General features: G+C 39.4%; 2 protein-coding genes, 1 long non-coding RNA gene and 1 pseudogene across 5 annotated transcripts; 1 reads left to right on the top strand and 3 right to left on the bottom strand.

The window, feature by feature from the left end:
- Nucleotides 1-17,516: 17,516 nt before the first annotated feature.
- Nucleotides 17,517-17,946, bottom strand: LOC103004020 (small integral membrane protein 20). 2 transcript variants are annotated; one of them, XM_007175267.2, is made up of 2 exons: nucleotides 17,843-17,946; nucleotides 17,517-17,787 (listed from the first exon to the last, which is right to left on the bottom strand). In XM_007175267.2, the coding sequence occupies exons 1-2, from the start codon at nucleotides 17,944-17,946 to the stop codon at nucleotides 17,688-17,690; spliced, it is 204 nt and encodes a 67-aa protein (XP_007175329.1). In that variant the 3' UTR covers nucleotides 17,517-17,687. The 2 variants fall into 2 exon arrangements, with proteins under 2 accessions (XP_007175329.1, XP_057394380.1); XM_057538397.1 differs by having other exon boundaries at nucleotides 17,517-17,725; nucleotides 17,838-17,946.
- Nucleotides 17,947-58,348: 40,402 nt separating this feature from the next.
- On the bottom strand, nucleotides 58,349-64,222 carry LOC114236861 (myoneurin-like; annotated as a pseudogene).
- On the bottom strand, nucleotides 62,998-177,730 carry TAB3 (TGF-beta activated kinase 1 (MAP3K7) binding protein 3). 2 transcript variants are annotated; one of them, XM_057538395.1, is made up of 10 exons: nucleotides 177,431-177,730; nucleotides 141,679-141,784; nucleotides 138,079-138,201; nucleotides 95,989-96,180; nucleotides 89,525-90,983; nucleotides 88,482-88,642; nucleotides 82,652-82,745; nucleotides 79,173-79,256; nucleotides 69,857-69,958; nucleotides 62,998-67,027 (listed from the first exon to the last, which is right to left on the bottom strand). In XM_057538395.1, the coding sequence occupies exons 4-10, from the start codon at nucleotides 96,088-96,090 to the stop codon at nucleotides 66,879-66,881; spliced, it is 2,151 nt and encodes a 716-aa protein (XP_057394378.1). In that variant the 5' UTR covers nucleotides 96,091-96,180; nucleotides 138,079-138,201; nucleotides 141,679-141,784; nucleotides 177,431-177,730; the 3' UTR covers nucleotides 62,998-66,878. The 2 variants fall into 2 exon arrangements, with proteins under 2 accessions (XP_057394378.1, XP_057394379.1); XM_057538396.1 differs by lacking the exons at nucleotides 138,079-138,201; nucleotides 141,679-141,784.
- LOC103003568 (uncharacterized) lies at nucleotides 66,376-83,538 on the top strand. Its single transcript, XR_003622707.2, has 4 exons — nucleotides 66,376-66,453; nucleotides 69,946-70,051; nucleotides 70,949-71,024; nucleotides 83,393-83,538. It is a non-coding gene; the product is annotated as an uncharacterized LOC103003568 (long non-coding RNA).
- Nucleotides 177,731-279,077: the final 101,347 nt, after the last annotated feature.

Consider the following 279,077-nt stretch of genomic DNA (forward strand, 5'->3'; position numbering starts at 1 on the left):
AATTCTATGCTCTGATCTTGACTACTGAGAACACACATTATGTCACCACAGCTAGCACCAGGTTTTTAGGCTTGCCACCTGTACTTATGTATCTTCTCACTATTTTGCCCATTAGGTGAGTTTGTTCTTATAAACTGTTCATAAGTAGCTCGTCTGGTTTCGGGGTGTTTAACTTAAGTTCTCTTTGTTAAAGTTTTCTAGTTAAATCATTATACAAAAGGTAAAAGGGGTAAGCTTTGCTTTTTGCTGCTTTCAATGCTTCATTTAATTTACTTTTAATAGTTGAGCTTGGTGGGAAGTTTGGGCTAGTTTTAGTTCCAAATGTTCATACAGTATGAGATCTCCTGGGTGTAAACTAGGTGCTTTTGTTTAAGCCACACTTTTTGATTCATCCAAACACGTTTGGTACTTGTTAATAGGTTATAAGAAGTTTTCGATATTTGGGGAGGGTGAAGGGTGGTGCCTGTGTGCTTCCAGGCCTGATTCAATTAAGCATTTGATTCTTAATTTACTACTAAATCCTCCTTTGGCTTTTAATTTCATAAAAACTTTCTTATAAAATATTTTCTGTTCTTGAGGTAGAAGGTGTGGCCCATTTCTTCCCACCCAATAGGTTACAGCTTGACCTAATATTTTTATGACTGATCATTATGCTTACTATTATTCCTTTTTAGGGTTTGTTGAAGACGGCAGCATACAGACTGCATTAACAAAGGTTGGTGAGGTTTATCAGGGTTTATTGATTATAGAACAGGATCGTCTAGAGGGGTGTGAAGCACTGCTAAGTCCTTTGAGTTTTAGCCCATTGCCAGTAGTACTCTGGTGAATAATTTTGTTTTTAGAATTATTTGGGTTTAGGGCTAAACATAGTGGGATATCTAACCCCAGTTTGGGTCTTAGCTGTTGTGTAATCAGAAATGTTAAAGTCACTTTTGTAGCTTATTTTTATTTTAGCTATGGCTTATGGCAGCTTAGCTAGGACTTTATTTTTGGGGTACTCTTTGACACGCTTTACACTGGGTTTCTATTAATTTGGGTTACTTGTATGACTGCCGTGGCTGGCGTGAATTTACCAACCCTGTTTAGTTAATGTAACTTAGTCAAACTTTCGCTTACAGCTTACTTTTTATCACTGCTGTTTCCCATGGGGGTATGATTAAGCAAGATGTTGTGAGCTACTTTTTAGTGTGCTTGATACCTGATCCTTTTAATCTTTTATGATTTAGAGGGCATTCTCACTGGGATGCAGCTACTTGGATGTGTAATTTTATTAGAAATTAATAGAAAGGCTGGGACCATACCTATGTGTTTTCGGAGTTAGTAAATTCATCTAGGCATTTTTCAGTGCCTTGCTTTAATTATTAAGCTACATTAACAGGTTGAGTTGGATTTTATATATATAAGAATTATGTATTTAAGTGATATATTGGTATTCAGTGTGGTAGTTTGGATTGTGTGTTAAAATTACTATGGAAATTTTTTTTTCTTTTGGAGATTATTAAAATGTACTTTAATTTTGATTTTGTTGGAGGTAAATGGCAGATCTAGGGGGATGTCTGTCTATATGAGCTTTACATATCTAAGTAATGCGTTGATATAGTTAGGAGGCTAGTTTTTGATAATACCAACTTTGGTCTGGTGAAATAAGGGTAATGTTTGTTAGGTGATTTAGTTGAATCTTGTATATTTTATATATTTTGCCTTGTTTTGAGGGTATAGCAGGGCAATAATAGACATGCAAAGTATGAGATTTAGCAGGGGATAAGGGGTGTTTGACTAAGCAAACTATTTACTTGATACACCTGTGTATGTGATGCTAGATCAAGAACACCGGGTCAAGTAGTAGTTGTACCTAGATAATGTTGAATGAAATAAAAACATACAACATGGGAGCTGTGAGCTTCAGTTTTATTTGGGGACTTACTGAGGACTGTAGCCCAGGAGACAGCCGTTCAGATAGCTCTGGGGAATTGCTCCAAGGAGCAGGATTTTGTGATTATGTTGATTTTGGAGAAGGGCTACGTGCAATCACGCACACATCTTGGTAGAAAGTAACTGCTAGTCCTGAAGAACAGGCACCTGAGTTAATGATTTTAGTGCTTTTCTAAGTATGGGAAGATGCAAGAAATTGGTTTCATAAAAATTTCTCCTGAAAATATCTATTTGAAGTCCTTTTCTGCCAGTTTTCCCAGAGCACAGAGTGCCTCATTCCTGATCTCCGCCCTGAACTCCTTACAGGGTGTGTTGAAGGTCAGCAACTGTAGTGGCGAATGAGTGAATCCTTGCAGAGCCAGATAGCGAGTTGTTGTGGTCCGAGCGCGGGTTGGAAAAGAATTTCCAGACACAAGGCAGAATAAAGAAGATAGAATTTATTAGAGGGAAGGGTCGCTGCCAGAACAGCGGGCCGACTTCCTAGCAGTCTGGGAGAGTCGACCCCGAACATATGCTATTGATCAGTTTTTATAGCCAGAAAACAAAGGAATGGTCTGAGGTGAAAATTTCGTTTACTGATTGGTCGAGGCACATACACCTTCCTTCTATAGGGTGGGAGTGCGACAGGCCAGATGCCTTTCCTCATTTGGGACAGGTCCCATAGCCCAGGTAGGCTTAGGAATTTCTTAACCATCGCAACAGGGCAGGGAGGGCGATTAAGAGTCCTGTAGGGGGTGTAACGCTGAAACTTTTTGAGGCAGGGTCGTCCTTTGTCCTTGAAGCACCATTGTCCTTGGAGCACCACACGAGTGACATTCTTTAGTTGGCAGTAACATTGTATTGGTTCTACATAAATGTAAATAAATCCCTGAGATCATAGAAAATCCTCCCAGTTTTCAAGTCATTCATCGTTAAAACAATGAAACCATGTGTGGCAGATTGTTTCAGTAATTTTCCCCCATTTGGTCACATCTCCCTATATCCATGCCCCTTAGTGATCCTCTTGTACAATGACTCTGGGCTTCACTATGTGACTTGTATTATCCAATGGGTCAAAAGTAAATGAAGTGCAAGCAAAAGCTTGAAAAGTGATAGCCCTTTGGGAATAGCTTCTCTTGTTATTCTTTGGAGCCCAGAGACCACCATGTAAAGAAGCCAGGCTTGCCTTCTGGAAGATGAGATCAGGTGGAACAGCCAATAGGTCATCTCAGCTGAGAGCTCTTAGTCAGCTAAACTTCCAGCTGACTGCATTCACCAGCCTGAGCACCAGAGGCCAGCAGTAAAGGAACCACTCATGAGCACAGCTCGAATTGCCAAACCTCAAAATTGTAAGTAAATGATTGTTGTTTTAAGCCATTACATTTTGGGAGTGGTTTATGACACAGTAGAAACTGATATATCTTGTGGACGACCTCATGGATTGCCTCTGCAATTCTTACGCAAAATAAAGTGTGTTGTTTCCATCTCTAACAAGTTGGTAATGTGATACTGTGATTTATAATAAGAAATACAGTATATATATATTTGGTCTTTGTCCCTATTTCTGGCACAGAGCTCCTAAAGCCCTTGGAATTTCCTGTGAGGAGAGTAATCAAGGTGTCTTTTGTTATGTTAATGAGGTCATTTGGAAAGCACCTAAGCAGGGGGGCTGGTTGCCAGGGGAACCAACCACGTGATTAGAGGGTTGGAACTTTCAGTCCCATCCCCAGATTGCTGGGGGAGAGGGGCGCTGGAGGTTGAGTTCTATCACTAGTGGCCAATGTAATGAAGCCTCCAGAAAAATCCAAAGGGACTGGGTTCGGACAGGCTTCAGGTTGGTGAAGATTGAGTAGAGTGGCGCACCTGGAGAAGGCATGGACGCTCTGCACCCCTTTCCACATGCCCTACAACCCTCTTCTCTCCGGCTCTTCCTGAGTTATGTTCTTCTATCGTATACCCGTGACCAAGTAAGTAAAATGTTTCTCTGAGTGCTGTGAGCTGCTCTAGCAAGTTAATCAAACCTGAGGAGGGGGTCATGATCTGATCTATAGCCAGTGGGGTCAGAAGCACAGGTAACAACCTGGACTTGTGATTGGTGTCTGAAGGGGAGCAGTTTTGTGGGACTGAGCCCTTAACCTGTGGCATCTTAACGCTGTCTCCGGGTAGATAGTGTCAGAATTGAGTTGACTTATAGGGTACCCAGCTGGTGTCGGAGAATGATTTCTGGTGTGGGCAAAAGACACAGATTGGAATTGGGTATAGATATAGGCAGAAACCTTACTAAAGGTATTATTGAACCGTTTGGGGACCTTGGAGTCAGCTTTGATACCTCCCTCTCCTTCAGCCCGACCACACCCATCACCAGAGTCTTGTTTTTACCAACTATAATTCAGAAATCCATCTCCTTTTCTCCATTTACACCGGCACCACCCTCGTCAAGGCTCCCACCTGGACTACGAAACAGGGATTCCTCCTCCTCATTTTCCTGCACCCACCCAGCCCCACACCAGTCTCTGCTCCAACATGACACTCAGAGCAGTCACTTTAAAAACAAATCTGACAGTGTCCCCCTCCCACTTAAAGTCCTTCAGCTTCTCTCATTTATCTTAAGATAAAAGCCCATGTAGTTACCGTGACCCACATCCCTTCACGGTGTTACCGAACGCAAGTTTGTGTGCCCAACGCACAGTGAGGCCAAACAAACCAAATTGTCGGAGTTGGGAGCAGAGAAAGGTTTACTGCAGGGCTCTGCAAGGAGAACGGGGGGCTCATCCTCAAAAATGCACGAACTAGCCGATGGTTTTGGGGGAGAAGTTTTTATAGGCAGTATTTGGGGTGAGAGCTGCAGAGTGTGTGACTTTCTTCTGATTGGTTGGTGGTGAGGTAACAGTGTGGTGTTTCAGGACTCTTGTGCTCAGCCTGAGGTTACCATCCTCCACGTGGAAGGGGGGCCTTAGTTACAGTAGAAGAACTGAAAGATATACTGTTAAGTATATTCCTTGAGGAAGAACCAAGGACACTGCCCCATCTCTGCACTATTGTTTCTTTCTTTTTTTCAGGCAAGGCTTAATTGGGACTCAAGGAGGGAGGGAAAACAAGTAACAGGTGCCCTTGCTTGCTCCCGGGTTGGGGGGTGGTAAGTTGGTTCCTTATATGGGGTGAGTGAGGTTTGGGGGGAGGGTAGAGGAGGATGAAAAGATGAAGCACAGGAAATCGTGGGGGTGATGAAACTATTCTGTATGACACCATAATGGTGGCTGCATGTCTTGCATTTGTCATTATTGTTTCTTAGCTGCTCCTCCTTTGTTTCTGCGTTCCCTCCCTTCCCTGATTAGCAACTGTTTGCACCTGCCCTTTGAAACGCAGGGAAGGTCTAGGGGGCAGAAGCCCTTTTCCTGCAAATAAGAAATGGGGGACACAGAAAAGCTTTTTGTACCCAAGAGGGTCCCACAGGATCCTTCTCAGTTTCAACAGCATGAGCCATCTCCCATCACCCACCTCCAGTCTCATCTCCACAACTTCTCACCTCCGTCTCTCTACCCCTCCCTTCCTTCAGTACTGGTCACGGGCTGTGCTTCTCCAGCCGCTGAGCGTTTTTGTGTGCTGTGGCTTTTGCCATGGATTCTTCTTCTCTTGTTCCCCCACTGGCTCTTCCCAGACCTCTAATCCCAGCTCAGGCATCACTTAGGAAAGCTTTTGTGGCTCCCTAGTGCAGGCTATTCTTTTCCTTTATTGTGCTTTCCTTATGTCATTTTGTGATTGAATATACTCATGTTTGTGTGATTTTTCAGATTAATGTCTGTATTCCCAAGTCCACTGTAAACTACAGAAAGTAAAGAGTGCTGAGCTTTGCTCACCCTTGGAGCTCTGTCTAGCATAGTGCCTGGCACAAAACTGACACAGTACATATTTGTTGATTGAATGTATGAGTTTGATATGTAGAGTTATAATTGCGTTTGGCATATAAAATATACTCAGATATTTGCTGAATGAATAAGGAATGAATGAATAAGGAATGAATGAATAAGCCTGGAATAGGGAGGGGATAGCACATGGGAAAACCATATCTTACATGGCACTGTGTTCCTTGCACATAAAAAGCTAAGTAACTATTTTTGGAATGAACGAGTAATCTAATTAGAGCACTTTGAAGAGATAAAAATATTGACCAAAAGAACAAGAATTTGTTTCTTTTATACTTGAAATAATTGATTAAGTGGCCTCCTTAATGTAAATAGAGAACTAACTTGTAAACCAAAAAATAAATTTAAATGGGTACTTCTCTGGTTGTAGATCTATAAACAGCGTGAGGTTCTAGGGGATCATACATTGTGATCATGATTACTTTATAGAAATATTAAGTCTACAGGATGAATTCTCTTGGTTTGTAAAACACGAAACTCTTCCCAGTGGAAAAATGAGCATACATTGAAGTCAATTTAGACTTAAATAGAAATCAAAACAGAACATACATACTTTCCTGTCCCCTGATTACCCTTCTCATGAACCTTGTTTAAAGCCTCATCATCTCTCACATTAAAAAAAAAAAATCACCAGGGCCATAGAAAATCCATCCACAAGTTTTGAAGGAACTCACAGATGAAATAATGAACCCCTCTGCAGTAGATGGCTGCAGCGATGGTCCCTGGTTTGTATCCACACCTTTAACTGGTCCCTACGTGCACGGGCTCAGGGTTTGGCCATGTGCTTTGCTTTGCCCACAGAATCATGAGCAATGAAATGATTGTTTCTTTAAGCCTCTGTGGGGTTCATGGTTTTACACAGCAAAAACTGTCCCAATCCTGCTGCTCTAATGGTTTTCTAAACGTGAACCTGAGATGTCACGCCACTGCTTAAGAGCCTTCAGGATTCAGTAGTGGTCCTCAGGAAGGAACCGTCAATTCTGGGGGGTCAGGGGCTGGATGAGGAGGCCTGTTAGAAGTCAGGGTTCATTCAGGAGTTGGGTCAGATCTGTGTGAGTGTGTGTGTTTGAGTGGGTCAGGGAAAGGCTCAGTGTCCATGAAATTACATGAGTTTCTGAAGAATCTAATCTAGGGGCAACTTTTCACCTTATTTTGAAAATTCAAAAAGACTCTAAAACACAGAAACATGGATTGGGGATTTTTTGCCACCCATGACACTGACTGAGAGTTCTAAGTCTTGGAGAAGGAGAGATGCTGACAGTAATTTCTCTCCTTGTTGAATTTCTTTTCCATGCATCCTCAGCATCTTAATGCAGTCCTCTGGTTAAGATGCAACCCCCTTCAAGTTGTTAAACAGTGATAAATAGGTCCAGATGCTTTACTTTAAAAGGACATTTTGGTTAATGTTCCTTGAGAAGCAATAGTAACCGATACTGCCCATTTGTCTGGTCATTCCGGGCTCCAGATGGCCTCATCACTGCTTGAGGAAATAGGAATGTTTTATTGAGCTGGAAGATTAAATAATATGTGCTGAGCCACTGCTACCACTTTGGGAGGGGTTTCAAATTTAAGCCTCCAGCATTTCTGGTAAAACATACACCAAGTGTGACAAAGTAATCAAAACTGCTCTCTTTTGCAGCAGGATGTGTGACTTGTTATTGTCTTCACAAACAGCAGTTTCTAGAACTGTCCCTCTTTGCCTACTAGCAGAAAAGCACTTGGGAGCATTACTGACTAAATTTACAAAGGAAGTAGTTTCAGCACACAAAATGTGTATATATATATATATATATATATATATATATATATACACACACACACACAATATGAGTTTCCAAGGTCATTAAATATCCTATGTAAAGTCCTGGAAAATGGGATTACCCTGTTAAAATGCTGGTGGAGAGTGGTTTGAAGCCACTGTTGGTTTATCAATTTCAAATGTGTTTCTTGTAAAGTTTGCCTGATTAGTTATGTGATCGTTGTGCCCAGACATGATTATAAAAACATTCCACATTAACACTTTAAAAATTAAAAATAGGGACTTCCCTGGCGGTCCAGTGGTTAGGACTCTGCGCTCTCACTGCCGAGGGCCCAGGTTCGATCCCTGGTCGGGGAACTAAGATCCCATGAGCCGTGTGGCGTGGCCAAAAAAATTAATTAATTAAAATTAAAATTAAAAACAGTTTTTATCAGTAGTTGATCACAAGCTATAGGAAACCAGTTTAAACTAGCTGTGGTGGATTGCAAACATGGCCATAATTATTTTCCTCCCTTCACAAGGGGTAGTCTTATCTGCCCCTTGAATCTGGGTTGACCATGTGACTTGCTTTGGCCAAGGGGACCTGAAAACATCTGAGGCAATCAAAGGTTTGAAGAGTGCTTGCACATTGGGGCTTGCCCCCTCTTGTACCTCATAGAACCCTGTGATTGCCCTGTGGAGAAGCCCGAGCTGGCCTGCTGAGGACAATAAATCACACTGTGATTTACTGTCAAATAAATAAATTGATTGTTAAATCAATAAATCACATTAGAGCCCAGTCACTTCCATAGCACCCCAGCCAACCCCCATCCACCTGCCAGATGTAAAAGTGAGGTCATCTTCTAGATCATCCATCTGCCAGCATGAGTGGTGCATGGGTGAACTCAGGCAGGATGGACCAAGGCAGCCCAGCCCAGAATCATTCAGCCGAGTCACCGTATCGTGAGCTCAATAAATGTTGGCTCTAAGCCAGAGTTTTGCAATAGTATGTTACATAGTAAAAGCTAACTACTATATAGCTTCAGCCAAAAAAGAGTCATTGGAAGACCCCTGTGTGTTTTGAGGCTGAACCAAGTGGAGTAAAGGATGGGATAAACTTGAGCCTCAGAACAACCAGTACCAGGTACTTGAATATCAGCACAAAGTAAGACTCACCATTATCTGGGGTGAAGATATTTTTAAAGGCACATATAGCTGGTAAACAATAAAAACTCCAACGTTGACCCCAATAGAACTCCATATCCACTTTGAAAATATTCCCTGCATGACTAGAGCAAAAGAAACAATCTGCTTTGATGGGCCCTTCAAATTTTCCCTGCCCATATTCACCGATGCAAGTACTGCCTGAGAATACTAAGCAAGAAATTCCAACCTTCATCTGGGGTCCTGACACTGGTTTGGTTTTCCATGAAAGGCAAATACATACTAGCTGCAGAAGCTATTGCCCATCAGAATGTTTCCTTTGGATCTTTTCCATTAGTAACACAAGTCACTGCATGGGCCACATAGACTTTTTTTTTTTTAATATTTATTTATTTATTTGGCTGCACCGGGTCTTAGTTGCGGCACGTGGGATTTTCCTTGCTGCGTGCAGAATCTTCCTTGCGGCATGCATGTGGGATCTAGTTCCCTGACCAGGGATCAAACCTGGGCCCCCTGCATTGGGAGCTCGGAGTCTTAACCACTGGACCACCAGGGAAGTCCCTGGGCCACATAGACTTTTTTTTTTTTTAATTATTTATTTATTTATTTATTTATTTATTGGCTGTGTTGGGTCTTCGTTTCTGTGTGAGGGCTTCCTCTAGTTGCGGCAAGCGGGGGCCACTCTTCATCGCGGTGCGCGGGCCTCTCACTATCGTGGCCTCTCTTGTTGCGGAGCACAGGCTCCAGACGCACAGGCTCAGTAGTTGTGGCTCACGGGCCCAGTTGCTCCGCGGCATGTGGGATCTTCCCAGACCAGGGCTCGAACCCGTGTCCCCTGCATTAGCAGGCAGATTCTCAACCACTGCGCCACCAGGGAAGCCCCACATAGACTTTTTAAAAAATGTATTATGCTTTCAAGGACTGCCTCAGAATGCAAAAATAAAATTTGCATTAGTAATGTATACTAATGAATAAACGTGAATATTTCAAAGAGTGTAGGCTTCTATAATTTCTTAATTTTTAAAAATTTATTATTGAGATATAATTGGCATAACATTATATAAGTTTAAGATGTATGTGTTGATTTAATACATTTACATATAGTATTATGATTAACACCATAGTGTTAGCGAACACCTCTATTACATCACATGATGATTCTTTTTTGTGGTGGGAACAGTTAAGAACTTACCTCTTAGCAACTTTGAAGTTTATAATACAATACTGTTGACTGTAATCACTATGCTGTGCATTGGATCTCCAAGACTTATTTATCTACTCTTCAGAAGTTTGTACCCTTAACATCTCCCTAATTCTCCTGCTCCCCAGCCCCTGGTAACCACCGTTTTACTCTCTGATTTTACAAGTTTGGCTTTTTTAGATTTTCAACATAAATGATATACAGTATTTTTATTTGATTTTTCTGCACATGGTTATCCAGTTTTCCCAAACCCATTGTTAAATAAACTATCCTTTCCCCATGGAGTGTTTTTGGCTCCTTTGTCAAATATTAGTTGACTATAAATGCGGGACTTTATTTCTGGGGTTTATTTTGTTCCATTGCTCAAAGTGTTTATTTTTATGCCAGGACCATACTGTTTAAATTACTATAGCTTTATGGTATAGTTTGAAACCAGGATGTGTGGGGCTTCCACTATTGACCTCCTGGCTATTCGGGGTCTTTTGTAGTTCATGCAAATTTTAGAATTTTTTTTCTATTTCTTGAAAAACGCCATTGGAATTTTGATAGGGAATGCATTGAATCTATAGATGACTGAGTGGTATAGACATTGTAACAATATTAATTCTTCTGATCTATGAACACAGGATATTTTCCTTTTGTTTGTCTTTTTCTTTTTTTTTTATGTCTGAAACATTTATATTAACATATTTCCATACAAATAACCCAATGAAAGTTTAGTATTAGTTGTTTTTTTGTTTTTTTATACTGCAGTTTCTTATTAGTCATCAATTTTATACACATCAGTGTATACATGTCAATCCCAATCACCCAATTCAGCACACCACCGTCCCCACCCCACTGCAGTTTTCCCCCCTTGGTGTCCATGTGTCTGTTGTCTACATCTGTGTCTCTATTTCTGCCCTGCAAACCGGTTCATCTGTACCATTTTTCTAGGTTCCACATATATGCGTTAATATACGATATTTGTTTTTCTCTTTCTGACGTACTTCACTCTGTATGACAGTCTCTAGATCCATCCACGTCTCAACAAATGACCCAGTTTCGTTCCTTTTTATGGCTGAGTAATATTCCATTGTATATATGTACCACATCTTCTTTATCCATTCGTCTGTCGATGGGCATTTAGGTTGCTTCCATGACCTGGCTATTGTAAATAGTGCTGCAATGAACATTGGGGTGCATGCGTCTTTTTGAATCATGGTTTTCTCTGGGTATATGCCCAGTAGTGGGATCGCTGGGTCATATGGTAGTTCTATATTTCGTTTTTTAAGGAACCTCCATACTGTTTTCCATAGTGGCTGTATCAATTTACATTCCCACCAACAGTGCAAGAGGGTTCCCTTTTCTCCACACCCTCTCCAGCATTTGTTGTTTGTAGATTTTCCGATGATGCCCATTCTCACTGGTGAGAGGTGATACCTCATTGTAGTTTTGATTTGCATTTCTCTAATAATTAGTGATGTTGAGCATCTTTTCATGTGCTTCTTGGCCATCTGTATGTCTTCTTTGGAGAAATGTCTATTTAGGTCTTCTGCCCATTTTTGGATTGGGGTGTTTGTTTCTTTAATATTGAGCTGCATGAGCTGTTTATATATTTTGGAGATTAATCCTTTGTCCATTGATTCGTTTGCAAATATTTTCTCCCATTCTGAGGGTTGTCTTTTCGTCTTGTTTATAGTTTCCTTTGTTGTGCAAAAGCTTTGAAGTTTCATTAGGTCCCATTTGTTTATTTTTGTTTTTATTTCCATTACTCTAGGAGGTGGATCAAAAAAGATCTTGCTGTGACTTATGTCAAAGAATGTTCTTCCTATGTTTTCCTCTAAGAGTTTTATAGTGTCCAGTCTTACATTTAGGTCTTGAATCCGTTTTGAGTTTATTTTTGTGTATGGTGTTGGGGAGTGTTCTAATTTCATTCTTTTACATGTAGCTGTCCAGTTTTCCCAGCACCACTTATTGAAGAGACTGTCTTTTCTCCATTGTATATCTTTGCCTCCTTTGTCATAGATTAGTTGACCATAGGTGTGTGGGTTTATCTCTGGGCTTTCTATCTTGTTCCATTGATCTGTGTTTCTGTTTTTGTGCCAGTGCCATATTGTCTTGATTACTGTAGCTTTGTAGTATAGTCTGAAGTCAGGGAGTCTGATTCCTCCAGCTCCGTTTTTTTCCCTCAAGACTGCTTTGGCTATTCGGGGTCTTTTGTGTCTCCATACAAATTTTAAGATGATTTGTTCTAGTTCTGTAAAAAATGCCATTGGTAATTTGATAGGGATTGCGTTGAATCTGTAGATTGCTTTGGGTAGTATAGTCATTTTCACAGTATTGATTCTTCCAATCCAAGAACATGGTATATCTCTCCATCTGTTGGTATCATCTTTAATTTCTTTCATCAGTGTCTTATAGTTTTCTGCATACAGATCTTTTGTCTCCCTAGGTAGGTTTATTCCTAGGTATTTTATTCTTTTTGTTGCAATGGTAAATGGGAGTGTTTCCATAATTTCTCTTTTAGATTTTTCATCATTAGTGTATAGGAATGCAAGAGATTTCTGTGCATTAATTGTGTATCCTGCAACTTTACCAAATTCATTGATTAGCTCTAGTAGTTTTCTGGTGGCATTTTTAGGATTCTCTGTATAATATCATGTCATCTGCAAACAGTGACAGTTTTACTTCTTCTTTACCAATTTGTATTCCTTTTATTTATTTTTCTTCTCTGATTGCCGTGGCTAGAACTTCCAAAACTATGTTGAATAATAGTGGTGAGAGTGGACATCCTTGTCTCGTTCCTGATCTTAGAGGAAATGCTTCCAGTTTTTCACCATTGAGAATGATGTTTGCTGTGGGTTTGTCGTATATGGCCTTTATTATGTTGAGGTAGGTTCCCTCTATGCCCACTTTCTGGAGAGTTTTTATCATAAATGGGTGTTGAATTTTGTCAAAAGCTTTTTCTGCATCTATTGAGATGATCATATGGTTTTTATTCTTCAATTTGTTAATATGGTGTATCACATTGATTGATTTGCGTATATTGAAGAATCCTTGCATCCCTGGGATAAATCCCACTTGATTGTGGTGTATGATCCTTTTAATGTGTTGTTGGATTCTGTTTGCTAGTATTTTGTTGAGGATTTTTGCATCTATGTTCGTCAGTGATATTGGTCTGTAATTTTCTTTTTTTGTAGTATCTTTGTCTGGTTTTGGTATCAGGGTGATGGTGGCCTCATAGAATGAGTTTGGGAGTGTTCCTTCCTCTGCAATTTTTTGGAAGAGTTTGAGAAGGATGGGTGTTAGCTCTTCTCTAAATGTTTGATAGAATTCACCTGTGAAGCCATCTGGTCCTGGACTTTTGTTTGATGGAAGATTTTTAATCACAGTTTCAATTTCATTACTTGTTATTTGTCTGTTCATATTTTCTGTTTCTTCCTGGTTCAGTCTTGGAAGGTTATACCTTTCTAAGAATTTGTCCATTTCTTCCAGGTTGTCCATTTTATTGGCATAGAGTTGCTTGTAGTAGTCTCTTAGGATGCTTTGTATTTCTGCGGTGTCTGTTGTAACTTCTCCTTTTTCATTTCTAATTTTATTGATTTGAGTCCTCTCCCTCTTTTTCTTGATGAGTCTGGCTAATGGTTTACCAATTTTGTTTATCTTCTCAAAGAACCAGCTTTTAGTTTTATTGATCTTTGCTATTGTTTTCTTTGTTTCTATTTCATTTATTTCTGCTCTGATCTTTATGATTTCTTTCCTTCTGCTAACTTTGGGTTTTGTTTGTTCTTCTTTCTCTAGTTCCTTTAGGTGTAAGGTTAGATTGTTTACTTGAGTTTTTCATGTTTCTTGTGGTAGGCTTGTATAGCTATAAACTTCCCTCTTAGAACTGCTTTCGCTGCATCCCATAGGTTTTGGATCGTCGTGTTTTCATTGTCATTTGTCTCTAGGTATTTTTTGATTTCCTCTTTGATTTCTTCAGTGATCTCTTGGTTATTTAGTAACGTATTGTTTAGCCTCCATGTGTTTGTGTTTTTTACGTTTTTTTCCCTGTAATTCATTTCTAATCTCATAGCGTTGTGGTCAGAAAAGATGCTTGATATGATTTCAATTTTCTTAAATTTACTGAGGCTTGATTTGTGACCCAAGATGTGATCTATCCTGGAGAATGTTCCGTGCACACTTGAGAAGAAAGTGTAATCTGCTGTTTTTGCATGGAATGTCCTATAAATATCAATTAAATCTATCTGGTCTATTGTGTCATTTAAAGCTTCTGTTTCCTTATTTAGTTTCATTTTGGATGATCTGTCCATTGGTGTAAGTGAGGTGTTAAAGTCCCCCACTATTATTGTGTTACTGTTGATTTCCTCTTTTATAGCTGTTAGCAGTTGCCTTATGTATTGAGGTGCTCCTATGTTGGGTGCATATATATTTATAATTGTTATATCTTCTTCTTGGATTGATCCCTTGATCATTATGTAGTGTCCTTCCTTGTCTCTTGTAACATTCTTTATTTTAAAGTCTATTTTATCTGATATGAGTATAACTACTCCAGCTTTCTTTTGATTTCCATTTGCATGGAATATCTTTTTCCATCCCCTCACTTTCAGTCTGTATGTGTCCCTAGGTCTGAAGTGGGTCTCTTCTAGACAGCATATATATGGGTCTTGTTTTAGTATCCATTCAGCAAGCCTGTGTCTTTTGGTTGGAGCATTTAATCCATTCACGTTTAAGGTAATTATCGATATGTATGTTCCTATGACCATTTTCTTAATTGTTTTGGGTTTGTTTTTGTAAGTCCTTTTCTTCTCTTGTGTTTCCCACTTAGAGAAGTTCCTTTAGCATTTGTTGTAGAGCTGGTTTGGTGGTGCTGAATTCTCTTAGCTTTTGCTTGTCTGTAAAGCTTTTGATTTCTCCATCAAATCTGAATGAGATCCTTGCCGGGTAGAGTAATCTTGGTTGTAGGTTCTTCCCTTTCATCACTTTAAGTATATCATGCCACTCCCTTCTGGCTTGTAAAGTTTCTGCTGAGAAATCAGCTGTTAACCTTATGGGAGTTCCCTTGTAGGTTATTTGTCGTTTTTCCCTTGCTGCTTTCAATAATTTTTCTTTGCCTTTAATTTTTGCCAATTTGATTACTATGTGTCTCCACGTGTTTCTCCTTGGGTTTATCCTGTATGGGACTCTCTGCGCTTCCTGGACTTGGGTGGCTATTTCCTTTCCCATATTAGGGAAGTTTTCGAGTATAATAATCTCTTCAAATATTTTCTCTGGTCCTTTCTCTCTCTCTTCACCTTCTGGGACCCCTATAATGCGAATGTTGTTGCATTTCATGTTGTCCCAGAGGTCTCTTAGGCTGTCTTCATTTCTTTTCATTCTTTTTTCTTTAGTCTGTTCCGCAGCAGTGAATTCCACCATTCTGTCCTCCAGGTCACTTATCTGTTCTTCTGCCTCAGTTATTCTGCTATTGATTCCTTCTAGTGTAGTTTTCATTTTAGTTATTGTATTGTTCATCTCTGTTTGTTTGTTCTTTAATTCTTCTAGGTCTTTGTTAAACATTTCTTGCATCTTCTCGATCTTTGCCTCCATTCTTATTCCGAGGTCCTGGATCATCTTCAGTATCATTATTCTGAATTCTTTTTCTGGAAGGTTGCCTATCTCCACTTCCTTTAGTTGTTTTTCTGGGGTTTTATCTTGTTCCTTCATCTGGTACATAGCCCTCTGCCTTTTCGTCTTGTCTATCTTTCTGTAACTGTGGTTTTTGTTCCACAGGCTGCAGGATTGTAGTTTTTCTTGCTTCTGCTGTCTGCCCTCTGGTGGTTGAGGCTATCTAAGAGGCTTGATGGGAGGCTCTGGTGGTGGGTACAGCTGACTGTTGCTGTGGTGGTCAGAGCTCAGTAAAACTTTAATCCACTTGATTGTTGATGGGTGGGGCTGGGTTCCCTCCCTGTTGGTTGTCTTGCCTTAGGCAACCCAACACTGGAGCCTACCTGTGCTCTTTGGTGGGGCTAACGGCAGACTCTGGGAGGGCTCACGCCAAGGAGTACTTCCCAGAACTTCTGCTGCCAGTGTCCTTGTCCCCACGGTGAAACATAGCCACCACCTGCCTCTGCAGGAGACCTTCCAACACTAGCAGGTAGGTCTGGTTCAGTCTCCCCCGGGGTCACTGCTCCTTCCCCTGGGTCCCGATGCGCACACAATTTTGTGTGCACCCTCCAAGATTGGGGTCTCTGTTTCCCCCAGTCCTGTCGAAGTCCTGCAGTCAATTTCCACTAGGCTTCAAAGTCTGATTCTCTAGGAATTCCTCCTCCCGTTGCCGGACCCCCAGGTTGGGAAGCCTGACGTCTGGCTCAGAACCTTCACTCCAGTGGGTGGACTTCTGTGGTATAAGTGTTTGCCCGTCTGTGAGTCACCCACCCACCAGTTATGGGATTTGATTTTACTCTGATTGCGCCCCTCCTACCGTCTCATTGTGGCTTCTCCTTTGTCTTTGGATGTGGGGTATCTTTTTTGGTGAGTTCCAGTGTCTTCCTATCGATGATTGTCCAGCAGCTAGTTGTGATTCTGGTGCTCTCGCAAGAGGGAGTGAGAGCACGTCTTTCTACTCCGCCATCTTGGTTCCTCTCTGTTTGTCTTTTTCAATATCTTCAAAGTCTCATAGTTTTCAATGTACAGATCTTTTATTTCCTTGATTAAATCTATTCCTAAGTACTGTTTTTGATGCTGTTATGAGTGGGATACTTTTGTTTCTCTTTCAGATGTTTCACTGTTAGTGTATAAAAACTGATTTCTATGTGTTGATTTTATATCCTGCAACTTTATTGAATTTATTGGTTAATTCCAACCGTTATTTTGGTTGAGTCTGTAGGCCTTTCTGTCATATCATCTGTAAATAACGACAATTGACTTCTTCCTTTCTCATTTAGATGCCTCTTATTTCTTTGTCTTGCCTAATTACTCTAGCTAGGACTTCCAGTACTAGTTTCAATAAGAGTGGTGAGAATGGGCTCCCTTGTTTTTTTCCTGATCTTACAGGAAAAGTTTTTAGCTTTGCACCCTTGAGTTATGATGTTAGCTGCAGTCTTGTCTCATATGATTTTTATTATGTTGAGATATGTTCTTTTTTTTTTGAAGTAAAAAAAAATATTTTAATATTCACATTTTCACTTCAGTTAATTCAACATGATATCTACTAGGCATGCATACCCATTTAGTTTGATTTGCTTCATGTTTATTTATTTTTCAACATGCAGCAACCCTATGAGATTGTTGAGTTGAACTGTTTATTCTTAAAGAGTACAATGTACCTTGTCCTCAAAGAGTTTTATCAACTTTAACATTTTCAAAGAGCCCTATGAGGCTGCTCAATATGGTGGTTTTCACTGAAACTTCTTATTTGGAAGATGGCAAAACAGACTAGGATCTTCCCAAGTCTTCTGGTTGCTTGTATTCATATCACAGCTCAGTTGGGTAAGAGGTAGAGACTGAATAATAAGTAGATCACCTCCAAACCCAGCTGGGTGAGAAAACTTCATTTTTAGAAAGGAAACCAAGTCATGAAAACCTTTGTAATGGTGTGATTTGTTTCAGGGTTCTTTTGATACTTAAGAAGGGAATTAATCCTGGTGCACAGTACTCTTCTTTACAACCTTCTAGAGTTTTCTTCCCCAGCCATCGTTCTTTAGCCAGGTGATTTATTGTACTTGCTGCAGAACTGAAAGCATGAAGACTCTGTCTACTTTCATAATCAGAGGTGGTGATAGCCTTTTCATTTCCTGCCAAATGGATCCGACCACACTTCTAACCCTGGTGGCTGCACATCTTCTTGGACGATACCAGCTCGATTTATGGCTTGTTCCTTCTTAGCTGTGTGTCCTTGGGCATGTTGAACAACCTCGCTGAGCCTCAGTTTCCCCATGGTATTCCTCCAGCCGCATTAGGGGCCGGAAGTAGATGGGGTAGAAGGCGGCGCCGATCAGGGACATGAAGCCGCCGAAAATGAGCGTGGTGCGCAGGTTCAGGGTCATGGCTCCAGCCAGTGGCCTCCCTGACCTGCGGAGCAGCCCTCCGAGATATGTTCTTTATATACCCAATTTCTTGAGGTTTTTTTTTTTTTAATCATGAAAGGATGTTATATCTTGTCAAATACTTTTTCTGCATCTAATGAAATGATCATACGATTTTTACCTTTCATTCTATTAAAGTGGTATATGATATTTATTGATTTACATATGTTGAACTAGCCTTGCATCCCAGGGGTAAATTCCACTTGGTTGTGGTATATAATCCTATTTGTGTTATAAATTTGGTTTGCTATTATTTTGTCAGAATTTTTGCATCTATATCGGAATATTGATCTATAGTTTTATTGTAGTGTCTTTACTTGACTTTGATATCAGGATAATGCTGGTCTGATAAAATAATTTTGGAAGTATTCCCTCTTATTTATTTTTTTATTTTGGGGGGATTTTTGTTTTTGTTTTTGGAAGAGTTTGAGAAAGATTGGTATTAATTCTTCTTTAAAATTTTGATAGAATTCGCCAGTAAAGCCATTTGATCCTGAGGTTTTCTGTGTTGGGAAAATTTTTTTTTTTATAAATTTATTTATTATTTTTGGCTGCATTGGGTCTTTGTTGCTGTGTGTGGGCTTTCTCTAGTTGCTGCAAGCGGGGGCTACTCTTTGTTGTGGTGCATGGGCTTCTCATTGTGGTGGCTTCTCCTGTTGTGGACCATGGGCTCTAGGCACATGGGCTTCAGTAGTTGCAGCACACGGGCTCAGTAGTTGTGGCTCACGGGCTTTAGAGTGCAAGCTCAGTAGTTGTGGCGCACGGGCTTAGTTGCTCTGCAGCATGTGGGATCTTCCCGGATCAGGGCTTGAACCCGTGTCCCCTGCACTGGCAGGCGGGTTCTTAACCACTGCGCCACCAGGGAAGTCCCTGTGTTGGGAAATTTTTCATTAGTCATTCAATCTCCTTACTTGGTCTGTTCAAATTACCTATTTCTTCATGATTCAGTCTTGGTACAAGGTTGTATATTTGCAGGAATTCATCCATTTCTTCTTCTAGGTTAGCTAATTTTCCAGCATATAATTATTCATAGTAGTCTCTTATAATTCTTTGTATTTCTATAGTATTGGTTGGGATGTCTTCTCTTTGATTTCTGATGTTGAGTCTTCTTTTCTTAGTCTACTTAAAGGTTTGTCAGTTTTGTTTATCTTTTCAAACAGTCAGTTCTTAGTTTCATTTTTTTTCTATTGTTTTTCTGGTCTCTATTTATTTCCATTCTGATCTTTGTTATTTTTTTCCTTCTGCTAATTTTGGGCTTAGTTTGTTCTTTTTCTAGTTCCTTGAAGTGTAAAGTTGTTTATTTGAGATCTGTTTTCTTAATATATGCATTTATCACTTTAAACTTTCCTCTCAGAACTGCTCTTTTAGCATCCCATAGGTTTTGGTATGTTGTATTTCTATTTTCATTTATTTTGAGAGATTTTTTTAAATTGCTTTTTTGACCCAAGGTTGTTCAGGAGTCATTGTTTAATTTCCACATATTCATAGATTTTCCAGCTTTCTTCTTGTGATGTCTAGTTTCATACAAGTGTGGTTGGAAAAGATACTTGGTATTGTGGGAGGCATACAGTCTTAGCCAGAGGTAACTCCTGGAGGAGACAGTATGTTTCTCACAGAAAGCAAAGCCCTTACCCTTGACTTGGAATGCACTCTTTTTCCCAGGCCTGAGGAATGTAAAAGAGATTAGCAAAACTATCTCAAGCCAGGAGACCTCAGGGAGCTGAGAGTCCTGGTTGTTCCTTATGGCTGGGGGCTGTGTGTGAGCCTGGTTAAGGGAAGATAATGTTCAAGGAGAGTTGTTGTAAACTTGTTGACATCTGTGGTAGTGACTGAACTGAGACGATAAGCAATTCCATGGGATTATTGTCTAATAATGAGTTCCTCTTCTGTCTATATAAGATTCAGTAAATTCTAAATAAAGTACCTTGCAACCATCAGTTGTCTTGGTCCTTCTGACCCCATACTCACGGTGCTATTCAGTCCCTTACCCCTCACTGTTGGGACCTGGAAGACCCCCTGCGGTGGCTGGACCATTGCAGGTATGATTTCGATCTTCTTAAATTTGCTAGACTTGTTTTGAGTACTATCAGTTGATCTCTTCTGGAAAATGTTTCATGTGCACTTGAAAAAAAAATGTGTATTTTGCTGCTGTTGGATGGAATATTTTACAAATGTCTGTTAAGTCCATTTGGTCTAATGTGTGTTTTAAGTCCAATGTGTCCTTCTTGGGTTCCTTTCTGGATGACCTATCCATTGCTGAAAGTGGGATATTGAAGTCCCTTACTATTATTGTATTGTCTATTTCTCTATTCAGATCTGTTAGTATTTGCTTAATACATTTATGTGCTGTGATGTTGTGTACATAGATATTTATGACTTATATTTTCTTGATGATTGACCCCTTTATCATTATATAATGACTTTCTTTGTCTCTTGTTACCATTTTTGGCTTCACGTGTACATTGTTTGATAGGAGTGTAACTACCTCTGCTTTCTTTTGTTTTCCACTTATGAAATATATTTTTCTATCCCTTCACTTTGAGTCTATGTGTGTCCTTAAAGTTGAAGTGAGTTTCTTGTAGGCAGCATTTGGTTGGGTCTTGATTTTTTAAAAAAAATTCCATCCAGTCACTCTATGCCTTCTGATTGGTGAATTCAATCCACTTACATTCAGAGTCATTGTTTGTAGGTAAGAATTTACTAATGCCATCTTACTGTTTTCTGGTTGTTTTGTGTTTCCATTGATTCTTTTTCCTATCTTTGTAAATAGGTGATTTTTCTGTAGTGTAAGCTCTATTTCTTATTATCTTTTGTGCATCTGTTCTAGGTTTTTTGCTTTGTGGTTACCATGAGGATTATGTAAGGCATCTCATAAATAAAACAGTCCATTTTAAGCTGATAGCAACTTAACTTCAATTGTCCACAAAAACTTCATCCTTTTACTCCCCCCTTTTCTATTTTTGATGCCTTTATTTACTGCTTTTTATATTGTATATTCATTAACAAATGATAGTAGCTATAATTATTTTTAAGTTTTCCTTTGATCTTTATACTGTAGTTAAGTGGTTAACACACCACTGCATTACATAGAGTTTTTAAATCTGACTGCTTATTTTTCTTCACCAGTGTGCTGTATACTTTCATATGTTTTCATGTTACTGATTAGTGTCTTTTTGTTTCCACTTAAAGAACTACTTTCAGTATTTCTTACAAGATAGAGCTAGTGGTGATGAACTCCCTCGGCTTTTGTTTGTCTTGGAAAGTCTTTATTTCTCCTTCATATGTGCAGGATGGAGTATTCTTGGCTGGTGATTTTTTTCTTTCAACTCTTTGGATGTGTCATTTCACTCAGTCCTGGCCTGTAGAGTATCTGCTGAGAAACCCATTGATAGCCTAATGGGGATTCCTTTTGTAGGTTATCATTTCTTTTCTATGGCTGCTTTTAGGATTCTCTTTATTTTTGAGTTTTGACAGTTTTATTATAATGTCTTGGAGAAGATCTTTTTGCATTGAGATAACAAGTTGATCTGTTAGCTTCATGAATTTGGATGTCCAGTTCTCTTCCCAGGTTTGAGAAGTTCTCAGCTATTATTTTTTTAAATAAGCTATGTGACCCCTTCTCCCTCTCTTCTCTTTCTAGAACCCTGAATATTCTAATATTTACTCCTTTGATGGAATCCTACAAGTCACATAGGCTTTCTTATCTGTTTTTCATTCTTTGTTCTTTTCTAACTGGATTATTTCAAAATTCCTATCCTCTCACTCATTTATTCTGTCTTCCATTTGTTCTACTTTATTGCAGATGCTCTCTATTGCATTTTTCACTTCATTCATTGAGTTCTTTAGCTGCAGAATTTTTGCTTGGTTCTTTTTTTTTTTTTATAAATTTATTTATTTATTTTTATTTTTGGCTGTGTTGGGTCTTCATTGCTGCGCGCGGGCTTTCTCTAGTTGCGTTGAGCGGGGGCTACTCTTTGTTGCGGTGCACGGGTTTCTCATTGCGGCAGTTTCTCTTGTTGCGGAGCACGGGCTCTAGGTGTGCGGGCTTCAGTAGTTGTGGCTCGCGGGCTCAGTAGTTGTGGCTCGCGGGCTCTAGAGCGCAGGCTCAGTAGTTGTGGCGCACAGGCTTAGTTGCTCCGTGGCATGTGGGATCTTCCCGGACCAGGGCTCGAACCCGTGTCTCCCGCATTGGCAGGCGGATTCTTAACCACTGCGCCACCAGGGAAGCCCTGCTTGGTTCTTTTAAATGATTTTTCTCTTTGGCAAATACCTCATTTTGAACATTTATTTTTTTAATTTATTTTTTGGCTGCATTGGGTCTTCGTTGCTGTGCGCGGGCTTTCTCTAGTTGCAGTGAGTAGTGGCTACTCTTCGTTGTGGTGCAGGGGCTTCTCGTTGTGGTGGCTTCTCTTGTTGCAGAGCACGGGCTCTAGGCATGCAGGCTTCAGTAGTTGTAGCTCGCGGGCTCTAGAGCGCAGGCTCAGTAGTTGTGGCGCACGGGCTTAGTTGCTCTGCAGCATGTGGGATCTTCCCAGACCAGAGATCGAACCCGTGTCCCCTGCATTGGCAGGCAGATTCTCACCCACTGTGCCACCAGGGAAGTCCCGAACGTTTATTTTTTAGTTGACCTAAAGTTAGTACATAACATTAGTTTCAGGTCTATAACATAATTCAATATTTGTATACACTGCAAAGGGATCACCACCAAAAGTCTAGTTACCATCTGTCACCATACAGTTGACCCCCTTCACCCATTTTGCCCAACCCCAACCCTCTTCTACTCTGGTAACTACCAATCTGTTCTCAGTATCTGTGAGTTTTTGTTTTTTCTTTTGATTTTTAGATTCCACATAAAATGAAATCATACAGTATTTGTTTTTCTCTGTCTGACTTATTTCACTTAGTATAATACCATCAAGGTTCATCTATACTGTCACAACAGGCACAATTTCATCTTTTTATGAATGAGTAGTATTCGACTATACACATACACGCGCACACCACATCTTCTTTATCCATTCATCCAATGATGAACACTTAGGTTTTTCCATATCCTGGCTATTGTAAATAATACTGCAATGAATATAGGGGTACATATATCTTTTTGAATAAGTGTTTTCATATTCTTCAGATAAATATCCAGAAATGGAAGAGCTGGGTTGTATGGTAGTTCTATTTTTAATTTGTTGAGGAACCTCCATACTGTTCTCCATAGTGGCTGCACCAATTTACATTCCCACCAACAGTGGACAAGGTTTCCCTTTTCTCCACATCCTTGCCAACACTTATTTCTTGTCTTTTAGATAATAGCTATTCTAACAAGTTGTGAGGTGATATCTCATTGTGGTTTTGATTTGCATTTACCTGATAATTAGTGATGTTGAACATCTTTCTGTAGATATATGTATGTCTTCTTCTGAAAAATACCTACAGTTGACTCTTGAACAAAGCAGGAGTTTGGGGTACCAACCCTCTAACACAGTCAAATTTGCAAGTAGCCATATAGTCAGCCCTCTGTGTCCCTGGTTCTGCATCTGTGGATTCAACCAATCGTGGATTGTGTAATGATACTATAGTACATATTTACTGAAAGCAACTCACATACTAGTGGACCTGCACAGTTCAAACTTGTGTTATTCAAGGGTCAACTGCGTTTAGATCCTCTGCCCATTTTTTAAATCTGGTTGTTTGCTTTTTTGCTCTTGAGTTCTTTGAGTTCTTTATATATTTTGGTTATTAACCCCTTTTTGGATGTATAATTTGTAAATGTTTTCTCCCATTCAATAGATTGCCTTTTCGTTTTGTTGATGGTTTCCTTTGCTATGATAAAAATCACGATTTTTTTGGTGTTTGTATGTGTGTGTGATTTCATTGAATTGTCTTTCTGGTTTTTTTGTACCTTGTTGAGTTTCTTCAAAACAGCTCTTTTGAATTCCTTACCACTAGATCACAAAACTTTATGCCTTACATCTTGGTTATTGAAGAAGTATCTTTTGTTGATGACATGATTCCTTGATTTTTTTTTTCATATTACTTGTAGTTTTGCATTACTACTTCACATGTGAAGGCAAGCAGATACTTCTTTAAATCTTTGCTAGTTGCCTTCAGGTAGAGTATTCAGTTTGTCACTGCTGTTACTATCTAGGGTTTTCTCCACTTCTGTATGGGTACACCTGCTCCGCTCTTCCTGCTCCCTCTTGTGGCAGGATTCTTGAGCTTTTATGTCTTCTCTTACAACTCGTCAGGGTGGCTACTGGAAACCTTTCTTGCTTTCCAGAAGGTGGCACTATAGCTCACGTTCCAGAAGGTGGCACTATAGCTCACGTTATGATTTTTCCCTTGCCCGTAAACCCTGGCCTGTTTTCTGAGCTCACTCACTATCTACAGAGCTAGCTCTCACTGCTGTACTTGGGAGTGTGCGCAAGCAACCAGCTGCAGTGTGGCGGGAGGTGTGTATTTAGCATTCAGGGAATTGAAGGTGCCCACGGACCTGGTAGGTAGGTCCCCAGGTGTGGTACCCACCCAGAGGCTTGACTTCCTGCTGAGTGTATTCAGCAGGAACCATGTCCCTTTAATGCCCTTTGATATGATATTCTTTTCTGCCTTTTTCTTGTTCTCTTCCCTCCTCACAGTCATGGAGGTCCTGTTTCTGTACTCTGGGTGCTGGTGGAGGAAAATGGGTTTCTTCACCTGCATCCTATACAACTAGAGTAGTCAGCACTCATTTCCTGCTCTTGTTCTTCACTACTAGAGAGGTTGGGAGAGGTTGACAACCCCTGATAGTTCAGCCCCATGCAGCTTAGGCTGAAAAATAATTGGTGTCCTCTATACGAAAGCTTGCTTTCATAGTGATCTCAATGTTATGAATAGCAAACCACAAGTAGCGTTAGCTAGAAACTGCTAACTCATCTCTCCTAGGAAATTAGCTTGCTTGTTAGTTACAGAATATTCCTTTTAGGGCATATTCTTACCCACTAGTATAAAATACAGTATTTGAAAGCTGTACACACACACATAAATCACTGTCAAAAGTTTGATTCATTTCACACAACCAAGATTTGAATAATATATTTCGGGTATTGCTTTAAATAGATCATAAATAGCAAATTATAGATATATATCAGCTGTTTCTGTTTACCTAACATTACTCGTACAGAAAAAACTGAATGGATGAAAGTGACCACATTTTGAAGCACTCCAGGTCATGCATTTGACTAAGTTCAAAGCAATACTGCAGTATAGCTCTAGTCTAGCAACTTGCTTCTCTTTATCTCATTTCTCTTTCTTTGAGATAAAATAGAAGGCCAAAAATAAAGGGCAGGGAAAATGTGATTATAAGCAAGAATCATTAAGTTATCAAAACTGAGTTCATAAATATTTGGTCATGCATCATGACCACAGACAAGAACGAGAGAATAGAATGATGTCTTTTTTATCACATATTTACCTAGAATTCTTGTTTATTTCCTTTAGTAAATTATTCTTGAATTAAATATTGTGTACTAAAGACATAAATATAATTACTAAAAAGCATAACATACTACGGAGTTTAATGTGCTGAATAGGTTTTGCATAAAGTAGTATTTGATTATTCATTATTGATCATGTGAAAAGTATCTGTATCTGCTACTATTGAATATAGTTTAAAATTAATGATTCTGATTTCACTCAGTAGATTTGGCCTTTTTGAAACAGGCAATTTGGCTTCAAAGAGCATTTTCATGATTATTTTTTGCATATGCTAAAAATAATTTATGCTACCAGTAAATTAAACTTTGGCCTTTTTGTTGATTAGAGTTTACTTATGCAGAAACCTGTTTCATATCATCTAGACGTCATTGCTTCCAGACTGCGGTTTTCTATTTTTTGTGTGGCTTTTGTGTTTACAAATGACATCATTGTTTTACCACCTACATAAAGTTGTAATTATTATTTTTAAAATTAGCTTATGTTTTCTTGATTAAATCAGTGTTTTTCTTCAAGTCATTGCCTGGTATATCCCAAAAGTACAAATTATGTGTACTCACACATTCAGGTATATTAAATATTTTAAAGATTTTTATCACTGCATTCCTGTAAGCATGAACACTTTCATTATTAAACAGAAAAGCACTCCTTTCTTTCCAATAAAGCTTTAGAACAAAATAATGGTGGGGATGGCTATTGGTTGGTACACTGTCTTCTTTGGCCAGAATTCCATAACACCCTTTAAAGTACTTCATGATGTGTTAACTGATTGCAACAGACAGATCAAACTACCTTATGGGAAAAGGGTGGAGCAGAAATTTATCGTCTCATGTAACCCACCAGCAGTGGAGCTAGATAGGCATCAGTGATGTCTGCTCCCACTCCCACTCTTGCCAACACACACAGGCACACACACATACGCACACACACGCAAACACACTACATTATCTCTGCTGCTCTCTCCCTACTGGTCTCATTCTCTTCCACAGCAGAGAGAATTTTCCAGAGAGAGAGTACCTCACATGGGAACCCTGGGTACCCATCTCGACAGTTTTCTGACCAATGAGGAAGGGAAACTTCTTCTCTAGCTACAATCCAGAAAAGTCTGGGGAAGAACTTTGGCCCAGCTGGGGCCATTGGACTTCTTCTCAGACTACTTACTGTGGACAAGGGGATAGAGACTATGGTTGACAATTCCAGAAACGCCTGGATGAAGTGAGAGAGGAGCATCTCCTTAAAGAAGATTATTGTTCTGACGAGATAATTGATAGAAGTTCTCCAAAACAAGTCTATAATCCAGTTGTGAGCCAAGAGATCTAAACAGAGAACAGAATACCATGCAAAAAGCCTCTCCAAAGATTTTTTTTAATGATTACTATGATAAAAGTTTCAGTATGCCAAGAAGTCAGAACAACTAAAAATTTTATATGCTTAGTACAAGACTGCAAATATATAGAGTCAAAATTGATAGAAATGCAAGGATAAATAGACAAATCCACAATCATAGTGGGAAATATTAACACTCTTCTGGTTTAATATATCAAAAAGATAAAAATCATTAAGGCTATAGACAATTTGAACTACACAATCACATTTGACCTGAGAGAAATACTGCACCCAGTAGAGGCAAAATCACATACTCTTTTCAAACACACAATTTATAAAAATTGGTCCATAAAACAAGTATCAATATAGCTCAAAGAATCAGTACCATAAAGGTCATGTTCTCTGAGCTAAATGTGATTCAGCAGGAGTTCCACTTCCTGTGTGGCCAAGTAGGCTCCTAATAAAGTGACTCTGCAACAGAGAACTGAAAACTCTGAACAAAATATAAAAAACTGTCTAAAGGCTCCAGAGAGTGAACCAAAGCAGGCACATTTTGGATGGGAGTAAAATTTGGAGAAAAGGATTAGCCTAGAGTGATTTCACCATTTTTATGAAACTACTTTTTAAAAGGTAAACAATGCACAACAACTTTTGGCAGTGCTCCCCACTTATTCACAGATTGCTTGATGGGGGAGATTGATTAACTTGAAGTAGAGATTTGGTAACTACTAAACAGATGTCTTTTGATTGTGAATGTATATGCCTAACCTCATCCCAGCCAAATAATCTAATGGTTGGCCAAAAAAAATTTTTTCCATTTCCCCCTAAAATCAATTCTTTGACTTTACCCTTTAGGCTATGTGGACTCCCTCAGCCCATTCCATCATGACTGATTCTGAAACTGAGTAGTCCTAGCTCACTTGGTTACCTTTGAAAATTCATTCCAAAAGGATGTGTATTTACACAGACATAGAAAGATGACTTAATCCTTCATGATAGGGAAATTAGAAATCACTCACTAGTCCTTCCTTTTCTCCTCCCTTCCTCCCTTCTTTCCTTCCAGTAAGTTAGAAATAAATGTAATGCCTCTGAAATCATCTTTGTTAGATTAGTAGCATGTCACTAATTCAATGATGGGTTTGTGGGACTTCCCTGGTGGTGCAGTGGTTAAGAATCCGCCTGCCAATGCAGGGGACACGGGTTTGATCCCTGGTCCAGGAAGATCCCACATGCCACGTAGCAACTAAGCCCGTGCTCCACAACTACTGAGCTGGTGTGCCACAGCTACTGAGCCCGTGTGCCACAACTACTGAAGCCCGTGCACCTAGAGCCCGTGCTCCGCAGCAAGAGAAGCCACCACAATGAGAAGCCCATGCACCGCAACGAAGAGTAGCCCCTGCTCGCCGCAACTAGAGAAAGCCCCTGTGCAGCAACGAAGACCCAACGTAGCCAAAATAGATTAATTTTAAAAAAAGGGTTTGTAATTAGAGTCAAGTTCTTTCTAGTTGCCCATATTACTTTTTTAACCATGTGTAAAGTCTCACTAATGAAGGAGAAATCTGGTAAATAGAGACAATTTAAGCTACATTCATGTGGCTCATGTGTATTTGCAACAATTTTGAATGGTAAAGACCCCAAGGATACACCAATACACTTGCTAAAAGTTCAATGAGAAAGTTAACTGGAAATTGATCATGGCAACCAAGAGCTGAATAAGGAGCACATGAAAAAGCAAAGCAGAAACTAACACACCATTGTAAAGCAATTATACGCCAATAAAGATGTTAAAAAAAAAAGAAAAAGAAAAAGCAGAAACTGCTGAAAGATTAGAATATAGTCTACGTAAAAGACAAACAAAAAAACACACAGAAAAAAACCTCTTTGAAAAGGTGGAGCTGCTTTTTCCACTCTTGCATGGAGGAGATACTCTTAGCAAAAGGCACCTGTAATGAGTCAAGTAAAGGAAATGTTTTTGATTATATGAGGAATTCTTTTAAGAAAGAAAATAGGGTATATTTATAACTTGTCAGTTATTTTGAGTTTTATGGCTGTGACTTTTTGTTAGCTGCCAAACAAGCAAATTGAATGTTTTTCTGTCTCCTGGCAATCTCTCAGTCACCATTCCTGATGCCCTATTAACAAAAATTATATGGTATGTCAGTAAGTTGGGTTTTATTTCAACACACAAATGTTTTTAGTAAGTTTTCAAAGTGGGAATAATCTATTTTCTCTTTTCAGAAGATGTTTTAACTTTGCTTGTAAGCTATTAACAAGAGTGAAATCTCTAGGAAAAAAAATCCATAGAGAACAAGGTTGAAGAGGAATCTGATGGGATGTTAAGAGTGGTTCTCTCTTAAGAATAGGATTTTAGTTAATTTTACTTTCCTTTGTGCTTTCCTATATCTTTCTACCCTGAAGATATATTTCTAAATCAGGAGAAAAAAGTCATTAAAATGGAAAACATCTCTGACAAAGGCCATATTACAACCAGTCCATTTCTCAGGGCAGTCATTTTATTTCTATAAACAGCAGATATTTACTGACACCGTTTGTTTATCTTTATGGTCCTTCTTAATTCGTAGCAAAGTAATATAACAATAGGTCTATGTGTAAGGCACAATACTGAGCATTGCAAGAGATATACAGAATTTACATGTAAAGAATTAAAAATTATTCATCTTTACAGGGACCATACAATATAAATGGTATCTGCATTTTACAGATTAAAGAAAGTGTCAGTGAGGTAAGTGACTTGCCCAGTGTCACATAAGCAGGAAGTGGCTGGGCTAGACTGTGGCAGTAATGACCCCCAAAGAAGGACATCTCCTTATATACATACCCTTTTATCCACACTGACTCTAGGCCATGTGACTTGTTATGTCCTATCAGACATTAACAAAGAAGATACAAGTAGATACAATGTTATATGTTAATTATACCTCAGTAAGAAAAAGACACAAACAGAGCCTTGAAAAATACTTGCTCACTGGGGCTTGTCTTCTCCTACTGTTCTTTGGGACCCTGAGTCTACCATACGAAGAAGCTTGGGCTAGCCTATTGGAAGATGAGACACCATGTGGAGCAGAGATGGGCTTGGAGAGGAAGGCAGAGCCTTGCAGATCATGACTGAATAATAGCCTTGATCAAGAAGTGTAACAAACTAAGAATGGAATTTTATTTTGTTTTAAGTGTAGATTGCTAAGCAAAATTGTAGTAAGATGGCTCAAAAAAACATGCAGTCAGAACAAGGAAGAAGAGATGGGCGATAATCGCAGCCATTTAGGGAAGAAGCAAGGTGATGGCCACATTTTTGGAAATGATGCACCAGACTCAAAGCCTGCTACAGAAGCTGAATTCTCGCAACTTAATGCCTAACATTTTGAGAAGTGCTTGGAAGGAGAAGTAATTTTTTTTTTAATTTATTTATTTCTTTATTTTTGGCTGCACTGGGTCTTCGTTGCTGTGTGCGGGCTTTCTCTACTTGCGGTGAGCGGGAGCCACTCTTCATTTCATTGAAGTGGTGGCTTCTTTTGTTGCAGAGCACGGGCTCTACGTGCACGGGCTTCAGTAGTTGTGGCACGTGGGCTCTAGAGCGCAGGCTCAGTAGTTGTGGCTCACAGGCCTAGTTGCTCCGCGGCATGTGGGATCTTCCCTGACTAGGGCTCGAACTCGTGTCCCCTGCACTGGCAGGTGGACTCCTGACCACTGCGCCACCAGGGAAGTCCCAAGAAGTAATTTTTTATATCTGCTCTGTGCCAAGCAGTTTACACTCAATGTCTCCTTTAATTTTTATACCAATCCTAAATAAGGTGAATATTATTCTTCCCATTGTACGAAAGAGAAAACTGAAGCTTTAGACAGTTTGAAAAATGTGCCCAAATTCAAGGGTGGTGAAGTCAGAATTTGAAACCAAGCCTGTGTAACGTATCATAAACAAACATGGGACAATGTGGAGGGAAGAGTTGAGTTGAACTTGAAACCTGCATCTGAGACACTGACGAGCATTTAGGTGTGGATATTCAGCCACCAGAGGAAGGGAAACTCCCAAGGGTCTTGGGAGACGCCAGGAAGCAAATGGGGGTCAGCTGAATTTGACTTCCCTCACACAATATACTTTATGTATACACTGATAAATTCAAGTTATCCAAAAATGTCATCTAAGCCAACCAAGTCAAATCTTTGTCATCTTGAACAGAGTGAATAAATGATCTCTGAAACAAAAATAACTCATCTGGTAATTGAAGCATTCTTTTAATGTTTTCAAGTCAACAGTGGCACAAGTAATCAAGGTCTTATATTACTGATGTTGATGTACTGTCTGCTGAATTTGCAGGAAGCCAAAAACCAGATGGTCAGTAAAACATTTGGAGGATATGATGAGATACATGGCAACCATCTATATTTTATATAAACATTCTTCCTTTCCCCCTTAAATACGAGGTTGGCAAACTTTTTCTGTAAAGGGCCAGATAGTAAATATTTTAGACTTTGCAAGCTACAGATTCCATCACAACTATTCAATTCTGTTGCAACTACTCAGCTCTGCCATTGTAGTAGGAAAGCAGTCTTAGAATATATGTATACAAATGGGTATGGCTGTGTTCCAATAAAACTTTATTTATATCCAAACAGTGGGCTAGATTTGGTTCCAATAAAACCTTATTTATATCCAAACACTGGGCTAGATTTGGTCCACAGGGTACAGTTTGCTAACCCTTGCCTTAGATAATTATGTAAGCTAGTAGTGTTATTTTCTTTTTTTTTTTTTTTTTTAAAGAGTAAGTTTTTTTTTTTTTTTAAAGGATTTTCTTATTTATTTATTTATTTATTTATTTATTTTTGGCTGTGTTGGGTCTTCGGTTCGTGCGAGGGCTTTCTCCAGTTGCGGCAAGCAGGGGCCACTCTTCATCGCGGTGCGGGGACCGCTCTTCATCGCGGTGCGCGGGCCTTTCTCTATCGCGGCCCCTCCCGTCACGGGGCACAGGCTCCAGACGCGCAGGCTCAGCAATTGTGGCTCACGGGCCCAGCTGCTCCGTGGCATGTGGGATCTTCCCAGACCAGGGCTCGAACCCGTGTCCCCTGCATTAGCAGGCAGATTCTCAACCACTGCGCCACCAGGGAAGCCCTAGTAGTGTTATTTTCTGATTTACATGTACCTTCTAAACCTTTTCTTGGAATGGATACTTGATTCATTTTATTGTTTTAAAAATTATAATTATGTTATCTATGAAACTAGAATACTAAGATCATTCAGATTTTGAGGGAAGAAACTATTTCTTTTGATCTCCTGCACTTCACTCAGGATATGGAATATATTAAGTGCTCAGTTAATGCCCATTTATACATTGATGAATTAATTGCATCTAGTCAACCCCCTTGTCTCAGAGGTGAGGATATGGTACATTTGAAGAAGCACTGTGGCTACTAGAGGATGCTCAGAAGTGCACAATGAGAAGGTGTAAGTTCTAGTTCTGATTCTGGCCATAACAGTAAATTGCTACAAGTCACTTCTTTTCTCTGGACTAATCTTCATCATCATTTAAACCAGGGAGCTGGCTTGTGGCAGACTCTTTGACTGCCTAGTTGACCGCCATTCCCAGTCTTCTTCCTTGCCTATCTCTGTACAGAGGCTGAAAATGCCAAATCTTCACTATCCAGCCAATTTTGCAGTCAGAATTGGCCATATGACTCAGTTGTGGCCAGTGAGATAGAAGGGAAATTATAGGAGACTTCTGGGAAAGATTCCCTCCCACCCACCCCCACCATGAAAGGTGCAGGGCATGTAAGGAGAACTTTTCCTTTCCCACTTGTACACCCTGTCATGCATGAGCTGTGGCATCCATATCACAACCATAAGGCCATAAGCCTTTATGAAGCCATAGACACCTCTAGTTTGGTGCTGTTATTTTGCAGCCAGATTCATTTCAACCAATGTGGTGAACTTTACGGTATGTTTTCGATCTGTGACTAAAGTCACATAGTCAGTTAATCAAGGAACAAAGCCTTGAAGTCAGTCACCTAATTCATGTGCTTTTACTCGTATATGAATCTCCTTCTTTATTTAATGTTCCATTTTCTATTTCATCCATTCATTTATTTAACTAAATTTATTGGGACTACTTCTGCAATGTAGTCATTCCCTTAAGTAGACATTGATACCCATAGTTCATAGATGGTATTTTGTATGAATGAACTCAAAAACGACGTGCAATCAACTGAGATATGCTTTGATTAAAGCTGAGGGTTTGGTTTTTTTTTTCCCCAGATACGTGATCCAATACAAAATCATAAATGATTTTTAGAAACTTAAAGCCAGAAAATACTGAGCAGTGTCGTTTGATTTTTGATGAAAACCAAGCAGTTCAGTTCTAATTAGGCCACCTAGAACAATTCTAGTTGGGCTGGGGGAAAAAAAAAAGTTGCTGTGACAATTTCAAAACAAAAAAATACTCTCAGATCACACTAGAAACATTTAGAAGCTATATGTTAATCAGTTTATTCAATCGCCCCCAATTCAGAATAACTATTTTTCATTGGGTGTTTTATTTATTTTCTTTTCATGATGAAGTCAAGACTACCCTTGTAATAGTGAAGTATTTGAGACCAAATATTTAGGGAAGATTCATTTTATGCAGCCAATGGACCAGAGAGGATTTTAGAAAACTAGGGATAAACATAAGAGCGCGGGGGAAAATTAATCAAAATCTGATAATCTAGGTCGTTAATGGGGCAGATGGGGAATGGCAGGAAATCGGAATATAAAAATAGTACTAAGCTGCTGCTTACTATTGAATTAATGACAATATGGCATCTTGGAATAATTTTTATAATATTTAATTATAAAAGGTTTACAAAATAGAGACCCAAAAAAATGAGGAAAAAGGAAAGTAACAAATTCATGATATAAGTAGGAATAACAAGTTAAATAATGTATGTTCTTTGTAAAGAATAAATTATTTAGACTTTTTGAGTAGAGAATGATTTTTTTGGTGGAGAAAATATCCTACCCAGTCTCTTTCAATGGTGACTCAATTTTATGATTATAATAATAAATTGTTACCTGTTTTTAATGTCTTAATTTTATATTATATACCAAAATATTAGTTTGGACATTCATCTCCCATGTCATTTGTATTATAGAACATCTCACTTTCAAACCATGTAACTAACCAAAAGTTATATGATGGACTAACATTTTCATTGACTCTGATATTGTCTTATACTTCTTGGTCCCTGGATTTACATAGGAGGTTTCTATTTCAAAATGACTTCTATAATTTAAATTTTTTCACTTCACATTGTTTACCACAGTGTAAGAGTAACTTTTCATTCTTGGCTTATAAACTTTAACAGTACTAAGCAAATACTGTTTAGTCTAGCTAAATTTTAGTCCAGATAATTTTATATTACACAAGTAAAGTTCGATATTTCTGCAAATTTCCTTTAATTCTATTGTGCATATGTGGTAGATTACAAATATGGCTACAATATTTTTCAGTTATTCCCACCGAGAAGTGAAATCTATTTTCTCCTCCCTTGAATCTGGGCTGGCCAAGTGGCCTGCTTTGATGAATAGAAAGCAGTGTAAGAAATGTCTAAAATTCTGAGCCTAGGACTAAAGAGTCCTTCCAGTTTTTGCTTTCTTGTGGCTCTTGGGACCTTTTCACCACCATGTAAGCTAGCCAGAGCTAGCTTGCTAAAGAATAAGAGACAAAATGGAGTAGAGATAAGTTATCCTAGCTGAGGGCCCCCAAAACCAAGTAGCCCCCAGCCAACCACAGAAACAAGAGTGAACCCAGCCAAGACCAGCAGGAGAAATTCCCTGTTGAGCCCAGCCTAAATTGCTGATCCATAGAATACTAAGCTAAATGAATGATTGTTCTTTAAAGATAATCAATTTTGGGGTAGTTTGTTACACAGAAATAGCTAACTGGTGTAACCTGCCTCTAAGGGACATTAGTGCATTTTTCCACTTTCATATTTACATTTCCACAAGTTTATTCTTTTGTAATTTGGTGATTTTTTAAGTCATTTAAATTATAGTCTTGGGTATGACAAAAATAGATGTGTGCTGGACTTTGAGGGGGATTAATAATAAACACCTTCCCCTCAAACTCCCCCTCAAGTTCAGAACCAATTAAGTGACAGGCCCAGGAGTAAGGCAGAAGGAGAATAAACTGTCACTGAAATCACTGGTTAGTCCTGGCCTGGAGGAGGTGGCCTAGATTATGAGCTTGATGCTACTGAGTTTACAGACTGAGAATTACATACCCACTCACAGCCCCTGCTTGAATGAGTTTCCAGCCACTCTGGTGGGGAGCCAGCCCTTGTGAAACTTAAAGCAGGGGGAACAAATTAGATTATATGTCCTCTGTAGGCAGGAAGTGCCTGAGGACATGGAGGAAAAACTGTGTCAAGATGGGCAAGTTTCTTTTCCCAGATTCACCAAGAGATAAGTCACCATCCTCAGCAAAGGAGCACAGAAAGGCCAGGGATACCACTTTAATGAAATGTTTCTCCCAATGTACAGCTATATCAGGAGTAAAAAATAGGTGCTAACACTGTCACAAACTGAAAATGATATGGGTAACCTGAACATTACTTACAAGATTTAAAATAAGAAGTAGGGACTTCCGTCGTGGCTCAGTGGTTAAGAATACGCCTGCCAATGCAGGGGATGCGGGTTCGAGCCCTGGCCCGTGAGGATCCCACATGCTGCGGAGCAGCTAGGCCCGTACACCACAACTACTGAGCCTGTGCTCTAGAGCCCACAAGCCACAACTACTGAGCCCGCGTGCCACAACTACTGAAGCCTGTGTACCTAGAGCCCGTGCTCCACAACAAGAGAAGCCACTGCATTGAGAAGTCCGCACACCGCAATGAAGAGTAGCCCCCGCTCGCCACAACTAGAGAAAGGCCCGCACACAGCAATGAAGACGCAGTGCAGCCAAAAATAAATAAATAAATTTATTTTAAAAATAAATAAAATAAGTATATTGAGAAAAGGCAAAAAACCATTTTGTCATAGATGATGATAATAATAATAGTAATGATAACAGCAAATGGTTTTTGAGCATTTGCTATAGCCAGAAGTGTTCTCATGAAAGTATTTCATTCTCATATAACCCTATGATATAGGTATTCTTGTTATCCCCTTTTTACAGATGGGTATAATGAGGCACAGATAGCCTAAAAATGGCCCCACAATAGACAAGATGGAATAGGGTTGGAATCTCTTTTGGACTGTTTCCATCCAAGAGTAAGAAGTATATTTTGAAAGACAGATAACAAATGTTGGCAAGGAAGAGGAGAAATTGGAAGCCTCATATGTTTCTGATGGGAATATAAAATGTTGTGATTTTATTTATTTCGGATGTATACTTGGAAGTGGGATTGCTGGATCACATGGCAGTACTATTTTTAATTTTTTTGAGGAACCTCCATACGATTTTCCATAGTGGCTATACCAACTTACATTCCTATCAACAGTGTACAAGGGTTCCCTTTTCTCTACATCCTTACCAATATTTGTTATGTCTTGTTTTTTTGATAACAGACATCCTAACAGGTATGAGGTGATACGTCATTGTGGTTTTGTTTTGTTTTTGTTTTAATATTTATTTATTTATTTATTCTGGCCACACTGGGTCTTAGTTGCGGCATGTGGACTCTTAGTTGCAGCATGCAGACGTCTTAGTTGTGGCATGCATGTGGGATCTAGTTCCCCGACTAGGGATTGAACCTGGGCCCCCTGCATTGGGAGTGCAGTCTTACCCACTGGACCACCAGGGAAGTCCCTCATTGTGGTTTTGATTTGCATTTCCCTGATAATTAATGAGAACCTTTTCATGTACTTGTTGGCCATTTGTATGTCTTTGATGTATGTAGTTTGATGTAGTCCTGCTTATTAATGTTTCTTTTGTTGCCTTTGCTTTTGGTGTCAAATCCAAAAAATCAGCACCAAGACCAATGTCAAGGAGTTTACTCCTGTGTTTTCTTTTATGAGTTTTATGGTTAAAGGTCTTATGTGCAAGTCTTTAATCCACTTTGAGTTGATATTGTGTATGGTGTAAGACAGGGATGCAGTTTTATTCTTTTGCATGTGGATATCCAGTTTTGCAAACACCAATTATTGAAGAGACTATCCTTTCCCCATTGTATATTCTTGGCTCCTTTGTCATAAATTAACTGACCATATATGCATGGATTTATTTCTGGGCTTTCTCTTACGTTCCATTGATCTATGTGTCTGTTTTTTGTGCCAATACCATACTGTTTTGATTACTATAGCTTTTTTTTAAACATCTTTATTGAAGTATAATTGCTTTACAATGGTGTGTTAGTTTCTGCTTTATAACAAAGTGAATCAGTTATACATATACATATGTTCCCATATCTCTTCCCTCTTGCATCTCCCTCCCTCCCACCCTCCCCATCCTCCCCATCCCACCCCTCGAGGTGGTCACAAAGCACTGAGTTGATCTCCCTGTGCTATGCGACTGCTTCCCACTAGCTATCTATTTTACATTTGGTAGTGTATATATGTCCATGACACTCTCTCACCCTGTCACATCTCACCCCTCCCCCTCCCCATATCCTCAAGTCCATTCTCTAGTAGGTCTGTGTCTTTATTCCCGTCTTGCCACTAGGTTCTTCATGGCCTTTTTTTTTTCCTTAGATTCCATATATATGTGTTAGCATACTGTATTTGTTTTTCTCTTTCTGACTTACTTCACTCTGTATGACAGACTCTAACTCCATCCACCTCATTACGAATACCTCCATTTCATTTCTTTTTATGGCTGAGTAATATTCCATTGTATATATGTGCCACATCTTCTTTATCCATTCATCCGATGATGGACACTTAGGTTGCTTCCATGTCCTGGCTATTGTAAATAGAGCTGCAATGAACATTTTGGTACATGACTCTTTTTGAACTATGGTTTTCTCAGGGTATATGCCCAGTAGTGGGATTGCTGGGTCGTATGGTAGTTCTATTTGTAGTTTTTTAAGGAACCTCCATACTGTTCTCCATAGTGGCTGTATCAATTTACATTCCCACCAACAGTGCAAGAGTGTTCCCTTTCCTCCACACCCTCTCCAGCATTTATTGTTTCTAGATTTTTTGATGATGGCCATTCTGACCTGTGTGAGATGATATCTCATTGTAGTTTTGATTTGCATTTCTCTAATGATTAATGATGTTGAGCATTCTTTCATGTGTCTGTTGGCAATCTGTATATCTGCTTTGGAGAAATGTCTCTTTAGGTCTTCTGCCCATTTTTGGATTGGGTTGTTCGTTTGATTACTATAGCTTTATAAAATAGTCTAAAATCAAGAAGTGTCATGCCTTCTGCTTTGTTCTCAAGATTGCTTCAAATTTTCTTTATCTTTTGTGGTTCCATACAAATTTTAGGATTGTTTTTTCTATTTCTGTGAAAAATGCCATTGGAATTATAATAGGGATTGCACTGAATCTGTAGATTGCTTTGTATAGTGTGGACGTTTTAACCATATTCTTCCAAAGAATGAACACAGACATCCTTCCATTTATTTGTGTTTGTTTTAATTACATTAATGTTTTATGGTTTTCTGTGTATAGATCTTTTACCACCTTGGTTAAATTTATTCCTAAATATTTTATTCTTTGTGATGCTATGTAAATGGGATTGTTTTCAAAATTTCTCTTTCCAGTAGTTCATTGTTAGTGTATAGAAACACAACTGATTTTTGTATATTGATTTTTGTGTCTTGCAACTTACTGAATTCATTGATAGTTCAAACAGTTTTTGGTGGAGTCTTTAGGGTTTTCCATATATAAGATTATGTCATCTGCAAGTAGAGAATTTTACTGCTTTCTTTCTGAGTTGGATGTCTTTTATTTCCCTTTCTTGCCTAATTGCTCTAAGATCTTCAGTACTATGTTGAATAAAGTGGTGAAAGTGGGTATCATTGTCTTATTCCTGATCTTAGAGGAAAAGTTTTCAGCTTTTCATCCTTGAGCATGGTGTTAGCTGTGGACTTGTCATATATGGCCTTTATTATGTTGAGATACATTCCCTCTATACTCAATTTGTTGTGAGTTTTTATCATGAAAGGACGTTGAATTTTGCCAAATGCTTTTTCTAAATCTCTTGAGATGATCATATGATTTTATCCTTCATTTTGTTAATGCGGTGTATCACATGTATTGTTTTGCATATGTTGAACCATCCTTGCGTCACAAGGATAAATTCCTCTTGATCATGGTGTATGATCCTTTTAATGTACTGTTCAATTCAGTTTGCTATTCTGTTGAGAATTTTTGCATCTATGTTCATCAGGGAAATTGGCCTATAATTTTATTTTCTTGTGTCCTTGTCTGGCTTTGGTATCAGGGTAATGCTGGCTTCATAAAATGAATATGAAAGTGTTCTTTCCTTTTCTATTTTTGGAAGTTTGAAAAGGATTGGTATTCTTTGAATGTTTGGTAGAATTCACTAGTGAAGTTGTCTAGTCCTGGTCGATTGTTTGTTAGGAGGTTTTTGATTATTGATTCAATCTCCTTACTAGTAATTGGTCTATTCAGATTGTCTATTTCTTCATTATTTAATCTTGCTAGGTTATATGTTTTTAGGAATTTATCCATTTCTTCTAGGTTATGTAATTTGTTGGCATATAATTGTTCATAGTAGTTTTTTTTTTTTAACACTTTAAAAAAATTAATTTATTTTTGGCTGTGTTGCTGCGCACGGGCTTTCTCTAGTTGTGGCGAGCGGGAGCTACTCTTCGTTGAGGCATGCGGGCTTCAGTAGCTGTGGCTTGCTGGCTCTAGAGCGCAGGCTCAGTAGTTGTGGTGCACGGGCCCAGCTGCTCCGCAGCATGTGGGATCTTCCCGGACCAGGGCTCGAACCCATGTCCCCTGCATTGGCAGGCGGATTCTTAACTACTGTGCCACCGCGTGTGCTCCTTTGGTATAAGAAAAGAAGCATAAGGGATCCTTTTCTTCCCCCTCCCTTAATATTAGTAAATTGGCTGGTAAGTCTAATTCTGCCTAACAAAGTCAAGTAAATAGCAAACATTCATGATCTTCTACAGCACAGGCTAGTGGGACTTACTGCTTTATTTTTTTAATAAACTTTTAATTTTGGAATAATTTAGATTTATAGAAAAGTTGTAAATATAGTACAGAGTTCTCATATACCCTTCACCTGGTTTCTCTTAATGTTAACATCTTACATAACCATGATACCTTTGTCAAACCTAAGAGGTGAATACTGATACATTACTACTTACTAAAACTGTAGAATTTACTTGGATTCCACCAATTTTTTCACTAATGTCCTTTTTCTGTTCCAGAATCCAATCCATGATACCATAGTGTATTTAATTATGACATTATTTAAATTACAGGAATTCATCATGTTAGACAATTAAAAAATTGTAGAACAATTCTCTTTTTGATGTTAAAATACTTGCATGTTAAGATGATATCCAAATCCATACATTTAATAAATAATACTGGTTTAACATTTTTCTAGGAAGATCTGCCCTAGTACCCAGAGAAAAAAATTGAGCGAGTAAACTGATGGGCTCTTAGGTATTTCAAAGTACTTAAGGAATTGTGTTCATAATATTTCGTAGTTATTTGCTTGAGAGAGAATTAGAACTGGAATTTTTTTTTTTTGGAATATTTTTAAAAAGAAAGTTTGAAGGTTCACAGAAACAAGTACCATTGTCTGTAGGCTTATTCCCACTTTCTGGGTGATGGGTATATAATATAATTATTTTAGAAGTCTTCCTTCAACCTTATTCATTATTCATTTAGTTCAACACTCTTTCATCAGATACTTGTGGGTTTTTTTAAAATTAATTAATTTATTTTTATTTTTGGCTGTGTTGGGTCTTCGTTTCTGTGCGAGGGCTTTCTCTAGTTGCGGCGAGCGGGGGCCACTCTTCATCGCGGTGCGCGGGCCTCTCACTATCGGGGCCTCTCTTGTTGCGGAGCACAGGCTCCAGGCGCGCAGGCTCAGTAGTTGTGGCTCACAGGCCTAGTTGCTCCGCGGCATGTGGGATCTTCCCAGACCAGGGCTCGAACCCGTGTCCCCTGCATTGGCAGGCAGATTCTCAACCACTGTGCCACCAGGGAAGCCCCCATCAGATATTTGTTGAATGCCCATGTCAACTTAGAAAATATTCACAACCTAAAAGTTGAAAGTTATGTTTTATTCGGTGGGAATTTTTAGCACTTCAAGCCCGGGAGGCAGCATCTCAAGTAACCCTGGGAGAACTACTCCGAGGCGGGGGCGGGAAGGTTATACAGATGTTTTGCAACAAAGGGGCAGGTAGTTGGGAACATTAAAATATTGTTAATTAAAGAAAAGCAGATATCCCAAGTTAAGGAATTTAGTGCTTTTCTATGTATGGGAAGATGCAAGAATCTGGGCTCACTGAAATCATTCCTTTGATCTGCACCTCAGCTATCTGCAGCCAGTATCCTGTGTTTTCACAGCCTGAGTTTCCTCAGGGCTCACCAGCTCACGTTGGAGGGCTGCAGTCGCTGATGAGTGTGAAGTCCTTTGTTTACTGATAATGGCAGGAAATATTCCATTTTTTACCTGCAATATGCCCAGTACCATTTTAAACCCTTGGGACTCATCGGTACAGAGTGGACATCCTGATTATAAAGGGTTCTCGGTCTCCACTCACACATCACAGCAACTGTCTTAATCTTTCTAGCTTTTATTGATCCCACTTGCCTCTGCAGATAGATCTATGTTGGACTGAAATATTAAATAGTCAGTCTCCTCCAATGGGACTATACTCATGACTAAATCCCTCTTGTCATAGAAACAGTGTTTCCCTTTGCAACTGCTATGAGAAGGGTTTTATAGCTCACCCTGGCTTTTTTGGTAGGAGGAGAACACTCCCAGAGTGAGTTAGACTTGGAAAGGGACTCCTTATACTCTACATTTGTTTGTTTTTGTGTTTGTTTTCGCTTCTGAATCCCACCATTAAATGTCATCTGGGCTATAGCAACCTTTGTTAAAAACTGTCCTCTCCTCCTCCCTGCCTTCCCTATAAAAAAAAACAAAACAAAACTGTCCTCTCCACAGAAAACAAACAACCATTCCACAGATTGTATGATTCCTTTATATAAAGTTTAAAATTGGCAAAACTAGTCTGTGATGATAAATTAAAATAATGGTTACCTTTGGGGACAACCAACATGCAGAGGACACAAAGAAGTCTTCTAATATTCCATACCATGATGTGGTTGATGGTTACAAGAGAGTCTACATATATAAAGTTTTTCAGGCTGTACACTTAAAATTTATGTACTTTTATGTACCATTAATAAGTTAAGGAAACAGTCCCTTATTCTCTCTCATTAAAATAATTCTTTTCTTTTTTTAAAAAAATATGTATTATTTATTTTGGCTGCTCCAGGTCTTAGTTGCAGCATGTGGGGTCTTTTAGTTGTGGCATGAGGACTCTTAGTTGTGGCATGCATGCGGGATCAAGTTCCCTGACCAGGGATTGAACCCGGGCCCCCTGCGTTGGGAGTGCGACGTCTTACCCACTGGACCCACCAGGGAAGTCCCAATAATTCTTTTCTTGCTATCTGTGATATTATGATTTACAATGAGAAATATATATTTAGTCTTTGTCCCTTTGCTGGCACAGAGCTCCTAAAACCCTTGGAACTTCCTAAGTAATGAGAGTGATAGAGGTGTCTTTGTTATGTTAATGGTAACTTTTGGAAAGCCCCTTTTTCTCCGAAAATGGGAGCTGGTTGCCAGGGGAACCAACCCAGTGCTGAGAGGGTTGGAACTTTCAGTCCCACCCCCAGATCTCCAGGAGGGGAGAGGGGCTGGAGATTTAGTTCAATCGCCAATGGCCAATGATTTAATCAGTCTTGCCTATGTAATGAAGTCTCCATAAGCACTCAAAAGGACAGAGTTCATAGAGCTTCCGGGTTGGTGAACACATGGAGATTTGGGAGAATGGTGTGCCTGGAGAGGGCATGGAAGCTCTGCACCCTTTCCCCATGCCTTGCCCTACGCATCTCATCCCTCTGGCTGTTGCTGATTATATCCTTCTATCATATACCCATGATCTAGTAAGTAAAATGTTTCTCTGAGTTCTCTGGGCTGCTCTAGCAAATTAATCGAACCTGAGGAGAGGGGGTCGTGGGAACCTCTGATCTGTGACTGGTGGGTCAGAAGAACAAGTGACAACCCGGACTGGTGATTGGCATCTAAAGTGTGTGTGTGTGTGTGTGTGTGTGTGTGTGTGTGTGTGTGTGTGTGTGTTGGTGGGGGGGACAGTCTTGTGGGACGGAGCCCTTAACCTGTGGCATCTGATGCTGTCTTCAGGTAGATAGTGTCAGAATTGAGTTGAATTGTAGGACACCTGGTCGTTGTCCACTGAAAATGGAATGGTGGTATGAAAAAAAAGACAGACATTGGTGTCTCTCTTTTCCACTTAATCTCCTCATGTTTATTTACACATGTATGTGTATTTTCAAATCTCCTGTATATTCAGCTCTTTCTTTAGCTTTGCATCATAGAACATTAGTAAAATCCCTGGTATGGTAGTGTGGTAGGGATTCTGGAGTAGACTGGAATAATGTGGAGAATTAAAATTTTTCATTAAATAACAGAAACCCTCATATATACCACAAACAGAAGCCATATACTTATATGCCATAAACTAGAACTCAGGGGGTTCTAGAACTAAGAGGAAGATGTGGAAAATGAATCCTGCAGGACAATTAGGAGGCTGTAGAGACCAAGTGTTCCTGGGGATCCCAAACCCTTTACATGTGTCCACAGTTCTGGTGGAGAAGGCCGTTTTGGCTAGAGCAGCTGGGGCTTCAGTGCTGAACCTCCACGCCACTGGAGCTGAAGTTCTCAGCTGTGCCTTCTTGTTCATTCCTGATAATGTAAAAATTTTTCCACCAGTTATGCTCCTAAAAAGAAACGGCACAGGACCCTCGTTCCCTCTGTGTTTTTCTCAGTAAGAGAAGGGTTCCGTGGCCTGGGAACATTGCAGTTAGTTCAGCTCATGCCTGCAGGCTTTGTTCTCAGGGCATAGCGCACCTCCTTGGAGGTCAAGATTATCACTTCCTTTCAACCCTCAGCTGAGATTGGCTTGCTGTACCAAGCTTCTCTTTCCCTTATGACAAAATCTCTCTCAGTGGTCCCATTGTTCGTTCATAAAATATGACTCTTGTCAGTTGCTCATCCCCACTCCCGGCAGCACCCCCTGCTCATTGAGCCAAGTATCCCAAACATTCCTTCAACTAAGTCTTTATTAAGCGTTTATTACTTACCAGGCAATGTACACACTTCATATGTATACATAAAACATCACTAGGGACATGGGTTGACTTGCTTTTGTCCTAAGTTGCTCCTCAGCAGTGCATAAATCAGGGGATAGAATTAGGTGATAGGAAGGTGTTGCTTAAATCTACCTACCAGAGAAGAAGATTCAAGTCCCAGCCCCAAGTCAGCCAAAATGCTCAGTTACATTTTCTTATAAGTGAGAGAGAGAATTAAGAATATTACACGTGGAAAGCCTGTCCATTACTCAAAGTTAACGTGTTTATAGTAGTCCCAATAACTAGTTAGCAGAAAACAAGCCAGAATTCTGAATCTAATATTGCAAAGTAAGCCTCTGTGTGTGTGTGTGTGTGTGTGTGTGTGTGTGTGAGTGTGTGTGAGAGAGAGAGAGAATGTGTGAATGAGAGAGTTCTTTCAAATTGACTTTTTTTCATGCCAAAAACAGCAGCATAGAATTTGTCAGAGTTGAAAAAGAGTTAACGATGCAAGGGTACTTCAGGCCAAATATATTTTGATGAGCATTTGATTCAACCCAATCTATGAGTCACTTCCAATGAGGATACACTTGGAAGTCCCACAGGGAAAGAACCCCACTCCCACGGGATTGGCAAAGTCAAATTGTTGAGACACTTGCTTCAAGCACACAGGATCTCAGGTATTTCACTTAAACAGGTGGTATGTCAGGAGGACAAATCCTAGTGCTCGGACATTTTTTTGGTTTTAATTTTTATTTATTTATTATTTATTTATTTATGTTTGGCTGTGTTAGGTCTTCGTTTCTGTGCGAGGGCTTTCTCTAGTTGCGGCAAGCGGGGGCCACTCTTCATCGCGGTGCACGGGCCTCTCACTATCGCGGCCTCTCTCGTTGCGGAGCACAGGCTCCAGACGCGCAGGCTCAGTAGTTGTGGCTCACGGGCCTAGTTGCTCCGCGGCATGTGGGATCTTCCCAAACCAGGGCTCGAACCCATGTCCCCTGCATTGGCAGGCAGACTCTCAACCACTGCGCCACGAGGGAAGCCCACTCGGACATTTTAAAGTAAAGAGGCTAGTCTAGCTCAGTGGTTCTAATCCTTGGCTAGAGATTAGAATTACCTAGGGAACTTTGTTAAAATACTGATCCCTGGGTCCCACAATCCATACCTTCTGACTCAGGGGAACTGGGATGAGGTCTGAGTGAGATCTAATCCTGTGGAGCAACACTGTGCCTTAGAAGGTTGGGACATAAATTTCTGTTATCCACATTGGTTTAAAAAGATAGTAAAGGGAATAAAACAGCAATCCATCCATCAACTGAAATTCCATAACTCCAGCAATCTTAAGGGAACCAGTCATCAGGTGTCATGCTCCAGGCAAATGTCCTTAAAGACCAAAACGAGGACAAAGGTCATCTGCTCAAAGCTGGGGAATAAAACTTAATCTCATCAAGTTTCTAAAATAGAGATGGGCTAGTTCCATCCTGTTGTTGGAGATGAGACATGGCGCTCCCTCAGAGGAGACCTAGAGATCAGAAATGAGATCAGCAGGTGCTTTTGTCAAAATACTCATTTGTGAGTTACATCAAACTCAGGAACATACAAAAAGCAGTCCACTGGAGAGTCCTAACTTCAAAAGTTGTGAACTCATCTGCTGCCAAAGATTACCTAATCCCCCTTCTGTGAAAAATTGTCATCATTTTTAGCTTGGTTTTAAAACTGTGGACTTCAGTTACAGTTTTGTAAAGCTATTTTTTTGGTGTGTGAAATAATTCAAAAGCCTTAAAAATTAGACACATTTTAAGTGATGATAGCACTTTGAGACACACACACTTTTACACCTACAATACACATTGCTTCATTTATTTCATTTCAGCTCCCTGGGGGAGAGAGTATGTGGAATTAATTTCCAATTGGGGAAGTAAGGCATGATCTGTAAGAAATTCTTTTTAGGACACACACAATGATCCTGGGGGAAAAGTAGAAATCTAAGCAGACAGGGTCCATCTTTTTGGTGTCCTGTATTTTTCTATGAATGGACAAAGTTGCACATTCCCAGCAGCACAAGTTCACATAATTTTTTAAATTGAGGTAAAATTGCCATACATTATATTAGTTTCAGGTGTACAACATAATGATTCAGTATTTGTATATATTGCAAAATGATCATTATTAAGACTAGTTAACATCCATCACTATACATAGTTACAGAATTTTTTTTCTTGTGATTAGCAGTTTTTAGGTCTACCTGCTTAGCAACTTCCAAATATGCAATACAGTGTTATTAACTATAGTCACCATACATTACATCCCCATGACTTACTTCTTTCATAAAGGGAAGTTTGTACCTTTTGACTTCCTTCACCCATTTGGCCCGCCCCTATTGCCTCCACCCCCGTCTCTGGCAACCACCAATATGTTCTCTGTAACTTTGAACTTGGTTTGCTTGTTTTTGTTTTTTTAAGTTCTGCATAAATGTGAGATCATACAATATTTGTCTTTCTCTGACTTATTTCATTTAGCATAATACCCTCAAGGTCCATCCATGTTGTTGCAAATGGCAAAATTTCCTTCTTTTTTATGGCTGAGTCGTATTGTGTTATGTGTGTGTGTGTGTGTGTGTGTGTATATATATATGCCACATCTTCTTTATTCATTCATCTATCAAAGGACACATAGGTGTTTTCATATCTTGCTATTGTAAATATTACTACAATGAACATAGGGGTGCATATATCTTTTCAAATTAGCATTTTCATATACTTCAGATAAATACCTAGAAGTGGAATATCTGGGTCAGAAGGTAGTTCTCTTTTTAGTTTTTTAAGGAGCCTCCATACTGTTCTCCATAGTGGCTGTATCAGTTTACATTCCCACCAACAGTGCAAGAGGGTTCCCTTTTCTCCACATCCTCACCACACTTGTTATCTATTGTCTTTTTGATAATAGCCTTTCTAACAGGTATGAGATGATAGCTCATTGTTTTGATTTGCATTTCCTTGGTGATTAATGATATTGAGCATCTTTTCACATACCTGTTGGCCGTCTGTAGGTTGTCATTAGAAAAATGTTTATTGAGATCTTCTGCCAATTTTTAAATTGGATTGTTTGGGTTTTTTGCTAGTTATATGTATGAGTTCTTTATGTATTTGGGAAATTACCCCCTTATCAGATATATGAGTTGCAAATATTTTCTCCCATTCAATAGATTGCCTTTTCACCTTGTTGCTGGTTTCCTTTACTGTGCAGAAGCTTTTGAGTTCGATGTAGTCCTATTTATTTATTTTTGCTTTTGATGCTTTTGCTTTTGTTGTCAAATCCCCCCAAATTATCACAAGACCAATGTCAAGAAGCTTACAAGCTTTGCCTTCTTTTAGGAGTTTTATGGTTTCAGCTCTTAACATTCAAATGTTTAATCCATTTTGAGTAAATTTCTGCGTATGGGGTAAGATAGTGCTCCAGTTTCATTCTTTTGCATACGGCTGTCCAGTTTTCTCAACACCATTTATTGAAGAGATTGTCCTTTTCCCATTGTATATTCTTGGCTCCTTTGTCATAAGTTAATTGATCATGTATGCATGGGTTAACTTCTTAGCTTTGTCTTCTGTTCCAGTGATCTATGTGTTTTGTTTTTCTGCCAGTACCACACTGTTTTGATTACTATAGATTTGTAATATAGTTTGAAATCAGGATGTGACAAAGATTCACATCCCCAACAGCAAAAGTACATGCAAATTTTAATGCCATAGTTTTTTAAAATGAATTTAAACAGTGTTTTCCTTATTTAAAAAAAATATTTTTCTTTTACTTATTTTTTATTGAAATATATTTGATATGTGATGTATAAATTTAAGGGGTAAAACATGTAAATTTGATATATTTATATATAGTAATATGATAGCCATTATAGCAGTAATTAGCACGTCTATCATGTGACATAATTATTTGTTCCTTTTGTGGTTGGAGTAATGCTAGAGTTTTTTTGTTTTTGCTTTTTTAAAATTTTCAGGTCAACTTTTAAAAAAATTTTCAGGTCAGTTTTTTTTGGTTAATATTCAAGTATAGTTGATTTACAATATCATGTTAGTTTCAGGTGTACAGCACAGTGATTCAGTTATACATACACACATTCTTTTTCAGATTCTTCTCCCTTATAGGTTATTACAAAATATTAAGTATAGTTTCCTGTGCTATGCAGTAGGTCCTTGTTGATTATCTATTTTATATATAGTAGTGTGTATCTGTTAATCCCAAACTCCTAATTTATCCCTCCCCAACCCCTGTTTCCCCTTTGGTAACCATAAGCTTGTTTTCTATGTCTGTGAGTCCCTTTCTATTTCATAAATAAGTTCATTTGTATCATTTTTTAGCTTCCACATATAAGTGATATCATATGATATCTGTCTTACTCTGTTTGGCTTACTTTGCTTAGTATGATAATCTCTAGGTCCATTCATATTCCTGCAAATGGCATTATTTCATTCTTTTTTACGGCTGAGTAATATTCCATTGTATATATACCACACGTTCTTTACCCATTCATCTGTTGATGGACATTTAGGTTGCTTCCATGTCTTGGCTGTTAAAATAGTGCTGCAGGGACTTCCCTGGTGGCGCAGTGGTTAAGAATCTGCCTGCCAATGCAGGAGACACAGGTTTGAGCCCTGGTTCAGGAAGATCCCACATGCCACGGAGCAACTAAGCCTGTGCGCCACAACTGCTGAGCCTGCGCTCTAGAGCCCGTGAGCCACAACTACTGAGCCTGTGTACCACAACTACTGAAACCCATGTGCCTAGAGCCTGTGCTCCACAACAAGAGAAGGCATTGCAATAAGAAGCCTGCGCACTGCAATGAAGAGTAGCCCCCGCTCACCGCAACTAGAGAAAGCCTGCGTGCAGCAACGAAGACCCAACGCAGCCAAAAATAAATATAAAAAAATAAATAAATTTATTTTTAAAAATGCTGCAATGAACATTGGAGTGCATACATTTTGTTGAATTATGGTTATCTCTGGATATATGCCCTGTAGTGGGATTGCAGGATCATATGGTACCTCTACTTTTAGTTTTTTAAGGAACCTCCATACTGTTCTCCATAGTGGCTGTACGAATTTACATTCTCACCAATAGTGTAGGAGGGTTCCTTTTTCTCCTCACATTTTTCCAGCATATATTATTTGTAGACTTTTTGGTGATGGCCATTCTGAGCGATGTGAGTTGATACATCACTGTAGTTTTGATTTGCATTTCTCTAATAATTAACAATGTGGAGCATCTTTTCATGTGCCTATTGGCCACCTGTATGTCTTCCTTGTGTTTTTTTTTTTAATTTGAGTCTTTTTCCTCTTCTGTCACAGTTTTTTTTTCTTTTTAAAAAATTTTTATTTTATATTGGAGTATCGTTGATTTACCGTGTTGTGTTAGTTTCAGGTGTATGGCAAAGTGATTCAGTTATATATGTATGTGTGTGTGTGTATATATATTCTTTTTCAGATTATTTTCCCACTTACATTATTACAGAATACTGAATACTGTTCCTGTGTGATAAAGTAGGTCCTTGTTGATTAAAAATTTTACATATAGTAGTTTGTATTTGTTAATCCCAAATGCCCAATTTATCACTCCCCTTTGGTATCATAAGTTTGTTTTCAAAATCTGTGAGTCTCTTTCTAGTTTGTAAATAAGTTCATTTGTATCACTTTTTAGATTCCACATATAAATGATATCATATGGTATTTGTCTTTGTCTGACTTACTTCATGTAGGATGATAATCTCTAGGTCCATCCATGTTGCTTCAAATGGCATTATTTCATTCTTTTTATGGCTGTGTAATATCCAATTGTGTGTGTATGTGTGTGTGTGTGTATACACACACACACACACACACACACACATCTTCTTTATGTATTGATCTGTTGATGGACACTTAAGTTGCTTCCATGTCTTGGCTATTGTAAATAGAGCTGCTATGAACATTGGGGTGCATGTATCTTTTTGAATTAGAGTTCTTGTCTTTTCTGGATCTCTGCCCAGGAGTAGGATTGTGGATCGTATGGTGGTAACTCTATTTGTAGTTTTTTAAAAGACCTCCATATTGTTTTGCATAGCAGGTACACCAATTTACATTTGTACCAACAGTGTAGGAGGACTCTTTTTTTCTCTACACACTATCCAGCACAGTAAATGGAGGGTTGCCTTTTCTCCAGACCCTCTCCAGCACTTATTATTTGTAGACTTTTTGATGATGGCCATTCTGACTGGTGCGACGTGATACCTCAGTGCAGTTTTTTTTGTTTTGTTTTGTTTTTTGTTTTGGCTCAGTTGGGTCTTCGTTGCTGCGCGCAGGCTTTCTCTAGTTGCAGTGAGCGGGGGCTACTCTTCATTGCGGTGCGCGGGCTTCTCATTGCAGTGGCTTCTCCTGTTGCGGAGCACGGGCTCTAGGCATGCAGACTTTAGTGGTTCCAGCACTTGGGCTTGGTAGTTGTGGCACGTGGGCCCTAGAGTGCACGGGCTTCAGTAGTTGTGGCATGTGGGCTCAGTAGTTGTGGCTCGCAGGCTCTAGAGCACAGGCTCAGTAGTGGTGGCTCACGGGCTCTAGAGCACAGGCTCAGTAGTTGTGGCACACGGGCTCAGTTGCTCCGCGGCATGTGGGATCTTCCCGGACCAGGAATCAAACCCATGTCCCCTGCATCGGCAGGTGGATTCTTTTTTCTTTTAAATAGGATCAAACTCTATATATTCTTTTTTTTTTTAATTTTATTTATTTATTTATTTATGGCTGTGTTGTGTCTTAGTTCCTGTGCAAGAGCTTTCTCCAGTTGCGGCAAGCGGGGGCCACTCTTCATTGCGGTGCACAGGCCTCTCCCTATCGCGGCCTCTCCCGTTGCGGAGCACAGGCTCCAGACGCGCAGGCTCAGTAACTGCGGCTCACGGGACCAGTTGCTCCGCGGCATGTGGGATCTTCCCAGACCAGGGCTCGAACCCGCGTCCCCTGCATTGGCAGGCAGATTCTCAACCACTGTGCCACCAGGAAGTCCCCCGGCAGGTGGATTCTTAACCACTGCGCCACCAGGGAAGTCCCTCAATGTAGTTTTGATTTGCATTTCTCTAATAATTAGTGATGTTGGGCATCTTGGCATGTGCCTTTTGGCCATCTGTATGTCTTTTTTTTTTTTTGAGGTTTTTTTTCTCTTTTCTCACAGTTTTTTTTCCTTTATTTAAAATATTTATTTTGTATTGGAGTATAATTGATTTACAATGTTGTGTTAATTTCAGGTGTACAGCAACGTGATTCTGTTATATATATATACATATACCTTTTCTTTTTCAGAATCTTTTCCCATATAGGTTATTAAAAAATATTAAGTAGAATTCCCTCTGCTCTATAGGTCCTTGTTGATTAACTATTTTACATATAGTGTGTATGTGTTTTCCCAAACTCCTAATTTATCCCTCCCCTTACCTTTCCCCTTTGGTATCATAAGTTTGTTTTCTAAATCTGTGAGTCTGTTTCTATTTTGTAAATCAGTTCATTTGTATCATTTTTAAGATTCCAGATATGTGATATATATAGTATTACTCTTTCTCTGTCTGACTTACTTCCCTTAGGATGATAATCTCTAGGTCCATCCATGTTAACTGTAAATGGCATTGTTTTGTTCTTTTTATGGCTGAGTAGTATTCCACTGTATACCTGTATACCACCGTCTTCATACATTCATCTGTTGATGGACATTTAGGTTGCTTCCATAGCTTGGCTATTGTAAATAGTGCTGCAGTGAACATTGGGGTGCATGTATCTTTTCGAATTATGGTTATCTCTGGATATATGCCCTGTAGTGGGATTGCGGGGTCATATGGTACCTCTACTTTTAGTTTTTTAAGGAACCTCCATACTGTTCTCCATGGTGGCTGTACAGATTTACATTCCCACCAGTAGTGTAGGAGGGTTCCTTTTTCTCCACACCCGCTCTAGCATTTATTATTTGTAGACTTTTTGATGATGGCCATCCTGACTGTGAGTTGATACTTCATTGTAGTGGTGATTTGCATTTCTCTAATAATTAGTGATGTTGAGCATCTTTCACGTGCATTTTGGCCATCTGTATGTCTTCATTGTGTTTTTTTTAATTTGAGCTTTTTTCTCCTTTGTCACAGTTTTTTTTTTTCCTTCTTAAAAAATTTTATTTTATATTGGAGTACAATTGATTTACCATGTTGTGTTAGTTTCAGGTGTACAGCAAAGTGGTTCAGTTATACATATACATATATCCTTTCTCAGATTATTTTCCCATTTAGGTTATTACAGAATATTCAGTAAAGTTCCCTGTGCTATACAGTATGTCCTTCTTGTTTACCTATTTTATACATAGTAGTGTGTATATGTTAATCCCAAATTCCCAATGTGTCCCTTCCTCATCTATCCCCTTTGGTATCATAAATTTTTTTCTACATCTGTGAGTCTGTTTCTGTTTTGTAAATCACTTCATTTGTATCATTTTTTAGATTCCACATATAAACGATATCATATGATATTTGTCTTTCTCTGTCTGACTACTTCACTTAGGATTATAATCTCTAGGTCTTCCCATGTTGCTGCAAATGACATTATTTCACTCTTTTTATGGCTGAGTAATATTCCATTTTGAGTGTGTGTGTGTGTGTGTGCGTGTATACACACACACACCACATCTTCTTTATTCATTCATCCGTTGATGGACAATTAGGTTTCTTCCATCTCTTGAGTATTGTAAATAGAGCTGCTATGAACATTATGGTGCATGTATCTTTTTAAATTAGAGTTTTTGTCTTTTCTAGATATCTGCCCAGTAGTGGGATTGCTGGGTCATGTGGTAGCTCTATTTTTAGTTTTTTAAGGGACCTCCATACTGTTCTCCATAGTGGCGGTACAAATTTACATTCCCACCAATAGTGTAGGAGGGTTCCTTTTTCTCCACACCTGCTCTAGCATTTGTTATTTGTAGACTTTTTTTTTAATATATTTATTTTATTTATTTTTGGCTGCGTTGGGTCTTTGTTGCTGCGCATGGGCCTTCTCTAGTTGCGGCAAGCAGGCTTCTCATTGCGGTGGCTTCTTCTGTTGCGGAGCACGGGCTCTAGGTGCACAGGCTTCAGTAGTTGTGGCTCTCAGGCTCAGTAGTTGTGGCGCACGGGCTCTAGAGCTCAGGCTCAGTAGTTGTGGCTCACGGGCTTAGTTGCTCCGTGGCATGTGGGATCTTCCCGGACCACTGTGCCACCAGGGAAGTCCCTGTAGACTTTTTTTTTTTTAAAGCAGGTTTTTTTTAAAAATTTATTTATTTATTTTTGGCTGTGTTGGGTCTTCGTTTCTGTGCGAGGGCTTTCTCTAGTTGCGGCAAGTGGGGGCCGCTCTTCATTGCGGTGTGCGGGCCTCTCACTATCGTGGCCTCTCTTGTTGCGGAGCACAGGCTCCAGACGCGCAGGCTCAGTAGTTTGTGGCTCACGGGCTTAGTTACTCCGTGGCATGTGGGATCTTCCCAGACCAGGGCTTGAACCCGTGTCCCCTGCATTGGCAGGCAGATTCTCAACCACTGCGCCACCAGGGATGCCCCCTGTAGACTTTTTGATGGTGGCCATTCTGACTGGTGTGAGGTGATACCTCATTGTACTTTTGATTTGCATTTCACTAATAATTAGTTATGTTGAGCCTCTTTTCATGTGCCTTTTGGCCATCCTTGTGTCTTTTTTTTTTTTTTGAGGTTTTTGTGTCTTTTGTCACAGTTTTTTGTTTCCTTTATTTAAAATTTTTATTTTGTACTGGAGTATAGTTGATTTACAATGTTGTGTTGGTTTCAAGTGTACAGCAGAGTGATTCAGTTATACATGTATCTATTCTTTTTCAGATTATTTTCCCATTTAGGTTATTACAGAATATTGAGTAGTGTTCCCTGTGCTGTACAGTAGGTCCTTGTTGATTATCTGTTTTATATATAGTAGTGTGTATATGTTATTCCCAAATTCCTAATTTATCCCTCCCTCCACCTTTCCCCTTTGGTAACCATAAGGTTTTTGTTTTTGTTTTTGATCCCAGCAGGGTACTCCTCTCTGGTCGCTAGAGCTGTATGCTGTAGGGGTGCCCCCTATGTGGGTTGCACAGCTCCTTCTGTTTTGTCGGGTAACTGCTATGGGTAGTCTTGTAGGCGTGGCTGGCCACTGGTCTGGTTGTTTGCCTGGCCCTGCCTTGTATAGAGGCTGCTGGCCACTGCTTGCCTGGGCTGGGTCACAAGGTGGCTGGCTGCACAACCCTGGGGGTCGGGGGGGGAGGCGGGGGCAGAGCACTGAGCCTAGTGCTGGCCTACTGGCAGGCACAGCCAGGTCCTAGGGTCTGGCTGCAGCGTTCAGGGGTCCCAGATCTGGTGTCAAACCACTCGTGATTGGGGCCAGTTCCTGACCCAGCTGGCTGTGGGGTCCAGCTGGTCCCAGGGCTAGTGCTGGCCTGCTGGTGGTGGGCCTGGTGTGCAGTTTTATTGGGGCTGGTGTCTGCCCGCTGTTGGGTGAGGCTGGTCCCTAGGCTAGAGCAGGCTCCCTGGTGTGCAGGACTGGCAATTATAAGGTTGATGCCTGCCCACTGGTGGGTGGGGCTGGGTCCCAGGGTCTCTGGCTGCAGGGCTCTGGGGGTCCTGGATCTAGTGCCTGTGCACTGGTGTGTGGGGCTGGGTCCTGGGCCCTCTGGTGGAAAGGGCTGTGTCCAGGGGCGGCTGTGGGCTCAAGGGGTCTTAGGGCAACCTCTCTGCCAGTGGGTGGGGCTGTGTGGCCACCTGGCTAGTTGACTGGCCTGAGGTTTCCCAGTGCTGTTGCCTACAGGCTGATAGGCGAGGGCAGGGCTGGGTCCTGAGGCTCATAAGCTAGATGGAGGATTCCAAAATAGCCCTTGCCAGCACCAGTGTCCACATGGTAGAACAAGCTCCCAGAATGGCTGCCACCAGTGTGTATGTCCCCAGGAATGTTGCCTCCTGCCTCTCTGGGAGACTCACCAAGATCAGCGGGTGGGTCTGACCCAGGCTCCTTTCAAATTACTGTTTCTGCCCTAGGTCCCAGAGTGTATGTGTTTTTGGTCCTTGAAGAATGGGGTCTCCATTTCCTACAGCCCTCTGGGACTCCTGAAAGTAAGCCCTGCTGGCATTCAAAGCCAAGTGTTCTAGGGTTTAATCTTCCTGGTGCAGCACCCTCGGGCTGGGGAGCCTGATGTGGGGCTTTGACCCCTTGCTCCTTGGGGGAAACGTCTGCAATTGTAATTTTCCTCACATTTGTGGGTCAGCCACCTGGGGGTTTGGGTCTTGACTGTACTGTGACTCCACCCCTCCTACCCATCTTGTGGTTTCTTCTTTATGTCTTTAGTTGTAGAAGATCTCTTCTGGTAGGTTCCGGTCTTTTTCACTGATAGGTGTTCTCTAAATAGTCATAATTTTGGTGTGCCTGTGAGAAGAAATGAGCTCACCGTCTTCCTACTCCACCATCTTGGCCAATTTCCTTTCCTTAGACTTTTTAAAAAAAATTTTTTTTTATTTTTGGCTGCGTTGGGTCTCCGTTGCTGCGTGCAGGCTTTCTCTAGTTGTGGTGAGCGGGGGCTACTCTTCATTGCAGTGCACGGGCTTCAGTAGTTGTGGCACATGGGCTCAGTAGTTGTGGCTCACGGGCTCTAGAGCGCAGGCTCAGTAGCTGTCACGCACGGGCTTAGTTGCTCCGCGGCATGTGGGATCTTCCCGGACCAGGACTCAAACCCGTGTCCCATGCATTGGCAGGCAGATTCTCAACCACTGCGTCACCAGGGAAGTCCCTCCTTAGACTTTTTGATACTTGTGATTATAAAATTATTACATGGTCATCATAAAATAAGAATAATTCTAAAAATTCAGTCAAGGTTTAGAAAATAACGATTGTCTGTAATTCCATCAATTGGATATTATATAAACTAAACTATGACTTTTGACAAAAATTAATAATATCACGTAGTTCTTACACAATTTACTTAACCAACCCCATTAGTGATAACTTGTTTCTAATTCTTCACTGTGGCAAACAGTACCTTGACTGGATGATACATGCTTCTTTGCACACCTAATGATGTCTTTGTGAAAATTTCCCAGGACTGGACCACATTTAGACTTTGATTAAATGTTGCCAAACTGATCTCTAGCAGTGTGAGCAGGTCCCCGAGCACTGGGTATTATCATTTTTCACATTTTTACTGTAGTATCTGTTCAAATAGATTCCTGTTGAATTCAAGCTAGATTAGATTAGTTCAGCATTTTATAAATTCATGAATTTTATTTAAAGCCAGCATATTAAGTTAATAAACACGTATGGTTAGATTTCTTAGACAAATAATTAAATACTAAGTTTAATGTATATTAAACAAAGGCAATATTTCAAATTCCTTCTTCAGTGAAGTCAATCCTGCTGGTGGTACTTTCTTGTGAAAATGCTGAACATGCTGTGAAATAGTGAAGATCTCTATAAGAATTGAGTAGTTATAGTAATTACTATATTTTCTTTAATTGATTCTTATGACCTGGACCTCTAAACAGAGGAAATTACAACGAAAGAAATCACTACCAATAGAAAATACATTAACAATATTACAGGCCTAGTTTAAAAGTAGGAAGTAAATAAACCACAGGTAATGCAGGGCAGAAATAAGAAATAATGTCAGCAGTCGGTTCTGTCAGCAGTATAGGAACTGAGTTTGTGGAACTGATTACTTAATGACCAAAGATGAAACAGTGAAATAAATCAATGCAAGAGCAAAGAATAAAGGGGAAGGGTAGCAGTTAACATCAGGTAATCCTAAATTTTTTTTATATCCATTAAGCAAGGAAAAGGACCCTGTTAAACTATAATAACCAAATGCTATGTTTTAATACATGAAAAAAATTAAAATACACAGCTTATAGACACTCAAATATAAAATAAATGTGCCTTCTAGTAGCTCAAAATATCATAATTGAAGTTAATTTCTCATTCTTTATGTAAGATAATACACCAAATTCAGAAAACAAGGGATTTGCAGTTATGCATTGTTTATATTCAGTAAATCTTTTAGATTTTAATATTCATTTTTAAAAAGTGCATAGCAGGTACACCAGAGGATTCTCAAAAAATTTCAAAACTCAGTATATTTTCCATATCTTCAGCAAATTAATCTATTAAAAATGAATCAGGGACTTCCCTGGTGGCACAGTGGTTGAGAATCTGCCTGCCAATGCAGGGTACACGGGTTTGAGCCCTGGTCCGGGAAGATCCCACATGCCATGGAGCAACTAAGCCCATATGCCACAACTACTGAGCCTGCGCTCTAGAGCCCGCGAGCCACAACTACTGAGCCCACGTGCCATAGCTACTGAAGCCCATGCCCTAGAGCCCAAGCTCTGCAACAAGAGAAGCCACTGCCATGAAGAAGCCTGCGCACCACAACGAAGATCCAACGCAGCCATAAATAAATAAATTTAAAAATGAAACGAGTTGAATTGAATTTTGAAATTCTCTTTTGGCAAGATAAAAACACCAAATACCTACTTAAAATTAATTTTGAAAATGTAGTCTCAAAGCAAAACACTGCCCTTGAGTTTCCTCCATAATACTGAGTTCTTCTATATAAACATATCCATTATACTTCAATAAATTAGTTTAAAAAATTATATACACTTTAGTTTTTATGAGAAGCTTCTATACTTTATTAGAAAAGTTATCTCCAGTCGAATATGTTAAGAAAGATAGCTCAAATATCCTAGAAATGTAAAATTTCAATTTTTTCCCCATTGCTTACATATTGGTCTATGGGGCTTACAAACAGCAACACTCTTGGGCTGATACTGTTAAGAACTTTGCTTAAATTTTGAGGACAGAAAAATAAAAAATTCACAAGTCAAAAATGAATCATGAATAGATTATATGCTGATGCACACTGTAAGATAGATTCTACTTAAATAAATAAAAGGCAATAGTTAATGCAAATAAAAATGGAATGAAGGCAACTTGAAAATAAACTTAACGTATATTAAAAAGTAAAATAGCACTCTATTTAAAAGTACTGTCATATTCATTCCTTAAAAAGCTGTGTGTATATCTAGACTTCAAAAGCGAAAAGTCGGAACGAGCACTGCACAGTGAAGATGCAGAAAGTTTTACCAGAGTTATTTTGGTTTACTAACAGACATATAAGCAACGTTCTATTCCTCACAGTCAGTTAACTGTTCTCCCAGTACCCAGCAAATCAACTCTAGTCCCAGCTAACCACAGCAAGCATCTGATGGGGGACACTGATTATCATCTGGTAAAGTCATTTCAGAAAGCCTCAAATCCATAGCTTCCAGTACAGGACGTTTCCACATGGAATCTAGCACTGGAATATCGAGTTTTGCCTAGACTGGACTTGCATTTTATGATTCTTTACATTTTTAATAGCTTTGTAAGTACTTCTACATAATAAATGACCTTTCTTATTGATGAGATGGTAAGTTTTCGAGCTGAAGTTTTCCCAGAGACAACCACCTTTGTATGGTTTCCCCCTGCATGTTTGCAGTGTGTGAGATAGGAGAACTAGAGACAGCACATGCCTCCTTGTGGGTATGACACCTGTAAGGGTTTCCTTCAGTAAACCTGCGACTGTGAGAGGTCAACGTGCTGGGACGGGCAAATCTTTGTCCACTCCTATCTTAGACATATGACTTCTCTCCACTATCTGTCCATGTTGTGAATCTTGAAATTGTGGAAGTTGTAAGTGGTCAGTTACATACATCACACTTAAAGGGTTTTTTCTCACCACAGTGAATGCGACTGCGGATGAGTACTTGGCGTTTTTGAGCAAAAAGCCTCTATCACATAATTCATTTATGTGGCTTGCTTACATGAGTTTTCAGCTGGTTATACTGGGTGAACACCTTTCCACACGTGTGGCAGAGGTAGAGTTTGACCCCCTTGTGTGTATACTCACGTGCCTTCTCAAGCTGCTGGCTTGTAAAACCACTTTTCCATACATGTTACCCATCAGCTTGCCCTTGGAAGACCTCTGATCCAGCTCTTTCCTGGAGCTTTCCAGCTCGTAAGGATTCTTGACACTGGCTATATTAAATACAGTGTGTTTTCTCTCAGAGTATAGTTGAACTGTGATTTTTCACATTTTCGTTTCACTGTTAAGAGTTTGCACAAAGACATCTAGTACTGGAAATGTATTTCATCAACTCAAGTTCTGAATTATTTCTTTGTGCAACTTGTTCTGTTACAAGTGTGGACAATTTATTTGCATCTAGAAATATTTCAACAGATGCATTCTCTAAAACATCACTGAGATATCATACTCTTTTATTCTGCCCTGTTTTCTGGGAGTTGAAAGCTTTCCTTTGAGTTTGAGATAACATCTTTGCTAAAGCCTCCTGTTGAGGATTTGCCTGAACTAAATCTTTTTAATTCCAGTTTTTAATCAAGAGCTTTAGAAGTTTTTCTTCTTCCCCTTTTAGGTGGCTTGATTTGATTCAGTAATTTTTAAAGATATAGTCTTGCAATTAGAAGAATGTGGCCTGTATAATTGTTTTAAAAATTGAGGTTTTCTGGATATCTTTTTTTTTTGTTAATGTTTGGTGGACATTTGAAAAAACATTTAGTTCACATGAGATACAAAATTTTATTATATGGAGATTTAACTGCCGGTTATATTATTTCCTATTTTGTCTGTTTTGCATGTCAAAATTAGACAGATGTGTTCAAGTTTTACACACAAAATTTAGGAGAATTCTGATGTCACCTTTTATTATCTTGATAGGTGATATTTTAAACCCTCTCATCCCCATGTTTCTTTTTTCTATATTTCTTGCTTCTTCCCTATCTACCGTGTTCGTTCCTTGTGGTATGCCTTATTGCATCTCCTGGATCTAGAATTCACATTTCTTATGTGTTAGCTCTTCATCTCTATCCCTTTCCTCTGAATTCTAGAATAGTTTCTCTATTGACTCAGTTTTGTGAAATCTCACTACCTATATTTTTAGTTTACAATTCCATAAAAATAAAGCAATTGCTCCCTGGAGTCTTGAGCTAGGCTAAGGAAGTGTTTCCTCCATGCTCGTATGGCAGCTTCAAGTTACTGGGTGCATCACGCTCCTTATCAATGTGGCCAAACCAGTTGTATTAAGTACCTTTCTTATTTAGTCATCTGTGGTGCAAGTGAGAGAGAGCGCAGTTGCCGCAGTCTCCCTGCTTTCTGACTATCACAGATCCTTCTATTTGCCTGCTGCTCAGAATTTGGGGGTCTTCATGGCCTCCGCTGGGGAGCCCAATAGACTTGATTTATAGGTTAACCTTCACTGGCAGCTAGAACTGTGGGTTTGTGATATTGGTTGCTACCGCCCTCAGTACACACACCCCCCCCATCTGCATCCTGTCATTTCTTACCCCCTGAGAGCACCCTTCCCTGTTCTCCAACCCTTAAAAATGTTTTCATTAGTTATTTCAGTAGAATTTGGGAAAACTCAAATTCTAATCTTGAAATAGCAGTACCCCTGCCAGCTGTGACCATTTCATTCGTTGTGAAAGTGTAGGAAAGTGTAGAGGGAATGCAAGCTATTTCAATACACTAATCCAATTTTCTCCTCCCCCAACCCCAAATGCCTTTCAAATAAAGACCTTTTTTTTTGAATCACGTACACCCAAAGCAGACTATTTTTAGTGACTTAAAAGAAGTCATAATTGGGGGATGGGATTTAGAAATGGCTATGTTAGTGGTTCTTGATCAAGGGAATAGAACTACCTCAAAACAGATTCAGTCCCCAAGAGAATAAATGCATAAACAAGTCAAAAGGAAGTAATATAATATATAGTAAGTAGCATTTTGCTCCCGAATCACAGTGCAAAACCGAAGGAAGGGGCTTCCCTGGTGGCGCAGTGGTTGAGAATCTGCCTGCCAATGCAGGGGACACGGGTTCGAGCCCTGGTCTGGGAAGATCCCACATGCCGCGGAGCAACTGGGCCCGTGAGCCACAATTACTGAGCCTGCGCGTCTGGAGCCTGTGCTCCGCAACAAGAGAGGCCGCGATAGTGAGAAGCCCGCGCACCGCGATGAAGAGTGGTCCCCACTTGCCACAACTAGAGAAAGCCCTCACACAGAAACGAAGACTCAACACAGTCATAAATAAATAAAAGAACGTGAATTTCTTTAAAAAAAAAAAAAAAAATCTGTAAAAAAAAATAAAAAATAAAAATAAAAAAACCGAAGGAAGCTAGGCTGCATCACCTGATTTTCCTGCATTCTCTTTTTCTTACCACTAGAACATCATGAGAGGCTGGTCAAAAGCACACCCACCACTTTTCCAAAGGCAGGACTAGTGAGATGATTTGACAGCTCTAAGAGTATGGAACTGGCGAACCAGAATCTCACCCACATATTATGTACCCTATTAAAACCTTTGAAACCTCCGTCACGAAACACCACCTGGATAGTGTCCTAGAAAAAGGCCAATAGGCCAAAGTCAAGTCAGGAGGTCTTTGGAGGAATTGGGGTAGGAGACAAACCACACCCAGCACACTTCCATGTGGGCAACTGCGCGGTCAGTACCTGAAGAGAAATCATTATATGGGTAGTGGGATTACAGACAGATGATGCAGTTCTCACAGATGCCTAATTAACAAAATGAGCAGCACAACGAATCACCATTGTGGTAACCAGATTTGAAGTAATTTTCTATTTCAAAACAGATTGTTTAAAAGGGACGACACAGGATGTGAGAAGTGATGAGAAGGGAAGGAAGACAATAAAAAAATACTTCACATACTATTTTTAAAGTTATCTTTGATGTTCTTTCTATGTGTTACTTTACACTAAGATGTGGTGGAGGGTAACGAAGTACTTGATGAGGTGAAGTTTCCTTGTAACTTCTGAGAGGGAAGGAGGGAAAGTATATATGCAGGTTAAAGATGTAAGAAACATAACAATGTCAAGTATTCTATTTAGACCCTAATTTAGACATGCTTATAAAAAAACTGTGAGACCAGTTGGGAAACTTAACACTGGATATTTGATATTATCTTGTAAGGTGTGATAGATGGTGCTTTTTAATAAACGTAAAAAATTTTATTTACAGATGAGTTGCTAGGATGTCTGGGGGTTTGTTTCAAAATAATGGTGGGGGTGGTGGATGAGAATATAGATGAAATAAGTCTGCTTATATCTGGATAATTTTGGAAGCCGGGTAATGAGTGAGTGGGGGATTACAGGATTCTTCTGTACTTCTGTATGTTTGCAAATTTTCTTATATTTAAAAAATGTAGTGGGAGTGATTTTGACTTTAAATATGCCTAATCATTGAAAATACTATCTACCATAATTCTTCTGCAGTATTTTCTGTGCACAAGTTGGGAAGGGTGACTACAGACCCTAGCAAGAGGAAGGTGATTATTTCCCTTTGAAAACCTAACTACAGATGACATAAAGATATAAGAAAATCACTCATTCTTTGGTAAGTGACATATATTAAAGTGGAATGAAAAATGTAAATTTTTAACATATCCCACTTTTATATAAAATTTGCTTATTTATACTTTCACCCAATTTTTAAGTTAGAGTAATGTACTAATACTTAATAACCCAAATCTAACATTACTACATGTTCTAATAGAAGAACAGAAAAGATTAGGTTTCTAAGACAGCATATTTCAGTCCAGAAATATATGAGTATTGGAACTAGGACTGGTTTGATATTGTAAATCATTTCTAATTACACAGAAAGGATGCAGAATGTAGTGTTTGCTTTTAGTTTATTAATTTATTTCTCAGGAATTTTTGACTTTCCGAATATGTTCTGTTTGGAGGTACGATGCATGCATAGCCTTTTAAAACGCCTTTGTACAATTTCGCCTCAAAATAATTAAATTCACAGCACACACAGAAATGTAAGAGAGACATGGTATTTACAAGATTTAATAAGTTCTTGCTGTTTTAGGGAAGAAATTGAGCAAATCTTTTACAGTGGGGAAACATGGACAACTGGGTGTCATTATAAACAAAAATTCAGAATTGTTCAGTGTCAAAGCCACTTTTCATGGCTTTAGAAATTAAAATTGAGTCGTCATTCTATTAATCTCTGAATGCTCAAGCCATGCAGAATCTACTTGTATTAAATAATATTTGGGGACGCAAATAACAGAAAAAAAACGCACATCTGGTGAATGAAATCATCATCAGAATTACCTTTTACAATAAGAAAATACTGTTAATAATTCTTTCAGAAAGATACAGTAGTGGTGCAACAGACAGTGCCAAATTTATTTTGATTTTAAAGTAACATTTCAATTGTCATTTTTCTCTACGGATATACAGACACACACTGTAACAACTCGTTCAAAGTCTGGACAATGACTACAATATTAAAATAAATCAATTTAAACTATAAGGGGACATCTTCACATTCCAGGGTACATCACTGATATTTTCAAAGGACAATTTTTCTATGCCTTATATTCTTGCTTTTTGTTTATACTGTCAAAAACATTACAATTACCTTTTAAAATACTATATAAAATCGAGTTGCCACAGAAAGTTGGAATATGAACCCCCTAGATAACTGGGACAAAGCAATGTCAAAACTGAAGGAAACATTGATCTCTTATAATAAGTACTGAAACTGAGACCAGCTCCTTAAAAGTTATTAAACTGCTCATCACACTCCCATTTCTTCAGGGAAATAAACAAATTAGCAACACTTTCCCCACCATCATTAATCTGCTCTAAAACTACCTTTTCTACAACGCATTTCTTTTGTTTATTTAAATTGCCGTGCCTCTGTACTCTCTCAAACAAGGTCATTATTTGAAACATTTTACAATGCTTAGAAAGTTTCTGACTCCTCTTTTACCACTTTAAACTTTTAAGAACTACTTCAAAATGTAAGGGGCAATGTACTTTAACAAAATGACAAAGGTGCTTTCTAAAAACCCAGTTTACAAAACAGTGAAATAATGTAAAATGTACAGTCAGCTCTGTGTGTTCCCAGATACATCAAACTGGTTGTATTTTAAGAAAAAACCTTTTTTTTTTTTTTTTTACTAGAAACAAGAAGTGTACCAACTGATCCTAAAAGCATAGGCACCTCAGCAGCCAGATCCTTTTGAAAAGGCATCTTGAAAGTTGACTGAATTCTTGTTCAAACTTGTCATAGGCAAGAAGTAGTCTATATATGGGACACAGTTAAATATATCAAATTTATCAGTGTCAAATAATTTTGCTTATTTTGAAAACTGAATACAGCCTATGTTGGCGTATGAAACTTGAGCACAACCAGAAATGAACATATACAAAACTTCCTTAAAAATCAATCTCTGATGTCTCAGACCCCACCCTCTACACCTATCAAATAGACTGATTTCTCATTTTTCCTGGCAGGTGAAAACAATGATTTACTAGATCTATCACCCAAGGACTGGAACCATGCATCTACTGTGTGATAGCAGTTCAGTAATCTGGATGTATGTTCATGCAATAGTTTTAAAGTCATCTACATGGTTTTAATAAAGCATCAAACTGTTTTCATACATGCTACTTTCATTCTCAACTGACAACTGCCAAATTAATTGCTGCCACTTCAGCATATCACTAAGAATACTGGGTAAACCTTTAGCTAGAACATCAAGCAATATATGTATTTTCCCCCTAAACTGTTACTTAATACCAAGTGGGGTTGACCATCACTAAAGAGATACGAAACCATACAAAGGCAAAACCATCGGCATATTACAGAACAGGAGGACTGATAGACTTATTGGAGACTGACAGACACCAGTGCTACTACGAAAGCCTTTAAAGAATGAATGCTGTTTTCGGGTCAATGCTTTTAAGCCCATCTGCTTTCTCACCTTTATTTTCAGTTTTGCCACAGTTGTTATATGAGAGATGTTTTATCAGTGTAATTACATAGCCACGCTGACTTTGTGAAACAAGTAGATATTCTTCAGGACATTTTCCACATATGAAAAAATGTTTTCAAAGCTGCAGGTACAGTGTGAAATTATGATTTTGATGATAAGCTATGATAAGTTATTATGCCTTTGGTTTCATTATGCTATTAAGTGCAGCTTGTCTTTTCCAGGTCTGCCAGAGATTACTGCTAAATTAGCATACAATGACAGCTTGAAGCTTGTGTGTGTGTGTGTGTGTGTGTGAGATAGAGGAGAGAAAGGAGAGAAGAGAGAGAAGGGGGACAGCTGGTATGGGAGAGTATATACTCCTCAGGTTATAACCTGAGGTAAAATCCTTTAGGATTAGGAAACCTACCAATTTTATTGCTATTTATATTTACCCAAATAGGGGGAAGATTCCAAAATCCAATTCTGAGCTTGGAAGAAAAGTCAACGATGGTAAAGACCTTAATTCAGTGTCCTATTAATAATTTTCTAGTGGTGCACTTTAGTAAGTGATTTTGTATGTCTTCAGTTATTTACACCCTATAAAGTTCTAGTTTCATAAATAAGGAGTGCTTTAGTATCACCTGAACTGTCTGAACAAACTCAATATCATCTCTGAATACAGTATTGTTACATTTTAAAAGTTCTTAGTTTCAAAGTCCGTTGTATTCACCTTTCTCTCAGTCGTGTTTCTTGACTAGCCTTCTCTTCCTCCCCAAATAATGCAGTGTGCAACTTTATATTGGCCAACTATAATTTTCCTCACACTATTTTGTTAACATATGTGCAAATATATCTTTATTGAACAACTAATATTAATTTTTTTCAGCTAAGTTAGGGTTATGGCACAAAGTATCATCTGTGCTGTAAACATCATGGACTCGTCGCAAATTGGAAGGAGGGGAAAAAGGCTCTAGGGACTGCAAACATTTCTTATAGAACCACAGCTGAGCTCAAGATTCCAAGTGGATTTTGGAATGGATTTACATTCAGCATACATTCACTGTGCTATTGGCAAAGCGCAGTTTTACCAGAAGGTCATTCATAAAATCATAATTTGTAAGGACTTGTTATTTTAAAAACCAGTGGCCTAATAAAAGCATGCAGTAACTTAAAAAATATATCTATTATGCGGCGTAATTAGGTCTTAGTTACCAGTGTTGGTATAGCTTGATGAATCACTGTACAAGCAAAAGGGATCTTATTACCTCCGATTGTACTTTCGAACAAAGGGCACGATATGCCTAATTCCTGACTGCTACAAATCACATTTTAAAACATTTTGTGTGTTTGAAATTACCCCTGAAAAAAGCAGCAATTACAAATACCCTTGTTATTTTGCCCCCCCCCAGAAAAACATCCTCTGGTTGCTTTTCCCTGTCCTTCTCTTCTGTCGGAAGCAACAGGAAGAAGCCTGGGGAGCCTGGGTTTTCCAGAGAGCTGTGACCAGGTAAGTCTGCTCTGGCAATTCACAGTTTGTCTGCATAAACTGTAACATGTCACATCATGAATCAAAGTTCTAGTTTATAAAATAAGGGTAACTTATTTTATAAGTAACTTTAACAGCAGTAACTTTAACAATTGGGGTTGCACAGAAGAGCTCTTGACTTCTCTGTGTACATTCTTTCAGGAGTGAATCCTTTCCCCATTTCAAGTATCCCTTTCTATCTCTAACTCTGCAGTGAGTTAAGAAAGGGGGAAAAAACCCTCCCCATTTTTCCTTTATTGAGCACAAGCGGCTGCCTTGTCACCCCCCCCCCCCACCATGTTATCTGAAATGAAAAGGCTGGGCAGATGTACAGATTCCCCAGGTCTCCTTTGCTTCTAATGGGTGCTCAAAGTTTCACTCTCAACCTAATGCAGACTCTTGGCAATTCAAGTGTACCGCGGCATCTCACACTGCTCACAGCGATTTAGTGCGGGGTGGTTCAGAAAGGTGCAGCTATCACAATTCCATGGAGCCCCTTCATAGTCTTCATCTCGGGGTTGTGTCCGAGGACTCTGTTTGGAGCTACTTGGATGCTCTGAGAGCAGTTAGGAATAAAAGAGAGAAAACAGAAAATACAGTGAATTTTTTTCTAAGTATAATCCAAACGGGAATTAAAAATTACCCCCCAAAAGCAAGGAAAGTGGTATTGTGAAATGAGAAAGCCAAGTAGTATACATAGCGACTAGAAATGTAGAACTAAATAGTAAGTTTATGATATATTTTCTACTTTGTTCTCAACAATTTACTTTTTTCCTACAAGAAGTAGACAGAAGTCCAGCACAGACTACCTTCCAAGTTCGTTATCTCTAGATAGTGGATAGTTATGCTATATTCCAGCCAAGTGAAAAAAATGAGAAATGTTATATAGCATGTTAAATTAGTTCTACCTCCTAAGTTTTCCCTCACAAGTTCAGCCCGCCCATGACTCCCACCCCCCATAGTACTAGCCATACTATATCAAACATTGATTAAATGTGTGCCTTCTTCCATGAGACTTTCAGCTCCACAATATGCATGTTTTTAATCATAATGACTTATAAGTGGTGTGACAGTTCATAAAAAACATTCTATCATAGGGTGGATGGTTATGTCGATCCTTTGATATCATTAGGGTGGCCACGCCATTCTTTGAGAAATTAAAAACAGCTGTCCCTGTTTTACAAATCAGGTTTTTCCAGGACCAGAGGTGTAGCTCCAGGAACAATCCAAAGCCCACAATCATTTACCATTCCCAAATCCCTCCCCTATTTATCTTAAGAGGCTTGTAGTAGTGTCGGGGGCGGGGTGGATCTGGCCTTAAGGAACAAAGTCCACCTAGGAGAAGCTTGCATTTCTCCTCCTATGCCTTTGAGATGCCAAAGTTCTAGCTGGTCTACTCCAGGAATGCTTATCTAGGCCATTTTTAAAATGCAAATTTCAAAGGTAACTCACTCTTATCAATAAGAGAAAATAAAGGGGGGCTAGGTAACTTGGAATTTGGCTTGTCAAGGACAAATACAAATCTTAAGTGTCTTCTCTATAAATATTAGTAAAAAAGGTTTAACCATCTAAATAGGTGACCTTGATTTGTTCAATCTGCCAGAAACCCAATTTGAATCCAAACTCTTTTGTGTAAGTGGTGGGTTTCATATTATCGTACCTGGTTCATGGCTGAAATTTTGGCATGGGAAGTACTGGGTCGCTGTGTCTGTTTGAGTGTTTGGATGTATGTATATATGTACTGATTTTGGTAACACCACATACCTACAGTCTATAAAAGAGCTCTATTTAATTGGCTTCAATGAAATTAAGCGCTTATATAAATACTCAGAAATATAAAAGAAAACAAAACAAATGAATTTCAGGACCATGATCTAGGATTAATTTTAATGAATGAAAACAAGTTTAAGTTTGTTGGTTTAATGAATACAGACCATACAGTCATCAACATGAACTTTTATTGTACCTAGGTTGACTAGAAGTCAAATAAGATGTTACTACTCCTGTTACAAAATTTGTCAGCAAGAAAATAAGTTGATGTGATGAAACTTTAAAGGTAAATGAGATGAGAGTTTTTAGGTGAACTCTTTAGGAATAATGTTTTAGGACTGCCTACACGGAACAGTTTCTCCAGATTTTTGGTAACTTGAAACTGCTAAATTAAGCGATGGGAATTCACTGAATATTCAGATCATTTCCAAATAAGATACTAGAACATTAGCTGCTAAGCAAGTCTGAGTTCACTGGACATGGCTTGGGACCCACTAAAGAAAGAAATTAATTAGGTTATTAAAGAAAGAGATTAGGATATGTTCATAGTTCGTCATACCAGCATTTCCTGATTGGCAAACAGTTCATAATTACTTCTTAGCTTTTGCTAGAAACTAAGGCTTTAAGGTTAAGAATTCTAATTGAAATATGTAAGTACTAAAAACTAGTAAGGAAAAACATCCTTGTATGCAAGGAAAAAGAAGGTGCATAAAGAATGAAAATGTTTTGTTAAGGGAATAGAAAGTAATTTTGTCATAAAGCTGGTTATTTCTAAATGGGAAAGAAAATAAGGGAGAAATTAATACAAATATAGAAAGTTGTAGAAGGTTTGTGAGAAAAAAATCTTTAGAAAGGAATTCTGTGGGTGGTCAGGACTAAGATCAAATTTAATTGAGTGTGGGAGGGAGACGCAAGAGGGAGGAGACATGGGGATATATGTATATGTATAGCTGATTTGCTTTGTTATAAAGCAGAAACTAACACACCATTGTAAAGCAATTATACTCCAATAAAGATGTTAAAAAAAAAAGTACACTAAGAGGAAATCTTAAAAGAGTACATAAACTTAATGTTAAAGGGAAAGTGGTGCAAAACCTGAACTTGGTTATCTCTCTGTTAAGAGTACAAACTTTTCTTATAATATTAATCTGCGTTTGATAACATATTGTAAAGTCCAGAACTTTCAAGTTCAAGTTGTTTTTTATTTATTTACTTGGCCTTGTTTTCTAGATACTGTTAGAGGAATCTGTCCCATATGGTGGCCACTAGAAATGCAGCCACTCTGAATTGAGATGTGCTCTAAGTGTAAAATATACACCATATTTGGAAGATTTAGTATGAAATAAAGAATGTAAAATAAAATACCTCACTAATTTTATATTGATTTCATAGTGAAATGTTATTTCACTTTTCTCTTTTACTTTGGCTAATAGAAAATTTAAAATTATGTACGTGGCTTCAACTGTATTTCTGTTGGACAGCACAGCCTTAGAAACTCAGTAGAGAGTAATTTCTTAAGGGAAAAAAAAGGTTGGCCTTTACTTATGAGAACTCTACATGGGTTAACACGTGTGTTTGGACATTTTGCACAAACTCCAGACACACAAGTACAAACCATCTGCAGCTGCTGCCTGGGTGTCATGGATGTCCTCCTGTACTTTGGAGGTCACGCTAATTCTTCGGGCTTTCCTCTCAACTGTGCAGGTGTCTGAAGAGTCTGCATGAGAAGAAGCAGAGCCAGGAAGAAGGGATCAAGCTGTTCATTAGAAGAGCGGACAGGCTCACAAGGACCTTTCCCAGAACACACACAGTTGAGTATTTACTCTCTATTACCTCATGCTACCTTTCGTTCTCCCATGAAGGCAAGTGCCATATTTAATACTGCTTTTACAACCTATCCAGAGCAGTGGATAAGGTTGTATCCACTTTTTCCATCCTCTCTAATTACTTGGAATAAATGACTTATTTCACCAGTTTCCCACTTTCTAGTGAGTTAGGGGTGCAAACTCAGTATAATTAAATGTCAATATGAACCCCAAATTTGGGAGATTATACTTTAGCAATTCCCTGATTAAGCAGTAGTTACTAGAAAATTATGGGTTTCAAGTACACTACCCATATAAGGCTAACCAAAGAACACATTGCATTAATGTTAACAGTAAACCATAGCATTTTATAAAGAACAAAAATAGCAGTAATTGAAAAATCAGAACCAACTCAAAGTAATACTATATACTGATAATACATACTCCCCAATCTTTTCATAAATTCCAGTTACCTGTGTGTGCAAAAGCCCAGTAGACACTTCACAACATGGACTGCAGGCACACCAATTTCTTGCTAGAATACTGTTTCTATTAATTTATAGGTAGTTAGTAAGTAGTGTTTTGTATTAAGTAAAAACAAAAAAATGGCAGACTTCATATGATTTACCCTTAAGAACCAAAGAAAGATCTTATATTTTGTAATCAGTTCTGAGCCCATAAGCAGTCCTCTAGTACAACCTACCTTTGGAAATCAGTGCTCCACAATCCTAAGCATGGGGCTTAGGCATTTAAACACTGTTATCAGAGTAAAACAAAAGCAGAGTGAACATCTTAGGCTCCAGAGAATAGAATAAGGTAAAGTTCTACTTCTTAGATCTGTTAACCACTTTTATAGCATTGCATACCTCCTCCTCACTGACTCTTACAACAACCCTGTACAGAAGCACCTCTCTGGATCTGAACAAGGTCAGGTGGCCAAGACAACCAGGACCAGTGCTCAAGTTGTACCACACCAAGGTCAGTGCTCTCGCCACTATGAGTTACCAATGTCAAGGTTGGGGGCGGGGGGGGGGGGGGGGGGAACGACGACTTTCTGAATCAGCTGAGGGAGCTTATTACACACACATTTGCGTTGCTTAACTTTTAGTCCAAAAAGATTTCTCAGTCTCCCTTTCTGTCTTTCCTTCTTTCTCTCACTCTAATTATCACACTTATTATTCAGATAAACATCTATATTCCACTTGGATATTCTAGGTCTTCTGCATTTCCATATGAATTTCAGAATCAGCTTATTAATTTCTACCAAAAAAAGAAAAAAACAGTTAAATCTGGTATTGCATCAATATGAAAAGAATAGGTACCTTAATAAAATTGATTTATTAACAGACATGGTTTATTACTATTTATTTAGGTCTTCTTTGGCAGTGTTTTATAATATTCAATGTACATATCTGGTTAAATTTATTAATAAGTGTCATTTTTTGGATGGTATTGTAATTATCCTTTTATTTCCACTTTCCAATTGTTGGCTAATATGGTTTTTGGATCCTGACCTTATATCCCAAAACCTTGTTAAATTCACTTATTAGTTCTAACAGTTGTTTTTTGGTATCCTTAGATTTTCTTTGCAAATAATCATGTCATCTGAATTTTATCAGATGTTTTTCAGTTATCTAATGAAATGATCATATGCTTTTTCTCCTTTACTTTCTTAATAATTGCATTCCTGAGGCTAAACCCAATTTGGTCATGATGTATTATCTATCTTTTTTTATATAGTGAGTACTTTATTAAGTTTTTTATGTTATGAGGGTTATTGATCTGTAACTTTGTTTTCTTTCGGGGAGGTAGGTAATGTCTATCGGGTTTTAGAATCAGGGTCCTGCTGGCTACATAAAGAAAATCGGAAGCTTTCCTTCCTCCTCTATTTTCTCAGAGTTTGTATGATTGATGATTGGCATTATCTCTTCCTTAAATATTTGATAGAATTCACCCACTGGTGCAACCATCTGGGTCTAAAGTTTTCTTTCTGGGAAAACTTTTGATAATGGATTCAATTTCTTTAATTACATATATAACTAGTTATATTTTCCCTTTTCATCTTGTTCTCAGTAGTGGTAGGATACATTTTTCAAGGAATGTGTCCATTTCATCTACAGTGTTGAGTTTATTGGCATAAAGATGTTCACTGCATTCCCTTAACAGAGAGATAATCTTTCATTGCTGATTTTGGTAATCTGTTATTCTTCTTCTAGATCAGTCAACCTGAGAGTTTACTGATTTTCTGTTTATCCTTCAAAGATCAAAGTTTTGGCTTTGATGCCTTTCTCTGTTATTTGTATTTTCTGTCTCATTCATTGATGTTTCTTATATTTTCTTTCTTTCACTTACCTTGTTCTTTTCTATACTCTTAGGGTAGAATTTTATGTCACTGACATTAGATCTCCTTGTCTTATATGAGCATTTAAGGCTATAAATTTCCTTCTAAGCACTACTTTAACTGTTGTAAAGAAAAGAATTTGGCCTTGCTCAAAGAAAGCTCTAGCTTTGTCCCCAGCTCCTGGAAGACAACCTCTAAAATCTTGCAATTTCTCAAGAGACAGGAGTGTCCTTGTTAATTACGGTGGGCCCTTCAGACCATAGAGTTTATGCTAATAAGGTGGCTCACAGTGGACATATCCCTTAAACAGGGTGATTCCTCCCACAGCCCTTGAATCAATTAACTGGATTACCACTAGGTAATGCTTCCTTAGTAGATACAAATCTGGTACTTGGTAGTCATCCACTAAGATTCTTCTTTGTACCATTTTTAGACAGCAGTAGGCTATTTTAAATGTAGAGCAGTCAAAACATCCATAGTATTGGCTCGGCCGAACAGTTCGTTCGGGTTTTTCTGTAACATCTTATAGAAAAGCCTGAACGGACTGTTTGGCCAACCCAACAGTATTAAACAATAAAAAGAACATGTACTGCATTGCCACCTATAAATGAAATACTTTTAAAACACTCTGTACCGAGTGTTGAACACAAAGCTGTTCAACCAAACTAAGTAATTTAGGTTAGGTAACATTATTTGTGTAGAATTTTAAATTCTCTGATTAATCAGTTTGATGTGATTTTAAAATGTTACACCCTTAGGTAACTTTTTTTTAAGTAAGGCCTTCTCCAATATTGTATGTCCTCATGATCAACCTACCTTGAGTTCTTTAAACCAAAGAGGATTAAGATATGAAATGCATACTTCATCTCAGTCTTGAGAATTATAAGAATGGAGAAGAAAAAGATTAATTTTTTAAGATACTGAAATGCCAGTTATACATTTGGTACATAAAACTCAAAAGAAAAGATTTGATTGATATCTTTAATACTACACAGAAATGATTTAATAACAACTATGCAAAAGTGATTCCTCCAAATCTTGGTTATGTAGGATTTACTTTGTCCTTGATGAGAAAACACCTAGTCCCAATCTAATTGTTATGCCTGCCTGTTGAGTACACAAGGATTCTTTTGTGGCCTGTCAGTCAATTAAATAATCGTAGATCTACTGCAGATCAAACTTCCCATTCTAAAATAAGACCTTTAAAATTCCCATTACACTGTAAGAATTATCTTTTAGAACTATAGTTTTTATAATGCTGAGTAAATTTATAATGTTAACTATATTATATACAGTTTCAACTTATTCTGGGGGCAGGGAGACAACATAGCAGAGTAGAAGGACTTGAGCTCACCTGCTCTCACCAAGACACCAAAATCACAACAAACTGCTGAACAACAATCAACAAAAAACAAACACTGGAACCTACCGAAAAAGATATTCTACATCCAAAGGCAAAGAAGAAGCCACGAAGAGATGGTAGGAGGGGCACTTTCACCATATAATCAAATCCCATACCCACCAGGTGGGAGACCCACAAACTGAAAAATAATTATATGGCAGAGGTTCTCCCAAAGGAATGAGGGAATGTAAATTGGTATAGCCACTGTGGAAAACAGTAAGAAAGATTTCTCAAAAAACTAAAAATAGAGCTACCCTATGATCCAGCAATCCCACTCCTGGGCATATATCTGGAGAAAACCATACTTCAAAAAGATACATGTACCCCAATGTGCATTGCAGCACTATTTACAATAGCCAGGACATGGATAAATGTCCATCGACAGAGGAATGGATAAAGAAGATGTGGCACATATATACAATGGAATATTGCTCAGCCATTAAAAAGAATGAAATAATGCCATTTGCAGCAACATGGATGGACCCAGAGATGATCATACTAAGCAAAGTAAGTCTGAGAAAGACAAATATCACTTATATGTGAATTCTCAAAAAAGGGTACAAGTTCACTTATCTACAAAATAGAAATAGAGTTATAGATAGATGTAGAAAACAAACTTATGGTTACCAGGGGTAAGGGGGGGAGGGATAAATTGGGAGGTTGACATAGACACACTACTGTATATAAAATAGATAACTAATAAGGACCTACTATATATAGCACAGGGAACTCTACTCAATATTCTGTAATGGCCTATATGGGAAAGTGGCAAAGAATCTAAAAACGAGTGGATATATGTATGTATAACTGATTCACTTCGCTATACACCTGAAACTAACACAACATTGTAAATCAACCATACTCCAATAAAAATTTAAAAACAAAAACAAAACTCATGAGGATCGGAAACCAAAAATCTACAACAGATACACAAAAGAGGAAGAAAAAAGACGTACAAGAAAATCCAAAACAATTAGTAAAATGGCAATAAGCACATACATATCTATAATTACCTTAAACGTAAAAGGACTGAATGCTCCAACAAGGAGACATTGAATGGATACGAAAACAAGTCCCATGTATATGCTGTCTATAAGAGACCCAATTCAGATCTAGGAACACAAACAGACTGAAAGTGACAGGATGGGAAAAAGGTATTAAATGGAAATCAAAAGAGAGCTGGAGTAGCAATTCTCCTATCAGACAAAATAGCCTTTACAATAAAGACTGTTAAAAGAGACAAGGAAAGACACTACCTAATGATCAAGGGATCAATCCCAGAAGAAAATCTAACAATTGTAAATATCTATGCACCCAACACAGGAGCACCTCAATAAGGCAAATGCTAACAGCCTTCAAAGGAGAAATTAACAGTAACACAATGATAGTGGCAGACTTCAACACCCCACACCTACATCAATGGACAGATCATCCACACAGAAAATCAATAAGAAAACACAGGCCTTAAAATGACATATTAGACCAGATGCACTTAACTGATACTTATAGAGCATTCCATCCAAAAGCAGCAGAATACACATTCTTCTCAAGTGCGCATGGAACATTCTCCAGGATTGATCACATGCTGGGCACAAAGTGAGCCTCAGTAAATTTAAGAACGTTGAAATGATATCAGCATCTTTTCCAACCACAACACTATGAGATTAGAAATCAACTACAAGAAAAAAACAGCAAAAAACACAAACACGTGGAGGCTAAACAACATGGTACTAAAACCACCAGTGGATCACTGAAGAAATCACAAGATGCCTAGGGACAAATGAAAAAAAAAGCACGACGATCTAAAACACATGGACGCAGCAAAAGCAGTTCTAAGAGGGGAAGTTTATAGCAATACAATCTTACCTCAGGAAACAAGAAAAATCTCAAATAAACAACCTAACCTTACACCTAAATTAACTTGGAAGAGAACAAACAAAACCTAAAATTAGTAGAGAAAGAAATAATAAAGATAAGAGCAAAAATAAATGAAATAGAGACAAAGAAAAAAATAGAAAAGATCAATGAAACTGAAAGCTGGTTCTTGGAAAAGATAAGCAAAGTTGATAAACCTTTAGCCAGACTCATCAAGATAAAGAGGGAGAGGGCTCAAGTCAATAAAACTAGAAATGAAAAAGGAGAAGTTACAATGGACACCACAGAAATACAAAGGATCATAAGAGACTACTACAAGCAAGTCTATGCCAAAAATATGGACATCCTGGAAGAAAGGGACAAATTCTTAGAAAGGTACAATCTCCTAAGACTGAACCAGGAAGAATTAGAAAATATGAACAGACCAATCACAAACACTGAAATCGAAACTGTGATTTTAAAACTCCCAGCAAACAGTCCAGGAGCACATGACTTCACAGGCAAATTCTATCAAACATTTAGAGAAGAGCTAACACCCATCCTTCTCAAACTGTTCCAAAAAAATTGCTGAGGAAGGAACACTCCCAAACTCATTCTATGAGGCCACCATCACCGTGATACCAAAACCAGACAAAGATGTCACAAAGAAAGAAAATTACAGGCCAATATGATGAACATAGATGCAAAACTTATCAACAAACTACTAGCAAACAGAATCCCAACAACACATTAAAAGGATCATACACCATGATCCACTGGGATTTATTTATCCTAGGGATGCAAGGATTCTTCAATATACGCAAATCAATCAGTGTGATACACCACATTAACAAATTGAAGAATAAAAACCATATGATCATCACAATAGATGCAAAAAAAGCTTTTGACAAAATTCAACACCCATGTATGATAAAAACTCTCCAGAAAGTGGGCATAGAGGAAACCTGCCTCAACATAACAAAGGCCATATATGACAAACCCACAGCAAACATCATTCTCAATGGTGAAAAACTGAAAGCATTTCCTCTAAGATCAGGAACAAGACAAGGATGTCCACTCTCGCCACTTTTATTCAACATAGTTTTGGAAGTCCTAGCCACAGCAATCAATCAGAGAAGAAAAAGAAAGAAAAGGAATACAAATTGGAAAAGAACAAGTAAAACTGTCACTGTTTACAGACAACATCATACTATACTTAGAAAATCCTAAAGATGCCACAAAACTATTAAGAGCTCATCAATGAATTTGGTGAAGTTGCAGGGTACAAAATTAATACACAGAAATCTGTTGCATTCCTATACATGAACAATGAAAGATCAGAAAGAGAAATTAAGGAAACAATCTCATTTACCATCGCATCAAAAAGAAGAAAATACCTAGGAATAAACCTACCAAAGGAGGCCAAAGACCGTATACTCTGAAAACCATAGGACACTAGTGAATGAAATCGGAGATGACACAGAAAGATGGAAAGACAGACCGTGTTCTTGGATTTGAAGATTCAATACTGTTATAAATGACCACACTACCCAAGGCAATCTACAGATTCAATGCAATCCCTATCAAATTACCAATGACACTTTTCACAGAATTAGAACAACAAATTTTGAAATTTGTATGGAGACACAAAAGACCCTGAATAACCAAAGCAATCCTGAGAAAGAAAAACGGAGCTGGAAGAATCAGGCTCCCTGACTTCAGACTATACTACAAACCTACAGTAATCAAGACAGTCTGGTACTGGCACAAAAACAGAAATATAGATCAATGGAACAGGATAGAAAGCCCAGAGAAACACACCTATGGTCACCTAATCTATGACAAAGGAGATAAGAATATACAGTGGAGGAAAGACAGTCTCTTCAATAAGTGGTGCTGGGAAAACTGGACAGCTACATGTAAAAGAATGAAATTAGAACATTCTCTAACACCATACAGAAAAAGAAACTCAAAATGGATCAAAGACCTAAATGTAAGACCAGATACTATAAAACTCTTAGAAGAAAAACATAGGCAAAATACTCTTTGACATAAATCACAGCAGTATGTTTTTGGATCCACCTCCCAGAGTAATGAAAATAAAAACAAACAAACAAAAAAACTCCCAATGGAATAGAATTCAACTTAAAAGCATTTGCACAGCAAAGGAAACCATAAACAAAACAAAAAGTCAACCCCCAGAATGGGAGAAAATATTTGCAAATGATGCAATTGACAAGGGATTAGTCTTCAAAATATACAAACAGCTCATGCAGCTCAATATCAAAAAACAAACAACCCAATCATAAAATGGGCAGAAGACCTAAATAGACATTTCTCCAAAGAAGACATACAGATGGCCAAGAGGCACATGAAAAGATGCTCAACATCAGTGATTATTAGAGAAATGCAAGTCAAAACTACAATGAGATATCATCTCACACCAGTCAGAATGGCCATCATGAAAAAGCCTACAAACAATAAATGCTGGAGAGGATGTGGAGAAAAGGGAACCCTCCTACACTGTTGGTGGGAATGTCAATTGGTACAACCACTGTGGAGAATAGTATGAGGTTCCTTTAAAATCTAAAAATAGAACTACCACATGTTCCAGCAATCCCACTCCTGGGCATATATCTGGAGAAAACCATACTTTGAGAAAAGGTACATGCACCCCAATGTTCATCGCAGCACTATTTACAATAGCCAAGACATGGAAGCAACGTAAATGCCCATCGACAGAGGAATGGATAAAGAAGGTATGGAAGATGTGGCACATATATATATATATATATATATATATATATATATATATATACAATGGAATATTACTCAGCCATAAAAAAGAATGAAACAATCCCATTTGCAGCAACATGGATGTACCCAGAGATTATCATACTAAGTGAAGTAAGTCAGACAGAAAAAGACAAATATATGGTATCACTTACATGTGGAATCTAAAAAAATAATACAAATGAACTTATTCACAAAATAGAAACAGACTCACAGACTTCAAAAACAAACTTACAGTTACCAAAGGGGAAAGATGGTGGGGGAGGAATAAATTAGGAGTTTGGGATTAACATATACACGACTATATATAAAACAGATACTCAAAAAGGACCTACTTATAGCACAGGGAACTCTACTCAATATTCTGTAATAACCTACATGGGAAAAGAATCTGAAAAAAGAATGGGTATACATATATCATAACAGAACCAAATTCACTGTACACCTGAAACTAACATAACAGTGTAAATCACCTATACAAAATAACAAGTTTTTCAAGTTATTTTTTAAAAAATAAATTGTATATTGTATTTGTTACCTTTGACCTCTAGGAGTTATTAAACTTTAGTACTTTTTAGAAATTAAGGTTTCGGGACATTTCATTATTGCCACAGTAACATCAATAGGGTAACTTTTAAAATGCTATCTCTAATGGAAATTTCTTCAGCTTTTTAGGTGAACTGCCAAAGAATTTTCATATTCATTTCTATGACGTCTGTGACATTTCCCTACTTACCTTTTTTAGGTGGCTTGGGTGGTACAACTGGACCAGGCTCTATGTTGTCATAAAAATTATTCATAGCTTTTGGATCAAAGTTACCTATAAAGAAGATAAAATCAGCAGGCATTTAGGACTCTCTCTCCTGTTATTTGAATTTTTTGTTGAAAATATGGAAATAAAACATGTAAAAAGGGGAACTGTTTTTCCAGGGTTTCAAAACTCATTATACTATCCTACCCTTCTCCCACTGAAATGGTTTTACCATTTTGAGAAAATACCCAAGCAAACTACCACTTCAGTTTCTTTCTACAGTGTATCACCTAAAGGAACATTTTTCTAACTATAAAGCTCATCTCTTTACACAGGATTAAGTATGTGGCGCACATAGGGAGGTAAATGAAGAAGAGAAATGAAAGGATGACTGAACTGTTTTCTCTGTTTGTTTTGATTTTAATGAACAAAACTATGAGAAAGCTCACGTTTATGTCTTTCATATTAACCTTAAAATTTTATCCATTATAAATTCAAGTATGGAAGAAGCTAAACATAAATTTACAAAGATTAATCAAGTTGTTATGATATCAGCAGCTCAGGGATTCCTATCTTCAAGAAAAGGAGTATCTTAAATGTTGCCTACAGACTTATCAATAATAAAAGATGATATGCTGCCAATTTCAGAATAACAGAACAATCTCACCTCTCTCAAAATGTTCACTCCCTGATACAGTGTCTGTTTCAGCCCCTTCTCCTGACATGACTCCTGCAAGGTCAGTTTTGATCCAATGCCAACTTTGGGTCCTACCTTCACATCTGTGAACCCATCACTGCAATCTGCCAGTTCTGCATAATTCCAGTTAAGCTTTTAAACTGTATACATGTTTATTTACAGAGGATGATATGTGGTACTGATAGTTCAAATATATTGGATCTCTTGATTTCTAGAACTAATTTTCTCCCCCAACAAAAGTTTTCCTCACCAAAACCAACAACGAAGCTGCTTTTCATCAACTCGTGCACTGATCTGTATCTAATCTAAATGCCCTGCCCCCCAAAATGTCTAGATTCCTTCTCTGGCTTAAAAATTTAGGCTGAAAACTCAGTATAAAATTTTTCCAGAGGATGGAGGAGTAGAATTTAGTATAAAATGGATATATTTGGACCCCTTATGAAGGGAGATTTAGAACTGCTTAAGCACCAAAAAGACCTCTTTATTGCCCAACAGAGACCAAAAACACAGGTCTTCGTTTATAAAACCTCAATAACGAACAGTTGTCCTTGCAGGTACTATACACAAATGTTTTAATCCATTTAGATATGCTATTTTTAAATAATTTTCTGAAAATAATTCCTATGATGGCTCATGAAAGCCACAATGCTATTTATTAATTAGATCTTTTTATGCTTTAAGATGCTGCATATGTATTTCTTCAATTACTTAAGTTACAGCTGATGATCTAATTTCTAGATCCCATAAGGCTTACTAAAAATATCCTAACTAAATGTTTTAGTGTTTCTTGTTTAGCTTCAAAGAACACATTAAGCAAAAAAACTGATGCAACCTTCTAATATCCTAGCAATAGTTTGTCTAACCCCCACACAGTAGTTCTTTCATTGCTTAAAGCTACTAGGCTGTAGAGTCCCCTAGGCTTCTGAAAATAACTTCAAGGGTACCCAACCAGATTGCTCAACTTTCACATGGAAATGTGCTTCTGTCTATTGTTCACAGAGTTCCGTATCTTTTTGGTTCCCCTGCTTCTACTGTATAATCTTGCCTTAAAATGGCAACGGGGTACTTTACAGTAGAAGCTCTCTTAGCTGCCATAATTAAGAACAGTAAGTGGCGGTGGGGGAGGGGTGGCTGACTAAAACGGAATTCTTAAGAAAAATTACACGCCAACTTTATTATTTATTTATTTAATTTATTTTTGGCTGCGCTGGGTCAGTTGCTGTGCGCGGGCTTTTTTCTAGTTGCGGCGAGCGGGGGCTACCCTTCCTTGCAGTGCGCGGGCTTCTCATTGCGGGGGCTTCTCTTGTTGCGGAGCATGGGCTCTAGAGTGCAGGCTCAGTAGTTGTGGCGCACGGGCTTAGTTGCTCCATGGCATGTCGGATCTTCCCGGACCAGGGCTCGAACCCATGTCCCCTGCATTGGCAGGTGGATTCTTAACCACTGTGCCACCAGGGAAGCCCAGGCCAACTTTAATGTAACGAAACATATAAACATAGCAATATTTTAATGTTGGACCAAGACCTTTTCTTTATGTATCTGTTGACCAGACTTCTATATTGTCTTTCTTAAATTAACTACACCCATCATGATGATCTAAAGTGGGGATGGGCAAACTTTTTCTGTAAAGGGCCAGATAATAAAAGTTTTAGGCTTTGTGGACCTGTAAATACAGTTGTAAGCCCTCAACTGCTGTTGAAACACAAAAGCAGCCCCAGACAATATGCAGACAAATAAGTCTGGCTATGTTCCACTAAAACTATTTACAGAAACAGAGAGCAGGCTAGTTTGCTGCACCCTGATCTATAATTCCCTGTTTTGATTTTAGAATGGAGCAAAAAAGATACTTTAAGAACATTTAATTTGAGAATAGAATCCTCTTAGATTTTTGATTTACCTCTGCAACCCTTTTCAGTTGTTTTCACCCATATCTAATTCACAGTCCCTATATATTTTTTTTAAGTGTTTGCCTTTGAGTCTTTAAAAAGCAGTTGCCTATGGCTTTTATAGAAAGAGCAGCTTCTCCTGCATTCATGTCAGTTTTGAAAACATTATGCCAGTTACAATACTTCTGTAATTTAAACGGGTTTAAAAACAGGCACAACTGACTCTTGGTAAGCAGACAATTCAGCTGATGAGAGCAATAGTACAGAGACATGCCAGAATGCAGCCTCCTGGCTGTGTATTTTACAGAGGAAAATGAAGAATATCTCTAACCTGGTGAGTTGGGTAAATCAAAGTCAATTAAGAGAGCTTCTACTGTAGTACACTTCTATAAGAGAGCCAAAAAAAACCCAAAAACAAAATATCTAAGATAGAGTTGAATGTTTTCATGTAACAGATAACATAAAAAACCGCATATGAAATTTATTTTTAAAATGAGAAATCTGATGTTCTGATTTGGGATCCCTATTTTTACAGATATCTTAGATGACTATCACATAATACAAATCTACTAAGTTTTAGAATTAAACCCCAGCAATTTATAAAATATTCACAGTAAATGACTAAAAGAGGATAAATACAGAGTAACAACATAAAACAGTCTAAATGGTAAGCACTTAATGATGAAGTTGCCAAAGTAATACTATTTTTTGATCACTCAAATCTGATCTATGACCATGGAGTAAGGGATCTCTTTACCAGGACTGTGATCTTTTAAGAAAGAGTTTTTATCCATTGTTTCTGTAAAACCAAAATGATTGCTATTTAAGCAGCTTAAAACACCACACTATTACTTATGGTTTACCAAATAATCAAGTCTATATACCTCTAGATTGAAGGAGGTCAACTTCTTTCAGTGTACAGTCAACATTTATCTGGAGTTGTCTGTTCATGCTTCTCAATCTTGTCATTTCCTCAGGCTAGTAAGAAAGGACCCAAAATAGCAATTGTGGGAAAGTCATTATCAAGCCCAACATTTAAGAACTGCTATTCACGTTAATCGTTCTGACTGGTTATTACCAAGAAAATGGCCCTAATCCATTAGAGGGCATGTTTAAGAAGTCCTGTATGTTTTTCAAGGAATAGTCAGGTAAAGTGGTGACATCAATATGGCCACATATAAACAAAATCTGCATATAATGTGGGGGGGCTATAATACTACACTATGTTCTCTCATACAAATACTACCATATTTTAATCACAAAGCATTGAGAATATTTTATTTCTACGTTTTCATGGTAAGGGAAACTAAGAATCAACCTTTTAAACAAGCAATCTCCACGATTTTAGTCTTGTCAAGGCTGGTAAAAATTACAACGGTACTAATTTTAATTAATGCTTATTAATTGTCAGGCACTATGTTCACCAGAATTCTCTCATTCTTTCCTCAAAACAATCTTCCCAGGTAAGTACTGATATCACCCCCAATTTATACATGAGAAAGCTGAGGCACAAAGAAGTTATATAATTTTCCCAAGGTTATAAGAAACATAATTGATAAAGCCAGGATTTATATAGAGGTCTTCTATATAAACTTATATAGAAATCTTTTTGTCTTTTTTTCTAGATCAAAGGAAGCTATTAACCTAGTACATGAAAATTTCAGAAACAAATGGATTCCATTCTTCCTCCAACTCTGTTTCCTTCTGCCTTGACCTTTCCAGCCCAGCCTACTCCCTAGGTCTTTCAGGGGCATACATGAGACTCTGAAATGTGAAGAGAGCCCTATTTTTCAGTTAAATAAAGCTTTTTGGAAGCCGCTACTTCCCTTGAGATTCTGAATTTCCTTACTATTTTCATATATGTACAGTAAAAAAATAGAGTTTAGACTCCAGAGGCATGGGTACTGAATCTTTCAGCACAGCACAGCTATTAACCCAGTTACTCAGGTGATTTCAACTACATGAAGTAAAAGATAAATATCTGCTATGATAGGAAGACAATAAAATCCTATTCTGATAAAAACATGTTGTTTTGCGAAAAACTAAATACAAAAGTGATGAAAAATAAGCAAAATGGGTTATTTTAATTACCAATAATGCAAGATATTATGCTGTTAGGACATGTTATCAGAATAACTGGGAATGCCCATTAAATTAGCAGGTGTCAAAAGTTTTTAAAATGATATAACAGGCAGAATATAATAAGAGCTACAATCCCTTAGAATGCTAGGGGAACAAAAAAGTCATGGAGAAATATTTATTAGGGATTGCTTTTCTTTTCTCCTTCCTAGGGGTAAACCATGTGATGTCAACATGCAAAATGCTTACACCTTGTAATTAAATATTAAAACTTTAAAACACATCTGAGCATTTATATTAAAGATAAAGCACTTGGTCAAGGGTTTCAAAGAGTGAAGCTGTCTTCCTAGGAATATGTGAAAGAACCTATTCTTTTCTTTGTAGAATCACTGGGAAAGTCAAGTACCTAAAGGAGCAAATCCTTCCTATGTATTTGCGGGGGGAAGGGAATGTTTCAGCCACAGCGGTCCTGAATAGTGAAGCTCTGTAACTAAGTATGGAAATATTATAATACACTTTATACTCAAGAGGCTATTATACATGTGCTTATAACAACAAAAAAACTCTCGTCAACACGCTCATTTCCAAAGACAGTAGAACCACTAGAACTCACTAAAACTAAGAGTTTATCTGTAAGATTCCTATGTCCATCTTCATAGCTTCTGATTGAGGGGAAAAAAGCTGTTTCTGAAACATTACTACCATTTGTCCGAAAGTATACTGTATTTTCATGGGGGAGGGGGTTTCAAGATTGGTTGTGTGTAATTTAGACTTGTTTGTAAAGTACCAAGATGTTTTATATCTGACATTTCCAAGTAAAAAATTCTAAGCTTTTTTCCAAAAGGTGGCAGAAATACCTTGAGTCACCTGTTCCATCAGTTTAAGAAGTTGTCTCAAAGAGACCAAGGTCGAAGACCACTAATGTTCTTTCATAGTTTGGCCCCAATTACGCATCTGGGATTGTGGGTTGGTCCAAAAACCCAATTAATCAGGACAAGATGAATGAAGGGGAAAAACTTGTGGGAGGGAGTAATTGGAAGCTCTCCGATTATTAAAATCTTATTTTTCCTTCAAGGTATAACTTAAATTTCCCCCTTCTCCATGAAAGTGTCCCACCTTTGAACACTACTAGCAAAAACTAACATTTCTATCTCAGAACTCTGAAAGTACTTAATATCACTACCATTTAGTTGGCCAGCACTTCTGATTTACTGTCTTACATTATCTTTTCTCTCTCTCTCTCTCTCTCTCTCTCACACACACACACACACACACACACACACACACACACGTACAGGTTCATAGACAGATATATGTATGTCTTTTCACATACAGATGTTGTTAAGAGATGACATCTCCCACAGCATTTAATACGATGCTTTGCAAATAGGAGACTGAGAAAAATGACGGCCATTACGCATCCTTCACTTCTGCCCTCCTTGGAAAGGTTATTTCACTGCTCCTCTAAGCATCTGCAACTGCACATATAGCTGGTCACAAACCTGCATTTCAGTTTCATGAGGCACACAGGTTTCTAACCAATTTTTTAATACACTACTTGGTAAGAAATTAGTTTGAAACGTAAGGGAGGCAGTATGTGCTTAGCAGCAAAAAAGTTAATTCTCTTGTATAATCCTACACAAGTGGGACAATGATAGTGATACCCATTTATTGAGCACCCACTTCACACCAGGCACTTTACATATACTGCCTCTTTATCTTGACAGTAATATTAAAATATACCTCTTATGATTCCCTTTTATAGATAGGGAAAATGAGATACAGAGAAGTTAGAACCAGTGAGTAAGGAGTTACTCTGGCTCCAGAGCCTATGTAGGCACCCTTTCAACTACATCATGGTGCCACGAATGAGCCTCTATGAACAAAAAGGGAATTATGACTAAATGCTTTATTTCTTAATTAATTTTCTACATAATATATACCCTTGTTATACATGTTCCTAAAGTTAAAAGGAAATCAAATTTTTTCAGAATATTTCAGATTTGTGTTATGTGTATACATACCTAAAGCAGATTTCTCCAGTATCTTGTAAACAACATTTACTGTTGGGCATTGTATAAATTGTTTAATACATTGTTTAATGTATATTATCTTACTTAATTCTAACAAAAATCCCATGGGATGGGTACTCCCCAGAAAACAAGCATAAGGGAAGTTGCTTATCCAAGGATATATGAGTGACACAGAAGGAGCAGAAAGAAGTAGGATTCAAATTCACACCTGCATTGAGAGCCCAGATCATAACCACCACGTATAGCTGTTCTTCAGCCACGCATTCCTATTAGTCTTCTATTTTACTCTAGGTCTGGCAGTGGAAACACATGGGAATCACACACTCAAATTTCTCACCTCTCAGATATTATCACCCACATGAGCCACTAATCTCTGAAGCTGGGTGATGGCTACACAGGAGTTCACTATACTATTCTGCTTATTTTATGTATGTTTGAAATTCTCTATAACAAAAAGTTAAAAATAAATTATAGCGTAGGGCAGCAGTTTGACTAACTTCCCTCTTTTTCTAAAGAAGTCTCATCAATAAAAGCTCTCGTGTAAAATCTGTTTTTTTTTTTTTTAAGCACGGATCTATGCTACATTAGACAATTCTCTACTTCCAATAACAACAAAGAAATCAACAGGGCTTTAGCAGGGATTATTATACAGCAAGAAGTTGCTAAACAAAGTTTATATGGTTATTTTAGAGAAATGACTTCTATGCTAAGAAAATTTGTTTATACTCTACAAGTACCTAAAGGACTCCGAAGTGCCCACCCACCACTGGTGGATTCCCATTTGGGTTATGTTCTTCAATAGCTCCCCCAATCAGAGGATATAATTAAGATTTCGAGTGGGGAAAAAAATGAGGCACAGATGTGATTTACATTAGTATCATCTTTCAGTTAAAGATAGCTTTGTAATTTTCCGTGTGTCTTACGTAATTAAAACCCTTCCTTCTCACTTCTGATATTGACTATACTTAGGTATTTAGTCAATATTAGAAAAAATTTCATTACATTATTAAATAGGCCTTTTTCTCAACAGTTAACTTCTCAAAAACTTCCACTGGTTCCCCATTACCAGCAGAATACGGTTCAAACACCTCCACTATTCTACCTATGCACATTAACCTGTTAAGACATCAGAAATCTCAGCTTAAGTGAGGGAACTGTAAAGACTCCTTAAAGTCTGTCTTGACTTCAAGCCTTCATTACCTCATGCTCTTTTTCCCTTCTAAAATGCCTTCCCCTTTCCTCTATGCCTACATAGCAATACTGTACTGTTTAGTATTTTTAGGTTATGCTGTAATACTGATTTTCATACAGTTATTAAAGGAAAAAGGTGAGTTCTAATAACCTTATGAAAATCAGATGAAAGCTATAGACCTGCTTCCCATATAAACACACATATGAAACTCTGCATATAATTTCAGGGACTCACGGATCTCCTTTGAAGCCACGAACTTCAGTTAAAAACTTCTCTATGAGGGCATAGCTGCAGACATCCTGTCTGCAAGAGGCCTGACATATACACTAACTTCTCTAAACTTGTGCACTCTGAGAAACAGATTACCCTTAGTTAAGAGACGGTAAGAACATGAGGAATGGCTCCATGAAAAAGTAGAGATTAAGTTGAGCCCTGAAGAACAGACAGCATTTATACACACAGAGCTTCAGAAGACCACTCCAGCAGGAGCATAATGTGAGAGAGCAAAGTGTATTGAGTATACACGGATAAACTAGCTGATGTATGAGTTCTCTCATTACCCGTGAGCAGACACAGCACTTACCATACTGTATTACAGTTATCTATTGATGGGTCTATTTCTCCCACTAGCAGGTATACACTAAGCTCCTAGCATAGGACCACATTCATAAACTGTAAAAAAAAAAATGCTTGTTGAACGAATGAATGTTGAAAGATGAAATGATAGGTTGGATCACAGAAAGCTTGTGATGTCACAGGATTTTAGGACACTTGTTTCAAATTTTTCGGAATTTTTAAAGAACTTTGGAACTCACAAATATTAACCAACATGTTAAAAATATATTACCGAATCTTTTCATGAGAGCAGTTCCTGTTAGGACCGCTGTTAATACTGTTATCTTAGTTTCTACAATTATTTACACTAACAAAATTGCTCTGCTTTAAAATATTCTATAGTCAACACTTTCCCAAAATGCATATTCATCTTGATCTAACTCATGTGCATTAATGTACTTAGAAAAATAACTTTTAAATGTTTGAAAAATATATATACAATATGCTTAAAAGAATAAATGAATACATGAGAACAATGTATATGATATTTGGTCAAGGTGTACTTTTCATTTCTATTCGGACAGAAAGCAATTTACAGTGAATGAGATGCTTTACCTTGATTATAACTGTCAGTGTTTGAAAATAGTGATGAGTCTATGGAATTCACACAAGAAAAAAAAATAAAGCATCAAATTATTTTGATGAGAACAGAAGGCAGAAGTCCTTCATCCATTGTTTAAAAAACAGAAACAAAACCAAAACTGTGCCAGGAACAGAACCTAAAAGAAAAACAAACAGCCTGGACAGCCAACATGTCCACCTTCCTATCCATGCATCCTAATAGATCGTACTTACCGTTGGGATCGCAGTGGTGCAGCTGACCCTTCTGAGCCGTCTCTGCATCAGGTCATGCTCCATACTGTTAACTTCAGCCTTCAATTGCTCTAGCTCCTCTTTCTCAAGTTTCAATTGCTTTGCTAACCTCTCCATCCTTGCTCGCTGATGTAACAGCAAGGCTATAGCATTACAGATAAAGTCATTGCAGAAAGTAATATTGAACAAGTGACTGGGAAATTTCTATATGCATTGCTAATGTATGAAATACCTGTAAAGAACCCTGTCATTCAACTTCAGGTGACATTTACTCTCATGTCTTTCTAATGCTATTCTGCCTTCAAATCTGCTTTAATTTAGCTCTTGTAACTTCTGCCAAAATGACACCATCTACACATTCCTCTTGTTCTACTGTCCTTCATTTCCCCAAGATTCTCTTTAACTATACCTGTGTGCGTTTTAAACAGGCTCAAAACCAGGCATATTGAATTACAATCATAATTACTTCCCTTCTTATATACTGAAAGAATACTAAATTATCACATATCTTGAAACAAACTTTTAAAATACTCTATTCTCCTTATATTTAGTTAGGTCCACTGTGAACTAATCCAATAATGTTCTTCATTACCAATCCCACTTTTTGTAAATATATATTACTTATAAATATTACACCCTTCAGGCCATCCTCTTAGAAAATATTCAAATTTTTCACCTTGGTAAACTTTACTCCACCCTCTATGAATCTTTTTTTCCCACTCTGTAGTTTGTATTTTTGACAGTATTGATTTCACTGGTCTATATTTTTCTCCCAATGAATGTTCTTCCTAAAAAAGAAGTCTTTTAGGTCACTATTATCATGCCTATATTTTTATATTTTAAAGCAAAGTCTGTAGATGATTCTGAAGCACTAACCCTATTCTTAATAGCAATGCTAGTGCCCAATATTTAATAAATACTAAATATTTAATTAAAATTAAACAGCTAATATAAATTATTTTATTTTGAATAGGAGATTGCCACCTCACCACAAAGATTAAATTTCAAAAAAGGGGTAAAATTACCTTGTGTATAGGCATAGTCATCTGATCCAGAACTAGAACTTCTCTGATATTTATGGCTTCCCTTTTCTCCCCCAGAGCCTGGTATCACTGAAATGGGCTGAATAGGTTCTGGGGCTGCAGAACGTTCTTCTTGGTCCACTAAATTTAAAAGATTTTCAGTTGTTGCTCGGCCTACAGTAATTTTAAAAACTGTAGTTGGGTTTGGTATCATCCGAGGAGACGGTGATGGAGCGCAAGAAGGTCCAGTTGGCTGTGTATATGTAATATACACAGGATTGACACTAAATGGAGGTTTTGGTTGACTGGATATCCCTCTGGAAGGAGAACTTGAAGGTGGCGTGCTGGCTGTGTACAATGAGTGCTGATTCCGTGGAGACGGCTGATTACCGATAGGTGAAGGACTCCTATTAATTGCTGTCCCAGATCTCTGAGAGGGTTCGACTGTAATTTCTATCTTCTTCATGGATCCTTTGGGTAAGCTAGATGGTGTATATGGGAGATAGGCTACTGAATGACTTCCCTGTTTCTGATAGCTAGGAGGTCCTTGTTGATATGGATGGGGTGGAGTAGTTGAAGGACTCGGTGGCATGAAGACATGGGAACTAGGGTGGCCCAGCTGGGATGGTTGTACTTGATGCTGTGGAGAGCTGAAGGGTGAAGGACATTGAGAAGGTGGTGGTGAATGGTAAGCAGGTTGAGGGATCTGCTGTTGTTTGGGAGAATACTGAGAAGGTTGATAGTTCTGTTGATGTGGATAAACAGGTAAAGGACGCTGGCTATAATGAGGCACTGGGCCCTGTGGTGAGGACTGCCATGGCGTACTCTGAGGAGTTTGTCTTCCTGATGAACTCTGAGATGTCTGTCTAATATAGATAGAACCAGGAGACCCATAAAGATTGCTTGGAATTTGTGGAAGAATTTGTAAAGCTCTTGGTACAGTCTGTCCAGAAGGGAGGTTCTGGGATACTGTAACAGTAATTGGATTTGTACTATACCGAGGTATGTGCATGTATGAAGGAGGTGGCGGTGGTGGTGAAGGCCCTTGCATAGCAGATGGATTCATTCCTGTTTGAATGGAAGATGGCTGTTGAGGTGGCTGTGAAGGAGGAGTAGCTGCACTTCTGTTCTGTTCATTCATAAAAAATGGATTGTAGTTGGGAGTAGCAGCGACAACAGCTGGAGCTGAGTGTGGTTCCTGAACTAAACATATCAGCTGTTTGCCTGCTGCATGCTGTGGATCAATATGTCCATCACTTGAGCTATGTACCAGTGTTCGACCGCCGTTAAGTTGCACTCCATCTCCTGGGTGGTAGCTACTAGGAGAATGAATACCCAGGTTAATATGCAAAAGGCGATTTCTATTCATCCTGTTGTCATCTGGACTGTGGTATTCCATATATAAGTATTTGCTACTCTCCTGGGAAAGCGCTCGGCAACAGGCTTCAAGATTGTTGTTGTTCTAGGGGGAAGAAATGGTAAAAATAACATTGGCAAAATGGACAAATCCTAATAGTGGGAAGTCAAGCTTTGCCACAGAATTATGTAAATATAATTGTCATAGAATAAGTAGAGAACAGTATTTTAAACACAAAAAGCTTTATGGTCATCGACCCTGAAAAGGAGATCCCAGACAATCCATATTATTTTACAGACATTTAGCTCACATAACTAGTACTACCGCTACTGCTACTGCTACAGAAATGTAAAGTACCTACTAATGAACATTGTGACTCAACCCCAACTTTTCTGACTCCAAATCCAGGACTCATCTTACACTTGTTGCATCTCAACAAATTAAAATGCTGGGCTAATCTTGGATTCACCACACTTGCTGTAATATATAAGTAATATCCATCATTAATATTTAAACTGATAAACATGAAAATAACCATGCGTTAGTTTTCAAAAGGTAATGAAACCCCAAACAGAAAGAAGTTATAATAAAATTCCTAAAGACTCAAAACAACAAAAATTCTAAAGCAGCCTTTACTTTTCGTTTAACCAAAGTTAACCCTATCTAACTTCAACTGTCTGTTTCATTATGAAAGATTAAGTTAAAAAAAGATATCAGGGGCTTCCCTGGTGGCGCAGTGGTTGAGAATCTGCCTGCTAATGCAGGGGACACGGGTTCGAGCCCTGGTCTGGGAAGATCCCACATGCCGCAGAGCGGCTGGGCCCGTGAGCCACAATTACTGAGCCTGCGTGTCTGGAGCCTGTGCTCCGCGACAAGAGAGGCCGCGATAGTGAGAGGCCCGCGCACCGTGATGAAGAGTGGCCCCCGCTTGCCACAACTAGAGAAAGCCCTAGCACAGAAACGAAGACCCAACATAGCAATCAATCAATCAATCAATCAATAAAAAAAAAAAAAAGATATCAGTATAAAAACAAAACCACTTTTTGAATTATGCTCCCATGACTTTGCCAAGTTATGGTAATTTAACACAAAACCAGGTCTTGACTGCCTTAATGAAATTCATTCACACTCCCACAGTCTCAAAAGTTTTTACCTGCTCAAACGTAGCTTGGTAAACTTCCAAAATCTTTTAAAGATTTCAATTTTTTGAATTATATACACACACAAAGATGGTAAACAGCAAACTGACATTTTTGATGTTCCAACTGACAGTAATCAAACTAATAAAAGGTTTCCTCTTTTGAAAATTTTAAGGTACTATAAGATAGTTTTCCATTAAAATACAGAATTCAGAACTATTTTATTGGCCTAAAACACAATTATTCATTGCCTTTGAGATAATCTATTGAAGTTTCTCAATTATCATGACCTTCTCCGTATTTCATAAATATATATACCGATATGCACATATACACATATAACTATATTCTAGGGAAAAGTACATTTTATATAAAAATGAAAGCAAACACTTCACTTCTGCTGAGAACCAAATAAAGCTAAATGTAAAACAGGACATCAAATGTTTTAATTTTAGAGCTGAGAGAACTCTTAGGGTTCCCATCTACTCCAACTCAACTCATTTACAGATGAGCAAAGAGACGCCTGGGAAGTTACATGACTTGACAACAAGCGCTTAACTAGTTAACTGGAGAGCCAGTTCTAGATTCTTGGTCTTCTGCCTCCCAGTGCTCTTTCTACTATAACACAGTAATTTCAAGGGACAGGATGTTAGGCCAAAAGTACATTACTATACTGAAACTTTAGGAAGTAAAAGAAAATTCAGTCAAGCAAACCTTTGTAAAATGAATTCTCAGAAATTCAAAGAATTGGCTTTATCAAAAACTCCACAATAACTTTTATCCTCCTTATATAAAACTTTTTTTTTTAAAGGTGTAGGCTTATTTATTTATTTATTTTTGGTTGTGTTGGGTCTTTGTTTCTGTGCGAGGGCCTTCTCCAGTCACAGCGAGCAGGGGCCACTCTTCATCGCGGTGCGCGGGCCTCTCACTTGTCGCGGCCTCTCTTGTTGCAGAGCACAGGCTCCAGACGCGTAGGCTCAGTAGTTGTGGCTCACGGGCCTAGTTGCTCCGCGGCATGTGGGATCCTCCCAAACCAGGGCTCGAACCCGTGTCCCCTGCATTGGCAGGCAGACTCCCAACCACTGTGCCACCAGGGAAGCCCTCCTTATATAAAACTTTTGATACAAAAATTCAAATACTTTTTAAAATACTTTCTGAGCCAAAGAAAAAAGTAATTGTTGAAATATAAGAAAACAAGTTAAGTTTGGGCTTTTTCTTATTCTGCTTGAAACCATGCTGATGAAGAGAAGGAAGATAGATATTAAGATAGAAGACAGATATTGCTAGATACTAAGCAAATTTGGAGCCAAAGGATTCAAATTGATTGCCAACAAGACAATGTCACTGACAGATATCTGAAGGGGGAAAAAAAAAAAGATTATTAGCTCCTTCAAGTTTTTTAATAAACCTATGGATTAAAAGGAGAACAAAAACTAGAGTTTTATTTGAAACGTAAGCAGTAACACTTTACTATTTGACACTTTTATTAATTATACTAAAATTTCATGTTTTCTACATTGAATTAGGTTGCCTAATTAGTACTGCCACAAAAAAGATACAAATTTAAATGATGCACAGTTGGAGTTGTCAGCCTATTCAAATGTATGTCTACAGTGACAAGCTGAGTACATTTTCTTAGGAAGAAAAATTTAAAGACACAAATACAAGATATTTAAGTATTATCTTTATGGAAGTATTTTAAAAATACCACCACAATAGATTCAAATGTCATATCTGACCTGCTAAATGTCTTAAAAAGAAAAAAAAGGATAAAAAATTTATCAAACAGTAAATATGAAGAATAAAGAAATAAAAATTGTTTAGCTGGATAAAGAGGTCAGAAGTTTTAAGACATATGTGAACACTCATGAAAGGACTGAGCCAATAAAGCATCATATCCCTAAAAACTGGTCCTAAACTGGGGGATGATAACCTAGAGAGAGGCTTTAAAGCTTGTGTATTAAATGCAAACTACTGGAGAGGGAGGGAGGGATAAATTAAGAGTTTGGGAAAAATAGATAAACAAGGACCTACTGTATAGCACAGGGAACTATACTGTATTCAAAATCTTGTAATAACCTATAATGGAAAAGAATCTGAAAAAGAATGGATATATGTCTATGTATAACTGAATCACTTTGCTGTACACCTGAAACTAACACAACATTGTAAATCAACTATACTTCAATTAAAAGGAAAAAAAGGGGCTTCCCGGGTGGTGCAGTGGTTGAGAATCTGCCTGCCAATGCAGGGGACACGGGTTCGAGCCCTGGTCTGGGAGGATCCCACATGCCGCGGAGCAACTAGGCCCGTGAGCCACAATTACTGAGCCTGCGTGTCTGGAGCCTGTGCTCTGCAACAAGAGAGGCCGCGACAAGTGAGAGGCCCGCGCACCGCGATGAAGAGTGGCCCCCGCTCGCCGCGACTAGAGAAAGCCCTCGCACAGAAACGAAGACCCAACACAGCCATACATACATACATACATAAAAATAAATAAATAAATAAATTTTTTTTAAAAAGGGAAAAAAAGGCAAACTACTGAGTCTTATATATTTTAATGCAAAAAGAGAAACTTTCCAGAGCCAGCAGGTGATAAGTGTCCATACTGATAAACAATATTAATCCCAAAGGAACAAAAAAGTAAAGGACTTAGGACAATGTAAGTTATCAACAAATGTTCACTGAGTTGAGTTTAAAGTTCCATTCTTTCAATTTAGTAAAACGAAGACAATAAGCCTTGAAAAAATAAAGGGCTAAATAAAATTAAATTAAAAAAACAAGGTGGGGCCCTAGAATTAGTTAGGAAGGTAACTGCTAGGAAGTTGGTTTAAACTAGAAGGGTTTCACTCCAGTGGGAAGTACCTTTGCTCTACCAGAGACCAAAATGGGGCTAAAGTAAAGAGTGGAGATTCAGACTGGAAATGTTATGTTAGAAAAAATAAAGACAAGCTATAACACAAAAACGAGACCTAGTAGAAGGGCTTGCAAACAAAGGAAGCACCTCTGTTACCACCACTGATCTATGAGTCTCTATTTGCAATTAACCTCAACTATATATAGGTTTACATTATATCCTGAGCAGCTCACACTGTAAGGGAGAGCTTGCATATTATGCAGTAACGTAGAGTTTGAACTGATTGTGTAAGGAAGTCCAGTGGGCAGGATAGAAATACTGCTCCCCAAAGTCAACCAACTAGGGAAGTGCTGTAACCCAAAACACACTGCGATCTGTGAAGGATGATGCAAAACTCAACAGGGGGAGTGTTAGGCCTATTTCTCTGTGGCCCCTTAAGTGGGAAGACACGTTCTATCAGAGATGAAAGATTTATTTCAATAGAAGACAACAAGACAAAAGTAACGTGATTAAACTAAAGAAAGTAGCCTTCCACTTAAAATTAGATATTAGTAAGCATTTACTAACTAGAAAAACAGTAAGAAAGGGAGGGAACTTTCTAAAAACTTTAAAAAATAGGCTAAAAAAGTATATAGTTTAAGAAATTATAATGATAAATTTGAAATTCAGAATTCAATTCTAAGGATTTGGGGACTGATGACACAACCCCCAAAATTTAAGAAGTGAAATGCATGAAGAATCTTTCTTTTTGCTACATGCCTTTATTCTTTTCTCTAAATCACTGGTTCTCAATGGGGGAGACTGTGCCTCCCATGGAACATGGAGATTTTCTCCCATGGAGACATTTTTGGTTGTCACAACTGCAGGGATACTAATGGCATTTAGTGGGTGGAAGTCAGGGATGCTACTAAACATCCTACAATGCACAAGGCAGACCCCACAACAAACAACACATCCAGCCCAAAATGTCGACAGTGCCAAGGTTGAGAAATCCTGCTCTAAATGTTCCCCCAACATAAACAAGAAAACTTAACTGAGTTCTAGTCACTACAACACAAAGTCACCTCTAATAAGGAAAACTGTAACTTAATATCACTATCATTGGTGGGTAATCTACCTGTAACATGCACTGAGACACCACACCCTCCGGAATCTCAGGGAAACGTTGTCGGAGGTCATGGAGAACCTGCATATCAAGCTGTGGACTGTTTTGCGCCATGCCAGAGCAAATGGTGGTCAAGCTTCTCTTATGAAATGGATGCTAATCGGTCTTCCAATAGTAATGATCTTCCAATACTGCAGTCATTTTCTATTAAAAGAAATTAAAGTATGGTTAAATTTAATTACATATTTCACTTTATTCAAATAGAAACCATCAACACATTAAAATGAGCAATCTAAAATAAGTATACCAAATTCTAAAGTTGGAAAATGGACAAATTCTAGTTAGCCAAAGATTTTTCTGATGTAATATATAGCTTAATCACTGGTTTAAAAACAACAACAACAAAATTCCCAAACCTTCAGTTCCATTTTAATGCTTCAAAAATGAAAAAAGCAGCAGCCAGATTAAAAATACAGAGTATTATTATTTGGCAACCATATTTTTCTAAGTCTTGAGAAATCCTACTTATGCATAATCACTCATGTTTTCCTAAGGGCCATCACATCACTCCTCTAAAGTGGGATAATCATTTTGATGTCTGAAGTAGTAAAATCAGGCAACAGGAATTGATAATAACACCACAAACCACACATGTCCTGTTTGCCTTACATTCTCCCTCTACTTTGAAGCCAAAAGGCTTGAATTTGAAGTCTGAGTAAAGCAAACCCAATGTCTAAATGAAACTACTGGGCAAACAAAAATGGAAATGCAGAATCCTTTGTTTTCAAAGACGATGCTGGTGGTCCATCAGTAGCCAGACTTGCCTAGCTAAGGTTTCACCTAGTTCTGGTGCAACTGGCACAGGTGCAAAGATGCCAGGATTTGGGGGCACAGTTTGAGTAGAGGCAAGTGACCCCCAATCTCACTGGTATTAGTCAAGTTAAGCACCCGTGTAAATAAAGGCAGCTAGTGAAGTAATAATGAAATCATAAATCAAGTGGCACCATCAAGGATCAATTAACTGACCCATTTTTTAATCTATCACTCCCATTTTTATAAGGGGAAAAAATGTACAGTGTATACCATATAATCTCATAATATTTCTACTGTGATCACTCATGAGATGGTAAAATATTTTTAAGACTGAGAAGTAAACACCTGCATCTTCATAAGATGCACGGAAATCATGATTTTAAGATGCAAGTCTAAACCACACACAATAAGGGAGGGTCATCCCACACCAAATCCGTTTCTTGCAAACAGGCCCTGAAACTTTAAATAATACCATTACCTGGGGCAATGTACAGAACTACAGAGAATATTTTAAAACCTTAAAATGCTGCAGGAAAATACTGAATTACTTTTGCTGCTTTATAATTAAAAATTAAATACCATGTAATCTCAAATTTGACTTTCATTATAAGCAGGGAATTTCATTTTGCATGCAATCTCTTGACTTTTACTGGGCATCGAGCTCTCTCTTTTCTTCCTTCTAAGCCAAGACTGTCAAGAGTAATTACACTCTTTGTGTCTACAAGGTGGCAACAAAGCCCCTATGGATAAGACTCTGCCTAACCACAGGTAAAGATAGCTATTAGGGACTGCTTTAGTGACTTCCAACATCAACATGGAGGATATCTAGTGAATCTAAAGAAAAATCAAAATATGGGAAAAGAATAAAGATAACTTGCAATACGCACATACATATATAGGCTTTCTGGCCTCCGTATACAATTCTGCTCCCTGCAATGCATTCCTTAGTCTGCTCTAATCTGGCTCAAATCACTGTTCCACTGAAATACTCTCTTCATCATCTCTCTGCTGCTAAATTCAGAGGATTTATCTTCTGGTTCCTATGCCCCTTGACCTTTGCAGCATCTGACACTACAGATCATTCCTTCCTTTTTTCAGCCTCTATGACATCACACTAGCCTGGTTTCTTCCCATCTCTCTTGTCACATTAATGTTTGCCTGGTTTGGGCCCTAAGCCGCCTCCTCTTCTCATTCTACATCCTTGTGCCCAGTGATGACGTCCACTACTAAGGTTTCAAAAACATTTAAAGGCTGCTGATTCCCAAATTACTATTAAGCACCATGCATGCTCTCTCTTAAGACTCCAGACACATAGAGTCTGCTGCCTACACACAGCACCATCTGGATAAACCCAAAGACATTAGTCAATATGTACAAAAGGGAACTGCTTGCCACAATCCTTCCCCAAACACTGTGTTCTATGAATGTTACTACTATTCACTCAGTTAACAAAACCAGAAACCAGAGTGTGCTCCTTGACTTCCCATTCTTGCACAACCAACTAAACAAGAATATTAAAACAAATGGGTGATGGTGTGCACCCTGGTTCTGCCATTTAGTAGCATCTAGGAAAGATACTCAACTTTTAAGCCTTTAAAGCTTCATATTTAAAATGGAAGTAATTGTAGGGTTGTAGTAAAATTTAAAAGGCAAACAGTAATAAGTCAGGAAGCATTAGTTACTATTATTCAGGGCATGTTTGAATATTGTTCTCATCAACATTATACCAGCAACTTCCTGCTGCTCTTCCCACCTCAGGTCTTGCCTTCCCCCACATCACAGCCAGAGTATCTGTTTTCTAATCTCAACCAAACAGAGCTATGTGTGATCCTGTGCATGGATGTCCCACACTGCCTCCTCTCAGGGCATTAGCCCATGATCATCCATCTGCCTGAGATACTTTTCTATCTTCCTCCCTCCCACTGCTTCTCCGAGCCATATTGATACCGTACATGTCAGTATTGGTGGCACGTCCTCCTCTAAGGAGGCTTCCACTGACAGTCACCACCCCCCCCCAACTTAGTCTGGCTGCCGTAACTCTCCTCCACCTACTCTGGGCTAAAGGACCCTCCACTATGCTTCCACAGCAGGCTGTGCTTATCCTCACAGGGGCACCAAACACACTATACTGGAGCCACCTGTGTATCTGAAGGTCTCACATGTAGAACTGTAGCTCCACCTAGAATGTGTTATGCCAGAGAGTGGGGACGTACTCAAAGAATGATGGGAGCTTGTTACAAGGACCTGAAAGTCAGCTTGAAGAGGCTCCCACTGACCAAATCTGTGACAATTTGAGCACCAAAACAATTAAGGACAGTAATGAATTATAGGCCTGTAGAAAAGCGGAACCCATGAGTCCTTAGCCCAATAATAAATAGTTAAATACACACATACACAAATAAAGGCGAAGGGAGGGCTTTTGCTTAGTGGAATCCAACTGGTAAATGTGTGCAGGAAGTGCTGCAGCTGGAAAAATCATCATTTTGCAGCCATCACAGTACAAACTACTTCAGTAAAGAATCATCAATGGATGCTAAATCTAGGGGGAAATTTGGATGAAGTTAGGCTATATTAATGGTCTTAAAGTGTCTCCCCAGAGAACTGCTTATTAGCTGCAAGGGAAAATTTAACTATGTAGTGGATAAATCAAACAACATCTTGGATAATCAAAATTAACATCACCAATGAGGGACAGATGGACAGCACACACCTCCAGATGTGATACCATGAGAAGAATATATCACTTTATAATATTCCAGTTAGGAATACGTAATCTGAAACTATTCATGAAAAAAGACAAAACCAAAATGAGAAATGTTCTATTGAAAATAAAAAGCAGGGAGTGGGAAGGTGAAAATGTCATCTTAAAAAAATGCCAATGTCATAAAAGACAAAGGCTAGAAAAATCAAAGATTAAAGGAGATACTAGAACCATGACAACTAAGTCTAATGACTGATCTCAGACTGGATTCTATACTAAATGGAGAAAATGTTATAAAGAAATGAATGGATCAATTGACAAAACTGAAATGTGGACAGTACATTAGGAAAAGTATTCTACCAATGTTAAATTTATTGAATTTAATAAATTTACTGACTTGGTAATTGTGCTGTGGTTATATACGAGAATATTCCTATTTTTAGGAATTAGGCAATGAAGCATTTAGGAGTAAAGGGCAACTTTACTTTCAAATGGTTCAGGAAAAAAAATCAAATGTATGTATATATGTGCATATATACAAACATGCACACACACACATGTGCACAGAGAGAGGGAGCAAGTTACAAAAGCACAAAGGGAAAGGACTTACAACAAGATGGCAGAGTAGGAAGGCCCTGAGCTCACCTCCTCTCATGGGCACACCAAAATTACAACTATTTACAGAGCAACTATTGATAAGAAAGTCACGAATCTACCAGAAAAGATCTACAACTAAAGATATAAAGAAAGAACCACAACAAGATGAGTAGAAGAGGTAGAGTTGCAGTATACTCAAGACCCAAACCCCCAGGTGGGCAACCCACATATAGGAGGAGAATTACAACTGCAGAGATTCTCCCCAAGGAGCAAGGGGTCTGAACTCCACATGGGGCTCCCCAGCCCTGGCATCCTGCACTGGGAAGACGAGCCACCAGAACATTTGGCTTTGAAGGCCAGCAGGGCTTTCCTTCCGGAGAACCAAGGGCAGTGGGAAACAGAGACTCCACTCTTAAGGGCACACACAAAATCTCACACACTCCAGAAACCAGGGCAGAAACAGTAATTTGAAAGGAGCCTGGGTCAGACCCACCTGCTGACCTTGAAGAGTCTCCCAGAGAGGCAGGAGGCAATTGGCACTCACCCTGGGGACATAGACACTGGTGGCAGTCATTTTGGGGAGCTTGTTCTATCTTATAGACACTGTTGTTGGCAAGCATCACTTTGGAATCCTCCATCTAGCTTATGAGCCACAGGATCCCACACAATCCCTGCACCAGTACTGGGATGCCTCAGGCCAAGCAACTAACCAGGTGGGGATGCAGCCCCACCTACCAACAGAGCAGCAGTAGCCACAGGACCCACTAGGCCCCTTCCCCACCCACCAGCAGGTCAACAACAGCTCTGAGACAACTTGAGCCTCTCAGCCAGCCACACTGGGATCCAGCCCCACTCACCAGTGGGCCAGCACCAGCTTTGGACACCACAGAACCCGCAGCCAGTCGAGTCAAGAACCGGCCCTACTTTCCAGCAGGCTGACACTAGATCTGGGAACCCCGGCCCCACAACTACCCACCCCTGAACATGGGTCTGCCCACCAGTAAGCCAGCACTAGCCCTAGGACACCTGGGATTCTGTAGCCAGTTGCCTCATGACCTGGCCCACCCAACCAGCAGCTGGCAACCACTGCACAAAGCAGGACCTGGTGCCCAACCAGACCAGGAGCCAGCCACACCTAGCAAAATGACATAGTCAGCCTGCCACAACAGAAGGACCCACACAGCCCACACCCCTAGAGAATAATAACTCTGGTAACCAGAGGGGAGTGCACTGCTGGAACACTTAGGATGTCTCCTACAAAAGGCCACTTCTCCAAGGTTGGGAAACATAACCAACCTACCAGATACATAGAAATAAAAATGGCAGTCAACAGAGCAACATGTTCCAATCAAAGGAACAAGATAAAACCCCAGAAGAAAAACTAAATGAAGTGGAAATAAACCATCTACCTGATAAAGAGTTCAAGGTACTGACCATAAAGTTAATCAAAGAATCGGGAGAAGAATGGATGAACACAGTGAGAAGTTTAACAAAGAGTTAGAATACATAAAGAACCACCAACAGAAATGAAGACTACAGTAACTGAAATGAAAAATACACTAGAAGAAATCAATAGTAGACTAAATGATACAGAGGAATGGATCAGCGAGCCAGGAGACAGAGCAGTGGAAATCACTGAGCTGAACAGATTAAAAAAAAAAAAAAGAATAAAACGAAATGACAACAGTTTAAGGGACTTCTAAGATATCATGAAGCATACTAACATTTGTATTATAAAGGTCCCAGAAGGATAAGACAGAGGGAAAGGGGCAGAGAACATATTTGAAGACATAACAGCTGAAAACTTCCCTAACCTGGGAAAGGAAATAGATATCCAGATCCAGGAAGCAGAGTCCCAAACTGGATGAACCCACAGAGGTCACACCAAGACACAATGTAATTAAACTGGCAAAAATCAAAGACAAGGATAGAATATTAAAAGCAGCATGGAAAAAGCAAGAAGTTACATTCAAGGGAACTCCAATAAAGCTATTAGCTGTTTTTTCAGCAGAAACTCTGCAGGCCAAAAGCAAGTGGCATGATGTATTTAAAGTGACGAAAGGGAAAGACCTACAACCAAGAATACTCTACTCGGCAAGCCTCTCATTCACGTTTGATGGAGAGATCAAAAGTTTTACAGACAAGCAAAAGCTAAAAAAGAGTTCAGTACTACCAAACCAGCTTTACAAGAAACATTAAAGGGCCTTCTCGGGGCTTCCCTGGTGGCGCAGTGGTTGAGAGTCTGCCTGCTAATGCAGGGGACACGGGTTCGAGCCCTGGTCTGGGAAGATCCCACATGCCACGGAGCAGCTGGGCCCGTGAGCCACAATTGCTGAGCCTGCGCGTCTGGAGCCTGTGCCCCGTGACGGGAGGGGCCGCGATAGAGAAAGGCCCGCGCACCGCGATGAAGAGCGGTCCCCGCACCGCGATGAAGAGTGGCCCCCGCTTGCCGCAACTGGAGAAAGCCCTCACACGAACCGAAGACCCAACACAGCCAAAAATAAATAAATAAATAAATAAATAAATAAGAAAATCCTTAAAAAAAAAAAAAAAAAAAAAAAGGGCCTTCTCTAAGAGAAAAAGAAAAGGCCACATCTAGAAACGTGAAAATTATGAAAAGATGGGATCAGATCAAGATGGGCAGAGGAGTAGGACGTGGATCTCACCTTCTCCCAAAAATACATCAAAAATACATCTACATGCAGAACGATTATCACAGAACATCTACTAAACTCTGGCAGAAGACCTCAGACTTGCAAAAGGACAAGAAAATCTCCATGTAACTGAGTAGGACAAAACTAAAAAAGAAAAAAAACAAAAGAGAGAGAGAAAGGAATCAGGAGGGATCCTGAGCCCCTGGGAGGGAGCTGTGAAAGAGGAAATGTTCCCAAACATTGGGAAGTCCCCTCACTGGCGGGAAGATCATCTGGGACAGAGGCGGAGCTTTGGAGCCTCAGAAGAGAGCGGAGAAACCAGTTTGCAGAAGGCAAAGCGGAGTGAGACCTGCAAAGACGGTCAGTGCCAACACCCAGCACTCCCCAGCCTGAGATGCTCGTACGCTGGGGCAGGCGGGGGCTGGGTGCTGAGGCTCGCACTTCAGAGGTCAGACCTGGGGAGAGCACTCAGGTTGGCTGTGTGGAGACAGCCTGAGAGGGCTAGGGTGTGATGTGCCCCAACCAAGGGAGTGTGGGAAGAAGACTGGGCCTGCCACAGAGGCAAGGTGCTATTATCGGGGGCACGCAAGGATAGGGGCAGGACCACCATAGGAGCTTCTTTCTCCGTGTGTACTCTCAGGCAATAGGGCACTGCCTGCACAAGCTTTGGGGTGGGCACGAGCCACCGCTGCCACATCAGACTCCAGAGGTGGGTGCTGATTGCTGCCACTACCGAGAATTCCGTGAGCAGACACCAACCACTGTCCCCGCATTCCTGGGAGCATGCGCAGGCCACTCACCTTCACACCCCCATCAAGGGAATAACAGCTAGCACATACTGAGGAAAGAGACAGCAAGCATCCAAAGCAAAAGCAGCCCTCACGCCAAAAAAAATATTAAACCCACACAAGCTTCACGGGGATACTGCCACATATAAATAGACCTCCAAAACTACAGTAGATAATTGTTCTCCTAAACTCAGAGTAAGAGAAATATAAGCAAAATGAAGAAGCAGAGGAACTACTCCCAGTTAAAAGACCAAGAGAATTCCCCTGAAAGAACAAACAATGAAACAGTCCTCTTCAGTCTAATAGACACTGAGTTCAAAAAAACAGGTAAGAAAAATACCAAAGGAATTAAGAAAGGCTATCAAGAGAAATGCAGATTACTGTAAAAAGGACCTAGAAACTATAAGAAGGAGCCAAGAAAAATTAGAAAATTCATCTGCCAAGACAAAAGCTGAACTAAAAGCAACGAATAGCAGAATGAATAATGCAGGAGAAAGAATAAGCAATCTAGAAGATAGAAGAATGGAAATTAATCAAAACAGCACACAGAAAGCCAAATGAAAAAAAAGAAAACAATATAAGAGACCTATGGGATAACATAAACATGCCAATCTCAGCATAATAGGGATTCCAAAAGGAGAAGAAAGAGAAAAGGGGATTGAAAATGTATTTGAAGAAATTATGGCTGAAAACTTCCCAAACCGAAAGAAGGAACCAGATATCCAGCTATAGGAAGCACAAAGGTTTTCAAACAAGATGAACCCAAACAAACCTACACCAAGACATATTGTAATAAAGATGGCCAAAGTTCAAGAGAGGATTCTAAAGGCAGCAAGAGAAAAACAAAGAGTCAATTACAAGGGAACCCCCATAAGGCTATCAGCTGATTTCTCTACAGAAACAATGCAGGCCAGAAGGGAGTGGCAAAATATATTCAAAGTCTTGAAAGAGAAAAATCTGCAACCAAGAATACTATACCCACCAAGATTATCATTTAGAATAAGAGGTGAGATAAAGAATTTCTCAGGCAAGCAAAAACCAAAAGAATACAGCAATACTAAACCTATCCTAAAAGAAATAATGAAAAGTCTTCTCTGAATAGAAAAGAAGCAAGAAGATACTAGGAAGGAGTAAATCACAATTGGAAACTAAATTACTTACATAAGCCAGTATACAGATCAAAAAGGGGGAAAAAACCTATTTGTGAAAGTGTTGATAAACAGAAGGAACGGCAAAAGGGTAAACATGAAGATGTAAAAAAGGACATCAGAATCATAAAATGTGGGGAAAGAGAGTTAAAAAATGTAGATTCTTTTTTTTTTCTTAGAATGTGTTTGAGCTTATATGACTATCAGTCGAAAAGAAGCAGATATAGGAAGGGATTAACATACCTGAAAAACAGGGCAACCACAAATCAAAAACATACAGTAGATTCACAAAAACCAAAAAGAAGAGAACACAAGCAAAAAATCAAACCACAAAAAGAAAAACAGAAAGAAAAAGAAAGGAACAAAGAAGAAACGTAGAATCCACTGGAAAACAAGGGTTAAAATGGCAATAAACACATATGTATCAATAATTACCTTAAATGTCAAAGGACTGAATGCTCCAATCAAAAGACATAGGGTGGCAGACTGGATAAAAAAAACAGCAGCCTACAATATGCTGCCTGTAAGAGATCCACCTTAGGACAAAGGACACAGAGATTGAAAGTGAGGGGATGAAGAAAAATATTTCATGCAAACGGAAATGACAAGAAAGCAGGAGTCATAATACTCATATCAGACAAAATAAACTTGAAAACAAAGGCCATAAAGAAAGATAAAGAAGGATACTACATAATGATAAAAGGATCAACAAAAGAAGAGGATCTTACACTCGTGAACATATATGCATCTAATATAGGAGCACCCAAACACATAAAACAAATACTAACAAACATAAATGGAGAAATTGAAGGGAATACAATAATAGTAGGAGACTTTAACACCGCACTCATATCAATGGACACGTCTTCTAGACAGAAAAATCAATAAGGCGACAGAGGTCCTAAATGATACAACAGTTAGACTTAATTGATATTTTCAGGACATTACATCCAAAAAAACAGAATACACATTCTTTTCAAGTGCACATGGAACATTCTCTAGGACTGGGCACATACCAGGGCACAAAACTAACCTCAACAAAGTTAAGAGTATAGAAATTACTTCAAGCATCTTCTCTGACCACAATGGCATGAAACTAGAAAAAAACCGCAAGAGAAGAAATGACCAAAAAAAGACTACATGGAGACTAAACAACATGCTACTAAAAAAACCAATGAGTCGGGACTTCCCTGATGGTGCAGTGGTTAAGAATCTGCCTGCCAATGCAGGGGACACGGATTTGATCCCTGGTCTGGGAAGATTCCACATGCTGCAGAGCAACTAAGCCCGTGCACCACAACTACTGAGCCTGCGCTCTAAAGCCCGCGAGCCACAACTACTGAGCCCACACACCACAACTACTGAAGCCACATGCCTAGAGCCCGTGCTCTGCAACAAAGAGAAGCCACCGCAATGAGAAGCCTGCACACCGCAACAAAGAGTAGCCCCCACTTGCTGCAACTAGAGAAAGCCTGCGCACAGCAACAAAGACCCAACACAGCCAAAAATAAATAAATAAATAAATTAAAAAATACCAAAAACAAAAACCAGTGAGTCAATGACGAAATGAAAAACAAAATTAAAAAATACCTTGAGACAAATGACAATAAAAACACAATCATACAAAATCTTTGGGATACAGCAAAAGCAGTTCCTAAGGAAAGTTCATAGGGATACAGGCCTTCCTCAAAAAACAAGAAAAATCTCAAATAAACAACCTAACCTACCACCTAAAAGAATTAGAAATAGAAGAACAAACAAAACCTGGGGGGATTGGTTCAAGATGGCAGAGTAGAAGGACGTGCTCTCACTCCCTCTTGCGAGAGCACCGGAATCACAACTAACTGCTGAACAATCATCGACAGGAAGACACTGAAACTTACCAAAAAAGATACCCCACATGCAAAGACAAAGGAGAAGCCACAATGAGACGGTAGGAGGGGCGCAATCACAATAAAATCAAATCCCATAACTGCTGGGTGGGTGACTCACAAACTAGAGAACACTTATACCACAGAACTCTACCCACTGGAGTGAAGGTTCTGAGCCTCACATCAGGCTTCCCAACCTGGGGGTCCGGCAACAGGAGGAGGAATTCCTACAGAATCAGCCTTTGAAGGCTAGTGGGATTTGACTGCAGTACTTCAACAGGACTGGGGGAAACAGAGACTCCACTCTTGGAGGGCACACATAAAGCAGTGTGTGCATCGGGACCCCAGGGGAAGGAGCAGTGACCCCGGGGGAGACTGAACCAGACATACCTGCTAGTGTCAGAGGGTCTCCCGCAGAGGCGGGGGGTGGCTGTGTCTCACCGTGAGGACAAGGATACTGGCAGCAGAAGTTCTGGGAAGTACTCCTTGGCATGAACCCTCCCAGAGTCTGTTATTAGCCCCACCAAAGAGCCCAGTAGGCTCCAGTGTTGGGTCGCCTCAGGCCAAACAACCAACAGGGAGGGAACCCAGCCCCACCCATCAGCAGACAAGTGAATTAAAGATTTACTGAGCTCTACCTACCACCAGTCCCTCCCATCAGGAAACTTGCACAAGCCTTTTAGATAGCCTCATCCACCAGAGGGCAGACAGCAGAAGCAAGAAGAACTACAATCCTGCAGCCTGTGGAACAAAAACCACATTCACAGCAAGATAGACAAGATGAAAAGGCAGAGGGCTATGTACCAGATGAAGGAACAAGATAAAACCCCAGAAAAACAACTAAATGGAGATAGGCAACCTTCCAGAAAAAGAATTCACAATAAAGATAGTAAAGATGATCCAGGACCTCGGAAAAAGAATGGAGGCAAGAAACGTTGCAAGATGCAAGAAATGTTTAACAAAGACCAAGAAGAATTAAAGAACAAACAAACAAAGATGAACAATACAATACCTGAAATAAAAAATACACTAGAAGGAATCAATAGCAGAATAACTGAGGCAGAAGAATGGGTAAGTGACCTGGAAAACAGAATGGTGGAATTCACTGCCAAGGAACAGAATAAAGAAAAAAGAATAAAAAGAAATGAAGACAGCCTAAGAGACCTCTGGGACAACATTAAACGCAACAACACTAACATTATAGGGGTCCCAGAAGGAGAAGTGAGAGAAAAAGGACCCGAGAAAATATTTGAAGAGATTATAGTCGAATACTTCCCTAACATGGGAAAGAAAATAGACACCCAAGTCCAGGAAGTGCAGAGAGTCCCATACAGGATAAACCCGAGGAGAAACATGCCAAGACAATAGTAATCCAATGGGCAAAAATTAAAGACAAAGAAAATTTACTGAAAGCAACAAGGGAAAACCGACAAATAACATACAGGGGAATTCCCATAAGGTTAACAGCTGATTTCTCAGCAGAAACTCTACAAGCCAGAAGAGAGTGGCATGACATATTTAAAGTGATGAAAGGGAAGAACCTACAACCAAGATTACTATACCCCGCAAGGATCTCATACACATTCGATGGAGAATTCAAAATTTAAAGACAAGCAAAAGCTAAGAGAATTCAGCACCACAGCAAATGCTAAAGGAACTTCTCTAAGTGGGAGACACAAGAGAAGAAAAGGACCTAAAACACAAACCCATAACAATTAAGAAAATGGTAATAGGAACATACATATCGATAATTACCTGAAACGTGAATGGATTAAATGCTCCAACCAAAAGACACAGACTGGCTGAATGGATACAAAAACAAGACCCATATATATGCTGTCTACAAGAGAACCACTTCAGACCTACGGGCACATACAGATTGAAAGTGAGGGGATGGAAAAAGATATTCCATGCGAATGGAAATCAAAAGAAAGCTGGAGTAGCTATACTCATATCAGATAAAATAAACCTTAAAATAAAGAATGTTACAAGGACAAGGAAGGACACTACATAATGATCAAGGGCTCAATCCAAGAAGAAGATATAACAATTATAAATATATATGCACCCAACATAGAAGCACCTCAATACATAAGGCAACTGCTAACAGCTCTAAAAGAGGAAATCGACAGTAACACAACAATAGTGGGGGACTTTAACACCTCACTTACACCAATGGACAGATCATCCAAACAGAAAATTAATAAGGGAACACAAGCTTTAAATGACACAACAGACCAGATAGATCTAATTGATATTTATAGGACATTCCACTCCAAAACAGCAGATTATGCTTTCTTTTCAAGTGTGCACGGAACATTCTCCAGGATAGATCACGTCTTGGGTCACAAAAGAGGCCTCAGTAAATTTAAAAAAACTGAAATCATATCAAAAATATTTTCTGACCACACGCAGTGAGATTCGAAATCAATTACACGGAATAAAATGTGAGAAACACAAACATATGGAGGCTAAACAATATGTTACTAAAAAACCAAGAGATCGGGGGCTTCCCTGGTGGCGCAGTGGTTGAGAATCTGCCTGCAAATGCAGGGGACACGGGTTCGAGCCCTGGTCTGGGAAGATCCCACATGCCGCGGAGCTACTAGGCCCGTGAGCCACAACTACTGAGCCTGCGCGTCTGGAGCCTGTGCCCTGCAACAAGAGAGGCCGCGACGGTGAGAGGCCCGCGCACCACGATGAAGAGTGGCCCCCGCTTGCCGCAACTAGAGAAAGCCCTCGCACAGAAACGAAGACCCAACACAGCCAAAAATAAATAAATAAATAAATAATAAAATGAGGAAGATTGTTAAAAAAAAAAAAAAAAAAAAAACCAAGAGATCACTGAACAAATCAAAGAGGAAATCAAAAAATACCTGGAGAAAAATGACAATGAAAACACGACGATCCAAAACCTATGGGATGCAGCAAAAACAGTTCTAAGAGGGAAGTTTATAGCAATACAATCCTACCTCAAGAAACAACGAACATCTCAAATAAACAATCTAACCTTACACCAAAAGGAACTAGAGAAAGAAGAACAAAACCCAAAGTTAGTAGAAGGAAAGAAATCATAAAGATCAGAGCAGAAATAAATGAAATAGAAACAAAGAAAACAACAGCAAAGATCAATAAAACTAAAAGCTGGTTCTTTGAGAAGATAAACAAAATTGATAAACCATTAGCCAGACTCATCAAGAAAAAGAGGGAGAGGACTCAAATCAATAAAATTAGAAATGAAAAAGGAGAAGTTACAACAGACACCGCAGAAATACAAAGCATCCTAAAAGACTACTCCAAGTAACTCTATGCCAATAAAATGGACAACCTGGGAGAAATGGACAAATTCTTAAAAAGGTATAACCTTCAAAGACTGAACCAGGAAGAAATAGAAAATATGAACAGACCAATCAAGTAATGAAATTGAAAGTGTGATTAAAAATCTTCCAACAAACAAAAGTCCAGGACCAGATGGCTTCACAGGTGAATTCTATCAAACATTTAGAAAAGAGCTAACACCCATCCTTCTCAAACTCTTCCAAAAAACTGCAGAGGAAGGAACACTCCGAAACTCATTCTATGAGGCCACCATCACCCTGATACCAAAACCAGAGAAAGATACTACAAAAAAAGAAAATTACAGCCCAATATCACTGATGAATATAGACACAAAAATCTACAACAAAATACTAGCAAACAGAATCCAACAACACATTAAAAGGATCACACACCATGATTAAGTGGGATTTATCCCAGGGATGCAAGGATTCTTCAATATACGCAAATCAATCAATGTGATATACCATATTAACAAAATGAAGAATAAAACCATATGATCATATCAGTAGATGCAGTAAAAGCTTTTGACAAAATTCAACACCCATCTATGATAAAAACTCTGCAGAAAGTGGGCATAGAGGGAACCTACCTCAACATAATAAAGGCCATATACGACAAACCCACAGCAAACATCATTCTCAATGGTGAAAAACTGAAAGCATTTCCTCTAAGATCAGGAACAAGACAAGGATGTCCACTCTCACCAGTATTATTCAACACAGTTTTGGAAGTCCTAGCCACGGCAATCAGAGAAGAAGAAGAAATAAAAGGAATACAAATTGGAAAAGAAGTAAAACTGTCACTGTTTGCAGATGGCATGATACTATACATAGAGAATCCTAAAGATGCTACCAGAAAGCTACTAGAGCTAATCAATGAATTTGGTAAAGTAGCAGGATACAAAATTAATGCACAGAAATCTCTGGCATTCCTATACACTAATAATGAAAATTCTGAAAAAGAAATTAAGGAAACACTCCCATTTACCATTGCAACAAAAAGAATAAAATACCTAGGAATAAACCTACCTAGGGAGACAAAAGACCTGTATGCAGAAAACTATAAGACATTGATGAAAGAAATTAAAGATGATACCAACAGATGGAGAGATATGCCATGTTCTCAGATTGGAAGAATCAATATTGTGAAAATGAGTACACTACCCAAAGCAATCTACAGATTCAATGCAATCCCTATCAAATTACCAATGGCATTTTTTACGGAGCTAGAACAAATCATCTTAAAATTTGTATGGAGACACAAAAGACCCCAAATAGCCAAAGCAGTCTTGAGGCAAAAAAAATGGAGCTGGAGGAATCAGACTCCCTGACTTCAGACTATACTACAAAGCTACAGTAATCAAGACAATATGGTACTGGCACAAAAACAGAAACACAGATCAATGGAACAGGATAGAAAGCCCAGAGATAAACCCATGCACCTATGGTCAACTAATCTATGACAAAGGAGGCAAGGATATACCATGGAGAAATGACAGACTCTTCAATAAGTGGTGCTGGGAAAACTGGACAGCTACACGTAAAAAAATGGAATTAGAACACTCCCTAACACCATACACAAAAATAAACTCAAAAAGGATTAGAGACCTAAATGTAGGACCAGACACTATAAAACTCTTAGAGGAAAACATAGGAAGAACACTCTTTGACATAAATCGCAGCAAGATCTTTTTGATCCACCTCCTAGAGTAATGGAAATAAAAGCAAAAATAAACAAATGGGACCTAATGAAACTTCAAAGCTTTTGCAAAGCAAAGGAAACTACAAACAAGCCAAAAGGCAACCCTCAGAATGGGAGAAAATATTTGCAAACGAAGCAACTGACAAAGAATTAATCTCCAAAATATACAGGCAGCTCATGCAGCTCAATGTCAAAAAAACAAACAACCCAATCCAAAAATGGGCAGAAGACCTAAATAGACATTTCTCCAAAGAAGACATACTGATGGCCAAGAAGCACATGAAAAGCTGCTCAATATCACTAATTATTAGAGAAATGCAAATCAAAACTACAATGAGGTATCACCTCACACCAGTGAGAATGGGCATCATCGGTAAATCTAGAAACATAAATGCTGGAGAGGGTGTGGAGAAAAGGGAACCCTTTTGCACTGTTGGTAGGAATGTAAATTGATATAGCCACTGTGGAGAACAGTATGGAGATTCCTTAAAAAACTAAAAATAGAATTACCATATGACCCAGCAATCTCACTACTGGACATATACCCAGAGAAAACCATAATTCAAAAAGAGACATGCACCCCAATGTTCACTGCAGCACTATTTACAATAGCCAGGTCATGGAAGCAACGTAAATGCCCATTGACAGACGAATGGATAAACAAGATGTGGTACATATATACAATGGAATATTACTTAGCCACAAAAAGGAACGAAATTGGGTCATTTGTACAGACGTGGATGGATCTAGAGACTGTCATACAGAGTGAAGTAAGTCAGAAAGAGGAAAACAAATATCGTATATTAACACATATATGTGAAACCTAGAAAAATGGTACAGATGAACTGGTTTACAGGGCAGAAATTGAGACACAGATGTAGAGAACAAACGTATGGACACCAAGGGGGGAAAGTGGCAGGTGGTGGTGGTGGTGTGATGAATTGTGAGATTGCGATTGACATATGTACACTAATATGTATAAAATGGATAACTGATAGGAACCTGCTGTATAAAAAAATAAATAAAATTCAAAAATTCAAGAAAAACCAAAAAACAGAACCTGAAGTCAGCAGAAGGAAGGAAATAATAAAGATCAGAGAGGAAATAAATAAAATAGAGATTAAAAAAACAATAGAAAAAAAAAATCAAGAAAACCAAGAGCTGGTTCTTTGAAAGGGTAAACAAAATTGAGAAACCTCTGGCCAAGCTCACCAAAAAGAAAAGAGAGAGAATGCAAATAAAATAAGAAATGAAAAAGAAGGAATCTCATCTGATACCACAGAAATACAAAAAACCATAAGAGAATACCAAGAACAATTATATGTCAACAAATTTGACAACCTAGAAGAAATGGACAACTTTCTTGAAACATATAGCACACCAAAATTGAATCAAGGAGAAACAGATAATTTGAACAGACCAATCACTAGAAGTGAAATAGAATCTGTAATTTTAAAAAACTCCCTACAAACTAAAGTCCTGGACCAGTTGGCTGGACTGGGGAATTCTTCCAAACATACCAAAAAGAACTTATACCAATCCTCAAACTCTTCCATAAGACTGAAGAGGAGGGAACACTCCCAAAGACATTCTATGAAGCCACCATCACCCTGATAACAAAACCAGACAAAGATATCACCAAAAAACAAAATTACAGGCCAATAACTTTGATGAATATAGATGCAAAAAATCTCAACAAAATATTAGCAAACCGAATCCAAAAATACATTAAAAAGATCATACACCACCACCAAGTGGGATTCACCCCAAGTTTACAAGGATGGTTCAACATATACAAAATCAATGTAATACACTACATTAACAAAAGAAAAGTCAACAACCACATCATCTCAATAGATGCAGAAAAAGCATTTGACAAAATTCAACATCCATTCATGACAAAAACTCTTAACAAAGTGGGTATAGAGGGAACATATCTCAACATAATAAAAACCATTTATGAAAAACCCACAGCCAATATAATACTCAACAGTGAAAAGTTGAAAGCCTTCCCGCTAAAATCTGGAACAAGATAAGGATGCCCACTCTCATCTCTTCTATTCAATATAGTATTGGAAGTCCTAGCCACAGGAATCAGACAAGAAAAAGAAATAAAAGGTATCCAAATTGGAAAGGAAGAGGTAAAACTGTCACTATATGCAGATGATATGATACTATATATAGAAAACCCTAAGGACACCACAGAAAAACTACTAGATCTGATAAATGAATTCAGCAAAGTAGCAGGATACAAGATTAACATTCAGAAATCAGTTGCATTTCTTTACACTAACAATGAAATATCAGAAAAGGAATGTAAAAAACAGTATCTTTCAAAAATCACACTAAAAACAAAAACAAAAAAGAAACCTAGGAATAAACCTGACCAAGGAGGTGAAAGACTTATACACTGAGAACAGTAAAACATTAATAAAGGAAGTTAAAGAGGATTCAAAGAAATGGAAAGATATCCCATGCCCTTGGACTGGAAGAATTAATATTGTTAAAATGGCAATACTACCCAAAGCAATCTACAGACTAAACACAATCCCTATCAAATTACCCATGACATTTTTCACACAGCTAGAACAAATAATCCAAAAATTCATATGGAAACATAAAGACCCAGAATTGAAAAAGCAATCCTGACAGAAAAAACGAAGCAGGAGGCATAACCCTCCCAGACTTCAGACAATACTATAAAGCTACAGTAATCAAAACAGTATGGTATTGGTACCAAAAAAACACATACATATCAATGGAACTGAACAGAGAGCCCAGAAATAAAGCCACACACCTATGGTCAATTAATCTTTGACAAAGGAGGCAAGACTATACAGTGGAGAAAAGAGTTTGTTCAGCAAGTGGTGTTGGGAGAGTTGGACAGCTGCATGTAAATCAATCACGTTAGAACACACCCTCACACCATGCACAAAAATAAACTCAAAATGGCTTGAAGACTTAGATATAAGACATGACACCATAAAACTCCTGGAAGAGAGCATAGGCAAAACATTCTCTGACATAAATCGAATCAGTGTTTTCTTAGGTCAGTCTCCCAAGGCAATAGAAACAAAAACAAAAATAAACAAATGGGGCCGAATCAAATTTACAAGCTTTTGCACAGCAAAGGAAACCATATAAAAATGAAAAGACAACCTATGGAACAGGAGAAAATATTTGCAAATGATGCAACTGACAAGGGCTTAACTTCCAAAATATATAAACAGCTCATATAACTCAACAACAACAAAAACAAACAACCCAATTGAAAAACGGGCAGAAGACCTTAATAGACATTTCTCCAAAGAAGACATACAAGGACTTCCCTTGTGGTCCAGTGGCTAAGACTCTGCACTCCCAATGCAGGGGGCCCACGTTTGATCCCTGGTCAGGGAACTAGACCCACATGCTGCAACTAAGAGTTCGCATGCCGCCACTAAAAAGATCCCGCACACTACAACGAAGATCCTGCAGGCGGTAACAAAGATCTCACATGCCGCAACTAAGACCTGATGCAGCCAAATAAATTAGTTAATTAAATAAGATAAAATAAAAAAGAAGACGTAGATGGCCAGTAGGCACATGAAAAAATGCTCAATGTCATTATCAGAGAAATGAAAATCAAAATTACAGTGTGGGGCTTCCCTGGTGGCTCAGTGGTTGAGAATCTGCCTGCCAATGCAGGGGATACGGGTTCGAGCCCTGGTCTGGGAGGATCCCACATGCCGTGGAGCGACTGGGCCCGTGAGCCACAATTGCTGAGCCTGCGCGTCTGGAGCCTGTGCTCCGCAACAAGAGAGGCCGCGATGGTGAGAGGCCCGCGCACCGCGATGAAGAGTGGCCCCCGCTTGCCACAACTGGGGAAAGCCCTCGCACAGAAACGAAGACCCAACACAGCCACAAATAAATAAATAACAAAAATTAAAAAAAAAAAAAAAAAAATTACAGTGTGGTACCACCTCACACTGGTCAGAATGGCCATCATTAAAAATTTTACAAATAACAAATGCTGGAAAGGGTGTGAAGAAAAAGGAACCCTCCTACAATGTTGGTAGGCATGTAAGTTGGTGTAGCCACTATGGAAAACAGTATGGAGGTTCCTTAGAAAACTAAAAATAGAATTACCATATGATCCAGCAATCCCACTCCTAGGCATATACCCAGACAAAACTATAATTCAAAAAGATACATGCACCCCTATGTTCATAGCAGCACTATTCACAATAGCCAAGACATGGCAACAACCTTAATGTCCACTGACAGATGAATGGATAAAGAAGATGTGGTACATATATACAATGGAATACTACTCAGCCATAAAAAAGAATGAAACAATGCCATTTGCAGTGACATGGATGCAACTAGATATTATCATACTAAGTGAAATATGTCAGAAAGAGAAAGACAAATACCATATGATATCACTTATATGAGGAATCTAAAATATGGCACAGATGAACCTATCTACAAAACAGAAACAGACTCAGACATAGAGAATAGACCAGTGGTTGCCAAGGGGGAATGGGGGAGGGAGAGGGATGGACAGGGAGTTTGGGGTTAGTAGATGCAAACTATTACATTTAGAATGGATAAACAACAAGGTCCTACTGTATAGCACAGGGAACTATATCCAATCTCCAGGGATAAAGCATAATGGAAAAGAATATAAAAAAGAATGTATATATGTTTATAACTGAGTCACTTTGCTGTACAGCAGATATTAGCACACTGTAAATTAACTATACTTCAATAAAAAAAAGAAAATTATGAAAATAAAAAGCTCATTGGTAAAGGCAAAATATACAGTAAAGGTAGTAAATCAACCAAGTACAAAGCTAGTAGGAAGTTCAAAAGGCAAAAGTAGTAAAATCATCTATATCCTCAATAAGGGATACAAAAACAAAAAGATGTAAAATAATATGTCAAAAACAGTAATTATGGGGGGAGATGAGTAAAAATAAAGGGTTGTTAAAATGCATTTGAAATTAAGAGATCAGCAACTTGAAACAATCATGTATATATATAGATAGCTATATATAAACTTCATGGTAACCACAAACCAAAAAATCTATAACAGATAGAACACAAAAAGGAGAAAGGAATCCAAACATAACACTAAAGATAGTCATCAAATCAAAGGGTAGGAGAAAACAAGAAGGAACAAAAAATAACCAGAAAAATAACCCCAAAACAACTTACAAAATGGCAGTAAGTATATACCTATCAATAATTACTTTATTTCATTTTATTTATTTATTTATATTTTTGGCTGCATTGGGTCTTCGTTGCTGCGTGCCGGCTTTCTCTAGTTGTGGCAAGCGGGGGCTACTCTTCGTTGTGGTGCATGGGTTTCTCATTGTGGTGGCTTCTCTTGTTGCGTGTGGATCACGGGCTCTAGGCATGCGGGCTTCAGTAATCATGGTGCATGGCCTCTAGAGCACAGGTTCAGTAGTTGTGGCGTACAGGCTTAGCTGCTCCGCAGCATGAGGGATCTTCCCGGATCAGGGCTCGAACCCGTGTCCCCTGCATTGGCAGGCGGATTCTTAACCACTGCACCACCAGGGAAGCCCCTCAATAATTACTTTAAATGTAAATGGACTAAATTCTCCAATCAAAAGACACAGAATGGCCGAACAGATACAAAAACAAGAACCATATATATGCTGCCTATAAGAGACTCACTTCAGATTTCAAGACACACAGACTGAAAGAGAGAGAATGGAAAAAAGTGTTCCATGCAAATGGAAATCAAAAGAAAGCCAGGGAAGCAACAGACACATAGATCAACAGAACCAAAGAGAGAGCCCAGAAATAAACCCACACACACACATGGTCAATTAATCTATGACAAAGGAGAAAATACAGTTTCTTCAATAAGTGGTATTGGGAAAACGGGACAGCTACATATAAAGGAATGAAATTAGAACATTTTCTCACACCATATATAAAAACAAACTCAAAATAGATTAAAGACCTAAATATAAGACCGGAAACCATAAAACTCCTGGAGGAAAACATAAGCGGAACACTCCTTGACATAAATCATAGCAACATTTTTCTGGATCTGTCTCCTAAAGCAAAAAAACAAAAACAAAAATTAATAAATGGGACATAATTAAACTTAAAAGCTTTTACACAGCAAAGAAAACCATCGACAAAAGAAAAAGACAACCTACTGAATGGGAGAAAATATTTGCAAATGATACGACCGATAAGGAGTTAATATCCAACATATACAAAGAGCTCATACAACCCAATATCCAAAGAAACAAATAACCCAATTAAAAAATGGGCAGAAGACCTGAATAGACAATTTTCCAAAGAAGACATGCAGATGGTCAACAGGCACATGAAAAGATGCTCAACACTGGTAATCATCAAAGAAATGCAAATCAAAACCACAATGAGATATCACCTCACACCTGTCAGAATGTCCATCATCAAAAAGACAACAAATAACGAGTGCCAGCAAGGATGTAGAGAAAAGGGAACCCTTGTACACTGTTAGTGGGAATGTATATTGGCACAGCCACTGGAGAAAACAGTATGGAGGTTCCTTAGAAAGCTGAAAATAGAGTTACCATGTGATCCAGTAACTGCACTCCTGGATATATATCCAAAGAAAACAAAAACACTAATTTGAAAAGATACGTGCACCCCAATGTTCACAGCAGCATTACTTACAATAGCCTAAGTGTCCATCAAAAGATGAATGGATAAAAATGATGTGAGATATAAATTATATCTATATTTATATCTATATATAGATAGATACATAATGGAATACTACTCAACCATAAAAAAAGAAAGAAAATTTGCAATTTGCAACAACATAGATGGACCTGAAGGGTATTATGCTTAGTGAAATGAGTCAGACAGAGAAAGAGAAATATGTATGTTATCACTTATATGCGGAATCTAAAAAATAAAACAAACTAGTGAATATAACAAAACAGAAACAGACTCACAGATATAGAGAACGAAGCAGTAGTTACCAATGGGGAGAGGAAAGGGGAGGGGTCAAAATAGGGGTAGGGGATAAGAAGTACAACAAACTACTATGTATAAAATAAATAAGCTACAAGAATATATTGTACAGCACAGGGAATATAGCCAATATTTTATAATAACTATAAATGGAGTATAATCTATAAAAATTTGAATCACTATGTCATACAACTGAAACTAATATAATATTGTAAATCAACTATAACTCAATTTTTTAAAAAAGCACACAGGAAAAAATGTTAACAGTACATGAATCTGGATAAAGGGTATATACAGTGTTCTTTGTACTATATTTATTATTACAACTTCTTTAAGTTTAGAATTATTTTCCAAATACAAAGCCAAAACAAGACAAAAACCAAACAGAAAGCCTGTAGTTCTATTCAGGGATTATCCCTTGTTCACCACTGCATTTCCAGAACCTGACCTAGTACCTGCTCAAATGTTTGTTAAATAATGAAGAATCGATGTAATGATACTGAACCAGTCTAGCTAGTAAGATAGAAAAATATATAGATGGACCTTGCCCCCTACCTTCTGCACACCCCACCCCCCAATAAAATATTGGGGGATCAGAGATCAACTATACAATGACTTGTGAATGCTTAGAGAAATGAGAAATAGGTTTAGGTTACTGAATTAGTGGGTATATTTTTCTAGTTTGCCCCTTTTATTTTTTATTTTTATTTTTTATTATTATTTATTTTATTTATTTATTTTTGGCTGCGTTGGGTCTGTGTTGCTGTGCGCGGGCTTTCCCTAGCTGTGGTGAGCGGGAGCTACTCTTCGTTGCGGTGTGCGGGCTTCTCATTGCGGTGGCTTCTCTTGTTGCAGAGCACAGGCTCCAGGCGCCCAGGCTTTAGGAGTTGTGGCTCACGGACTCTGGAGCGCAGGCTCAGTAGTTGTGGCGCACGGGCTTAGTTGCTCCGCAGCATGTGGGGTCTTCCTGGACCAGGGCTCGAACCTGTGTCCCCTGTATTGGCAGGCAGATTCTTAACCACTGCGCCACTAGGGAAGCCCCTAGTTTGCCCCCTTTTAAAGCACCCCAAATCTGAAACGCAAAGCAATTCTACCAGTTTAACAATCTAGGCTTTAATTTAAAATGTAAACTGTTTAAAGTCCTTAGTGTTTAACTTTTTTCTGAAACAAGGTTTGAATTTTCCACCTTTTTGATCAAAACAAACACTACCTACCATTTTCACAGTAAGGCGATCTATAGTTTGCACTAGCCACAGGAGTCCTAACTGGACGAGTAACCTTGCCAAGTCACTGAAGCACTGCCTTACAGTGCAGTCCAATAAAAACATAATGTGATTCACTTTAAATGTTCCAGTAGCTACACTAAGAAAGTAAAAAGAAACAGGTGAAATTAATTCTAATATATTTTACTTAATCCAAGATAGCAAAAATACTTTTGTTTTTAACATGAATTCAATATAAACATCGATATGATATTTTACATATTTTTTTTTCAAACTAAGTCCTTGGAGTGCAGTGTGTGTTTTATATTTACAGCACATCTCAATTCAGATTGGCCACGTTTCAAGTGCTCAGCAGCCACCTGTAGTTAGTCATGACTACCTTACTGGTCAGGGCAGCTCTAAGGCTTAGGATTTTCATTTAAATTAGAGGCTAAGAGCTACAACTTTTAGATTCCCTAATTCAGTACCTCCTTTGACGGTATACAATTGACTGGGTATAGGGCCTAGCACAGACTAGGTGTTCAATGAGTATTTGCTAGGTGACATGAACAAAATGCAATTCATTGAATTTAATGATAGGAATGACCTTAGGTGATCAAATCTGCTTGTATTTATTTATAGAAACAATAACACCTTTCCTACCAGGAAACAATTCCTCAATATTTGAGGGACTAACCACATTCAGAACACTTGATGGCTATTTAATCATTGTCAATAAAGAGCTTCTGAAGCATTCAAAGTCTTAACTCAAGCTTTCCTAGTGGCTTCAAAGAACAGTTTTTATTCATTTCTCAACCCTAATTTCAAGTCTTTAAAATATAAGGGCAATACAGTTGCCTTCTTATGAGAAAGAAGAAAAAGCGACAAGAGTCAATAAGAACAAAGATGTTTCAGATGTCAAGAGCCTAGGATCCATAGGTTACTGCAGAGCTTTTGGGAGTTCCTAGCTCTCGGCTAGCTTTATTAGCCTTCAGAACCTCGGGCGCTACTAAGACCAAAGTTACTATTAATTTTATCACTATTGTTATCAGCTACCATTTACTGAACAACTATGCCCTGAAAGGTAGCTATAATTACCTCCATTTTACAAAGAAGAAATTAAACTCAGAAAATGGGCATATGGCAGAATCGTGACTCAAATCCAAGCCTGCCTTCTCCCAAGTCTTTTCTTTCCACTATGTCACTGGTAGGTATCAAGGACATTCCCAGCAGAGTGATGATAAGCACCCTTCTTTCACTAGCTGGGGGGAAAAAAGAGAGGAAACCCTCATCAGTTTATCATCCAAACAGAGGGTTACAGGTGTGTGGGATTTGGAGGGCTGAGAGGGGAGGAAAGAATCCTTTTACAAATAAGCTGTTTTTGGACATACAAGAAACAGAGCTGAAGGGGAAAAGTTGCCATTTTCTTTTTTAGTGGTTACAAATACTTGCCTTTGGAAAAACATTAAAAAGCATCTTTAAAATTGAAGCCAACAACTTACACACCCACAAAGATGGCTACCATCTGAAAAGATGATTAATAGTAGACCTACTTTTCACAACAAGTAGGAATCTAAACTGATAAAAACTTATTCTCCTCAAGGGATTATGACAGGGATCTTAAAAGTGATTAGCACTCTGCTCTGTACAAACATTCACTCACATAAGCACTAAGTGATGTGGATAATCATTAAGTATTGTAAGTATTTCACAATATACAATACTCTCAAATAAATTTAACTTTTTGAGGATTATAAAATACTAAAATACTTTTTAAAAAGTTATTTCCTAGGGGGTCTGGGCAAGATGGCAGAAGAGTAAGACGTGGAGATCACCTTCCTTCCCACAGATACAGTAGAAATACATCTACACGTGGAACTGCTCCTACAGAACACCCACTGAACGCTGGCAGAAGACGTCAGACCTCCCAAAAGGCAAGAAACTCCCCACGTACTTGGGTAGGGCAAAAGAAAAAAGAAATAACAAAGACAAAAGAATAGGGACGGGACCTGCACCAGTGGGAGGGAGCCGTGAAGGAGGAAAGGTTTCCACACACCAGGAAGCCCCTTCACGGGCGGAGACTGCGGGTGGCAGAGCTGGGAAGCTTCGGAGCCATGGAGGAGAGCGCAGCCACAGGGGTGCGGAGGGCAAAGTGGAGAGATTCCCGCACAGAGGATCGGTGCCGAGCAGCACTCACCAGAGAGGCTTGTCTGCTCCCCAGCCGGGGCAGGCGGGGACTGGGAGCTGAGGCTCGGGCTTCGGAGGTCGGATCCCAGGGAGAGGACTGGGGTTGGCTGCGTGAACACAGCCTGAAGGGGTTAGCGCACCACAGCTAGCCGGGAGGAAGTCCGGGAAAAAGTCTGCAGCTACCGAAGAGGCAAGAGACTTTTTCTTGCCTCTTTGTTTCGCTGCGCGCAAGGAGAGGGGATTCAGAGCGCCGCCTAAAGGAACTCCAGAGAAGGGCGCGAGCCGCGGCGATCAGCGCGGACCCCAGAGACAGGCGTGAGACGCTGGGGCTGCTGCTGCCGCCTCCAAAAAGCCTGTGTGCGAGCACAGGTCACTCTCCACACCAACCCTCCCGGGAGCCTGTGCAGCCCGCCACTGCCAGGGTCCCGGGATCCGGGGACAACATCCCCGGGAGAACGCACTGCGCGCCTCAGGCTGGTGCAACGTCACGCCGGCCTCTGCCGCCGCAGGCTCGCCCCGCCTCCTCTGTACCCCTCCCTCCCCGCGGCCTGGGTGAGCCAGAGCCCCCGAAGCAGCTGCTCCTTTAACCCCGTCCTGTCTGGGCGGGGAACAGACGCCCTCAGGCGACCTACACGCAGAGGCGGGTCCAAATCCAAAGCTGAACCCCAGGAGCTGTGCGAACAGGGAAGAGAAGGGGAAATCTCTCCCAGCAGCCTCGGGAGCAGCGGATTAAAGCTCCACAGACAACTTGATGTACCTGCATCTGTGGAATACCTGAATAGACAACGAATCATCCCAAATTCAGGAGGGGGACTCTGGGAGCAGGAGATATTAATTTTTCCCCTTCTCCTTTTTTTGTGAGTGTATATGTGTATGCTTCTGGGTGAGATTTTGTCTGTATAGCTTTGCTTTCACCATTTGTCCTAGGATTCGGTCTGTCCGTTTTTTGTTGTTTTTTTTTTACCTTAAAAAAATTTTTTACTTAATAATTTTTCCCTTATTTTCTATTTTAAAAAATTAAAAAATTTTTTCTTAAAAAATTTTTTTTCTTAATAAATTTTTTTCTTAATAATTTTTTTCTTATTTTGTATTATAAAAAATTAATAAATTTATTATTTATTTTTTTTTAAACATCTTTATTGAAGTATAATTGCCTTACAATGATGTGTTAGCTTCTGCTTTATAACAAAGTGAATCAGTTATACATATACAATATGTTCCCATTTCTCCTCCCTCTTGCATCTCCCTCCCTCCCACCCTCCCCATCCCACCCCTCTAGGTGGTCACAAAGCACCGAGCTGATCTCCCTGTGCTATGCGGCTGCTTCCCACTAGTTATCTGTTTTACATTTGGTAGTGTATATATGTCCATGACACTCTCTTACCCTGTCACATTAATAAATTTATTTTTAAAAATTAAAAAAAATTTTCTTCTTAATAAATTTTTTCTTAATAATATTTTTGTTACTTTTTAATATAATAGCTTTATTTTATTTTATTTTATTTTATTTTATCCTCTTTCTTTCTCTCTATTTTTTTCTCCCTTTTATTCTGAGCTGTGTGGATGAAAGGCTCTTGGTGCTCCAGCCAGGCATCAGGGCTGTGCCTCTGAGGTGGGAGAGCCAACTTCAGGACACTGGTCCACAAGAGACCTCCCAGCTCCACATAATACCAAACGGCAAAAATCTCTCAGAAATCTCCATCTCAACATCAAGACCCAGCTTCACTCAACGACCAGCAAGCTACAGTGCAGGACACCCTATGCCAAACAACTAGCAAGACAAGAACACAGCCCCATCCATTAGCAGAGAGGCTGCCTAAAATCATAATAAGGCCACAGACACCCCAAAACACACCACCAAACATGGACGTGCCCACCAGAAAGACAAGATCCAGCCTCATCCACCAGAACACAGGCACTAGTTCCCTCCACCAGGAAGCCTACACAACCCACTGAACCAACCTTAGCCACTGGGGACAGATACCAAAAACAACGGGAACTACGAACCTGCAGCCTGTGAAAAGGACACCCCAAACACAGTAAGATAAGCAAAATGAGAGGACAGAAAAACACACAGCAGATGAAGGAGCAGGGTCAAAACACACCAGACCTAACAAATGAAGAGGAAATAGGCAGCCTACCTGAAAAAGAATTCAGAGTGATCATAGTAAAGATGATCCAAAATCTTGGAAATAGACTGGAGAAAGTACAAGAAACATTTAACAAGGACGTAGAAGAAGTAAAGAGGAACCAAGCAACGATGAAAAACACAATAAATGAAATTCAAAATACTCTAGAAGGGATCAATAGCAGAATAACAGAGGCAGAAGAACGGGTAAGTGACCCGGAAGATAAAATGGTGGAAATAACTACTGCAGAGCAGAATAAAGAAAAAAGAATGAAAAGAACTGAGGACAGTCTCAGAGACCTCTGGGACAACATTAAGCGCACCAACATTCGAATTATAGGGGTCCCAGAAGAAGAAGAGAAAAAGAAAGGGACTGAGAAAATATTTGAAGAGATTATAGTTGAAAACTTCCCTAATATGGGAAAGGAAATAGTTAATCAAGTCCTGGAAGCACAGAGAGTCCCACACAGGATAAACCCAAGGAGAAACACGCCAAGACACATATTAATCAAACTGTCAAAAATTAAATATAAGGAAAACATATTAAAGGCAGCAAGGGAAAAACAACAAATAACACACAAGGGAATCCCCATAAGGTTAACATCTGATCTTTCAGCAGAAACTCTGCAAGCCAGAAGGGAGTGGCAGGATATACTTAAAGTGATGAAGGAGAAAAACCTATAACCAAGATTACTTTACCCAGCAAGGATCTCATTCAGATGTGATGGAGAAATTAAAACCTTTACAGACAAGCAAAAGCTGAGAGAGTTCAGCACCACCAAACCAGCTTTACAACAAATGCTAAAGGAACTTCTCTAGGCAAGAAACACAAGAGAAGGAAAACACCTACAATAACAAACCCAAAACATTTAAGAAAATGGGAATAGGAACATACATATCGATAATTACCTTGAATGTAAATGGATTAAATGCTCCCACCAAAAGACACAGGCTGGCTGAATGGATACAAAAACAAGACCCATATATATGCTGTCTACAAGAGACCCACTTCAGACCTAGACACACATACAGACTGAAAGTGAGGGGATGGAAAAAGATATTCCATGCAAATGGAAATCAAAAGAAAGCTGGAGTAGCAATTCTCATATCAGACAAAATAGACTTTAAAATAAAGACTATTACAAGAGACAAAGAAGGACACTATATAATGATCAAGGGATCGATCCAAGAGGAAGTTATAACAATTGTAAATATTTATGCACCCAACATAGGAGCACCTCAATACATAAGGCAAATACTAACAGCCATAAAAGGGGAAATCGACAGCAACACAATCATAGTAGGGGACTTTAACACCCCACTTTCACCAATGGACAGATCATCCAAAATGAAAATAAATAAGGAAACACAAGCTTTAAATGATACATTAAACAAGATGGACTTAATTGATATTTATAGGACATTCCACCCAAAAACAACAGAATACACATTTTTCTCAAGTGCTCATGGAACATTCTCCAGGATAGATCATATCTTGGGTCACAAATCAAGCCTGGGTAAATTTAAGAAAATTGAAATCGTATCAAGTATCTTTTCCGACCACAATGCTATGAGACTAGATATCAATTACAGGAAAAGATCTGTAAAAAATACAAACACATGGAGGCTACACAATACACTACTTAATAACGAAGTGGTCACTGAAGAAATCAAAGGGGAAATCAAAAAATACCTAGAAACAAATGACAATGGAGATACGACGACCCAAAACCTATGGGACGCAGCAAAAGCAGTGCTAAGAGGGAAGTTTATAGCAATACAAGCCTACCTCAAGAAACAGGAAACATCTCGAATAAACAACCTAACCTTGTACCTAAAGCAATTAGAGAAAGAAGAACAAAAAAACCCCAAAGCCAGCAGAAGGAAAGAAATCGTAAAGATTAGGTCAGAAATAAATGAAAAAGAAATGAAGGAAACAATAGCAAAAATCAATGAAACTAAAAGCTGGTTCTTTGAGAAGATAAACAAAATTGATAAACCATTAGCCAGACTCATCAAGAGAAAAAGGGAGAAGACTCAAATCAATAGAATTAGAAATGAAAAAGGAGAAGTAACCACTGACACTGCAGAAATACAAAAGATCATGAGAGATTACTACAAGCAACTCTATGCCAATAAAATGGACAACCTGGAAGAAATGGACAGATTCTTAGAAATGCACAAACTGCCGAGACTGAACCAGGAAGAAATAGAAAATATGAACAGACCAATCACAAGCACTGAAATTGAAACTGTGATTAAAAACCTTCCAACAAACAAAAGCCCAGGACCAGATGGCTTCACAGGCGAATTCTATCAAACATTTAGAGAAGAGCTAACACCTATCCTTCTCAAACTCTTTCAAAATATAGCAGAGGGAGGAACACTCCCAAACCCATTCTATAAGGCCACCATCACCGTGATACCAAAACCAGACAAAGATGTCACACAAAAAAAGAAAACTACAGGCCAATATCACTGACGAACATGGATGCAAAAATCCTCAACAAAATACTAGCAAACAGAATCCAACAGCACATTAAAAGGATCATACACCATGATCAAGTGGGATTTATCCCAGGGATGCAAGGATTCTTCAATATACGCAAATCAATCAATGTGATACACCATATTAACAAATTGAAGGATAAAAACCATATGATCATCTCAATAGATGCAGAAAAAGCTTCTGACAAAATTCAACACCCATTTATGATAAAAACTCTCCAGAAAGTGGGCATAATGGAACCTACCTCAACATAATAAAGGCCGTATACGACAAACCCACAGCAAACATCATTCTCAATGGTGAAAAAGTGAAAGCATTTCCTCTAAGATGAGGAACAAGACAAGGATGTCCACTCTCGCCACTATTATTCAACATAGTTTTGGAAGTCCTAGCCACGGCAATCAGAGAAGAAAAAGAAATAAAAGGAATACAAATTGGAAAAGAAGAAGTAAACTGTCACTGTTTGCAGATGACATGATACTATACATAAAGAATCCTAAAAATGCCACCAGAAAACTACTAGAGCTAATCAATGAATTTGGTAAAGTTGCAGGATACAAAATTAATGCACAGAAATCTCTTGCATTCCTATACACTAATGATGAAAAATCTGAAAGAGAAATTATGGAAACACTCCCATTTACCATTGCAACAAAAAGAATAAAATACCTAGGAATAAACCTACCTAGGGAGACAAAAGACCTGTATGCAGAAAACTATAAGACACTGATGAAAGAAATTAAAGATGATACCAACAGATGGAGAGATATACCATGTTCTTGGATTGGAAGAATCAACATTGTGAAAATGAGTATACTACCCAAAGCAATCTACAGATTCAATGCAATCCCTATCAAATTACAAATGGCATTTTTTACGGAGCTAGAACAAATCATCTTAAAATTTGTATGGAGACACAAAAGACCCCAAATAGCCAAAGCAGTCTTGAGGGAAAAAAATGGAGCTGGAGGAATCAGACTCCCTGACTTCAGACTATACTACAAAGCTACAGTAATCAAGACAATATGTTACTGGCACAAAAACAGAAACATAGATCAATGGAACAAGACAGAAAGCCCAGAGATTAACCCACGCACCTATGGTCAACTAATCTATGACAAAGGAGGCAAAGATATACAATGGAGAAAAGACAGTCTCTTCAATAAGTGGTGCTGGGAAAACTGGACAGCTACATGTAAAAGAATGATATTAGAATACTCCCTAACACCATACACAAAAATAAACTCAAAATGGATTAGAGACCTAAATATAAGACTGGACACTATAAAACTCTTAGAGGAAAACATAGGAAGAACACTCTTTGACATAAATCACAGCAAGATCTTTTTTGATCCACCTCCTAGAGTAAGGGAAATAAAAACAAAAATAAACAAATGGGACCTAATGAAACTTCAAAGCTTTTGCACAGCAAAGGAAACCATAAACAAGACGAAAAGACAACCCTCAGAATGGGAGAAAATATTTGCAAACGAATCAACGGACAAAGGATTAATCTCCAAAATATATAAACAGCTCATTCAGCTCAATATTAAAGAAACAAACACCCCAATCCAAAAATGGGCAGAAGACCTAAATAGACATTTCTGCAAGGAAGACATACAGACGGCCACGAAGCACATGAAAAGATGCTCAACGTCACTAATTATTAGAGAAATGCAAATCAAAACTACAATGAGGTATCACCTCACTCCTGTTAGAATGGGCATCATCAGAAAATCTACAAACAACAAATGCTGGAGAGGGTGTGGAGAAAAGGGAACCCTCTTGCACTGTTGGTGGGAATGTAAACTGATACAGCCACTATGGAGAACAATATGGAGGTTCCTTAAAAAACTAAAAATAGAATTACCATATGACCCAGCAATCCCACTACTGGGCATATACCCAGAGAAAACCATAATTCAAAAAGACACATGCACCCGAATGTTCATTGCAGCACTATTTACAATAGCCAGGTCATGGAAGCCACCTAAATGCCCATCGACAGACGAATGGATAAAGAAGATGTGGTACATATATACAATGGAATATTACTCAGCCATAAAAAGGAACGAAATTGAGTCATTTGTTGAGAAGTGGATGGATCTAGAGACTGTCATACAGAGTGAAGTAAGTCAGAAAGAGAAAAACAAATATCGTATATTAATGCATGTATGTGGAACCTAGAAAAATGGTACAGATGAGCCGGTTTGCAGGGCAGAAGTTGAGACACAGATGTAGAGAATGGACATATGGACACCAAGGGGGGAAAACTGCGGTGGGGTGGGGATGGTGGTGTGCTGAATTGGGCGATTGGGATTGACCTGTATACACTGATGTGTATAAAATTGATGCCTAATAAGAACCTGCAGTATAAAAAAACAAACAAACAAAACAACTAATACTAAACTTTCATTGGGTTATTTGTATGGAAATATGTTAATATAAATGTTTCAGACATTACATGAAATTTCTAAAAATCTTAAAAAAAAAAGCAGCAAGGGAAAAACAACAAATAACACACAAGGGAATCCCATAAGGTTAACAGCTGATCTTTCAGCAGAAACTCTGCAAGCCAGAAGGGACTGGCAGGATATACTTAAAGTGATGAAGGAGAAAAACCTACAACCAAGATTACTCTACCCAGCAAGGATCTCATTCAGATTTGATGGAGAAATTAAAACCTTTACAGACAAGCAAAAGCTGAGAGAGTTCAGCACCACCAAGCCAGCTTTACAACAAATGCTAAAGGAACTTCTCTAGGCAAGAAACACAAGAGAAGGAAAACACCTACAATAACAAACCCAAAACATTTAAGAAAATGGGAATAGGAACATACATATCAATAATTACCTTAAATGTAAATGGATTAAATGCTCCCACCAAAAGACACAGGCTGGCTGAATGGATACAGAAACAAGACCCATATATATGCTGTCTACAAGAGACCCACTTCAGACCTAGGGACACATACAGACTGAAAGTCAGGGGATGGAAAAAGATATTCCATGCAAATGGAAATCAAAAGAAAGCTGGAGTAGCAATTCTCATATCAGACAAAATAGACTTTAAAATAGACTATTACAAGAGACAAAGAAGGACACTATATAATGAGCAAGGGATCGATCCAAGAGGAAGGTATAACAATTGTAAATATTTATGCACCCAACACAGGAGCACCTCAATACATAAGGCAAATACTAACAGCCATAAAAGAGGAAATCGACAGTAACACAATCATAGTAGGGGACTTCAACACCCCACTTTCACCAATGGACAGATCGTCCAAAATGAAAATAAATAAGGAAACACAAGCTTTAAATGATACATTAAACAACATGGACTTAATTGATATTTATAGGACATTCCACCCAAAAACAACGGAATACACATTTTTCTCAAGTGCTCATGGAACATTCTCCAGGATAGATCATATCTTGGGTCACAAATCAAGCCTGGGTAAATTTAAGAAAACTGAAATCGTATCAAGTATCTTTTCCGACCACAATGTTATGAGACTAGATATCAATTACAGGAAAAGATCTGTAAAAAATACAAACACATGGAGGCTACACAATACACTACTTAATAACGAAGTGATCACTGAAGAAATCAAAGGGGAAATCAAAAAATACCTAGAAACAAATGACAATGGAGACACGACGACCCAAAACCTATGGGATGCAGCAAAAGCAGTTCTAAGAGGGAAGTTTATAGCAATACAGCCTACATCAAGAAACAGGAAACATCTCGAATAAACAACCTAACCTTGCACCTAAAGCAATTAGAGAAAGAACAAAAAACCCCCAAAGTTAGCAGAAGAAAAGAAATCATAAAGATCAGATCAGAAATAAATGAAAAAGAAATGAAGGAGACAATAGTAAAGATCAATAAAACTAAAAGCTGGTTCTTTGAGAAGATAAACAAAATTGATAAACCATTAGCCAGACTCATCAAGAGAAAAAGGGAGAAGACTCAAATCAATCGAATTAGAAATGAAAAAGGAGAAGTAACCACTGACACTGCAGAAATACAAAGGATCATGAGAGATTACTACAAGCAACTCTCTGCCAATAAAATGGACAACCTGGATGAAATGGACAAATTCTTAGAAATAAACAACCTGCCGAGACTGAACCAGGAAGAAATAGAAAATATGAACAGACCAATCACAAGCACTGAAATTGAAACTGTGATTAAAAATCTTCCAACAAACAAAAGCCCAGGACCAGATGGCTTCACAGGCGAATTCTATCAAACATGTAGAGAAGAGCTAACACCTATCCTTCTCAAAATCTTCCAAAATATTGCAGAGGGAGGAACACTCCCAAACTCATTCTACGAGGCCACCATCACCCTGATACCAAAACCAGACAAAGATGTCACAAAGAAAGAAAACTACAGGCCAATGTCACTGATGAACAGAGATGCAAAAATCCTCAACAAAATACTAGCAAACAGAATCCAACAGCACATTAAAAGGATCATACACCATAATCAAGTGGGGTTTATTCCAGGAATGCAAGGATTCTTCAATATACGCAAATCAATCAACATGATACATCATATTAACAAACTGAAGGAGAAAAACCATATGATCATCTCAGTAGATGCAGAGAAAGCTTTCGACAAAATTCAACACCCATTTATGATAAAAGCCCTGCAGAAAGCAGGCATAGAGGGAACTTTCCTCAACATAATAAAGGCCATATATGACAAACCCACAGCCAACCTTGTCCTCAATGGTGAAAAACTGAAACCATTTCCACTAAGATCAGGAACAAGACAAGGTTCCCCACTCTCACCACTATTATCCAACACCGTTTTGGAAGTGCTAGCCACAGCAATCAGAGAAGAAAAAGAAATAAAAGGAATCCAAATCGGAAAAGAAGAAGTAAAGCTGTCACTGTTTTCAGATGACATGATACTATACATAGAGAATCCTAAAGATGCTACCAGAAAACTACTAGAACTAATCAATGAATTTGGTAAAGTAGCAGGATACAAAATTAATGCACAGAAATCTCTTGCATTCCTATACACTAATGATGAAAAATCTGAAAGTGAAATTAAGAAAACACTCCCGTTTACCATTGCAACAAAAAGAATAAAATATCTAGGAATAAACCTACCTAAGGAGACAAAAGACCTGTATGCAGAAAATTGTAAGACACTGATGAAAGAAATTAGTAAAGATGATACAAATAGATGGAGATATATACCATGTTCTTGGATTGGAAGAATCAACATTGTGAAAATGACTCTACTACCCAAAGCAATCTATAGATTCAATGCAATCCCTATCAAACTACCAATGGCATTTTTCACAGAACTAGAACAAAAAATTTCACAATTTGTATGGAAACAAAAAAGACCCCGAATTGCCAAAGCAATCTTGAGAACGAAAAATGGAGCTGGAGGAATCAGACTCCCTGACTTCAGACTATATTACAAAGCTACAGTAATCAAGACAGTTTGGTACTGGCACAAAAACAGAAACATAGATCAATGGAACAGGATAGAAAGCCCAGAGATAAACCCACACACATATGGTCACCTTATCTTTGATAAAGGAGGGAAGCATATACAGTGGAGAAAAGACAGCCTCTTCAATAAGTGGTGCTGGGAAAACTGGACAGGTACATGTAAAAGTATGAAATTAGAACACTCCCTAACACCATCCACAAAAATAAACTCAAAATGGATTAAAGACCTAAATGTAAGGCCAGACACTATCAAACTCTTAGAGGAAAACATAGGCAGAACTCTCTATGACATAAATCACAGCAAGATCCTTTTTGACCCAACTCCTAGAGAAATGGAAATAAAAACACAAATAAACAAATGGGACCTAATGAAACTTAAAAGCTTTTGCACAGCAAAGGAAACCGTAAACAAGACCAAAAGACAACCCTCAGAATGGGAGAAAGTATTTGCAAATGAAGCAACTGACGAAGGATTAATCTCCAAGATTTACAAGCAGCTCATGCAGCTCAATAACAAAAAAACAAACAACCCAATCCAAAAATGGGCAGAAGACCTAAACAGACATTTCTCCAAGGAAGATATACAGATTGCCAACAGACACATGAAAGAATGCTCAACATCATTAATCATGAGAGAAATGCAAATCAAAACTACAATGAGATATCATCTCACACCAGTCAGAATGGCCATCATCAAAAAATCTAGAAACAATAAATGCTGGAGAGGGTGTGGAGAAATGGGAACACTCTTGCACTGTTGGTGGGAATGTAAATTAATACAGCCACTATGGAGAACAGTATGGAGGTTCCTTAAAAAACTAAGAATAGAACTACCATACGACCCAGCAATTCCACTACTGGGCATATACCCTGAGAAAACCATAATTCAAAAAGAGTCATGTACCAAAATGTTCATTGCAGCTCTGTTTACAATAGCCAGGACATGGAAGCAACCTAAGTGTCCATCAACGGATGAATGGATAAAGAAGATGTGGCACGTATATACAATGGAATATTACTCAGCCATAAAAAGAAACGAAATGGAGGTATTTGTAGTGAGGTGGATGGAGTTAGAGTCTGTCATACAGAGTGAAGTAAGTAAGAAAGAGAAAAACAAATACAGTATGCTAACACATATATATGGAATCTAAGGGAAAAAAAAAAGTCATGAAGAACCTAGTGGCAAGACGGGAATAAAGACACAGACCTACTAGAGAATGGACTTGAGGATATGGGGAGGGGGGAGGGGTAAGATGTGACAGGGTGAGAGAGTGTCATGGACATATATACACTACCAAATGTAAAATAGATAGCTAGTGGGAAGCAGCCGCATAGCACAGGGAGATCAGCTCGGTGCTTTGTGACTACCTAGAGGGGTGGGATAGGGAGGGTGGGAGGGAGGGAGACGCAAGAGGGAAGAGATATGGGAATGTATGTATATGTATAACTGATTCACTTTGTTATAAAGCAGAAACTAACACACCATTGTAAAGCAATTATACTCCAATAAAGATGTTAAAAAAAAAGTTATTTCCTTTCTGCTCACTGGGAGGTTAAGCCAACAGGTAGTTTACAAACAGAAAATATTCCGACCGATAAGATCAGCCTGTTCCTTAAAAAAAAAAAGTTTTACAGTAAAATACTACACTGTACTTTTGTATTGAATCCCATAGAATACAACTAAAATGAAACATTGCCATATATGATCTCATATTATAGATTTGAAAGTGATGCATATTAAAGCATACAATCTATTCTTGCCCATATATATTAATGTATTCAACAACTATGCAAAATACATACAGACTTTGTTACTTAACAATATTATAATGGGCTGCTACTTTTTATATAATATTAAAGTGATGAGTGATGACTTGACACCTTAAAACCAGCCAGAGCAAGTAGTACCTGAACTGTACTGGCTAGGCTAGGATGCGACCAAACTCCTGGGACACCCTTGAAACACCCCCACTAAACCACAGATGGCCACAGCTGTGGACTGTGGAGCTGAGTAGGCAGTAACCCTAGATCAAGAAGGAAGAAATATTGAAGGTATAAACCCTACGAATGTCATACTGTTCGAAAGCCACATAAACCAGGAGATTTTGTAGTGTTGAGCCTTTGTTGCCTGTTAGCTTTGCGGGAACTCCTAATTTCTGAAGGCAGTACTGAGACTGGGGGCTGGGGTGGTATGCTTAGCAGTGGAATCACTCTAAGGCTTCCTCCAGTGGTGCAGCTACCCTCCTAATTCAGGAGTGTCAGCATAAGGCACAGTGGGATCTCTTCCTCAAAATGCAGGTGCTGGGATTTCTCTCAACAGAATTCCTCCTTCCAACCAGAGGAAGCTCCCCTAGAGCTCTGCTCTGATGCCACGATTCTCTACGCTCTAGAAAATGACCTCAACACCTAGTGCTTTGTTTCCACAGCCTTCTCTGAGCTCAGCAAATATTCAGGGCTGTTATGGCCCTGACTGTTTACCTCTGCCAAAACTTTGGCTCACTTTCTAAAATAATTGCATCACAGGTTATAAACCAGTGGTCTCTGGGCCAAAACCAGCCCACAAATCTGTTTGGTTTGGCCTTGGCATATTAAAAAAAAAAAAAGGTTGAGCCACACTTTAAAATAGGAAAATTTGACATAAAAATTTGGATATCTAGCTTTTCTCTGAAAAATCAGATCCAGCAATAGTAGTCAACAACTAGCTGAAGCTGAAGCATGGCTCACCTGTTTAGAAAGGACACATGCTCTCCAGCTTGCCTAGTCCCTACACTCCCTTGCGTGTCCCAGACACGGAGGCCTGGCCTTGCTCTTATTCACTGACATACTTGCTGGGTCTGTGACACCTGAAATGTGTTCAACAGAGAGGTTTAAAGATAGTACTGTACATATTAGTCTAGTCTAGTGTGTCTCAACAGTATGCTATTGCTGTGGTAATTTTCTTGTTGAGTGGAGGTTTTGATTTTAGAGCATGCTTATTGAGCCATATCTATGTACCAGGCACTGTGCTAAGTGCTTTATCTCATTTAATCCCCATTATCATCCCATGGGAGAGGTAATATCATCATTCACATTTTACAAATGAGGAAATGCAAGGCTCAGAAAGGGTAAATAATTTGCCTGTGGTGACAAAGTTAACAAGCAGAAAGCTAAAACACAAACTTGAAGTCTATGCTTTAGCCATTATTCTCCTGTACTACAGGCTACATGGTAAGATTCTGATGATGTCATAACTCCTAAAGACATTGTAAAGTTTAAACCAAAACTTGCTTTTAAAAAAGAAGAGTTTCTGCACCAGATTGTGAATTCTTCAAGGTAAACAGCCACAAGAAGTGACTGATATTGGAGCATAACAAATGATCTTTTACTGGAGGGGTAAGAGTTCCAATTTCTGGATTTTTCACACATATATATAAAGATGCTACCAAACAGTAAGTGAGAAATAGGAATATGATAGTTATTATTTCCCTTAAATTAGAGCCTTCCAAATAATTTCTAAAACTATCATCCTACAGGATTTTCATTACAGTAGAAACCATTTTGAAATAGTCACATATTCACTTCATCTATCTCATATTCTGTTATATTCTCAAAAGAGACTATGGACCAAAATAATATTCATATTAAAAGACTCATCAAAGGCATTTTCAAGTTAAGTATAACCCCCCACCGGAAATAAACAGAAGCATATTCAGATAAAGTTTAAGCGTAATACCCCTCCCCACAAGTGAGTATCTATTTGCCAGCTGCTACCTACACAGGACGTACCATACCATACAGGGCCACTCCCTGCCTTCCCCCACCAACCTCCCCAACAAAAATAAAGGTATTTGGGATCTCCTCCCAATTCCGAGGTTGGTAACAAAGAGGTAGGATATTAAAAGATAAACAAAGCTGAATGACCTTATATAGTGGTAACTGAGAAGAGAAATGGGAACGCCTTGATTCTTACTTACTAGAAATATTTTGTTCAATTAAGAATGAATTGGGACTTCCCTGGTGGCACAGTGGTTAAGAATCCACCTGCCAATGCAGGGGACACGGGTTCGAGCCCCGGTCCGGGAAGATCCCACATGCCGCGGAGCAACTAAGCCCGTGTGCAACAACTACTGAGCCTGTGCTCTAGAGCCCGCAAGCCACAACTACTGAGCCTGCGTGCCACAACTACTGAAGCCCACGCACCTAGAGCCCGTGCTCCGCAACAAGAGAAGCCACCGCAATGAGAAGCCCACGCACCGCAATGAAGAGTAGCCCCCGCTCGCCTCAACTAGAAAAAGCCCGCGCGCAGCAACCAAGACCCAACGCAGCCAAAAATAAATAAATAAATAATTAAAAAAAAAAAAAAAGAATGAATTGGTGGTGGGAGAAAAAATGGTATCTAGGTTAGAGAAATCAAAGGTTTCCTTTAGAAAGTGACTTTAAAAATATCTCAAGAACATTCTAGAAAAGGCAAAATTATAGAGACAGTAAAAAGATCAATGGTTGCCAGAGGTTTGTGGGGAGGAAGGGAGGGTTCATAGGTGAAGCATAGGAGATTTTTAGGGCAGTGAAATTATTCTGTATGATACTGTAATGGTAGATACATGACATTATGCACTTGTCAAAACCCACACAACTTTATAACACAAAGAATGAACCTTAAAGTATGCAAATTTTAAAAAATCCTTTAGAAAGTCAGGGGGTTCCAGGAAGGAATGGAGACCATATAACAGAATCTAACTGTATTACAAATGTATGAAATAGTATCACTGCAGGGGATGGGGGGAAAGGTGCTGATTGAAATAACTCTGGAAATGAGTGGAGTCTGTAAGACTAAAGGTAAAAGGAACTGTACATAAGCATTGTATTCTAGCTGATAAAGCTGTTTCCCATGGGGGTACAGGTTAACAATTCTGATATTGTTACCCATCAGGGTATCAGGATAACAAAACTGATATACAACTATACATGTACACTGGGACTGAACAATTAAGTAAATGGATGGTGAATGGTGGGAGCCAGATTTCTCACTGTTGGAGTGGGAGGTTACAGAAATGCAAGGGGAGGAGGCTAGAATGACCTATGTAGTAATGGATTAGAACTAGAGACATCAATATGAACTCATGTTTACCTTAATACTGATAGATATATATACAGAAATGAATGCATAGAGATACTTATAAATATGCATAAATATACAGGTAATATATACACAGGATTTCAGCTAAGAAGGCCTAGGAACAGCAAAACTCTAGTAGCAACAAGCACACCTAGCACCCAGATCTTGATTTCCAATAGCATTCTCTAATAAAAGAGATCTGGACTTTGTGGAGAAACTGCTGATTCTAGAACTGGGATAGGGGATACACAGGATGAGCCTGGAGAATCTTGTATTACCAGAAAGTAAGGAAGTGTCCGGAAAAAACCAAAAAAACCAAAAAACACCCCATGACGATGGGGGCATGTCAGAGTGACACAGGAGCCAACCAAAAGAGCTCCCAATGGCCAAAACAGCAAAAATTTGAGCAACAAAATAAATAAGGTAGTGTTGGATTATGACCCAAAATATAAAACAAATATCTGTAAGCCCATACTGACATAAAGAAATGACTGAATAAATAAATAAATAAATGGGGGAGAAGAGACAATCTCCCATGGAGAATTCCCAGTAACTTATGTAGAATAGCCTCAAGAAGATGGAGCAGAACTTCCCACTCCTTAAGTGTGGACTACACTTAGTGACTTATTTCCAAACAACACAGCATGGAACAGAGTTTCTACCAAAAATAAAAAAGTAACTTTACAGTGGAGAAACCTGACAAACATATTCTCAGCCAGGTGACCAGAGTCAACATTAACAGTGATAAATCATGATGATAGTATGTACCCTTGATATAATGTAATGAGAATGGCACTTTACCTCCGTGGTCTTCCTCCTAAAAACCCATAACCCCAGTCTAACCATGAGAAAAACATCAAATAAATCCAGTTGAGGGACACTCTACAAAATACCTGATCAAATTCTCCTCAAAACTGACAAGGTCATCAAAACAAGGGAAGTCTGAGAAACTGTCACAGTCAAGAGGAGCCTAAGGAGACGTGACGATAACTGTAATACAGGGCCCTGGTGGGATCCTGAAAGAGAAAAAATACATTAGGTAAAAACTAAGGAAATCTGCATAAAGTATAGATTTTAGTTAATAACACTTTTAATATTGGCTAACTAACTGTAACAAATATACCATGCTAATGTAAGCTGTTAATAATAAAGGAAACTGGGTGCAGGGTATAAAGGAACTGTCTGTATTATCTCCTCAATTTTTCTGAAAAATTAAAACTGTTCCAAAAAAATAAAGTCTATTTTTTAAAAAATTTAAAAATTACCCTGGCACTGGACTCTTATTCACATCTCCAGCTCTCAAAGCATCTTCTTTTCAGTAGACTGGAAATCTGACAAAATGAGGAGCTAAGTTATCCTTTAATTAACTTCCTAACTCAATACGGAAAAATGACAAAAACTCATAGACTTCTGGTGACTTAAAGTAACAGCAGACAGGATGCTAGACCACACTTTTAGGGCAAGCAGTTCCTTCCCAAGTATCATCACAAACGGAACCTTCTTTTCCTTTAGGTCACAAATATCTTCTACAGTAATTAAATTCTACATTTGTCTTTCTGAGAGCACTTCAGAAAGACAAAAAGATAGTCCACTGCCTGTTTTCTTAAGGCTTTTGTAGCACACCTGGTTGTGACTTACCATCATGAGCCCTCCATTCTATCTAGAGAAGAAAGAAGGAAGCCCAGGACTACCAAGCATGTACAAAATTTTCAACTGCATAGCCAAAATAGTATACAACTTTTTAAAAACTGCTACTTAAAAAAAAAAAGCCCTTATTGGCTTATTTTGACAGATGAGCACTCTCTCTCTCCACCATTTAGAAACTATCTTTGTTCTCGGTAAACCTAATAATTCAATGTTAACCTTATCATTTTAGGGCAAATATTGGCTTGTATCAGAGCCATCATGCATACAAGTTTCTAATTAATCTACTGACTCAACCTCATTTTATAACCACAGTAGAGCTAAAATAACATAGCTTGTTTATAATGTATTTTTTTAGCACTTTACTATACTTTTTCTTACTTTTTAGCTTCTCAGTTACTTTATCATAAACAGTTACCTGAAAAATGAACTTCAAGTATGAGCAAGAAGTACTTGCACCTACATGAAGGCTGTTTTGACCACGTGAAACAGCCTTTTCTGATCTCTGATATGACAATGCAAAATCCACCCCACATTCATGTTAACCTTCTCCCCATCAACTTGAATCAGAACAGTTTTCTCTCCTTCCTAAATGCCTACAAAAGTTATTGTCTGTTTGTTACTACCAGCACTTGAAATAATGTTTATCAACTTTTTATTTTCCTCTAGGTTTTATAACTGTAAACCTTGAGAATGAAAACCAAACATGTTCTTTGACCTATAGTGCCTTGTGCACACAAAATACTTTTTGTATAAATGAAAAAATATAGGACTTTCAAATGACTGCAAATCTAATTTGTTCTGGTTGAGGTATTCCAAGGTCTTTATTAGGTCAATTATTAAATGACATTTTCTAAGAAGACACAGTACAGCCTATTGGTAACATATGCCAGAGGCAAATCATCTTGGCATTTTATTACTTAAAGAGATTTCTTAGAACAGTGTTTTACAAATGGTGGGTTGTAACCTATTAGTAAACTGTATGATAAACTTACTAGGTGATGACAGGTATTTAAGAAAAAAAAAAAAAAGAAACATAACAGAAAATATCAGAGTACTTCACACATAGTACAGTAAATATTGATTCAAAAAACTTGTATGTATGTACTAGATCATGATTAAAATGTATTTCTTACTATGCGTTGCTTTGAGAAATACTGACTTAGAATATGGTGAGATATTCTGGGTTATGTAAGAAAAATATTTACTACCTTTCATTTTTACTATTACCTGAATAAATGGCACCTTTCTAATTAACAAAGTGGAGTTATTTGAGAAACATCTGAATATGAAAGCTGAAACAACTCTCTGTTATGAATTTTTGTGTGACTTTATTTTTCTCAAAAGCAACCTCGATCTGTTTTGTGTAGCTCCCTCACATACTCTAGGAGGCTCCTGCCTTCTAAAAGATAAAAAAAAAAGAGTCATCAGTCTCACTAACCCAGAAATTCAAGATCACAAACTGTGGGAATTTCCAACTGGAAGGGTTTGAAATATTAACAAAAATGCCATTTATAATCATTTATTTTAAAATGTCTAACCTTCAATACTCCTGAACCCACTGTTCATTCATTTAATAAGATCTGAGTACTCGGCTTGGAGATACAGAAGGCCCATGCCCTCAAAGTGAGAGAAATGCACTGAGAGATATAATAGAGTAGGATTAAGTCCTGTAAGTTCTCAGAAAAAGAAATAATTAATTAAGGTAGGACCATAAAAAGGAGTGCGGGGGAAAGCTTCATGGAAGCTGGGTTGCAAAGAGCAGGATTTTTAAAAATAAAAACAATAGGATTATAAACCTGGAAGGAAATCTACACATAATCTAATGTAGTGTTTCTCAACTGGGGATGATTTTGTCCCACAAGGCACATTTGGCAATGTCTGGAGACATTTTTGGTTGCTATACTGGGGAGGGGTGCTATTGGGATTTGGTGGGCAGAGGCCAGGGATACTGCTAATCATCCTACAGTACACAGGACAGCCCCTGACAACAAAGAATTATCCAGCTCAGTATGTCAATAGTGCCGAGGCTGAGAAACCCTGAACCCAACCTCAGTACAATCCTCTTGTTTTACACAAGACGATAACTGAAGGTTAGATGGATTTAAAAACTTGCTAGAAAGCCAGGACTACAAAACAGGCCTCATAACATCTTGTCCAGTGTTTAATTCACAACACACACCCACATATGTTATTATAATAGAAAACAGATGTTAAAAAGAATGGGAACATTATTATAAGGTGGAAAAATAAACTATCTAGAAATCAAAGCTGATACTGCTATATAGTCTTTCTTGACATAGATCTACTAATGGAATTATACCACAATACAATTTTAAAAATTATACCCTTATTTTTTCATAATACTAAACTTTTCATCTATACTACTCATTTACTGATCATGTATCTGAGACTAAGAAATATTACAATAAAAACCAGGAAGTTGGAAGATCAGCATATGCATGCACACCCCGTTACTCTTTGGGGCAGGTCTTTCAAACTCCACCAGCTCCAACCACTGGGGGTCTGGGACCTGGGTGGGATTAGCCCCTTATATTCAAAATCAACTGCTAAGTTACTCTTTCATTTGCTGATAAAGTTTCTAATAGTAAATAAACTGTACAAAGAACTTGCTTTGGGTCCTGCTTTAGGGCCTAAATTTAAACATACGAAACTACCTGGACATCTATCTTTTATTTTTTCATCCTTGCTCTTATATGTACAAGAGATGGGGGCGAGGGGGTGGAGTAAACAAACATGTTAACAGCAATACAGATTAGTTTTCAAAAAACTAATCTGCTCTAATATAACTACAAAAATACACAAACACACAGATAAACATTCCTTACCTCCAATGTTTCAACTGGTGAAACTTCAACTAAAATACCTTGTCCAGTTTGACACGCAGCAACAATTCACGGTAAAAAACTTGAAGAAAAGGCTGAAGACACTGTCCTAGGTAAACGAAAGACCAAAGTGGTAATATTCAAACTGTGAAAGGCTTAAGGAAGGCCGTATGAGCAAGTGATACAGTATACAAATAAAAGGTCACGAAAAAGGAAAGCAGCCATTTGTATACCTTTACCACCTGAAATTTCAGTGAATGAAGTTTATGTTCAGTCAGTGACAAAAAGTTCCCCTGACTGCCTGAGCCACCCTGCTCCCCTTCCTAGTCAGTCACCTCTAATCCCTAAGGCAGAGCTGACAACAGCAGAGGGGATGGCCAAAGCTTTTCTGAGGTTTTGGCTTCAGAGAAAGCTGGCAAGAACTTTAGCTGCATCCCTGGCAAACCATCAGGGGTCCTTGCAGCTCCGCATGAAATACCAGTCATTAAATTTGAATGGGTTTGATTACAAAACTGTGCTAAGACCCTTTAAGGGCCATACGTCCTTAAATTTAAATGACTCTATACTGCATCTATACGGAATCTATATTGAGTCTAATTTATTCTCTGGGAAAGTAGAAGAATGTTTGAAATTTCCACACCCCAAGTGAGCACCACACCCTCAGTACAAAGCCCAACAGTGAAGGGGGTATATTTTTTTTCCTTTGTATTCCTTTCCTTTCCCCACCATCCACCCCCCACTATACCTTCTCAAGAGAATTTGAACTGCTCACTCAGGACTGGGAGGCCCTCCCCATAACCCAACCCACAAAATCACTAATCTACCACTCAAGAATAACTTTAACTTCCTCAAGAAGGAAAAAAAATACTTTACTATAGGCCTTAGTGAAATAATATAAAGAGTCTTACTAGCTAAAAAAGAAAGCAGAGTCTTCTTTCCCCAGTAGAGGGTATTAACAACTCAAGAACTAACTAGATATTTTAGGTTAACCAACTAGCCTTAGTGAATGAGGAAAAAGTTCTTCCAGAGAGAAAAGTTTCAGCTAATAATGGCAGAAGTAACCAAATTAGAACGCTCACAATTTGGCAATTTTTAATTTAATAACTAATCCATGCAATTGTAATCGATGAATGGTAAAAGCATTAGGGTGAAAAGTGGGGCTTCATGAAGGGATCAGGCTGTCAACACCTGAACTCTTGCATAAATCAAACAAACCAACTACAAAACAAATTTTTTCAGACAACTGGGAAAACTTGAACGTGGACTAATAAGTATTATATACGCAATTAAGGAATCATTACCAGGTGTGTTGTATATGACAATGCATTGTGGTTATGTAAGAAAATGTGTTGTTTTAGATACATGTCATTTAGGGATGAAATAATGTCTTGGATACGCCATAAATTCTCAGCAAAATAAAAAGCAATAGGGGGAAGATGAAACAAGTATGGAGAAATGTTGATGTCTGCAGCATAGAGGTTCACTGAACTTTTTGTGTACATTTGGAAATGTTCACAAATAAAAATTTAAAAATAAAACCAATCAACTAGGAGTCACTACAGAGTCCTTTAAGGAGAAAAAAACCAATGTATTCAAAATAATACTTAAAAGCTGATGATTTTCATTCTTTTGTACAGAGATCACAGAAAAAGAAGCTAAAGATATAAAACTACTGAGAGGGTTCTTAAGGCAGTCCAGAGATAAAATCCTTAAAGAGCCAAAACCATTATATTTAAACGTCAATTAACATTAACTAATATTATGATTAATAATTATATTAATTAGTAATTATAATTATCAGCATAACTTATAATTAATTATAATGTTAAGTATAAACTTAAATATTTACTGAATCTTATTATATGCAAGGTCCTGCAATAAGTGATAAAGCAGGGATTCCCTGGTGGCGCAGTGGTTGAGAATCTGCCTGCCAATGCAGGGGACACGGGTTCGGGCCCTGGTCAGGGAAGATCCCACATGCCACAGAGCAACTAAGCCCGTGCGCCACAACTACTGAGCCTATGCTCTAGAGCCCATGAGCCTCAACTACTAAGGCCTGCATACCTAGAGCCCGTGCTCCACAACGAGAAGCCACCGCAATGAGAAGCCCGCGCGCCACAATGAAGAGTAGCCCCCGCTCGCCGCAACTAGAGAAAGCCCGCGTGCAGCAACAAAGACCCAACTCAGCCAAAAATAAATAATAAATAAATTTTAAAATTTATTTAAAAAAATAAGTGATAAAGCACAAGGGTGAAGCCCATGCCCTGACTTTTTTTTTTTTAATTGCCCATGCCCTGTCTTAAAGCTTACTCTTGAGCTGGTGAAAAAGAATATATGTACTCTGTACCCTGATAACAAAAAGAGTTCAGAGAAGGGAGAGATGAATTCATGTAAATCAAGTTTACTGAAGAAAAATAAAGTGGACAACAGAAAAGATGCAGGGTTAAAAGAGAAGGAAAAGGGAAAAGTGCAAAGGTTTGAAATAGGACATTCAAAAGATACTGGTACCACTCACAATTCTACCAACATTTTAAAGCATGACAGTTTTGTGAGTGAGATGGGGAGAAAACTAATGAATAAACTTCCAAGAAAAGAATCCTTGGATAGGGACAAAATAAAAAAAACAAACCACACACTGACACAATAGTTCTCAAGAGAAAATGGAGTATTACTAAATTTGAGGAGGTGGCATCCTCATACCCTTAAACAAGTAGTAACTGAACACTATGTAATTGAACATGCTCCAAGCAAACAAGGGCATTTGACATCCACAGTCCTAATGTAAGATAACTGTTCAAGGTTTTCATTACAAGGATGTTGAAAATGAGATGTGAGTACCATTCAGAAGCAGAAGCACCACCAGATACATAGCAGCACTGACTCTACTGCTAGGAAAAGGGTCTGAGGCAGAAAAGCTTTTTGCTCTCCTTAAGATTCAGAGGATCAGACCAAACAAGACTTTGGCTAGGATCTTATAAAGAGCGATTAGAAAAGAAAGGAAGGCTTACAGAAAATATCCAGTAAGGAAGTTAGAGAGTTTGAGTCTAACCATAAGAGTGACAAGAAAGATTGCAAGTGCATTGGAAAGAAAAGAGGCATCTTTCTTAGAATCAGAAAAATTGAGGCATGCATAAAGAGAGGGAAAGGGACTGACTATACATGTGGGGTGAGAAAGGACTAGTGACAAAGCAAGCTTTCCAACAGAGGAGGTGGCAAATTCCAGGGCTGGTGTGACCATATTCTAGAAATGGGGTGCGCTGAGAGGCAGTGAGGATGGGATATGAAGGAGTAATATCCCAATTGTCTCAATCTTCAGGACATGAGTCATGAGGTCATTATATTACATGGTGTACAGAAAGAAGAAAGCATAACGTGACAAAACTGGGAAGTCAGTGAGCATCTACAGGCAAGCGTTAACAGGCCACAACAGCTGAAATAAAACACTGTAATAATCATAGACGACATAAGCCACTCACCAGATGTGGAGCCACAGACAAGTTACTTAACCTCTCTTAGGGCCTGTTTCCAAATCCTTTGCTTAATACCACACCTCACAAGATGTTGTAGGAATTAATTTACATAGAAGGAAAATGTTTGTAACTTGTAAACCACCATATTCATTCAAGAGGATGCTCGAGAGCTTTCATAATACAGCAAACAAGAATCTCAGCAGAACTGCCTCCTTTTTTTCTATTTCACAAGGACAGATATATATTATGTCTACAAATATGTACACTAAAACAGAAGTCATGACAGTTATAACTACAAAAGCATTCTTTTCTATGAGAGGAAAATAAAACTTAGTTGATATTGTACATCCCAACTTCAATAGTAATTAAGAGGGATTTCATGTTCTAAAAGTCATTCCAGAGACTTATTTTTAACTGAAACTTAAATACAATAAACGTGTCCACTGTCAAGGACTAGAAACTGCCCTAGGTGGAAGAGACTAAAATCCTGAATCCTGAATAATCAGGTAACAACTTATTTATACTTTCACACACACACACAATGTAACCTTTTAATTAAAATGTGCAAAGTTATCCAAGTGAGTACAGATACATAAAACAAAATAAAACAAAATTTAAAGCGAACTAGGGGCTGAGTCTGACCTAGAAAACAAGACAAAATCATGTTCTGCCATAAAGAGCCAATGGGAAGACTCCTTCTCTTGGTTATGGCATATTAGGTAATTTGAACCAATCTTTCCACTTTAGACAAATAATAAAAGTTGGACAAAATGTAAGAAATGACTTGCTTAAAGGATCAAAGAGCCAACAGGCTAGTGCTTTCAGATCCATTAAAGGACTGGAATTCAGAGAGGTGAGCACAACAATCCAGAAGAAACCAGAAGTTAAACCGTACCTGACAGCTGCGTAGGCCCAGAGGGACAAAAGGAAAATCCTCCTCACTACCCTCATGTTAGGAACCTAAAGGGCTGCACCTTAGAAATATGGGTGAACCGGAAATTAAACAGTCCAAAAATTGAAAGCAATTTAGCCTTGAGTCATCCAGTTGGCCCAGAAAAATCTCAAAAGCTGAGATTTGACTAAGTAATCCTAGATTCCCTCAAGCAGATGCCACCCCCCCCCTCAAAAAAATCCTTCCTGGAGATATCATCCTGGTCTCAAATGATTTCTCAAGTAATTTTTCAAATCCAATGCCCAGCAAACAATTAAAGACAACTGGGCACATGGGAAAACAATAGACATAAGATCAAAAGCCACAGAAACATAAAACAATAAACACTCACAGAGACTCCAAATATTGGAATTATGAAACAAATACTTTGGTTCAAGGAAATGGAAACCAAACTTAAAAGTCTCAGCAATGAACTAGAAACTATAAAAAGTGATATACCAGGTTTTTATAAGAAGCAAACAAATTTTGTTACTGAAAAACACAAAAACTGAAATTAATCATCCAATGAACAGGTTTAACAGCCAATGGACACAGTTGAGACACTGAATCAGAGACAAGTCAGTGGAAAAAAAGCTCAGAATAAATACAGGATAAGCAACGTGGGGATATGGTATGAAGGTATAACATCTGACACAGTTAATTGGAATTCCAGAAGGAAAGGAGAGACAGTATGGGGTAGAAGCAAAATTTGAATGGCTGAAAATTTCCAAAAAAGATTAAAAAATGTCAAACCACAAATTTAAGGATGTCAATGAATTCCTAGCTGAAAATCAGCAGACAAAGAAAAAGTTAAAAGCATCCCGAGGGGGAAAAAGATTACTTCCAAAGAAGCAACAGTTTACATGGATAGCTTAATTCTCAACAAAAATGGAAGCTAAAAGACATATGTAATGGAATCCCTAAGTAGCAGAAAGAAAAACAACTGCCAACCAAGTATTCCACGGCAGAGAAAACACCCATCAAGAATGAAAATTAAGGGGGCGGAGACACAATGGTGCAGTAGAAGAAAGTGAACTGACCTTTTCTTATGACAACACCAAAATCACAACTAACTGCTGAATGACCATCAACAAAAAAATGCTGGAACCTCCCAAAAAAGATATCCTACATCCAAAGACAAAGAAGAAGTCACAGTGAGATGGTAGGAGGGGCACAATCGCAATAAAATCAAATCCCATACCCGCTGGGTGGGTGACCCACAAATTGGAGAATAATTATACCACAGAAGCTCTGCCACAGGAGTGAAAGTTTTGAGCCCCACGTCAGGCTCCCCAGGCTGAGAGTCTGGCAACGGGAGGAGGAGCCCTGAGAGAATCTAGCTGTGAAGGCCAGTGGGGTTTGATTGCAGGAACTCCACAGGACTGGGGGAAACAGAAACTCCACTCTCAGAGGGGGAACACAAGGTCTCGTGTGCACCACCCAGGGAAAAAAACCAGTGACCTCATAAGAGCCTGGGCCAGACCTTCCTGCTGGTATTGCAGGGTCTCCTGCAGAGGTGGGGGGCTGCTGTGGCTCAATGCAGGGACAAAGACACTGGTGGCAGTAGTTCTGGGGAGTACTCATTGGCATGTGCCCTCCTGGAAGCTGCCATCTTCTAACCAAGACCCGGCCCCACCCAACAGCCTATACGCTCCAGTGCTGGGATGCCTCAGACCAAACAACCAACAGAGCAGGAACACAGTCCCACCCATCAGCAGACAGGCTGCTTAAAGTCTTCCTGTGCCCACAGCTGCCCCATAAGCACAACCCCTGACACGGCCCTGCCCACTAGAGGGACAAGACCCAGCTGCACCTACCAATGGGCAGGAACCAGCTGCTCCCACCAGGAAGCCTGCACAAGCCTCTGAGACAGGCTCATCCACCAGGGAGCAAACAGCAGAAGCAAGAACTACAACTCTGCAGCCTGTGGAATGGAAACAGTAATCACAGAAAGTAAGACAAAATGAGACGGTAGATGAATCTGTCCCAGGTGTTGGAACAAGATAAAACCCCAGAAGAACAACTAAGTGAAGTGGAGACAGGCAATCGACCCAAAAAAGAATTCAGAGTAATGATAGTAAAGATGATCCAAGATCTCAGAAAAAGAATGGAGGAACAGATCGAGAAGATACAAGAAATGTTTGACAAAGACCTAGAAGAGCTAAAGAACAAACAAACAGATTAATAATACAACAACTGAAATAAAAAATACACTAGAGGAAACCAATATCACAATAAGTTAGGCAGAAAAAAGGATAAGTGAGCTGGAAGACAGAATGGTGGAAATCACTACTACAGAATACGATAAAGAAAAAAGAATGAAAAGAAATGAAGACAGTCTAAGAGACCTCTGCGGAAACATTAAACGCAACAACAATCACATTAGAGGGGTCCCAGAAGGAGAAAAGAGAGATAAAGGACCTGAGAAAATATCTGAAGAGATGATAGCTGAAAACTTCCCTATCTTGGGAAAGGAAACAGTCACCCAAGTCCAGGAAGCACAGAGAGTCCCAGGCAGGATAAACCCAAGGAGGAACATGTAGAGACACATAACAATCAAATTGAGAAAAATTAAAAACAAAGAAAAAATATTAAAAGCAAAAGGGAAAAGCAACAAATAATATACAAGGGAACTCCCGTAAGGTTATCAGCTGATTTCTCAGCAGAAACTCTGCAGGCCAGAAGGGAGTGTCATGATGTATTTAAAGTGATGAAAGAGAAGGACCTACAACCAAGAACACCCAACAATGCTCTCATTCAGATTCAACAGAAAAATCAAAAGCTTTACAGACAAGGAAAAGCTAAGAGAATTCAACATCACCAGACCAACTTTGCAACAAATACTAAAGGAACTTCTCTAGGCGGAAAAGAAAAGGCCACAACTACAAACAAGTATATACAAATGAGAAAGCTCACTGGTAAAGGCAAACATACAGTAAAGGTAGGAAATCATCTACACACAAATATATTATCAAAACCAGCAATGGTGAGGAGAGCACAAATGCAGGAAACGGGAAATACGTTTCAAATTAAGAGACCAGCAGCTTAAAACGATCTTGTTTATATATACAGACTGCTATAGCAAAACTTCATGGGAACCACAAACCAAAAATCTACAACAGGTACATACACAAAAGAGAAAAAGCAGGGAATTCCCTGGCGGTCCAGTGGTTAAGGCTCCGTGTTCCCACTGCAGGGAGCACAGGTTCGATCCCACATACCATGTGGCGCAACCAAAAAACAGGAGAGAGAGACAGAGAGAGAAAGCTATCCAAACACAACACTAAACAAAGATCAGAGCAGAAATAAATGAAATAGAAATGAAGAAAAAAACAGAAAAGATCAATAAAATTAAAAGCTGGTTCTTGGAAAAGATAAACAAAATTGATAGACCTTTAGCCAGACTCATCAAGAAAAACAGGGAAAAGGCTCAAGTCAGTAAAATTAGAAATGAAAAAGGAGAAGGTACAACAGACACCACAGAAATACAAAGAATCGTAAGAGACTACTACAAACAACTATATGCTAATAAAATGGACAACCTAGAAGAAATGGACAAATTCTTAGAAAAGTACAATCACCCAAGACTGAACCAGGAAGAAATAGTAAATATGAGCAATCCAATCACAAGTACTGAAATTGAAACTGTGATTTAAAAACTCCCAACAAACAAAAGCCCAGGACCACATGGCTTCACAGGCAAAATCTATCAAACATTTAGAGAAGAGTTAACGCCTATCCTTCTGAAACTTCTCCAAAAATTGCAGAGGAAGGAACACTCCGAAACTCATTCTATGAGGTCATCATCACCCTGATACCAAAACTAGACAAAAATAATACAAAAAAAAGAAAATTACAGGCCAATATCACTAATGAACATAGACATAAAAATCCTTAACAAATTACTAGCAAACTGAATACAACAACCCAATAAAAGGATCCTACACCGCGATCAAGTGGGATTTATCACAGGGATGCAACGATTTTTAAATATCCATAAGTCAATCAGTGTGATACACCACACATCAACAAACTGAAGAACAAAAACCACATGATCATCTCAATAGATGCTGGAAAAGCTTTTGAAAAAATTCAACACCCATTTATGATAAAACTCTCCAGAAAGTGGGCACAGAGGGAACTTATGTCAACCTAATAGAGGCCATATACGACAAACATATATACAGCTAACAACATACTCAACGTGAAAAGCTGAAAGCATTTCCTCCAAGATCATGAACAAGACAAAGATGTCCACTCTCACCACTTTTATTCAACATAGTTTTGGAAGTCCTAACCACGGCAATCAGAGAAGAGAAAAAATAAAAAGAATACAAATCGGAAAAGAAGTAAAACTGTCACTGTTTGCAGATGACATGACACTACACATAGAAATCCTAAAGATGTTACCTAAATCCTGAAGAAAACTACTAGAGCTCATCAGTGAATTCGGTGAAGTAGCAGGATACAAAATTAATGCACAGAAATCTCTTGCATTCCTATACACTACTGATGAAAATTCTGAAAAAGAAATTAAGGAAACACTCCCATTTACGACTGCAACAAAAAGAATAAAATACCTAGGAATAAACCTACCTAAGGAGACAAAAGACCTGTATGCAGAAAACTGTAAGACACTGATGAAAGAAATTAAAGATGATACAAACAGATAGAGAGATATACCATGTCCTTGGATTGGAAGAATCAACATTGTGAAAATGACTATGCTACCCAAAGCAATCTACAGATTCAATGCAATCCTTATCAAACTACCAATAGCATTTTTCACAGAACTAGAACAAAAAATTTCACAATTTGTACGGAAACACAAAAGACCCCGAATAGCCAAAGCAATCTTGAGAAAGAAAACGGAGCTGGAGGAATCAGGCTCCCCAACTTCAGACTATACTACAAAGCTACAGTAATCAAGACAGTATGGTACTGGCACAAAAACAGAAATATAGATCAATGGAACAAGATAGAAAACCCAGAAATGAACCCAAGCACCTATGGTCAATTAAACTAAAACAAAGGAGGCAAGACTATACAACAGAGAAAAGACAGTCTCTTCAATAAGTGGTGCTGGGAAAACTGGACAGCTACATGTAAAAGAATGAAATTAGAATATTCTTTGATACCATACACAAAAATAAACTCAAAATGAATTAAAGAGCTAAATGTTAAGACCTGATACTATAAAACTCTTAGATGAAAACACAGGAAGAACACTCTTTGACATAAATCACAGCAATATCTTTTTCGATCCATCTACTAGAGTAATGGAAATAAAAACAGAAATATACAAATGGGACCTAATGAAACTCAAAAGCTTTGACAAAGCGAAGGAAACCATAAACAAAACATAAAGACAACCCACAGAATGGCAGACAATATTTGCAAACAATGCAACTGACAAGGGATTGATCTCCAAAATCTACAAACAGCTCATGCAGCTCAATATCAAAACAAACCCAAACAACCCAATCAAAAAATGGGCAGAAGACCTAAATAGACATTTCTCCAAAGAAGACATACATACAGCCAAGAGACACAGGAAAAGATGCTCAACATTGCTAATTATTAGAGGAACGTGAATCAAAACTACAATGATATATCACCTCATACCATTCAGAACGGCCATCATCAAAACTTCTACAAACAATAAATGGTGGAGAGGGTGTGGAGAAAAGGGAACCCTCCTACACTTTGTGTGGGAATGTCAATTGGTACAGCCACTATGGAGAACAGTATGGAGGTTCCTTAAAAAACTAAAAACAGAGCTACCATATGATCCAGCATTCCCACTCCTAGGCATATATCCGGAGAAAATTATGATTCGAAAGGATACAGGCACCCCAATGTTCACTGCAGTGCTGTTTACAACAGCCAAGTCTTGGAAGCAACCTAAATGTCCATCGATATATGAATGGATAAAGAAGACGTGGTACATATATACAATGGAATATTAATCAGCTATTAAAAAGAATGAAATAATGCCATTTGCAGCAACATGGATGGACCTGGAGATTATGATACTGAGTGAAGTAAGTCAGACAGAGAAAGACAAATATATGATATCGCTTACATGCAGACTCTAAAACAAATGATACAAATGAAATTATTTACAAGACAAACAGACTCACAGACTTAGAGAACGAACTTATGGTTACCAGGAGGGTGAGGGTGAGGGTGAGGGGAAGGGATAGTTAGAGAGTTTGGGATTGACATGTACACACTGCTATATTTAAAATGGATAACCAGTACTTCCCTGGTGGTCCAGTGGTTACAACTCCGTGCTTCCACTGCAAGGGGTGAAGGTTCAATCCCTGGTCAGGGAACTAAGATCCCACATGCCGCCCAGTGCAGCCAAAATAAAAGGGTAACCAACAAGGACCTACTGTATAGCACAGCAAACTCTGCTCAATATTATGTAACAACCCAAATGGGAAAGGAACTTGAAAAAGAATAGATACGTGTATATGTATAACTGAACCACTGTGCTGTACAAGTGAAACTATCACAACACTGTTAGTCAACTGTACTCCAATATAAAAGAAAAAGTTTAAAAAAATTCAAAGTTTGAGATTGACATATACACACTACTGTATTTAAAATAGATAACCAACAGGGACACATTGTATAGCACACGGAACACTGCTCAATATTCTGTAATAACCTAAATGGGAAAAGAATTTGAAAAACAATACATACATTTAAGAAAAAAAGAATGAAAATGAAATATATTTTCTGACAAATAAAAACAGAGTTCACATCCAGCAGAACTCCACTAAAAAATCATAAAGCAAAAAAAACTGACCCAAAACGGAAGGTCACAGATGCAGAAATGAAGAACCATGAAAGTTTAAGTAAGCATGTGAAAAATCTAATGGGGCATTGATTGTATAAAATAATAATGTCCTGTGGGGTTTAAAATACGTACAGAAACTTATCTCCCAACCCATTAAATTATATACATGGAATATGTACAGCTTTTTGTAAAAAAATATACATACAGAATATTAAGTTACAGGACAAGAGCATGAATGTCAGGAGATCGGTAAATGGAACAGAGGTATTTTAACGTTCTTGCTTCAACCAGGAGAAAGATAAAATTATCAGTTAACACTAGACTTTGATAAGTGACCTATGCATGCTGTAAGTGCAAGTGCAATCATGAAAATAATTTAAATGAATATGTGATATCTGAACCAATAAAGGAAAATTGATATAAAAATAATCAAATCAAAGGAAGAGAAAAATAAAGAACAGGTGGGACAAAAATGTGCTGCTGTATTTAATCTCAAAATGTCAGTACTTACATTAAATACAAATGGACTAAATGTTCCCCAAAAAGAAAAAGATTATCAGACTTAAAAAAACAATCTACAAACATATGCTGCTTTCAAGAGACCCATTTAAACATAAGAATACAGAAAGGCTGAAAGTAAAAGGATAAAAAAATATATCATGGGCTTCCCTGGTGGCGCAGTGGTTGAGAGTCTGCCTGCTAATGCAGGGGACACGGGTTCGGGCCCTGGTCTGGGAAGATCCCACGTGTCGCGGAGCAACTAGGCCCGTGAGCCACAATTACTGAGCCTGCGCGTCTGGAGCCTGTGCTCCGCAACAAGAGAGGCCGCGATAGTGAAGAGGCCCGCGTACCGCGATGAAGAGTGGCCCCCGCTTGCCGCAACTGGAGAAGGCCCTTGCACAGAAACGAAGACCCAACACAGCCAAGAATAAAAATTAAAAAATATATATATATATATATATCATGCAAACACTAGCCAAAATAAAGACGGTATAGCTAAATTAGTTTCAGAAAAAACAGACATCAAAGAAAAAGTATTACTAGAGTTAAAAGAGTCACTTCAAGGATGATAAAATGTTTAACTCACCAGAACATAATTAACTAAATTTATATGCACTTGGGACTTCCCTGGTGAACCAGTGGTTAAGAATCCGCCTTCCAATGCAGGGGATGCGGGTTCGATCCCTGGTCAGGGAACGAAGATCTCACATGCCACGGGGCAACTAAGCCCACGCACCGTAACTACTGAGCCTGTGCACTCTGGAGCCCACATGCCAGAACTATAGAGTCCACACACCACAACTAGATAGAAGCCCATGTGCCACAAAGAAGAGCCTGCCTGCCACAACGAAAGATCCCACGTACCCCAACTAAGAACCAACACAGCCAAATAAATAAATAAATAAATAGTTTCTAAAAATTTAGATGCACTTGATATCATGGCCTCAAATTATATATACAGGAAAAGTTGACAGAACTAGTAGGAGAAATACACATACATTAGTATCATAGTGGTGGATTTTAAGGTATCTCTCAGTAGTTGAAATAAGCAGACAAAAAAATCAGTAAGGATAACACAACACAATTAACAAATTTGATCGACAGGCATATATAGAACTCTGCATTCAACAGCTGCAGAATATATTCTTTTCAAGATCTTACATATTTACAAAAACTGATCACATGTTGAGCCATAAACTAAATCTCAAGAAATTTTAAAAGACTGAAATCACTCAGAGAAAGTACTCTAAACCAGAAAGCAATTATAAAATATGCAGTTAGAAAATTCTTATATTACTGGAAATTAAAAAATCCACTTTAAAACAACCCATTGATCAAAGAAGAAATTACAATGGAAATTAAGATATGTTGTGAAGTTATAATGGAAATACTACATATCAAAAATAATGGGATGCAAGTAAAGACATACTTGAAAGTGAAATGTGTAGTTTCAACTGCATATGTTAGGAAGGAAATAAGGGTGCAAATTAATACCTAACCACCCTTGTTAAGAAGTTAGAAAAATAAAAGCAAAAGGAGTCCTAAAAAAATAATAAATATAAAAGCTGATATTAACAAAATAAAAAAACACCAACACAGCTGGTTCTTTGGAAGAATTACTGTAATTGCTAATCCTCTAGTAAAATTATTTTTAAAAAGAGGAGAAAAAAAAGATACATATACCCAGTATCAAGAATGAAAAAGGCCCAAGAGAAATGAAAACATGTCTGCACAAAAACTTGTACATGAATGTTCATGGTAGCATTACTCATAATAGCCAAAAACTGAAAACAACTCAAACGTCCATCAACTGATGAATAAATTAAATAAGGTATATCCATACAGTAGCATGTTATCTGGCAGTAAAAAGAAATGAAGTACAGTTGACCCTTGAACAACACAGGGATTAAGGTTGCTAACCCTCCACACAGTTGAAAATCCGAGTATAACTTATAGTTGGCCCTCCATATACGTGACTCCTCTGTGTACACAGTTCCTCTGTATTCACGGTTCCACATCTGCAGATTAAACCAAATGCAGACTGTGTCGTACTATAGTGTTTACTACTGAAAAAAGTCCCCATATAAGTGGATCCACACAACTCAAACCCCTGTTGTTCAAAAGTCAACTGTACTGATATATGCTACAACATAAGTGAACTTAGAAAACATTATGCTAAGTGAAAGAAGCCAGTGACAAAAGACCACAAATTGCATGATTCCATTTATGTGAAAATTTCAGAAGAAGAAAATCTACAGAGGCAAAAAGATTTGTGATTGCCTAGGGCTGATGGAGCGAGAAGGAGCTCGGGGAAAATGGGGAGTGATTGCTAATGGGTGCAGCATTCCTTTTTGTTCTGAAATTGATTATGCTGATGGTTGTACAACACTGTGAATGTTATAAAAACCACAAAGTTGTACACTTCGAATGGGTGAATTGTATGGTTATACCTCAAAGCTATTAAGAAAAGAAAGGAGGAACATTCAGTAAGGAATCTGTAGACAATAAATGATAAAAGAGCATAACTGTAATGCCAATAATTTGAAAATTCGGATAAAATGGACAAATTTTTAAAAAAGATAACTTACCAAACAGTTGTAAGAAGAAATAAATTCATACCAAGCATCTTTTCCAACAATGGTATAAAATTAGACATCAATTACAAGAAGAAAACTGGAAAATTCACAAATATGTGGAAATTAAACAACATGCTACTGAAAGACTAAAAGATCAACAGAGAAATCGAAAAATACCTTGAGACAAATGAAAATGAAAATACAACACACCAAAAATTATGAGATGCAGCAAAGCAGTTCTAAGAGGGAAGTTCATAATAACTGAGGCCTACCTCAAGAAACAATAAGTATCACAAATAAATAACAAAACATTACACTTCAAGGAACTAGAAAAAGAACAAAGTTCAAAGTTAGTAGAATGAAGGAAATAACAAAGATCAGAGTGGAAACCAATAAAATAGAGGCCAAAAAGACAATAGAAGAAATCAATGAAACTAAGAGCTGGTTCTTTAAAAAGTAGACAAAATTAACAAACAGATACCACAGAACTACAAAGGATCATAAAAGACTACAATGAACAATTATACACCAACAAATTGGACAACCTAGAAAAAATGGATAAATTCCTACAAACACATAACCTTCCAAGAATGAATCATGAAGAAATAGAAAATGTGAATAGATCAATTACTATTACGGAGACTGAATCAGTAACCAAAAATCTCCCAACAAACAAAGGGTCCAGGACCTGAGAGCTTCACTGGTTAATTCTACATTCAAAGAAGAATTAATACAAATCCTTCCCAAACTCTTCTAAAAATAGAAGAGGAGAGAACACTTTCAAACTCATTTTACAAGGCCAGCATTAGGCTGATACCAAAACTAGACAAGGAAACCACAAGAAAATTACAGGCCAATATCCTTAATGAACACAGATGCAAAAATCGTCAACAAAATATTAGCAAACCAAAGTCAACAATACATTAAAAGGATCATACACCATAATCAAAGGGGTTTATCCCAGGGAGGCAAGGATGGTGCAACACCTGCAAATCGGTCAATGTGATACATTACATTAACAAAATGAGAGGTAAAATCATATGATCATCTTAACAGATGCAGAAAAAACATTTGACAAAATTCAACACTCATTCATGATAAAAATTCTCAACGAAGCAGTACAGAGGGAATGGACCTAAACATAATAAAAGGATGTATGTAACAAGCCCACAGCTAACACTGTATTCAACAGTAAAAAGCTGAAAGTTTTCCTCTAAGATCAGGAACAAGACAATGTCCACTCTCATCACTTTAATTCAACATAGCACTGGAAGACCTAGCCACAGAAATTAGGCAAGAAAAAGAAATAAAAAGCATCCAAGCTGGAAAGAAAGAGGTAAAACTATCAATTTTTGCAGACAACATGAGATTATATATAGAACACCTGTAGGATTCCATCAAAAAACTGTTACAACTAATAAACAAATTCAGTAAACTTGCAGGATACAAAATCAACACACAAAAACCCTGTTTCTTTACACAAATAATTAACTATCAGAAAGAGATATTAAGAAAATAATACCATTTACAACTGCATCAAAAAGTATAAACTACCTAGGAATAAATCTAACCAAGGAGGTTAAAGACCTATATACTGAAACCTACAAGACACTGACAAAAAAAACTGAAGACAGAAATAGAAAGATAGTCTATGCTCATGGATTGGGAGAATTAATACTGTTAAAATGTCTATACTACCCAAAGCAATCTAAAGATTCAATGAAATCCCTATCAACATTCCAATGGTATTTTTCACAAAAAGATAAACAATCCTAAAATTTGTATGGAATCATAAAAGACCTCCAATAGCCAATCTTGAGAAATAAGAACAAAGCTGTAGGCATCATGCTTTCTGGTTTCAAACTATATTACAAAGTTATACTAATCAAAACAGTATGGAGGGAGACCTTCAAGATGGCAGAGGAGTAAGACGTGGAAATCACCTTCCTCCCCACTAATATATCAAAAATACATCTACATGTGGGACAACTCCTACAGAACACCTACTGAATGCTAGCAGAAAACCTCAGACTTCCCCAAAGGCAAGAAACTCCCCACGTACCTCAGTAGGGCAAAAGAAAAAAGAGACAAAAGAATAGGGACAGGACTTGCACCTCTGGGAGGGAGCTGTGAAGGAGGAAAAGTTTCCACACACTAGGAAGCCCATTCACTGGCGGAGATGGGGGTGGGGGTGGTGGTGGGGGGAAGCTTCAGAGCCATGGAGGAGAGTGCAGCAACAAGGGTGGAGAGGGCAAAGCAGAGAGATTCCCACACAGAGGATCGGTGCCGACCAGCACTCTCCAGCCCGAGAGGCTTGTCTGTTCACCCACCGGGGAGGGTGGGGGCTGGGAGCTGACGGTCGGGCTTCGGAGGTCAGATCCCAGGGAGAAGACTGGGGTTGGCTGTGTGAATATAGCCTGAAAGGGGCTAGCGTGCCACAGCTAGCCAGGAAAAAGTCTGGAACTGCCTAAGAGGCAAGAAACCATTGCTTTGGGGTGTGCGAGGAGAGGGGATTCAGAGCACCACCTAAACGAGCTCCAGAGATGGGCGCGAGCCGCAGCTATCAGTGCGGACACCAGAAATGGGCATGAAATGCTAAGGCTGCTGCTGCAGCCACCAAGAAACCTGTGTGCAAGCACAGGTCACTCTCCACACCTCCCCTCCTGGGAGCTTGTGCAGCCCACCACTGCCAGGGTCCCGAGATCCAGGGACAACCTCCCTGGGAGAACACACAGTGTGCCTCAGGATGTTGCTATGTCATGCCGGCCTCTGCCGCCGCAGGCTTGCCCCGCATTCCATACTCCTCCCTGCTGCCAGCCTGAGTGAGCCAGAGCCCCCTAATCGGCTGCTCCTTTAACCCCGTCCTGTCTGGGAGAGAACAGATGCCCTCAGGAGACCTACACGCACAGCCGGGGCCAAATCCAAAGCTGAATCCCAGGAGCTGTGAGAACAAAGAAGAGAAAGGGCAATTTCTCCCAGCAGCCTCAGGAGCAGCAGATTAAATCTCCACAATCAACTTGATGTATCTTGCATCTGTGGAATACCTGAATAGACGAGTCATTCCAAAATTGAGGTGGTGGACTTTGGGAGCAACTGTAGACCTGGGGTTTGCTTTCTGCATCTGATTTGTTTCGAGATTTATGCTTATCTTAAGTCAGTATTTAGAGATTATTATCATTGGTAGATTTGTTTATTGATTTGGTCGCTCTCTTCCTTTGTTTTATATATAGAGAGACATTTCTTTTTCCTTTTTCTCTGTGAGTGTGTATGTGTACATTTCTTTGTGTGATTTTGTCTGTATAGCTTTGCTTTTACCATTTGTCCTAGAGTTCTGTCTGTCCGTTTTTTTGTGTGTGTGTTTTGTTTTGTTTTTTAGTATACTTTTTAGCACTTGTTATCATTGGTGGATTTGTTTCTTAGTTTAGTTTCTCTCTTTTTTATTACTTTTTAAGTTTCTTTTATTTTTAATAATTATTTTTCAATTTTTACCTTAAAAACTATTTTATTTTATCCTTTTCTTTTTTTTATTTTTTTCTCCTTTTTCTTCTGAGCCGTGTGGATGACAGGGTCCTTGCTGTTCCGACCAGGTGTCAGGCCTGTGCCTCTTGAGGTGGGAAGGCCGAGTTCAGGACACTGGTCCACTACGGACCTCCCGGCTCCACGTAACATCAAATGGCGAAAGCTCTCCCAGAGATGTCCATCTCAATGCTAAGACCCAGCTCCACTCAATGACCAGAAAGCTACAGTGCTGGACACCCTATGCCAAACAACTAGCAAGAAAGGAACACAATCCCACCCATTAGCAGAGAGGTTCCTAAAATCATAATAAGGACACAGACACCCCAAAACACACCACCGGACACAGTCCTGCCCACCAGAAAGACAAGATCCAGCTTCATCCACCAAAACACAGGCACCAGTCCCCTCCACCAGGAAGCCTACACAACCCACTGAACCAACCTTACCCACTGGGGGCAGACACCAAAAACAACGGGAACTACAAACCTGCAGCCTGCAAAAAGGAGACCCCAAACACAGTAAGTTAAGCAAAATGAGAAGACAGAGAAACACACAGCAGATGAAGGAGCAAGGTAAAAACCCACCAGACCAAACAAATGACAAGGAAATAGGCAGTCTACCTGAAAAAGAATTCAGAGTAATAACAGTAAAGATCCAAAATCTTGGAAATAGAATGGAGAAAGTACAAGAAACGTTTAACAAGGACCTAGAAGAACTAAAGAGCAAACAAACAATGATGAACAAGACAATAAATGAAATTTAAAATTCTCTAGAAGGAATCAATAGCAGAATAACTGAGGCAGCAGAACGGATAAATGACCTGGAAGATAAAATAGCGGAAATAACTACCACAGAGCAGAGTAAAGAAAAAAGAATGAAAAGAATTGAGGACATTCTTACAGACCTCTGGGAGAACATTAAATGCACCAACATTCGAATTATAGGGGTCCCAGAAAAAGAAGAGAAAAAGAAAGGGACTGAGAAAATATTTGAAAAGATTACCATTGAAAATTTCCCTAATATGGGAAAGGAAATAGTTAATCAAGTGCAGGAAGCGCAGAGTCCCATAAAGGATAAATCCAAGGAGAAACGCCAAGACACATATTAATCAAAGTATCAAAAATTAAATAAAAAGAAAAATATTAAAAGCAGCAAGGGAAAAACAACAAATAACATACAAAGGAATCCCCATAAGGTTAACAGCTGATCTTTCAGCAGAAACTCTGCAAGCCAGAAGGGAGTGGCAGGACATATTTAAAGGGATGAAAGGGAAAAACCTACAACCAAGATCACTCTACCCAGCAAGGATCTCATTCAGAGTTGATGGAGAAATTAAAACCTTTACAGACAAGCAAAAGCTGAGAGAGTTCAGCACCACCAAGCCAGCTTTACAACAAATGCTAAAGGAACTTCTCTAGGCAAGAAACACAAAAGAAGAAAAAGACCTACAATAACAAACTTAAACAACTAAGAAAATGGTAATAAGAACATACATACCAATAATTACCTTAAATGTAAATGGATTAAATGCTCCCACCAAAAGACACAGACTGGCTGAATGGACACAAAAACAAGACCTGTATATATGCTGTCTACAAGAGACCCACTTCAGATCTAGGGACACATACAGACTGAAAGTGAGGGGATGGAAAAAGATATTCCATGCAAATGGAAATCAAAAGAAAGCTGGAGCACCAATTCTCATATCAGACAAAATAGACTTTAAAATAAAGACTATTACAAGAGACAAAGAAGGACACTACATAATGATCAAGGGATCAATCCAGGAAGAAGATATAAAAATTGTATATATTTATGCACCCAACACAGGAGCACCTCAATACATAAGGCAAACACTAACAGCCATAAAAGGGGAAACCGAGAGTAACACAATCATAGTAGGCGACTTTAACACCCCGCTTTCACCAATGGACAGATCGTCCAAAATGAAAATAAATAAGGAAACACAAGCTTTAAATGATACATTAAAAAAAAGAACTTAATTGATATTTATAGGACATTCCACCCAAAAACAACAGAATACACTTTCTTCTCAAGTGCTCATGGAACATTCTCCAGGATAGGTCGTATCTTGGGTCACAAATCAAGCCTCGGTAAATTTAAGAAAATTGAAATCATATCAATTATCTTTTCCAACCACAATGCTATGAGACTAGATATCAATTACAGGAAAAAAATCTGTAAAAAATACCAACACATGGAGGCTAAACAATACACTACTTAATAATCAACAGATCACTGAAGAAATCAAAGAGGAAATCAAAAAATACCTAGAAACAGATGACAATGAAAACACAGCGACCCAAAACCTATGGGATGCAGTAAAAGCAGTTCTAAGACGGAAGTTTATAGCAATACAATCCTACCTCAAGAAAAAAGAAATATCTCAAATAAACAACCTAACCTTACACCTAAAGCAATTCAAGAAAGACGAACAAAAAACCCCCAAAGTGAGCAGAAGGAAAGAAACCATAAAGATCAGATCAGAAATAAATAAAGAAGAAATGAAGGAAAGGATAGCAAAGGTCAATAAAACTAAAAGCTGATTCTTTGAGAAGATAAACAAAATTGATAAACCATTAGCCAGACTCATCAAGAAAAAAAGGGAGAAGACTCAAATCAATAGAACTAGAAATGAAAAAGGAGAAGTAACAACTGACACTGCAGAAATACAAAGGATCATGAAAGATTACTACAGGCACCTACATGCCAATAAAATAGACAACCTGGAAGAAATGGACAAATTCTTAAAAAAGCACAACCTTCTGAGACGGAACCAGGAAGAAATAGAAAATATAACCAGACCAATCACAAGCACTGAAATTGAGACTGTGATTAAAGATCTTCCAACAAACAAAAGCCCAGGACCAGATGGCTTCACAGGCGAATTCTATCAAACATTTAGAGAAAAGCTAACACCTACCCTTCTCAAACACTTCCAAAATATAGCAGAGGAAGGAACACTCCCAAACTCATTCTACGAGGCCACCATCACCCTGATACCAAAACCAGACAAAGATGTCACAAAGAAAGAAAACTACAGGCCAATATCACTGATGAACATAGATGCAAAAATCCTCAACAAAATACTAGCAACCAGAATCCAACAGCACATTAAAAGGATCAGACACCATGATCAAGTGGGGTTCATCCCAGGAATGCAAGGATTCTTCAATATACACAAGTCAATCAATGTGATACACCATATTAACAAATTGACGGAGAAAAACCATACGATCATCTCAACAGATGCAGAAAAAGCTGTTGACAAAATTCAACACCCATTTATGATAAAAACCCTCCAGAAAGTAGGCATAAAGGGAACTTTCCTCAACATAATAAAGGCCATATATGACAAACTCACAGCCAACATCGTTCTCAATGGTGAAAAACTGAAACCATTTCCACTAAGATCAAAACAAGACAAGGTTGCTCACTCTCACCACTATTATTCAACATAGTTTTGGAAGTTTTAGCCACAGCAATCAGAGAAGAAAAAGTAATAAAAGGAATCCAAATCAGAAAAGAAGAAGTAAAGCTGTCACTGTTTGCAGATAACATGATACTATACATAGAGAATCCTAAAGATGCCACTAGAAAACTACTAGAGCTAATCAATGAATTTGGTAAAGTAGCAGGATACAAAATTAATGCACAGAAATTTCTTGCATTCCTATACACTAATGATGAAAAATCTGAAACAGAAATTAAGGAAACACTCCCATTTACGACTGCAACAAAAAGAAGAAAATACCGAGGAATAAACTCATCTAAGGAGACGAAAGAACTGTATGCAGAAAACTATAAGACACTGATGAAAGAAATTAAAGATGATACAAACAGATGGAGAAATATACCATGCTCTTGGATTGGAAGAATCAACATCATGTGAAAATGACTATACTACCCAAAGCAATCTACAGATTCAATGCAATCCCTATCAAACTACCAATGGCATTTTTCATAGAACTAGAACAAAAAATTTCACAATTTGTGTGAAAACACAAAAGACCCTGAACAGCCAAAGCAATATTCAGAAAGAAAAACGGAGCTGGAGGAATCAGGCTCCCTGACTTCAGGCTATACTACAAACCTACAGTAATGAAGACAACATGGTACTGGCACAAAAGCAGAAATATCGATCAATGGAACAGGACAGAAAGCCCAGAGATAAACCCACGCACATATGATCACCTTATTTTTGATAAAGGAGGCAAGAATATACAACAGAGAAAAGACAGCCTCTTCAGTAAGTGATGCTGGGAAAACTGGACAGCTACATGTAAAAGAATGAAGTTAGAACACTCCCTAACACCATACACAAAAAGAAAATCAAAATGGATCAAAGACCTAAATGCAAGGCCAGACACTATAAAACTCTTAGAGGAAAATATAGGCAGAACACTATGACATAAATCACAGGAAGATCCTTTTTGACCCACCTCCTAGAGAAATGGAAATAAAAACAAAAATAAACAAATGGGACCTAATGAAACTGAAAAGCTTTTGCACAGCAAAGGAAACCATAAACAAGACAAAAAGACAACCCTCAGAATGGGAGAAAATATTTGCAAATGAAGCAACTGACAAAGGAGTAATCTCCAAAATCTACATGCAGCTCAATATCAAAAAAACAAACAACCCAATCCAAAAATAGGCAGAAGACCTAAATAGACATTTCTCCAAAGAAGATATACAGACTGCCAACAAACACATGAAAGAATACTCAACATCACTAATCATTAGAGAAGTGCAAGTCAAAACTACAATGAGGTGTCACCTCACACCAGTCAGAATGGCCACAATGAAAAAATCTACAAACAATAAATGCTGCAGAGGGTGTGCAGAAAAGTGTACCCTCCTGCACTGTTGGTGGGAATGTAAATTGATACAGCCACTATGGAGAACAGTATGGAGGCTCCTTAAAAAACTAAAAATAGAACTACCATACGACCCAGCAATCCCACTACTGGGCATAGACCCTGAGAAAACCATAATTCAAAAAGAGTCATGTACCACAAAGTTCACTGCAGCTCTATTTACAATAGCCAGGACATGGAAGCAACCTAAGTGTCCATCCACAGACGAATGGATAAAGAAGATGTGGCACATGTATACAATAGAATATTACTCAGCCATAAAAAGAAACTAAAGTGAGTTATTTGTAGTGAGGTGGATGGACCTAGAGTCTGTCATACAGAGTGAAGTCAGAAAGAGGAAAAACAAATACCGTATGCTAACACATATATATGGAATCTAAAAAAAAAAGGTTCTGAAGAACCTAGGGGCAGGACAGGAATAAAGATGCAGACATAGAGAATGGACTTGAGGACATGGGGAGAGGGAAGGATAATCTGGGACGAAGTGAGAGAGTGGCATGGACTTACATATACCCCCAAATGTAAAACATAACTAGTGGGAAGCAGCCACATAGCACAGGGAGATCAGCTCGGTGCTTTGTGACCACCTAGAGGGGTGGGATAGGGAGGATGGGAGGGAGATGCAAGAGGGAGGAGATATGGGGATATATGTATATGTATAGTTGATTCACTTTATTATAAAGCAGAAACTAACACACCACTGTAAAACAATTATACTCCAATAAAGATGTTAAAAAAAAAAGTAATACACGTCCTGAAAAATGGCTTAGGCGCTCCTCCGCTCCCACCCTGTGACCTCTGTTTCGGAATTGGGTCTTTGTGCTGTTTTTCAGGGACTGTTTTGAGCTTAGCTGTCCTGATATACATAGTGGTGGTACCGTTGAAAAGGACCTCAGAGTTGAGGACAGGATGAATATCAAAGTCATAATTTAATTTAAAAAAAAAAAGTATGGAATTGGCATAAAAACAGACACATAGATCAATGGTACAGAACAGAGTCCAGAAATAAACCCACACATATAGGGTCAACTAATTTATGACAAAGGAGCCAAGAATATACAATGGGAAAATGAGTCTCTTCAATAAATGGTGTTGGGAAAATTGGACAGCCACACGCAAAACAATAAACGGACCGCTATGTTACACTATACCCAAAAATTAATTCGAAATGGATTAAAGACATGACTGTGAGACCCCAAACCATAAAACTCCTAGAAGAAAACATAGGCAGTAAGCTCCTTGACATAGTTCTTGGTGATCATTGTTTGGATCTGACACCAAAAGCAAAGGCAACAAAAGCAAAACTAAACAAGTGGGATTACATCAAACCAAAAACGTTTCTGCACAGTGAAGGAAACATCAAGAAATGAAAAGGCAACCTACAGAGTGGGAGAAAATATTTTCAAATCATACATCTGATAACAGACTAATATTCAAAACATACAAAAAAACTCACACAACTCAACAGGAAAAAAAACAATCTGATTAAAAAATGGGTAGATGTGAATAGACATTTTTCCAAAGAAGACATATAGATGGCCAAAAGGTACATGAAAAGGTGCTTAACATCACTAATCATCAGGGAAATGCAAATCAAAACCGCAATGAGATACCACCTCACACCTCTCAGAATGACTATTATCAAGAAGACAAGAAATAACAAGTGCTGGCAAGGATGTGAGAAAAGGGAACCCTTGTGCACTGTTGGTGGTAATGTAAATTAGTGCAGCCACTATGGAAAACAGTATGAAGGTTCCTCAAAAATATCAAAAATAGAACTACCATACAAATCCAGCAATTCCATGTTTGGGTATTTATCTAAAGAAAACAAGAACACTAATTTGGAAAGCTATATGCACCCCCATGTTCACTGCAGCATTATATAAATTATAAAATAGCCAAAATATGGAAACAACCTAAGGGTCCATCAAGGAATGAATGGATAAAGGAAACTGTGGTGTATTATTCAGCCTTAGAAAAGAATGAAACCTTGCCATTTGTGACAACATAGATGGACCTCAAGGGCATTATGCTAAGCGAAAAAAGTCAGAGGAAGAAAACATCATATGGTCTCTATTATATGCAACGTCATATGGGCTCTATTATATGCAGAATCTTAAAAAGAAAAAAAAAGCTCATACATACAGAAAACAGATTTGTGATTGCAAGAGGTGGGAGTGGAAGAAATGGGTGAACTTGTTTTGTTTTAGTTTAAATAAATAGAAAAAACAAATTTTTTTTAAAGAAAGAGCAGGTACATTCCTTAACTCATTTTACAAGTCTGCCAAAACTGGACAATAAAACAAAATTAGAGGCCAATCTCACTCAAGAACAAAGATACAAAGTTCCTATGTTAAGTAAGAGGAAAATGTGATAATGACCAAATTCGGTTTATTCCTGGAATGCAAAGTTGATTTGGCATTAGGAAATCTATCGATATAATTTGATTGAAGAAGCAAAATAATATATTAACAATAGGAAAAGCATTTGATAAAATCGAGTATCACTCATGATATGAGCTCTTACCAAACCAAGAACAGAATGAAACTTTAATAGAGTAACAGGGAAAAAAATTACACCAAGTATCATATTTAGAGAAGAAATGTTGAAAGTTTTCCCTTTGAGAAAGGGAACTAGACAATAGTGCCCTCTACTACCACTTCTATTCACTTAGTTTATGTTATAATCTAAGTACTAGTCAGAACACTAAGAAACAAAGGTGTAACAGTTTGAAAGGAAAAAACAAGATTCTAAAAGATAAATTCCTAAAAGTAATAAACGTTTAGCACAACTGATAGATACAAGCTTGATATACAAAAGTCAATCGTATTTTTACAAACAAATGAAATCTATAAAAACTTACAATATCAAAAAATATCAAGATCCAGGAATAAAACTCTCAAAAGTTGTGAATGACTTTTGGAGAAAATTATAAACATTATTGAGAAAAATTAAAGAGGACCTAAATAAATGGAGTGGTATATCATGTTCATGAATTAGAAAGCAACATGATAAAGTTGTCAATTCTTCCTAAATTGCTCTATAGATTCCATGCAAATTCAGTCAAAATCCCTTGGTATGTTGTGTCAGTGTGTGTATGTGTGATGTGTGGGAAGTTCCAAGATGATACTAAAATTCACATAAATGTGCAAAGGGCCAAGAATAGCCAAGATGCTCTCAAAGGACAACTGGGTGGAAGAACTTGTTCTACTGAACATCAAGACTTACGATAAAGCTACAGTAAAGAAGACAGTGTGGTATCAGTGCAAGGACCAATAGAACAGAACAGACAGCCGAGAAACACAACCAGAGACACAGGAATATCTGATTCCTGACAACCGTAGGGAAAAGACAGTGTGCTGGGCCAATTAGCTATCCATGTGGAAAAAAGTAATATTGTCCTCTTCCTCACACGATGCACAAAAATTACTTTCAGGTAGATGTTAGACCTATAGAAGAAAACTAAAACAATAAAGTTTCTGGAAGATGACAGAGAATATCTTCAAGACCTTGGGATAGGAAAGGATATTTTAAACTGAACCTGATGTCTAGTTTAAACAAAAGAAAACACTGATAAATCAGACTACATTAAAATTTAAAACTTTGGTTTATCAGAAGACACATTAAAAATGAAAAAGCATGCCCTTGCAGTGAGTGAGGGCTCATTTCTAGCATACAGTAAAGAACTTCTACAAATCAGCAAGTCAAAATAGGCAAGGGAGTACATGACACATTTCTGAAGGAATACCACCCAAAACAGTTATAAAAGCACAAACCTCAGTCACCTAGATCTAGTTTTAAATCTGACACTTTCCCTAAGATTTACAGACTAAAAGATTTTTACTACATATTAATATTTTCAAAATTGTTTAGATGCCCATATTAAAGTAAGCCAGTTTTCTCATTCTTTCTCTAGTCACAACTCTAAAATATGTATCATTGAAAAAGTCCTGTTTAAGAAATCTTTGCCCACTCCAAGGTCAACAAAGACATTCTCCAAAAACTGAGACCCACCTACATACCCGTCAACAACAGAATGATATATAATGATATATTCACATAATGAAATACACAGTAATGAGAAGGAACAGTTAACAACTATACACAATATAGATAAATCTCACATTCATAATGCTGCAAAAGAGAGTACAGTAGGATTCCATTTATATAAAACACAAAAGTAGGCAAACCTAATCTTTGATGTTAAAAGTCAGGGAAGGGCTTCCCTGGTAGCGCAGTGGTTAAGAATCCACCTGCCAACGCAGGGGACACGGGTTCAATCCCTGGTCCGGGAAGATCCTACATGCCACGGAGCAACTAAGTCCGTGTGCCACAACTACTGAGCCTGCACTCTAGAGCCCGCATGCCACAACTACTGAAGCCCACGCGCCTAGAGCCCGTGCTCTGCAACAAGAGAAGCCACCGCAATGAGAAGCCCGCGCACCGCAACAAAGAGTAGCCCCCGCTCACCGCAACTAGAGAAAGCCCTCGCGCAGCAACGAAGACCCAATGCAGCCAAAAATAAAATAATAAATAAAATTAAATTAAAAAAAAAAAGTCATGGAAATGGTGGGGGGATGATAGGGCGGCAAGTGACCAAAAGGGCAAACAAAAGGGGCTTCTGAAAGTGGCTGGTCATGTTCACTTTCTTGATCTGGCTGCTGGTACACAAGTGTGCTCAGTTTGTGAAAATTCACTAAACTGTTCACTACTGATGTGTACTTTCTGTACATATATTAAATTTTAATAATTTTTTGATGTGTGCTTTCTGTACATATATTAAATTTTAATAATTTTTTAAATGTGAAAGAGTACCTATTTTTCAAAATTGGTTAGGGGATATGAGAGCAAAAAAGTCTGAAGTCCACTACCTCAGGTCAAAGCACAGAAATTAAATAACTAACAAAAACTAAAAAAGCAGGTATTAGACAACATGCTAATTACCAAAAAATATTGATAGAGCTGTCAAACCAACTAGAGACTCTCAAACTTACAGTAACAATGGTTTGAAACTATTTGAACCCTGAAAGATAAACTGATTTATATCTAGATTAGTGACTAATGCTGATTGATAAAGATCCAAGACAAGCAACTTGACCTTACAGGGTTTTTTTTAATTTATTTTATTCAAGTACAGTTGATTTACAATGTTTTGTTAACTTCTGCAGCACAGCAAAGTGATTCAGTGATATATATATATATATATATATATATATATACATTCTTCTTCACATTCTTTTTTTTTTTCCCACATTCTTTTCCATTATGGTTTATCACAGGATATTGAATATAGTTCCCTGTGCTATACAGTAGGTTTTTTTTGTTTTTTTTTTTTAATGTGGAATCTTCCCGGACCAGGGCTCGAACCCGTGTCCCCTGCATTAGCAGGCAGATTCTTAACCACTGCGCCACCAGGGAAGCCCCTACAGTAGGTTTTTATTAAATAAAAGGGTCTTTCAAATCTTAGAAATGAATAGATTCACACATATAGTCAAATCTCCTAATTTTATATACAAATGAAGAAACCAACGTCCTTTGAAGTTGGGTGATTTGTCCAAGGTCATAAGCAGCTCTTGATAAGTAGAAACAACTGAAACTATTTAATTAAGTTCTGCCCTCGGCCAATTTTCTCTAAGTTCTAGGGGATTTCCACCCACCAAGAGTACTTGTTTACTGACAGTGTCCCTCAATACATACCATATTCAATTGAAACATTTTCATCCAAATTTTACCAACTCAAAATTAATTTCTTTGCCATCCATGACTAATAGCCAAAAGCTATTTCTGGGGCAGAAAAGATAAGACTTTCTAAAGTAAAGCTCATGATGTGCAACCGAACAGATAACTTTCTGTTTACACTAAGTGATGACTGTGACATCAATCTTAAGGCATATGTCACAATTTAGAATGACAATGGCACCTATAGCATACTATACCCTGAAAAAGACAAAATAAAATCAATCATGACCACAAACTGAAGCCAACACATACAAATGTGCTAAATTAGTAACAAATTATTGTACTAACTTAATATTAATTTCTCAATCAAAATTATAAGTACTGGGCTTCCCTGGTGGCGCAGTGGTTGAGAATCTGCCTGCCAATGCAGGTGACACGGGTTCGAGCCCTGGTCTGGGAAGATCCCACATGCCGCGGAGCGACTAGGCCCGTGAGCCACAGTTGCTGAGCCTGCGCGTCTGGAGCCTGTGCTCCGCAACAAGAGAGGCCGCGATAGTGAGAGGCCCGCGCACCGCAATGAAGAGTGGCCCCCGCTTGCTGCAACCAGAGAAAGCCCTCGCACAGAAACGAAGACCCAACACAGCCAGCCATCAATCAATCAATCAATCAATCAATCAATAAAATTTTTTAAAAAATTATAAGTACTTTCTGCAATTCATTCCAGTTAGCTTCTACATCCAATATGAAGTATGCTTTTTATATATATTTAACATTTTAAAAAGAATGTCTTGTCATTCTGAAGCTAAATCCACCAAAAGTGAACAGTACATAAAACCCATTTAGTCCAACATATTTTTAAATTATAAAAATGCTTTAGTCTCCACCCTAACACCATAGCATTCTTTCCTCTATCATAGGACTCCTCTTATTTCAAACTATAAAGTTCAGTGCCAAGATGAATCCCTGAACTTGCCAACCCCAGGGGAAACACCTGGCCTTTTGAGGACCTGCAGAAAGCTTACATCAGAAAATGGTTTTATGGCCACAGAAACTTATTCACTAAAGATTAAAAATGACCTAACAACTAAATGCAACATGGTACCCTCGAATGGATCCTAAAACAGAAAAGGACATTAGTGGGAAAACTAGTAAAATCAAATAAAATCAGTTTAGCTAATAATAATATACCAATGTTAGTGTCTTAGTTTTGACAAACGTACCATCACTACGTATACCTGGATGAAAGGTATATGGAATTCTGTACTATTTTTGCCTATTTTTTAAAAAGTAACTCAGCGAGAATTACCAAAAGTCAAAAGTTTGCACCTCAATTCTGACCCAATCACATGTCCACAGTCAGTATCTTCAAGCAATGTTGTCTCCACATCCCTACAAAGCCTAAAAAGGGGATGAGGAGAGGTTCCCAGAAGGGACTCTTTAAATGCCACCTATTTCTCCAATATTACTAAATAAAATAAAACCCAGAAAAGCCACAAACACACATACAAAAAAAGATGCTTACTTTAGGCAGGGATGAAAATGAAAAGCTATGAAACTATTTCTCAGTGGAAAGGGAAGAGAATAATCCTTTTTAAGTACAAAAGAGGGACTTCCCTCTATTGGTCCAGTGGCTAAGACTCTGCGCTCCCAATTCAGGGGGCCCGGGTTCGATCCCCGGTCGGGGAACTAGATCCCACATGCCGCAACTAAAGATCCCGCATGCTGCAACTAAGACCCGGCGCAGCCAAATAAATAAACAAACAAAGAAATAAATAAATATTAAGTACAACAGATATGGGCAGTGGACAGCCAAGTAGAGAGGGGTATTCTAGCAGTCCTAAAACAGTAAAGCTTAATAATATATATATAACATTTCTCATGCACTCACCAGTGGGCCAGGTACCGTTTTAACTGCTTTATATATATTAACACATTTAATCCTCCCAAGAACCTTGTAAAATAGGCAGTACTTATATCTACATTTTACATATGAGAAGTTCTGTAAGTGATGGAACAGAGACTGAGGGCAACCACTACACTACACAGCTTTCTGAGGAGCCAAGCCAGGAAAAAGCTCCTGCCTTCTAGAGACCAGGTCCCACTACTTACCCTGTCCTTAGCCTCCACCAGAAGAAAGCCCTCTGCCCAAGGCTTGGGAGTTCTTGCTGGAATCGTGAAGGAATGTGACCCCACCACGCCATCTTCAAGATTGTGTTCATAATCTTTCAGTACCTGATGCACTCAGTGCATATTCTTGTTGAGACACTGTTATACGTAGAAGTTAGTTTTTATAGTACTATCAGTCTTCAAATTCAGATATGCTGGGCTGGCCTGGGAATCTAAATGCCATATGTGACATTATTTCTGTGGGAAAATGGTGCTGACTTCCTAAAAGAAAGTCTTATAAATGAACCATTTAGAAATTAAGGCTCTGTCTACACAGACTCTGGCCTTATAGTTAAACAAATTTTAATAAAGACTACGATTACTAAAATAATCCAGTTTTGCTCATAACGTCAAGGTGGCACAGTTCCTTATACCTAACATAATAGAAATGGTGTTACTGAAAAAAATTAGTTTAATATTTTATGAATTTCCTGCACTATGGCCAATTTTGGTTGTATCCAGCAATGAATATACTGCTCTCCCTGGCCCCCCCCAAGCTTTGCATTTAAAAATTATTAACAAATAAATAAATATATCTTACACACACACAAACACACACCCAGAACAGAAGGGGTGTTACATCAGAAGGTAGCTAAAGTAGTAATAGCAGCAGTAATAATGATGATGACAAAGTAATAATAATAGCAAGAAGAACTAACTCTTTTTGAGCATTTACCATTGCTAGGCATGTTCTAAATACTGTACATCCTTTGGCTCATTTAATCCTCATGAAAATCCTGTGAGGTAGATATTACACTATCCCAATTTCAAAAATGAGGAAACAGGTCAGAGATTAAGCAACTTGCCCAAGATCACAGAGCTAGTTAGTGTCAAAAGTAAGATCCAAACATTTGAGCATTTTACCCCTAGAGATTTTATTTTTAACCACTGCAATCTGTGTGTAATTAAATAATCTAGTAAACTCTTAAAATAAACAGTACTTAACTCAAATTCATTTTGAAAACAAGATTGGTTTGGAGACAAAGAAAAAAAGGTCCCATCTCGCCTTTTATTAGAAATATGTCCTTCACCAAGCTAAGACTGAACACATTTATGGATAACAAATTCTAAATGTATTTTGCTTTGCTTTTATCACTTTGAAATCCCTCAATTGTTTGAACCATACAAACGGTGGTAAGAGCATGCAACTTCAACAACAAACTAATAAAACTTTACTTTAAAATCTTTTGATTAAAAAAAAAACACTGTCCATGTTTACCACTAAGTAAACTTGGGTAAAATAACTGCAAGAGTTCCAATACCCTTGAAAAGTTTTAGAACAGCAGCAAGATATAGCAGGAACAACATATTCCTTTTATGACAAAGAAAAATTCTGTTTTTTCCACAACACTGTTAACATCTGCTCTAAGGACAAACATTCACCACAAACATTAACCTGGGATAGACTGAACTTCAATTGTATTTCAAAACATGTGCCTAAATTCAGAAATTCTCCACTGACCATCTAAAAAGATTAACAGTTTGTCTCCCAGAAGAGCCACCTGATCCACATAACAGATCACTTTGGATAGCTTAACCTGTGCTCCCTACCATCCCATGAGTAATTAACAAAAAGCATGCAACCCCTAACAACTTCTGCAGCACAAGCTGTTTTTTTCAATCACCTACTTGAACCTCAGAACTTGCCTTCCCAGGAAACAAAGATCTAAGGTGCCAGGTTTCCAAGCTAGTCCACTAAAGCTTAAACACCCATAAGGTTACAGGTATAATAAAATACCGAACCTGCATGGGCAAATGTTTCTATGGGAAAACCCATTTAACAGCCAACTTAGAATAAAAGAATATCCCTGCCCCACTAAGCCTTGGAAGTAAAAAAGAATTCTTCCCTCCTCTAACTGGGAGTCAGCTCCCCTAGGACCAAGGCCTAGGCTTCCATGATCAAGGCCAAGGAGGAGGAAAGGCATGAAAGAGGGCAGTCGACAGTGTATCAGGCTTCAGAGTTAGAAGGACAAAAAGGCAGAGCTGTAGTGGAAGGAGATCCTGGGATGAGGAAGGCAAGACCTACTTGGGAACAAAGGATGAAGGGTGGGATGGCAGCTAAAAGGAGCAAGGAAAAAGTGTGTGAGGGTCGGGGTGGGCTGCAGAAGACAATGAGGGAACAGTGGCTACTCCTGCAGATGTGCTTTTACAAACTTTCCTCCTTAATGCTTCAGAGAGAGAAGGAAAAGAAACCGTGGCAAGGGTCTTGACACTGTCTCCCTCTCTCTGGCTACTCTCATTCTCCTTTGCAAGAAAGAATGGAGTGGGTAAAGGGCTCTTGTCCGGGTCCCTCTTGACCTCCTAGAGCACACGGGTTTGGAGAAGGGGAGTGGACTCAGAGTCGTTTCCTTGCCCTCCTTGTCATCATTCATTCTGCCGAAGACTTCAGTGTCAATTGAGAACTAATGGAAAGCTCCAGATACCAGCAGGAACAGCATCAGAAAGAGAGGAAGGAAAGGAAGGAGAGAAATTTGAAGCAGGAGAGAAGTGGGATGTTAGAGGGTCAGACAAATAAATTAATAGAACTGCCAATAAATTAAACTATAATAAATGTTCTTAAATGTTTAGGATTAATTCATTTTGACAGTCTCAAAAATTTCATAGGACCATTTCACTTTTAGACAAATGAATATTTGTGGTCATGGTAATAAACTGAGGCTTATTATAAGGAAGGTATGAAAATAAACTTCTAAATACATATGAGACAATCTCCTGGTGTCTTTTCTTTATATAGTGGCAATATAAATCATTTCAAAAAGGCTTTTTTATTTACTTGGTGAGCACTCAGTTACATTATCATTTGTTGATTTTTTCGCCTCAGTAGCCCAAATACGGTAATTACCTTCACAAGTAAGGAATATATTTAACCCTTTCTTGGGAGTATAACTATTATGAAAAACTTGCTCTTTCATTATCAAACATCGTCCATGAGGACTTCAAGATATTATATTTCAAGCAAAGCTCCAAACTCCATAAAACATAAGCAGATGCGTCCTGAGGAGCACAGGACTTTTTTTTCTTCCAGCCTCTTATGCCCATGTTTCCAGAACTTCCAGCCAGGGATAATTAATTCGACAGGTAAACCTAACCAAATGACCTGGCAGAGGATGAGTGCCAGCACTTAGCATTCTGTTTTTTTTTTAATTTCAGCTTTCAGTGGCTACTCTTCCAGTTGAACTCTCTCTTGAGCAGAGATAATGGCCAGGTAGGCAAGTTCAGCATCAAGTCAAAGATGCAAGAGCAGAGACCAGTGGGGGACAAAAGTGACCAATGACCATGCACTGGGAAGATGTTTCTACTGTTTCACCAGCGTCTCAGGTCTTTCACTCCCTAGCCCCATAAAAGATTATGCTGGATCCCAGAACAGCTGCTGTATTTTCTGCAAACCACAAACTGGGTCCAAAACCTCTGTACTAAATTAAAGAGAAGAAAAACATCTGCTATCAAGTACTTCACTTGCTGGAGAAGGTGGGTGGGTGGGTATGTGTGCGTAAACCTCCAAGTTATGATAAAGCAAATTCAAATCCTTATAAACAGTTCATATTTTATTTTAGTAATATAATTTGAAAAGCTACTCAGGACCAGAATAAACAAGATATCTGATCTTTGAAGTATCTTGGGCATGCTGAAACTTAAGGCAAAGATACTGAAAACATTTGAATTTCAGATAGGTCACTACCGACTACCAGGAATCCTCACTAATCAGCAGACTTCTGCTAAAATGTTAACCTCTGGCTAGAAAATGGAAAAATCTGCAAAGAAAAAAAAATGAGATTATCTTCAGCCATGGACACAGAAAGCTTTTAAGATTACCAACAGAATTGAAAGGTTTCTTTGTAACAAAAATTTCCATTTTCATAAAATGTATATTAATCAGCACATACACTTATGCAGAGTATAGTAGAAAAATCACATATTCTAGAATCAGACACACATGAGTTTGAGTTCTAGCTCCACAATTTACCAGCTATATGACCTACTCAGAAAAGTTACTGAAGAATACTGGAGGTTAGTGTTTATCTGTACAACAAAGATAACATCTTTAGCACAGGGTAGCTATGAGGATTAAATGCAAACATACATAACCCACCAAGCCCAGTGCCTGAATACTCAATGTTAGCTCCCTTTGCTCCAACACAAACTGTACAGAGTGTGTTGACAGTGTGTCAAAGAAACATGTGGAAGAAAATTCAGAGTGACAGAACACAGATTATTATGTTCGGTCAAATATAAAGATAAAAATCACATATGTAATATTTACCTTCACTAAAGTGTGGAAAAGAAGCTAAGTTTGTCAAATTGTTTTTCTTTCCCATTCATTCTTGTTCTTTTACAAACCAGAAATAAATACATCACATGCCAAAATTGTTGTCTGGTTGACAAACATTGCTGATGAACATGGAATTGATAAGCCCCGTCTGGACCAAAGGTGACAAGTTTTCTTAAGCAATTTAAATAAATTACGTTTCAGTAAGGACATAAATGCTTTGCATCAACGGTATGAACTTCTGACTTTATATGCAGCTTACTTTATAACCCACCTTGTCCCTCATCCCATCCCCCCAAATCCTGCTTTTAGGCACCTTAATAAGCCGGCACACAGCACTAAATTATAGAATTCCAACTGGGAATAACTCTAATCTGTTGTTGGACCTCAGAGGACTGCTTGTGTGATCTTCTTTAAATGAACGTCGACAGTATTTTCTCCTTACTCCACACCTGCCAACAATCATTTGTAAACCTCTTTCAGAACAATTACTACTATCACTACTGACCGTCCCCAGGTCTCTCAACACCTTCGACAACCCCAACCTTGGTGCTGCTAGTCTTCATTCCCAAACGCTTTGCTGGGGCTTGAAACCAGTCCACAGAGGTTCACTGCTTGCAATGCCCAGGGTCCGGCGAAGAAGGACATCATCCCTCTCGGCTCGGGGGGCGAAGGCCAACCCAGGCCCCCGGCCACTCCCTCTCTCTTCGGCCTCCAGGGGCGTCCCGGGAGGGCGCGGGCGCGCCAGGCCCTGCGCAAACCTCCGGCAACCCCGCAGTTCCCGAAGTCCGCCGCAACCCCAGGCCGAGACAAGCCCTCGGGACACCCGCAGACCAGCACACGCCCAGCGCCCGGGAGAGGGGTCACCGGGGCGACCCCAGGGCCACCCCCGACGTCCCGGCTCGGGCAGGTGCCGGGCCTCCTCGCGGACACTCACCCGCAGCCGCTGCTCCCCGTCCGCCGCTGCCGCCGCCTTGCCCTCACGCCAGTCGCCAGCTCCCAAGGGGGGTCCGGCCCCGGCGCCGCTTCTCCGCCCGACCCCCCCCCCCCCTTGGGTGCGCGCTGCGCGGGGCCCGGGTCCGGTGAGAGGAGGAGCAGCCGCCGCCGCCGCCGCCCCCTTTCCTCCCTCCTCCTTCAATGCGTCCCTCCCATCGAGACCCGCCTCGTGTTTCCTGGATCCGGTCTCGGCGAGAGCTTGGCAAGCGAACCTCCGGCTTCAGGGTTCGCGTCGAGCGCCGTCGCTCGCCAGGCACAAAGATGGCGCCGCCGGGGGACTGCCGATGGCGATCTCGCGAAGCTTTCCCCACAGCCACGAGGGGGCGGGGACCCACAGGAAAGGCGGTCAATGAGGGTAACCTAAGCTGACTTCACAGCAAACGCTACCCCATATCGGAAACGTGCAGCACCAGGCGAAAGTTATTGCGCCTGCGCGCGGAAGGACGAGGACGCATGCCCAGAACAGCCCCTGAACTAGGACCCAGTTCTCCGTGTTTTACCTGTTTCCTCTGGAAGCGCGGGGCGAAGAAGGAGGGGGCGGAGCAACCAGGACCGAAACCAGGGAAAGGATTGGGCGGGACCCGGAGGCGAAGTGAGAGACGTCCCGTAAGGCTCGGTCATCCTTCCAGAGCACGGACAGCCTACACACTTTGGCGTCTCCGGGAGTCCTCCAACCCCTTGTTCGCCCTACTCTCCCTGTCACCGAGTATTCTTTGCAAAGCCTCAGCTGCCCCTTCATCCTGTTGTCGGTTCGCTTGCTGTGTGCAACCACAGCCCTTCTGTTTCTCACATCACCAGCTAACTTTCTCTTTCATTTTGGCACTACATGAGCCTTCCAAATCTCATACTAAAATAGCTGCTTCTGCTGCTGATTTATTTTTCCTCGCTCATTCACTTATTCATTCATTCCAACTCTCTGTTTTTCAGAGTTTCCTATGTGCCAGGTACTGAGGAAACAGATGTGCTCTGACCTCAGGGATCTGTTGGCCTAGGATGGAGATGGGTGAGAAAAAAACAATGATGACAGTTCAGTACAGTGAATTCTGTGGTAGAAATGAGTACAGAGAAGAGTGACAGATATTGGAGGCGGGGTGTCATGCAATACTCTATCAAAGAGAAAATTCTTGAGGGGAGTCTCACAGTCATGGGATTTAGTCCAGTGAATCAGTCGGGGTGATGTCAGGAAACAAACCACCCCCAGTATTTTCACGGAGAGAATTTAATATAAAGAATTGATAATTATATAACCAAAAAGGCAAGAAGAGAACCCTTAACATACTGTTGAGGTAGCAACTGCAGGAAGCAGCTACTATGCCTAGAACTAGTGGAACCAAGGAAAGCAGTTGGGATTATTACAGTCATTACAATTTAGATATTTAGACCAGGGGCCTTGTGGAGCTGAAACTCAGACCTCTGCAGAGGAAGCAGCATCTGCCGATGCTGGTGTCTCCGAGGGAGGCTCCAGATGCTGTGTCTGCAAGTGTGGGGAAAACTGCAAACTGCATCCAACTGCTGCTATGGGAAGGAACTGCCACTGTCCTGAGAGCTTCCAGTCTCCCTGCAGCCTGGGAATGAGAATGAGACACATAAAGCAGAGCTGAACCCGGCCCACATTCTGAAGCAGAGCAGCTCCAGTGTTGAGAACCACTCATTTTAGAAGCTGGATGTGGTCAGAAAGGGAGCCATTCGCTCCTGTCACACACCCACACATAGTGGGAACCAGTGTGTTAAAACATTTGTAGAAAACCTGCTTCAAGTTCAGGGTTTCGTACCAAACAGAGTTGCCCCAGCCAACTCACAAAACCATGAGTGAGCAATAAATGTGTATCGTAGTGTGGCACTGAGACTTTTGCTTATTACATGGCAAAAGTGGAACAGCAGCTCTAGCCACAAAGTGAGCAGGAGTTAGTCTCCTTCTGTCTTCTTGCTCCACCATCCCTAGATTGCCATCCTAGTACATTTGGTCCAGAATGGCTCAGCACCACATGACATTCCAGTCATTAGGAGAAGGCAGGCCTACCCATTTTCTTTAAGGGCACTCTCCATGGGTTGTTAACATCACTTAATCATATTACTGTATCTACCTGCAGGGTAGACTGGGAAATGGGGTCTCATTCTAAGCAGTCTTGTCCCTAGCTAAACATTCTACGACTTTGGAAAAAAGGTTGGGAGGACAACCAGCAACCCCATAAAATAATCAAAACTCAGATCTTGACTTAAAATTATTTCTTCCCTCGCCCAATTGGGTCCTGCCCCCAGTGAGGAGCTTGAAGTCAAGGAAGCAGGTATAACCCTTATCTTTCTGTTTCTTGGGCTTCTATTTCTCCTCCCCTGTTTTGCTAACCACAGTTTCTTCTCCTCTAGGGAATAAGAGGGTGGGAATGGAGGTGGGCAAATTATTGCTTTACAGGTACAATCATAAGATAGCTTTGTCCTCTCTGGATATGACAGGTGTCTAAAGTCAGCTCTCTCTCTCTCTCTCTCCCGGTTTCATTTGGGGGTTCTTCTTAGGCTCCCACTGGGAAGATTTGATAGCACATCCTAGGACACAAATGATGCTCTTTCTTCTCTCTGGCCTCTCTCTCCTCAGCCCCTTGTCTCTTTTACTTTTTGATGCTGCCGTTAAGTCCTCTCTAGGCTGTCAGTGCTTTCTATGTGATAGGCATCCAAATGCTGGCTCTCTCACGGGGTGAGCGTGATTCTTCAGCACGTTCCTCATGGCACAGTTGTTTGATATGAATCAAGCTTTTCTAACTTCTTCTCAGTTCCTGCCGTTTGTAGAATACCCAGAACTTCTTACTTCTGGTATCTCCTCATCCATTGGCAGGGCACAAGCAAGAGGCTCAAGCTTTTTTGCTTTCTGCGAAAGTCACTTGATCTGTGGGAAACTCACAGATCGTGGCCATGTTGAACAACAGACATGCTACCCTGTCATTGCTGCTCAGCAAGCTTCCTGCCTTCAGAATTCTTCTGGCAAGAAGCAGGCAGCAGTGTCTATATCAACACAGCTCTCCAAACTCCAGAGATACGTGGTTGGCTCTCCCTAATATTCTCTCTCTAGATTGGACCTATAGGTAGCTGCAGTTCAGTAACCAAGCAGCTGGAGAGTGATACATCTTGAAGACACTCCTCACTCAGCTCAGAAGCCCCCTCACTTGGCTTTGCCTTCCCCAATGGGAGAGAAAATCTACAACAACACTCTCTCAAAGATGATAACTAATAAAAATCTCCCTTCTAGTCTTCTCTTTTTTAAGCTGGAGGAAGTGTTTGAGTGATACAAAGTCGCACAGCCAGTTTTGCCACCTCCTGATGAGCCTTTAGGGAAGGCCCTAGAAGCTCTCTCCCAGAAGTTCGTTGCAGCACTATTTACAATAGCCAGGACATGGAACCTAAATGTCCACTGACAGATGAATGGATAAAGAAGATGTGACACATATATACAATGGAATATTACTCAGCCATGAAAAGGAACAAAATAGTGCCATTTGCAGAGACGTGGATGGACCTAGAGATTGTCATACACAGTGAAGTAAGTCAGAAAGAGAAAAACAAATATTGTATAATATCTCTTATATATATGTGGAATCTAGAAGAGTGGTACAGATGAACTTATCTGCAAAGCAGAAATAGAGTCATAGATGTAGAGAACAAACTTATGGTTACCAAGAGGGGAAGCAGGGGGTGGGATGAATTGGGAGATTGGAATTGACATATATACACTACTATGTATAAAATAGATAACTAATGAGAACCTACTGCATAGCTCAGGGAACTCTATTCAGTGCCCTGTGGTGACCTAGATGGGAAAGAAATCTAAAAAAGGTAGATATATGTATACGTATAACTGATTCACTTTGCTGTACAGCAGAAACTAACACAACATTGTAAAGCAACTATACTCCAATAAAAATTAATTTAACAAAAAGAATGTGGTAGAATTTGAAATGTATCCTCTTCAGCTGTATCAGACACATGTACCATTTCAGATATTTTTGGCTTCACTTGTTGAATTAATAAACTATCACCATGTAACCAAACCACTTTAAAACATAATAGTCTAATATAATAAACACTTTATTTGCTCATTATGCAATAGATTCTCAATTTGTGTTGGGCTCAGCTGGGCAGCACTTCTTCTGGTCTCACCCAAGGTTACTTATGGTGATAAGAATAGAGGCGATTTGGGGACTTTCCTGGTGGTCCAGTGGCTAAGACTCCACGCTCCCAATGCAGGGGTCCTGGGCTCGATCCCTGGTCAGGGAACTAGATTCCACAAGCCGCAACTAAGAGTTCACATGTCACAACTAAAGATCCTGCACACAGCAACGAAGACCCCCACGTGCCGCAACTAAGACCCGGCACGGCCAACTAAATAAATAAAATAAATATATATTTTTTAAATGTTAAAAAAAAAAAGAATAGAGGCAATTCATGGCACCAACAAGGACTCCCTCTCACCAAGTCACTTCAGCTCTACAGAGTATGGTCTAAAATCTAAAATGTTAGCTGGGCTTTTAATGGGCCATTCATTAGACTGTCTGCTTCTGAACGATGAGGTATATGATGAGACCAGTGATTCTCATGGTCATGTACAACTCCTTTGCAGTAACACAGGTCCATTGGTTTTAGGCAGTACTGTGTGGGATACCACATCAATAGGTGACCGTTTTGTAAACTCTTGAATGATGGCGCTGCTGGGGGAACTGTGAATAGGAAAGGCAAACTCATAATGAGAGTCTGAATCAGTTCTGGAAAGAATGAATTTCTGCCCCACTGTCACACCCCCCCCCCCCCCCCCCCCGTGGAAGGGATCCAAATTAATCAATTTGCCCAAGTGGCTGGCTGGTCTCCTTGAGAAACAGTGCCATAATATGGCTCAGTGTTGGTGTCTGCAGGTGGTGGATTGGGCCAGTAGTAGCTAATTGTGCCTTAATGAGAGGGAACCCTTGTTGGACCTGCAGGGCCAGCCTGGGTTCTGTTGGCAGGATCACTTGCTCTGCCTTCTTGTAGAATAAGCCTACGAGGAAACTTATTGGTGACAGGCTGCTTGGTGCTAGGAAATCTGGATTTGGGGTGCCAGCTGTTTATAGGCATTATCTGGGACTCTGAGGCTGATAAGATGTTACAGGCCTTCTGTGAGGGAAGTCCCATGGGAAGCTGAGCTTGGGTGCAACCCACCCCTCTGGGAGAAGGACAGATCTCTGGTTCCAGTTAGCTTTTTGCCTGCAACCCAGCATGAATTTTCAGGATCAACTTCAGACAAATTTGTACTAAAAATGCTATATTTAAATTATGTTAATTTTCACTTCTGTGTAGACCCCTTGATTTATTTTTACCTTGTGATTTGGTGATTCTCAATGGGAAAGGGGCTCCTTATAATCTAAAATTTCCCCTATAATCTACTTTGCTTCCCACCTAAGCTTCATTTAGTACTTGCCCCTGTACTGGCCAGTACCCTAAATGATGAGTGTGTCAGAATGCCTTCTGAGCTTGCTGGAAGAACTAAAGGTAGCCTCCCCTCACTTTCCCTATCATAACGAACAACAGAATTGAGCCCCTTTATACAAAGACACCTAAAGAGGGGAAAAATTATTAATTAAGTGCAAAAGACAAAGAAGGAAGAGACAACAGTTGCCCATCACCCCCACCGTTTTACCCTTGGTCCCAGGACAGGACATGCCCATTTTTTCAAAATTCTCCTACTTGGGAGTTGTATATCTGGTGATGGATAATGGGTTAGTGCTCCTCCTGGAACGTGATTCACCTATACTCACCAGGACTCTTTTTGGAACAAGCCAGAGGAATAGGGTTGGGTCTCAGGCTGTCACCTGAACTGGATGCATATAGTACACCAATCTCAGCAACACCAGCTGGTGGCCAGGATCAATCCTTTCACATTCCTCCCTTTCTCTGCTAGACCCCACTACTAAACACCAGTGCCTCCATCCAGTGGGTCAACTCCCGACTGGATCAACTCTACCAAGGCAGTCATCTCCGGAGAGCTAACCTTTCTCTCAGAAGAAAGAGTTTCATTAAAATTGGCCCAACATCTTTTTCCTGTTTGGAGTCAAAAGTCAGTTAATAATAGGGATAGAAACATTTAGGGAGCCAGTTCTCTAAACCAGTACAAAGTAACCTTTAAATTTTTTCCCCCAAAAGTCCATTTCAAATAGACAATATGTTCAATATTTACTGCTAAATAAATGTATTGTGACTTTCCTTAATGCTAGATCAGCTCAATGATGCTGTAAGAGAATCCTCATACACAGGCTGACAGAGCCCACCTTCCTCAACTGTTAAGTTGAAAGAATCACAAATAGATTTCTTTTTTAAAAAATCTCTTCTCTAGGAAGCCAGCAAAGTAGTTTGCTACAGATCCAGCGGGTGGATAATGGTGGATGGGACCCCTCCGAGACGGGAAAGGAAAACACTGTTTTTGGCTAGGCAGGTAGAAGAGAATGAGTGGGTAGGTGAATTAGGAAGAATTCATATGGAGTGATCTCACTAAGATTACAGCAACGGTATAGAACATTTGTAGTGAATACTGTGATGCTCCGCCAAGATCCCCTCTTCAGGGTAAGGTATCTATTCCTGAATTGCTGGGGCTACTGGTTCTCAACAGTTTACATGTGTCCCTCGCTGGGAATTGCCTTTGCCTTCAGGCGTATGCCTCACAAAGGTTATGCACTCTCCCAGTGGATGGCCCACAACCAATGACTGGCTGATGTGGAACTATAAAGGCTTGGCATCTTTGCATTAATTTGGGACAACTCTGAAGGACCATTCCAGCTCCAGAGCTCCATGTGAGACAGGCTGAAGCCTTGGTTGCAACTTCATTATGGATCAGGTTCTCCCTCTCTCCAATCTTGTTTTCCTCACATCCTTACAGGTGTATTTTCCAAGAGGATTTCTCAATCACCTTCTGCACTCAGTTACTCATCTCAAAATCTGTTTCCAGAGAACTTAATCTTAGACCTCTGTATAGTAAACCTATGTATAATTGCACTGAGTTGTTTTATTTGTCTAGTATCTACCAACCCTTCTTCTAGTAGTTCTCTCAGATTTCCCTTGCTGGGAGATGGAGGAAACTACTCTCCTCTTTAAATGTACTTGCCTTTAATGAAGTTGCCTCCACCTCCAGCTCCAAGGATGATCATATTACTCTGGCCATTCAGAGCCTCAGATTCCTCAGATCACAATAATTGGTTCAGAGGTGGGTACATGATTTAGGCAGAGCCAATCAGATGCAATGAGGCTCTTGTGGGGACATCCAGGGAAGACACTCTCACTTTTTTCTGAGTGTTTAGAAGGTCTGGAGTTTCTATAGCCATTTCGTGACTGCAGTGGGAACTCCTGCCTAAAGAATGGTACCAACCAAAAGGAAGTGAACTGAGACATGAAGAAAGAGAAAGAGACAGAGAAGAACTAGGTTTGGGGAACATCATTTGAACTCCTGCATCACACAGTACCTAAAACCAGCCCTATGCTCTATACTATTCAGTTACACGAACTAATACATTTTCCTTTTGCATAAGCCTATTTGGGATAAATTTTCTGTTGCTTCCAAACAAAAGAATCTAAACTGATAAACTAGGAATGAATAAGAAATTAATGGTTTGAATATTCAAGGCAATGATTGAGTATAGGGAAGGCAAAGTGACCAAAAATATTTATATTCTGTATTACTAAAATATCCTTCTCTAGTGCTTAGTGCCCAACACATAATAAGTTCTCAAGACTTAAGTGTTCAATAAGCATCTGTTAAATTAACTGTGATTCTACAAAAGGAACCTGGAGAACCTAAGTGACACAGTGAGTTTGGAAAAAGGGAAATTTTAAATGCCTTCTCACCAAAAGTGATTTATTGATTGATACTGCTTACAAAATATTGTAACTGAAAATCTTCTTTGCTCTTGGGAAGATCATAGCCAACCCCTCAATACACATAAAAAATGCTTTTGTTTCAGCCATTTTCTCTCCCAGGTGGTCTTGAGGTCTTTCTGAACCACACAGTTTCCTTTTCATAGTAAACATGGGTTAGTAAAAAAAGACCTTTGACAGATGAAAATTGAGATTAAGTGAATTGCCCAAGGTAATAGGTAACCGGTCCAGCTAAGATGGGAGTTTGGGTCTTCCCTTCGCAAATGCAATAAGCTCTCTGCCAGGAACATCAGAAACAGCCAGTGTCCTTTATTCATGGCCATAGGAATTCATTCATTGTTCCACATACATTTACTGAGCCAGGTTCTGAGAAAACAGAGGTGAGTAAAACAAAGTCCCTGGCTTCAAGGTATTTCCCAGTTTTTGGAAAAAATGTCACATAAATAAGCGTAATGGAGTGTAGCAAATGAAGCCATGGTTCATGCCTTTGGTGTTCTAGAAACTATGGGTCTGGAGAAAGTGTTTGGGAGAGTGAAAGTTGGCAAAAGTTATAGGAAGTAGACGGTTGTCTGGGGAGATTGTCCCGAAGGAGGTCATGTGTAAACTCATAATGAAAACGAGTAAATACATGTTCAGTTTTGTTTTTTTTAAATTTAATTTTATTTATTTTTGGCCATGTTGGGTCTTCGTTGCAGTGTGCAGGCTTCTCCTTGCAGTGGCTTCTCTTGTTACAGAGCACGGGCTCTAGGTGTGCGGGCTTCAGTAGTTGTGTCATGTGGGCTCAGTAGCTGTGGCTCATGGGCTCTAGAGCGCAGGCTCAGTAGTTGTGGCACACGAGCTTAGTTGCTCTGTGGCATGTGGGATCTTCCCGGACCAGGGCTTGAACCCGTGTCCCCTGCATTGGCGGGTGGATTCTTACCCACTGTGCCACCAGGGAAGTCCCATGTTCAGTTCTTATAAATGAAACAATAAATATTCAAAGTTAAAGTTTATTATTATTTCGATTTTACCAAGGAGAAATTACGTGGAGAATTTTTTAGAATTTCTCTTTTTCACACCTGAAAAGATCATTGTTTGACTCTCGAATCCTGTGCTCCTGATCAGAGGGTGCTCTTCCTTAACTTCTCACTCTATAATTTTCTGACCTGTGGTCATCCACATACAAAGGTGAGAGGGAATAGCTGGGAGATGGTAAATCAGGGTACATGAGAGTGAGTCCTTTTGATATTGTGATTGTTAAAAAGGGGACAACAGGCCCCAAATGGAGTCACTTGTGCTAAGCTCACGATACCAAACTGAGACTTATAATATCTAAATTGCAGTTTCAACCTCTTTCAGAAGTGGAACTTTAAACCAGTCAATCTGGAATTACCTGGTCAGTACTAGTGAGGTAATCTGCCTGATAGACCCCTGCCATCCCCCAAAGAAAGGTGACCTGGCCTGAAACAATCAGCTCTTTGCTAGAATAACTTCCTTGTCCCGCCTCCTTCTGCCTATAAAAGTCTTCCATTTCGTATAGCTCTTCGGAGCTCCTTTCTATCTGTTAGATGGGATCTGCCCAATCCATGAATTGTTGAATAAAGCCAATAAGATCTTTAAATTTTACTCAGTTGAATTTTGTTTTTTAACATGATTTATAATAAGGGATATATTTGGTCTTTGTCTCCATTCTTAGCACAGAGTTCTAAAACCCTTGGAATTTCTTAAGTGATAAGAGCTCTAAAAGTGACTTTAGTTATTCATAATAAGCCCCTTTCAACTACACCTGAGTTTATGCTAATAAAGTGACTTTTGGAAAGCCCCTAAGAATGGGGGCTGGTTGCCAAGGGAACCAACAACCAAGATTAGAGGGTTGGAACTTTCAGTCCCATCCCCCAACCTGTGGGGAGGGGAGAAGGACTGGAGGTTGAATTACTCACCAATGGCCAATGATTTAATCAACCATGCCAACTTAATGAAGTCTCCATAAAACCCCAAAAGGACAGGGTTGGGAGAGCTTCCAGGTTGGTAAACACATGGAGGTTCTGGAAGGATGGCATGTCCTGAAAGTGTAAAGAAGCTCTGTGCTCTTTCCCCATCCCTTGTGCTAGGTGTCTCTCCCATCTGGCTGTTCCTGAGTTATATCATTTTATAGTACCCAGGTAGTCTAGTAAATAAACTGTTTTCCTAAATTCTGTGAGCTATTCTAGCAAAATTAATCAAACCTGAGGAGTGGGTCATGGGAACATCCAATTTATAGCCAGTTGTTCAGAAGCACAGGTGACAACCTGGACTTGCGATTGGCATCTGAAATGGAGAGGGATGGAACAGTCCTGTGGGATCTTGTGGGATCTAAAGCTGTCTCCAGGTAGATAGTGTCATTGACTAGAACTTAGTCATATGACTACATCTAACTTCATATGCCCAGGAAGCAGGTTAGAATGGATTTTAGTATATGTAAATTCTTTCTGTAGATTCTTATTTTACCTATCATTATATCAAACATTTTCCATGTTATTTTCACAGTCTTCATTACTGTGGAAGATTTTATTATTGTTGAAAATATTTGCTATCCCTTTCCTCTGGTGCTGTCTCTGCGGAACCAATTCCTGGTGGGCCTCCCCATAGGAGTGGTGTCTGCCCCATTGAAATCAGGCTTGGTCATGTGGAATTTGAGCAGAAATGATACATCCCGCATTTGAGCATAAGCTGTAGGAGTTATTGTACTAGTCAATCCTTGCTCTTTATTCACTGCTTTGAGACCAATATGGAGCTAGTCCTTCCAACTGGGTCCTGGGATGAAGCAGAGCTACAGCTGAACTGCAAAGGGTAGGTAACTGAGTGAGAAATAAACCTGTGATAAATCACTGAGATTTGGGGATTATCTGCTACTGCAGCAAAATCTAGCAAAAGCTGACTGGTACAGTAATTATAACAGCTGCACATTACTCCATCATGTTATGTACCCTCATTTTTTTAGTCCATTCTTCCAATATTGGCCATTTAGGTGGTTTCCAATTTTCCGATATTAAATATAATGCTGAAATGGAGACATGTGCAGTTTTTGTTGTTGTTGTTTCTGTTAAATTATTTCCTTAGGATACATTTTTCAGCATAGAAAACTGGGTCAACATGTATGATCATCAATACCGCTCTTACTCCCAAAAGGGGTATATTGTCTGTGTATTGAGTCAGGTTCCAGCAAAAACCATGAAAACCACTCTAGTACTTTTTTTTTTAAATTTTTTATTTATTTATGGCTGTGTTGGGTCTTCATTTCTGTGCGAGGGCCCTCTCCAGTTGTGGCAAGCGGGGGCCACCCTTCACCGCGGTGCGCTGGCCTCTCACCATCGCGGCCTCTCGTTGCGGAGCACAGGCTCCAGACGCGCAGGCTCAGCAACTGTGGCCCACGGGCCAGTTGCTCCGCAGCACGTGGGATCCTCCCAGACCAGGGCTCGAACCCGTGTTCCCCGCACCAGCAGGCAGACTCTCAACCACTGCGCCACCAGGGAAGCCCCCACTCTAGTACTTTTAACAGAGGGAAAAGAAAACAGGAAATTGACTTCACAAGTAATGGAGAAGCTAAGAAGTCAGGAGTGAAATAACCCAGAGATTGACAACAGCAGAAAAATTCTGCCACCTTTGGGGATGGAGGGACACTTGGATGAGGTGGTATTACCAGAGGGCAGAAACTAGGGCCATCTGAAGGGAACTAGAACCATGACTGGGTCTGCCTGGTCAGAACTCTCCAGTAGTAACTGGGATCATCAAGGAAGGTTTGCTTTGAGAAAAGCTGGATCCATGGAAGAGATGCTGTAAGAAACAGAAAAAGAGACAGAGAAAAATACTTTGGACTCTTCCATCTTCTTGGTCTCCAATCTTCTGCAAGTATTGTCCATTGGGAAAACCTACCCAGAGGCCAGAGAACAAAGGAACTTGGAAAATATAGTTTTCTATGACACAGAGGGCAAGAGAAGGGCAGCAAGGTATCTGAAAGCAAATTGGACAGTAATGGATGAGTAAACCACTTTACCAGTCTTTCCAGCATTGTACATTATCACCATTATAGATGTTGCTATTTTGGCATGAGAGGCAATACAGTTTAGTAGTTGAGAGTACTGACTCTGAAGTCAGACACCCTTGGATTTGAAACCCGCTCAAAGCTCTTCCTGGTTATGTGACCCTGGGTGACTTGCTTAGCTTCTTCAAGTCTCAGTTTCCCTTATATAAAATGTTGTGAAGAGACTTCCCTGGTGGTCCAGTGGTTAAGACTCTGTGCTTCCACTGCAAGGGGCATAGGTTCGATCCCTGGTTGGGGAACTAAGATCCCACATGCCTCGCAGCGCGGCCGAAAAAAAAAAATGTTGTGAAGACCAAATACATGAATATAAATACAAAACACTTAGCATAGTGTGTAGCATGAGATAGGTTGTATGGTCAGGCCACACAAGATGGCTGTTCTCTTGCTTGCTTCACCTCTACCATACACACATGACTGACCTTCCTACTATTGATACTTGCCCCAGGCCCCAGGTAGTGATTATTCTTATCCTATCTTACCTTCTTTGGCGTGCCCCTCTACTGGTTTCCCTGGTAACTAATGATGAACTCACCTGATGTCAATTCTCCTATAACTGGTAATCCCCCTCCCTCTCACACACCACTGGCCAGAACTTAGTTCCATGACCACATCTAAGTACAAGGGAGACTAGGAAGTGAAGTTTTTATTTTAGGTGGTCATGTACTCAGCTCAAAATTCTATTATGATAATAGAAGAGGCAAACAGATATTGGGGGAAAACTATTGGCCTCTGCCATTCTGCTATTCTGGCCACGCAAACATCTATGTGTGCTCTTCTTCCCGTACATAGGACATCCCCATCACCAAGGGAAACTTCCAAGTACAATTCCATTACTACTGAAGGGGAGCAAAATTTGCCACCCCAAAATATGATTATCTTGAGCTGGTTAAGTTCAAGAAGCAAAAGACAAGAGAAGCTCTGAAAACCAAGTAGAAGTCACCCTTTTGTAAGGGACATTTACATTTATAGGGGAAAACTTCGTTTGTAGGGGTGTCTACATCTCTGTACCAGGAAGAGGAGAATGACTCTAAATGTCCGGAAATCTTCATCAAGGGAGAAGGCAATGACGTAAATCTGTATACCAACCATACCCTTGTTTACTGTGCTTTGCCTGGTAACCTCCCCAAACTGACCGCCCCTGCTTTCCGCCCACCCCACTTTCCCCAGCCCCATCTTCCTTTGTCTTTAGCTGAAGGTGGTATTTAAGTGATGGTTCAGGTCATTTGGGGGGAGTTACTCAGTTTTCCTAGGTATCTCCCGTGTATAAAGAGAAGTACACATGTTATTAAACTTCTGTTTTTCTCCTGTTAACCTGTCTTTTATTACAGGGGTGTCTCAGCCAAGAATCCAGAAGGTTAGAGGGAAAATAATTTTTCCTCCCCTACACTGACTCTAATAATCATGGGCATTTGCCAGGCTTTTGGTCTCTTTGGCTTTCAGACTCCTGTAACACTTAATAATAGGCTTCTGTTGTATTTCCTGTTTTTCAATTACATATAGAAGTAACGCGCTGCCGGACAGCAGGAGTCTCTCTTGAGTATAAACTTCTCTGGAGGAAAGAGGCAGGAAGCAGCAGGGCCCAGGGATAGACGGGCTCACAGACCCCAGGAACCAGACCAAGATGTGCAAGTACCCAAAACTTGGTCCTGTGACCTGTCATGGAGCCCTGGAGCTGGGGCTTCCCGTGGGGGTCAAAGCCTTCCTGCCCCTGGGCACCCTCCTACAGCTGCCCCAGTCCCGCAGCTTCTCAGCTGAAGATGTGCAGCAAGTGGTGGACACCATGGGGAAGCAGTGGTTCACACTGCAGCCAGGGGACCCCGGCATTGGCTCTCATCCAGGCCAATCTTGGTCACTTCCTGCAAGTACCTGAGCTGGATCTGATGCCCTTGGCAACGCCGCAGGCCCTGCCCCTGATGCTTGTTTACGGCACGTTCTGGCAGCACTGGCCATGCATCCTGCTCAAAGGCGTGTCCTGCTGGGGAAGGATGCACATCCACCTGGCCTCAGGACTGCCTGGGGACTGTGCACGGTGTCATCAGTGGCATGTGGCCAAATTGTGAAGCGGCCTTGTTCATCAATGGGCCCCTGGCCCTGGCAGATGAAATACCCTTCTTCCTCTCCGTCAATGGGGTGATCCTGATTCCAGGGAATGCTGATGGCTTCCTGCTTCCCAAGTATTTCAAGAAGGCCCTGCAACTACGCCCCACCCAAAAGCCCCTCTCCTTGGCCGGTAATGAGTAGACAGAATGTCAGAGTGGCCCCAAGCACTGCTCCAGAGGATAAAGGATGATCCAACAATAAAATATTCATTAAAATAAAGAAATGTAAATAGACAATCAAAAGAAGAAACTCATGTTTGAAAAAAAAAAGAAAAAAAAAGAAGTAACCACAGCCCAAGGTCTCTTCCAGGCAAATTCTCTTACTGTTTCACTGTTCTCTGTGCTGACTCATCTTCCTCTCATTCAACTTTATGACTGCTTCCTTAAGCTCTTCTTAATAGGTTCGGGTGGGAAACTGTCATCCTTAATACTGTTGTCCCTCAGTATCCAAGGGGGAATGGTTCCAGGAACCCCACAGTACAAAAATCTGTGGGTGATCAAGTCCCTTATGTAAAATGGCGCAGTCTTTGCATGTAACCTACACACATTCTCCCATATACTTTAAATCATCTCTATATTACTTATGATACCTAATACAATGTAAATGCTATGTAAATAGTTATAAATACTATGTAAATGCTACATAAATATTTGCCAGCAGGGTAAATTCAAATTTTGCTTTTTGGAACTTTCTGGATTTTTTATTTTCCTGAATACTTTCTATCCTAGGTTGGTTGAATCCACGGATGCAGAACGTGCAGGTACGGAGAGTAGAGGTATGCTCTTTACCTCTGCTCCAGCTCTCATTTGCCTGTCAAGAAGGAAGGTCCTTGGGGAGCCGCAGTATTATCTCTTGCCAAGTCTTCCTTTTTGGCAGCCCCTTTAAACTGCTTCACTGTGGAGTTGCAGAAAGCAGTTGGCTTTTTCAATTGTGTGGAGCTCTGAAATCACAGGCCACAGGCAAAGAATGACTTTTTTTCCCTCAACATTTGTTATTTTATTTATTTATTTTTAAAATTTATTTATATTTATTTTTGGCTGTGTTGGGTCTTCGTTTCTGTGCGAGGGCCCTCTGCAGCTGCAGCGAGCGGGGGCCACTCTTCATCGCGGTGCGCGGGCCTGTCACTATCGCGGCCTCTCTTGTTGCGGAGCACAGGCTCCAGACGCGCAGGCTCGGTAGTTGTGGCTCACGGGCCCAGTTGCTCCGCGGCATGTGGGATCTTCCCAGACCAGAGCTCGAACCCGTGTCCCCTGCATTGGCAGGCAGATTCTCAACCACTGTGCCACCAGGGAAGCCCAAAGAATGGCTCTTGACAGAGCTATGTTCTCTTCCATTTTTGGTTGTTGTCTGGCTAGCTCTGACTGGGGTCCATCCCTCTGTAGGATATTGCTAAAAGTAGGAAGAAGCAGCAGACACTGCTAAACTTGTAAATCTTTCTTATTTACCCCCTGCTATTGCTTCTGATGCCTGTGAGCTGCTTTCCAAGATCTTGCTGACCTTCGTGAATGCTGTGCCTAGCTAAGATTCTATTTCCTCAGAAGAAAGGGAAAATGGATGCTGGGGGAGAACTAGCACTTTCTGCCACAAATGCCTATTGATTCAGACAGATTCTTAATTTCACTCCAGAAAGTGAGTCAGCAATTGTAGAAGGCACGGGGGCAGTGAAATAGAAAACTGGCACCCTCAGATTGCCATATCATACAGTAGCAAAGCACTCACTTTCAAAAAGGAAACAGCAAGCTCCTCCCACAAGAAAAAAAATTGCAGCTAAACTTCTGCTAGCTTTGATATGATTGGTATAAATGCTCAAAGAATGTCTCATAACTAGCAGTGAAGCTGACTTTCTGGGCCCTGTCAAAACTTGATTTTGAAAGTCGAGTAAACCAGCTACACAGTGACTTTAATACCTGTAAACATGAGAAAACTCATGCACTCTTACAATTTTTTTAATATGCTTGTCAGACTGCTGACATTATTTCCCAAATTCTTTTATTCTCTTTCAGATATATTTAATGCGAATTTGGAGCTTGTTATATATTCCAAATACCTGATGTTTCCTCCCTTCTTATATTATAAAATAAACCTTTAAAGAGAATGAAAAATTAATGATTGTCACCAAGAGATTTTTCTTTCTTTTCTCAGCATGTTCATTTTATTATATGTTATTTTCTTGTTCATTTCGTGTGATAAATCTACCCCATATTCCTTTATCTCTAGCACTAAAGATACCTTCATTAATTTGCACTGTCTAAATACAAATTGAATACCAATTTTATTTGAGAATGGAGACAATGACCATTCTCAATGGAAGTTTTGGAACAAAGTCAACAGATTTTAAGAAATTTGTTTTATTTTAGTTATTTATACTGGTATGTAATATAAGGGTGTATTTGGTCTATTTTGTTCACTGCTCTATACCTGGTACCTAGCACAGTATTTGGTGGACACTCAATAAATATTTATTTGGTTAATGAATTAATGGATTTTTCTTTTTAATAATCATAAGATATACTGGAAAATATTTAACCAAAGTAGTTGGAAGAGAGTCGAATCTTTTCTAGTCTAACAAGGAGAAGGCATGGTGGGATTATATAATTCAGATTATTAAAATTCATGAAAGCAATCACACTGGGTAAAAAGACATTTAACCTCAGTTTAATGTCTCTGAATATTCAACCAAGAGAGAGGAGTAAGGGCACAAACTGTGGGAACACAGTTATGTGATACAGTGTCTCAGATATGTATCTCTGGTGGGAGATAATGGCTGAGAAGACACCGGTCCAAATGATTGGCAACATTAATATGTAAATAAACATTTTCACCCTTTCTTCATATAGTCTCCTGGTCTCACAACAAATTTGAGAAGTGGTTTCTATTACTATTCTATTACAAATGTGGAAAATGAGCTTCACAGAGGTGAATAACTTGTCCAAAGTCCCACAGGTGATGATTGGTAGAGCCAAGGTCTGAAGGTCTTTGACAATCAAGTTCACATTGGGTAAAAAGTCACGCTTTTGTTCCACTGGCATTTGGCTACTCTGTGGTTCTCTCTCTGCCCCTCACACCCTTCTGCAGCATATCTCCCTTTCTTCTTGTTAAGGATATTGTCCTAATGTTGTAATGTCATTATGTGCTCTGAGTTAATAAATGGCTTCTTTTCTCTTTTAGTGTCCAAAGTGATACATATTTACTGAGTCTTCAAGAAGGAAATAATGATGACTGGAGCCGAAGTCCCAGAATTCTCCGCAAGCAACCTGCCATGCTACAGATTTCTAGGAAAGCTATTTAGTAGGAACACCCTATTAGAGACTGAAGGTTTGTCTCCCTCTTCACCTCTGTTATTATTTTCGCTCTGAAATTTACTCTGATATTAACATAACCACTGCAGCTTTATTTTGATGAGTGTTAGTGTGGTAATGTATTTCCCCATGCTTATACTTTTAACCTATTTGCATCCTTAAATTCAAAGTGGGTTTTTGGCGGCAGCATATTTGGATCTTGCTTTTTCATCCAACCTGATGATCTCAAAAATTGTTATAAGTTCTATACATATTTATTTTGTATTTCAAGCTTTTAAAAATTCTTTATTGTGTTCGTGTGCACGAGTCTATATTTTATAAATAAAGGTGTGTATATATATATTGGCGAGTGTGATCAAAAATCTTTTTACTGATAGGGTAAACAATCAAAAATTCATGGAGACCATGGCTTTAAGGGCAATGTGAACAATTGACCAATCCTCATTTCAGGTGAACAGAAATAGAACTGGAGGGTGAGACAGGGTCTAGACCCCACACAACTCTAATTGAATGGCACCCTTTGGATCATGTCTGTGCATGATGCTTCCCGGAATTGTGTTGAGTTATGGCCTTTGCTAGAGGATCCATTTGGAGGGAAGAATTAGAGTCACACATGAAAAAGGCTGTGGGGGGTCTGTTCCCAAGTGGACACAGGCCAAGCAAACTGTCCCAGTTCACGTCACTGTCCAAGTAGAGGAGGAAAACTAATTTCCCCTCTACCCTTCCAGGTTCTTGGCTGAGAACCCCCCTGTAATAAAAGACAGATTAACAGGAGAAACACAAACAGAAGTTTAATAACACGGATACCTCCCGTATGCATTGGAGAGACCCAGGAAAACTAAATGACTCCCTGAAATGGCCCAAGTCCCCACCTTAAATACCATCTCCAGCTAAAGACAAGGGAGGATGTTGGAGGGATGGGAGGGCAGCCAGTTCTGAGAGACTATCAAGAGAAGCACGGTGAACAAGGGTAAGGTTGTTATGCAAATTTAAACCTCTGCCTTGTCCATGGATGACAGGTTCTAGAGACTTAAAGTCACCCTCCTCTTCCTGACCCAGAGAGAAAGACACCCTTACAAATGGAGATTTCCCTTATAAATGTAAATGTTTCTTACAAAAGGGCAGCTTCTAGTCTATTTTCAGAGGTTCTCCTCTGGCTGAAGTCTCTCCAAAATAATCAGCTCAACAATTTGCAGACCCCTTCACTAAGGATGAGGATTCCATTCACCTGTGCTCACAAAGGGCGTCACTACCCTTAAGGGCTCCCAGGCTAGTCCTGGGCTGCAGCTGCAGGTAATAAAGAAGAGGTGGGGCCTGGGACCTCGCTAAGGATCAGTTTCCTTGCGAGGGGATGGGGACTTCCCAAGGTTCTGAGCTGGGGAAAGACACATTCGGACTTGCCTTTAAAACTACCTGCTGGAGAAGAGGCAGGCAAGAAGGAGATGTCTGCGACCACCCAGGCATGGGCCAGTTTGGACTGGTTGGTGGAGCTGTGGTGGTGAGAACTGGTTGGATCCAGGTATGTTCTCACTAGGGATTCTTGCTCACCAGCCACTGTTTAAGTCAGGTGGTGAGAGATAAAGGACTCGAACCTAGACTTTGCCTGAGCAGCTACAAGCCTGTTTTTCCCTTTGAGATAAAGGGCACAGGACAGGGAGGTGGGCAGGTGGCAGCAGTAATCTAGTTTTGGATGTCTTCAGTTTGAAATCTAAGTCAGAATAGCCAGGTGACAATGAGAACTGAGACCATTAATCTAGAAAGTTAATCTTTACACGATTCCTTAGAAGAAATGAGGCTCATACTGACTCTTACCTCTGCTGATAGTCGTGTTTTCACCCCTGAATAAAGGAAGTTTATGAAATGAGAAAAAAATAATAATAATCAGCCCCAAATAATCAATATGCCAAAGAGGCATATTTTGGGGTGGCAAATTCTGTTCCCCTTCACCCATGAATCCAGAAAGATTGTCCAGGAAATTCCCTGGTACTCCAGCGGTTAGGACTCTGAGCTTCCACTGCAGGGGGCACGGGTTCGATCCCTGCTCGGGGAACTAAGATCCCACATGCCCTGTGGCCAAAGAAACCCCAGAAAGATTGTCCAGTGGAGGGAGATGTTTATGCCGGGCAAAATACTAGAAGGGACTAAACAGAAAAGATCCATAAACCCACATGGGGTCCCTTCGAGGTCTGTGGCTGAACGCTAAGTTGTGTACAAGCAGGATTTACATACATAGTCTGGCAAAAGTTTAAAGTATAACCTCTGAAAAGGAGATAGTCTAGAAAAGCTAAAGCTTACAAAACATGCTCTCCAAATAGTTTACTTGGTTAAAACGGTACATTCTGCTGAAGAATATCGGTAATCTCCTATTTTAAAATGATAGTTTTAAAGACTAAATGTGTATGTAGACTCGCTAAAGATTACCTCACTCCATATCAGCCTTCTTGAATTTATTTTCTGAACTTCCAAAAGCAATCTAAAGCCTGGTATTTTGCAAGTTGTGGATTAAAGGTACGAATTTCTTTCAGCCCTTGTAGGGAAGCACTTTTGAATTCATTTCCCTGACATGAGATTGCTCTCCCCAAAGCAATTTTGGAGGGAACATTAAGTGCTATAGAACTGGAATTGGAGAAATGTGCCCCAGAAAATGTTTTTAATCAGGGCTGGGTGGGAGCCTATTTAATCACTGGGCAATGGAAGACGTTAAAGGAACAACACTTTGTTTAAGGGACTTATTGACTGAGAAGTTCATTTAAACTGGGTCCTCTCTTTTCTGGCTTCTCATTTTGGAAATATTTGGCCAAGATGGAAGTCAATATTTCTGGTAGCTATTCTGCAGCCTACCCTTACCACCCACCGCCCGGCATCTTTATCCTTTGAACTATAAATGGAAATTCACATGTTTTGGTTTTTGTCTATGCAAGTTATAGTTGTCTCTGACAATTCCCTTTGCATTTGAGAAAAGCCAGAGTGGTGCTGTGTATTTTCAGTCATATTCTCTCTGGTATCAAATGTCACAGCTGCATTGCATGAAGGTTTATTTGTATTATAATAGCATTTCCTGTAGATCTCAAGGGACCTCTATCTCTAAAATCACTTGTCTACAGAAACTTCAGAGAGAATAACTTGACCTTTCTAAAAGTAAACTTTCCAACTGAATATCTCCCTCTGGATCTAGGTTCAGATGGTTCTTTGTGTGTGTGTGCGCGTGTGTGACCTGAGCTTTTAGGTTAATGTAGATTCTGTCTTTTATTTATTTATTTATTATTTTTGGCTGTGTTGGGTCTTTGCTGCTGCGTGTGGGCTTTCTCTGGTTGCGGCGAGCGGGGGCTACTCTGTTGTGGTGCGTGGGCTTCTCACTGCAGTGGCTTCTTTTGTTGCGGAGCACGGGCTCTAGGCACGCGGGCTTCAGTAGTTGTGGCTCGTGGGCTCTAGAGCGCAGGCTCAGTAGTTGTGGCACACGGGCTTAGTTGCTCCGTGGCATGTGGGATCTTCCCGGACCAGGGCTCGAACCCGTGTCCCCTGCATTGGCAGGTGGATTCTTAACCACTGCGCCACAAGGGAAGTCCTAGATTCTGACTTTTAAAGTGATATTGTGTGCCTTTAATTGCCCAGAGAGGAGAACTTTTGTTAATTATGGGGATGAGTAAGCTCTAAGTATTGTGCTGGGATAATTTATTGAGAGCATAATGTATGTTCTTCTTTCCCCCATTCCAGAAAGTTAGTCAATTCTTTTTATGCCCCTTCTCAAATTTATATTTGTAGACTGAAACAGGGTGACCAACTCTCCCAGTTTGTCCAGGACTTGGGGAGGGGGAGTTCCTGGCACGTGGAACTTTCAGTACAAAAACTGGGAAAGTCCCAGGCAAGCTGGGACAAGTTGGTCACCCTAGGCAGAAGTCAGTACAAGATACCTCCCATCCTGGAATTTTTTCTAAACCCTGAGTTCACTGAAGAGAAGTGGCCCTAAGGGCAAAGGGAGAGCAGGATATCATATTAATGTAAACTTTTAATTGAAATATAACATATATAATGCACAAATCATAAGTGTGTAGCTGTACAAAATTTCACCAAGTGAACACACATATGTAACTAGTATCCAGATCAAGAAAGAGAATATTTCTAGGGTCCCAGAAGCCCTCTTGTGCATTCTTTCAGTCACTACCCCTTGAATAACCACCAAAAGTAAATTTCCCTCTGTCCTTCTGAGCTCTTGCCTGAGACTCCCGTAATAAAAGACAGATTCACAGGAGAAAAAAAAAAACCAGTTTAATATATATTCCTTCTGTGTACATGGGAGATACCCAGGGAAACTGAGTAAAGCTCTGTAAAATGGCCCAAGACACCACCTTAAATACCATCTTCAAGAGGGGTAAGGAGACCAGTTATGGAAGGTTACCAGAAAAACACAGATTATTAGCAAGTTTAAGTCCATGCCTTTCTCCACGATGAGAGTTCCTTGTGTTTGGAGTCATCCTCTTCTTCCTGGTACAGGGAGAAAGGCACCCTTAAAAATGGAGATTAACCTTAGAAATGTAAATTTCCCTCACAAAAGAGTAAATTCTACTCTGATTTTAGAGCTTCTCCTGTGTCTACTTTTTCTCAAAAATATGCCACCTCAAAATAATCCTTATGCCAAAGAGGCATATTTGGAGGTGGCATATTCTGCTATCCTTCAACTAGTATCCTTACTTAAGTACTTTAGATTAGTTTTACCTGTTTTTAAAATTTATATAAATGAAACCATACAGTTTATACTTGTTGGGGAGGAAGAACTTTTCCTTTATCCTTCCAAGTCCTTCTGGCCGGTCTAAGAGTTAAATTGACAGGAGACAGATTAACAGGGGACAATCAAACAAACATTTAACATGTGTACAGGGGAGAGACCCAGAAAAACTGAGTAACTCACCAAAATGGCCAAAGCCTTCCCCTTAAATACCATCCACAGCTAAACAAAAAAGAGGATGGCTGAGGGTGGGGAGAGTCAGTTATGGGAGGTTCCCAGGAAAAGCACAGTAACCAAGGGTGATTGTGATGCAGATTTAAGTCATTGCCTTCTCCACTGATAGGTTTCTAGATATTTGGTTATCTTCCTCTTCCAGGTACAGAGAGTGAGGCCCTCTTACAAATGGAGATTTCCCTTACAAATGTAAATGTTTCTTACAAAAGGGCAACGCTTACTTGGTTTTCAGAGCCCTTTCTATGTCTGCTGTTTCTCGGAACATAAGAGCTTAAAACAATTAATATGGCAAAGAGACATATTTTAGGGTGGCAAATTCTACTCTCCTAAATGTTCTTGTTTCTAGTTCCTTTCATTTAACATTAAGATTGTGAGATTCATCCATGTTGTTGTGTGTCATGTTGTTTGTTCATTCTTGGTGCTGTATAATATCCCATTGTATGACTATACCACAATTTATTTATCCTCTCTACCTTTGATGGACATTTGGACTGTTTCCAGTTTGGGGCTATTATGAGCAGTGTTACTAAGAATACGTTTATTGATAAGGAGAGAAAAGGGGCAGTGATTTGGCAGAATCTCAGGAAGGCAGCAATGCTCAAAGGGCTTGGTGGACATAGCTACGTGGATCCTCACCTCTGCAAATTCCGTGACCCACGTAGGGCACAAAGCAAAGGACTGCTGTATGTCAAGGGAAATTCAGTCTTTGACAACAAAATAATCAGCTATGATGAAATGAAGATGAGGGGCCTGCTTGGAGTTGGACAAACTGCAGGTTAAAGACGTAGTCTAACAGATTGCCAATTCTGCCCAAGAATTCTGACACTAACTAGAAGTGCAAGGCTTCCTTTCTTTTTTTTCAGTTTTATTGAGATATAATTAGCACACAATACTGTGTAATTTTAAGGTGTACAGCATACTGACTTGACATGCATATTCTGCAAAATGATTACCACAAGGTTTAGTTAACAGCCATCGCCTCATATAGTTACCAAAAAAAAAAAATTTTTTTTTTGAGATGAGAACTTTTAGGATCTACTATTCTCTCAGCAACTTTCAAATGTACCATACAATAGTGTTAACTATCATGTTGTACATTACATCCCCAGTGTAGATCCTCCTCAACTTACAATGAGGTTACGTCCAGATAAACCAATTGTAAGTTGAAAACACTGTAAGTCAAAAATGCACTTAATACACCTGACCTACTGAACATCATAGCTTGGTCTAACCTACCTTAAATGTGCTCAGAACATTTACATTACCTTACACTTGGGCAAAATCATGTAACACAAAACCTATTTTATAATGAAGTGTTAAATATCTCCTGTAATTTATTGAATTCTCTACTGACTGTGAGAAACAGAATGGCTGTATGGGTACAGAATGGTTGTAAGGGTATTGGTTGTTCACTCTCTTGATCATGTGGCTGACTGGGAGCCATGGATCACTTCTGCTGCCCAGTGTCACGAGAGAATATTGTCGCACGTACCCCTAGCCTGGGAAAAGATCAAAATTCAAAGTATAGTTTCTGTGGAATGTGTATCACTTTCACACCATTGTAAAGTCAAAAAATGGTAAGTTGAACCATCATACGTCAGGGACTACCTGTATTTATTTATCTTGTAACCGGAAGTTTGTGACTTTTGGCCGCCTTCATCTAATTCCCCCTCCCCTACCCCCACCTTTGGTAACAAGGAATCTGATCTCTTTTCCAAGATGTTGGTTTTTTGTTTTGTTTTAGATTCCACAGATAAGATCATACAATATTAATAATCTCTGTCTGACTTATTTCACTTAGCATAATCTCGTCGCAGTCCATCCATCTTATTGCAAATGGCAGGATTTCCTTCTTTTTTATGGCTGCATAATATTTCATTATATATATATATATATATATATAAATACATACACACTATATATATATAACTTTTTCTTTATTGATTCATCCATTGGTGGACACTTAGGTTGTTTCCATGTTTTGGCTATTGTAAATAGTGCTGTAGTGAACATGGGGGTGCAGATATCTCTTCAATATAATGATTTCATTTCCTTTAGATATAGACCCAGAAGTGGAATTGCTGGATTATATAGTAATTCTATTCTTAACTTTTTGAGGAACCTCCATAGTATTTTCTATAGTGGCTGCACCAATTTACATTCCCACCAACAGTGCTAAGCAGAGGTATCTCAAACCACCTTCAGGTTAGGTATTTCCCTAGAAAGACTCACATAACTCAACGAAACCTATTATATTCACAGTTACATTTATTATAGGAAAAAGACACATTAAAATCAGCCAAAAAAGTATACATAGGGCATAGTCTGGGAGTGTTCCAAAGTCTCCAAACTCGGAGATTCCATTGTCCTCTGGATACATTACCCTTCTGACATGGATATGTAACAATATTCCATGTGTATTCTTAACCTGGGAAGTTCATCCAAGCTTTATTTGTTCAGAGTTTTTATTGGGGCTTCATTATGTAGGTATGATTGATTGAAATGTGGTTGAATGGAATCTCCATCCCCCACCTCCCTATCACCTCTCTATGGTTAGTCTTCCTAACCTAACTTCCCACCCTGAGTCACTAACATAAAATATCAGGTGTGGTCCAAGGAGCTCACTATGCATAACAAAGACACTCCTATCACAAGGGAATTTCCAAGTGTTTAGAAGTTACCTCCAAGACCAAGGACAAAGACCAGACCACTCTTTTGGCAAGATCAAATTCCTTAATGCTAGGGCTTTTTCCCCTTTTCTCTACAAGGCTCTTGGATTCTGATGTAACAGCAGGAGGGGAGTTGTTCCAATAATGATTGAGATCACCTGCCCAGTGGGAATGGCGACAAAACAGAATTTGAGGTGATTTATAGAAAACAAAGCAGCACCGTATTTCCTGTAGCAGAAGAGGATTTTGAAATTTAAAGCAATGTAATTTTCATTATTAGTAATTCCTTTATAACCCCACATCATTTCCCTTATTAAAAGGAGCAGAAAGAGAGAAAAGAATCATTTACTTTTGTGTTACAAAATATGCTTTTGAAGCTCTTTGCAGAACTGATATTTATGAGAGAAAAGATTTTGGATCACAAGAGCCTAAGTGGTTTGGGTATCAAAAGCCAAGCCCCTGAAGACTTCAGGCTAGACACAGAAAGATTTGGAAGAACACCAGATCAATCAGAACCACCTAAAGCTATATAAAGGCTTCCCAGGACTAGAAGAGAGTCAGAGGGGAAAAAGAAACTTACAAATGCCCTCCAGAGAAGGGGCTCTATATTCTATTTGTGTTCTCTCCACCCCCAGGTAGGTAAAGGGAATGAAAAGGCAGAGACACAGTCCGAAGTTGCTTGTAGCTGACACTCTCAGTGCCCCATCCATCGCCCTCCCATCTTAATCATTTCACTGCGTTTTTTCTGACTTCCACTGGCTAGCAGCGGCATCTCTGTGTGTAAAGTGTTTTTTGTTGTGTTGTGTTGTGTTTTTTTTCCTGGCACTACTCTGCTTGGGGCAGCAGGGCAGAAGTGCCAGGGAATGAACTCTCTGCGAACAGCCCTCAGCCAAAACTCTCACTGTAATTATTATCCCTCATTATAAATTATATCTCATTATTAATACCCCAGCTCTGGCTTCTCTTGGGTGGGATAATTCAGAGCTGTGTATTTTATACCATTTCCCGAGAGTTGCCCCATAAAGTTAAGCTCCAGGTGCCCACCATAGTAGTTGGCTTAAAAATGCACCTTATCTGCCTTGCCTTCTCTGTATCTCTCCCCACCCCCAGGTGATTTCTGTACAGCCCGAATGACCTGCCCGCACTAAATTGCTTGTCTCAGAATCAGCTTCCAGTGGTGCCAAAACCAAGGTACAACCCTTTCCATTGCTTAAAGAAGCAAATGTTCCTTTTTAATAGGCTCATTAATAAAAAGGAAAAAGGAGAGGATGGTTCCCTTACATCTGTTACATTTCTCTGTGGTTCCTTGCAATGGATTCTTTGATTATCAGCATCACTCAGAGCAGACCCTCTGGGCAGAGAATGTCCTCATGTACTTGGTAATTTTGTTGCTGTGAGCTCATTTTCAGTGGGAATTCTCTTCCATGAGAGTCCTCTGTGTGCCCTGGTTGAGGAGGTATCTCAGTTGGGTGGTTTAACATTTGCCTCTGCTCTGGCCTTGCAAAATGCATAGATTCAGATCAGTTTCAAGTAAGTTTCTCAGCAGAGGAAACTCATACTCTAAGGTAGTACAAACTTGTACCCACCCCCCGGCAGAGATCACTGCTCAGGGTTCCAGTTTCTTGCAGTAGCTCTGTTTCCTCCAGTGAACCACGGTGGGCACCCTTCTTATGTACATTCTACTTCTACTCTCTGACTAAGGACAAGGAAACCCCTTTCTAGTGCCCACCTTTATTCAGAGAGCCTAGGTCTGGTTTCCTGATTTGACTGGCTGCTTCAGCCTGGGTTCCAGTCCGGTTCTCATGTCGATAGTGCAGCCCCTGAGTTGCGTCTTCAGGTTCAGTACTCCAAAAGCTGCCTGGCTTCGATTCTTCCTCACTGCTTTGATTCTAACATTCCTTGTTCTTCTGACACCCAGAGATTTGCTTTTGGGCTCAACTATGTTTAAAACATTTTTTTTATCCTATCTTATCTAGCATTTCTATGTATTAGAGTAGAAAGGGGCTCCAGCATCTAGCCAGGCATCAATAGTTACCATGACACAAAGCAGCATAAACTCTCAGCATGTCACCCTCCCCACAAGGAACACAATGTTTTGCAGTATACAGAGTAGATTAATACTTCGTAGTCCATTCCGGAATAAGATCTTGGCTTTACTTTTGTGTCTCCCAACGACTTCCCAAAGCAAGAGAGCCCTCAAAGAGGAATTCAAGCCTCTGCTTCAAACATTTAGGCTTTGTTTCAAGGTTTCAAAAATCTCAGGAACAATTTTTGGGGGCCCATCTCATGGTCAATGTACCTGAGCTATTCTTTCCTTCAGAAATCACTATAAGAGGAAAGCTCCTCTCAAACACATGACACAAGATGGGGGCCTATCCTTGACATGAGCAGAGGTAAGCAGCATAAGATCTCTCTCTCAATTCTAGAGAAAATTAACCTCAGAGGGTCACAGCTCTTTTCCTGTTCCAGTATATATCGGCATGCCCATCTTGAAAGGTCATCTAATAGAAGGAAAGACCAAGGACTTTGAAGTCAAACATCATGGTGTCAAAGATTGATTTTCCAAAGTTAAAAACATGGCTCTCATACAAATACAGAACGGACATAGATCAATGATTTTATTCAATTCATTAATGAGGGGATCAGTAAGATGGTAACGCTGGTTCAAAGAACATTTTGAGGACTGGCATGTTTGTTTTCCACCAGGAAAGGCGGTTTGAAATAAATTTACTAAGTTAGAGAAAAAACTGGGTAATGTCCAAAGGGCAATGAAACTGTAACTTTGGGGTTATAATTTCTATTGGACAGAATAATTACCATATAACTTCAGAGTCTGAACCCTTAGTTAATAGTAAATGGCAAATGCATACAGATACATCCCCTAGATAATTAATCCTCAAGTGATCCTGTCAACATCCCAAGACGGCATTGAAAGACAGGCAACCCAATTCTCCCCTTATTTCCCAAGTTTTAAATAATGTCTCTTAACAATACCTGGTATACCTAGCTACACAATGTAGCAGCTTTTGAGCAATTACCTAAATTCCCTGGGACTCAGTTTCTTCGTCTGTAAATTGGGGTAACAACATCTATCTTGCCTGATTAGTTATTTTTTCTTGTTCCTCAACTAAAGAAGACCAAGCAGGGATAACCCCTGTGTAGGAGGAAGATGGAGTTGGGTGCCTTTTACCCTCATAACTGGGAGCAGAGACCTGAGGGTACCAGTGTGTGGGTCAGAAAATGGACCAAGGTCTGTATCACTGTATCTGAGGAGCCGAGAAGGAAAACCAGGTGTAGCCAAAAGGAGAAGAAACCCAGAGATGAAGCCAGGAACATGTGTCAGCCAAAGTCGCACACAAATTTAGAATTCAAAAAATAAAACGGTGGGAGAAAGGGGACCAGAGTGAACCTGAACCTGAGTCAGGGAAGGTGGCAGCTTTTGTTCTGTTCACTTTTCTTTTTTTTTTTTTTGGCCATGCCACACGGCATGTGGGGTCCTAGTTCCCCGACCAGGGATCAAACCTGCGCTCCCTGCATTGGAAGGAAGCACAGATTCTTAACCACTTGACCGCCAGGGAAGTCCCTGTTCTGTTCACTTTTGCCAATAGTGTGAAATGGTCCATCCTTGGAGATGAGGGTTACCCATGGGCAATGAGTAGTGTAAAGGTTAAAGAGAATTTCTACGTGGCACCTTGTTTAGTATCTAAAAATAGCAGGGCTTAATAAATGGTATTAATACAATAGTATTGATTATATACTTTTTGTCTACTTTTCTCCCTGTGGAGGTTGTAGGTGAGCCAATTTTCTTTAAAAAGGAACCATGAGAATGAAATTCTCTATAACTTACTTGTTTAGCATAGAAGGTATTCATATTACTGATGAAAATGAGGTAGACATCTGTTGTTTTCCCCTGCGATGGCAAACACAATGTGCCACTTGTAGCTTCATTCAAGAAAGAACTCGTTCATCAGCTGCAAAGCGTGCAGTTAGCTGACAGCCTCCAAATTCAGTGTCTTTAGCATGTGCCTTAGCACGTCATCGTGAAGCCCTGCTCTTCCAGGCGAGCCCTAGCCAGTGACTGAGCATCATGTGGCTACAAAGGCCTGGCCATTTCTGCCAAACATAGGTCTTCACTAATGGGCAATCTTTGTTCAGAGCTCCCCACTGGGTTGGCTGAGACTTTGTCAGATCTGCATTGCAGCCTGAGGTTCTCGCTCTCTGATTCTACTCTCTACTCCATTTTTTTCCCATAGGTGTCTAATCTGCATCACAGTTTAAAGGCTTTCTCTCTTACTTCTGCTTCCTCTCTCTTCATTTTCCCCAAGTATCAAACGGCCCCAATAAAGTTTTAGCACTCTTCACTCTGTCTCACCATTTGCTTCTCAGGGGACCTGACACAGTTGGTACTGGAAGTGGTCTGAGAAAGGAGGAGAAGAGATGGGAATTGGTCAGGACTTCCCTGGTGGTCCAGTGGTTAAGACTCTGCACTTCCACTGCGGGGGGTACAGGTTCCATCCCTGGGTGGGAAACTAAGATCCCACCTGCCACGCGGCCAAAAAAAAAAAAAAAAGATGGGAATTGGTGACTGGTCACTCACTACCTGTCTGGCAATGAGGACCCCCATCCTGGGTCGTATGTAGGACATAGACAGTTCCTGGCCGAACTCACAGTCACACTAGTGGTGATTTGGGAGAAGGTTCTGTTGGAAGGGGAATGCTCAGGCTGGTGCCAGGATTTGAAAAGTCCAGAGATGTTGAGTGGGAGTGAGATGAGGGGGACGTGGCAGTGCATATAAGAACAATGGAATTGTGGAATTCTCTGGTTGCTGTTAAGGTTCATCTACACCCTACAGAGAGATAATGAACAACTCAGGGCAGTTAGTAAACAACTGAAAAACAGGTATGAAGGCCAGAAGGCCTCTTTGGTAGTTTACAAAGAGACCCTTATCTCCTGCAGTGGAGACGCCAAAAAAGCTGAAGACAAAACTCAAGATTCAATAGTTATATTCACTGACCTTCAAAGATGATTGAATGCTCAACTGAGGCAGTCTATTATGCCAAGGTCAGAGCCTCGTTTTGGGCAACCTGGGAATCTGATATATGGGTTGAGGATGTGTGGGGCATGCCCCTAAATATTTTGGCTTCCCAGTGTTAAAAAAAAAAAAACAGATTAGGCCCAAGGTGGAGTCTCTCATGCTAAGCCCCATATCAGAAAACCAAAACTTTACTAAGTTTCTACGCTATCTTTCCCAGAAAAGGAAGGTCTGGGTCAATCAATCAGCACTTGCCTGCTCAGCACAAGTTACCTGACTCAGCTCCAAGACTTCCCTTTGCTCCATATAAGGGAAGTAACCATGCTTTACCCACACAGCAAATGCCCAGTGTAACTTCCTTGTTCTTGCTCACTTTGGTCTTGAAGGGGAGCAGAATCTGCCATCCCAAAATATGCCTCTTTAGCATAAGGATTATCTTGAGCTGATGATTTTTAAGAAATGTCAGGCACAGGAGAATCTCTCAAAACAGAGTAGAAGTTATCCTTTTTTGTAAGAGACATTTACATTTATAAGGGAAATCTCCGTTTGTAAGGGTATCTCCCTCTCTGTTCCAGGAAGAGAAGGATGACTAAATCTCTAGGAACTCTTATCAATGGAGAAGGCAATGACTTATACCTGCATAACAACCTTACCCATATTTACTGTGCTTTTTCTGATAACCTCCCATAACTGGCTTTCCCACCGCCTGCCCCGCCCCCCCTCCCCACAGGCAACATCTTTTGTCTTTAGCTGAAGATGGTATTTAAGGTGGTGGTTTGGCCCATCTTGGGGAGTTTTTCCTCATTTTTCCTGGGTATCTCCCAGGAAAACCTCTCCCATGTACACAGGACTTATACATGTTATTAAACTTCTGTTTGTGTTTCTCCTTTTTATCTTGTATTACAGTGTGGTTTCAGCCAAGCACCTAGAAGAGTAGAAGAAGAATTCGTTTTGCTCCCCTACAGTTGGGAAAGGGAAATGTGCAGACACTTTGAGGACAATTGGACAAAGGCTCTGGGTTGATATTGATATGCAGGGACTCAGAGCATCATCATGGCCCATTATTAGAGTGGAGGCATATGGGGGCCAAAGTCCAGCTTAAAATGTCTCCACTTTTTAAAAAAATTTTATTTATTTTTGGCTGAGTTGGGTCTTTGTTGCTGTGCGCGGGCTTTCTCTTGTTGCGGCGAGTGGGGGCTACTCTTCGTTGCAGTGCACGGGCTTCTCATTGCAGTGGCTTCTCTTGTTGCGGAGCAAGGGCTCTAGACGCACGGGCTTCAGTAGTTGTGGCATGCAGGCTCAGTAGTTGTGGTGCATGGGCTTGGTTGCTCCCTGGCATGTGGGAGCTGTTACAATCGGGAAGACCAAGTGGATGAAACACAACCATTCTTCTACCCTTTACTCCCTCACCCTCATCCCCAGCAGCCAAAGTAGTAACTCAAAGACAATATTGTATCCTAGGGGATGGTGTAGATTATTGCCACCTTAAGGATCTAAAAGGATCTCATGATTCCTTAAATTTCCTAGTCTGGACCCTGCAGAAACTGGGTGGATCCTGGGGAATGATCTTGGACCACTGCTTGATAGGCCCATCCACAACTGCCATGCCAGACCTGGTATCTATGTTAGAGCAGATTAACATGGTGTCAGGTACATGATATGCAGCCATTGATTTGGCAAATGTGTTCCCTTCTATCCCAATCAGTAAAGAGGATCAGAAACATTTCTCATTTAACTGAAATGGACAAACATATGCGTTTACAGTTTTGCCACAAGGCTGTATTAACTTGCCTGTCCTCTGTAATCACATAGTCCAAACGGATATGGGCAGTCCCACAGGATATCACATTGATCCATCACATTGGTGACATTATGCTGATTGGGAAGGATGAGGAAGAAAGTGACTAGTAAGCTGGAGGCCAAGGTAAGTCTCTTGCACTCCAGAGCGTGAGAGATAAACCCTATACTTCAGTATATGAGAGAGAAATAAACTTCATCTGGGTTAAGCGATGTTTTTTGGGTTGCTGTCACTCGCAGTTAAGCCTGATTGTGATACAGGATCATCTGCCCAAAATAATGGTGTTTTAGAGTAATTGATCTTAAGACGTATTTCTGATGATAATTAGATGACAGAACCAATTATCTATCGATTTCACTGTAAGTTTTTGTCAATAAAAAAACATACTGAGGGCTTCCCTGGTGGTGCAGTGGTTGAGAGTCCGCCTGCCAATGCAGGGGACACGGGTTCGAGCCCTGGCCTGGGAAGATCCCACATGCCGTGGAGCGGCTGGGCCCGTGAGCCACAACTACTGAGCCTGCGTGTCTGGAGCCTGTGCTCCGCAACAAGAGGGGCCGTGATAGTGAGAGGCCCGTGCACCGCGATGAAGAGTGGCCCCCGCTTACCACAGCTAGAGAAAGCCCTCGCACAGAAGCTAAGACCCAATGCAGCCATAAATAAATAAATAAATAAATAAATAAATTTATTAAAAACAAAAACAAAAAACATACTGATCTTTCTATTCTATGGTAGGAGTCAAAGGACGTAGTTTACTTATGTAATTTTTTTTACTTAAAACCATGGAAAACATTATTATTTTACTTAAGCAATTTCTTAGGCAATAAGAAGTTTGTAACAAGGGTTAACTTTAATAAGCTCCTCCAAGGTGACCTCTTCGGTATCTCATTTCACATGGCACCGCATTGATTAAAGTTTTTTGTTTTGTTGCATCCCAGCAGGACTTGTCAAACCAGAAACTGGGAGGGTGAGGCCCACATTTACCAAAACCTGGAACATGATTTTAATTTTCATTGGTCTGTTGTTAGAAAAGAAAGGGGAAGTGTCACTTGGGAACTGAGGGCAATTTCAAGAAACAGCAGGAAATTGCCAGTGGAATAAAAAAACCTTCTTGCTCTGGAGTACTTTTCTCAACCATTGAATCTCCCTATCCAATTAGACTAATTAGACTTCAGGACAAGTCACCAGCTGAAATGAAAGAGAAATGTACACTTCCTACCGAGCTCAAAATACCTATAATAAAATATATAGCACTGGCCTCAAGGGTATAGACAATATTTTCCCAAGATTTGTTACATTTCTTATCACTCAGCAAAATGCAACTTATAATTAGTTTGTTGAGAAATTTTCTGTTTAAGCAAACACAGCTGTCTTAGGACAAGCAGTTATGGAGAAACAGCCCTGGCTGCCCTCTGTCAGTTGGGAAGTTAAGGTTTCCAAAATGGATCTTTAAATAATAAAGATTATTAAAACTGGTAAAGACTAAAATAGAGGAAAAACACAATTTCAGGCACACTTGAAGTGTAAATTGGAGTAGATTTTTCTGAAGGATAACTTAGGCAATATGTGTTGAAGCATTAAAAAGTGCATTTCCTTTATTTAAGCATCTTCACTTTAAGGAATTTTTATAAGCATAATCACATAATTGGACAAAGACATTTATTAAATAATTATTGTGGTTTTGACTGTGACAATGAAATATTGGAAACAAATGTATGACAAGACAAGACTGGTTTAAAATTATGTTACAAATGTATAATGAAATATTATAAGCCATTAAGGTATTTTTAATATATATGCATTAACATAAAAGCTATTTATGATACTTGGAGTGAAAATAGAATGTAACACAGTACTATAAAGTCTAGGAGATCAATATTGTTTAAAACATGAACTTGGACATTTGTATGTATATCTGCGTAGTAGATGTCCAGAAGTTTCCAGTAGGAAATGTTAACTGACTATTGCTAGGTCTTAGAAATATTTTATTATGGAATATTGTGAACACACTAAGTTATGGAAAATAAAAAAACAAATACTTGTCTACCTAACACTTGGCTTTATCAAATGTTAGCATTTTGCCATATTTGCTTCAGATACGTTCTAAGTAATGAAACATCAGAGAGCAACGCAGCCCTCTGTATTGACCCCTCCAACCCATTCCTCTCTCTCTCTCCTCAAGTTCACCACTCTCCTGAATTTGCCAAGATGTTATATGTTCCAGAATTATATATTACACATAATAATATGAATATTATAACTCCATATATGTATAAACATAGCTAGTATAGTTATTCTATATATTGTATGTATATAACATGTGTTATTTCTTGCATTTAAAATACTTTATATAAAAGGTATTATAAATTATGGGTCCTGCAACTTCCTTTTTTCTATTTATAGTATGTTTTTGAGATTTAGACATATTGATATATGCAGCTCTGGGTCATTTAAACAGTTAATCTAGCATTCTGCTTTTTGATGTACCACAAATTATTCATTCAACTATTGATGCACATATAGGTTATTTCCAATTTTATGCTATTGTAAACAGTGCAATTCAAATCACACATAAAAATTCTTTAGCATCTTTTGGTAACCATCTGTGTAATAATATCTTTACATTATATTCCTAGGAGTGAAATTGCTGAGTTTATTTCTGTCCCAGTGTCCCAGTCTCATAGTTTATAGTATAGCTTTATAATGAGGAAGAATATTGCTCAAAGAAAATCTCTCCTCCTTGACTGTCTCCTTTCAAATGGCTTCAGCAGTTGTTGGTACTGTGTATCACTATAAGAATTTTAGAATCAGCTTTGCAGGTTCTGCAAAATCAAAACAGATGAGAGAAACCAAAACTGAGTACATACATATACATGCATCCCCCCAGCTCCCACCCCCAACAGCAGCAATAACCATGTTGGAATTCTTTTGAATTACATCAAACTAACCACTTTATTTTGGAAGAATTGACGTCTTTTCAATATTGAGTTTTCATATCTGTGGTTGATGACACAATTATTCAAAATATTCACCTCCTCTTTCTAGAACAGCATCATATATCCACGTCCATTTGAGGTAAAGTTTGGCCACATGACTTACTTTAACCACTTCTGAACGAAACTTCAAGAGATAGCACGTCTCCTTTCGCTCTTCCAATGAGAGCAGCCATGCCCCTTCAGCCAGCATGAAGACACACTTGAGTGGAACCACAGCTGCCCTGGGATAGAAATGGAACAAAAGCAAAAGTCAACTTTGTTGTTGTAAGGCACAGAGCTTTCTGTGTGCCATTTGTTACTGCTTTATAACTAAGTCTAAACTGACTAAAGGAGATAATCAGGACCAAAAGTGGGGTGCTGCCATGAAAAACATCAAGTGATGTGGCATTGGCTCTGAAGTTAAGTGGTGTTTGGAAAAGAAACAGTTATTAAAGGCTAGAAAGAAGGCAATCATGAAGTGGCAAACATTTGGTAAAGTATCACTAGTGATACCTCGGAGAGGCAGATATTGTTGCTGAATGAGCCTATGGGTTTAGGGAGAGAGGGCAGGAGACAATATTAGTCATGTGGCTTCACCCCTATTGTCTACATCTGGGGAGATACTATAAGTAAGAGATATACCTGGCCAAGATTTGGTCCACTTTGCAAGCAAGAATGAGAGAGAATAGAGTGAGCCCTGAACTCTGAATTTGGAGGAATTCTGGGACTTTGTAGGAATAGTAGAGGCAATAGATTCTTACCTCCAAAATCAGCACAATAGCCTAAGCTGACTGATGTACCATCCTCGAACACCCTCTCTTTCTTTTTTTATTTAGATGTTCTTTTACATTCTTTAATAATGGTTGAACTGATTGGTAGGGACGCAATCATTTTTGTGATTGTTGCAAATGAGATCTCTCCTTTTAAATTCTTCTTTAGTTAATTTTACGGGTAAAGTATATATGTTTTTTTTAAAAAAACATATAACAGGTCATCAAATCTAGCAAAATATAAATAATTCCCATGATCACTGTTGTTTTTCATTTCCTACTTCCCTTTAGTTTCATTTTTTTGTGGGCTAAATCTTTTCCTTTACTATGTACTTTAGGGCCAGTCTGTGAGTCTGTGTTAAACTGTTCCCCACTCTTGAATTTTAGTTTTGCAGTCTGTCATCAGACTGTCATTCTGATGTAGATCATCTTTTTTTGTTCTTTCTTTCTCTCTTTGGTAGCTGTGGCAGAGACTAGCTACGTGATTAACAACCCAATTTTCTCTTCTTGGGTGCAAAACTAAACTACATTTCCCAGTCCCCTTGCATCTAAGCAGAGCCATGTGGCTAGTAGTTCTTGCCCCTGTAATGTGACTGTGAGTGATGTGTCACTTCTGATATGAGGCAGTTAAGAGCTGGTGTGCTCTCCCCTTATCTCCTGACTGGATACAGCAGTTCCAGTGGAAGACCACAAGGATCTATAAAATAGAGACTGGATCTTTGGAAGGTCATGTGAAAGGCTTTTATTCTTTTTCCCCAGCTTTTTCGAGATATAATTGACACACAACATTGTGTAAGTTTAAGATGTACGACATGTTGATTTGATCCACTTATATATTGCAAAATGGTCACCACGACAGCGTTAGCTAATACCTCCATCACGTCACATAACTACCATTTTGTTCTTGTGGTGAGAACATTTAAGATATACTCTTTCAGCAACTTCCAAGTATACAACACAGTATTATTAGCTATAGTCATCATACTGTACATTAGATCCTAGAACTTATTCATTTTATAACTGTAAGTTTGTACCCTTGATCAACATCTCCCCATTTCCCCCACCCACTAGCCCCTGGCAACTATCATTCTCCTCTTTGTTTCTGTGAGTTTGCCTTTTTAAGATTCCACATATAAGTGATATCATACAGTATTTGTCTTTCTCTGTCTGACTTACTTCACTTAGCGTAATGTCCCCAAGTTCCATCCATATTGTTGCCATTGGCAGGATTTCCTTCTTTCTCATGGCTGAATAATATTCTGTGTATATATATATATATACACACACACACACACACACACACAGCATCTAGCTGTATTTACCTTGAGTAGTAGAGTTAGTAACTAAAATTTTCTTTCAATCTTTGATATTTTGCAGTTTCACCACAATATACAGGCATACCTTGGATATATTATGGGTTCAGTTCCGGACCACCACAATAAAGCGAATATCACAATAAAGCAGTTCCACAAATTTTTGTTTCCCAGTGCATATAAAATTATGTTTACACTGCTATAGTCTATTAAGTGTGCAATAGCATTATGTCTAAAAAAACAATGTACATACCTTAATTTAAAAATACTTTATTCCTGGGGAATTCCCTGGTGGTCCAGTGGTTAGGACTCTGCACTTCCACTGCAGGGGGCATGGGTTCTATCCCTGGTCGGGGAACTAAGATCCCACATGCTGTGTGGCGTGGCCTAAAACAAAACAAAACAAAACAAAACTTTATAGCTAAAAATGCTAACCATCATCTGAGCCTTCAGCAAGTTGTAATCTTTTTGCAATAGTCAGAGCAAAGATCACTGGTCACAGATCACCGTAACAAATATAATAATAATGAAAAAGTTTGAAATACTGCGAGAATTACCAAAATGTGACACAGACATGAAGTGAGTAACTGCTTTTAGAAAAGTGGTGCTGATAGATTTGCTCAATGCAGGCTTGCCACAAAACTTCAATTTGTAAAAAACACAATAAGTGGGAAGTGCAATAAAGCAAAGCACAATACAATGAGATATGCCTGTATTTGATTGTGATTTATCTTTATTCTGCTTGGTACTCGGGGTACACTTTTTTAAAAAGTGAGGACTCAATTCTTTAAATACAGGAAAACTCTCAAATGCTATTTCTCCAAGTTGCCCTTTTTGCTATTTCCCCCTTTCTCTTCTTCTCTAACCCTATCAGACATATTATATAACTTTACAATCTAATTTCCATGTCCCTCATCTTCTCTCTGACACTTTATTGTGGTAAAATATGCATAACAAAAATTTTACTTACCATTTTAACTACTTTTAAGTGTACAATTCAGTGGCATTAAGTGTGTTCACAAGGTTGTGCGAACATCACCACTATCCATCTCCAGAACTTTTTCATCATCCTAGACAGAAACTCTGTACCCATTAAATAATAACTCCCCATTACTTCCCCACCCCCATAACCCCTAGTAACTTCTATTCTACTTTTTTCCCTATGAATTTGCTTATCCTAGATAACTGATATAAGTGGAATTATACAATATTTGCCTTTAAAAAAATTTTTCTTTTGGTCACGTTGGGTCTTCGTTGCTGCGTGCGAGCTTTCTCTAGTTGCAGCGAGTGGGGGCTACTCTTTGCTGCGGTGCATGGGCTTCTCATTGCGGTGGCTTCTCTTGTTGCGGAGCCCGGGCTCTAGGCGTGCGGGCTTCAGTAGTTGTGGCACTTGGGCTTAGTTGCTCTGTGGCATGTGGGATCCTTCCGGATCGGGGATCGAACCCGTGTCCCCTGCACTGGCAGGCGGATTCCCAACCACTGCACCACCAGGGAAGTCCCAATATTTGTCTTTTTGTGTGTGGCTTATTTCACTTAGCAAAATATTTTCAAAGTTCATCCATGTTGTAGCATGCATCAGAATTTCCTTCCTTTTTAAGGCTCAATAACATTCCATTTTATGTATATACTACTTTTTGTTTATCCATTATCTGTTGATACACATTTGGTTTGTTTCTACCTTTTGGCTATTGTGAATAATGCTGTTATGAATATTGATTTTCAAGTATCTGTTTGAGTCCCCACTTTTAATCCTTTTGGGTATATATTGAGAAGTGGAATTGTTGCATCATATGGCAATTCTATGTTTAACTTTTTGAGGAACCATCAAATTGTTTTCTGCAGTGGTTGTAACATTTTATATTTCACCAGTAATGCACAAGGATTGCAATTTCAATTTCTCCACATTCTCAGCAGCACTTACTCTCAGTTTGTGTGTGTGTGTGTGTGTGTGTGTGTGAGAGAGAGAGAGAGAGAGAGAGAGAGAGAGAGAGAGATAACAGCCATCCTAATCCATGTGAAGTGGTATTTCATTGTGGTTTTGATTTGCATTTTCCTAATGACTAATGATGTTTACCACCTTTTCATGTACTTATTGGCCATCTGTAAATCTTCTTTGGAGAAATGTCTATTCAAGTCCCTGGCCCAATTTTGAATTGGGTTGTTTGGATTTTTTTGTTGTTGAGCTATAGGACTCTATATATTCTCTCTGATATATTTTCTCTCTCTCAGTGTTGCATTCTGCATGAAACCTTCAGCACTATCTTCCAATGACCTAGTCCTTTTGTTAGATGGGTCCAGCCTATGTTGTCCCATCTACTGAGTTTCTTTTCAGTATATATAATGTTTCATTACAGATTATGTACTTTTCATCTCAAAATTCTGTGTGGATATTTATCATATCTTTCATTTCTCTTCTCACTATGCTCATGTTTTCCTTTAAATACTTGAACATAGTCATAACAGCTCTTTCAGAGTCTTTCCCACTAAATCCATCATCTCTGTCATTTCTGATTCTGTTTCTGGTAACTGATTTTTTTCTCCTGGTTATGAATAACATCTTCCTGTTTCTTTGTATGTCTAATGATTTTTGATTGGTTGCTGAACATTGTTTTCTTACATTGTGGGATGCTAGGTCTTGCTTTTCTTTAAGGAGTGTTGGGCATTGTACTAACAGGCATTTAAATTACTTACAGATCAACTTGATCCCATTGAGGCTTGTTTTTAGCTTTATTAGTATGAATTTATTTTTATTATTATTTTTTTGGCTGCACAGCTTACAGGATCTTCCCCAACCAGGGATCGAACCCAGGCCCCCACAGTGAAAGTGCTGAATCCTAACCACTGGACTGCGAGGGAATTCCTTAGCATAGATTTAGAATAGCTTTTACTCTAGGGCTAGTTTAGCCTCTCTACTAAAGTGTGATCCTCTGAGCTCTTCACTGAAGGTCTGGATGTTCAATACGAAATTTCCCTAGACTCCCAGCATTTAAACATCTCACAGTCTTGTGTGATTTCTGGGAATTATTGATTATAGCTCCAGTTTCTCTTTTGACCAACATCAAGTATTTTCACCTTATGCATATGTACCTTAGTACTGATATTTAGCAACAGATTCAACGGTACTCTTAAGTTTATTTTTGGAGCTATTTTCTCTGCACATGTCCCTCTTCCCTGGTACTCTGCCCCAGAAATTCCAGCCATCTAAGTCTTCCTGAACACTATCTGTCTCTTCAATTCAGCAGCAGCTCCCAGCTATGCTCGGGATTCTGCCTCACAGTCTGGAAATTGCCTCTAGGCAGAAAACTGGAGTGATTGTATGAGTCACCTTATTTGTTGTTTGTTTTTCTTACATCCTTATGATCCTGTACTGCCTGTTATCCAAAGTCCAAAAAGTATTGTCTTATATATATATATATATATATTAAAGATTTTTTTGATGTGGACCATTTTTTAAAGTCTTTAGTGAATTTGTTACTATATTGCTTCTGTTTTTTTTTTTTTTTTTGGTTTTTTGGCCACAAGGCGTGTGGGATCTTAGCTCCCCAACCAGGGATCAAACCTGCACCTCCTTCATTGGAAGGTGAAGTCTTAACCACTGGACCACCAGGGAAGTCCCTGTCTTATATACTTTGACCAGTTTTGTTGTTTACAGTGGGAGGGTGTGTTGAGCCCCAGTTATTCCATCATGGCTGGGAGTAGAAATCTCAGTCTTTGAGGTTTTAAAGCCACACTTCCTCCTGAAGAGCTTGTATATAAAAATAAAATAAAAAATACTTTTCCAGTTATTCAGGTATGGTGTCTACCTGGGGAAAGTCATGAAAGTGGGGGTGAACTGTGGCTTTCCTGAGTTATTGAGAAAGATAAGTTTGGAGATATTAAATTTGGAAGTGATGAGAGATTTGCTTGGAGACCTTGGAACCGTTCCAAGAGACATTAGGGGAGAGAGGGTATCTAATATAGTAAATGCCATTGATATTCTGCTCAATATCCTCTGGGCTTGCCTGAGTCACTTTAAGCTATGGACATTCCCAGTAAGCTGTAGCTTCTCACTGCCAAGTACCTGTATATCTCTGCTCTTTTGCCAAGGTCTTTCTCTGGCACTGCAAAAGCTTGCTCAGCTTCATGGGGACACAACCTATGCGGGGCAGTTGATGGCCCCAGGAACAACTCTCAACTGAGGGGTAATAGGAATAGCTGAATAAATTCCTCAGTATCTTCAACCTGCAATGGGACCATTTGTTATTATAGGGTGTCATCATCAAAGTAAAGCAGGTAGGTACAATTAGCCCTTCTCTCTTCCATGCACTCTCTTTACGGTACCATTTAATTTTTCTTTAAGGCTGCAACTGATTTTCAAAACTCACATTATATCAGGGTAAAATTGTTCAAAGTAGAAGGAAGAAGCATCAAATATCAAGCATTGTGGGTCCATCCACCCTAGGGATAGCCTGATACCTGATCAAGAGTGAGAAAGGATTATGAAAAGGTCCCCCAACTTGTAGAAGGCCTCTGACACTTTCTGGGCACCTTCTTTCTCATTTCAAGTTGAATGTCCCATATTTTCCTCTTCATTTTAATTTAAAACCATGCACTGTTTGGGCTGACTGACCTGAATATGTTAATAGTATGGTCAATGTGTTTTGAGGAAGTTGTCTTACAACTAATTGTGTGTGACACAAGAAGAAAAATGAAGCCTGAAACTAGTTTTGATGCCTAGAAGAAAAATCAGCTGCTATTATGGCTAATGCAAATTTCTGCAAAAGGGAATCATGCCCTAGAGAAATAAGGTACTTTGTTAAAGATATCATGCCCAAACAAATTTATAAATTCAGATTTAAAAATCATCAATTGTGAACTGCTTTGTTTTTCCTTTTTTTCCTAAAAGTTTGAAGAATACTAAGTTCAAATTAAGAAGATATTGTCCATTATGAAGCCATTAGTTGAAATGTCACCTTTTATTTTTAAAGACCTTTAGAGTTTTCAAAGAGCATTTTTTTTCCATTTCACTCCCTTTATAATCTCCAAGTGAAGTAGAGCATAAGGCTTAGCCATTAACAACAAGGTGAGTAAGAAGGCACGATGATGTAAGAGAAATTCCTGCCCCAGACCAGGTAGATTCTATTAGGGTGAGGACAGAGTGAATTTGATACCAAAAACTCGGCCTCTGTACACTGGGTGGCGAATCAAATCTCAAAGACAGAGTTTTGGGTGAAGTAGAAAAGAATAGCTCTATTGCTTTGCGAGGCAAAGGGGGACACAGCGGGCTCCCGCCCTCGAAAACTGTGTGTCCCTACCTGGGAGGATTTGGTGAGGAGTTATTTTATTTTATTTTATTTTTTTGACTGTTTTTTTAATTGAAGTATAGTTGATTTACAGTGCTGTGCCAATCTCTGCTGTACAGCAAAGTGACTCAGTTATACACATATAGACATTCTCTTTTTATATTCTTTTCCTTTATGGTTTATCACAGGATATTGAATATAGTTTCCTGTGCTTATCCATTCTAAATGTAATAGTTTGCATCTACCAACCCCAAATTCCCAGTTGGTGAGGAGTTTTACAGCAATAGTTCGAGGGTGGGGTTGCTAATAAGATTAGGTCTGGCCTCAGGTGGTTTCTTGGCTGCTCCTCCCTTGTCTCTGCATCCCCTCCCTTCCCTGATTAGCAACTGTTCGAATCTGCCCTTTGGAACTCAGGGAAGGTCATGGAGACTGAGTCTATTCCCTACAAACAAGGAATGGGGGACACAGAAAGGCTTCCATGCCCAGGAGCCCCACAGGGTCCTGCTTGGTTTCAAAATCTGGAGGGGAAATGAGAGAGTTAGAGATCAGTGGTGTCCCTGAGAGAGTACTGGGGCCTGGCACCCACTCTCTGGGGTGGGTCTGGGGTGGCAGGGAGTGATGCAAGCCACTGATGGGTTTTGGGGGATCTGAGGGTAGAAGGAAGCGTGCCACACATCTCAGACGTAGCCAGAAGACTGCAAGCCTCTAAGAGAAGGTTCTCATTTAGCCAGGCTCCGGAGCAGAGGATACGATGCTAAGAGAGGTCCCCCAGCAGATATCCCTGCTGTCAGTGTCACAGAGGCCCATGAACGTCAGCCTGCTGTGGGGACAGCATCTGAGTGTTTTTAAACCTCTGAGAGTCTGAGAGAGCACCAGTGGGCCTGAGGGTGCTTGGGATCAAGATGAAGAAGAATCAGATTTTGTCCTGGTGACCGCAGGCCACGATGGGATTAGGGACTTCAGCAGCGAATGCCAGAACTCAATGACGAAGATCCCATGAGTGAGCTAAATTCCAATTAATTCTGGTAAAAGACAGGACCTCTGTATCTAGAACCCTCTTCATATTAAAGCCTGATTTGTAATAAGTCACCAGAAAGAACCTAGCTTATTTCTGAGGAGAACAAGGGATGAGGAATACTAAATTACTGAAAAGAGTCTGAGTTTCAAGCTGAAAATGGCTGTTACAGTGAATTGGCAAGAGTAGGTTTTTTTTTTTTATTGAAGTATAGTTGATTTACAATGTTGGGTTAATTTCTGCTGTATAGCAAAGTGATTCAGTTATACATATATATTCTTTTTCATATTCTTTTCCATTATGGTCTGTTACAGGATATTGAATATAGTTCCCTGTGCTATACAGTAGGACCTTGTTGTTTATCCATCCTATATATATTAGTTTGCATCTGCTAATCCCAAAGTCCCAATCCTTCCCTCCCCCACCCCCTGGCAAGAGTAAGTTTTATACTGCTGACTGCCTTGGGGGCTCAATAGCTAAATTAAATGTAGTTAAGGGGAAAGTAAGAAAGTTACATTTTCTAGGTTATTGGAAAGCTTAGTTATTTTATTTTATTCTATTTTATATTTATTTATTTATTTATTTGGTTGCTCTGGGTCTTAGTTGCAGCAGGCAGGCTCCTAAGTTGCGGCTTGCCTACTCCTTAGCTATGGCACATGTGCTCCTTAGTTGTGGCATGCGTACTCTTAGTTGTGGCATGCACGTGGGATCTAGTTCCCTGACCAGGGATTGAACCCGGGCCCCCTGCATTGGGAGCTCGGAGTCTTTCTCCGTCAAATCTGAATGAGATCCTTGCTGGGTAGAGTAATCTTGGTTGTAGGTTTTTCTCCTTCATCACTTTAAATATGTCCTGCCACTCCCTTCTGGCTTGCAGAGTTTCTGCTGAAAGATCAGCTGTTAACCTTATGGGGATTCCCTTGTGTGTTATTTGTTGTTTTTCCCTTGCTGCTTTTAATATTTTTTCTTTGTTTTTGATTTTTGATAGTTTGATTAATATGTGTCTTGGCATGTTTCTCTTTGGATTTATCATGTATGGGACTCTCTGTGCTTTCTGGACTTGATTGACTATTTCCTTTCCCATGTTAGGGAAGTTTTCAACTATAATCTCTTCAAATATTTTCTCAGTCTCTTTCTTTTTCTCTTCTTCTTCTGGGACCCCTATAATTCAAATGTTGGTGCATTTAATGTTGTCCCAGAGGTCTCTGAGACTGTCCTCAATTATTTTCATTCTTTTTTCTTTATTCTGCTCTGCAGTAGTTATGTCCACTATTTTATCTTCCAGGTCACTTATCCGTTCTTCTGCCTCAGTTATTCTGCTATTGATCCCTTCTAGAGAATTTTAAATTTCATTTATTGTGCTGTTCATCACTGTTTGTTTGCTCTTTAGTTCTTCTAGGTCCTTGTTAAACGTTTCTTGTATTTTCTCCATTCTATTTCCAAGATTTTGGATCATCTTTACTATCATTATTCTGAATTCTTTTTCAGGTAGACTGCCTATTTCCTCTTCATTTGTTAGGTCTGGTGAGTTTTTGCCTTGCTCCTTCATCTGTTGTGTGTTTTTCTGTCTTCTCATTTTGCTTAACTTACTGTGTTTGGGGTCTCCTTTTCACAGGCTGCAGGTTCGTAGTTTCCATTGTTTTTGGTGTCTGCCCCCAGTGGCTAAGGTTGGTTCAGTGGGTTGTGTAGGCTTCCTGGTGGAGGGGAGTAGTGCCTGTGTTCTGGTGGATGAGGCTGGAACTTTTCTTTCTGCTGGGCAGGTCCACGTCTGGTGGTGTGTTTTGGGGTGTCTGTGGCCTTATTATGATTTTAGGCAGCCTCTGTGCTGATGGATGGGGCTGTGTTCCTGTCTTGCTAGTTGTTTGGCATAGGGTGTCCAGCACTGTAGCTTGGTGGTCGTTGAGTGGAGCTGGGTCTTGGCATTGAGATGGAGATCTCTGGGAGATTTTCGCTGTTTGATATTACGTGGAGCTGGGAGGTCTCTGGTGGACCAGTGTCCTGAACTTGGCTCTCCCACCTCAGAGGCACAGCCCTGACGCCTGGCCAGAGCACCAAGAGCCTGTCATCCACATGGCTCAGAATAAAAGGGAGAGAAAAAAGAAAGAAAGAAAGAAGAAGATAAAATAAAATAAAATAAAGTAAAATAAAATAAAATAAAGTTATTAAAATAAAAAATAAAAAATAATTATTAAAAATTTTTTTTAAAGTGATAAAAAAAAAGAAAGAAAGAAGAGAGCAACCAAACCAAAAAACAAATCCACCAATGATAACAAGTGCTAAAAACTACACTAAAAAAAACAAAAAAAAAACGGACAGAGAGAACCCTAGGACAAATGGTAAAAGCAAAGCTATACAGACAAAATCACACACAGAAGCATACACATACACACTCACAAGAAGAGAAAAAGGGGAAAATATATATATATTGTTGCTCCCAAAGTCCACCTCCTCAATTTGGGATGATTCGTTGTCTATTCAGGTATGCCACAGATGCAGGTACATCAAGTTGATTGTGGAGATTTAATCCGCTGCTCCCGAGGCTGCTGGGAGAGATTTCCCTTTCTCTTCTTTGTTCACACAGCTCCCGGGGTTCAGCTTTGGATTTAGCCCCGCCTCTGCTTGTAGGTCGCCTGAGGGCGTCTGTTCTTCGCTCAGACAGGACGGGGTTAAAGGAACAGCTGACTCGGGCGCTCTGGCTCAGTCAGGCGGGGGGAGGGAGGGGTACAGAGGAGGCAGGGCGAGCCTGCGGCGGCAGAGGCCAGCGTGATGTTGCACCAGCCTGAGGCACACCATGCCTTCTCCCGGGTAAGTTGTCCCTGGATCACGGGACCCTGGCAGTGGCGGGCTGCACAGGCTCCCGGGAGGGGCGGTGTGGAGAGTGACCTGTGCTCGCACACAGGCTTCTTGGTGGCGGCAGCAGCAGCCTTAGCGTCTCATGCTCGTCTCTGGGGTCCGCACTGATCGCCGCGGCTCACGCCCGTCTCTGGAGCTCCTTTAAGCGGCACTCTTAATCCCCTCTCCTCGTGCACCAAGAAACAACGAGGCAAGAAAAAGTCTGTTGTCTCTTTGGCAGTTCCAGACCTTTTCCCGGACTCCCTCCCGGCTAGCTGTGGTGCGCTAACCCCTTCAGGCTGTGTTCACGCAGCCAACCCCAGTCCTCTCCCTGCGATCCGACCTCTGACGGGAGCTTGGAGTCTTAACCACTGCACCACCAGGGACGTCTCTGAAAGCTTAGTTATTTTAAATAAAGTATATTTTAAGTACATTATTTAAAGGATTTTTATAGTGTCTACTCTAAACAGTAAAGAATTGTCTCATAATTGAGTTTTCTAATTCCAGTGAAATATTTACACATTAGATTTAAATGTTACATTTTTACACACTCACATTTTGGGATTGTGAATTTAACATCCACAACTTTTGTGTGAATAAGTTGCCCATTTCCCTATCTCATGGAAAAAGGTCTTTCCCTTTTGAAGGGACTGCAGGCAGGATGTATTTGTATAAATCACCATCTCTGTCTCCATCTCTGTTGGTTCACAAACTTGGGAGCTTTCCAGGTGAAATCTGAAACTGGCCCCCATACATGGAGGGCAAGCAGAAACGGAAGAAAGAGCAAGATCGCTCCAGATTGGTAGGCGGCAGGTGTAAGCGACAAGGGCACTTACATATGAGGCTTGTCTTGAGTGCCACAAGGTGAGTAGATCTCCACACCACCCACCAGAATCTTAAAAGTCTATACAGAGGCCTTAACAGGGCTTAGTCACATGTGTTATCCAGATGGCCGCAACAACACATTAGTATCTCAAGGCAGTGTCCTTGGGGCAGCTTCTAGTGTGGGGCAGGCCAGCAGAAGGCACATTCCAAGGACAAGGTCGGGGGTGAGGAGCCTCCAGTTGCCTGGGTCCAGCTTGAGGGTCAGCCGGTGGTCATGTCCTCTCTGTGACGTCCTGCAACAATCTCTATCTCCATCTCTGTCTTTATATCTATGTCTATCATCTCTCTCTCTCCCTCTCCCTCTCTCTCTCTCTCAAGAGTTCCTGGGGTCTCTAACTTAGCTCCATCCCTGGTATTCTCAATACCTAAACTAATATATTTTATTTTTTCTTTTAGCCCATCTGTTCTGGTTCCTGTCATTTTTAACTGAGATTCTTGACTAATAAAAAACTAACAAAAACATCCAAGTCTTATATGAATACACCCACCACACTTTAAGGTATGTTCTAGAAGAAGAGACATAACAAGTGGGTATCCAAGAAGACACTTTTCTATTTGGGAGAGAACCTCTATTTTGTGTAGCATTTGTGGAACCACTATGGAAAATAAAGGAGGGAAATACTCCCTTCTATTATTATTTAGAGAGAGGGTGAGGGAGCCTGTGACAGGGGTTCAGCCAATGAATCCTACACTACTTGAATCTTGAAAGAGTGATATCAAGATTCAGGGAAGTTTAGGAATTATCCGTAGGCATGGTGGTCATAAGAAGCCAGCACCAGTGGTATGTGGTGCCAGCATCTATGTATCCTAACTATGGTAGACACACCCTAAGGTGACCCTCCAATGAGTCACACTGTTGAATAATCCCTTCCCTGTGAGTGTGGGTGAAACCTGTGACTAGCTCCCAGCCAATAGAATTACGCAAATGTTAGGAGATAGTCACTCCCTTGATTATGTTACATTATATAAAACTCTTGTCTCAGAAGACTGGATAAAGTGATTCTCCTGCTGCCTTAAAGAAGCAAGCTGCTATATTAGGAGAGGGCCACATGGCAAGAAACTGTGGACAACCTCTCAGAGGTGAGAGCAGCCCCTGGCTAAGAGCCTGGGCCCCCTGCATTGGGAGCGCAGAGTCTTAGCCACTGGACCACCAGGGAAGATAGGGAGAAAGCAGGGACCTCAGTCCTACAACTATAAGGCACTGAATTCTGCCAGCAACCATGTGCTCTTGGACAAGGCCCTGGAGACTCAGATGAGACGGCAGCCCTGGCCAACACCTTGATCAAAGTCTGGTGAGACCCTGACCAGAGGAACCAGTTATGCCATGTCTGCTCTCCTGACCCATGGAAACTCTGAGATAATAAATGTAGGTTGTTTTAAGGTACTACATCTCTGATAATTTGTTACACAACAATAGAAAACTAACAGACTAACCATACTCTTCCTGTGCCAGATGATGTCTATTGTCTCTCAGCTCTATACTACTCACTTTTCACTTCTCTCTTGTGTACTGGTGGGATTAAAACCCTGCCAACTACATTCCCCAAACTCCATTATTAGCTGGATTTCTGTTAGATTCTGCTGATGGAAAGTAATGATGGGAGACATGAAGGCAGAGGAGAAGTCTTTATTTCCACTTTTGGAGGCAGTCTCTGCAAGAGCACCATCAGAGAAATTAACTGAGGGGAAATATAGAAAGCTCTGGGCTCCAGCAGCATTAGTGCAAGTGTGGGATACTGGTTTCCTGCTCAGCAGTGGTGGTGCAGTTTCACTAGTACTAGTGCCAAGAGTAGTGTCTCCAGAAGCTCAGTGGTGGATGCAGGCTCATGGGCTCCAGCCCAGAGGCAGTGGTATCAGACGGATCAGTGTCTTACAGTTCTATTCAGAGTAACTCCTTCTCCATTTTTCTCTGCACCCCCTTTTCATTTTGCTCTTTCAGCACTTCAGACACCCATGTAACCAATTTCCTGTATTAAATTCCCTCTGCTCAAATACCCAGAGTAGTGGTTTCTGATTTTTCAATTGAACACTGACTGATGCAAGGACTTCAGTTATGAAATCTTGCTGTCTTGCTTCCCATAGTTCTTGCTTCACTTCCAGACCCTGATTTTCCAAAGTTTTGTGGGTTCTATAAGATTTCTAATGTCATTGCAATAAAATCTTTCATATTTAAGTTAGCCAGTCTATTTCTGTTGCTTGCAACCGAATATTCCAACTGTTAGAGAAATTTCAATATTGTAGAGTATGCTTTCTATTGCTGCTATAAAAATTACTACAAATTTAGTGGCTCAAAATAACACAAATTTATTATCTTATAGCGCTGCAGTTTAGAAGTTCAACATGGGCTTCACTGGGCTAAAATCAAGGTGTCAGCAGGGCTGAATTCCTTTTTGCAGGCTCCAGGGGAGAATCCATTTCCTTGCCGTTTACAGCTTCTAGGGGCCACTGCATTCCTTGGCTTGTAGTCTCCTTCCTCCAACTTCAAAGCCAGCAACATTACACCTTTCTGACCTTTCTTCCATAGTCATATCTCCCTCTAATTTTATTCTTCTTCCGCCCTCTTTCACTTTTAAGGGCCCTTATGATTACATTTGGCCCACCCAGGTAATCCAGAAAAATCTCCCTATCTTAAGGTCAGCTGGGGACTTCCCTGGTGGCACAGTGGCTAAGACTCTGCGCTCCCAATGCAGGGGGCCCAGGTTCGATCCCTGGTCAGGGAACTAGATCCCACATGCATGCCACAACTAAGAGTTCACATGCCACAACGAAGGAGCCCACGTGCCACAACTAAGAGCCCGCATGCCGCAACTAAAAGATCCTGTATGCAGCAACGAAGATCCTGCATGCCGCGCTAAGACCCAGCACAGCCAAATAAATAAAATAAATAAATAAATATAAAGTTTTAAGGTCAGCTGGGTATCAGCCTTCATTCCACCTACAAACTTAATTCCCCTTTGCCATGTAACATAACATATTCACAGATTCCAGGCGTTAGGACATGGACATCTTTGGGGGGGTGTTAGTCTGACTACTAAACTGTCATTTTCCCCCAGAATTAACCTATATGTTTAAGGCAATGTCAATTAGAATCTTGATAAGGTGATTCTAAATATCAAGTAAAAGAGATGCACAAGAATAACAGAGAGGTTTTTGAAAAACGTAAATAATGATGAGGGACATGCTCTACCAGACATATTAATAAAACATACTATAAAGATAAAGTATTGGGTTGGCCAAAAAGTTCATTCGAGTTTTTCCATAATATTACCGAATGAACTTTTTGGCCAACCTAATAAAAATACTTTGGCATTGGTGGGTGACAGACGGTGTTATGAAAACTGGAAATTCATACCCTTCATGCATCCATACCCTTGTTGTTATAGCTTATTCTGAACTTAGGCAAATTATTTACCATCTCCAGGCCTTAGTTTCCTCATCTTTAAGATGGGTTGATAATAACACTACTTTATAAGATCATTTTGAGGGTTATATGAGCAAATGCACATAAATAATCAGGAACATTGTAGGTGCTCAATAACTATTAGTTCCTTCCTCACCCTTTTTCAGGCTGCCTTGGAGAAGGAGCAACCCCTCCACAGTTTTGTGCTGGTCTTTATTTCTTTTCCTTAGACTAACTTGTAGTCTTGATTTGTGTGTTATTACAATGACAGATTAATTTTGTATAATGCTTTAATGTTTGCAAGCATTTTCACATACTATACTATACTATACACCTTGAATCCTTGTATACAATTGTGTGAATCTCATTTTATCTTCCTTCCACTTGGGTGCTAAAAAGCAAACCAGGTAGTAAATATACTAGTAAGAATGTTTTGAAAATGAGAAAATTCTAGTCCTACTTCAACTTCCCTGTTTTACAGAACCTAGAGAGCTTAAGTGTTCTGTGTAAGGGCTGCTATATCAGTTAGCTTTTGCTGGGTAACAAATATCCTCAAACTTAGTGGCTTAAAATAACAATCATTTAATTGGCTTATCATTCTGATGGCAGTCCTTACAGTCTGAACTAGGCTCAGCTTTTCTTGACTTGGCTCACTTCTATGTCTGAGACCTTGGCTGGGATGGCTGAAGTAGCTAGAGCATCTCTCCAAATGACCTCTTAATCTCCAGCAGACTAGCCCAGTTCTATTCACATAGTGGTGTCAGGTTTCAATAGCAGAGTAGAAGCTGCAAGGCTCCTTGTGGCCTAGACCTACAACTCACACGACATCACTTTAGTTGCATTTTTATGGCCAAAACAAATCATGAAAACAACTATGATTCCAAGGGCAGGGGAATAGACTCCACTTTTTTTTATGGTAGAAGCTAAGATAGGGAAAGGTGAAGGATTGGGAAGATTTTTTGCAATCTATCCCTGACACATAGCTAATTAGTGGGTAAGCTTTCATGAGAAGTCAATTCTGATGACCAATGATCCAGCAATTCCACTTCTGGGAACATATTCAAAGGAAAAACAATACTATGTGGAAGGGATATCTGCATCCCCATGTTCATAGCAGCATTATTTACAGTAGCCAACACATGGAAACAACCAAGTGTCCCTCAACAGATGAGTGGATAAAGAAAATGTGACATAAACACACATGCATACACTCAATGGAATTGGAATACTATTCAGCCACAAAAAAGAAGGAAATTCTGCCCTTTGCAACAACATGGATGGACATTGAGGGCGTTATACTAAATGAAGTGACTCAGATAACTCAGAGAGAGAAAGATAAACCTATGATCTCACTTATATGCGGTATCTTTAAGAAAAAAAAAACCAAACCAGAAAACAACCAAACTCATAGAAAAAGTAATCAGATTTGTGGTTAGGAGAGGCAGAAAGTGAAGGGTGGAGGAATTGGATGAAGGTGGTCAAAAGGTACAAACTTCTGGTTATAAGATAAATACTGGGGATGTAAACAAACAAAGAAACAAAAGCAAACCCTGATGACTGTTGAGTCTAGACCCACTGTGATATACATTTGTAATAAAAAAATACTGAAATCTGAATGCATTCTTGATTTGCTCTTTTTCTCTTTTTTTTGTTTATTTTTTAACATCTTTATTGGAGTATAATTGCTTTACAATGGTGTGTTAGTTTCTGCTTTATAACAAAGTGAATCAGTTATACATATACATATGTCCCCATATCTCTTCCCTCTTGCATCTCCCTCCCACCCTCCCTATCCCACCCCTCTAGGTGGTCACAAAGCACTGAGCTGATCTCCCTGTGCTATGCGGTTGCTTCCCACTAACTATCTATTTTACGTTTGGTAGTGTATATACGTCCATGCCACTCTCTCACTTTGTCACATCTTACCCTTCCCCCTCCCCATATCCTCAAGTCCATTCTCTAGTAGGTCTGTGTCTTTATTCCCGTCTTGCCACTAGGTTCTTCATGACCTTTTTTTTTTCCTCTTAGATTCCATATATATGTGTTAGCATATGGTATTTGTTTTTCTCTTTCTGACTTACTTCACTCTGTAGGACAGACTCTAGGTCCATCCACCTCACTACAAATAACTCAATTTCGTTTCTTTTTATGGCTGAGTAATATTCCATTGTATATATGTGCCACATCTTCTTTATCCATTCATCCGATGATGGACATTTAGGTTGCTTCCATGTCCTGGCTATTGTAAATAGAGGTGCAATGAACATTGTGGTACATGACTCTTTTTGAATTATGGTTTTCTCAGGGTATATGCCCAGTAGTGGGATTGCTGGATCGTATGGTAGTTCTATTTTTAGTTTTTTAAGGAACCTCCATACTGTTCTCCATAGTGGCTGTATCAATTTACATTCCCACCAACAGTGCAAGAGGGTTCCCTTTTCTCCACACCCTCTCCAGCATTTATTGTTTCTAGATTTTTTGATGATGGCCATTCTGACTGGTGTGAGATGATATCTCATTGTAGTTTTGATTTACATTTCTCTAATGATTAATGATGTTGAGCATTCTTTCATGTGTTTGTTGGCAATCTGTATATCTTCTTTGGAGAAATGTCTATTTAGGTCTTCTGCCCATTTTTGGATTGGGTTGTTTGTTTTTTTGTTATTGAGCTGCATGAGCTGCTTGTAAATTTTGGAGATTAATCCTTTGTCAGTTGCTTCATTTGCAAATATTTTCTCCCATTCTGAGGGTTGTCTTTTCGTCTTGTTTATGGTTTCCTTTGCTGTGCAAAAGCTTTGAAGTTTCATTAGGTCCCATTTGTTTATTTTTGTTTTTATTTCCATTTCTCTAGGAGGTGGGTCAAAAAGGATCTTGCTGTGATTTATGTCATAGAGTGTTCTGCCTATGTTTTCCTCTAAGAGTTTGATAGTGTCTGGCCTTACATTTAGGTCTCGAATCCATTTTGCGTTTATTTTTGTGTATGGTGTTAGGGAGTGTTCTAATTTCATACTTTTACATGTACCAGTCCAGTTTTCCCAGCACCACTCATTGAAGAGGCTGTCTTTTCTCCACTGTATATGCTTGCCTCCTTTATCAAAGATAAGGTGACCATATGTGCGTGGGTTTATCTCTGGGCTTTCTATCCTGTTCCATTGATCTATGTTTCTGTTTTTGTGCCAGTACCATACTGTCGTGATTACTGTAGCTTTGTAGTATAGCCTGAAGTCAGGGAGCCTGATTCCTCCAGCTCCATTTTTCGTTCTCAAGATTGCTTTGGCAATTCGGGGTCTTTTTTGTTTCCAGACAAATTGTGAAATTTTTTGTTCTAGTTCTGTGAAAAGTGCCAGTGGTAGTTTGATAAGGATTGCATCGAATCTGTAGATTGCTTTGGGTAGTAGAGTCATTTTCACAATGTTGACCTTAGAAATGTATGATATTCAGTCAAAAGACTAAACTGGAGATTTTTCCTCATAAGATCTACTAATCATGGAGTTAGCTATCTCATAAAAGTAGAATTTCTTAGTGACATTCTTAAAGAGTGACAGTAAAACTTGTCTTCTATGGCTGAATCTAGGACAAAATTGTTGAAAAAGATGAGGGGTGATGACAGTAATCATAAGGACTTTAATGTCCCTGAATCAGTCATGAATGGAGAGTTAAAAAAAATAAAACCCACAACATTTTAAAAAGTCTGCCTCAGGCAATCTCAAAACGTTTGACATTTCATTTATTGAAAAACGTAGCTTTTTGTAATTAAAAAAGTTTTGACAACTGAAAGTGACTTTAAGACCTGTTAAAATCAGGTCAGTGAAACTGCTGCTGATCTCAAAGTTTTTATCTTAACATTGAGATTGGAGGCTGTGGATGTTTAGGTGTACATATAATAGGTACTGCAGAGGGAAAATGCATCCCAATGAAACATTTTTAGATTGCAGTGATGCATAGGCCTGCAGAAGTCTAGGGAATCCAAATAAGTTTTATTCTTGTCCTACTTTTATATAGTAACTACGAAAGAAATGAGCCCTATTAAGGTGGCATTCTGTGGGAAGTAATCCTTATTTGATTTGTCAACTCTGTCAACAGTATCTTGACTGCAATGGTCACTAATGTTCACTAGATCAAGGTAGCTACTGAAAGCCGTACATGAAGACAATACAAGGATTAATTATGCCAGCGGGGTCCTCATTCACCTCCTGTGTCGTCTGGGTTCAGTGCCTCCTTTATTGATTGGGTCCATGCTAGTGGATGCTGGGGTGGTTGAATCATTGTTCACAGTTCACTCTGGATACATAGTCTATGCAACAGTAATTGCTTTGGAAAACTGTCTACTTCCCAAACTGCCTCTGATTAATTATCGGACTGCAGCTTCATTTTATTTGCATGGCTCTGCAGTCCCCAGCCCCTTTCACTACCAGCTCTGCCTGTTCTCTGATCAGCCTCCTATGTTCTGCCTCTTCTAGGGCTGAGAGGAGTGTTCCAGCCTCTTTTCAGTTGATGGGAAAGACAATTTACAGATTATGTTCTTAACAATTATGAAGTCTCTTGAATGCTCAGTTTCAGTAACTGGCTCTTGTACACGTATATGAAAAAAGACTTTATTGGAAGGATATGGGGTTGCCCACCAAATCAGAGAAAAAGCAGAACTTGTAGGCTTTAGAAAAGACAGGAACCAGGAGCAGGAATTAAGGCGAATCTTTCAGATATTCAAATTCCAGGGGTGGGAGGGGAAGGGGATTGTATTGGTCTGGCTTGCATGGCATTGGTCAGGCGGAGGGCGGGGCATCTTGATTGACAGTCCACGGTGACTATGCAATGTGGGAGGAGGTTATTGTCCAAGGAAACTTGACACACTACTCACCAGATGACGTGGCAGGGATGCTGGGTGGACAAAAACAGCAGATGTTCCTACACTTGGAAACATAGATGCCACAGTGCTCATGGTCAAGCATCCTCTTTGGGTGTAGAAGTCCACGGTTTTGGTTTTTAAGCATTCCACCCCTGAAGTTCATAGGACTGCTCTGGATGGCACTTATTTGGATTCTGGAGCCAGACTGCCTGGATTTGAAGTCCAGTGTTGCCATTTCCTAGCTCTGTGTGCTTGGAATTGTTACTTAACCTCTCGGGATCTTGGTTTCTTCATCAGAAAAATGGGGATAAATAAAAGTATTTCATCATAGTGTTCTTATGATAATCAAATGAATTAATACATTTAAAACCCTTATAATAGTGTCTGACACCTAAGAGCTATATACTTCTGAGCTATTGTTAGGGAGAGATAGTGCATTGTTGTATTGTCTGAGATAATTAACTCTGGTTAAAGTACTAAAATGAAGAAATGATCTCCCTTTCCTAGCTTTGCAGGCCACAATATTCCTCTTGGATTTTCGTCATGATGGTGCTGTACTCAGAGTGTCACTGTATTCATTTTATTTGGTGCTGTGACAAATTACCACAAGTTTAGTTGGTTTAATTATACAAATTTATGATCTTACTATTCTGGAGGTAAGAGTCTCATTGGGCTAAAATCAAGGTGTAGGCAGGGCTGTGTTCCTTCTGGAGGCTCTGTAAGAGAATCTGTTCCTTGTCTGCTCAGTTTCTAGAAGCTGCCTGCGTTCCTTGGCTCATGGCTCCTTCTTCCATCTTCAAAGGCAGTGATCACATCACCCTGACTTCTGTCATCACATCTTCTGTCTGCCTCCCTCTTTCCCTTATAAGGACCGTTAACATTACATCAGGCCTGACTGGGTGATTCAGGATAATCTCTCCTCTCAAGATCCTTAATTTAACCACATCCTTTTGCTGTACAGGTTCTGGAAATTAGGACATGGACATCTTTGGGGGGAAGGCATTATGCTGCCTATTGCTGCCACTTAATAATTAGCTGCTACATTAAGACTGTCTAATTATTTCTTATCAAGAATTGTTAAGCTTGTTCACTGAGGTCAACTTAGCTTCTCTGTTTTTCTTGGGTAATATTTTGTCAGAAGCCAAAATTGAAGGGTCAGTTTTTGGAATGAAAAAATATTAATTATTGAAAGATAGACTTCCTCTGTCAGATGTCTCTTGCTTAGATTTTGAAATGCTATTAAGGAAAGGATTTACTCCCAAATATAGTATTGGCAAGTTTGACACCTTTGAATTAAGAAAGGTCAGTTCTTGGGGTTTGGATTAGAGGAAAGGCCTGTGTATTCTGTCTCAAGTTCTAATTTACAGCCTCCATCTTATCTGTGAATGGCTTTGTGCCTCCCTGTAGTGCAGTAGTTCTCGATGGGGAGGTGATTTTGCTCCCCTCCTCTACCCAGGGGATATTTTGGTTGTCGATGACTGGGGGTGGATGGGTGCTATTGACAACTGGTGGGTAGAGGCCAGGGATGCCACTAAACATTCTGTAAAGCAGGGAATAGTTTCCACCCCTGAAAGAAAGAATGATTCCACCCAAAATATCAATAGTGCCGTGGTTGAGAAATCCTGCTCTAGTGAGTATCCGAATTTTTTCCTTTGATTATTTGCCTTCTGAGACAGTACATTACAGAATATAGGAAAGGTTCTTCTAGCCAATTGAATTGAGATTTTACCAAATCATGTTTTCCTATCATTAAGCAAATATAATTTGGTCTGTTAAATAGAAATAACCAAAACTTTATGATGATTCTTTTAGAAAAATAATGATATACTGAAGAAAGTTCTGGATATAAGAGGCAAATTCATTCCATTTTATTTTTTATTGAAGTATAGTTGATGTACAATATTACACCAGTTACAGGTATAGAATATAGTTATTCACAGTTTTTAAAGATTATACCCCATTTATAGTTATTATAAAATATTGGCTATATTCCCTGTGTTGTACAACATATCCTTGTAGCTAATTTTTTTTATTTAAAAGAATTTTTTTGGCAGTGCCACGTGGATTGCAGGATCTTAGTTTCCCTACCAGTGGTTGAACCCGGGCCCTCGGCAGTGAAAGCACAGAATCCTAAGCACTTGGCCACCAGGGAATTCCCCCTTGTAGCTTACTTTATACATAATAGTTTGTATCTCTTAATCCTGTACCCCTATATTGCTCCTGCCCCACCCCACTGGCAACCATTAGTTTGTTCTCTATACCTGTGAGTCTGTTTCTTTTTTGTTATATTCACTAGTTTGTTGTACTTTTTAGATTCCACATATAAGTGATATCATACAGTATTTGTCTTTCTCTGACTTATTTCACTTAGCATAATACCCTCCAAGTCATCCATGTTGCTGCAAATGGCAAAATTTCATTTTTTTTTATAGCTGAGTAATATATATATATATATATATATATATATATATGTCACATCTTTTTTAAAAAAATATTTATTTTATTTATTTGTTTTTGGCTGCGCCAGGTCTTAGTTGCGGCACTCAGGATCTTCGATGTGGGATCCAGTTCCCTGACCGGGGATCAAACCCAGGCCCCCTGCATTGGGAGTGTGGAGTCTTAGCGACTGGACCACCAGGGAAGTCCCTGTACCACATCTTCTTTATCTATTCATCTGTTGAGGGACACTTAGGCTGCTTTCAGATCTTGGCAACTGTAAATAACGGTGCTATGAACACTGATGTGCATATATCTTTTCCAATCAGTGTTTTTGTTTTTTTCAGATATATACCCAGGAGTGGAATTTCCTGTCATATAATAGTTCTATTTTTAATTTTTTGAGAAACCTCAAAAACCATACTGCTCTCCATAGTGGTTGTACCAATTTACATTCCCACCAACAGTGTAGGAGGGTTCCCTTTTCTCCACACCCTCTCCAGCACTTATTGTTTGTAGATTCTATGATGATAGCCATTCTGACAGGTGTGAGGTGATACCTCATTGTGGTTTTGATTTGCATTTCCCTGATGATTAGTGAAGTTGGAGGCAAATTCATTGTAGACTCAGTGTTTCAGCTTTTTTTTTCTTTTTTTACTTTTACATAACTGATTTAAATAAAACATTTATTTTCCTTCCTGTGGGAGGGGAGCATGGCTATAATTACAAATGTTTTCTCAATGGAGGGTTGTGAATCTTTTAAGACATGAACTTTCCAATGTTCTACATCAATCCATCATGTGAGGCCGTACATTCAGAAATTATTTGATGTAGATAAGGAAACAGTGTAAAATGGTCTTCTGGTCTCTACCTGACTGGAAGACACAGGGTACGCGACCCCTCTCTAAGAGACCTGAAAGAGAAAAGGAAAGAATAAGCTATCTTTCGGTCCACTGACGAAGGTGATTTTCATTCAGAGCTGTGATTTTCTCCTGGCATCTGAAGGCCTGCGGCTGTGTAAGTCAGCCCGTCCCCTGGAGATGGCAGTAGCAGGTAGGGATGGAGGTCTTTTGCCAACCAGCCACAGCAAGAACGGCAGGGTCCTGCTCCAGATCTTGGTCTGTTCAGACAGGCAGCCATGATGCATCCTTGTGACTGCAGAGAGCTGATATTGCTGGTGGTTATTACGTTGAAATTCCACCTTCCCCTTCTCGGAAATTTAGCTCTCAAGTGCTGCCCCAAGGGCTTTCTGAACAAGGTCTTGTGTAAGTGAATGAATACATAAATAATATTCCTAGTGCTGGTTAAGCCCTACCCCACCTGCTTTATTGGTAAGCCCTACCACATTTGAAAACCTATTGAATTGCAGGTACAATATTGACAGGCACTGAGGAACAAAAGGTGATAAGGGCAATTTCTTGGGCTAGAGATGTTTAAAAGCACACAAATCAATGATTACAGTATAATACTCCACGACCAAATAATCCAGTGCCGTAAAAGCCAATGAATCAACTTAACCCAGCCAGAGGGGTCAGAAACACTTTCCTGATGAGATGGCACCTGAGCTGAGTTGAAAAGAAGAACTAAGAGTTACCCAGGTGAAGAGAGTTAAAAAGAGTTTTCAAGCAGGAGACAGGGCATGAATAAAGATCTGGGGGTGGGAAACATTGTGACATTTTAGTGTATTACTGGATTGCAAAGTATCAGGGTGACTAGAAAGTTATGTGGCAGCCAAATCATAGATGTGCTAGAAAATAAAATGCTTTGAAATTAAAGATGTCAGAGGGGTGCAGAAAACTCCTCTGGGGTTCTTGTTTTCAATGGATTTCTTGTCTCCATCTGCAGATTGCTACACACGCGGCCCACTAGTGGACCTTGTGCTGGAGGTGCGTGTATCATATTCCCCAGTTCAGAGCATGTTGTTGTCTGCCTGCAAAGCTCTTCTCTTTTATGCTTGTTTGTCTGCTTATTATTTACCAATTTTTCCCCCTTATCCTTGGTCCTCACTTTTATTCCACTTCCCCTCTGCTACCCTCTCTGTTCATGGATCTTTGTTTAAAAAGAAATAATGTATTTAAAAAAGGCATGCATTTTAAATTACATAAATGGTGTTGTGCTCCAAATTACGTTTCTTGCATTTTTCATCCAATGCTTTGTTTTTCTGCCCTGGTCACCTTGCTCTGTGGTACATCTGGTTCCTTGCCTGTAATTGCAATATGCCTCCACACATTTCGCTTATCCAGTGTATCATGATTGATACGTTCTTTTTCTCTTCCAAATCCTTCCCAGAGCAAACAGCTCTTTGATGAGCATTCTCAATTCCCATCCCCTTATGTGCCTAATGAACATCTCTCCGCCTCCGAAAATTCTGATTCAATGCATCTGAGTTAAGGTCCAGATAATTTAAATACAATTAGGCCGCTATCGCACTGAGGTGATTTACTGAAAAGAAAGGAGACAGTGGTTCTCTTCTGGCTTCATCAGAATCTCCTGGAGGGCTTGGAAGGCACTGACTGCACTCAGGTGCTGACCTTGCACTTGCACGACCCTCACCCCCATCCCTCACCCCAAGAAGCAGGTACCTCCTTCAGTTTTGCCTAATCCTAGTTCTGGCCTTGGCTGTGAAACCGAGCAGGGCCCTGTGGGGCTACTGGGCACAAAACTCTTTCTGTGTCCCCCATTTCTTGTTTGCAGGAAATAGGCTTCATTCAGCCTCCATGACCTTCACTGAGTTCCAAATAGCAGGTCCAAACAGTTGCTAATCAGGGAAGTGAGGGGATGCAGTCAAGAGAAACAATAGTGCAGCCTTGCAGGGCTGGGTCCTGGTTCCCCCTCAAGGGATACACATAATATCTTTGAGCTGTTTTGCAGATACTGAAAGTTCCCCCCCACCAGGTGGTAGACGTTAACAGTGTGCTGCCCACAAGCACACAGACCCCAGACCTGTTGGAACCAGGAGGTTGATGATGCTGACTCCTACTTACCTCACCACCAACCAATCAGAAGAATGTCCACGAGCTGATCACGCCCTCTTTGAGCCATTACTATAAAATGCCTCACTACCCCCTCCAGGTTAGGATAGGGTATTAGCCAACTGTTGAGCCCCCTTTGCCTGGCAAAGAAATAACACTCTTCTTTTTTACTTCATCTAAAACTCTGTCTCAGATTTACTTCGGTCTCGGTGTACAGAGGCTGGGTTCAGCATCAGCTGGACTGGACCCCAGGCCTAGAGTTTCTGATTCAGTAAGTAAGTAGATCTGGGCTGAGGGGGGGGAGGGGGGAGGAGGGAGGGGGAAAGGGGAGGGGAGGGAGGATGAAACTTGAAAATTTGCATCTCTAACATAATTCCCAGGCGCTACAGACACTGCTGGTCCAAGGGCCACTTTCAGAACCATTGCTTTAGGACCTTGCTACTCCAAGTTTGGCTCTAAGACCAGCCACACCCCAGTTACCTAGGAGCTTGTTAGAGATGCAGAATGTTGAGCCATACCTCAGATCTACTGAACCAGAATCTGCTTCTGAGCAAGATTCTTGGGTGATTGGTAAGCACGGTAAAGTTTGAGAAGCATGGCTCTGGGAGACACAGGGAGGGTACATATTTCTACCAAGAGAACTAATTACAAGGAGGCTCCCAAACTCCCTGAAAACAACCAGGGGATATTTTTCAGGGAATCTAAGGTATCTACCCAGGCTATCTCAACTAGAGGCACACCATGTCTGTTTGCCCTTTTCTGGTGCTGTTAATTTTGATCACTCGGCTAGGGTACACTTTGATTTTTCCGCTATGAAAATATGTGTTGAGAAATTATGTTCACTTCCTGTTTGATGCAGTTACTGGAAAAGAGACTGCCCTTGAATGAGGCATGGACATCAGTTTGGCTGTCCCCTCAGCCCTTCATTTCTGCCCCAGGACAAGCAATAAAGTGATCAGACGTCTCCCCCCTTTCACACAGTGTGTCAGGCAGGCCTGCAGGCTTGGCTGTGGGGTGGGGTGGGTCCACTCCTGAGACCAGATGAGATACAGCAGCTTGTGATGCAGGGCAGTTCAGAAGTGGGAAAATGAAGCCATCTGCAGCAGAAGGCTGAAAAGTGTGCAGATTATACACTACTTGATGTCACTGAGAATTGTCTTGGACAGGGAATAAAAAATTAAAATCCCCCCCACACAAATAGGCCAACCTGATTACTGTGTGTTCAGAAACTTCTATCTTGTTGATTTTAAGAGGATCAAAATGATGCCTGTCCAGAGAAAAGAGCCATGCCTAACTTTTGTAAGAATCTCAAACACCACTCTTTGTCTGAAATTAATATAATAGTATATGTCAATTACACCCCAGTTAAAAAACAAAAATGAAACAAAAGACCACCCTGTGGCATTCCTCCCTTGAGGTAGCCTGCACACACGCCTACCTGCTTGAGCAGGAAGAAACAAAGGAGGAAGCACGGGGGAGAAAAAATTTTAGTTAACATTTCAGAAGTATTATCCATCCACACGTCTGACAACGTATAAACAGATTCCATGGACGAAATCCCTCAGAACACAATGACTTCTAAAAAAGGTGACATGCGTATATTCTATAATGACGTGAACTCCCCTAGTATGAACAAGTGGGAATATTCATGTGCATGTAACTAAGGGTTATGGCTGTTCATAGTAAGCCAAGTAGGAGTTTACTGTGGCCCACTTGGGGACCCATGGCCTGGCATCTAGGGAATGTTGAGCAACCAGCTTTTGCCTAACACAGTTCCAAGGGGAGAGCATCAGCGCCCCCAACAGGGACAGCAGGAGGTGCAATGAATAAACTGGACCAATCACCATTTCTTAGATATGCCAGATACTTTTTTTGACTCTGCCTTTGCTCACATTGCCTCACTGCCTAGAATATGTCCTCCCTCTCTCGCCTTCCTCCCAATATCCAGCTCGAAATTCTCTAAGGCGTAGCTGATGTAGTTGTCTCTTCCATGAAGCTTTACTTGATTCCTCCCATCCCCATTTACCAACTGGAATCCTTCTTTATCTGGCTCTTCGCACATTATTTGTTTCTTTGAGAGCCTGTGTCCTTCATTAAAATAATTTTTTTATTGTGGTAAAATATACATAACAAAATTTACCCTTTTAATCATTTTTAGGTAGTCAATTTAGTGGCCGGAAGTACATTCACAACATTGTCCAACTATCACCACTATCCATTTCTGGAATTCTTTCATAATCTCTGTACCCATTAAACAATAACTCCCTTCCCCCCCAACACACACAGCCCCTGGTAACTTCTACTTTCTGCCTCTATGAATTTGCCTATCCTAGATACCTAATATAAGTGGACTCATACAATATTTGTTCTTTTGTGTCTGGCTTATTTCACTTAGCATACTGTTTTCAAAGTTCATGTTGTAGTATGTGTTAGAATTTCCTTCCTTTTGGAGGCTGAATAATATTCCACTGTATGTATATACCACATTTTCTTTAGCCATTCATCTGCTGATAGGTATTTGGGTTGTTTCCACCTTTTGGTGATTGTCAATAATGCTGCTATGGGGACTTGCCTGGAGGTCCCGTGGTTAAGATTCTGCGCTTCCACTGCAGGGGGCACAGGTTCGATCCCTGGTCGGGGAACTAAGATCCTGCATGCTGTGCGGTGTGGCAACAAAATAAATAAATAATGCTGCTATGAACATGGCAGTACGGATATCTGTTTGAGTCCCTGCTTTTAATTCTTTTGGGTATATATCGAGAAGTGGAATTGTTGCATCATATGATACTTCTATGTTTAACTTTTTGAGGAAGTGTTCCTCATTTTTTAGTCTATATAAACAAAGGAAAAAAACAAGAGCCCAACTAATAATGTAGGAGATATCTGGTCAGAACTCCCAGCTAAACTTCTGGAACTATATCGACTGACAATTCAAATCAGTTGACCCAGTTCAGTCTCCTGCTGCTGTGAACAATGTGCCAACTCCAGGCCTGGGGGTTCCTCAAAGCATAGGGTCATTTTATAATGTCTTTGGCAGATTTATTCTGACCCCAGAACTCTGCTAATTTTCTTCTCTGGCTCTTGGGGTCACCCGGCATTTGTGGCATAGGGCTGCTCTTCTGGTTTCAACTGTTGATTTGCTCTTGTATTCCCAATGAGGAACATAAGCATTTTCTGGAGAGCGGAGTACTTCCTACCTCCCTTACCCCACCCCCACTTTATGTCATCTCTGTCAGCTTCCCTTGAGCAGTTGAACACTGAGCATTTATAGTTGTTGAATTGCTCAATAAGTAGCCTCACTGTGGTCATGACTGTGGGTGTTCACCAATCTGTCTCTTTTCTATACTGGGCACAAAGCTAAATGAAATTTCTCAGCCATCCTTGCATCTAAGTGGGATCATATGACTGAGTTCTGGTCCATGAAATGAGGACAGAATTGATATATGCCACTTCCAGGCATGACCTGTAAAACATTCCACATAATTGTCCATGTGTTTGTCTCTTCATCTATTAGCTAGATTGCACCAAAACTACCTTGAAGTCACAAAATGGAAGCACCTGGATCCCCGAGTCATCACTTGGTGGACAGAGGTTCAGGAGAACTGGCCAAACAAAAATATTTGCAGAGCACTTTGAGAGAGGAAGAAGGAAACTTTTATTGTGTGATGTCACTGAGATTATCTGCTCTGATGAATATGTTTGCCCTTTCAGTTTTACATCACCCTTTAATATTTTTTTCACTTAAAAAAATTGATGTACAGTTAATTTACAATGTTGTTTTAGTTTCAGGTGTACAGCAAAGTGATATCCCCTTTGGTAACCATAAGTTTGTTTGCTATGTCTGTGAGTCTATTTCTGTTTTCTAAATAAGTTCATTTGTATCATACTTTAGATTCCACATATAAGTGATATCATATGATGTTTGTCTTTCTCTGACTTACTTCACTTAGTATGATAATCTCTAGATCCATCCATGTTGCTGCAAATGCATTATTTCATCCTTTTTATGGCCGAGTAATATTCCATTGTGTATATATACCATACCTTCTTTATCTATTCATCTGTTGATGGACACTTAGATTGCTTCCATGTCTTGGCTATTGTAAATAGTGCTGCTATGAACATTGGGGTGCATGTATCTTTTCCAAATAGAGTTTTCTCTGGATATGTGCCCAGGAGTGGGATCCCTGGATCATATGATAACTCTATTTTTAATTTTTTTAGGAACCTCATACTGTTCTCCATAGTGGCTGTACCAACTGACATTCCCAACAACAGTGTAGGAGGGTTCCTTTTCCTCCACACCCTCTCCAGCATTTATTATTTGTAGACTTTTGGGTGATAGCCATTCTGACTGGTGTGAGGTGATACCTTATTGTAGTTTTGATTTGCATTTCGCTAATAATTAGCGATATTGAGCATCTTTTCATGTGCCTGTTGGCCATCTTTATGTCTTCTTTGAAGAAATGTTTATTTAGGTATTCTGCTCATTTTTTGATTGGATTGTTTGTTTTTTTGATATCAAGCTGTATGAACTGTTTGTATACTTTGGAAATTAATCCTTTGTTGGTCACATCATTTGCAAATATTTTCTCCCAGTCTGTACGTTGTTTTTTGTTTTGTTTATGGTTTCCTTTACTGTGCAAATGCTCTTAAGTTTAATTAGGTCCCATTTGCTTATTTTTGTTTTTATTTCTGTTACTATAGGAGATGGATCCAAAAAAAATATTGCTGTGATTTATGTCAAAGAGTGTTCTGCCTATGTTTTCCTCTAGGAGTTTTAATAGTATCCAGTCTTACATTTTAGGTCTTTAATGCATTTTGAGTTGATTTTTATATATGGTGTTAGAGAATGTTCTAATTTCAATCTTTTACGTGTAGCTGTCCAGTTTTCCCAGCACCACTTATTGAAGAGACTGTCTTTTCTCCGTTGTATAGTCTTGCCTCATTTGTCATAGATTAGGTGACCATAAGTGCATGGGTTTATCTCTGGGCTTTCTATCCTGTTCCAATGATCTGTATTTCTGTTTTTGTGCCAGTACCATACTGTTTTGATTACTGTAGCTTTGTAGTATAGTCTGAAGTCAGGGAGCCTGATTCTTCCAGCTCCATTCTTCTTTCTCAAGATTGTTTTGGCTACTCAGAGTCTTTTGTGTTTCCATGCAAATTAAAAAAATTTTTGTTGTCGTTCTCTGAAAAATGCCATTGGTAATTTGATAGGGATTGCATTGAATATGTAGATTGCCTTAGGTAGTATTGTCATTTTAAAAATATTGATTCTTCCAATCCAAGAACAGTATATCTTTCCATCTGTTTATGTCGCCTTCAGTTTCTTTCATTAGTGTCTTATAGTTTTTGGAGTGCAGGTCTTTTGCTTCCTTAGGTATATTTATTCCTAGGTATTTTATTCTTTTTGATGTGATGGTAAATGAGATTAATTTCTCTTTCTGATATTTCATTGTTAGTATATAGAAATGCACCAGATTTTTGAATATTAATTTTGTATGCAGCAACTTTACTGAATTCATTGATGAGCTCTAGTAGTTTCCTGGTAGTGTCTTTAGCATTTTCTATGTATAGCATCATGTTATCTGCAAACAGTGACGGTTTTACTTCTTCTTTTCCAGTTTGGATTCCTTTTATTTCTTTTTCTTCTCTGATTGCCGTGGCTAGGACTTCCAAAAAGTATGTTGAATAAAAGTGGTGAGAGTGGGCATCCATGTCTTGTTCCTGACCTTAGAGAAAATGCTTTCAGCTTTTCATTGTTGAGTATGATATTAACTATGGGTTTGTCATATATGGCCTTTATTATGTTGAGGTAGGTTCCCTCTGTGCCCACCTTCTGAAGAGTTTTTATCATGAATGGATGTTGAATTTTATCAAAAGCATTTTCTGCATCTACTGAGATGATCATATGGTTTTTATTCTTCAGTTTGTTAATGTGGTGTATCACAGTGATTTCTGGATATTGAAAAATCCTTGCATCCCTGGGATAAATCCCACTTGATCATGGTGTATGATCCTTTTAATGTATTGTTGGATTCGGTTTGCTAGTATTTTGTTGAGGATTTTTGCGTTTACGTTCATCAGTGATACTGGCCTGTAATTTTCTTTTTTTGTCATATTTTTGTCTGGTCTTGGTATCAGGGTGATGGTGCCTTCATAGAATGAATTTGGAAGTGTTTGCCTTCCTCTGTTTTGGAATAGTCAGAAGGATAGGTGTTAACTCTTCCCTAAATGTTTATTAGAATTCACCTGTGAAGCCATCTCATCCTGGACTTTTGTTTATTGGGAGTTTTAAAAGTACTGATTCAATTCAGTATTGGTAATTAGTCTGTTCATATTTTCTATTTCATCTTGGTTCAGTCTTGGGAGACTATACCTTTCTAAGAATTTGTCCATTTCTTCTAGGTTGTCCAGTTTATTGGCGTATAGTTGCTTGTAGTAGTCTCTTATGATTCTTTGTATTTCTGTGGTGTCAGTTGTAACTTCTCCTTTTTCATTTCTGATTTTATTGATTTCAGCCCTCTCCCTTTTTTTCTTGATGAGTCTGGCTAAAGGTCTATCAATTTTGTTTATCTTTTCAAAGAACCAGCTCTTAGTTTCATTGATCTTTTCCACTGTTTTTTAGTTTCTATTTCATTTATTTCTGCTCTGACCTTTATGATTTCTTTCCTTCCACTAACTTTGGGTTTCACTTGTTCTTCTTTCTCTAGTTGCTTCAGGCGTAAGGGGATTTTTCTTGTTTTCTGAGGTAAAATTGTATTGCTATAAACTTCCCTCTTAGAACTGCTTTTGCTGTCTCCATAGGTTTTGGATAGTTGTGCTTTCACTTTAATTTATCTCTAGGTATTTTTTGATTTCCTCTTTGATTTCTTCAGTGATCCATTGGTTGTTTAGTACCATATTGTTTAGCCTCCACGTGTTTGTGTTCTTTGCAGATATTTCTTGTAGTTGATTTCTAGCCTCATAGCATTGTGGTCAGAAAAAATGCCTGATATGATTTCAGTTTTCTTAAATTTACTGAGGCTTCCTTTGTGGTCCAGCATGTGATCTATCCTGGGGAATATTCCATGTGCATTTGAAAAGAATGTGTACTCTGCTGCTTTCTATAATATCAATTAAATCCATCTGGTCTTATATGTCATTTAAGCTCTGTGTTTCCGTATTGATTCTCTGTCTGGATGATCTGTTCACTGATGTAAGTGGGGTGTTAACATCCTCCACGGGCTTCCCTGGTGGTGCAGTGGTTGGGAGTCTGCCTGCCAGTGCAGGGGACATGGGTTTGAGCCCTGGTCCGGGAGGATTCCACATGCTGCAGAGCAACTGAGCCCGTGTGCCACAACTACTGAGCCTGTGCTCTGCAACAAGAGAGCCCACTGCAATGAGAAGCCCGCGTACCGCCACAAAGAGTAGCCCCCACTCACTGCAACTGGAGAGAAGCCCACGCACAGCAATGAAGACCCAATGCAGCCAAAAATAAATAAATAAATAAATAAATTTTAAAAAATCCTCCACTATTATTGTGTTACTGTCGATTTCTCCTTTTATGTCTGTTAACATTTGCCTTGTATATTGAGGTGCTCCTATGTTGGGTGCATATATATTTACAATTGTTATATCTTCTTCTTGGATTAATCCTTTGATCATTATGTGGTGTCCTTTTTTGTCTCTTGTGACAGACTTTATTTTAAAGTCTATTTTGTCTGATACTAGTATTGCTACTCTGGCTTTCTTTGATTTCCATTTGCATGGAATGCCTTTTTCCATTTCCTCACTTTCAGTCTGTATGTATCTCTAGATCTGAAGTGAGTCTCTTGTAGGAAGCATATATACAGGATCTGTTTTTGTATCTATTCATCCAGTCTATGTTTATCGATTGGAGCATTTAGTCCATTTACATTTAAGGTAATTATCAATATGTATGTTCCTATTGCCATTTTGTTAATTGTCTTGGATTTGTTTTTATAAGTCTTTTTTTCCCTTTTCCTCTTTTGTTCTCTTCTCTTGTGATTTGATGACTATCTTTAACGTTATGTTTAGATTCCTTTTTCTTTTTTGTGTGTATATCTATTATAGATTTTTGTTTTGCAGCTACCATGAGGTTTTTGTATAGCTGTCTATATATATACGTGCTTGTTTTAAATTGCTGATCTCTTAATTTCAAATGCACTTTAGATACCCTGCATTTGTACTCTCTTCCCCTCACAATTACTGTTTTTGATATTATATTTTACATCTAATAGTTTTGTATATCCCTTTACTGCTTATTTGCGTACAAATGATTTTACTACTTTCATCTTTTAACCTCCTTATTAGCTTTGCATGTGGATGATTTCCTACCTTTATTGTATGTTCACCTTTACCAGTGAGCTTTTCCACTTTGTAATTTTCTTTTTTCTAGTTGTGGCCTTTTCTTTTCTGCCTAGAGAAGTTCCTTTGGCATTTTTTGTAAAGCTGGTTTGGTCATGCTGAATTCTTTTCACTTTTGCTTGTCTGTAAAGCTTTTGATTTCTCCATCAAATCTGAATGAGAGCCCTCCTGGGTAGAATGTTCTTAGTTGTCAGTTTTTCTCTTTCATCACTTTAAGTATTACCATGCCACTCCCTTCTGGCCTGTAGAGTTTCTGCTGAAAAATCAGCTGATAGCATTATGGGAGTTCCCTTGTATGTTATTTGCTGCTTTTCCCTTGTTGTTTTTAATATTCTCTCTTTAATTTTTGTCGTTTTGATTGCCATGTGTCTTGGCGTGTTCCTCTGCAGGTTAATCCTGTAGGGGATTCTCTGCGTTTCCTGGACTTGGGTGAATGTTCTCTTTCCCAGTTTAGGGAAGTTTTCAGCTATTATCTCTTCAAATATTTCATCAGGCCCTTTCTCTCTCCCTTTTCCTTCTGGGACCATGATAATGTGAATATTAGCATGCTTGATGTTGTCCCAGAGGTGTCTTAAACTGTCCTCATTTTATTCTTTTTTCCTTTTTCTGTTTGGTGAAGTGATTTCCACTACTCCGGCTTCCAGCTCACTGATCTGTTCTTCTGCCTCACTTAGTGTACTATTGAGTCCTTCTAGTGTATTTTTCATTTTTTCCTGAGTTCTTTGATCATCTTTACGTTTATTACTCTGAACTCTTTCTCAGGTAGATTGCCTATTTCCATGTCACTTAGTTCTTCTTCTGGGGTTTTATCTTGTTCCTTCATCTGAAACATATTCCTCTGTTGCCTCATTTTGTCTAAACTGCTATTTGTATTTTTATGTATCTGGTAGGTTAGTTACGTTTCTCAACCTTGGAGAAGTGGCTCTCTGTAGGAGACGTCCTATGCATCCCAGCAGTACACTCCCCTCTTGTCACCCAAGAGCCAGGTGCCAGCTGGTCCCAGGGTAGTTTCTGGCTTGGGTCTGAAGGCTGTGGGACCATACTTTTCTTGCTTCTGGTGTCTGTCCCCTGGTGAGTGAAGCTGGTCTGGAGGCTTGTGCAGTCTTCCTGGCAGGAGGGGCTTGTTCCTGTCCACGGGTGAGTGGAGCTGGGTCTTGGCCCTCTGGTGGGCAGGGTGGTGTCTAGGGGTGTGTCTAGAGGTGTCTGTGGGTTCAGGAAGTCTTTAGGTAGCCTCTCTGTTAATGAGTGGGGATGTGTCCCCACCCAGTTAGTTGTTTGACTTAAGGCATCCCAGCACTGGAGTCTACAGGCTGTTGGGTGGGACCAGGTCTTGGTGCTAAAGACCCAAGCAAGATGTCAGCCTCCAGTAGAGTTCATGCAGATGAATACTTCCCAATATGACTGCCACCAGTGTCTGTGTCCCCAGCGTGAGCCATAGCCACACCCCCACCTCTTCAGGAGACCCTTCAAGACCAGCAGGTAGGTTTGGCCCAGGGTCCTATGAAATTACTGCTTTTGCCCTTGGTCCTGGTATGCGTGAGATTTTGTGTGTGCCCTTTGAGAGCGAAGTCTCTATTCCCCCCAATCCTGTGAAGCTCCTGCAATCAAGCCCCACTGGCCTTCAAAACCAAGTGCTCTGGGGGCTCCTCTTCCCGATTCTGGACCCTTGGGCTGGGAGGCCTGCTGTAGGGTTCAGAACTCTCACTCCTGTGGGAGAACCTCTGTAATATAGCTATTATTCAGTTTGTGGGTCATCCATAGGGGTGGGGTATGGGATCTGATTATATTGTGAGTCCATCGCTTCTACCTGTCTCATTGTGGTTCCTTTTTTATGTCTTTAGTTGTAGAAGATCCTTTCTGGTAGGTTTAAGACTTTTTCAATGCTGGATGTTCTGCAGATTGTTGTGACTTGGGTGTGCTTGTGAGAGGAGGTGAGTTTAGGGTTCTTCTACTCCACCATCTTGGCTGCTCTCCTTTCCCTTTAATATGAAGACCTAGACCAAGACCATGTGAAACTGTTCTCTGCTGTCCTGATCTTGTCAATTCTGTTAACTACCTTTTATCATTCCCTGTATCTCAAGGTGGGTGCTGTCCTTTGACTCATCCCCCTCTTAGGCTTATTTTCTACTTTGCTGTCCATCCTTCCCAGGGGAAGGAAGGCAACCCTGTCCCAACTTCTTTATGGAAGAGTTGTAATGCCAGTGTTTGCTAATCCATTCTTGGGCTGCAAAGCACCCCCTCAAAATTATTCCCAGAGGGCTTAGGAACTATATATAAATAAGACCTCCAATGAACTGTTGTGATATTTCTGGGTATTGAGTAAGTATGCATTAAGTATGGTCCTATGCTACCCACTTATTATTCTTTGTTTTACAGTGATTAGTTAAGTGCATGGCCATTGTTTTGTTTTTTATCACCGCTAGGCCAAAAATAATTGGCAATCAATTGAGAGTGGGAATTCTGAATTATTCATCTTTATATCTCCAATGATGCCCACTATGTTATCTTGCAGATTGAAGGGCTTAGTGACTGTTGAATTTAATAGGGGCAGATAGTAGGAGCTTTACCAAGAGACCCTGAACCTCATTGATTTAACCCACCTCCTCTAGCCTACCGCTATGTGAATTTACAGAGAGGCTGATTTATGATCCACCTGTGTACTCCTGAAAAATTTTCTTCTAAACCTTTGCCTAGACCCCAGTATGAATTTTTTAGTCAACTTTATTATGATATAATTTACACACAATGTAATGCATGGGTATTAAGTATATAGTCTGATCAATTTTGACAAATATAAACAGCCTTGAAATTACCACACCAATAAAGACATAAAACATTTTCACTTCACCAGAAAGTTTTTATTCTCCTTTAAGACAATCCCCCTTCACCATTGCCATCCCTGTTGCCCCGGAAAACTAATCTTATTTATGTCACCATAGATTAGTTTTATGTGCTCTAAAACTATGTAAATCAAAACCACATGGTAATTGTTCCTTTGTGTCTATCTTTTCACTCAACATAATGTTGGTGAGATTCATCCAGATTAGTGCATAACTCAGCAGTTCATTCCTTTTTGTTGCTGAGTGGTAATCCATTGTATGAACATGCCACAGTTTGTGTACCCATTCATTTGTTGATGGATATTTGTGTAGTTTCTAGTTTGGGGATATTATGGATAAAGCTGCTCTGGCATCTTATACAAGTCTTTTTGTGGACACATGTTTTCATTTCCCTTGGGTATACACCTAGGAACAGAGTGGCTGGGTCATACGTTAGATGCATGTTTTGACTTTATAAGAAACTGCCAAACCTTTCCCCAAAGTGATCGTGCTGTTTTATACTTCCATCAGCAACATATGAAAGGTCCAGTTTGTCTACGTCCTTGTCATCACTTAGTATTGTAAGTCCTAATATAATATAACAGATATTTCATTTTAGGAGGGAGGGAGGGGGAGAGAGAGAGAGAAAGAGAGAAAAAGATTGAGAGAGATGGGGTTGAGGAGGGAGAGAGGAATAGAAGGAGGAGGGAGGAGGAGAAAGAGAGGAAAAGAAAAAAAAATGCAGCATCTAAGAGTAGAGTCAAAAATGCAGTCAGGTTTTTCGGTGTCGGCTCTGATCTCTTATCAACTAGACTGCATTGCCTTTCAAGGGAGAAATATGAAGCAGTGTTCTTCCTGTTACTGCAGGGGTGGTATGAGCTGGACATTACATAGAGTTCTAGGGAGCTGGTAATTTTTCAAGTATAATTTGGACTGGAAAAACTGCAAATCTGGAAGAATTATCTGCATGTCAGGAACTGGCAATAATTCTGAAGTTCCTGTTCATGTTGTGAAACCTGGCTGTTATGTACTCGCGGGAGGAGACATCTTTTTTTTTTTTTTTCCTTTCGTTAAAGCAGAAAAATGAAGACTTTCTTCATTGTAGGCACATTCAAACTAATGATCAGCAAAGAGGCAAAAGCCAGGAGCTGTGACAGATTACATGGGGAGAGGGAAAGAAGCGCAGGACATACATCCTTAAACTTCGCTTCTACCTAAACAAGCTCAAAGCTGATCTTGTTCAGCAGGAAAATATAATGAACATTATTATGAATTCTGATTCAAAGAACTAGTCATTCTAGGGTGAAAGTACAATCCTTCTGAGAATGATGAATTTGAGTATAGAAAGTAAAAGAAGGATTCTAAGTAGTAAGGCCAAAAATGTGGGTTTAAAAAAAATCCATTAGAAATGACCACCATTATGCATATCTGCTCAGTATTGCGATTATTCTCCTTATCGAGACGTAATTTAATGCCACTGTTTTGTCACACACTTCTCTGCTCCTGGGTGCGGAACTCTGGATTATTGGAGAACTGCTCATCTGCTTTAAATCCAGAGTAGAGTGAATGAGAGGAGTCCTGCCCCACCCTGGGTTGTTCAGTTCCCCGCCCTCTCACGTTAGGGTCCTCACTGTGGATTCAGTGGTCAGCGTCTTACAGGGACAGTTGGTAGGGAGATAGAGGCAGCTCCCCAAGTTTGCGTTAAAAGAGACATTGGCTTACTTATCACTAATCAAGTCTTACCCAACACCATGCTCACAACCATGAGCAAGACAAAAAGGGTTGGTTGCCACTGCTGCCTTCCCCAATACCCTTCATGTTGTTCATTTGTGATCTCTTTTCTCTGTCCTTAACTAATTGAATTAAGGTGGCTGATGCATGGTATATAGATAGCAAATATGTGCTTCCGTTCATTCACTTGTGTGATTAATATTTATTCAGGTCCTGCTGTGTACCAGGTACTGTTTTAGATACTAAGCATATACAGTAGTGAATAAAACAGACAAAAATCTCTACCTTCATCATACCAGTAGGGGGAGACAGATAATAAAAATTGTGAATATGTAAATTATAGACAGTATTAGAAGGTGGTGTATATGGAGAAGAAAAAAAAAAAGCAGGATAAAGGGAATAAGGAGTGTTAGGGGCAGGGAGGGGGGGTGCCCCTGGGATAATAATAAACTATTACTAAAATCAGTGTTTATCGAAGCCAGATTTCACCTGGCCCACAAAGTGGGATTTATCTCACCCTTCTCTACACCGCCACTGACGTGACGAACTAGAACTATATCAAAATGATTCTAGATGATCTCTATTCCCTTCTCTGGAGAAGGAGGCTAAATTGGGATATTATGTTCTGTGTAGGAAATGACATCGTCATCATGCATCTCAGTACCTTGTGGGTATCAGGTGATAGGTCAAGACCAGGAAATAAGGCACCAAGGCTGCTGTATACAGTTCAAATCATGGTGTGAATCCCACCCCACCCTGGGTTGTACAGTGTACATGCTGACTTATAGTCTGATTTTTTTTCTTTTTTTATAAGCATATTTTTCTTCAGGCCTGGAAATATTTTTTTTATACGTGGTTTTATCCCTGGCACAGTATTTTACTTTGTATGTGTCGTGGTTTTTGAATAATTCCATTATTTTAGGACATTTAGTTCGTTTTCAAGTTGATGAAGTACTTTACATGTAACTTTGGACATATCTGTGGGCTTTTCCTTAATGTAACTTGCAAAAGGTAGAACCGTGGGCTCAGAAGATATGCAGAGTTTTAATATTTTTTAAAAATAAATTTATTTATTTATTTATTTATTTTTGGCTGCATTGGGTCTTCGTTGCTGTGCACGCGGGCTTTCTCTAGTTGCGGCGAGCGGGGGCTACGCTTCGCTGCCGTGCGCGGGCTTCTCACTGCGGTGGCTTCTCTTGTTGTGGAGCACGGGCTCTAGGCGCACAGGCTCAGTAGTTGTGGTTCGCAGGCTCTAGAGCACAGGCTCAGCAGTTGTGGCGCACAGGCTTTGTTGTTCTGCGGCATGTGGGATCTTCCCTGACCAGGGCTTGAACCCGTGTCCCCTGCATTGGCAGGCGGATTCTTAACCACTGTGCCACCAGGGAAGCCCCTAGCAGGTGGATTCTTAATCACTGCGCCACCAGGGAAGTCCCGAGTTTTAACATTTTTGATGCAAATTACCAGTTGCCCACTAGAAAGTGTGAATTTAGCACCACCTCTCCAGCCATGTATGAGAACATTTACTTTCCTATATTCTTACCATTGCTTGTGTAGTCGTTCTTTTTACTTTATTAATTTGAAAGGTGACACTTGGTATCTCCATAATGTTTTCAATTGTCCTATCTTTGATTGTGAGGTTTACTGGGATTTGCATGTCTCCTTTTGGAAACTGTACATTTTTAGTTGGAGTGTTTATCTCTTTCCTGTTGATAGCTAAGAGTTCTTTAGATATTAAGGGTCTCAACTTCTTTTCTGCCATGTATGTTGCAAATATTTCCCCCAGTTTTAAAATTATGCTTTAATTTTATTTGTGGAGTTTGTTTTTGTTTTTGTTTTTTTTTCTTTTTGGCCATGCTGTGTGACTTGCAGGATCTTACTTCTCCGACCAGGGATTGAACCGGCGCCCTCAGCAGTGAGAGTGCTGAGTCCTGACCACTGGACAACCAGGGAATTCCCTATTTGTGGAGTTTTTAAAAGATAGGTGTTGATGTTTTGGTGTCAACATAATATTTAATTTAAAAATTTTATTTAAATTTATTATGGCTTTATCCTGTGCTTTTTTGATAAATGCTTTCTGTACCCTCCCAAAATATGTAAATATTCATCTAAATTCTCTTAATTTTCTGTAATTTTAACATTTAACTAAATAGTAGTATTCAGAATTAATTTTTGTCTATGGATTGATGTAGGGTTCCTGCTTCACTTTTTCCCAAATACTTGTATAATAGTCCCAGGACTATCTATTAAATAATCCATCCTATTCTTACAATGATAAAATGCCAAATCTATCATATACTAATTACTTATAGGTACTGTAGGAAGGTAAGCAGTATGAAGTTGCTGTTTTAGGGTCAAAAATAGTAGAATATAGGCAATTCCATATGATTCAACCTAATACTAACTTCTGGCAAAAGTGAAATTTCCTTTTATTAAAGGATAATGTCAACTATTTGAATAATTGACAAAAATAAGTTCAATTAAAAAGATTTCAGGGCTTCCCTGGTGGCGCAGTTGTTAAGAGTCCGCCTGCCAGTGCAGGGGACATGGGTTCGATCCCTGATCCGGGAAGATCCCACATGCCACGGAGCAACTAAGCCCGTGCGCCACAGCTGCTGAGCCTGTGCTCTAGAGCTCACGAGCCACAACTACTGAGCCCGTGCTCCACAACAAGAGAAGCCCACACACTGCAAGGAAGAGTAGCCCCCACTCACAGCAACTAGAGAAAGCCTGCGAGCAGCAAAGAAGACCCAATGCGGCCAAAAATAAAAAATAAAAAATAAAAATAAAAAGATTTCAGATGTGTGTAACCAAGACCTTTTAGCTGGCAAGAATAAATAAGTTGAGATGAGGGACTTCCCTGGTGGTCCAGTGGTTGGGACTCTGCACTCCCAATGCAGGGGGCCTGGGTTCGATCCCTGATCAGGGAACTGGATCCCGCATGCCACAGCTAAGAGCCCACATGCTGCAACAAAAGATCTCACGAGCCGCAACTAAGACCTGGGGCAGCCAAATAAATAAATAAATATTTTAAAAAAATTTAAAAGTTGAGATGGGATGAAGTCAGTGGGTGGAGTTGACTCTCAAACATTTTTTCCCCCTAAAAATAAAAGTAAATGCTACACACTGCATTTCTAAAATATAATGTTCTTTTCCCCTGTGGACTTCTGGGTCTACTTCACACCAGCTGAGCTGGCTCACTGAGCAGAGCTCTCCTTGTAAGGTCTTTCCTGCTCTCCATCTTCTCCCTGCTGGCCTCATTATTAAAAATGTGCTACTGTCAGATATAAATGATGTTTCTCACTAAGTACACTCAATAGCATTTTCCTTTCACTCTGTTTTTCCTCCAAATCTAACAGTAAGCCATTTTGCTTTAGTGAAAAAAGATCCCAAGTCTCTCTGAGTATTCCCAGGCTTGCAAGTTGGCACAACTGGCAGTCCGAGTGATGGATCTATAACCTTTGGGCACTCAGGCAATTACGAGTTGCCCATAAGCTTTGCTGTGCCAGCAGAGCAAATAAAAAAACTTGGGGATCTAATTCTGGGTCAGCAAAGCTCTCTTTTCATGATGTTATATGAAATAAGAGTTTTAACACAAGAGGGAATTCTTTAGAGAACAATAAAAATTATTCATATTTTCCCTTCTAATCATCATGAAACATGATACTGATTACTCTTTTCTTCTTTGTCCATGCCTAACTTTTTTTCTACTTCCAATCTTCAACAGCCTTTCCACTATTCTAGGAATAGGGGTAGAGAAATCCAAGTTTCTGGTGTTCAAAGAAAAATGAAAGTCAGAAAGAGCCCTTATAAACCAAAGTTTCGATATTTTCATTCCCATAACTCTGGGAGTTGTCAATGATTTTTATTGTCACTAATGAGGCAATAACTCATGAGCTCGTCCTCTTCTGTCAGGAGACAAATATTATGAAACAGAACTGTCATTTGTCTCAGAGCTCTGCTTTATGCAGAGGCATATGTGTATGTGCTTGTAAGAAAAAAGGGCATTTTCTCAGCCAAGATAGAATGAGCTGTAATAGACTGATTACTAAATGGTTTATCATAAAAATCTCAGTACTGGAAAAGAAATTAAAGGTCATATGGTTCAGTCTCCTGTCTACAAATATATTCATTTAAAGCATAAGGGCCAAGTTAATATGTTCTCAAAGCTGCTAAACACTATCATCATCTAATTGTATGACCTCTCTTTTCTCGAAATGTTCTATGACACATGTATTTTTCAAATTGATTGTCTTTAGATTTTGTGACATTGAGAAAAATTGCAGACATCCTAGCCTAGGTTATAATACGCTTTGGAAAATGATTGTTTTTCGAGAAGAATAAGTGGTGTACTTTTCTGTTTAGTTTTAGCTGTTATTTACTGGCTGCAGGAAGAGAGCATTGCTCCTAATCTCCTTGTCGTTGACCGTTAAATTAATGGCCCTCCAAGCACCACATGTCCCTGTCTGCCCTTGTGTAGTTTCCTGCCCACCCCATCGACACTAAGCTGGGTCTTATGACTTCCTTTGGCCAATGGGACATTAGCAGGTGTGACACAAGCAGATTCTAGTAAAGTGCTTGTGCCTTGGGGCTTGCCTTCTCTTTTGTTGCTTAAAAAACCCAGCTTCCGTGTGAACAAGCCCAGGCCAGTCAGCTAGACACAAGTGGCCCAGCCAACACCAACTGCCAGACATGTGAGTGAGGCCATCTTAGACCATTCAGTCCCAGCTGAGCCACAAACTGAAACAGCATAAGGCAAGACCAGTAGAAGAACCACATAGCTGAACCCAGCCCCAATTTCTGACGTACAGAATCATGAACAAATAAAATGGTTGTCGTTTTAAGTCACTAAGTTTTGCAGTCGTTTGTTTTGAAGCATTAGGTAACTGATGCACTCCTGGTATGTAGTGGAGTCAAGTATTTCTCTGGGGTTAGGTTTTCCAGTTAATGTGTAAGGAAAAATATCATGTCAAGTCAAAATTACCACTGGAAATCCCTTAGGCATTTATCATTTATAATCAAAGCAAACATTTACCCCCTATATCATTGGAAGAGGTGGCTAGTTTTCTTTTGAGCACCAGATGAAATAATTGGCTTGTGTTTGAGGCCGTGTTATGTGAAACACATATTCTGTGTCTTTAAATATTCAGCTTATAATCCATTGGATCATCACTAAAATCACTTCTCTCTGGCAAACATCCCCAGCTCCTTGTCCCTTCCCCTCCCCCTCCCATCATGCTCCCCTAGCAAAATTCTAATGCTGGTTACAGCCAATTATTCTTTTACTTCACATCAGTGATGGAGAAGCTGATACTTGCCAGAGAAAATTACACAACCTCTGTTGAGGACTCTCAATTTAAATTTGTTATCACAATTCTCTGATAGGGTTTCGGTACTGCTGGCTAATCCTATTATATTTCTCTTGTAAATTCATTTTCCAAATCTGAGGCAACTATTTCACACTTTCTTCTCTCTTCTTATATTTCCAATATCCTTTCTTCCCCAACACTGATTTTAAGTGTAAAGTTCACTGGGTTTTGACAAGTGTAAACACACATGTAACAATCGCTATGATCAAGATATAGAGCATTTCCATCATCCCAGAAAGTTCTTTCATGCCTTTTTGTAGACATATGTTTTCATTTCTCTTGAGTAAATACTTGGAATGGAATTGCTCGGTCAAAGGGTAGGTATATTCACCTAGAATTTACCAGCAAATTTAAGAACTAATGAGTTTTGCCAGCATCACAGCAGGCAGCTTTCTAGTGATCTTCCCTGGCACTCAGACCCTGGTTTACCGCTTGCCATCCTAAGCCTGGGGCACCTCAGCAAACTTTTCTGCCATCCAGTGGGCTACAGCCCCACTCTCTCCAACAAGGTCTGAATCTCTGAATTGGTGCCCTCCTTCAAATTTGTTCCTCCTTTGGCTGTTCTCCCAAAGCCCTACAGATAGTGGCTGCTTCCTTCATCTGCCATTCTTGTAGAGTTAACCTCACATTTCTTAGTAGTCAAGCCCCTGTTACTAGTTAATATTATTTATATTAAATTTTCCCTGTTCAAGTTACTGGTGTGGTTTTTGTCTCTTAACTAGATCCTAATAAATACACTCTCCATCACTAAGTCTTTTCCACTATGCATCAAGAACATGTCCTGAAATATCCACTCCTTCCCATTTCTACTGCTAGCACCCAAGCCAAGCTGCCAACATGTTTTACTTAAATGCAACAGGTTTTATCTGGTTTTTCTACTTTTCCATTGTCCTCTCCCCAGACCTCTGCAATCCATTCTCTCTATAACAGCCACAGTGAGCTTTTAATGTCAATCCAACCACATTACTACATTGCTTAAAACCCTCCAATAAGGACTTCTGGTTTTAGCTTAGAGCTGTAGAGAGCTGGAATGAGAGTCTCTTCCATCCGTACAACAAGGAAAATCTGGACAAATTGCAAATTAATGGCTTATCTTGAATAAATCAGAGAACTGATTAAACTAGCCCCAACTTGGCCTTGAGGAATTCATTTAAAACATTTAAACATTTGACTGAATCCTCTTACCAGCTTACCAGCTTATATGGAGTCCAGCAGTATCTGCCCCAGATAAGCAAATGTTCAGGTCCTCTTGCAGGATTTTCCTCCACAAACCCCACCAGGAATTCATATGGAAGACCAAGGGGAATCCTGATAAAGCTTCATCATGCTGCTGGCTGGTTAGGGGCGGGGGGTGGTAAGCAGCCACTGCTGAAACTCTGCTCAACCCATCTTTCCTACTTCCCCGAGGGAAGAAAAGCCTAGCTTTGTCGGGGGAAGAGCAACAAAAACAGTTATTTTAAGGCACTGGTGAAAACCCATTGTAGTTGGGGAAGACAGAGCAAAAAGAGAAGCTCTACTTCAGAAGGAAAGGCTTCATATTTTTTGTAGGACAGTAAATACTGAGGTAAGTATTTTTATGCTTGGACATGAGCATGCCTTTCCTTCTGCTAGGCCTTTAGCATGGAGGTTTGTGTTAACCTGGTCAGGATATAAGATTTGTTGTTGCTATGGTTACCCTTAGAACACCACAGGCTTCAGATTCCTCTAGTGATATCTTCAGTCCTACACAAGGTATCTGGCTTTCAGGAAAAAAAAAAAAATATATATATATATATGAAGCATACAAAGGAGCAAGAATAAACTCTTTCCCAAGAGACAAAGCAATCTTCAGAACCAGACTCAGACATGACATAGGTTGAAAAGAATCAGATGAGGAATTTAAAATAATTATGACTAATATGTTAAAGGCTGTAATGGAAAAGGTAGGCAACATTTCAACAGAGAGATGAATATTATAAGAAAGACACAAATGGCAACGGTAGAAATAAAAATAAAACAAACCTCCAATGACTTTCTATTGTACTTAGAATAAAATCCAAACTCCTACACAACCTTCATGATCAGGCCTTAGCTGACTTCTTTACCCCCATCTTGTGTAGTTTTCTCCTTTGGTCGCTGTCCAACCATACGTATCCCCCCTCCAGGCCTTTACTCTATTGCTTCCTTCTGCTAAGATCGCTCATTCTATATATTTTTTCACATGGCTATATTCTCATCATTTGTATCTTAGCCCAAGAGGCCTTTCCGACTAAGTTTCTAAAGAAATCCCATTCCCCTTTATTCCCATCAGTTGTTCTTTGTCCCATTAACCTGTTTTGCTTTCTTCATATAACTCATCTCTGAGAAATCACTGATTTCTCTATTCATTGTGGTTTCTCTCCAACATAGTATAAGCTTCATGAGAGCATGACCTCTTTCACATTTTCCAAATGAACTTATTGATCTTATTGCTGTATCTCTGGAACCTAGAACAGCACTGGTGCATAGTAATTCCTCAATAAACATTGAATGAATGACCCTCTGTTAGCTGCTACATCCAGAGATCAACTGAGAGGACATCAGATTCATATCTCATATCTCATGCTCTTTCTCCCTAGAAAGTATTCTCATTGAGTGAACTAATGGTCAGAATCAGCTGATATTCAAATATTTAAATAGTAATTTATTTAAATTTAAGTATATTAAGGGCTTCCCTGGTGGTGCAGTGGTTAAGAATCTGCCTGCCAATGCAGGGGACACGGGTTTGACCCCTGGTCCAGGAAGATCCCACATGCCACGGAGCAACTAAGCCCGTGTGCCACAACTACTGAGCCTGTGCTCTAGAGCCCGTGAGCCACAACTACTGAAGCCCATGCACCTAGAGCCCGTGCTCTGCAACGAGAAGCCACTGCAACGAGAAGCCTGTGCGCCGCGATGAAGAGTAGCCCCCGCTCACCGCAACTAGAGAAAGCCTGCACACAGCAATGAAGACCCAACGCAGCCAAAAATAAATTTAAAAAAATATATATATTTAAATACATAATATTTATAATTGCTCCATTTTATTATTTTTTTGCCGAATGCATATAGTTTAATCCATATAAGTTAAATGAATAATATGTTATGACGTTCCACTATAATATCTCTTCTCTTTTAACAACAATCTGTGCCTTAGAAACCGTTTCAAAGTTGCAATTATGCAAGCTATGTAGCTGCATCTTAACCTGAAATGATTGGTTTCAATAATTATTCAAATGGTGGGACTTCCCTGGCAGTCCAGTAGTTAAGACTCTGAGCTTCCACTGCAGGGTGCACGGGTTCAATCCCTGGTCAGGGAACTAAGATCCCGCAAGCTGGACGGTGCGGCCAAAAAAAAAAATTATTCAAATAGAGATTTATTCATAAACAGCTGGCCAAACATTAATGATGAATGTAAGCAAATCTAGAAAAAGCAATCCCACTATTTTTTGGATCATAATAGACATGATCCCAGAATCTTCACTCACATATAAAATGTGCAAGTGTGGGGGACATTGGGAAGGGAACCCAAACATCAACAAAATAATGCACTTTTGTTTTTTTATATTATCCTACTGGGTTATACTTCAGCTCACTGGGCATCTTTCTCTTATCTATAAGTTGGTAGGATTGGACCAATGACCTCTATTGTCCATTCTAGTTTCTTAAAATTGCTAAAGAAAATTAAAGAAAAGTCTAGAATAAATAATATTACCGAAATGAGAACCATACTGCAGCCTCTAAACGCACACACGTGCATACACACACACCCTATTACCTTCTAGTGCATTTATTATTTGCCTTGTTTCCTCCATATTTTGTGGTGTGTGTGCACCTGTGTGCATTTGTGCTTGCTTATGTGTGGGTGTTTTAGACTCAGCTCCATGCTTATTAGGTGACAAAAAATCATTCTGATAGTCTGAAACTAGACTTAGATGCCCAGGTCACCATACTTCACTTCTGCATTGCAGACATTCTGCTTTTGATACTTAGTGGAGTTAGAAATAAGAATAGAGAAAAGTGGAGTGATTAATTTTGTGAGTACAAGTTACGTTGGTCAGAATTCCCTTTAATTGGCAATAATTTAAGAACTCAGTTCAGATAAGCATTTAGGTGATTTATTTACATATATTTTCCTCTGAAGAAAATATGTTAGCTTCTTATTTCAACTAGCTTGAATACAGTTTTAATTTTAAAAACTCATATTGTTTCTAGATTGATAAATACATTCACTCACTAAAACAAACATTTATGGAACACCTACTACATGCCAAGCATTGGTTTCAATTATGAATAATATATCGTTCTGGAGCTCAAGAAACTCTTGGGGCCGAGTGGGGATAGGGCAGGGAGAAAAATGTAACAAACTAGCATAATAATGTGAGTTTGAGAATTTGATAGGGTGATAGAATATTGCATAATAAGAAAAATAAACTATTTTAGGAAAAATGTATAAGAATCCTAATAGTCCTTTCATTTGTTATTACTCAAGACTTAACTTATATAGCTCGCTGATAATGTAGAATTTCTTTAAGGGATTGAGAGTCTTATTTTCTGCACTCCATTAATTTACATGCATAATTTATTTTTGTCCTGATTTTGTTTTCCTGTTTTGTTATGTTATTTTTCAAAATTAAAACTTATCTGCCTGTAGTTGAAAGCAGTGGTTCTCAAAGTGTGGTTTGCAGAGCCCCAGGAATCCCCAAGATACTTTCAGAGGGCCCATGAGGTCATAATAATACTAAGACTTTATTTGCATTTTTCTCTGTGTTGCTATTGCATTGATGGTAAAAAAGCAAAGGTGGGTGAAACTGCTGACTCCTTAACACAAATTAAGGCACTGACACCAAACTGTACTAATAGTTATTATATTCTTCATCTGCACACAGTTGCAAAAAAAAAAGCCAGTTTCACTAAAATGTCCTTGAATATGCAGTAAAAATCATTATTGTTATTAAATTTTTTTAAAAAATTTATTTTTTTTGGCTGCATTGGGTCTTCGTTGCTGCGCACAGTCTTTCTCTAGTTGCGGTGAGCGGGGGTTACTCTTAGTTGCAGTGTGTGGGCTTCTCATTGTGGTGGCTTCTCTTGTTGTGGAGCACGGGCTCTAGGCACATGGGCTTCAGTAGGTGTGGTGCGTGCGCTCAGTAGTTGTGGCTCGCGGGCCCTAGAGCGCAGGCTCAGTAGTTGTGGCGAACAGGCTTAGTTGCTCTACAGCATGTGGGATCTTCCCAGACCAGGGCTCGAACCCGTGTCCCCTGCATTGGCAGGCAGATTCTTAACCACTGCGCTACCAGGGAAGTCCTATTGTTATTAAATTTTGATCCTTGAACACATGCCTTTTTAATAGTCTGTGTGATGAAATGGGTGTTGTGCTGTATACCAAAGGATGATGATTGTCTCCAGGAAAAGAACTTGTGGGATTGTTTGTGTTGCCAATCGAATTAACCGCTTTTTTCCGGGAGCACCGTTTTTACTTGAAAGAATGATCGATAGACAAACTGGGGGGTTTCTGATGTGGGTATTTGGCAGACATCTTCTCAAAAATGAATGAAGTGATTCTGGCCCTATAGGAAAATCAGCTGAGAGTATTTATGGCCAATAAAAACGTATTAACTCTCCTTGTTCTTTTTTAATGTGTCAGTGTCTCGTAAATGTTAAGGAATTTCTGAGGTGCATGGGACCGAAAGACCTTTGGAATTTGTTCAAAGACAACTCAGTTTCTCTGAGAAACAAAGTACTAAGATTAGTATGCTGTTCTGAGCATTTTGTAAATAAATCTAGATGTGATTACTTTCCCAATCCTGCGATTCATAACTAAGTTTTGCAGGCAGTTAAATGTATTATGAATTTACTCATATTCTGTGGCTTTTCTTAGAGGGATTTCAATTATTAAGGTAACAGAGCTCACATAAGAAGAAATAGCTTGCTTACTAACCTCCATTACCCATGTCTACTGTTTTACTAAAAGGCCCATAACTGTAACCGCAGATGACATTTACACCTACACAAGGACGGTCAAAGTATGAGAATAGGTCTTACAAAAACTGACCGGGCTGAACCGTTGGCAGACATATTAAAAAATAACCACACATATTATATTTGTAAAGTTAATTTTAAGAAGTTTTCTAGTTTAGAACATTTATGATATTAAAATAATATATTTTCTCATTACATAAATAACATACTCATAGAAAATTTGGACAAGAAAGAAAATTATAAAGAAGAAAATGAAAATCTTACCATCCAACATTAACCACAATTAATAATTTCATGTGTTTTCTGCCAGCCTTTTCCCTAATCAGAGCCAGGCAGAGCTGGAAGGGACCTCAGAGATTATCTAGTCCAACCTGCTCTGAAGAAGGATTCTCAGAGCAGGATTCTTACATTCATTTTACAGATGAAGAGAATCCATTAAAAGGTTGACTCTATTTCTGGTTTTGTTTCAAGTTGGTTAAGCAAGAACAGTAGAATCATGATAAGACAGCTCATTATGCAGTGCAGATATTTTTGGAAAAACCCTGGGTTAGATCATGGCCCCCAAGGAGCTGGCCCAAAGAGCCCAATATGACTCAGCTGGCTTCTAAGGCCTTCCTGCTTTGATCATTGCCTGTGATGATGTGACATTCGGAGCAGCAGTAACCGTTTCGTGTGGACTGAGGACAAAAAGCTCACACACTGAAGGTGACAGAGTGGAATGATAGAAACAACATGGGCCCTTAATGACATAATTGAGCTGCCAGACAGACCCTAGGATTGCCTACTGTCAAATCTCTCAGGGAGAAAATTAAATGCTTCTATTGTTTAAGTTCCTTTAAGTTGGATATTCTGTTACTCATCGCCCCCAAAATCCAGATTCATAAACCCTGTGACCTTGAGCACATACAAATATTAACTCTTCTCTACCTAGGTGTCTTTACTGGTAAAATAGAGATAATATGTATACATTTTTAAACAAAATTATACATACTCTTTTGTATTTTACTTCTGTCATCCAACATTATATCATGAAACTCTCCTGTATTCCTCACAATTTTTCTAAAAGGCACAATCTTTTATGACTACAGAGATGTCTGTCGTATGTTTTTCTCCAAATGCCCCTATTGCTGAGCATTTACGTTGTCAGCAAATTTTCTCTTCTATTAGGAAAGGTTGCAATGAATCCTCCTTGTACATGAATTTTTGTATCTTTCACCATTTTCTGAGGATAAATTCCTAGAAGTGGAAATACTGTGTCACATCTTTAAGGTTTATAATATCAATTGCCACATTGTCTCCCCTCTGCCCCCCACCCCGCTACAGACTTAACACTGCTATTAAAAGTGTACAAGAGTGTGCAATATTCTTTTTAATAAGTAATGCTTTTACGTGGTTCTAAATTCAAAAATACACACTGGAGGGAATTCCCTGGTGGTCCAGTGCTTAGGACTCGGCGCTTTCACTGTTGTAGCCTGGGTTCAATCCCTGGTCAGGGAACTAAGATCCCACAAGCTGTGTGGTCAAAAAACAACAAACAAACAAACAAACAAATATCCCCTCAAAACAAAAACAAACAAAACACTGGAAAGGTTTCCTCCCATCCCCGTCCCCTAACCAAGGTTTCTGGGAAAAATTTCCAAATATATTCTAAGCATATATGGGGCCCTGGCAGGAAACAGATGGTACAGTCAAATTAATTTAAGGAGAGGGACGATTTACAAAGTGAAGTGGGGTATTGGGAAACCCAAGGGAACAGTGTAACACCCTGGAGCTAGTAACAAGGGCCTTCCAGGACTAAAGGGGCGGGGGTGGCGGTGGGAAATGAACCTGGCGACAAGAAAGGCTGTATGCCCTGCAGGGGAGAGATGCAGGCAGCCTGTGGCAACCCCCCAGGGAGGCGCTGGGTGAATAAACCCCCTGAGTTCACTGCTCTCGTGCCGGTGCTCCGCTCTGGGGGAAGCCAGAAGGCCAGGGAACCTGCTTCTATCCTCCCCTTTGTTACTGGGGAAACCGACTTCATGGCAGCATCTCTTGTTTTCAGGGTCACCATACAGGGGACGAGCACATCGAGTTCCTCGAAGACAGTGTTGCCCTTCTCACCAGGGCATTCCTTCCTCCTTAAGTGAAGGAAGTGTCCTGTGGGCCCGCCCAGAGAGAAGTCAGGTTGGGTGGTTGTCCAGTCGCACGTATTAAACCATTCCTACATCCCCCCTCCGTCACCTTATGACCTCTCTCAGTGCTCTGTCAGGCGGTTCCAGCATCTCTGCGATAGGTCATCGTCATGTCTGCCCAAGCTTCAGGGAGCCATTCAGCAATGTATTAAGACCCATCCCAGATGTCCTTACCTTCTCCTTGCCCTTGGAGTTAAACTCCAAGTCATGGGAGAGTGCTCCAGTGATAATAAATTCTTATCCATCTAGCCTTATGATCCACTCCTGTGGTTCAGTCCCACTGGTTCCGATTGCCGTTCCTAGGATTCTTTAGAAAGTAGAGCCCAATTCACTGCTTAAATCTGAATGCTTTACTGAGAGCGGGGTTTGCCTGGGACCGTCCACATTTTAGCACTGATTGTCCCACACATGATGTTCCCTTAGTCCTAGGCAAACCTGGATAATCTGTCACCCTAAATGAAAAGTGCAATCCCAGGGCAGCAAAAATGGGGGCAAAGGGCAAGCAAGGCAAGGAAGCAAGGAAAACAAATACAAAGTGATATATTAACAAACTGGCTAGACCTTCAAGAGAAAATTGTAGCTGATTGCTTGGCCGTGTGACTTATCTCCAGACAGTCTGCTCTAAGCCACTGCTCCTGGGAAGAGGAAGGTATCTGTCAATTTCTTCCTGTCTCATATCTCTCACTGGTCAGAGTTCACCATATGGAGTGTTAAACCCTCTGCAGCTCTGGGCCCTGTCACCTAGCTTTTCTGAGTGGCTCTGGGGAATCCACATTGCACACTTCCTGCTGCAGTACTCTTCTGAGTCCGAGAGGGGCGGGAGAAACGATACATAGCCTCTGTGGCTCTGGTTAGGTCAGCCCTCTGGGGACCACAGCTCTATGGCTTCCGCAGCAGTGGGTACAATGGAGGCCAAAACCTGGCCCTCACGCTCGGACTGCTAAAAGAGCGGGCAGTGGTAGGAAGTGAGGCAAGTGAGGACCTGGAAGCCAGGTGTTGGTGCAGCAAATCCTGGGAGGTGTATAGACAGGGAACAATACCGTAGATATATGTTCATTGGTGGAATTGTCAATGTGTGTTAACATTTTTTTCATTGAGATATAATTTGACATAACATTAGTTTCAGGTGTACAGTGATTCAATATGTGTGGATACTGTGAAATGATCACCACAGTAAGTCTAGTTAACAGCCATCACCGTACTTCATTACAGAAGTGTTTTTCTTGGGACTTCCCTGGCGGTCCAGCGGTTGGGACTCCGAGCTTCCACTACAGGGGCCGCGGGTTTGATCCCTGGTCGGGGAACTAAGATCCCACATGCTGCGCGGCCAAAAGCAACCAACCAACAACAAAAAAGGTTTTTACTTGTGATGAGAACTTTTAAGATCTACTCTCTTAGCAACGTTCAAATACAATACAGTATTATTAACTATAGTCACCATACTGTACATTACATCTCCAGGACTTATTTATAACTGCGGGGTGGTACCATTTGACTACTTTTACCCATTTCATCCACCTCCATCTCTGTTCTCTGTATCTATGAATACCTTTTGGTTTTTGTTTTAGTTTCCACATATAAGTGAGATCATACAGTATTTATCTTTCTCTGACTTATTGCACTTAGCATAATGCCCTCAAGGTCCATCCATGTTGTTTCAGATAGCAGGATTTCCTTCTTTTTTTATGACTGAATAAAATTCCATGGCATATATCTATATCTGTATCTGTATATATCACAATTTCTTTATCCATTCATCCATTGATGGACACTTAGGTTTCTTCCATCTCTTGGCTATTGTAAATGATGTTGCAATGAACATGGGGATGCAGATAACTTTTTGAGTTAGTGTTTTTATTTCCTTCAGATAAATACCCAGACGTGAAACTGCTGGATCATGTGGGTCATGTGTTAATATTTTGAACTGGTGTGAAGGTGGCACAAGATAGTGGTTGATGCTTGCACTCTGGAGTTGGACTTGGCTTTGAATCCCAGCTCTGCTACTTACCAGCAGTATTTTGGGCAAGTGAGTTCACCTCCTATGTAAAATGGAGCTCACAATAGTGCCTTTCTCATATGTTTGTAATGAAGAGTAAAGGCAATAAGGCCTATAATGTGATTACAAGAGTGCTTGACACAAAATATTTAGCAGGTGTTGGTGATTGTTACTGTTTATTGGTGCTAGTACTTCTTAAAGGTACATTACATACCTGCTTACCAAGGCAAAATTTCCTTCAGTTTTCCTTTAATTTCATTTAGTAAGACTAATAATAATAACCACCACCACTTTCTGAATTTTAACTATGTATCAGGAGCTATGCATTCAGCATTCAAGTCCACATGACACTCTGAGGAAGGTGTTTTCATTTTCCAAAGAGTAACCCAAGGTTTAGAGAGCTTATGCAACTTACCCACATCTCCAAGACTGTAAGTAGCTAAAAGGATTTTTTAAACTTTATTTGCATTCTATACCTGTCAAGGTCCTTGTAAAAAACAGATGGCACATTGAAACTGGATAATTAAGTAATAACCAATATCTTGCCCACCTATATTTTTTGGTTAGATCAGGGTTTATGGAAACCAACAAAGACGGTGCAGGACCCTAGACTTACTAACAGCTGAAAGCTGTAATCACTCCTAGTCCTTAAGAAGAAGGTAGCTGGAGAAAGAGACTGACAAATATCCACAGGACAGGCTACCTTGTGTACCTAATTACTGGGCCCACCTCTGACAGAAATGACCTCTGGTGGGCATTTATGGGGATACAGATATTTTCAAACTTTCCTTTCTAAGAAATCCATCCATGTATGTCTCCTCTGTCTTCCTTATCATCAGTTTTTTAATCATATTTTTTCTAAGTCTCTGAACATCCAACCAACTTATTAGATAATCACCTTGATTTAGTGTAGATCCTTATCTTAGGTTCTCTCTTCTGCTAAAGGAAGTGGACAGCCAGATTTAGAACCTAAGTTGGGCCCCCTGGGTGGATTCCCCTTCACCAGTGTCTTTCAAGGCCACCCATGTGTAGGTGGCTATTGACTTCTAGCTGGTGCTAGCATGCTATGCAGATTCATCTGTAAATCAGGCCTGAAGTTTTTAACCTCTTCCATTATCTGGTCAGAGGGAACTTCCTATGAGATCGTAAGTGTAGATTAAAGGCAACACGGTAAAGCAATAGGAGCAGGTACCATGGGAGTGTGAGCCACTAGCTTGAGCAGTTTATTTGTGTCTCTTTTGGACTCCATTGGGTCCAGTTTTGTATATATCATTTCTATTTTACAAAGGAATGATGCAGTCCAGTTTTATGATAATGTGCATAAGATGACACCCAGTTCATGGTGGGCAGTTACTTTGGTCAGGCATTCAATTTCTACCAGGGCCTAATAGCAAGCCAGATATTGCTTTTCAGATGGAGAATTGTTGGTAGAAGATTCTCGCAATGAGACTTGCATGGTTCTACTGTCTGCCCCCAGATACTTCTGATACTAGGCTGTTGAGAGATAAGGCCCCAGTGGCAGGACAACTAGCGCTATAGCCTGGACCTGCCACAGAGTCTTATCTTGCTCCAGGTCCTACTCAACAGGTTCAAGAAGCATGACCAAATGTAGTCTGTGTTGGCCTGGAAACCATTGTACCTCTTTGATTGCGATAAGCTGTGTAACGAGAAGCAGCTTATCTCATTTAGAGGTGATTTCCCAACAGGCTCCAGACCACTGGACCCCTAGAAACTTGATGGCAGCAAATCCCTGAGTCTTCTTGCTGTTGATCTCTCACCCTCTGGCATGCATATATCTTACTTACTAACTTATTATGTCTACTTTCTGTTTACTGGGTCCAGTTACCATAATGTCATAATTATACTACTATAATGAGTGTGCTACTTTGTGAGAAATCCAAATGATCAAGGACTATTATGGCAGAGAACAAGAGAGCTGACATACGCTAGTATATTCAGGTATACTGCTGTCCCTGCATGTGAAGGCAAATGGCTTCTGATTATCTTTGCTGATAGGGAGAGGTTAAACAATTTTGTTGTCAGTAACTTTATACCAGGTACCCGAGGTTCTGTTTATTTGGCCAGATTAAGGCACTATATCCAGAACCGCAGCTGTGATTGGAATCATCATCTGATTGGAAGAGAGTCTATAGTGTCTGCCTCCTCTAGCAAGATGGGGTTCAGGGAGATTTGGGGTTCAAAACGATCAGTTTTGTCTGTGTCTGTCCAAATATCCCTATTATATTTCTCAGGATCCCACTTAGTAGCTGTGAGATTGGTCCTCAACTGTATGTGCCCTGCAACTTTAGGAGATGACCAGCTACTTCAGCTGCCTTCCAGGCTTTTTTATTTTGCACCTGTGCCCTGAGTTGAAAACCAAGCTTCCAATTCCCCTCTTCCACATACTCTTTCTAGGATAATTAAAAATATCAGCTGACCCCACGATCTTTATAATCACTATCGTTGTCGCATGGTGGTCAAACTCCACAGCCATTTGATCTCACAAAATCTTGCCCTACACTTGCACTGTGTGATAATTTGAATTATTGTGATGTTACTGAATCCACAGGATTACCAGTATCCCAAGGAATTTATCTTTTCACTCCTTGAATTTGTGCTCCATTGTGTCCCAGAATTACAATTTAATGTTTTGTGTCTTGGGGTCAATTCTGGCATCAACTGCTATATCATTCAGGGTCCCAGTGTGGATCAAGTGGCACATTCAAACCGAATAATTTAGGTGAGTTAAATAAAGGGACCATTTACGAAGATGTGTGCAAGGTTTAGAGAAAGGATGGTGTAATACTCCAGGGCTAGCAACACCATGAAGGAGAAAAGGGAAGGAAGAGTTACCAGAACCAGGAAAGGACCGCTAGACAGAACCTATGGCCTTTGATAGGATATGGGCAATCCACAGTCCAGCAGGGAAGGAGTAAATACCCTGTCCTCACTCTTCTCCTACCTTTTGATCTCCTGTTAATGCTCCCATTGACCAATCTTACGCCAAGTTCAGCCTTGGCGGCCTAGAATGGAATATTGAAAGGTGGAGAATAGATTGGAGGATCAAATGAAAATACCCAGTGCAACTGTAAATCCTGTGCTTCTCATCCTTATATACAAAGATGCTAGCCCGAACCTATTGTCTGTAATACCTATAGAAATAAGAAATCTAGAATTTCACTAATATTTCGTCTTATCACTCCAGGATTTCATTATTCCTGTTGAGATTAGGGAACTCAATTCCATGGAGGTATCCACAGACCAGCCTCCAGATGACAGTCACCACAAAGAGTTTCAAGGATGGTGGTACTTACGTTTAGTAATTTTTAAGGCCTATGTATTTCCTACATTTTGATATATTACAAATATCTAAGTAAGGAAATTAGAACACAAGTGCCAACATAGCCATTTATTCATTTTATGACTGTTCAATCACTTATTTAATAAATACTTATTGAATTGACTATTTCCAACAAACAAACAAATAATCAAAACAAAGTTTATGAATTCCACATCCTAGTCGGGGAGTCTGACACAGAGAGGAAGGCAGAGGCTTGATCATACAGTAAGGAGTTTGTACTTTATTTGTGGTGCACTACAAAGTCATTGGAGGATTTAAGCAAGGTAGTAATATGATCTCATTTGTGCTGAATGTTCTTTTTTATTTTTATTTTTAAAAAATATTTATTTATTTTACTTATTTATTTGGCTGGGCCAGGTCTTAGTTGTGGCATGTGGGATCTAGTTCCCTGACCAGGGATCGAACCCAGGCCCCCTGCATTGGGAGCACGGAGTGTTAGCCACTGGACCACCAGGGAACCCCATACTGAATGTTTTAAAATGATCATTTTGGCTGCTGTCTAGAGAATAGACTATGGCAGAGAAAGGGTAGAAACAGGATCCATTTAAAGTCCACTGTAGTAGCTTAGAAAAGAATTGATGGTGTTTTGAACTAATATGTTAAAAGAGGAGGCGGAGAGAAGAGGATGCACACTTATTTTGGGCATAGAACTAACACAATTTGCTAATGGAGTGTACTTAAAGGGAGAGAAAGGGAAAAATTGAGGACAACTTCTATTCTTTTGTCTGGCCAACTGGATGGCTGGAGATGCCAGTAACTGATACTAGGAAAGCTGTGGGAAGGGAATGTTAGGAGTCCAGGGAGGGGCATCAAGAGTCCCATTTTGAACATTTGAGTCTGATATCCACGTGGAGATGTCTAGTGGTAGCTGGCTATAGGAACCTCGCATTCAGAAAGGGCAGGGTTGGAGATGTAAATATGGGACCTGTGAGCATAGAGATGACATTTAAAGCTATAGGACAGGACGAGTTATGCAGAGAAATAGTGTAAGATAGGGGAGAAGACCCAGAAGCTCAATCTTTTAGAAAGTGGGAAGGAGTGGCAGAGTCGGAAAGGAGACTGAAAGGGACAAGAGTGGTAGGCTAGGGGAGTTTGGTGTTCTAAAAGCGGGTTCAGGAGATTGGAGCTGACAGAAATCCAATTGGAAGTTAAGGATATTTAGGAGAGAGGAAGTAGAGACAGTGAGTGTACACAACACTTTCAATAAATTTTAGCGGGAACAGGACAGAGGAGTGGAGCTATAAATCATTTCATCTCTCTTTTTCTCTAAAAACACAATATTGAAAGATGATACCTTTGGGAATTCGCTGGCTGTCCAGTGGCTAGGACTCAGCACTCTCACTGCTGAGGGCCCGGGTTCAATCCCTGGTGGGGGAACTAAGATCCCACAAGTCCTGTGGCGTGACCAAAAAAAAAAAAAAAAAAAAAAAGATGATGCCTTTTATCACATTTAGCTTTTGCTACAAATCAAATCACCCCAAACTTAGTGGCTTAAAGGATAATTTTAAGGGACTTCCCTGGTGGCGCAGTGCTTAAGAATCCGTCTGCTAATGCAGGGGACACGGGTTCGAGCCCTGGTCCAGGAAGATCCCACATGGCGCGGAGCAACTATGCCCATGCGCCACAACTACTGAAGCCCACGCACCTAGAGCCTATGCTCCGCAACAAGAGAAGCCACCACAATGAGAAGCCCACGCACCACAACGAAGAGTAGCCCCCGCTTGCCGCAACTAGAGAAAGCCCGCGTGCAGCAACGAAGCCCCAATGCAGCCAAAAATAAATAAATTAATTAATTAATGAAAAAATGCTTAAAAAAAGATAATTTTAAAAAGGATAAACATTTATAACATTATTTGGCAGGCAGTTCTTCTGGTCTCGGTAAGCTCGGTGGAGGTTGCCTTACCCTGATGGCCTCGTTTACATGTCTGGTTGTTGGCTCTATGTCAGGTAAGGAAGAGGATGACTTGGCCAGGTGTCCCGCATCATCCAGCAGGTTAGCCTGGGCTCATTCACATGTTCGTGATTATAGAGCTACTAAGAGCAACACACAAGCACTTTTCAAGTCTTTGCTTATGTTACATTTGCTATTGTTCTATTAACCAAAGCAAGTCACACAGGCAAGCCAAGAGTCCGCGTGGAAGGGAAGTGCTCAAGGACATGAAGAGAGAGAGGAAATTATTGCAGTTCTTTTTGCAAATAGTTTCCCACAACTATTAATGTATTTTTAATTATGTGAATTCATCCTCCAAGTTGCTCATGTTAGAAATCTCCAAGTTACTTTCTACTTCTCTTTTTCTCTCCTAGTGTAAAATGGGAATTATTTAATTTACTAAGTTAAAACGTCTTTTGTGGAAAATCATTTTCTCTCAGTACTTTAATAATCTAAATATTAATATAAACTTTGATCACAGACCCATTACTGTTTTAATTAATTATACTCAGAAGCTAGAGAGAAATAACATAATTGGCAGACTAAAATATGAAATTTATTTAAATCCCTTATAACAAAATGTGGCTTAATAACCCAGTAATACATTTCCTTTTATTTGTTTTCTTACAAATATGCAAAGAGGTAATCACCACTAAGTGGTAATATTTACACACTTGGAAAAAATATTAAGTGGTACTCCTGTCTTAGGTGATTGTGTATGTGCTTCTTATCTGAAGTTAGCAGCAAGTGAAATGAAATGGCTTTCCAAATGACTGCATTGTCAATCCACCTCCTTTCAGCTAATTGACTGATTCCCGTCATTGCTGCCTCCCAAGGGGTCACTTGCACTGACAAGGAGTATGACAATCCCATACGTCACCAAAGCTTCCTACAACCACAGGTTGGTGCAATCCAATAAGGGGCCTTTTAGACAACACTGAACAGGGATACTTTCCTGCCAGGAGAGGCAGAATGTGATATAAGCACAGCACTGCAGAGACACACACTGTTGGTCTGCACTCAAATTAGCTTTGTAACAATTCTGGGCCTCAGTTTATTCATCTGGGAAACAGGACATTGAGGAGTTCCCTGGCAGTCCGGTGGTTAAGACTTCGGGCTTCCGCCGCACGGGGTGCGGGTTCGATTCGTGGTCGGGGAACTAAGATCCCACAAGCCTCCGGGTGCGGCCAGAAAAAACAAACAAAACAAAAAAACCCAGGAGGTTGCCTTTAAGGTCTTATCTCAATCTGTGGCTCTGGGTCCATGTGAGCTCTGCCGGTACCATAGAATCCACGCTCTATCAACCATAGAAATGGAGGAGAAGCCCTGAACACCCCCAATTCTAGTTAAAACAGGAGGCAAGAGCAATCATAACCGGCATCTAGTAACATGTTTACCGTTCTGCAGACACAAATCCAAAGTTCAAGGACACAAGTATAATAGCAGGGTAGGAATCCAAAGCTTCACGTACACCAAAAGGTTACAAACATCTGTGACTGGTGTTGATTCCAAAATTGAGCGTTGATTGTTTTTTCCTGTGCAGCGTCCCCTTGTGGTTAAAACGACCACTCCCCTGCTTTCTGAACTCCTTCCGGCTGACCAGATCAGGAGGGCGCCTGCGCCACATTTCCAGGTGGAGCCAGTCGTCAGCGTGATGCGCACATGCGCGTGGACATACGCACGTGCAAACGGTAAAGCCGGCTTTCTGGGGCTCAGGCGCCGCGGACGCTTGCTTGTCTGGCTCACCGCTCGCGTTCCTTCCTGTTTCTGACCGGCGTTGGGACATTGTCTCTCACTGTCTCAACCCCCGTTGGCACCCACGCCAGTCAAGCCACTCAACCCGAGGATAAATTCCTCATCTCCAGGTAAATTCCACATCCCCTTGTATTTACCTCCCTCACGTCTCTTTTTTTCCGTACTCCTCTGGGCTCTGTGTTCAGTAAACACTTGGTCAGTCTAGCGCTGCGTTAGATTTTACAGTAGACCTGGGAGTTCCAAGTCTCAGTCTTTAGAGCTGAGTCCTAAACTTTGACCTAGAATATCCCTGTCCTTTCCTTCCTCCCTCCCTGCCTACCAATCTTAAAAACACATACATATATATATTTATTTATGTAGGTATTACTGAATCATTTTGTTGTAGACCTGAAACTAACACAACACTGTAAATCAACTATATTTCAATAAAAATTTTAAGAAAAAAAAAGATTAGGAAAAGAAAAATAGACAAAATACAGCCATTTAAAAATTATTATAATCTATTAACTTGAATTTAAGCAGAGCATATTGGTTTGACTAAAAAAAATGATACTGGGATTACTTGAATATACACTTGCTTGAATGCAAAAAAGTTTTTAAAGCAAATTGTTGGTTAAAGGTAAATTAAAATTTTTGTCCCCTGTAGTTTCATTTATTTATAATAAATCATGCCTATTTGGGAAAAAACCAGCACATAGAGCAAAGAGCCCTCTAGTTCCCTAACTTCCAGATTTTTTTTCCCTGGCCTCATAGGAACTCTATGGTATAGTTGTTTCCAATCAGTGTTCCAGACTCCTTCTCTTCATGTGAGCAGCTAAACAAGAGCTGCAGCTCTCCTGGGGTAAGGGGACCCTGTCAGGAGTACTTTAAGCTGCCAGTAGCATAAAACCTGTCTTACAGCAGCTTAAATAAAAATGGGGCTAATTTTTCTCTTAGAAAGTTTGAATGAAGGTGGCTGCTGGCATTGATCAAGCAGCTCAAGGACTTTGGAGCCAGCATCTCTATAATCATCTGAGCTTTTCCTCATGTTTGACTTCTTAAGTCTTTCCCCCACAGCTTTATTGAGGTATAATTGACATATAGCATTGTGGAAGTTGAAGGTGTTCAACATGATGATTTGATACACATATATTGTGAAATGATTACCACAGTATGGTTAGTTCACTTTACCTAATTACCATTTCTTTTTTTGTGCTGAGAACATTTAAGATTTACTCTCTTAGCAATTTTCAAGTATATACTACTGTGTTGTTAACTATAGTCACCATGCTGTTTATTAGTTCCCCAGAGCTTATTCATTTTATAACTGGAAGTTTGTACACTTTGACTGATATCGCCCCATTTCCTTCACCCTCAGCCCCTGGCAATCAGCATACTACTCTCGCTTTTATGAGTCCAACTTTTTTAGATTTCACATATAAGTGAAATCTTACAGTATTTGTCTTTCTCTAATTTCATTTAGCATAATGCCCTGGAGATCCCTCCATGTTGTTGCAAATAGCAGAATTTCCTTCTTTCTCATGGCTGAATAATATTCCATTGTGTGTGTGTGTGTGTGTGTATATGTGTGTGTGTGTGTGTATATATGTATATATATATATATATATATGCTATATTTTCTTCATTCATCTGTAGAATGACAGGTTGTTTTCATATCTTGGCTATTGTAAATAATGCTACATTGAACATAAGAGTGCAGATATCTCTTTGAGACCCTGATTTTATTTCCTTTGGATATATACTCATAAGTGGGATATCTAGATCATATGGTAGTTCTATTTTTAACTTTTTGAGGACCCTCCATACTGTTTTCCATAGTGGCTGGACCAACTTACATTCCCACCTACAGTGCACAAGGGCTCCTTTTTCTCCACATCCTTGTCAACAGTTGTTTCTTGCCTTTTTTATAATTGCCATTATAACAGGTAGGGGGTGATATTGTGATTTTGAGTTGCATTTCTCTGATAACTAGTGATGTTGGGTATCTTTTCATGTATCTGTTGGCCATTTGTATGTCTTTGTAAAAATGTCTGTTCAGTGCCTCTGCCCATTTTTAAATTAGATTCTTTTTTCTTACTGAGTTGTATGAATTCCTTATATAGTTTGGATATTAACCCCTTATCAGCATATGGTTTGCAAATATTTTCTCCCATTCAGTAGGTTGCCTTTTCATTTTGTTGATTGTGGTCCTATTATTTTTGCTTTTGTTGCTTGTGCTTTTGGTGTCATATCAAAAAATAGTTGCAAAGACCAATATCAAGGAGATTTTCCCCTGTTTTTTATTCTAGGAGTTTTATGCTTTTGGCTGCTATGTTTAAGTCTTTAATCCTTTTCAGGTGAACTTTTGTGAGCGTTGTAAATAGGGGTCCAGTTTCATTCTTTTTGTGCTACTATCCCGTTTTTCCAACACCATTTATTGAAGAGACTATGCTTTCCACATTGAGTGTTCTTGGCTCCCTTGTCAAATATTAATTGACCATATACGCTCGGCTTGATTTCTGGGCTCTTGATTCTGTTTCATTGGTCTATTTGTCTATTTTTTCGGCCAGTACCATCCTTTTTTGATTATCATAGCATTGTAATATAGTTTTAGATCAGGACGTGTCATGCCTCTAATTTTGTTCTTCTTTCTCGGGATTGTTTTGGCTATTCAGGATCTTTTGGGGTTCCATACAAGTTTTAAGATTGTTTTTTCCATTTCTGTGAAAAATGCCATTAGAATTTTGATAAAGATTGCATTAAACTTATAGATGGTTTTGGGTAATATGGATATTTTAGCAGTATTAATTCTTTCAGTGTGTGAACATGGAATATTTTTCCTTTTTATTTGTGTCTTCTTCAATTTCTTTCATTAAAGTCTTATAGTTTTCAATATACAAATCTTTCATGTCCTTAGTTAAATTTATTCCTAAGTATTGTATTGTTTTTGATGCTATTGTGAATGGGATTGTGTTCTTTATTTCTTTTTCAGATATTTCTTTATGTATTGATATGCAACTGACTTCTGTATGTTGATTTTGTAATCTGGAACTTTATTGAATTAGTTCATTAGTTCTTACGGTTTTTTTGTGGAGTCTAGGATTTTTTTTATATATGATCATATCATCTGCAAACAGAGACAATTTTACTTCTTCCTTTCTGACGTGGATGCCTTTTATCTCTTCTTTCCTAATTGCTCTGGCTAGGACTTCCAGTATTATGTTGAATAGGAGAGGTGAGAATGGGCACCCTTGTCTTGTTCCTGATTTTAGAGGAAAAGCTTTCAACCTATCACTGTTGAGTTATGATGTTAGCTGTGGTTTGTCATACATGGCCTTTATTATATTCAGGTATATTCCTTCTATACCCAATTTATTGAGCATTTTTATCATAAAAGGATGCTGTATTTTATCAAATGCTTTTTTGCCTCTATTGAGATCATCCTATGAATTTATCTTTCATTCTATTAATGTAGTATATCATATTTATTGATTTGTACATGTTGAATCATCCTTGCAACCCAGGGATAAATCCCAGTTGGTCATTTTGTATGATCCTTTTAATGTACTGTTGAATTTGGTTTGCTAATATTTTGTTGAGAATTTTTACATCTGTATTCATCAGATATTGGTCTATAGTTTTCTTGTAGTGTCCTTATCTGGCTTTGGTTTCATGGTAATGCCGGCCTTGTAAAATGCATTTGGGGGCATAACCTCCTCTTCATTTTTTTTTAAGTGTTTGAGAAGTATTGGCATTAATTCTTCTTTAAGCGTTTGGTAGAATTCACCAGGGAAACCATCTGATCCTGGGCTTTTCTTTGTTGGGAGATTTTTGATTACTGATTCAATGTCCTCACTTGTTATTGGTCTGTTCAGATTTTCTATTTCTTCATGATTCAGTCTTGGTAGGATGTATGTTTCTAGGAATCTATCCATTTCTTCCAGGTTATCCATTTTGTTGGCATGTAATTGTTTGTAATAGTCTCTTATGATCCTTCATACTTCTGTGGTATCAGTTGTAATGTCTCTTCTTTCATTTCTGATGTTATTTATTTGAATCTTCTGCCTTTTTTTCTTAGTCCAGTTGATCATTTCTGTTGTCTTTCTGGTGTCTATTTTGTTTATTTCTGCTCTGATCTTTGTTATTTCCTTCCTTCGACAAACTTTGGGCTTAGTTTGTTCTTTTTCTTTAGCTCCTTGGGGTGAAATTTAGATTATTTAAGAACTTTCTTTTTTCTTAAAGGAGGCATTTATCATTATAAGCTTCCCTCTTAGAACTGCTTTTGCTGCAGCCCATAAGTTTTGGTATGTTGTGTTTCCATTTTCATTCGTTTCAAGATATTTTCTGATTTTCTCTTTGACCCATTGTTTGTTTAGGAGTGTGTTAATTTCCACATATTTGTGAATTTTCCAGTTTTCTTCTTCTTATTGATTTTTAGTTTCATACTATTGTGATCAGAAAAGATACTTGGTATGATTTCAATCTTCTTAAATTTGCTGAGACTTGTTTTGTAACCTAACATATGATTTATCCCAGAAAATGTTCGGTGTGCACTTGAGAAGAATGTGTATTCTGATACTGTTGGATGGAATAGTCTGTATATGTCTGTTAGGTCAATTTGATCTAAAGTATAGTTTCAGTCCAGTATTACCTTATTGATTACCTTACCTTATTGATTTTCTGTGTGGATGATCTATCCATTGCTGAGAGTGGGGTATTGAAATCCCCTACTATTATTGTATTGTTGTCTATTTCTCCCTTCAGATCTATTAATATTTGCTGAGTATATTTAGGTGCTCTGATGTTGGGTTCATATATATTTATGATTGTTATGTCCTCTTAATGAATTGACCCCTTTATCATTATATAATGACTTTCTTTGTCTCTTGTTACTGTTTTTGGCTTAAAGCCTATTTTGTGTGGTGTAAGTATAGCTACTCCTGCTCTCTTTTGGTTTACACTTGCATGGGATATCTTTTTTCATCCCTTCACTTTGAGCCCATATGTGTCCTTAAAGCTGAAGTGAGTTTCTTGTAGGCAGTATACAGTTGTGTCTTTTTTTAAAAAATAAATCCATGCAGACACTCTGTGCCTTTTGATTGAATAACTTAAAGCATTTACCTTTATATTAATTATTGATAAGTAAGGACTTACTAATGCCATCTTATTAATTGTTTTGATTCTTCATCAGGTAAATCACAGATCTCCTTGTTTTGGGGGTTGGTTACTGAACGATTATTGAGATCCTTTGGTGGTGTCATGTTTCCTTAATTTTTCATGTTCCTTGAAGTCTGGCATTGCTATCTTCCCATTTGAAGCAGCAGTCACCTCCTCCAGTCTTTACTAACTGCCTTAAGGAGAGATATACCTCTGTCAGCCCTGCTAGGGATTCTGAGGCTTTCCCAGACCTTCTATGGATACACCCACTCCATGATTCTTGCTCCCTCTTGTGGCAAAATTCTTAAGCTTGTATGCCTTCTGTCCCTTCTGCAATGCAGCGAGCCAAGTGCTGACAGCCTTCCTTTTGCTTTCCCAGGGGCGGAGCTAAAGGTCAAGTTTGTGGTCTCTTCTGGCCTGCAGATTTGGGCAGGTTTTCTGCACACGCTCAGTAGCCA

The sequence above is a fragment of the Balaenoptera acutorostrata genome, chromosome X (assembly GCF_949987535.1).
Source record: "Balaenoptera acutorostrata chromosome X, mBalAcu1.1, whole genome shotgun sequence".
In the NCBI taxonomy this organism is placed as follows: Eukaryota; Metazoa; Chordata; class Mammalia; order Artiodactyla; family Balaenopteridae; genus Balaenoptera; species Balaenoptera acutorostrata.

Coding starts and splice junctions, on each gene's coding strand:
- LOC103004020 (XM_007175267.2), bottom strand. CDS start 17,946: ATGACCCTGAACCTGCGCACCACGCTCATTTTCGGCGGCTTCATGTCC. Junction 17,788..17,842: donor CCCCTAATGCGGCTGGAGGA/ATACCATGGGGA, acceptor CCAAGGACACAC/AGCTAAGAAGGAACAAGCCA.
- TAB3 (XM_057538396.1), bottom strand. CDS start 96,090: ATGGCGCAAAACAGTCCACAGCTTGATATGCAGGTTCTCCATGACCTC. Junction 69,959..79,172: donor ACCCAAGCCACCTAAAAAAG/GTAAGTAGGGAA, acceptor CTTCTCATGCAG/ACTCTTCAGACACCTGCACA. Junction 67,028..69,856: donor CCAGGCAGCAGCTGCAGATG/GTTTGTACTTGT, acceptor AACTGCTCTCAG/AGCATCCAAGTAGCTCCAAA.